Source organism: Salvelinus alpinus, chromosome 9, assembly GCF_045679555.1.
Source record: "Salvelinus alpinus chromosome 9, SLU_Salpinus.1, whole genome shotgun sequence".
NCBI lineage: Eukaryota > Metazoa > Chordata > Actinopteri > Salmoniformes > Salmonidae > Salvelinus > Salvelinus alpinus.
Genome location: NC_092094.1, coordinates 54,751,475 through 54,961,077, shown reverse-complemented (window position 1 = coordinate 54,961,077; position 209,603 = coordinate 54,751,475). Strand labels below are relative to the sequence as shown.

At 42.7% G+C, this 209,603-nt stretch overlaps 4 protein-coding genes across 8 annotated transcripts; 2 read left to right on the top strand and 2 right to left on the bottom strand.

Annotated features, from left to right (window-relative positions):
- The first annotated feature begins 28,474 nt into the window (after positions 1-28,474).
- dgkzb (diacylglycerol kinase, zeta b) lies at positions 28,475-123,847 on the top strand. Of its 5 annotated transcripts, none has more exons than XM_071326722.1 (33): positions 28,475-28,813; positions 92,973-93,081; positions 93,464-93,559; positions 94,990-95,067; positions 95,165-95,221; positions 95,389-95,457; positions 100,307-100,378; positions 100,724-100,840; positions 100,923-100,994; positions 101,128-101,223; positions 103,563-103,645; positions 103,770-103,830; positions 104,014-104,127; positions 104,561-104,701; positions 106,660-106,738; positions 106,852-106,907; positions 107,142-107,204; positions 107,442-107,515; positions 109,430-109,541; positions 109,803-110,002; positions 110,399-110,499; positions 112,732-112,823; positions 115,101-115,170; positions 115,329-115,369; positions 117,399-117,598; positions 118,169-118,273; positions 119,474-119,542; positions 119,676-119,710; positions 120,167-120,210; positions 120,478-120,598; positions 120,894-120,930; positions 121,169-121,268; positions 121,939-123,847. In XM_071326722.1, the coding sequence occupies exons 1-33, from the start codon at positions 28,746-28,748 to the stop codon at positions 122,053-122,055; spliced, it is 2,949 nt and encodes a 982-aa protein (XP_071182823.1). In that variant the 5' UTR covers positions 28,475-28,745; the 3' UTR covers positions 122,056-123,847. The 5 variants fall into 5 exon arrangements, with proteins under 5 accessions (XP_071182823.1, XP_071182824.1, XP_071182822.1 ...); XM_071326723.1 differs by lacking the exon at positions 28,475-28,813 and adding an exon at positions 42,546-42,750; XM_071326721.1 differs by lacking the exon at positions 28,475-28,813 and adding an exon at positions 45,595-46,569.
- A 20,596-nt stretch (positions 123,848-144,443) lies between these two features.
- On the top strand, positions 144,444-151,476 carry mdkb (midkine b). The gene is given in 4 exon segments (XM_071327761.1): positions 144,444-144,503; positions 146,218-146,377; positions 151,009-151,173; positions 151,454-151,476. Coding segments are annotated over 4 exon segments (408 nt in total).
- Positions 151,477-158,581: 7,105 nt separating this feature from the next.
- On the bottom strand, positions 158,582-160,435 carry chrm4b (cholinergic receptor, muscarinic 4b). Its single transcript, XM_071326717.1, has one exon. The coding sequence runs from the start codon at positions 160,264-160,266 to the stop codon at positions 158,881-158,883; it is 1,386 nt and encodes a 461-aa protein (XP_071182818.1). The 5' UTR covers positions 160,267-160,435; the 3' UTR covers positions 158,582-158,880.
- Positions 160,436-164,780: 4,345 nt separating this feature from the next.
- On the bottom strand, positions 164,781-208,800 carry ambra1b (autophagy/beclin-1 regulator 1b). Its single transcript, XM_071326716.1, has 18 exons — positions 208,451-208,800; positions 205,618-205,870; positions 205,161-205,219; positions 204,855-205,038; positions 204,318-204,490; positions 198,923-198,989; positions 197,098-198,770; positions 195,198-195,284; positions 193,633-193,818; positions 189,693-189,874; positions 189,252-189,362; positions 188,802-188,990; positions 188,239-188,393; positions 187,560-187,699; positions 179,248-179,355; positions 178,807-179,000; positions 175,731-175,862; positions 164,781-169,373 (listed from the first exon to the last, which is right to left on the bottom strand). Exons 2-18 carry the CDS (start codon positions 205,750-205,752, stop codon positions 168,757-168,759), a joined length of 4,392 nt encoding a protein of 1,463 aa, XP_071182817.1. The 5' UTR covers positions 205,753-205,870; positions 208,451-208,800; the 3' UTR covers positions 164,781-168,756.
- Between the last annotated feature and the right edge of the window lie 803 nt (positions 208,801-209,603).

Sequence of the window (209,603 nt, the reverse complement as noted above, 5' to 3'; positions counted from 1 at the left end):
TTTAATGGTACACAATTTATTAAAAACGCATTATTTGAAACTGTATATAGTCAATTTGCTAATGTGCATTTTGTGTTATAAACAATTAAATCAATTAAAGAGATTCTCCAGTATGTTTGTATAATTTTTTGCCAGTAGTTCTGAAAGTAGCGCTCACAAGCCAAAAGTGGTCCCCGAAAATTGGTACAACGTCACATTATGTGCAGATATGTGCACCACATCATTGCTCTCCCTCACGCTGCTGTGGGTGCATGATGTGCCTCTTGCTATGTGTCACTCATATGGCGAGGGGCTGAAGCTCATTGGTTTAAATCGAATTGCTAGGGGGCTGGCCCACGTGGGGGAAAATGTCTTACCTCTTAATTGAGGTAAGACAGTAATTCTGCTTATATATTATTCACGTATGAACTACACATTGACACCCAGCCCAAAGCGGGAGGTTTAAAAAATACTTACATGTAGTAGTCACCACAGTTCCAGAGCATGTCTTTAAATAACTAATTATAATATATGCCATATTAGCAGACGCTTTTGTTTTTATCCAAAGCAATTTACAGTAGTGCGTGCATACATTTTGGTATGAGTGGCCCCAGCAGCAATTAAAACTATAATCCTGGCATTGTAAGCAACATGCTTTACCAACTGAGCTGCAGAGAACCACAACTAGGCTATTTAAAAAAAAAAATGAACTAGGCAAGTCAGTTAAGAACAAATTCTTATTTTACAATGATGGCTTACCCCAGCCAAACCAGGACAACACTGGGCCAATTGTGCACCACTCTACAGGACTCCTAATCACACCCAGTTGTGATACAGCCCAGGATTGAACCAGGGTCTGTAGTGATGCCTGCGATGCAATGTCTTAGACCGCTGCTCCACTTGGGAGCCCAAGGCTAAATTAACAACTGGAAATATCATGCTTAATATTATTAATGTCCTAATAAATTTGGTCCAGTATACAGTTTGGTTACATTTTTTATTGTTCTGAGCTAAACTATACAATAAAAGTAAAACGAAAACCTTGGAGTACAATATTTGGTAACAAGGCAAGTCAGATAAGAACACATTATTTACAATGACAGCCTAGGAACAGTGGGTTAACTGCCTTGTTCAGGGGCAGAACAGATTTTTACCTTGTCAACTCAGGGAGTCGACCTAGCAACCTTTCAGTTACTGGCCCAACGCTCAAACCACTAGGCTACCTGCCACCACTTTACATAAAGCAATATGATGCAGTTATAATGGATTACGAGTCTTGTTAAGAGCATTTTACCCCATATTATAGTGTCTGTCTTATACTCATCTAATGATCTGGAGAGACAGAGATATAACATACTATATGCCTTATTACAAGACATAGAAACTTGTATAGCAGGCATTGTATCTGCAGGCTGTTTTAACCCATATTCTTTACATAGTGCTATACTGTATGTGGTTGCAAATCATTGCACTTTAATGCTGCTGTTGATTATATAAAATTGTATTATGGATCTGACAATTGCTTTGAAGAGAACAAGACCAAAGAAATGCATGATATAAACTTGAAGTGTCCCAGTCACACTGAGCCTTCCGATCTGACATAGTTCAGGAGAGGCAAGTATGGAATTCTGCATTGTTACATGTTTTTATTATAATTTTCATACAGTTAAACAATAGTCATTTAGTCAATGGGTAGTTTAGTTTGTATGTCAAGCCCTTGACAAGTCTTTCTAAAAATCCTGTTTCACAGTTTACAACTGTGACACTCAGACAAACCACAAGAGGTCCCTGTTTGATTGAAAACGTTGCACATTGGCATTAGTTTTTCAGCCAGACAGCCATACCAAAGTATAGACTACTGAACGCTGTCCATGGTGCGAAATTGGGACATGTCTATGCAGCTGGTTATCAAATCAATGATCGGCTTTCTGTGGTGCAAGGGCATGTAGCCTATAGCGTTGCTTTAGCTAATGGATAAATGTTTATTGGTAGGCCTATTTGGTTGTCATTTTTTCATGTTAAACCTAACATTTCATAAAGGGTCCCGTGTGGCTCAGTTGGTAGAGCATGGCACTTGCAATGCTATGGTTATGGGTTCGATTCCCACAGGGGACCAGTACAAATGAAAACATTTATACACTCACTACTGTATGTTGCTCTGGATAAGCGTGTCTGCTAAATGACTAAAACATGAAACAAAGCTAATCAAGGCTGCCATTTAGACTGCTGGCAATAATGTAAATACCTGTTCAGTAATTAAAATTCAAACATTGCAGATTGTAAAATACAATTTTAGATACTAACTAGCAATACATTTTTTTTTTTTAAATACAGCTGCAATGCATAGCATACCTGAACCTGCATGACATGAGCCGTCCTCATGCTGTCTCCCAACGTGGATAGAAAGTTGTGCATAAAATCAGTCTGTTAATGCCAAATAATACAGTCAGTCCACCCTCAAAACACTAGCTTACTATGGAGTGTTTTATTATGCAGTGTAGCCTACTATCTATAGCTACTGTATATACAGTATTTAGCTGCTATTTATACACTTTTTGATAAAAGTTACACATCAAATAGCCTAACAATTAAGAAAAAAGTAGTCGGCTTGAGAATACATTTAGCCAATATTTATTGTTTGACTGGCTAATAGCCTACACAAGTGGGCTGCAATCAAGGTAAATTAATACAACCCAGACAGTCTTTCCTGAGACATTGTCAGTGGCGATTTTAGCATGTACATCTTGGTGGGGCAAACTCGCAATATCAAAAGGAATTATACTGAACAAAAATATAAACGCAACATGTAAAGTGTTGGTCCCATGTTTCATGAGCTGAAATAAAAGATCCCAGAAATGTTCCATATGCACAAAAAGCTTCTCAAATATGGTGCACACATTTGTTTACATCCCTGTTAGTGAGCATTTCTCCTTTGCCAAGATAAATCCATCATCCTGACATGTGTGGCATATCAAGAAACTGATAAAAGAGCATGATCATTACACATGTGCACCTTGTGCTGGGGACAATAAAAGGCCACTAAAAATGTGCAGTTTTGTCAGACAAAATGTTAATTTAGAGTTATTTAGTTGTTCTACAAACGCTGGGCTATATGTTTTGATTTTTAATACATTGTAAGGCTGCATGATGCGACTAATGATTTGAAAAAAGTAGCTTGAAAGGCATGAGCTCTGCTAAGTTTTTTTTTGCGCAGGCTGTACAGTTTCTCATTCACAATTTGACAAGCAGCGACATCCCCTTTGAGTGGCCGTAATGCACCCTAAAAAAGTCCATGGCTTTTGCGGCCAGTGGCCATTGTGCCCTTGGCCCGGAATGCTGAGTTGTGCCCTTCTCCCTGAGTGAACGGATGGTAGTGGAGGTTGTGAGTGTCCTTATCCAATTCCGAGGTGCATATTGAAGATATTGGAAGAACTATCCACATTTACTTTGTCAGTCAAAGATGAGTAGGCCTAACGAACAGCAAAAGCATAGCCTATGTCAATCTACTATCCCCCATAGTACAAAGTTGACCTATTCTATTCTGTGTGAGAACAAAAATTCCAAACATAATCTGGGACAGTTGTGGATAGATCCCAAATTAAAACAACCACTAGTACAAATGTACCTCCATAGCTAGGCTACATGAGGTGGGCGACTATGAATAGAAAATGTAGCAAAAAAAGGCATTGTTACTTATGATGGGCATCATTCACAAGTGATAATGTACAATGGCACCGGAGGGAATGGCTGCCGTTTTATGGGCTCCTAACCAACTGTGCTATTGCTATTTTGTTAGTTTTTTTGCTTTGTTTGTAACTTATTTTGTACATAATGTTGCTGCTACTGTCTCTTATGACCGAAAAGAGCTTCTGGACATCAGAACAGCGATTACCCACCGCGAACTGGACAAAGATCTTTTCTTTAACGAGTCTGAAGCAAAGGATACACTGCTTTCTGGAGAACAGGCCCAACAGACTTTTCCGAAGCGGATCCTGTGTTTTGCCCACCACCCGGGACAGTGGATCGGATCCCAGCCGGCGAACCTATACAACGACGCCGTAAAAGGGGCAGACGAAGCGGTCTTCTGGTCAGGCTCCGGAGACGGGCACATCGCGCACCGCTCCCGAGCATACTACTCGCCAATGTCCAGTCTCTTGACAACAAGGTTGATGAAATCCGAGCAAGGGTAGCATTCCAGAAAGACATCAGAGACTGTAACGTTCTTTGCTTCACGGAAACATGGCTCACTCGAGACACGCTATCGGAGTCGGTACAGCCAGCTGGTTTCTTCACGCATCGCGCCGACAGAAACAAACATCTTTCTGGTAAGAAGAGGGGCGGGGGGGTATGCCTTATGATTAACGAGTGTGGTGTGATCATAACATACAGGAACTCAAGTCCTTCTGTTCACCTGACTTAGAATTCCTCACAATCAAATGTCGACCGCATTATCTACCAAGAGAATTCTCTTCGATTATAATCACATCCGCATATATTCCCCCCCAAGCAGACACATCGATGGCCCTGAACGAACTTTATTTGACTCTATGTAAACTGGAAACCACATATCCTGAGGCTGCATTCATTGTAGCTGGGGATTTTAAAAAGGCTAATCTGAAAACAAGACTCCCTAAATTATATCAGCATGTCGATTGTGCTACCAGGGCTGGTAAAACCCTGGATCATTGTTATTCTAACTTCCGCGACGCATATAAGGCCCTCCCCGCCCTCCTTTCAGAAAATCTGACCACGACTAAATTTTTTTGCTCCCAGCCTATAGACAGAAACTAAAACAGGAAGCTCCCGCTCTCAGGTCTGTTCAACGCTGGTCCGACCAATCTGATTCCACACTTCAAGATTGCTTCGATCACGTAGATTGGGATATGTTCCGCATTGCGTCAAACAACAACATTGACGAATACGTGGATTCGGTGAGCGAGTTCATTAGCAAGTGCATTGGCGATGTCGTACCCACAGCAACTATTAAAACATTCCCCAACCAGAAACCGTGGATTGATGGCAGCATTCGCATGAAACTGAAAGCGCAAACCACTGCTTTTAACCAGGGCAAGGTGACCGGAAACATGACCGGATACAAACAGTGTAGCTATTCCCTCCGCAAGGCAATCAAACAAGCTAAGCGTCAGTATAGAGACAAAGTAGAGTCGCAATTCAACGGCTCAGACACGAGAGGTATGTGGCAGGGTCTACAGTCAATCACGGACTATAAAAGGAAAACCAGCCCCGTCGCGGACCAGGATGTCTTGCTCCCAGACAGACTAAACAACTTCTTTGCTCGCTTTGAGGACAATAGTGCCACTGACACGGCCTGCTACCAAAACCTGCAGACTCTCCTTCACTGCAGCCGACGTGAGTAAAACATTTAAACGTGTTAACCCTCACAAGGCTGCAGGCCCAGACGGCATCCCCAGCCACATCCTCAGAGCATGCGCAGACCAGCTGGCTGGTGTATTTACGGACATATTCAATCCATCCTTATCCCAGTCTGCTGTTCCCACATGCTTCAAGAGGGCCACCATTGTTCCTGTTCCCAAGAAAGCTACGGTAACTGAGCTAAACGACTGCCGCCCCGTAGCACTCACTTCCGTCATCATGAAGTGCTTTGAGAGACTAGTCAAGGACCATATCACCTCCACCCTACCTGACACCCTAGACCCACTCCAATTTGCTTACCGCCCCAATAGGTCCACAGACGACGCAATCGCAACCACACTGCACACTGCCCTAACCCATCTGGACAAGAGGAATACCTATGTGAGAATGCTGTTCATCGACTACAGCTCAGCATTTAACACCATAGTACCCTCCAAACTCGTCATTAAGCTCGAGACCCTGGGTCTCGACACTGCCCTGTGCAACTGGGTACTGGACTTTCTGACGGGCCGCCCCCCATGTGGTGAGGGTAGGTAACATCTCCATCCCGCTGATCCTCAACACTGGGGCCCCACAAGGGTGCGTTCTGAGCCCTCTCCTGTACTCCCTGTTCACCCACGACTGCGTGGCCATGCACGCCTCCAACTCAATCATCAAGTTTGCAGACGACACTACAGTGGTAGGCTTGATAACCAACAACGACGAGACAGCCTACAGGGAGGAGGTGAGGGCCCTCGGAGTGTGGTGTCAGGAAAATAACCTCACACTCAACGTCAACAAAACAAAGGAGATGATCGTGGACTTCGGGAAACAGCAGAGGGAGCACCCCCCTATCCACATCGACGGGACAGTAGTGTAGAGGGTAGAAACTTCTTGTCAATAGGGGGGCGCCATTTCCACTTTGTAAAAATGTGTTCCCAAATTAAACTGCCTCGTACTCAATTCTTGCTCGTACAATATGCATATTATTATTACTATTGGATAGAAAACACTCTCTAGTTTCTAAAGCCGTTTGAATTATATCTGTGAGTAAAACAGAACTCAAGTTGCAGCTAACTTCCTGTCAGGAAGTGAGAAATCTGAAATCGATGCTCTGTTCCAGGGTCAGTTTATTAAATTGCATGTGATCTATGAGTCGACATGCACTGCATACGATTTCCCCTAGATGTCAGTAAGCAGTGAGAATTGGAATTGTGTTGCTAGGCAGATCTGAGGCCATATAAAGGCTCAAGGAACCGGGGGTGAACTCTTTTCAACGTTCGTCATGGCGCAAAGGAGGACCTCAGGATGGCATTCTGAAAAGCTCTCGTTATAGGCCGTAGATATATCCGGCTCTGATTTTATTCGATATATGTGTTAAAGACATCATAATGTGGTTATTTTAAACCGAGTTATATCAGTTTATATCAGTATATTGCGATTTTCGGTATTTTATTTGTGCTGCGTTATGGTGAGTTGGACACGTCTTCGCCACATGGCTAATGTTTGCTGCTAATTCCTAAGTTGAAGACGGCAATCTACAACCGAGCAACGATGATTCTGGACAAAGGACCACTTGCACAAGATTCTGATGGAAGCTCATCAAAAAGTAAGAACTATTTATGATGTTAATTCGTTGTTCTGTTGAAAAATGTAAAACTATTATTCGGCCATTCATTTCGGTGCGGTCTCGCTTTAGCGCACGCTGTATGTCGTAGTAACATTAATTTAAAAAAATCTAACACAGCGGTTGCATTAAGAACTAATGTATCTTTCATTTGCTGTCCAACCTGTATTTTTTAGTCAAGTTTATGATTAGTTATTGATTAGATTAGGTGCCTCTCCCAAGATTTCTCCTGACATTTTGTTGGCAGCTTGGCTACTATTCTCATTGTATAACCACGATTTGTGACACTAAATATGCACATTTTCAAACAAACAATATATGTATTGTGTAATATGATGTTATAGGACTGTCATCTGAAGAAGTTTGAGAAGTTTAGTGAAAAAATGAATATCTTTTGCTGGTTTATTCGTTATCGCTACTGTTGGCTTGAATCAATGCTGTTGTGTGGTTGGCTATTGTAGTAAGCTAATATAATGCTAAATTGTGTTTTCGCTGTAAAACACTTAAAGAATCTGAAATATTGGCTGGATTCACAAGATCTTTCTCTTTCATTTGCTGTACGCTGTGTATTTTTCATAAATGTTTTATGATGAGTATTTAGGTAATTCACGTTTGCTCTCTGTAGTTATTCTAGTTGCTTTGGTGAGAGTTGTGATGGTGGCTGCAATGTAAAACTATGATTTATACCTGAAATATGCACATTCTTCGAACAAAACATATGCTATACAATAAATATGTTATCAGACTGTCATCTGATGAAGTTGTTTCTTGGTTAGTGACTATTTATATCTTTATTTGGTCGAATTTGTGATAGCTACCTATGCAGGAAAAAAATGGTGGGAAAAAAAAGTTGTGTCTTTTGCTATGGTGGTTAGCTAATAGAAATACATATTGTGTCTTCCCTGTAAACATTTTAAAAATCAGAAATGATGGCTGGATTCACAAGATGTGTATCTTTCATTTGGTGTCTTGGACTTGTGATTTCATGAACATTTTATTATATGATATCCCTGTGGCTTTAGGCTAGGCTATGCTAGTCAGCTTTTTTGATGGGGGGGGATCCCGGATCCGGGTTTGTGACTCGTTCCTTGGCGTACACATCACGGACAAACTGAATTGGTCCACCCACACAGACAGCGTGGTGAAGAAGGCGCAGCAGCGCCTCTTCAACCTCATGAGGCTGAAGAAATTTGGCTTGTCACCAAAAGCACTCACAAACTTCTACAGATGCACAATCGAGAGCATCCTGTCGGGCTGTATCACCGTCTGGTATGGCAACTGCTCCGCCCACAACCGTAAGGCTCTGCAGAGGGTAGTGAGGTCTGCACAACGCATCACTGGGGGCAAACTACCTGCCCTCCAGGACACCTACACCACCCGATGTCACAGGAAGGCCATAAAGATCATCAAGGACAACAACCACCCGAGCCACTGCCTGTTCACCCCGCTATCATCCAGAAGGTGGGGTCAGTACAGGTGCATCAAAACAGGGACCGAGAGACTGAAAAACAGCTTCTATCTCAAGGCCATCAGACTGTTAAACAGCCACCACTAACATTGAGTGGCTGCTGCCATACATGTAAAAAAATTATCACTAGCCACTTTAAACAATGCCACTTAATATAATGTTTACATACCCTACATTACTCATCTCATATGCATATACTGTACTCGATACCATCTACTGCATCTTGCCTATGCCGTTCTGTACCATCACTCATTCATATATCTTTATGTACATATTCTTCATCCCTTTACACTTGTGTGTATAAGGTAGCTGTTGTGAAATTGTTAGGTTAGATTACTCGGTTATTACTGCATTGTCGGAACTAGAAGCACAAGCATTTCGCTACACTCGCATTAACATCTGCTAACCATGTGTATGTGACAACTAAAATTTGATTTGAAATCCCTGTCATTTGCGTGAAAATACAGAAAAAGGGGGCGGAGGTCAGGCTGCCTTCTGAGAATTCGTAGGCGAGTGAGTCAACCTCCACTACCATCCGTTCTATTGGCCAACGTGCAATCATTGGAAAATACAATGGATGATCTACGATTAAGACTATCCTACCAACGGAACATTAACAACTGTGATGTATAATGTTTCAACGAGTCGTGGCTGAACGACGATACAGATAACCCAGCCAGCTCTATATTTTCTGTGCATCGGCAGGACAGAGAAGCTACGTCTGGTAAGACAAAAGGCGGGGGTGTGTGTCTAGTTGTCAAATATTAAAGAAGTCTTGAGGTATTGCTCGCCTGAGGTAGAGTACCCCATAAGCTGTAGAACACACTATCTACCAAGAGAATTCTCATCTATATTATTCGTAGTCGTCTATTTAGCACCACAAACCGATGCTGGCACTAAGACCGCACTCAAAAAGCTGTATAAGGCCATAAGCAAACAAGAAAATGCTCATCCAGAAGCGGCGCTCCTAGTGGCCGGGGACATTAATGCAGGCAAACTTAAATCCGTTTTACCTCATTTCTACCAGCATGTCACATGTGCAAGCAGAGGGAAATTTAAAAAAAATTATAAATAAACTCTATACCACCTTTACTCCACACACAGAGATGCATACAAAGCTCTCCATCGCCCTCCATTTGGAAAATCTGACCAAGGAGCGGGACCATAATCCGGACGCTTATAAGAAATCCCGCTACGCCCTCAGATGAACCATCAAACAGGCAAAGAAGCAATACAGGATTAAGATTGAATCCAACTACACCGGCTCTGACGCCCGGATGTGGCAGGGCTTAAACCATTACGGACTGCAAAGAGAAACCCAGACGCTAGCTGCCCAGTGACGTGAGCCAACCAGATGAGCCAAAAGCCTTATGTTCACTTCGAGGCAAGCAACACTGAATGAGAGCACCAGCTGTTCCAGACGACTATGTGATCACGCTCTCAGTAGCTGATGTGAGCAAGACCTTTGAACAGGTCAACATTCACAAAGCGGCAGGGTCAGACGGATTACCAGGACATGTACTCAAAGCATGCGCGGACCAACTGGCAGGTGTCTTCACTAACATTTTCAACCTCTCCCTGATCGAGTCTGTAATACCTACATGTTTCAAGCAGCAAGCAGACCACCATAGTCCCTCTACCCAAGGAAGCGAAGGTAGCCTGCCTAAAAGATTACAGCCACATAGCACTCATATCGGTAGCCATGAAGTGCTTTTAAAGGCTGGTCATGGCACACATCAACACCATCCCGGAAACCCTGGACCCACTCCAATTCGCATACCACCCCAACAGATCAACAGACTACTCAATCTCAATAGCACTACACACTGCCGTTTCTCACCTGGGCAAAAGGAACACCTATGTGAGAATGCTGTTCATTGACTACAGCTCAGCGTTCAACACCATAGTGCCCACAAAACTCATCACTAAGCTAAGGACCCTGGGACTAAACACCTCCCTCTGCAACTGGATCCTGGACTTCCTAATGGGCCACCCCCAGGTGGTAAGGGTAGGTAACAACACATATGTCACACTGATCCTCAACACGGGGGGGGCTCCTGTACTCCCTGTTCACCCACAACTGCATGGTCAAACACGACCATTAAGTTTGCAGACGACACAACAATGGTAGGCCTGATCACCGACAACGATGAGACAGCCTATAAGGAAGAGGTAAGAGACCTGGGAGTGTGGTGCCAGGACAACAACCTCTCCCTCAATGTGAGCAAGACAAAGGAGCTGATCGTGGACTACAGGAAAAGGCGGGCCGAACAGGCCCCCATTAACATCGACAGGGCTGTAGTGGAGCGGCTTGAGAGTTTCAAGTTCCTTGGTGTCCACATCACCAACGAACTATCATGGTCCAAACACACCAAGACAGTCGCGGAGAGGGCACGACAACACCATTTCCCCATCAGGAGAATGAAAAGATTTGGCCTGGGTCCCCAGATCCTCAAGAAGTTCTACAGCTGCACCATCGAGAGCATCCTGACCGGTTGCATCACCGCATGGTATGACAACTGCTCGGCATCAGACCGTAAGGCACTACAGAGGGTAATGTGTACGGCCCTGTACATCACTGGGGCCAAGCTTCCTGCCATCCAGGACCTATATACTAGGCGGTGTCAGAGGAAGGCCCCAAATATTGTCAAAGACTCCAGTCACCCAAGTCATAGACTGTTCTCTCTGCTACCGCACGGCAAGCGGTACCGGAGTGCCAAGTCTAGGACCAAAAGGCTCCTTAACAGCTTCTACCCCCAAGCCCTAAGACTGCTGAACATTTAATAAAATGGCTATCCGGACTATTTATATTGACCCCCCATTTGTTTTTACACTGCTGCCATGCGCTGTCTTATCTATTTATAGTCACTTTACCCATACCTACATGTACAAATCACCTCGACTAACCCCCGCACATTGACTCGGTACCGGTACCCCTGTGTATAGCCTCGTTATTGTGTTACTTATTATTTACTTTAGTTTATTTAGTAAATATTTTCTTAAATCTTTCTTGAACTGCATTGTTGGTTAAGAGCTTGTAAGTTAGCATTTCACGGTAAGGTCTAGCTTTTGTATTCAGAGCATGTGGCAAATAACATTTGATCATATATAATTCACAAGTGATAGGCTAATATTGTCACCCATCAGACTATTCTTGATTTATTCTTGTCTTTACATATACTAAATAATATACGTGTAAAAATGTGTTTTGATTTAGAATGGACCATTATCATGCATCTGTCTCGAAAACAGGCAGCAGAACAAATACATGTCATCTGTGCACTTGCATTGATGTCAGAGTGATTAGAGGGACAATAGAGTGCTGAGTACCAGGCAGTTACCAAGTTACCATGTCTCAGCAGCATCGGAGCTTGGAGAAGCCTAATTACCGTGACTAAACGTTCACATGGAATTTGACTGCCTTCATGACTCGTGACTGCCGGTGTGGCGGTAATACTGTCACCGCAACAGGCCTATGCTCAACTGAATAATTTCTGCACAAACTGTCAGAAACGGTCTCTGGGAACTTCATCTGTATGCTCGTCGTCCTCAGCAGGGTCTTGACCTGACTACAGTGTGACTTCATAATCGACTTCAGTGGGCAAATGCTCAACAGTGTGTTGGCGAGTGGTTTGCTGATGTCAATGTTGTGAACAGAGGGTCATGGTGGCATAGGGGTTATGCTATGGGCAGGCATAAGCTACAGACAACAAATATTTATTTTAAATTGATGGCAATTTGAATGCACAGAGATGCCATGACGAGATCTTGAGGCCCATTGTTATGCCGTTCAGCCGCTGCCAATCATCTCATATTTCAGCATGATAATGCATGGCCCCACGTCGCAAGGATCTGTACACAATTCCTGGAAGCTGAAAATGTCACAGTTCTTCCATGGCCTGAATACTCACCAGTGTCACCCATTGAGCATGTTTGGGATGCTCTGGATCAATGTGTACAACACAGTGTTCCAGTTCTCGCCAATATCCATCAACTTTGCACAGCCATTAAATAGGAGTGGGACAACATTCAACAGCATGATCAACTCTATGAGAAGGAGATGTGTCGTGCTGCATGAAGCAAATGGTGGTCACACTAGATAGTGACTGGTTTTCTGATCCACAACCCTCTTTGTTTTAAGGTATCTGTGACCAACAGAAGCATAGATGCATTCCCAGTCATGTGAAATCCATAGATTAAGGCCTGATTAATTTATTTCCTTATATGAACTATAACTCAGTAAAATCTTTGAAATTGTTGCATGTTGCATTTATATTTTTGTTCAGTGTACATGGGTCTATTACTGAATTTTTGTTGAAAATAAATATTTGATTGGAAAGAGAGACTGTCAATGGCAAACATGGTTACCCAATAACATTATATAGTATCCCCTCTTGAAAAGTACATAAGCTAATTTATGCAACAGAATACAATACATTTTTGGACTCAATGTTGTTGTGCTGTGCTCACTTGAACAGGAAGGTGGCACAGTGATCCTTCTTGTGGGAAAATTGTGTCAAAGGTGCTTTCAAGACAACTGGGAATCCTAAAAAAAACAAGGTTGAATCATGACGTCAGTGATCTCTAGAAAGAGTCCCGAGTTCCTGTTTTAAAATTCTGAGTTGGATGACCGTTCAAAACATATTTTCCCAGTCGAAGATAGTTTTTTTCCCGAGTTCCCAGTTGTCTTGAACTCAACACTAAGTCTCAAAAACAAACCACGCACGCACGCACGCACGCACGCACGCACGCACGCACGCACGCACGCACGCACGCACTAAACATTTCAAGCTTCTGCAAAGGATACCAGAAAACACACCTCTTTTAACAGGGAAATCATAATGAGTAATAGGACACACCTGAGTGTCATAATTGTCTCTAGGATGGTCTCTGCCGCCCTCTGGTGACAGGTGGAACTGTCACCAAAAAACTGTTGTCTGCTGAACATGATCAACTGTTTGCATCTGCCAATTTATTGGCTGTCCAGTATCCTGACGATCTGTCCCAGAGCTTCCTATACAGTTAATCTCTTTCCGTAACTTTTTGAGGCCGACAATTAAGGAGAATGAGAGGCTCAATTGAAGATGTTGCAGAACTGCTGTATTTGAAACACCACTCCCTTTAGCCCAGTTTCCCTGATGTTGCTTCAGCAATCAAACAGTTTTTAACCATCCCTGTAACTGTCGCTTCTGCGAAGAGATAATTTTCTAAACTAAAACTAATAAATAACTACCTAAGAAGCTCTCGTCTGATATGTGCTTTTGAACACCTGAGTAAGCTCCACTCATTGCCCTGGCTCCGTCATAGCCTTGACCACGGCATTTGTTCACCGATATCCCCTTACTTTCAATCAGTTCAGTTATTTATTTTTCAAGGCCTGAAGCACTTTGACCAGTCACATTGTTGAAGCCCAAGAAACAAATATTTAGCTTCCTAGTACAGGTTTATGAAGGACTTTTTGGAAGTTTACTGTCAAAATTATTTATATACAGTGGGGAGAACAAGTATTTGATACACTGCCGATTTTGCAGGTTTTCCTACTTACAAAGCATGTAGAGGTCTGTAATTTTTTATCATAGGTACACTTCAACTGTGAGAGACGGAATCTAAAACAAAAATCCAGAAAATCACATTGTATGATTTTTAAGTAATTAATTTGCATTTTATTGCATGACATAAGTATTTGATCACCTACCAACCAGTAAGAATTCCGGCTCTCACAGACCTGTTAGTTTTTCTTTAAGAAGCCCTCCTGTTCTCCACTCATTACCTGTATTAACTGCACCTGTTTGAACTCGTTACCTGTATAAAAGACACCTGTCCACACACTCAATCAAACAGACTCCAACCTCTCCACAATGGCCAAGACCAGAGAGCTGTGTAAGGACATCAGGGATAAAATTGTATACCTGCACAAGGCTGGGATGGGCTACAGGACAATAGGCAAGCAGCTTGGTGAGAAGGCAACAACTGTTGGCGCAATTATTAGAAAATGGAAGAAGTTCAAGATGACGGTCAATCACCCTCGGTCTGGGGCTCCATGCAAGATCTCACCTTGTGGGGCATCAATGATCATGAGGAAGGTGAGGGATCAGCCCAGAACTACACGGCAGGACCTGGTCAATGACCTGAAGAGAGCTGGGACCACAGTCTCAAAGAAAACCATTAGTAACACACTACGCCGTCATGGATTAAAATCCTGCAGCGCACGCAAGGTCCCCCTGCTCAAGCCAGCGCATGTCCAGGCCCGTTTGAAGTTTGCCAATGACCATCTGGATGATCCAGAGGAGGAATGGAAGAAGGTCATGTGGTCTGATGAGACAAAAATAGAGCTTTTTGGTCTAAACTCCACTCGCCGTGTTTGGAGGAAGAAGAAGGATGAGTACAACCCCAAGAACACCATCCCAACCGTGAAGCATGGAGGTGGAAACATCATTCTTTGGGGATGCTTTTCTGCAAAGGGAACAGGACGACTGCACCGTATTGAGGGGAGGATGGATGGGGCCATGTATCGCGAGATCTTGGCCAACAACCTCCTTCCCTCAGTAAGAGCATTGAAGATGGGTCGTGGCTGGGTCTTCCAGCATGACAACGACCCGAAACACACAGCCATGGCAACTAAGGAGTGGCTCCGTAAGAAGTATCTCAAGGTCCTGGAGTGGCCTAGCCACTCTCCAGACCTGAACCCAATAGAACATCTTTGGAGGGAGCTGAAAGTCCGTATTGCCCAGCGACAGCCCCGAAACCTGAAGGATCTGGAGAAGGTCTGTATGGAGGAGTGGGCCAAAATCACTGCTGCAGTGTGTGCAAACATGGTCAAGAACTACAGGAAACGTATGATCTCTGTAATTGCAAACAAAGGTTTCTGTACCAAATATTAAGTTCTGCTTTTCTGATGTATCAAATACTTATGTCATGCAAAAAAATGCAAATTAATTACTTAAAAATCATACAATGTGATTTTCTGGATTTTTGTTTTAGATTCCGTCTCTCACAGTTGAAGTGTACCTATGATAAAAATTACAGACCTCTACATGCTTTGTAAGTTGGAAAACCTGCAAAATCGGCAGTGTATCAAATACTTGTTCTCCCCACTGTATATATAAAAATATAATATATATATAAATAAATATATAAATATAAATATAAAAATATATATATATTTTTTTTAAGTACATCAATGACAGGCGCATTGGGCCCCCAGAGCTTGTGGGCCCCGTAGCCTTGCAGGGGCTGAGGGGGTGTCTGGTATGCCAGTGCTGTGGCCGGTATGCCAGGCCATGGTTTCTGTATTGAATAGATGATTGGTCTCCTCCTAGGAGTTGTTTATGCTTTATGTAAAATATTGGAAGGAATGTCAGGGCAGGGAAACAAACCCTATTGGCGCCATGCGTAGGGTGTTTGCCTTTCAAGCCAGCGAACCGGTTTCGCTTCCTAGCCCCGCCATTCACTACAATATGCTGACAACATACACTGAGTGTACAAAATATTAAGGACACCTTCCTAATATTGAGTTGCACCCCCCTTTTGACCTCAAAACAGCCTCAATTTGTCAGGGCATGGACTCTACAATGTGTTGAAAGCATTCCACAGGGAAGTTGAATCCAATGCTTCCCACAGTTGTGTCAAGTTGTCTGGATGTCCTTTGGGTGGTGGACCATTCTTGATACACATGGGATACTGTTGAGCGTGAATAACCTGGCAGCGTTGCAGTTCTTGACACAAACCGTTGCGCCTGGCACCTACTACCATACCCCCTTCAAAGGCACTTAAATCTTATGTATTGCCCATTCACCCTCTGAATGGAACACATACACAATCCATGTCTCAATTGTCTCAAGGCTTAAAAATCCTTATTTAACCTGTCTCATCCCTTTCATTTACACTGATTGAAGTGGATTTAACAAGTGACATCAATAAGTTATTATAGCATTCACCTGGTCATTCTATGTCATGGAAAGAGCAGGCGTCCTTAATGTTTTGTGCACTCAGTGTATATTGACCTATTTAAAAAGACAGCCAAAAGTTAGTTACATTTCCAATGTGTTAACTCTATACTTTCAACAATCTAAAAGCACAACCAAATTCCAATGGATAAACGATTTTTGGTTTAGTCACCCAAATGTCTGTCACTGCGCTTTCAACCATTTAAATTCACAGCAAAGTTGAGGAATACAATGTAAAATTGTGTTTATTTACAGTATACAAAAACTGTATTCGTTACCATTGTGCTTCATCTAGTAGCAGAACCACATGACCTGGATTGCAGATGAGATTACATTAGAAGTATATATTTATTTTTTATTTCACCTTTATTTAACCAGGTAGGCTAGTTGGGTACAAATTTTCATTTGCAACTGCAACCTGGCCAAGATAAAGCAAAGCAATTCGACACATACAACAACACAGTTACACATGGAATAAACAAAACATACAGTCAATAATACAGTAGAAAAATAAGTCTATGTACAATGTGAGCAAATGAGGTGAGATAAGGGAGGTAAAGGCAAAAAAAAGGCCATGGTGGCGAGGTAAATACAATATAGCAAGTAAAACACTGGAATGGTAGATTTGCAGTGGAAGAATGTGCAAAGTAGAAATATAAATAATGGGGTGCAAAGGAGCAAAATAAATAAATAAATACAGTAGGGGAAGAGGTAGTTGTTTGGGCTAAATTATAGATGGGCTATGTATAGGTGCAGTAATCTGTGAGCTGCTCTGACAGCTGGTGCTTAAAGCTAGTGAGGGAGATAAGTGTTTCCAGCTTCAGAGATTTTTGCAGTTCGTTCCAGTCATTGGCAGCAGAGAACTGGAAGGAAAGACGACCAAAGGAGGAATTGGCTTTGGGGGTGACCAGTGAGATATACCTGCTGGAGCGCGTGCTACGAGTGGGTGCTGCATAGTGCAAGTGATCAATGCCGTTCGAGATTCTGCTCAGATTATTAAAGCTATTGTGAAGATCTCCACAGACCTGCGATGACCTGCTATCTTGAACCTGCATGCTTTCTATGATTACAGAAAAATACATTTATAGTTAGAGTAAGCTCAAAATGTGGCCATGGATGTGTTACTAATTTTAAGGTTGAATGTTACATTTGCTTGTAAAATAGCCTTAACTTTAGGCTTTAAGATGCATTAACCTTTTAATGTCAGATAAAAAATGGATTGACATCTTGGGTAAGCATGAACTTTATTAGGCTACAGATGAAATTAGTTATGATGAACTTCACAGGGTGCTGAAAGTCCACAGTGATGAGGTTGATGCTCCTTCCAATAAATATGGAGGGTCATATTCTGGTGACATGATGATCGATGCTTGGCTACCATTTGACAAATAAAAAATTATCTTGCACATTTATAATCTCGCACATAATAATCTCATAATATAATAGGCTATACCCCGCACTGTATCTGCAAGCTGTTGGCTAGAGCGCACGCGCCAATACCAGAGTGGGCACATTCGCTATACCTATACAACATTTTTGGTGACAAAAACATCAGTTGGCCTAGAGTTGAAAATATGCAACTACCTATTCAGATAGGATGCAATTTTGGACCTGACATTTATTCATAATATTTGTGTTTCTCATTATTATTATTGTATATCATTGCTATTAATATAAGCCTATTTATTAATCAAAACCAGTTTTTTTACATGCAAAACCTGTTTTGTTTAATTCTGTTGAGACATTTTCATTGGCTAAATTAAATTCGATCTGTCTTTTTAATTGTATGCTCCATATTTAGTTTAAGATTACTAGGTCTGTTATAAAATAAACAACGTTAGCCTATTTCTGTCATTTGTTGGGTAGGGTAGGCACCAGCCTTTGTTGGTAATTGCTACAATATAGCCTGTTCAACACTTTTGTGAAGGTTTAAACCAGTTTGCAATTTTTTTATTTCTATCACACCCTGATCTGTTTCACCTGTCTTGTGCTTGTCTCCACCCCCCTCCAGGTGTCACCCATTTTCCACATTATCCCCTGTGCATTTATACCTGTGTTTTTTTGTTTGTCTGTTGCCAGTTTGTCTTGTCTCGTCAAGCCAACCCCCGTTTTGCCATACTCCTGTTTGCGTTAGTCCCTGTTTTCTAGGTCTTCCGGTTTTGACCATTCTGCCTGGCTTGAGCCTGCCTGCCGTTCTGTACCTTTTGGCACTGCCTTGGATTACTGACCTCTGCCTGCCTGCAGTTCTGTACTTTACGGACTCTGCCCTGGATTACTGACCTCTGCATGCCCTTGACCTGTCGTTTGGCTGCCCCGCTTTGTAAATAAACTTCTGTGAGTCGAACTGTCTGCATCTGAGTCTTATTTTGGTCTTTGGCCAAATTAAATTCCAACTGTAATGCTGTGTTTGCCACAATATAATAGCCTGCTCATGTGTTCTCTATAAACAATACATTTGATACTAACATAATCAAGTTCAGAAACTTTTGAAGGTTTGGTGTGAATGTGGCTATTAAGCTTTAGCTACTGCAAGCCTATGATAGGAAGGCAGTGCTTACTGGTGCTCCAACTGACTCCTACAGTTGAACTTAGAGTTAATAGTGTTTCAAGCCTAACAGAGTTACTCCTATATTCTAACAATATAATGCTTATATTTATACAATATATTGTGATTGAAAATGTATGAATTAACCTCCTGTAAGTCTATGGGCCTGGGTTTTGATGAATAAAGAAGTTGTGGGTGGGTCAAGGCTTGGCCCCTCACTGGTCAATCAGAATGTGATCCATGGCAAAATATGTGGTTGCTTGAAGTTGTGTATTTATGTAGTTGAGTATTTACAGAAACCCAATAATTCGAATCAAATTCTAACCAAGACTAAACTCGTTTTAAAAAGGCTTTGCCACACTTACAGGCACCATAATTTCTTCCCATGGGCATGTGATTAAAACAGACTATAGAGGGTTGTAGACACATCCAAACTTTTCACAGTAGCTGGACAAAGATCCAATATGAAGAGAATGGGAGAATGTCCACTCACCATTATACTGCTCCCAAATAGGCCTGTCTTATGAACATAATGTTACAGATCAGATCGCATTCACACATCTCTAGAAGTTGAATTACATGAGCGAACATGGATGTTGTAACCATAAAACCAGGAAGGTGAATCATTCTAATAAGATTGCTTGTTTTTTGTAAAATTTTATTACAAACATATTTTTTTAATTAAACAACAAATACATGTAAAATGTAATGATATCATAAAACCACCAGGATAAGAAAGACACGCATTGCTGTTGAACCAGCCTTCCTTATAGTAGGCCTAAGGGAGGGCTTGGGTTTTGAACATATGAAAAAAACAAGCAAATATTAGATACATTCTAAATGAGGTTCACCGGTATTCAACAAGGTTCTCATTTCATGATGCGTGGACACGTAGCCTACATCATAGAGGGGGTTTTACGCATCTTCAAAACGGGATCTGCATGGCTAAAATAATGTGGGCCTGCCTACAATGCATAGATAAAAAGGGAATATCAGCTCACTGTTTTACTGCTCTCAAACTTTATATTTTAATAATACTTCGGTGATTAAGATTTATTTCCAAGCGGTCTCACGAGCCAAACCCTTTATTGACAGTCTTGACTAATTGCACTGGGCAGGACAAAACAACCTTCACTGAGAGGAAGGGAGGCTATCCTTGGTTTTTAACCAAATTAAATTAAATGGAGAAAAAACAATCGTTTTTTACGTTTCTAAATTCAAAGTAAACAGGCACAAAAAGCACATTAGGCTACTGTTGTTCCATGCGCATATGGGCAGTGTGCGTCAAGGCTGGATAGTTTGCGTTTCCGCTGTCAAAATTCATGCCATTAACAACTGCGTTACCGCTACAACCAGCTTTTGGTTGGTCTTAAATATCGCTATAAACGCTGCCTGAAATTAGCACTTTGGATCGTGTTTTTAAAGACACGCCTCAAATATTTCCACCCCTCCCATCTGGGCGCAAGTGAGCTGATAGCCTGTAAAACAGGCCAATTGCCTAACCTGGCGTCTGGGCTGGAAAATGCCATTGCGCCAGTTTTTACATGACGAAATTTCAAACTAACATGGGTTTGACACTAGCGCCGCATTAACTAACGCCAGCCGAAAATAGAGCCCTAAATCTGTACAGCAGATGCAGTAGCCATCTGGCATAAAGAATTGCATGTCGGTGTTGTAGCATGCCACCGGCATATCTCTATCGCAATCTCTCTGGGGATAGGCCTAAACTTCTCTTCCTTTATATAGGCAATATATATATTTTTATATTCATATTTTACAGTGGACACCTAGGCCTATGCGTGCAATGCCCTGATGCATTTAGTGCTCAAATGATTGTTTTAGGAAAGTTGGCTATAAAGTTTTGTATGTGCTACACATCCAAACACAAGGAATAGTGTTTTTGTAATACGTTTTAGGCTGTTTTTAAGGACATGTAAATGTGGCTCATTTAGCCAATATCCCTCCTTTAGTGGGGTGCTGGCTGCTCCAAATTTCTCAAATGTCTTTAAATGTCCAGTAAATTAACATCTTCCCCGGCATGTTGTCCACCAAATTTTCCTTAAAGGAAACCCTGAGGCCTCCGGAGTGGCGCATGGTCTAAGGCACTGCATCGCAGTGTTGCGGCATTACTACAGCCTAGGGTTCGATCCCAGGCTGTGTCACAACCCAGCCGTGACCGGGAATCCCATGGGGTGGTGCACAATTGGCCCAGCATCGTCCGGGTTAGGGGAAGATTTGGCCGGGGGGGCTTTACTTGGCTCATCGCACTCTAGTGACTCCTTGTGGTGACTTCGGTAGTCAGTTGAACAGTGTTTCCTAAGCGAGTGTTAAGAAGCGTAGCTTGGCGGTCATGTTTTGGAGGACGCATGATTCGAGCTTCGCCTCTCCTCGGGGAGTTGCAGCGATGAGACAAGATCGTAATTGGGTCGCGTTTGGATATCATGAAATTGGAGAGAAAATGGGGGTAAAAAAATGTATTAATGAAATACTCGTACAGAGGGCTTGCAGTTGTGTCTCAAATCATCTAGCAACCGCACCAGATGCCATGTTGGAAGACCAAAGTCAGTTTGTTGGAAGTTCTCCAATCGTCCACATGGCTGGCTGCATTTTACTACCATCGGAAACTTTCTGAAGATTGCCCATTATTTTGTTTATTTAAGGACCCAGAAAACTGAGGAATTGGGAGAACCTATTCAAGTAAGTAAATATTTAAAAAACATGTATTATTAGCTAGCTAGCTTGCTACAGAAACTTAGTGTGCAGGCTAACTCAAATGAGCTGCTAATATAATGTTCGCTAGTTAGCTAAATTTACATACCGTATATCTAGCTAAGTGAATTAAATATCACCAGCTTTCTAACTTCATATTAGCTAGTTCGCTAGCTATCGTGATGTATTTATTGTTGTAACTAAATGCATTTGTAGCTAGGTAGTTAGCTCAAAGGCAAGAAGGTAGAGACAACAATACATCATGCGACGCAGCCACAGCTGTCAGTAAGAGTGTCCATTGTCTTTGAATGAACAGATGGAGATAAAACTATCCAGTTTGAGTGTTTTTTGCAGCTCGTTCCAGTCGCTAGCTGCAGCGAACTGAAAAGAGGAGCAACCCAGGGATGTGTGTGCTTTGGGTACCTGTAACAGAATGTGAATGGCAGAACGGTGTTGTATGTGGAGGATGATGGCTGCAGTAGGTATCTCAGATAAGGGGGAGTGAGGCCTAAGAGGGTTTTATAAATAAGCATCAACCAGTGGGTCTTGCGGCAGGGTATACAGAGATGACCAGTTTACAGAGGCGTGCAGTGATGTGTCCTATAAGGAGCATTGGTGGCAATCTAATGGCCGAATGGTAAATAACATCTAGCCGCTCGAGATCACCCTTACCTGCCGATCCATAAATGACGTCTCCGTAATCTATCATGGGTAGGATGGTCATCTGAATCACTGTTTGGCAGCTGGGGTGAAAGAGGAGCGATTACGATAGAGGAAACCAAGTCTAGATTTAACCTTAGCCTGCAGCTTTGATATGTGCAGTGTACAGTCTAGCCATACTCCCAAGTACTTGTATGAGGTGACTACCTCAAGCTCTAAACCCTCAGATGTAGTAATCACACCGGTGGGTGAGGGGCATTCTTCTTACCAAACCACATGACCTTTGTTTTGGAGGTGTTCAGAACAAGGTTTAGGGCAGAGAAAGCTTGTTGGACACTAAGAAAGCTTTGTTGTAGAGGGGCCAATTGAGTATAAGACTGTATCATCTGCATATAAATGGATGAGAGCTTCCTACTGCCTGAGCTATGTTGTAAATTGAGAAGAGCATGGGGCCTAGGATCGAGCCTTGGAGTATAATAACCTGCTTGTTACTAATACATATGAGTTAGATTACTTGTAGACTTTGAAATTATATGAAATAGTGTTGATTATTTGAAGTTAAGTGTTTAAACTTGTTTTAATTGTTAACTTAAGTATTATTTAAGATGAACCAGTGTCGATGTTGATTAATAGCAGATCATATTCCTGCAATAAAGAGGGGAAGGCAATCTGTCTCTAATTTGTCTGTTTCCTTGTTGTATTCTCAAATTAACATTACCTTTTTGTTCAGTCATAAGCTCTCCAATTAGTTTTAATTGTCACAATGTGAGTATATCAGCCATGTGAAACCATTTTGCAGCTGATAATGGCATGCAACGCCAATGCAGCCATAGGTCTACAGCAGTGGTTCCCAACTCCAGTATGATGGCATTAGCCTTATGGGCATTTGCAATGCAGCCCCTGACATTGTGCATCTGAAGCTGATAATAGCTTAACTCATACATTGTTCAGCTTTATGTTCTCAATTTAAAAACAATAGCAGTACACAATGTACATGAGCCTAATCAGTATACTGGATTTTGTACATATATTGTGCTGACATTAAATTGTTTAAAGCAAACCAACCCTTGTAATCTAGGTGGTGAAATGTGTGGAAGCAGGAGATGGGATCCAAGTTCAATGCCAGATACTTTTCTCCCAGAAGGTCTGAGTAGCACTTGGGTGCCACTGTGATAATGAAGATGGTTTGCCTAAGACTACCACAACAATTACATTGTCTATGCTAAATTTCTTAAGGCTAGGGGGCACTATTTTCACGTCCGGATGAAAAGTGTGCCCAAAGTAAACTGCCTGCTACTCAGGCCCAGAGGCTAAGCTATGCATATAATTGGTAGATTTGGATAGAAAACACTCTAACGTTTCTAACAATGTTAAAAATTATGTCTGTGAGTATAACATAACTTATTTGGCAGGCGAAACCCCGAGGACAAACCATCCAGGATTTTCTTTTTTTGAGGTCACTCTCTTTTCAATGGGTTTTCTATGTGGATTTAGATTTCTAAGGCACTTGCTTGCAGTTCCTATCACTTCCACTAGATGTCAACAGTCTTTAGAAATTGGTTGATGTTTTTCCTTTGAGAAATGAAGAAGTAGCCATTTCCTATCTGGGTGGATAGCCAAGTGTACTGTTGTGGTTGGGGCGCACGACCTGAAAGTTCGCTCCACTTTGTTTTCGTCTGGTATGGAACACAGTTTATTCCGTCTTAAATTTGATCCATTATTTACGTTTAAAAATACCTAAAGTTGGATTAGGAAAGTTGTTTGAAATGTTTGGATCAAGTTTACAGGTAACTTATTAGATAGTTTGTAGTTATGTTGCGCGAGTTGGAACCGGTGTATTTTCTGATTCAAACGCGCCAAATAAATGGACATTTTGGGGATATAACGACAGAATTTATCGAACAAAAGGACCATTTGTGATGTTTAATGGACATATTGGAGTGCCAACAGAAGAAAATTTTCAAAGGTAAGGCATGAATCATATCGTTATTTCTGACTTTTGTGTCGCGCCTGACGGGTTGAATTATGATTTTCATGTGTTTGTTTGATGGGGTGCTATCCTCAGATAATAGCATGGTTTGCTTTCGCCGTAAAGGGCGCGAAGGGATCACTAAGAAGTTAGATTGTAAATGAAAGAAAATAGTTGGGCTATAAGAAATACTTTTTATTCAATGGGGCTAGGCAAAGCTAGTTAGTGCTAAATACGGCTGCTAGATTCCTGACTAGAACCCCAAAAAATTATCATATTACTCCAGTGCTAGCCTCCCTACACTGGCTTCCTGTTAAGGCAAGGGCTGATTTCAAAGTTTTACTGTTAACCTACAAAGCGTTACATGGGCTTGCTCCTACCTATCTTTCCGAGTTGGTCCTGCCGTACATACCTACACGTACGCTACGGTCACAAGACGCAGGCCTCCTAATTGTCCCTAGAATTTCTAAGCAAACAGCTGGAGGCAGGGCTTTCTCCTATAGATCTCCATTTTTATGGAATGGTCTGCCTACCCATGTGAGAGACGCAGACTCGGTCTCAACTTTTAAGTCTTTCCTGAAGACTCATCTCTTCAGTGGGTCATATGATTGAGTGTAGTCTGGCCCAGGAGTGTGAAGGTGAACGGAAATGCTCTGGAGCAACGAACCGCCCTTGCTGTCTCTGCCTGGCCGGTTCCCCTCTCTCCACTGGGATTCTCTGCCTCTAACCCTATTACAGGGGCTGAGTCACTGGCTTACTGGTGCTCTTTCATGCCGTCCCTAGGAGGGGTGCGTCACTTGAGTGGGTTGAGTCACTGACGTGATCTTCCTGTCTGGGTTGGCGCCCCCCCTTGGGTTGTACCGTGGCGGAGATCTTTGTGGGCTATACTCGGCCTTGTCTCAGGATGGTAAGTTGGTGGTTGAAGATATCCCTCTAGTGGTGTGGGGGCTGTGTTTTGGCAAAGTGGGTGGGGTTATATCCTTCCTGTTTGGCCCTGTCCGGGGGTATCATCGGATGGGGCCACAGTGTCTCCTGACCCCTCCTGTCTCAGCCTCCAGTATTTATGCTTCAGTAGTTTGTGTCGGGGGGCTAGGGTCAGTTTGTTATATCTGGAGTACTTGTCTTGTCCTGTGTGAATTTAAGTATGCTCTATCTAATTCTCTCTTTCTCTCTCTCTCTCGGAGGACCTGAGCCCTAGGACCATGCCTCAGGACGACCTGGCATGATGACTCCTTGCTGTCCCCAGTCCACCTGGCCGTGCTGCTGCTCCAGTTTCAACTGTTCTGCCTGCGGCTATGTAACGCTGACCTGTTCACCGGACGTGCTACCTGTCCCAGACCTGCTGTTTTCAACTCTCTAGAGACCGCAGGAGCGGTAGAGATACTCTTAATGATCGGCTATGAAAAGCCAACTGACATTTACTCCTGAGGTGCTGACTTTCTGCACCCTCGACAACTACTGTGATTATTATTATTTGACCATGCTGGTCATTTATGAACATTTGAACATCTTGGCTATGTTCTGTTATAATCTCCACCCGGCACAGCCAGAAGAGGACTGGCCACCCCTCATAGCCTGGTTCCTCTCTAGGTTTCTTCCTAGGTTTTGGCCTTTCTAGGGAGTTTTTTTCCTAGCCACCGTGCTTCTACACCTGCATTGCTTGCTGTTTGGGGTTTTAGGCTGGGTTTCTGTACAGCACTTTGAGATATCAGCTGATGTACGAAGGGCTATATAAATAAATTTGGTTTGATTTTTGATTTGACAATGCTTTTAATTTCACCCATACAACAATAGCCTATTTAAGTAGAGTATGTTTAAAATATCATAAACTATCAAGGCTCAGGAGAAGACCTAGATGCATGCAGTTTATTACAGAAACAGGGGGTCAGGCAGAGGTCAGTAGTCCAGAGCAACACATTATGATGGGTTATTATATGAATATATGATAGCCACTGGATTTTTTTGGACAATCATGTCTTCCAGGGTATATGGATGTGATATTGTACAATTTGCCTCTTCCTTTTCATGGTCATGGCTAGAAGTGATCCAGCTTTTGTCAAATTAACGTGATATTTGACATTTCGTAGCAGATTAGGAGAATTTACGCAGCAGGTTAGGAAAATGAGGTTATAGTTAGGAAAAGGGTTAGGGTTAGCTAAAATAAACAAATAAAACACTTTTGATGTTAATTTGACAAACGCTGGATCCTTTTAGCCAGGACCCATTTTTGGCCTAGATTACATGGTTGCATTTAAGACAAGGTCATTTTTTATTGATCTGTTGTCAGTGTCAGTAGAGTAGGCCTTTGTGCTTGCCTGTTTTGCATGTTATTTTGGAATTAATACGTGTCACATATCAGTTTGCAAACAATGTAATAATTGAGTTAATAAAGTCGCGTACAATCATGGTCTCTTTTTTTCTTGAGTAAGGCAGCTCCCAAATGCAGGTGTTTCAGCAGAAAATACAGAGTGTTGGGCCGTGATTGGCTCAGTGATCTGTCACTCATGGGGACACTACATCACGCCAAGTCTAAGGGTAAAGCTAGAAATTGGAACATTTGTTGCATATATTGTATATAATTATAAATATGACAACAACATTTTGAAAATCGGATTCCCCCAGCTGATCATTGTCTGCAACCGTCTGTGATAGTGAAGCATTGAAACAGACAGGGAGAGTGAGCTTGTCTGTGGTGGTCAGTGAACCTTCTGGCCCATAGCCCTGTGACACAAAAGCATGTTGAAGTGGCAAAGTCAATATCCACATTTATAAACACAGGGTAGCTACAGTTATTGATATTTGTGGGAGTAAACATTATGTTGAGTTAATTGTATGAGGGGGAGGGTGTTCAATTTATTTTACAGTACAAGGGGAGAGTCAAGTGAAAATATTTTTAACAGTAAATTTCGATCGGTCCCTAATGCAACACTTTTTGTTATCCTCGATATCACGCTGAAATCAATAGAACAGGGTGCAACCTTTTGGGGTGTAGCGCTTTTTTAACAAACACTTTTCAAAGGGCACAAGGACACGTGAATAACCTATACATGGTTGGTTAGATGAGAACTTGTAGAAGGCTTATACCTATATTTTGGAATGGCGGATATTGATTTCGGGAGGCTGCCATCATGGAAAAGGGAAGAAACCACTTTTTCTGTTAACTTCAGCGAATCACGACCTGCCATAGGGTATCAACAGTGACAAAGGTTGGCTGCTATTTAAAGGTGCTACACCTAGAATTTCTCAGAATTTCTCCGCTTTGTGGAAGCTAGGTGAATTGCACTAGGCACATTCAAAACAAATCCTCTCTCCCCCCGCATCACATTTTCCCATAACAAGGCTGAGAGTCGCGCTTGAGACTTATAATTTAGATTTTTTTGTTATTGGAAATATACTCCACAGCGATTTAGATGGTACAATGACTCCCTACACTGTTCAGTGCTTGTTTTATCACATAAACTGAAATTGAGCGAACAGTGTAGAATTTTAGAAACCTGGAAATTACAGAGCGATTTCTACATTGGTGACTTGACCCGATTTCCACTAGATAACACAGTCACAAAGTCAAAACAGCTTTCCCATTTTGACAACAGATGCAACTCTGATGGGAGAAATCAATAGGTGAATATCACAGCCAATCACAACATTTGTGGGTAATATTATGGACATTTTCTGAAATTACAATGCAGAAATACAAAAAAATCCTGTGTAGCACCTTTAAGTGATAGTTTCACTGTAAAATCAGTGTATTGGTGTGTGGGCAGCAACTTTTAAAGAGACCATACCAAATTATCTTTGCCATTTGAGAAAGAAAATGATAGCTAAATCCTGCGACCCCCAGCACCTATAACAAAATCAACAGTACAAAACCAAAGCTATTGATCTGTTTTAAGCTATTTATTTTGTGTCATCGTGTTGATTATTGCTTTCATACCAACATCACCAATCTGAGGCCAATGGATGTGTAATTTCCCCCAATTCGATTTGGTCAAACGTCAGTTTGTGTAATGTAGTAGGCCTAATACTGTCCATATCATGGAAAAGTTCCCCATAGTGACTGTGCAACAGCCCATTCCATCGACTTCCCTACTATATTCGTTTTTGTATTTGTACAGATTCCCAAATGAATGTAACAACTAATTTTACTATTGGGGTACATTTACACTCTTTTTCAACTAATCATCTTTTCATGATGAACGGGTCCTCACATTTGGACGAGCTCCCTCTGCGGTTGATGTGTCTACGAGGGTGCGCGTGCCGCTTTGGGAATCGTATTTGCTTTGTTTTCAAAGATGTGTCACTCCAGTCAGCCTACACACACTGAACAGATGGCGACCACGAGGTTAGAAGAGATTATCGAAGAGGAGGATATTTTCCTGAACAACAAAAGCCAAATTTGTCTTTTATATAGGCCTGCATAGAGTTTTTTGGGAAAGGCGTCCGGGAAAGTACGGAAGGGAGCTGTCAAAATGACAACAACGGACAACCAGCTGGACGAGTTCATGCACCTCGCGCTAAGAAAACAGCTATCCTACAGGTAAATGGATATCTATAATAACAATTTAAATAGCCTACTAACGTTACCCGTGTCTTTCAGTCAACTTTGGATGAGAGTGCTGTCCCAGGCTATTGCTTTTCCTCGGAGTCAGACTGCCGTAATCATGAATTCAAGTCTGAATGAATTACCATACAGTGGGAAATACTGTATTTAGGAATGTGAATGTTATATCCGTTCTAACTCTTAAATACGTTTTGAATGAGATTATAGACTAGTTTTATAGACTAGTTTTAGGCTAGGCTACAATATAACAGTGCTTGTTGATAATTCCATGAACCATGCTTGTCAATAATGCCTGCTCCTTTGTCCAACCAACATGACCCATAAACAGAAGTAGCCCAACTTGGGTATCTAGTAGAGCAGTTGATTATAACAGAATTAAATTGTTTTTTTTTCTTCCATCTATGACAAATAAATTTTTTTGAGGACAAAGCATGAAAGAGTCATGGTCCTTTACTCTTTCCAATTCACTTCCTGAAGAGGAGGGGTTATGAATATTTTCAGTTTCTATTCATTTTTCTCAACAGCTGGATTTTGCACTGACTAAGGCTAAATGTAATTAGAGAGAGAGAGAGAGCTCTGGTATCATCATCACTTTGATCATCCATAAACAGGCACAAAGCGACCCGTATCATCTCCCCAGTGATATCCTGTTCTTGTTCACACATTAACCCAATTAGGAGGCATCTGTCTGTTTTTTTTCTTCAAAGCTGTCATCTGAGATACAAGCCTATATCCATCATATCCCACTTAGACAACCATACCCTTTGAAAGACCTACACAGGGCTCATTAAAAGATCCTAATGATATTAAAGCCACAATGCCCCTTTTAATAGGACTGTGACTCATCTACTTGTTTGTTTTTTTGTGTTTCCAACAGTATCTTGTGTCTTTTGAAAAAGAGGGATTCCATTTTCAGTGCTGCTGTGGCTTCTTAAATCTGATTATCAGACCTTAAAAGATGTGTGTGTGTGTGTGTGTGTGTGTGTGTGTGTCTCATTTCATGTGCTCCACACTGCATTCATGATGCCATCTGTGTACAACTTCCTATGTTGGCAGGCCTGTGTGTTTGTGGAAGCAGGATGTCTGGCATACATGGTTCCGATCACACCTAAGCCCTATACTACGAATCAGGTTTGAGGTAACTTTGGTTATCCCGAGTTCAACTCGGGATAACCGGTACCACGAAAGTGGCTTACCTTTTGACCAGGTACATTTCTATGGCAACGAATCCGTTAGAAATAACCTGCTCCGGGGCAGGCTAACTTAGGGCTAACTCCATTTATTTTGAATGAAGTGTCTGAGCCACGAGTTGAGGACAAATGAAATCAGAGTCTCTCCGTCTCGCAAAGATTGCGTCATCGTCCCCTTCATTTGAGTAAGACGACTGATAAACGTTTGATTTAATCAAATGTTGTTTTTGTGTGTCAATTTTTTTTGTAATGTTATAATACCACATTGCACATTTAGACATGACAGAATGCATTTGAAACTTCACTCACACTAAAACTTTTTTATGACAATACAATTATTTTAGTGATACTATTTCCCACCATAGCCTACTGAATTTGCAAGAATCCTTTTCTTTCAATTTGATTTTGGCACAAATGAAAATGTGGCACTGACTCGCCCATTGATGGCTGTTTCAGCATTGTCTCGATGTAGAGTTCGAACTAGCCACGTGCATCATGCACGAGCAGTTACACGCCTGCTAGAGTTAGCGGCAGGCTGACAAGCAATATCCACCGTTGTAATATGGATAAAGCCTGAGCTAGCTAGCTTTAGAAAACCCTGAGCAGATCTAGCTTGCTTCGTAGTATACCACTCTGGTGCCAACTATACATTATGATACTACATGGGTTGAATGGTCTGTGGTCATGCATTTAAAAAAAATGTAAATTATAGATAGACTAACTGGCCAGAAACAGGTTTCCATTTTACATGACCACTGAAATGCAGCTCAAAGGAGATGTTTATGAAGGACATGAACCTGCATGTTGAGAAGTGTATGGGGAGTCTCAGGTTGTCATGCCAGATCTCCGAGAGGCTCTCTCACTCTCACTCTGTGTGAGTGTGCGAACAGTGACCAGGAGAGAACCGGGTTCACAGATATCTGTCTCCTGAGGACCCCTCACATGTAATCTTGTTTTCTGATAATCTAACTGAGTGTCAGGGTTATTTCACTGGTAAGAAACCTGATGTCAACCTGGTGTTTGCCCCGAGAAGCACCTGATGAACCATAACAAACAATGAAACTTTGTTTTGCTCTTGTGCCTTCAAGGCCTTTGAAATGACACAGAATTAATTTGAGAGTCATTTCAGGTCGTTTGGATGAAAGGTGGAATTATGTTGATCTACATGTATATCCCATGAATTGTAACGTAACTAGTACACTGTGAGTCAGAAGAGACTTTCTGTAGACGCACACTAACCATATTAGTTATTCACTGTTCTTCTATGGAGGCCTATCCCATATAGCTATTCAAAACTCAAAAGACAGGCACACTGAGTACAGTTACATGCACACAATAATACGATTCTTTTGAATAGTGAGATTAAGATAATAGTTAGATTTCAAAGTTTGCATGCTTTGTAGGAAGAACGATTTTCCTAATAATCTTGTTTACATGGACACATCTGAAATCAGGCTACCTGATGGGGCAGAAAATCACTCATCAAAATTCAAGTTCTACCACAGCGAGCGACCATTATATTATTGGGAAGTTCAGACATATAAAGTATGTATGTGAAAACTATTTCACTTCACTCCCGCAAAAGAAGGAAGCTTGCGCTGCTCCTGCTAGCAAATACACAGCTGTGACTCTGATTTAAGGGGTTTACATGTCCTAATGATTTGAAAAGACTTTGCAGAAAACCAGTAGTGGTGAGTGGGTAAAGTCACTGGTTAAGCCAAGCCATAAAAAAAAGCCATATTGCAACTTATGTGTTGTGATAATTGCTTTGTTTGCTCTATAACCTGTTAGTTCATATGCCATGTGACTGTGATATGTTTTTTAATGAACCTTTATTTAACTAGGCAAGAATATATTCAACCGCACCTTTGTTTCATCACAAAACTGGAGAGCAACCTCTTTATGGTGAAGTCCACAAAGCATATTGCATGTAACGAACAGTTACATGACCTACAGCATTTTTCGGACTACCAAACAGCTATTGATTTAGAACTACAGAGAGTTACTGCAAGTCTCAAAGAAAACAGGAGCTGCCTCCACTATTCCAGCACCATTTCAACTTCAACATTTGAAGTCATCAAATCACCAATGCTTAGTCTAATACAGTGACAACTAAAAGATACCAAAAACAATTTAGTCCAATCAACGTAAGCTAAATGTGATGGGGCTGTTCATGGTTCTGATTTGTGTGTGTTTGCGCAAGTAGAAAAACATGTTGTCTCACCCTACCTGTAGAGAAACGCCAATGCCATTCTGACTCTGTCATACAGTACACTCTTTTATTTTTGTTGTTGTACTAGGCTACCTGGCTAAAATGCTTGCCTGCTAGCCTAACTTCCTTTCATGGGCAACGTTAGCTAGTTAACATTAGCCTTCTACATCTAGCTACATATTGAACTTCTTCCTCTCAGTCCAGGGGCACAATGTATTTTATGGTTGAATCAGAATTGCCATTATAATCATTGGCCAGTACGGAGAATTAAGTCAAATCCCTATCTCCATCCATGGCTAATTTAGGAAAGTGACAATTTTTGTTTATCTAGCTTGCTAGCCACTGGAGGACAACAACAAAACGAGATGCAACAATTCAAGTTGTTTCTATCGATTGAAGTATTTCTCTGTGATAGGAGTGAAGCCAAATCCAAACTGGCTTCCGTTAACAACTTTTTTGTTGTTGGGTGTGTTGGGACCATTCACAGTTGAGCTCACTCAGTTTAGCTCAACGCTGATTGGCTACATTTACATTTAAGTCATTTAGCAGACGCTCTTATCCAGAGCGACTTACAAATTGGTGCATTCACCTTATGATATCCAGTGGAACAACCACTTTACAATAGTGCATCTAACTCTTTTAAGGGGGGGGGGGTTAGAAGGATTACTTTATCCTATCCTAGGTATTCCTTAAAGAGGTGGGGTTTCAGGTGTCTCCGGAAGGTGGTGATTGACTCCGCTGACCTGGCGTCGTGAGGGAGTTTGTTCCACCATTGGGGTGCCAGAGCAGCGAACAGTTTTGACTGGGCTGAGCGGGAACTGTACTTCCTCAGAGGTAGGGAGGCGAGCAGGCCAGAGGTGGATGAACGCAGTGCCCTTGTTTGAGTGCTATTCTTTTATACTTTTTTATCAAGGGAGGCCAAATGCTCGCTGGCTTCCCTTGCATTCAATGCAACGGACGGCAAAAATGTCATACTCTTTATGACAAGACCGCATCAGATAGATGGCCAGCATATACAGAGACAGAGGGGAGCTGATTCGCCTGCTCAGAGGCTACATTCAGCCTCTTACGACCTGAAGGAAAATTACGAAAACACAGAGAGACAAAAGATACATAATTGTATGTTTTGTTTCTTATTTTCTTGGTAAAAAAATTGGGGGAAGCCTGGCTTCCCTTGGCATCCATGAATACACGCCACTGCTGAAAACCAGGTGTTGTAATGGTGTGGGTCCTTTGTAGCTCAGTTGGTAGAGCATGGCGCTTGTAACACTAAGGTAGTGGGTTTGATTCCTGGGACCACCCATTTGTAAAATGTATGCGCGCATGACTAAGTCGCTTTGGATCAAAGCGTCTCCTAAATGGCATATATTTGTAAACTCAGCAAAAAAAGAAACTACCCTTTTTCAGGACCCTGTCTTTCAAAGATCATTCGTAAAAATCCAAATAACTTTACAGATCTTCATTGTAAAGGGTTTAAACACTGTTTCCCATGCTTGTTCAATGAACCATAAACAATTAATGAACATGCACCAGTGGAACGGTCTTTAAGACACTAACAGCTTACAGACGGTAGGCAATTAAGATCACAGTTATGAAAACTTAAGACACTAAAGAGGCCTTTCTACTGACTCTGAAAAACACCAAAAGAAAGATGCCCAGGGTGCCTGCTCATCTGCGTGAACGTGCCTTGGGCATGCTGCAAGGTAGCATGAGGACTGCAGATGTGGCCAGGGCAATAAATTGCAATGTCCGTACTGTGAGACGCCTAAGACAGCGCTACAGGGAGACAGGGCGGACAGCTGATCGTCCTCGCAGTGGCAGATCATGTGTAACAACACCTGCACAGGATTGGTACATCCAAACATCACACCTGTGGGACAGGTACAGGATGGCAACAACAACTGCCCGAGTTACATCAGGAATGCACAATCCCTCCATCAGTGCTCAGACTGTCCGCAATAGGCTGAGAGAGGCTGGACTGAGGGCTTGTAGGCCTGTTGTAAGGCAGGTGCTCACCAGACATCACCGGCAACAACGTCGCTTATGGGCACAAACCCACCGTCGCTGGACCAGACAGGACTGGCAAAAAGTGCTCTTCACTGACGAGTCGCGGTTTTGTCTCACCAGGGGTGATGGTCGGATTCACATTTATACTGTACTTAATACAGCTGGTGGCCACACCAGATACTGACTGTTACTTTTGATTTTGACCCCCCCCTTTGTTCAGGGACACATTATTCCATTTCTGTTAGTCAAATGTCTGTGGAACTTGTTCAGTTTGTCTCAGATGTTGAATCTTGTTATTTTCATATAAATATTTACACATGTTAAGTTTGCTGAAAATAAACGCAGTTGACAGTGAGAGGACGTTTCTTTTTTTGCTGAGTTTATATACAGTACCAGTCAAAAGTTTGGACGCACCTACTCATTCCAGGGTTTTTCTTTATTTTTACTATTTTCTACATTGTAGAATAATAGGGAAGATATCAACACTATGAAATAACACATACGGAATCATGTGGTAACCAAAAAAGTGTTAAACAAATCAAAATATATTTTATATTTGAGATTCTTCAGTTGCCACCCTTTGCCTTGATGACAGCTTTGCACACTCTTGGCATTCTCTCAACCAGCTTCATGAGATAGTTACCTGGAATGCCTTTCAATTAATAGGTGTGCCTTGTTACTTTAAATATTAATTTGTGGAATTGCTTTCCTTCTTAATGCGTTTGAGCCAATCAATTGTGTGACAAGGTAGGGGTGGTGTACAGAAGATAAACGTATTTCGTAAAAGACCAAGTCCATATTATGATTAGAACAGCTCAAATAAGCAAAGAGAAACGACCGCCCATCATTACTTGAAGACATGAAGGTCAGTCAATCCGGAAAATGTCAAGAACTTTGAAAGTTTCTTCAAGTGCAGTCGCAACAACTCTGATGAAACTGGAGGAGGTGTGATGGTGTGGGGGTGCTTTGCTGATGACACTGTCTGTGATTTATTTAGAATTCAAGGCACACAGCATTCTGCAGTGATACACCATCCCATCTGGTTTGTGCTTAGTGGGACTATCATTTGATTTTCAACAGGACAATGACCCAAAACAGACCTCCAGGCTTTGTAAGGGCTATTTGACCAAGGAGAGTGATGGAGGGCTACATCAGATGACCTGGCCTCCACAATCAACCGACCTCAACCTAATTGAGATGGTTTGGGATGAGTTGGACTGCAGAGTGAAGGAAATGCGGCCAACTAGTGCTCAGCATATGTGGGAACTCCTTCAAGACTGTTGGAAAAGCATTCCTCATAAAGCTGGTTGAGAGAATTTCAAGAGTGTGCAAAGCTGTCATCAAGGCAAAGGGTGGCTACTTTGAAGAATATAAAATACATTTTGATTTGTTTAACACTTTTTTGGTTACTACATGATTCCATAACATATTTCAGAGTTTTGATGTCTTCACTATTATTCTACATTGTTGAAAATCGTCAAAATAAAGAAAAATCCTTGAATGAGTAGGTGTGTCCAAACTTTTGACTGGTACTGTATATTAGGGCTTGGTGGTATACCATATTTTACTATATACTGGTATTGATGCTTTGACCGGTTTGGGTTTTTACTTTACATTTGATAACAGTTTTTAAATGTTTGGTTTGTTAAATGTGATATGCAGTGTGTGACGTCCATTTTTATAGTAAACACCGCTACTTGAGTCATCCCTCTCCGCTCTCTCTCTCTCTCTCCATGCCACTCTCCACACAGACCTAGCCCTGTCCCCTGTCACTAAACAAGCGCTTTTGTTGTTGCTTGACCACGAGAGACTTGCGTTCAGTCTGTATGGTCAATGCAGCACATGCAATAATGTTGATGACAACGATGTTGTTTCCACTTCTTAATATAAATCCACAAGCGTTCTATAATTACACAATTAGTTTGTGTTTCTTACACCTGTAAACAGCTAGTTTGTCTTTTCTTTGCAAGTTAAACTAAATCGTGTTACCTGGCTGGCTAGGTAGCTAGCTAATAAATGTACTGAGTCAGATCAAAAATAGCTAGCTAATACAGCCTGATACCAGTTCTGGTGTAGGACTAAATCAGCATGTTGTTTGTGCAACAGTATTTTCTAAATCAAAGAGGAATAGGCGAAGCATGAATATGTTGGCTATATGAAGAAACATTTAATGTAATAAAGATGATAGGGTTCCCTAGGAAACACTGAACATCATCCTAGCCTGTTACAATAACTCCTCCCTGTTTTTTTTTCATTTGTTGTCATGTCAAACAACACTGTATTCAAAGTGCCCACTATTATATTCTAACTATAGAATTAGAATAAACATTATATTTCCATGATTCCAACAGTTCACCCAAGTGTTTTAATCTAAATTGCAAGTCAAATCGCAATTTCAAAATTTGGTTAAAAATAAGGCAATTGTTTTTGCCCATATCATGCAGCCCTACATGGCAGTGTGGATTGATCTCAAATGAGTGCAGAAAATGCAGAAATTGATGGAAATGCAGGAAATTATTTTAGGTTGAAGTTGAATTGAACAGTATTAAACAATCAGAATGGAGAAAGACCCATTGAAATCACTTAGAATGGATGTGTTACCACTGTATGGTCACGCACTACTCATAAAGCAAATTTAGAATTTGTATTATTCAAATACATAAAATACCATCGTACCGTCAAACATTTGAAAAATAGCTTGATAAGATATTTTGGCCATGTCGCTCAGGACTAATATATACAGTTTATATATATTACAGTTGGCGTATGCTTACTTCGATTATGACCGTAGGCCAATTTAAGATAAGCAGAGTAAGGTGTTTACATGACTAATGTCATACTCAACTTACTGCCATGATCAGTTTAATATATAATTATTAATGTGCATGTAAACATACTCTCACTGACTGACAGAATGGAGAACATCAGTACAGTGGTTGCTTGACTGAACTTTGAACACCAAGCCCCAAAAGTAATTCCTACTGCAGGCAGCTAGCTCAGTAACATCTTATCTGCATCCCAAATAGCACCCTATTCCCTATTGAGTGCACTACTTTGACCAGGGGCATCTTAATTGAATCAGGCAGCCCTGTTGCACGTCACCTGAGCAGTTGTTCGAGTGAATCAGTCAGAGGTGGTGTGTTCGTTTGTGGAGAGAGGGTGGGCACTGGGCAGGACACCTGGGCTGGCACATCAAACCATTGCCTTTAAATTACTTTAATTCATCAGAGGGACAGACAGAGAGTAGCCCGGTGTCCAGCAGAGATAATCCTCAAAGGGGGGGGGTTCTGATTCAGACATTAAAGGGAATGATGCATAAAAGGAAATGAGCTCATCCATGATGCTCCCTGGGTGGCAGATGCCATGCCGAGTTGTTGCATTCAAGTATCACATTTTGATTACTTACTTACCGTAACCTGATAAATAACATGGTCATTACAATGACATATTGGCTGTTTATGATTTTACCTGATGGTTGCATTGAGTTTAGATGAGCCTATATCATATTCTGGTAGATACTAGCTGTGTCACTAAAATACCTGCGTTCAAATACATGCATATTTGAATTTTAAATACTTATTTTCTGTGTATATGAGTTTTCAAATATTGTGGCAGAATCAACTTCTTCTATATGAAGTACTTGAAATTATTTTCTAATAATTTCTATAAATATTTAAAACGACTTGTTTCCAAATACATTTTAAATACCCCTAGAATAGTGATTGGAAGTTCGGCTCTTTTTACTGACTCAGATCTTTTCAACTCGTTCAGTCAAAATAACAAATCTTTCGTCATTTCGTTCATTTGATTCAGTAGGCTAATCCTGCGAGTACGGAGGACCCCCTACCGGCGAACGAGGAACAAAAAAATCGGAAGAATTATGATTCTACGAGCCTCGTTCACCATAGGGGCCTTATTGCAGCTGTTTTGTGATTGAGACTTTTAAACGTGTGCTTCAGATAATTGCTAGGCATACAACTACGATTATTTCTTGATACTGCCTTTGAAATTAGGTTTAGTTGCTGCCGCAACTGGACTAGATTGTGAACGACTCAATTGCATGAGTTGACTGCCGCGAAGGAGATAAGCACAATATCGTTCATGAACTGCAACAGCCCCCCAAACGATTCGTTCTCGAGTTCGAGCTTGTTGAAGCAGGCTGTATGTTTTGGTAGTCAATAACATTCAATAGTCAATTAATTGCACTCATGCACTTGCACTTAATTGCACCATGCGATCAATTAACAGTTTAAAACATGTATATATTTTTTGTCGATACTTTCTGCAGAACGATCTATTTTCCTGCGGAAGAGTGCTTATTAATCCTGTTTTATTCATTGCAGCCAGAAGGCGAAATGAATGACTAAATTGAACGAGTCACTCTGAAAAATGAATCATGACTCTCGAGTCAGTAAAAATAGTAATTAAAAAAGAACGAGTCGTTCGCTAACTGCACATCACTACCCTAGAACCAAACAGACCTGGGATCAGTTTCCCAACATCATCTTAAGACGAAGTGCATCGTTATAACCTTCGTGGTTGCATCGTTAAATCTCCAAGCTGTTTCTCAAAACCATCGTTATTAACGTTCCACTTGAAAACGCTCGTAATCTAACGCCTGCCTCAGCTGTGGTGTGCTTCGTTAGATGCTTTTTTGCCCTCCCGCATCACTTTATACACAGAAGATCTCCACTAACCATAGAGGCACAATATATTGAGAATGTGCTTATCCTCCCGCGAACTTTAGACCATGCATATGCACATTTTCTAGTGGTTGAAGTATTGCATTGCAAAAAGGCAAAAGTTGCTTCGTAGCCTTGTGCAAATGGGGACTATACTGTATGATGATTTATTCAGAACAAAAAAGCAGGTAGCTAAATATAATGACAAGATGCAATCATTTGCTGGTAGTAAGAAGAAAATCTATTTATTTGTATCTTTGCATTCTAAAATAATTAGAAATGTATTTCATTTCCATGATCATTGCAGAATAAATTCCTAAACTTTTCTGACTGTGACGGTTTCATTCTCGCGAAATAGCATATAGGCCTACAACAAGTTAGGATAGGCTACCATTTGCCCCATCTCTCATTTAATTGGACCCTCTTCGCGGTAGTAAACAAATAAGCTGCTGGTATTTAAAGTATTTTTCCCTATGCCGAGTTCTGTTTTCTATATATATTTTTTCTTCCTGGTTTTGGATTTCTTTCAGTGTTTTAACTCTCAATATTACAATTATTCTTAGAGAAACAACAAAAATGCATGTTCTGTGTCCATGTCTATGCTTAAATACTAACAAATGTAATTGCGCATCTAGCAAGAGAGTAATGTGTCAGTCTGGCGATGTTTCTGTTAGGTCTACTGCTGCACCACATGTCATGGCAGAGTTTGTAAAACAATGGCCACCGAATTGATACAAATAATAATGATATAGTTATTTCAGGTAAGCCTACTTTGCAGTTAACATTTAATTGAGAAGGTTTTTGGGGAAAGTCTTTGTTTACCCACACGACTGTTATCACTAGCATCGCTAACTGGCTACATACGGCGTGATAAACAAACTCGCGCACCAAACAGACAGACGGGGGCAATATTCATGGATATTAATTGGCAGATATTGTGTTGCGTTTGGCTTTTTAAGCCAATAGTGGCTAACCAGGGGTGGGATAATGTCAATGTGGCTTTGATTGAATAGTAGCCAGGAGCTTTTTGTTTATGACAGCTTGCGATGGAACAAATTAGAAAATGTACTTTCAGAATTGCTTGGCGAGCTAATCGTAGGTGGGTAGCTCGCAATCTACCTGTTGGAGACCCCTACTCTATGTGATCCGATTCGAAGCGCATTTTAATGGTAGAATAGATGGTTCACCATTTTCATTGACGTTTGTAGGCTACATCTAAATACTGTAATGTCAAATTTCTCGAGCAGCATAGACAATATTTAATTTTATAAGCACAATACATATCATAACTATTGCACCTTTCTGGCCATGATGAGTTCATATTCCCGAAGTAGCAATACAACAAAATACCATGGACATCTCATTTAGTTGGGCCTATTAGATAGATAGGCTATTGTAATTTCAAGTTTTGGTGAACAGACAGTTGATCTTTTACATTGAAGTGTGTCGCTAACACTGTAAATTGGCCTGCTGGCATATTTAGGTTTGGGAGAAAGTAAATGCAAAACATTATTGAATTCAAATAATCTGTTTACAGGTCCACAACAATTTGCAATTGTCTTTGTGTTTCAGAAACGGTCAGATACAGCAAATGTCACTGCAAAAAAAAGCATTCTGCTAACGCATCCAAAGACATTTGATCAAGTTCGCCGTTGATATGTCCTTTAGATATACAATGTTGGCCTAATTCTAATACTTCCAAAGTATACAGCAAATAAAGGTGTTATTGTCACCAGAAAAGGTGAATTATGGGTGTTAATCAAGCAGAGTTGTAAAGCTTGTTCACTCGCACACAGTTTTATGACAGGTCAGATTTATAACGGGAAACATGGTAAGTATGGCGTGCGCCAAGTTTATAAATCTCTATTTTTGTGTGTGCACTGTCTTTTCATAAATGGGGCACTCAGATATTTAGTGTTACATTTATCCAACGGTTATAAATGAGGCCCCTGGTCTTGCAGTTACACTAGTTAACTAACTGTTACTCCAAAAATATGGACAAAGTCTTTCAGTTACACTAGCTGACTAGCTGTGTCTCAAGTTTTGGACAAAGTCTTTAATTTTTCAACTGTCCTGAACTTGACTCTAGAACTTGACATTCCCTGCTGGTCCCGCAGGAGTCCTGTTCCCATGTCAACTTCTAATGCACACTGCCTGCATGCTACAACCCACACACACACCAGTTGGTGGACACCGCTGTACCGCAGAATGTTCCATCTGCCCGTTTCTGTTTGGTACAGTGCTGAGTGAGGGAAGAGGAGGGCCTTTTTCTCTACTTCATTTGGGATAGCTGATGAAGTGTGCATATATGGAGTGATGGTTCTGCTTGCTTATGTGTATGTGTGTGTGTGTGTGTGTTCAGCTGTGTTAGTGTGTGTGTTTTATGAAAATCTGGTTCGAATTGAAAATGATGAAAATCGAAGCTGTGCTTGGTGTCTTTTGTATATTCATCATGCCTGCACTGGAAACACATGACACTTCATAACACACCAAGTCATAGACTAGTGTAGCTTCTCTAGTTTGCCAGAATATGTCCAATTCTAATTTTGTAATTTAACGTGTTCACAGTGTACTTCCCCTTGTAGTTTGATTGTAACTGAATACACCAGTTGCAATAGAACAGCATCGTTAACAGCATTCAGATGTGAACAGCATATGACCAACATTGTATAATACCGCTCCTTGTCATTTCCATGCAGTGTTGAGATGGTGTCCTACTCGTAATATCCGATTCTGTCTGTGGGTTTTGTTGTGTGATAACTAACTCTGCTCGGCCCCATGAGCTGACCTCTGTCAGTGATGTGTCATGACAGTCAGCCAGGCAGAGGAGGTTTGCTGGAAGGGTTCAAATTGATAAGTGACCTTAAATGTCAAACCATAAAAACAATCCCCATCCCGCCCACGCACAGAACGGGGGAAACCGCAACCCTTTTGGGTAAGACCTGTTTTTCTTTCGACTCCCTCATCATCAAACGAAACCGTCATCAATGTGAGAACACACATCTATCCGCTGCCATGCAATACTGTGGTGTTCTCGATTGTGGGAGCCACGAGTCTCTCTCTATCTCTATAGCCCCGGGGCTGGAGCTGGTAGGACTGAAATAGTGCTGCTGTTCTTGTGAAAATAGCAGACTGACTGCACAGGCTGGCAAAATGACCTGTCAGGCAACCACAGCAGCACATACAGTACATGCCCATGTGATTGCTTGTTATGAACCCATGCCTGCATGGCTAATGAGGGCCTGCTGTAACATGGCATATTCATTAATCGCAGGTCCCTTGTAACAAGTGCACCCCATGACCAAAGCGAATATAGCTATTAACCCAGTCACACACATACTATATATAGAAAACCACTGAGACTATACTATAGTATAAATTGTCATTTTTCTCTGCTTACTATATGACATGGTTTGACCATGTGATGTGAAATAAAGAGGCCTTTGGTCACGGTCACTAAACATCAAACCTTTCTCTCACTTTTTGAAGATGTTTCCTGTTTAGTGATTGCAGTTAGTGGCACTGCAATCACTTACACAAGACGTGACCTATTTTGTAATGACTTAGTACTGGTTTCCAGTTTCTTAACAAGAAGAAGATGATTAGTAATATTGTCCGTAACAATGGGGAAGTTGAATCAGGATACGGAGAACAATAAAAAGGCTTTAAGGGGGGCTCGCTCTTGGTGACTTTGTAGTCTCTCGTAACAGACTGTGGACTCTGAGTTTAGGTTTTTGTGGTCTGCGTCGAGAGATAGGGGACTGACAGGATATAAACACAAATGAAGAAACATCAGTGCAAAAGGATCTTGCCTTGTCACAGGTAATGTGGGAGGCACCAACCTACTCTGATTAATTGCACAATTTATTTTACTAAACACACCAAAGTAAAATTGTACCCGTTGAAAAATGTAGTTCTGTGCTGTATCCTATCGTTAGAATATTGGCTGCTGCCTTGTTGTTTTCTGTTGGCGCTGGTGCAGCAGAGAAAGCATATGTCCTCTGTCTGCGTGGGCTCATGTGTGGGTGTTGGTAAAAAAAAAAAGAAAAGCAGATGATATGGATTTTTGTTGCCGGTAAAGTAAATCACTTCTCTACTGTATGGTTGCTCACTTATGGCCTTTGTTTTCCTGTATTGCAAATGTATGTGTTTGTATCACGTCCTATGCTAGACATTTATCCTCTGAACATTTAATTTCTATCTGACTGGCTTTATCGCTTTTAACTGTGTTGACATGTCAATTCAGTCCTTAGTCTGCTTTCAAGTTTAAATATTGAGGCATGATGCGTGAGTAATTGTCATCGCACACTCAGCATCTTCCTCAATGATTGAATTACACTGTATCTTCACTAGATGGAGCCCAAACCACTCCAAAATGGTTTGCCCCAAATATCTGCTATCATCACCCACTTGTACATTTTTTGGCCTCTGCATCCCTCTGAAAGTATGTTGTAACATGCATACAACCTCTTTACACATACCTCTGCATTACTTTTCACCTTGTGAAATACAGTAAGTTTAAACAGATTTTTTTGTTGTTGTATCATCTATTGATTAGGCTTGATATGAACTATAACCTGGGTCATGTTTATTAAGGCATTAAACAGAAGAAAACGGACTGAAACCTCCCAACGGTTTCCATGAAATACGCTTTAGTTTTATTTTCCTGTACGGTGTGCCCTAATGAAAACCACCATGGCCTAAAAACTGACTAGACTGTACACCCATGCAAAGTGTTCTTCGTTTCCCCATGGCTTATGTTTGGGTGTTTCACTTATCCAAATGAGGGGGGATGAGGGGATTACTGATTTTGGGAAATGTGTCCTTCTAAATGTAGATTTAATGATTTGTCCATGGGGGTGCTCATTTGTATAGACTGAATTTTGTACTGTAGGGGATGTAGCTATTCCCAAAACTGGTGGCTGTTCCATTGTGATTTTCAACAGAAAATGCCATAGGCATGTTTGACTGCTGTTACTTAGTAGTAGGCCTATTTGTTATTGTTTCGTTGAGGTTTTGATATTTGACTTCTGGATAATAGGAACTTCGATAACACATCACAGAGTATCAAATCAGAATCATCTACCATGTTCTCTGCATTCTGAAAACACAATACACAGAATGCGTAGATGATTTTGATTTGATACTCTGTGATGTGTTCTCTCAGTGACCTGTAACCTTAGATAAGACTGGCATCAATGCTCTTGTATTTTCATAGAGCTTTAATATCTAGGAGAAGGACTGAGTCCCTCCATAACCTGAGCAGTGCAATCACCGCAATGTGTTATCTAACAGTCCCACTACTGTGGCGGGGTGTGCTCATGTAACATACATTTTAGTGAGCAGTGAGGTATAATTAGCAATTAAACCGAGATACAGTGTAAACACAATTAACTTTGTTTGGATTAATTTTGACCTTTCCCGACGTCATTGATAAAGGTATCTGCCTCGGTTACTTCAGGTAAAACCCAGGTGTGCCCGAAATGGCACCCTATTCCCTACATAAGGCTCTGGTCAAAGTAGTCCATTATGTAGGGAATCGGGTGCCATTTCAGACCCACAGTGTCCTTTTTTTTCTATTTTTTTCCCTCTACTGTGTTCTCCTGTGCCCCCGGAGCTCTGCAACTCTTATCTCCATTTGAAAGCATCCGCGTGGGGCATTCCTCCAGTCTGGGCCTGTGTAACTGTCATGGCACAACCTGTAATCCTTGATACGCAACACAAACTGAAACTGGGGCACCACATCACCATCATTCCTGGAGGTATCATCATAACCCAATTCTGTTACGCAATCATGACCCGAGTTGTAAATTTTGTGGAGTGAGATGGTCGACCCATCCTGGAAACAGCCTCGGATTATTACAGCATCGCGCTGATCCGCCAGACGCCCACTGCACCTCTTTTTTTAATTGGCTGTCAAAAAATAACTTTGGCTATCCTTCAGAGCGGTGCACCGAGCTGAACTCCAGCTCATAACGGCAGCCCAGGGGAGGTGGCAGCCACGCGCATGTGGTGAAGATCTCTGCGTGGGACTCACTGCTGCGGCCGTGTGAACTCTCAGCTTCTGCAGCGGCACTCTCTATCGCTAAAAGTGGGGTGGTGTGTGTGAGAAAAAAAAAAGCGCTGGATAGATGGATGGATGGCGTGGGCATTTTTTCACCCATCTTTATGTAAAGCGTATGTGGGAGGGAAGCCGGAGCGGAGTACATTGCAAAGAGAGAGTGGGGAACTGGAAATGTGATCGAAGTGAGAGGCAGGACTTTGGTCAGGCGGTTATACATACCGCCTGGTTTTAAATAGAGGGATGGATTGATGTGTTCAAATAAAAAATGAGGTGCTTTTGTTTAATTTCATGCCCTTGTATAGTGAAGCAATGGGACCCGCAACTTCCTTATTATCATAATAAGCAGACGTGTGGTTCTGTGGTTAAACAGGATGTGTTATAAATTAGGTTGAGCTCTTGTATGCTGTCAGCTTTCGACATGCTTTAGGCTATATTTGGATATTTGGACACATTTAGCTCATTTTCGTTCCCTTCCACACACTCAATTTAGGCATTTTTCATTAACGACCAATAGGTGGCAACGCACTCACATAATACTCTCGGCCAATGGGAGAGAAAGTAAGAGGGAGGGGAGGGACAGAGAGAGAAAGCAAGGGAGAGCTACAGAGATGAGTGGGAGATAAAAGTATGTGCAAGAGAGTGAAAGGAAGGGAGATGACATTGAAGCAAGAAAGGAAACATATGCGAACAAGAAGCCACAGGTAGGCCTTGTTCTTGCTTGTTGCTTCATCTGGGTATGACACTTCCTGGATTGTTTGAAATAGTCCCATAGAAGGTGAGCCAGCCAGTGTGTGTTGTGTGGTGGTGAGAGTAGTAGTAGTGCCAGGAGAGAGAGAGCGCAGCCTGACCAGGAAACACAAACAGCAGAGCGGGGAGAGAGGCTTCCTCTGACGGTGGCATTGGAGGAAGAGAGTGAGGAAGCCAGTTGGGAGAGAAGACCAGACCAGCCTGTGGAGGAACAGGAGAGACATTTCAGTTCGAATGATACTGCTGCCTGCAGCTCAACAGAGCTGTGTGTGGTGAGCGACTACCACACGAGGAGTGCACACACCAAGTTTGTCTCTGTAGAGTTTCCCTCCTCTGCGCTCTTGTGTCAAACTTGACATGTGAGAAAGGAAACAGGGATACAGAAGACTAATTGTCGATTTCCTGTTTTGTTTTTTCTCTAATTTCCTCCCTTTTTTTGAATGGGGGAAAGAACGGCCAGAGTGTAGTTGCTGCTTATTGCTGCTGGGGACTTTTTTGTTGTTCTTATGGCCTCTTGCTGCCTGGCCTGGGGCTGTGTGGACTCTGTGACTCCTCTGAAAGGAGAGGAGAAGCTCTGTGTGTGAGAGAGAACTGAGAAACAACCATTTAAGAACATCGGCCATGGAGCAGCCCGAAGAGGAGCAGGAAGGAGCGGGGGCTTCCCCCGACCCTGACGAGACTCTGCAGGATGGAGACGAACCCTACACCTCTGCCTCGCCGGCCTCTTCGTCCTCCTCCTCTTCCTCCAGCCCAGTCCTGCCCTCCGCTGCCGCCGCCATCCGCTGCCCCCACACCACCAAGAACTTCACACTGCGCATGTTTGGCAGGAAGTGAGTATGCATACTGTAGCCACTGGCATACCACACACCCCCGCAAGTTGGGGGATGGCCCGCGGGCTCTAGGGCCCCCCCCCCAAAATACAAAAATAAATGTGTAGAATAGCAGGAACTTTGCTTTAAAAATTCTCTCAACCTCATTGCAAAATGTGTAGAATAGCACAAGATTAGCAAAAAAAACTGCAACATTTTCTCTCTGCCCCATGGCAATATGTGTAGAATAGCATGAGATTAGCTATAAAACGCTACGCTAGCTGCAGCAGAGTGGTTGTGGAAATGTTGAAGGAGTGTTCCCACAACCACTTAGCGGAGACAGATGAGTGAAAACATAACGTTGCCAAACTGTGGCAGATGGAGACGTTATGGAAATATTGCAAAAACGTTCTGCGCTGAAAGGCTACAGTCAGTGGCTTACCCCCCCCCCCCCCCACGCAAGGTCTGAGCAAGGGACATCCAGGGGGCACCATAGCCCATGGGCCACCCTGTGCCTTTATTTCCAGTGTGCCTTTATTTATTCTCAGGCATATGACACAATGACAGCCTGGTCCCAGATCTGTTTGTGCTGTCTTTTCAACTCCTATGGCCATTTCCAAGACTCCACAAACAGATCTAGGAGCAGGCTAACACAACGATGCTACGGTATTGGTGTGACTGTGAGAGTTGAACCACAGAATGAGAGTCATGATGGAAATTTGGGAGCTACGGTTCTCTCTGAACTTGATCAGCGCCGCCGAAGCGCATCACTGGGCCAGATAATCACTGAGAGGGTCTTCAGTTGAACAAAAACAAACAGTTTTAGCGTCAGACGATCAGTGCTGTTCTGCAGTCACAGGTGCTTTCAGTTTACTGTCTTGGAGAGCTTTCTGTTTTTGTTTTACTGGTGACTGTTTCATCCCCTTGAACTATCCAGTCAGGTGCGTCACTAGAGTCTAAACAGGTGCAACGTCGTGTTTTATAACACTCGGCCTCCCAAGTGGTGCAGCGATCTAAGGCATTGTATTGCAGTGCTAGAGGCGTCACTACAGACCCTGGTTCGTTCCCAGGCTGTGTCACAACCGGCCGTTATCGGGAGTCCCGTATGGCAGCGCACAATTGGCCCAGAGTCGTCCGGGTTAGCGGAGGATTTGGCCGGGGGGTAGGCCGTCATTGTAAATAAGAATTTGTTCTTAACTGATTTGCCTAGTTAAATAAAAAAAATATTGGCATTATAGTACTGTTTCGACGTAGGCTACTTCAACTGCAGCGGTGTATTTGATCTGTGCATGTGCCAGCACCAGCAGTGCAAACCTCCCAACTGAGTGTGGAAAAACTGAAAGTATGCATTTTAGAAATAGTTTCACGTACAAACTTTATATGCCCGAATCAACGTTGTCTTGGCATTATAGTACCATTTTGTGAGTTCTGTCTATCATTGGTCATTAATTGTATGCGACGAAACCATCTCATGAGCCTTGCTGTAGTCGGGGCAAATTGTCTAAAGTTAAGTATATTAATGGTCAAAATCAAGTTAACAAGAGGTATGCTTTGTCTTTATTGTTAACAAGAGGGATACCACACTTGTGGTTTAGTGTTCAGTACAACAGTTAATTTTCCTCTGTCGTGGGAAAGGCTAGTGACCCTGAGTGCCATCTGCTTGGTTCAACAACTATTAATGTATTTCCTCCTCATGATACATGCAGCAGTAATTGCAACATGACTTGACCTTGTGTACATTAAGCATTCATTATGCTTTCAACGACAGATCCGAGATATGCTTAAGCTGTCGTGAATTAAAAGGTAACAAGTGCACTTTCAAATTTAATCACGCCGTTACATTAATCTCACGGCGCGATCTCCCATGGCCCTCTAAATATAGCGGGTTTTAATGGATTGGCAGAGCAATTAATGAAAAACTGTAATTTTTAGGCCCTGCTGGGAGCCTCATCGCTACCAAGGGGAACTAAAGCCCCGAACAGACTGTAGGATTTTTGCCGTCTTATACCCAGATTTTGCTGGCCCAGACAAAATGTCCACATCGTGGGCAAATTCTTAGGTCATAAACGATTGTCGGACGTCTTGGCTTGTCCAGTGTGACAGGGTCTAGGTCTACCGATTTAAGTACCACTGCGTGCGGTCATAGGCTCCGACAAAGTTCTGTCAATGTCAGACATTTTTTGCTGTTCCTGGTGACTGACAAATAGAAACACGGCCTGAACTGATATAATATTATAGTTTTATTTCAAGATGTACATGCTTTGCAGGAAGAATGCTTTCCTTAATAATCTTGTTTACATGACACATCTGAAATCAGGCTACCTGATGGGTTTTTGATAAATGCACAAAATCGTCAATCAATATAAATGTTCTACCACAGGGACCATGTTCTTGTTGGGAAGCCTATTTGATTCTGAGTTTGGACATACAAAGTTTGTATGTAAAACTATTTCTAAAAACTCAGTCGGGAGGCTTGCGCTTCTGGTGCTGGCACTTGTGCAGATGAAATACACCGCTGCAGTTGACGTAGCCTACGTCGGCTGACGTAGCGTCGCAAGCCAATTGCAGAATGTGACGACAGAACTGAAACAAATCGTACAATTTCACCAGGTTGACATCAATATTTGTATTTGGTATCATCGCACAGTGTGACATGTAACAATGGTAACATCTCACAGTGTGACATGTAACAATCGTAAAAGACTGAATCCGACATACAGTGTGGGAATGCCTTAAGGGGAATTCAACGTGCCAATTTCTCGTGTGTTGAGGATTTGGTTAGTCCCAATCAGGAGTAGGGCCACACAGCAGCTCTTTTACCCACTTTAAACCAGTTCAGAAATAAACCCTAAAGGGGCCAAAAAAACATCAAAAGCCCCAGGGCCTTTGCTTTTGTAAGCTGAGCACTCAAACTGGCACTACATCCCCTTCTTTGATCTGTAAGTGTAGTATTAAAAGGGGAAGACCAACAATTATTTTATAATGTACATAATCTAGTGACTAAAGGGGATAGAATGAGTGTGTGAAGGAGGAGGATCATTTTCAACGTGATGTTTTAACTTACTGTATGTTTATGTTTCAATGCTTGTGTTTCTCTTTCTCTGTCCAACTAGATTAGATTACTGGGATGCTTTTTTTAGAGCAGGAGTGCTGATTTAGGATGAGTTTAGCCTTTTAGATCATAATGAATAAAGGCTGGGCCTGATCCTTGGGGGCGGCAGGTAGCCTAGTAGTTAGAGCGTTGGACTAGTAACCGAAAGGTTGCAAGATCGAATCCCCGAGCTGTGAAGTACATTAATCTCAAAGAAGTGATAGTTTACTCAAAAATCTATATATTTGTATGTGTGTGCACGTGTATTCTCATAGCATTTTCGGGGACAGATAGATGACCTCTGAACTGGCCCACTTACTCAGACAAATTTGAATCAAATGAGTGGAAATGGTGCATAGTGTATTATTCTAGTTCACTGGCACGGTGCCCAAAATTACTGCTGCGGCCGCTGTTGTAATGTGGGGCGACAGGTAGCCTAGTGGTTAGAGCGTTGGACTAGTAACCGAAAGGTTGAAAGATCGCAATCCCGAGCTGACAAGGTAAAAATCTGTCATTCTGCCCCTGAACAAGGCAGTTAACCCACTGTTCCTAGGCCGTCATTGAAAATAAGAATTTGTTCTTAACTGACTTGCCTAGTTAAATAAATAGAATAAATAGATCATCACTCCTACTCTGAGATGGATTGTGAATATGGGACTTGTTGTTGTTAAAAATAAAATGAAATGTTATTGGTCGCGTACACAAATTTTGTAGCAAAAGGCTTATGTTCCTAGCTCCAACAGTGCAGTAATACCTAACAATACAAAACAAATCCCCAAAAATTATTATAATTTGTTCGTCAGCATCCGTGTTGCGGCCATACTTATTTTTTAGTATTCATGGGTTATATTACTCAAACACTTGAGTGCCGCATTTGAAGAGGAATTGTGCTATCGTACACTGAGGAAATCCAATGGGTCAGGAACCATTTCTACTACGGTAGCTACCGCACCACTAACTCCTCAACTGAAATGCACCTAGGCTACAAGCAAAGAAGGACCACAACATGCTCAGTCATGTTCAGGGCAATGCAAACAAGACAGACAAGTCAAGTGTATAAACAGTCATTTATATTTTAGTGAAAGCTTTGCTACTGCATAGAGGATTTGATCTTTTGAGAAGTCAGTAACATCATTCTACTGTGTTGTTGTGGTCAATGTTACCACTCATATTTCTGCGCTCTGCGGAAGGGTTTTTCCGAGTGGACGTGTTATTAGTGACCAGAGATTTGTATTTCAATTGTCCATAACCAAAACCCACTTAACTCTTATGATGTGGAGGAAAGGGCTCTTGCATTCATTCAAACTTGAACATAGTTTGCCTCACTGTTTGGGGTGTAGCTTGTGACAATGAATGTCAGACTTGTGTAAGGTATATGATGAATGCATATCTGACACTTTTTGAAAATAAAGGATAAATATCGGTATGTACAGTTGCGGCCAAATATATTGGCACCCTTGTACTTTTCTTAAATAATTGCCAATATCATCTAAAATAAGTTGAAGTTTCAGACCTTGTTATTGGATTTTCGACATTGCAGAAGTTTACAATTTTCATTTAGAAAATAAAGACAAATAGCATGGACAAAATGATTGCCACCCCGGAGCTAGCACTTGGTTGCACAGCCTTTGACCAAGATACACTATATAAACAAAAGTACGTGGATACCCCTTTAAATTTGTAGATTCAGCTATTTCAGCCACACCAGTTGCTGACAGGTGTATAAAATTGAGCACACAGCCATGCAATCTCCATAGAGAAACATTGGCAGTAGAATGACCTTACTGAAGAGCTCAGTGACTTTCAACACAGCACTGTCATAGGCATCACTACAGCCCCGGATTCGATCCCAGGCTGTGTCATAGCCGGCCGTGACCGGGAGACCCATGTGGCGGCAAACAATTGGCCCAGCGTCATCTGGGTTACGGGAGGGTTTGGCCTGGATTTCCTTGTCCCATCATGCTTTAGCGACCCCTTGTGGCGGGCCGGGCGCCTGCAAGCTGACCCCGGTCGCCAGCTGGATGGTGTTTCCTCTGACACATTGGTGCGGCTGGCTTCCGGGTTAAGCGAGCAGTGTGTCAAGAAGCAGTGCGGCTTGGCAGGGTCGTGTTTTGGAGGACGCATGGCGCTCGACCTTCGCCACTCCCAAGTCCGTAGGGGAGTTGCAACGATGGAACAAGACTGTAACTTCCAATTGGCTATCACAAAAATATATATAAATTAAAGAAATGGTTTGTCGTAATCGGTGTGGACTGGCCTACGCAGAGCCCTGACCTCAACCCCATAAAACACCTTTGGGATGAATTGGAACGCCGACTGCGAGCCAGGCCTAATTGCTTAACATCAGTGCTGGACCTCACTAATGCTCTTGTGGCTGAATGGAAGCAAGTCCCCACAGCAATGTTCCAACATCTAGTGGAAAGTCTTCCCAGAAGAGTGGAGGCTGTTATAGCAGCAGAGGGGGACCAACTCTATATTAATACCCATGATTTTGGAACGAGATGTTCGACAAGCAGGTATTCACATACTTTTGATAATGTAGTGTAACTGCCATCAATGAGCTTGCTGAACCTTTCGACTGGAAATTTGGCCCACTCTTCAGCAGCAAACATCTCTAATCCTTCCATGCCATCTATATTTTCTAAATAAAAACTGTAAACTTTTGTTCTGCAATGTTGAAAATCCAATAACAATGTTTGGTGACTTAATTTAGAAGAAATACGGAATTATTTAAGAGAAGTGGAAGGGTGCCAATATATTTGGCAACAACCTCGAGGTGTTAAAAGCAATACTATAAATTCAGGAAACCGTACAGGAACCCTTGTGATTTAGTTGTCAATGTTGTGCTTCCTTTACCTATGCTTTATGTGAATGGCATAGTTTGTTTATCACACTCGTCAATGAGATCAAGCCATGAAGATAGGACATGAATTATCATCTCATATGTTTTGAGGAAATTAAATGATAGCTGAAAACTTCCTGGTAAATATAGTTCATCCATAGTGTTATGCCTTGGTCAGGTCCTTCACCTTCAAAACACAAAGGGTTCACCTGGAAAGGGTTTCTTTATATACAGTGCCTTCGGAAAGTATTCAGACCCCTTGACGTTTTCCACATTTTGTGAGGTTACAGCCTTATTCTAAAATTTATTAAATTGTTTTTTCCCTTATCAATCTACACACAATACCCCATAATGACGAAGCAAAAACAGGTTTTTAGAAATGTTTGCTAATTTATAAAAACAAAAAACTGAAATAGTACATTTACTTACTACATACAGTACCAGTCAAAAGTTTGGTCACACCTACTCGTTCAAGGGTGTTGCTTTATTTTTACTATTTGCTACATTGTAGAATAATAGTGAAGACATCAAAACTATGAAATAATGCATTAAAAATCAAATCAAATTTGATTTGCGACATACACGTGTTCAGCAGATGTTATTGCGGGTGTAGCGAAATGCTTGTTTCTAGCTCCAACAGTGCAGTAATATCTAACAATTTCACAACAATACACACAAATCTAAAGTAAAGGAATCATGTAGTAACCAAAAAAGTTTTCAATATATGTTTTATATTTGAGATTCTTCAAAATAGCCACCCTTTGCCTTGATGACAGTTTTGCACACTCTTGGCAATCTCTCAACCAGCTTCACCTTTGAATGCTTTTCCAACAGTGTTGAAGGAGTTCCCACATATGCTGAGCACTTGTTGGCTGCTTTTCCGTCACCCTTTACTCAAGGACATTCAGAGACTTGTCCCAAAGCCACTCTTGCATTGTCTTGGCTGTGTGCTTAGCGTCGTTGTCCTTGATGAGGTAACTCCAGGTGTTCCTTTCCTGTGGTGGTCCTCATGAGAGCCAGTTTCATCATAGCGCTTGATGGGTTTTTGCAACTGCACTTGAAGAAACGTTAAAAGTTCTTGAAATTTTCCAGATTGACTGACCTTCATGTTTTAAAGTAATGATTGACTGTCATTTCTCTTTGCTTGTTTGAGCTGTTCTTGCCTTAATATGGACTTGGTCTAGAAAATAGTCAAAATAAAGAAAAACCTTGGAATTGGTAGGTGTGTCCAAACTTTTGACTGGTACTGTAAGTATTCAAACCCTTTACTCAGTACTTTGTTGAAGCACCTTTGGCAGCAATTACAACCTCAAGTCTTCTTGGGTATGATGCTTCAAGCTTGGCACACCTGTATTTGGTGAGTTTCTCCCATTCTTCTCTGCAGATCCTCTCAACCTCTGTCAGGTTGGATCAGGAGCGTTGCTGCAGAGCTATTTTCAGGTCTCTCCAGAGATGTTCGATCAAGTTTAAGTCCATGCTCTGGCTGGGCCACTCAAGGACATTCAGAGACTTGTCCCGAAGCCACTCCTGCATTGTCTTGGCTGTGTGCTTAGGGTCATTGTCCTGTTGGAAGGTGAACCTTCACCCCAGTCTGAGGTCCTGAGTGCTCTGGAGGTTTTCATCAAGGATCTCTCTGTACTTTGTTCCGTTCATCTTTGCCTCGATCCTGACTAGTCTCCCAGTCCCTGCCGCTGCGAAACATCCCACAGGATGATTGTTCCACCAACATGCTTCCCCGTAGGGATGGTGTCAGGTTAACTCCAGATGTGACGCTTGGCATTCAGGCCAAAGAGTTCAATCTTGGTTTCATCAGACCAGAGAATCTTGTTTCTCATGGTCTGAGGGTGTTTAGGTGCCTTTTGGCAAACTCCAAGCGGGCTGTAATGTGCCTTTTACTGAGGAGTGGCTTCTGTCTGGCCACTCTACCATAAAGGCCTGATTGGTGGAGTGCTGCAGAGATGGTTGTCCTTCTGGAATGTTCTCCCATCTCCACACAGGAACTCGGGAGCTCTGTCAGATTGACCACCGTGTTCTTGGTCACCTCCCTGACCAAGGACCTTCTCCCCCGATTGCTCAGTTTGGCCGGGCGGCCAGCTCTAGGACGAGTCTTGGTGGTTCCAAACTTTTTCCATTTAAGAATGATGGAGGCCACTGTGTGGTCTTGGGGACCTTCAATGCTGCAGACATTTTTTGGTACCCTTCCCCAGATCTATGTCTCGACACAATCCTGCCTCGGTGCTCTAAGGACAGTTCCTTCGACCTCATGGCTTGGTTTTTGTTCTGACATGCACTGTCAACTGTGGGACCTTATATAGACACGTGTGTGACTGTCAACTGTGGGACCTTATATAGACACGTGTGTGCCTTTCAATTGATTGGACATAATTTGGAATTTACCACAGGTGGACTCCAATCAAGTTGTAGAAACATCTCAAGGATGATCAATGGAAACAGGATGCACCTGAGCTCAATTTCGACTCTCATAGCAAAGGGTCTGAATACTTATGTAAATAAGGTATTTCTGTTTTTTTATCTTTAAATTTGCAAACATTTCGAAAAACCTGTTTTCGCTTTTTCATTATAGGGTATTGTGTTTAGATTGCTGAGGATTTTTTTTGATTTGATCCATTTTAGAAGAAAGCTGTAACGCATATATGTCAGAGTCAAGGCCCGCGGGCCACATCCGGCCCGCGAGAAGGTTTTTTACGGCCCCTGGGATGATCTTGATTTATTATTAGAACCGGCCCGCAGACCGCAGCAAGCCGGCAGCCCGCAGATCTTTTACACGCACCAATACTACATTTCCCACAATGCAACGGTGACGCACCGAGCAGTAGGCTGCTGTGTAAATGAGATGGAGCTGCCTTGGGAAAAACTCGTGGGTTTGACAACCGACGGAGCACCTGCGATGTGTGGACACAGGAGCGGACTGGTGGCGAAGATACGGGAAAAGATGCAAGAGGAAAACGCGACAGGTGAGCTGACAGCTTATCATTGTATCATACACCAGGAAGCGTTGTGCGGTAAAGCCTTGAAAATGGAGCATGTAATGAGCATCATCACGCGCACAGTTAACTTTATCAGAGCCAAAGGTTTGAATCACCGCCAGTTCAAGGCATTTCTGACGGAGTTAGAAACGGAGCATGGTGATTTGCCTTATCACACAGAGGTGCGATGGCTAAGCCAGGGAAAGGTGCTTCAAAGATGTTTCGAGCTTCGTGAGGAGATTTGTCTGTTCTTGGACAGCAAAGGGAAAGACACAACACAACTCCGAGACGAAATGTTTCTGTGTGAAATGGCTTTTCTGTGTGACATTACGAGTCATCTGAATGCAATGAACTTGCAGCTGCAGGGTCGGGATCATGTCATCTCTGATATGTACAGTACAGTGAAGGCATTTAAAACCAAACTGACTCTGTGGGAGACGCAGATGCGGAAAGAAAATTTGAGCCACTTTCCCAGCTGCCAGACCATGAAAGAGAAGCTCTCTACCAGTGCGTTCCCGAGCGCACAGTTGGCTGATAAAATAGGTATGCTTGCCGCTGACTTTCGACGCCGATTTGCTGACTTTGAAGCACAAAAAAGCAGGTTGGAACTGCTCGGTAACCCATTTGCTGTTGACGTGGAAAGCTCACCACCAAACCTCCAAATGGAGTTGATTGACCTCCAATGCAATGATGCACTGAGGGCAAAATATGCGGCAGTGGGTGCTGCGGAGTTCGCCCGTTTCCTCCCCGACACAATGCCCCAGCTGCGCATCCAGGCTGCTCAAACGTTGTCTATGTTTGGCAGCACATACCTGTGTGAACAACTGTTTTCTTTGATGAACCTGAACAAAACATCACACAGAAGTCGACTTACTGCTGAACACCTCCACTCAATTCTGAGGATTTCCTCAGCTCAGAGCCTTACCCCGAACATTGATGAACTTGTGGAAAAGATGGGACACCACCAAGTATCACCCTCAACCTCAAACAAGTGAACATTACTGTGCAATCACATATTTAGAGTTTTTACTCAGTTCAAGTTTAAAAGTTAAAGTTTAATATTTGTTTTCACTGCATGTTACTTCTCCTTAAACAAAGTGTTGTTTTTGATTAATAGATTTTTGCACTTTATTTTATTGTATTTCAATCCAATTATATTTTAAAAATATTTCAGTTGAGTGGATGATAGAAAATTGCTATTATTGTTTTTTTCTTTGAAGTAAATTTAGCCCACTTTTGCTAAAATAGAAAATATAGGCTACTGATGGTGCCTTGAATACCGGTTTCTTTCATTTAATGTTCATGTTATGGGGATTTTTATATAAAGGAAATTTGTCTTTTGTGTCTGTTGAAAATTAAAGATTACTGACAGAGCCATAAGAAAATATTGCTTTATTTATCTGATCATATTGGAATATATTTGTTAGGTTTTCAGTAGGTTCAATTAGGTTCACTAGACTATATGCGTCATTTAAAAATTTTTCAATGAACATTCGAACAGTCCGGCCCTCGGCTTGTAGCTAAATTTTTTATTTGGCCCTCCGTCCATTTGACTTTGACACCCCTGCTGTAACGTAACAAAATGTGCAAAAAGTAATGGGGTTTCAATACTTTCCGAAGGCACTGCACTTGTGCAAGCTACTCTTGAATATCTGGTTTCTCAGTGGAATGACATCATAAAGCTGAATACAGACCCGTAAATGGTGCGTGTGTGACAGTGTGTGTGTAACACTTTGTGTGTGTGTGGGTGCGTTTAATCGTGTGTTTGCGCGCAGGCATGCATGCGTGTGTGGGATCATGTATATGCATGTGTGTAGTTATTATTTTTTTTAAATGTAAGTACCCTTTTGTGAACTCACACTTCACTTTTTTTCTCCCCTACTAGCACTGACTTTGCTGATAGCCTCTTTATATTGGAAAAATGTACTTACCATGACTAAGATACTGTATGTTATTGTCCTACCTACCCATCTTAAGACTAATGCACTAACTGTAAGTTGCTCTGGATAAGATTGTCTGCTAAATTACTAAAATGTCAAGTAAAATGCACCCACGCATGTGTGTATGCGTTTCACTGGTGTGTTGATGTCTTGTTCAGGAATTACAATCTGTGCACAGATCATTTGCTTTTATTTTAGTGTGATACAAATGCGGTGATAGAAACACAGATGGATGGCAGACTGTGGCTGCCTCTGTAGCAGTTCTCTGCTCATCAACAACTGTCATGTCCAGTCAGTCACACCAAACAACCACACACATTTAACCAGTCCCCCCTGACTGATGAATCATCATTGTGTGTGTGTGTGTGTGTGTGTGTGTGTTATGAGCCAGTCAGTTGTGTCTGTTTGTTCAATGTTGTTATGATAAAGTTTTATTTTCCCTCTATTTGAATTTGTATGACATTGGAATAAAACTGAATTGTCCTCGGGTGCTGGTGACCCACAGACGACACTTGTCAGGCCATGTATAGTTGGACACTCTTGGCCCTTCCGTCACAACTAATGTAGGGGTGAATTAGCTCTTAGTTCTTGAAAACAGGGCCCCCCCCTGTTAAGTCCAGGTTGTTCCTTCCTGTTTCAGTCCATTTTCTTCTGTTTGGTGCCTAATGAACACCACCAAGAACACCTGACATCCATTGTACCACAGCTCCGCCCCATTGAAACCAAAATACACAAATAACCTTCTCTACCGGTGGGTCGCTGGTTCCCTGTTGAAGGTGAGGTGGCACTTGTAGGGTGGGTTTAATGTCTGCGCGCAGTTAGCCACTGAGCTGGGCGTAATCTGATAATGCCATCCAGACCAGCGCTCTCTCTTTTTCTCTCCATTTCTGCCACCTGGGCTCCTGTGTAACAGCACGGCCACTAGGTGTGTGTTTGTGTGTGTGAGAGAAAGTGACAGAGCACGGCCACTAGGTGTGTGTATGTGTGTGATGTGTGTGTGTGTGTGTACGGCCAGCTGGTCATTTTCTCTCCCATGCTGCTTCAGCACATGCGCTGCCAGCACCTCTGATGATGAGGCACAGGATAGAGTAACTGTGGTGACACGGAGAGATGTGAACTCTTACTGGTTTTCGATAATGAGCTGAGGCTGAAGCAAAATGTTCTCTTTTTTAAATTGGTTTTTGCAATTAAAATACATTTACATTTTGACTCCCAATACATTTTGATGCATCTGTCTAATGGGGCTTGACTAAAAAGACCGTCCCTATCCCAGCTTAACTGGGATCCCTTGGGCCAGAATAGGGATTAATATTTTCTTGAAAATTGACCAAGTTTCAAGACCGGGGAATACCGCAAAAATCGGAAGTGCCCATTTAAAGTGTTTAAAACCAAGATATGGTCAAGATGCCAGGGTTCTCCCCAAATAAGAGCAGCGCCACCTTGTCGGCTTGGCTGCACCGCCTTGTAAAGGTTTCAGAGCAAATTAAACTGATATGTACTAATGATAGAGTAACTATCTTTGATGACCAGCGCATCTCGGCAAAGAGATGAGGACTCACAGAGCGCACTCCGAGTATAGAGTTGTCGAAACATTCTTACTTTGTAACGGCAGTCAAACAAAAGTGAAATGACCAAAGTTGCTAAACTTGCTAGATAACCTCCTTCAACGAATGACTTATCTCCTATATTTGGCAAAATCGAGTTGATGATTATACAGATAGCAGATCAGCTCATGAACAACGGGGAGATGAAGAGTAGAAATAGTTAAAATATCAAGGTATTTTAACGGGGACCAACTCAACTTTAGAAAATATCCATATCTACTCTCATACCATTTGTTGAACACACATTCTCTACCGAAGCTCTCATATTGGCAGTAAGTACGAGAGGGTACGGAAATACATGTTAGAACGGTATTTTGACATGCAGGCGAAAGAGACGTTCTTTGGTAATGCAACCTATGGATTACAGAATAAAAGTTAGGAATTTTCATGTGAGACAGGAGTCAGGATTTTGGATTTCAGTGGGATTGGGACTGGATGGGAAAATAGAATAGGCTCTAGGACAGTAGAATATTTATTTTCCCCTCATGCCTCTCTGAATTGTTAAGATACTTCATGTCTGTGACAGAGATGCCTATGTAGTGAATTGTGCATAGACCTATCACATTTGTGACTGTCTGAAGATTCACAATTACAGCTCAAAAAGGGAGACAGTCTTTTATAGGCTAGAGACCTAATGTAGGGTTTATTAATTGCATTCAAGTCACGTGCGCAGTCCGGCAGTGTGAATTATGCGCACGCTTTGAATTTATGAACTTTTGTGAAGTAAATACGCTAGGCTAAAGGCTTCCATGTGACAACCTGTTTAGATAATGTGCTATTTCATTTTTTGCTAATCTAATGCTGCACATGTTGCGTAGGGCATTAGTGCCGACATTGGGGTAAAATGTTGTCATTTTATCTTTTGGGGAAATGTGAAGAATGATCCCAATTACTCCTAAGGCCAGACAAACTGTTATGGATGAGGTCAAATGAAACCTGATTGGAGTGTGATGAGACTCGCTGCTAGCGTGCACACACACAGAGACACAGAGACACGTGCATACACTGCGCGCATCACAGTGACGCAGTCAGGACCCAGGGATTACACAGACCCATTTCCTGGGCTATCTTTGTCGCCACTTTGTCCTGTTTCTATTTATACTATGGGGTCATTGTCACAGAGGAAGGCCCAGGAGTATACTCGTGTGTTTGGGGACCAGGCCAGCACCAGCGCAGGAGGGCAGCTCTCCTGTGTCCTGGAGAGGAGATGGGAGAGGAGAGGAGCTACAGTAGGGTTAGGACACACACAAGTTAGAGGGGAAAGGGTCAGCATGGAGAAGAGATGGAAAGAGAGAGAGCGAGGGGCTAGAGAGAGCGAGGAGCGGAGCTAGAGAGAGTGAGGAGCTAGAGAGAGCGGGAGAAGAAGACTTAGGAGGGCAGCTTTGCTGTGACCTGAATGAGGAGGAGATGGGACATTAGGGGCACCTGGGTTAGGACACACACAGTTGGAGGGGAAAGGGGCAGCAAAGAGCAAATATGGAGAGAGAGAGAGAGCAAAGGAGCAGTCGAGAGCATAGCCAAAGAGTGGAATGAGAAGAAGACTGAAAGGAGGAGGGACAGGGAGGGAGGTGTAAAGGAGAGTCATGAATCCATTTGAGTCTACAAATTGAAAAGAGGAGGTAGAGTATAGCTCACATAGCTTTTAAGACATCTTCCCAGAAACATGTTCAGGTGTTTGAAACATTAATGTATCATTCTTAAGGTCCCCTGAAGGGAAATGTTTAAAATAAAGAAACATACTGAAGTCTAATTTTGTAAGTATATTTGAACAGGGAGGTGCGGGATCTACTGGTACTTCTATGACCCACTAGGTGGTAGCATTACTACATTCGAACAATTTAGCTACTGTCTTGGATAGACGTAGTATGATTTTCAGTTGTACTATGAAAACTTGACTGTGGTACAAAGAAAGGTATCTACCAGATATCATACATATAATCTATGCATTTGATATTTGGGCACATTTGTTGTCAAGGGGAAACTACACTTGCTGATTTGGCCTCGTTTTTTGGCTTTGCCTGACAAGAAATGCTGGCGGGCATAACAGAAGCAAAACGTGAGTTGGCTTGGGGTTGTGGTTTGATGTGGGTGTTTCTTGGGTGCGTCCAAAACACACCTATCTGTCAGAAGCTTTCCCACAGCTTTTTCCTGCTACTCAATCACAACAAACAAATCTCCTGCATGTTGAGTTCAATAACTACAGGCAGATGTATAGTGAGATGCAGGAGGAAGCACAGGAGGAAGAATAGGTCAATAGCCTATGAGAAGAATGCAATTGCGAATTTATGTACAAAATATCTACATTGTAGAATAATAGTGAAGACATCAAAACTATGAAATAACACGTGGAATCATGTAGTAAACAAAAAGTGTTAAACAAATCAAAATATATTATATATCCTTAAAAGTAGCCACCCTTTGCCTTGATGACAGCTTTGAACACTCTTGAAATTCTCTCAACCAGCTTCATGAGGAATGCTTTTCCAACAGTCTTGAAGGAGTTCCCACATATGTTGAGCACTAGTTGGCTGCATTTCCTTCACTCCGCAGTCCAACTCATCCCAAACCATCTCAATTGGGTTGAGGTCGGTTGATTGTGGAAGCCAGGTCATCTGATGTAGCACTCCACCACTCTCCTTGGTCAAATAGCCCTTACACAGCCTGGAGGTGTGTTGGGTCATTGTCTTGTTGAAAAACAAATGATAGTCCCACTAAGCGCACACCAGATGGGATGGCGTATCACTGTAGAATGCTGTGGTAGCCATGCTGGTTAAGTGTGCTTTGAATTCTAAATAAATCACTGACAGTGTCACCAGCAAAGCACCATCACACCTCCTCCTCCGTGCTTCACAGTGGGGACCACACATGCAGAGATCATCCGATCGTCCTTTGCGTCTCACAAAGACACGGCGGTTGGAACCAAAAATCTCACATTTGGACTCATCAGACCAAAGGACAGATTTCCACCGGTCTAATGTCCATTGCTGGTGTTTCTTGGCCCAAGCAAGTCTCTTCTTCTTATTGGTGTCCTTTAGTAATGGTTTCTTTACACCAATTCGACCATGAAGGCCTGATTCACGCAGTCTCCTCTGAACAGTTGATGTTGATATGTATCTGTTACTTGAACTCTGTGAAGCGTTTATTTGGGTTGCAATCTGAGGTGCAGTTAACTCTAATGAACTTATCCTCTGCAGCAGAGGTAACTCTGGGTCTTCCATTCCTGTGGCAGTCCTCATGAGAGCCAGTTTCATCATAGCGCTTGATGGTTTTTGCGACTGCACTTGAAGAAACTTTGAAAAAGTTATTGAAATTTCTTAAAGCAGGGGTGGGCAATTCCAGTCCTCGAGGGCCTGATTGGTGACACAGTTTTGCCCCAGCTAACACACCTGACTCCAATAATCACCTAATCATGATCATCAGTTTAGAACGAAATTTGATTAATCAGTCGTGTTTGCTAGGGATGGAGGGAAAGTGTGACACCAGTCAGGCCCTCGAGGACTGGAGTTGCCCACCCCTGTCTTAAAATAATGATGGACTGTTGTTTCTCTTTGCTTATTTGAGCTGTTCTTGCCATAATTGGGACTTGGTCTTTTACCAAATAGGGCTATCTTCTGTATACCACCCCTGCCTTGTCACAACACAACTGATTGACTCATTAAGGAAAGAAATTCCACAAATTAACTTTCAACAAGGCACACCTGTTAATTGAAACACTTTCCAGGGGACTACCTTATGAAGCTGGTTGAGAGAATGCCAAGAGTGTGCAAAGCTGTCATCAAGGTAAAGGGTGGCAACTTTTGAAGAATCTTAAATATAAACTATATATTTGATTTGTTTAACACTTTTTTTTGGTTACTACATGATTCCGTATGTGTTATTTCATAGTTTTTATGTCTTCACTATTATTCTACAATGTAGAAAATAGTAAAAAATTAAGAAAAACCCTTGAATGAGTAAGTGTGTCCAAATGTTTGACTGGTACTGTATATTCTAAACTAAGTGTTTTAAAATGTAGTAACCAGTCCATGTAGACAACCCTTTACATAGTTCCATAGAAGCAATGTTCTGCTAATATAACAATGTGCACCTTTTATCTTTCATTGTCATTCCTAGCTGATACAGATACTGTGCTTTGAATTTTGTCTGGTGGTAATGGGGCTATCTTGGGAAACGTCTGTGGTCATACCTTCCTGTGTGGTTTCCCGTATACAACAGGAATTCCCTGATCCTGTTGCAGAATACACAGGGTTTCTCCCTCCCCCATATCGGCTATTACCAGTCAATTCAATAATTAAATGAGACAATACAAGTAAAAGTTGTAACAGTTATGCCATGTGCTAGGTCACCCTCTCTTCAGAGACATCAGTATCACTCCTGTCTGTTTGTCAGGACTCCATCGCATCATCTTGCATGTCTCCAAGGGGCCGATTGCGTAAATGGAACTTAATTCCCTTTTCATACACTTCTCTATGTGTATTCTGACCTTGAACTTAAGCATGAGAATAGCATGCTATTCACCCGCTATTTGTTCGGGGTGGAGAAATAAGAACTTATAGTGTGTGGTGTGACTTAATTCCCTCATTTCACACAAGGAAACCATGAAAAAGGTCCAGCGAACCTGTCGGTACCAAGTCGAAAAAGCGTTATTTCCAATAGAAATTAAAGCATTTTCCATGCACTGTAATTTATGAATTGATAGGAGCTAGGTTAATGAGTAACCCGTTTAGAGAAGGGTATTGTAATTACACAGCAATTGTTTTAGATTCTTTTTTCTTTATGATCCCCGGAGACAAATGTGAAACCAGTCATATGGAAGCAAACTGAAAATCATATCAACATGACATGTATTGCGGCCCCTTTTCCACAGTGAAGTAGGCTATAAATAGCTGTGCCGTTTTTCCGAATCTCATAATTTGCATGGAGGAAATTTGGAGACCCAAGCTATAGGCTTCTATAGGGCTGAACCAACCGAGTTGATGTATGAGTTTTAGAATGTTTGAATTATATGCCCAGGTTTTTCTCCATTTTCTTTTACAATTTGGATCATCTTAAATATTAGCAACTATTGGGAGCCACCGTCAGTAATACCCACACACATTTATAACTGTCACTTTAGTGTTAGTATTCTTCCATTTGCATCATTCCATTCTGTTTACCTTTCTTGCCTCTGTCACGTCCGTGAAGTTGTTTCTGGCTAATGTTACTGGATCATATTAGGCTAACGTTGTGCAATTGAATGAAAACTCCACGACAAATGATGTTGGCCAGCAAGTGGGAGGGTTTTCAGGAGTTGAATTATAAGTATTCTGTGCGCACAAGGGAACCACGCCTGCAAAGCCCTTTACACACCTGCATAAGGTAAGTCTGAATACCAACTACTGAAAAGTGCGTAGCAAACCCGTGCGTAGGATGGACATGGCAGCGTATATCAGCTCCTGGCCCTTCATCAAAGATACTGGTTGGTCACACACACCGAGCACTGATTATATTATCAACGGTGGTTTTGATTAGCATGGTGGAACCAACCGGATCACTGTGTTCACCTTTTTCTATTTCACTTCAGGTATCATGATATGTGAAGTGAAATAGAATGGTTAACACAGTGATCAGACTGTTGGCACCAGGCTAGGTTATGAAGGGAAATTGGGACAGATCTTGAAACTGTTTTTGACCTTTGACCAGGTCAGATGTCACCAACCTGATTCAATTGTCTTCCCTGTTCCATTTATATGAACGCTCACAGCGAGGCCATCTCTGCGTGATGCTGAGGGTCCCCTTGCTTGTCTCCTCTGTTGCATGTTCAGCTGCAAACTGGACATCTCTCGAACAACTGTAGCAGGCAATCCTCATAAACCAATATACTTCCTCATCTTATTAGGTGTTGACTCGGAGGGCCTGTGACAGGGTGATACAGTAGACAGCCAAGTGGTAAAATGCATTTTGTTATAAAGAAAGGACAAAGCTTTTTGATAATGCACTTCACAACCAAAATGACAATACACAGTAAACTTGTATCAGTTACGACCTAACTAAGTTGTAATGAGGTAGCTAGCTAGCTAGTTATCTAGCTAGCGAACTACGCTAATGTTAGCAAAAATGTAAGCTAGGCTGCCTCACTAGCTAACGTTAGCTACCCTGCCTCGCTTTATCAAAATATAACTACCTCTCACTGGGCACACACTGGTTGAATTAATGTTGTTTCCACTTGATTTCAATGAAATTACATTGAACCAACAAGGAATAGATGTTGAATTGACATCTGTGCCCAGTGGGCTACATAACCAGCAATAATGTTATCTAACGTTGTTAACAAAGTTATACCAGAGAAGCTATTATTTTCAAGTATCTCTGGTTATACTCACTCACCACCACTGGTCCTTTCACACCAGACTAGTGTTACTGGTGCAGACTTGGGGACCGATGCAACCGCCTATTTATGGTAGGGTCCTTCAGCATGGCATGCAAACAATAGCTGGCTGTACATCCTGCTGGAAGCATGCATTGTTGAACCAGTCCTTCCAAAAAAGTCCTACAGGAATCTACAGAATATATATCCTGTAGGAATAGGAAGTCCTATGAATCCTGCAGGTAGTCGTTCAGGAAAACAACCCTGCAGGAATCCTGCAGATAGTCCTGAAATAAATCCTGCATGATTTTTTTGCTGAAGGACTACCTGTAGGAATTGTCCTACAGCATAATGGCCCTAAAATCCCATGGGATGTCCTGTAGGGAAGATTTCAGGGCCATTTTCCTGTAGGATAACGTGCAGGATCCCTTTCTTATCCTTCAGAGAGAATTAACTGCAGAACAATCCACATTCTTTCAAATGAATGGTCAGAAAGCACAACATTGTATTGGCAATTTTATTATTTCAATGCAGCAACAGCGAACGTGTTTGATTGTCCATTTCACCAGCACTGCATAAAAGATGATTCCTAGGAGGAAGAAAATATGAGATTTTGAATAAATATGGTAAAAGCATATTTTGTAACAAGAGTGAGAGTAATGGTGACATCACATGAACAGCTTACAGTATGTGTATTGGTGTGAAGGAGGGAAACAGATTTTTGCAATGGTAAACTTGGGGATAGTTGGTTTTAAAATGGCTGTAACACCTGGACGACGCTGGGCCATTGTGGACCGCCCAATGGGACTCCCGATCACGGCCGGTTGTGATACAGCTCAGGATCGAATCCGTGTCTGTAGTGACGCCTCTAGCACTGCCTTAGACCGCTGCGCCACTCGGAAGGCCCGGCAAGGGTAATTTCAACATAGCCTAATCTCATTTTATGATTTAGCCTGTATTTAGCCTGTATTCAACACAAAATGCATAGCTCTCATTGAACTTTGTACATTTATCAGACACAAGTTGGCGTATCAGATCTAAAATACTCGAATTACACCAGAAAAATTGGTAAGAAGTGTGTGTTCTTGCTGAGATAAGCACACTAATTAGTATATATTTTTGCCCATTGAGGGGATGGGAATTGTTCTAATGATTATCAGCTATTGTGAAAGACCAAATGAATTAATCGGATAATAAAATCTCCTGAAGACAAGATGACCTAAATCTGACCTGCCCTACACCCAGCCCAAATGATCATACAATGTATTGTCCCACCTCTAGAATCAGTTACACATGAATTATTTTGGGTTCATTATCGGTTTGAGCAAAATAATGTTGATGCTGCTTTTTTGTTGTTACAGCCTAATGAACCTAGTGCTAAGTTGCCAATAATGTAGCCTATGGATATATGGGCTAATGCAAGTGGTAGATTAAATCACTAGTAGTAGGCTATAGCCTATTATCACATGCTGTCATAAGGAAGCATTCTGCGACAGGGACAGGAGTGACAGCGAATTCATTTCTTGACAATTATGTTTATCAAAACAGCGCGACAAGTTGCTGTGCTGCCCTTTTGACAACTGAGTTCATAAACTTTGATCAGCGCATAGAACGAAAGTGTCTGTCCAGTCTGCCGTGGCTACACTCCACTCTAACATGCAGACCTCTTGTGCGTCCACCATTACGCGCATGTTGATTTTGTCCACCCACACCAGACGCGATCAGGACACGCAGATTGAAATATCAAAACGAACTCTGAACCAACTATATTAATTTGGGTACTGGTCGAAAATAATTAAACATTTATGGCAATTTAGCTAGCTAGCTTGCTGCTGCTAGCTAATTTGTCCTGGGATATAAACATTGGGTTGTTATTTTACCTGAAATGCACAAGGTCCTCTACTCCGACAATGAATCCACAGATAAAAGGGTAAACAGAGTTTGTTTCTAGGTCTCTCCTCCTTCAGGCTTCTTCTTCTTTGGACTTTATATGGCGGTTGGCAACCAACTACCAACTGGACTGGAGTGTGGACCTCAGTTCATCTTTCAATCACCCACGTGGGTTTTTGCTCCTAAAAACCAATGAGGAGATGGGAGAGGCGGGACTTGCAGCGTGTCAAGTGTCACAAATAGAACCAAGTTCTATTTTACTACCTGGCTACACAGACGCTCATTGACGTGCGTGAGCAGTGTGGTTGCAATGATTGAATAACATGTATGTGTACATTTATTTTGCAACGCTTGCACACGCAACACGAGCACTGTGGTCAACATGTAATCGTGAGGTGCGTTTGTAAAGAAACACCCATCAAATCACCTGGGTCCCGTTCTCTTACTAAACCAATCACAAGCTTCAATCTGCCGTGGTTCACAGCGCGATGTCAGAAATATTATGGATCTCCCGGGTGAAGATGCCGCTGTTACATTGCTTGTGATGTAGAATTGCAGGTGCATATGCGTCGACTATAAAATGATTTGGAGGCACTGTTGAAAAGTTAACGCACTGAATATACACTGAATATATTTATAGGAATGCTCACAGCGAGGGAACTGAGCTGCAAACTGGATATCTCTCGAACAACTGCAGCAGGCAATCCTCTTAAACCAATGTACTTCCTCATCTTATTAGGTGGTGTTGACTCGGAAGGCCTGTGACAGGGTGATACAATAGACAGCCAAGTGATACATTGCATTTTGTTATAAAGAAAGGACAAAGCTTTTTGATAATGCACTTCAAAATGAAAATACACAATACATTTGTATGAGCTACGACCTAAGTTGTAATGAGGTAGCTAGCTAGCTAGTTATCTGGATTAATTATTTATAATATAATACATTTATAAATAAGCACTGGATTAATTAGAAATAAAAGCAGTACTTTTTTCAATGCGTGAGAAATAAGAGTTATTAGCATGTGAACAGGGACAAATGCGTGTCTCATGCCCAATGCATGAGAGTTGGCAGTACTGAATAGTATTTTTTGTTGTTGTCAAAACTAGCTAGTTTGCAGCCAGTGGTAGAGAACATGCCAGCTAATTTACTAATGAAAAATATTCTGCAAACACAAAACAAATTACTAGCTATATACAAAATGATGTACACTCACCTCCACACGCACTTTATCTCCTCCTCCAGTAGCCCTAGAAATCGTGCTGGAATTGTCATGTTTGTGCAGGATTTTAAAAATTTCTGGAGGACAATTCATACTCTGTCAGTTCTATAGGATTCCTGCAGGACCCCCTGCACAATTCCTTCACAAAGGGTCAAATTCCTGCAGGAGGCATGGTCAATCCATACAGGCGTGTCTGTCTTTCTTTCTTGTGCCACGGCAGTGTCTGTTTTCAAGAGTGAAACGAAATCCAAGAGATTGCCAGATCTATGTTGTCACATTATCAAAATGCAACTGGATGCTAGTATTATTTACAGGAGAACCGAATACGTCGGAATTAAGTATTAAAGTAGTTCTTAGGGCCAGGGGACAGACAGACAAATTAGTCATGGGTCTGACTAGCTGGTTTACTATCAAAACAGTGTTGCCTTACTTGTTTTGGTAGCTTGAACTCTATATAACTGCTGATTTGGGAAAATTTTGAACAATTATGATAATCATTTAAAGAGGTTATACAGGATTTTGGAGAGTGCTCTTTAGCCAAAAGGGGTCCCCTAAATGGACAGAAATATGGCCCAGAAATGACCTCATTGGACAAAAAGGTGAATTCCACCTCACACCCACTATCAAAAAGCATATAGCCTATTGTTAGCCTACAACTATGGATTGTGTGGTATAAGAAATTCATTTGAGTTGTATCATATGTGTGTGTATGAACCATGCAGGAAACACTGTAGGTTAACAGTACAAGTGACTTAAGGAAGAGCGTCATAAATGTAAAAGTCACTCTTTATTTAAAGCACCTTGCTTTGAGTTGGTGGGTCTGCTGGTTACCATGTCTACGTTCCATATTGCACAATCGTCAAAAGTAGTGCACTATAGGGAATAGGATACCATTTTGGACGCATAACCTAGGACTCCATGGTAACAACCAAGACAACCCATAGCACTCCATTATTCTTCAAACCTAGTAATTAGATACATTTGTAAATTATACCTTTGTACTTGCTAATTGGATACAGTGTAACAATGGCGGCAGAGGACGAACTTAATTAAGTACTGTATTTGGAATTGAAATCTGAAAATTGTTTGATTTCTGTCGGAATACACACTGTCATTATATATTTGCTGAATTAAAATTCAAACTCCTTCCTAGTTTTAAGCTAACTGATCCATAATGCAACAGCATGAGGGCCTTGAAGTGGTAATGATATGCATTATGGGAGCGAGTTGGAGTGGTTACTACCAGGGCTTGTTATCTAGAAAGGGGCGGAGTGAAGTGAGCCAACACAAACAAGAGTGTAGAATAAACACCCAGCTGCTCAGTGCTGTTCTCAGTGCTGTCACAAAACAGACACAGTTTATATAGCGTTATTATAGCATTATACCCTCAGTTACAGGCAGAAGGGTATTGGTGGTAAATCCATGTTGATAGCCATCAATGGGTATAAACAGTGTAAGCATACTTGATCTAAAGTAAATATTATTTTATGATGTGGAACTGGAAAGAGGTAAAGTGACTAGATGGCTAGGTGGCTAGAAAACCATTTGCATTAACAGTACTTTACCCATTACCAGTGAAGTAAAGTGATAGTTCACTCTAAAATCAAAGTATGCAAGGTGTGTGTGTGTGTGCGCACACGTTTGCATGTACATGTCTGTGTGTGTGTGTGTGTATTTGTGCATGTATCTTCATTCTCGTAGCCTGGTGTGTGAGTGAGAGTTTGTGTAGCTCATAAGCTTACAGAGTTAGTTCATCCTGTTATCTCTGAGTTATTTTAAAACGGCAGCTTACTGTGTCTCTCTCTCTGATTCCCCCTCTCCCTTGCTTCTCCCACACTAACAAGGCTCTAGCAGGGGCCAATAGATCACACCCTTCACTCTTAGATCAGCCCTCCTCCTTGGGTTTTCCTCCTCTCTCTCTCCCTCCCTTTCCCCTCTTTTTCCCTCCTATCCCGCATTCTCCTTCTTTCTTCCTGATTTAATGGGTTTTTATTGCTGACAACAGAGAAGCTTGATTGATTGAGCCCCTCCATCTCAGGTTGTATACTACTACTTTTTCCTAACCCTTGAAAGAGAAGTCAGTGTAGATTTTGTAGTTGTATTTCAAATGTAGGACTGTGATTTTTGGTTTCTTATCAGTTGCTTTGATTAAAGGTTTGATTAAAGCTTAGCTCATACAGTATATTGAACTTGCATTTGACTTGAGTTTTAGTTGTCTGTGTAAATACTGTACAATATTTTATTTAAAAAAAGATGAATCACAGTCAGTATTGTGAGTGATGCACAGACCGTGTTCTCTCGTTATCACATCATTATTTTCTTTGCTTCTTCAAAGCTCTCAAGATTACGACCTATTACAAAAAAAACACGTTATCGTAATAGATATAGTGGCAGCAAATCTAGTTGTTATTTAGGGAAGGCCAAAGTGGCTTTCTTTGTAAGTGAAGACTTTTCAGTGGACATTTTCAAACATCTAGTAGGAATAATAAATAGGAAGCTAATGGAAGTAATATTTTATGAGTATAATTTATAAACAGGGTGTTAATCATAAATCATTAAATGATTAAATGGCTGAGAATCTGGTTATCTCCCCCTCAGTTGACCTCACTGGTAGTTGACCACAGCATCAGCCATAGCTGCTTAAAATGGGACTACTGGTGGTGCTGCCCTACAGACCTAATGCACACCCCGATTATAGACTAGCTAGTTATTAATGTAACAAAGTGGTGGTTTAACTGTACCTGAAACTGACTGGCTGCCTGACTCATTTTAAACAGGTATCTATTTCAATGTAGTTTTTCCCCGAAGATAGAAGCAGTGGAACACTCAACTGCACTCCCCCCCCAATTGAAGCCTTGAGTGTGACAATACGTTTTTGGGCTGTGTGGGATACACCTCGCTAAGTCGCTGAAGACAAAATGTGTCTGGCTGAAATTAAAAGGGGTGATTGAAATGACAGCCACCCTGTATTCAAGAGCATGTTGTGTCTCAACCGATGGCGTGCACAACACAAACATATCAGATGATTTAAAATAGGGTCTAATACAACATATGCGAATATGAAAAAAAAGCGGCGTTTACACGCTGTCGAGTGAAAGCAGCTGCAGGTGTTGCCACTAGGCACCAAATGAGAGCGAAGAGATAGTGCTAAAATAGTGAAGATCCTGTCAGGCAGAAGCAGTACAGGTCAGAGAAGCCTCATGATAATCTGCTGTGAACATCGTCACGACGCCTCTGTGGTGATAATCAGTACTAGCAGCAGGTTTACCCGGCTTAATTTCCTAGAGTGCTGCTCACCTCACGGCTCACCGCAAAGGCTAGCTGTTGTCAAGGTGTTATCATTGATTGAATGTAAATGTTACAGCCAGCCAGGGTAGAAGTGGTCTATCCATGTCAAAAGCCACAAATGCATGAAGTTGAACACTGGATACATTTTTGATATTATATCAGGTGGTAAAGTAATGAGAGATGGTGTCTTAAATACCATTTGCTGTGAAGAACAGTAATCTCAAAGAAGTGATAGTTTACTCAAAAATCTATATATTTGTATGTGTGTGCACGTGTGTTCTCATAGCATTTTCGGGGACAGATAGATGACCTCTGAACTGGCCCACTTACTCAGACAAATTTGAATCAAATGAGTGGAAATGGTGCATCAGTATGATAGTGTATTAGTATGATAGTGTATTATTCTACTTCACTGGCACGGTGCCCAAAATTACTGCTGAGGCCGCTGTTGTAATGTGGGGCGGCAGGTAGCCTAGTGGTTAGAGCGTTGGACTAGTAACCGAAAGGTTGAAAGATCGCAATCCCGAGCTGACAAGGTACAAATCTGTCGTTCTGCCCCTGAACAAGGCAGTTAACCCACTGTTCCTAGGCCGTCATTGAAAATAAGAATTTGTTCTTAACTGACTTGCCTAGTTAAATAAAGGTTAATAAAAAATAAAAAATGCCTGTTAGGGGTATCATCTCATGCAAGACCAAGGGAGTAATCTATCTCATCACCTGTTCATGTGGGAAAGCCTACGTAGGACAAACGAAAATACAATTAAAACAACGCATAGCTGAACACCGCAGCTCACTTTGACTATCCAGTAGCAGCTCACTTTGTCGAAGCTAACCATCCAATCTCCTCCCTCAATTACACAGGCATTGAGCATGTTGCTCTACCAAGGAAAAAAAAAAAACATTGTCCCCTAGTGGTCTGGATATTGACTTGGATCTCAGGCCCTTCTTATGAACAATCATCTCTTTTATGAATAAGTCTTATACATTGATATATTCTTTCTACAGCTTATTAGCGTACACCTAATATGTTCCCCCTGTTGATGATGCTTATTATGCATTACGGTTGAACCAAAAGATTACATGTAACAAATATGAAATGAAATAGGAAACAATTAAATATGTGAAATTTGAATTAAACAAAAATGTATGTTGATGCTAATATTATTTACAATATTCAAATGTTTCCATATGATAACAATAGCCTAATATATTAGCGAGAAACGATGGTAACAGGTGTGCGTAATGATGGGCCACCTGGCACCCTCGAGCGCCAGAGAGGAGGAGCGGGAGCAGGCATGACACGAGTAAAAATGTGCTTAACAAGTCACATAATAAGTTGCATGGATTTACTCGGTGTGCAATTATAGTGCTTAACTTTTTGAATGACTACCTCATCTCTGTACCCCACACATACAATTAGCTGTAAGGTCCCTCAGTCAAGTAGTGAATTTCAACCACAAAGACCAGGGAGGTTTTCCAATGCCTCGAAAAGAAGGGCATCAAATTATACTTTGGATGGTGTATTAATGCAACCAGTCACTACAAAGATACAGGCGTCCTTCCTAACTCAGTTGCCACAGAGTAAGGAAACCGCTCAGGGATTTCACCACGAGGCCAATGGTGACTTTAAAACAGTTAAGAGTTTAATGGCTGTAATAGGAGTAAACTGAGGATGGATCAACCACATTGTAGTTACTCCACAATACTATCCTAAATGACAGAGTGAAAAGAAGGAAGCTTGTATGGAATAAAAATATTCCACAAGATGCATCCTGTTTTCAAAAAAGGCACTAAAGTAATATCGCAAAAAATGTGGTAAAGCAATTCACTTTTTGTCCTGAATACAAAGTGTTATGTTTGGGGCAAACCCAATACAACACATTACTGAGTACCACTCTCCATATTTTCAACCATAGTGGTGGCTGCATCATGTTATGGGTATGCTTGTACTCTTTAAGGACTGGGGAGTTTTTCAGGATAAAAAATAAACAGAATGGAGCTAAGCACAGGCAAAATCCTAGAGAAATGCCTGGTTTTGTCTGCTTTCCACCAGACACTGGGAGATTAATTCACCTTTCAGCAGGAAAATAACCTTAAACACAAGGCCAAATCTACCCTGGAGTTGCTTACCAAGAAGACTGAATGTTTCAGAGTGGCCAAGTTACAGTTTTGACTTAAATCTACTTGAAAATATATGGCAAGACTTTAAAGTGGTTTTCAAGCAGTGATCAACAACCAATTTGACAGAGCTTGAAAACTTTTATTAAGAATAATGGGAAAATATTTTACAATCAAGGTGTGCAAAGCTCTTAGAGACTTACCCGGAAAGACTCACAGCTGTAATCACTGCCAAAGGTGAATCAAGCATGTATTTACTCAGGGGTGTGAATACTTACAGTACCAGTCAAAAGTTTGGACACACCTACTCATTCCAGGGGTTTTCTTTATTTTTACTATTTTCTACATTGTAGAATAAAAGTGAAGACATCAAAACTATTAAATAACACACATGGAATCATGTAGTAACCAAAAAAGTGTTAAACAAATCAAAATATTTTATATTTCAGATTCTTCAAAGTAGCCACCCTTTGCCTTGATGACAGCTTTGCACACTCTTTGTATTTTCTCAACCAGCTTCATGAAGTAGTCACCTGGAATGCATTTAAATTAACAGGTGTGCCATGTTAAAACTTAGATAGTGGAATGCAAATAGTCTGGTTAGCCATTTGATTAGCTGTTTATGAGTCTTATGGCTTGGGGGTAGAAGCTGTTAAGAAGTCTTTTGGACCTAGACTTGGTGCTCTGGTACCGCTTGCCGTGCGGTAGCAGCGAGAACAGTCTATGACTAGGGTGGCTGGAGTCTTTGACAATTTTTAGGGCCTTCCTCTGACACCACCTGGTATAGAGGTCCTGGATGGCAAGAAGCTTGGCCCCAGTGATGTACTGGGCCGTACGCACTACCCTCTGTAGTGCCTTGCGGTCAGAGGCCAAGCAGTTACTGTACCAGGCAGTGATGCAACCAGTCAGGATGCTCTCGATGGTGCAGCTGTAGAACTTTTGCAGGATCTGAGGACCCATGCCAAATCTTTTCAGTCTCCTGATGAGGGATAGGTTGTTGTCCTGGCACCACACGGCCAGGTCTCTGACCTCCTCCCTATAGGCTGTCTCATCGTTGTCGGTGATCAGGCCTACCTACCACTCTTGTGTCGTTGGCAAACTTAATGATGGTGTTGGAGTTGTACCTGGCCATGCGGTCATGAGTGAACAGGGAGTACAGGAGGGAACTGAGCACGCACCCCCGAGGGGCCCCCTTGTTGAGGATCAGCGTGGCAGATGTATTGTTACCTACCCTTACCACTTGGGGGCAGACCGTACTGAAGTCCAGGATCCAGTTACAGAGGGAGGTGTTTAGTCCCAGGGTCCTTAGCTGAGTGATGAGCTTTGAGGGCACTGTGGTGTTGAGCTGTAGTCAAAGAATAGCATTCTCACATAGGTGTTCCTTTTGCCCAGGTGGGAAAGGGCAGTGTGGAGTGCAATAGAGATTGCATCATCTGTGCATCTGTTGGGGCGGTATGCAAATTGGAGTGGGTCTAGCCATGACCAGCGTTTCAAAGCACTTCATGGCTACAGACGTGAGTGCTACGGGTCGTTAGTCATTTAGGCAGGTTACCTTGGTGTCCTTGGGTTCAGGGACTATGGTGGTCTGCTTGAAACATGTTGGTATTACAGACTCAGTCAGGGACATGTTGAAAATGTCAGTGTGGTCAGCGCATGCTCGGAGTACACGTCTTGGTAATCCATCTGGCCCTGCGGCCTTGTGAATGTTGACTTGTTTAAAGGTCTTACATCGGCTACGGAGTGCGTGATCACACAGTCGTCCGGAACAGCTGGTGGCGAGTATAGAAGTCAATTAGCTCATCTGTTCGCTCGTGTCACTGGGCAGCTCGCGGCTGTGCTACCCTTTGTAATCTGTAATAGTTTGCAAGCTCTGCCACATCCGACGAGCATCTGAGCCGGTTCAATCTTCGTCGATTCAATCTTCGTCCTGTGTTGTCGCTCTGCCTGTTTGATGGTTTGTTGGAGGGCATAGCGGGATTTCTAATAAGCGTCCATGTTAGAGTCCTGCTCCTTGAAAGCGGCAGCTCTGCACTTTAGCTCAGTGCGGATGTTACCTATAATCCATGGCTTCTGGTTGGGGTATGTACTCACTGTCACTGTGGGGACGACGTCATCGAAACAGTTATTGATGAAGCCAGTTACTGTTGTGGTGTATTCCTCAATGACATCCGAAGAATCCCGGAACATATTCCAGTCTGTGCTAGCATAACAGTCCTGTAGCTTAGCATCTGCTTCATCTGACCACTTCTTTATTGACCGAGTCACTGGTGCTTCCTGCTTTAGTTTTTACAGGGGGATAGAATTATGGTCAGATTTGCCAAATGGAGGGCGAGCGAGAGCTTTGTACTCGTCTCTGTGTGTGGAGTAAAGGTGATGTAGAGTTTGTTTTCCTCTGATTTGCACATTTAACATGGTAGAAATGGTAGAAATTAGGCAAAACGGATTTAATTTTCCCAGCGTTAAAGTCCCTGGCCACTAGGAGCGCCACCTTGTTTTCCTGTTTGCTTATGGCCTTATACAGGTCATTGAGTGCGGTTTTAGTGCCAGCATCGGTTTGTGGTGGTAAATTAACAGCTACGAAAAATATTGATGAAAACTCTCGGTAAATAGTGTGGTCTACAGCTTGTCATAAGATACTCTTCCTCTGGCGAGCAAAACCTTGAGACTTCCTTAGATTTCATGCACTAGCTGTTTACAAATATACACAGACCGCCACCCCTTGTCTTACCGGAGGCGGCTGTTCTATCTTGCCTATGCAGCGTAAACCCCGCCAGCTGTGTGTTATTCATGTCGTCATTCAGCCACGACTCGGTGAAACATAAGATATTACAGTTTTTAATGTCCTGTTGGTAGGATATTTGTGATCGTAGCTCGTCTATTTTGTTATCCAATGATTGTACGTTGGCTAATAGGACTGAGGCAGATTACCCAAGGCACCCCGACCTACGCCCCCAGTATCTCCGTCTCTTTCTCATGCGAATCACGTGGATTTTGGCTTTGTCGGGTGTTTTAAGTAAATCCTTCGCGTCCGACTCGTTAAAGAATAAATCTTCATCCAGTACGAGGTGAGTAATCGCTGTCCTGATATCTAGAAGCTCTTTTTCGGTCATAATAGACAATGGCAGAAACATTATCTACAAATAAGTTACAAATAACACGAAAAAACACACTTAATAGCACAATTGGTTAGGAGACCGTAAAACGGCAGCCATCCACTCCGGCTTCATTATAATTATTGTGTCAAAATTTACTACAAAGTATAAACAGGACAATTTTGGTCATAGTCAGTCTCGTCCAAAACTGAGTTTTGTAAGCGAGTTGTACTTGAGGGCCGGGTTTTGATTTCGACAATGCTCACTTTCCCACTAACACGGGATATAGAGATTCAGTGATTGCACTCTATCCAATTCTATCGCAGAACACACAGACAGTGAGACAGACCTGCCCTGCAATGCAGTGGATTGGACTTTGTTTACATAAGGCAACACATCGCACATTTTTTTACCTGAGAAATACTGCACCAAACACCTTAGCTAGATGTAAAATTGCTTGACTAAAACCTCCTCAACAAAGACATCAAAATTAATTACAGATTTATTGCGTTATCTATTTTGAGGAAGTGTCTCATGGGGACAAACATCAGTAACTGCCACATCGAACCACACCCCAAATACTATTTTTTTTGTATTTTACCCCCCTTTTTCTCCCCAATTTCAATCTTGTCTCATCACTGCAACTCCCCAAAAGGCTTGGGAAGCGAAGGATGAGTCATTCGTCCTCTGAAACATGACCCGCCAAACTGCGCTTCTTAACACCCGCCCGCTTAACCCGGAAGCCAGCCGCACCAATGTGTTGGAGGAAACACTGTTCACCTGACAACCGAGGTGAGCCTGCAGGCGCCCGGCCCACCGCAAGGAGGCACTAGAGCGCGATGAGCCAAGTAAAGCCCCCCCGGCCACACCCTCCCCTAACCCTCATGGGCACTAATGCCAAAAACTGACACTAGCTCCAGTATCAACGCGCTAAAGCCAGATTCTTCCATCTGGGAGGTAATAGAGCTAAGCATAGCTTAGTGAAAGTAGGGCAAAAATCGCAATTCCTCTTCTACTGCACTTGAGTAACACCTCCGTGAAGTTACACAGGAGTCAGTTAGGCAACGCAAACCCAGTAGCCGACCTTTTCGGTAATACAGTAGACCAATACACACGATGCATCAGGGTCTCTATTCTGATGTGGTTACTTAATTCGACTTCCTCTCCATTTGCAGCTGATTGATTATTTTCATATGGTTTTTCTCCCTCTCTCCATCCTCCCACCCCATAACATGTCCTCTTCTCTCCTCTCCTCTATCCTCATTGCCAGTCCATTCACCCTCGCCGGGCACAGTGGAAATGGCTTTGACCCGTCCTCTCCCCCTTTTTTCACATTATTCACGGCTCTTGTTTATGCCTCATCCTCATTCTACCCCATTCTTCCCTCGTCCTTTGTGTAGGGGAAACATATTTCATTTAATGTGTGTACTTTTTAAATGGAGCGACGATGAGGTGGATCAAAGTGAGGGTTTAGCATTTGATTTGGACTGATATGGACATGAGGATGAATGTAGGCTAGGGCCATGGATGACCCAGATTGTTTTTCTACAGTGCCTTCAGAAGGTATTCATACCCCTTGACTTATTCCACATTTTGTTGTGTTACAGCCCTTTTCCATCTGTTTGACAAAAATATATAGTACCAGTCAAAAGTTTGGACACACCTACTCATTCAAGGGTTTTTCTTTAATTTGACTGTTTTCTACATTGTAGAATAATAGTGAAGACATCAAAACTATGAAATAACACATGGAATCACGTAGTAGCCAAAAAAGTGTTAAACAAATCAAAATATATTTTAGATTCTTCAAAGTAGCCACCCTTTGCCTTGATGACAGCTTTGCACACTCTTGGCATTCTCTCAACCAAGTTCACCTGGAATGCTTTTCCAACAGTCTTGAAGGAGTTCCCACATATGATGAGCACTTGTTGGCTGGTTTTCCTTCATTCTGCGGTCCAACTCATCCCAAGCCATCTCAATTGGGTTGAGGTCGGGTGATTGTGGAGGCCAGGTCATCTGATACAGCACTCCATCACTCTCCTTCTTGGTCAAATAGCCCTTACACTTCCTGGAGGTGTGTTGGGTCATTGTCCTGTTGAAAATCAAATGATAGTCCCACTAAGCGCAAACCAGAAGGGATGGCGTATCGCTGCAGAATGCTGTCTGCCTTGAATTCTAAATAAGTCACCGACAGTGGTACCAGCAAAGCACCCCGACACCATCACACTTCCTCCTCCATGCTTCATGGTGGGAACCACACATGCAGAGATCATCCATTCACCTACTCTGCGTCTCACAAAGACACGGCGGTCGGAACCAAAAAAATAATACAAATCATCAGACCAAAGGACAGATTTCCGCCGGTCTAATGTCCATTGCTCATGTTTCTTGGCCCAAGCAAGTCTCTTCTTATTATTGGTGTCCTTTAGTAGTGCTTTCGTTGCAGCAATTTGACCATGAAGGCCCGATTCACGCAGTCTCCTCTGAACAGTTGATGTTGAGATCTGTCTGTTACTTGAACTCTGTGAAGCATTTATTTGGGCTGCAATCTGAGATGCTGGTAACTCTAATGAACCCCTCTGCAGCAGAGGTAACTCTGGGACTTCCTTTCCTGTGCATGTCCTCATGAGAGCCAGTTTCATCATAGCACTTGATGGTTGTTGCGACTGCACTTGAAGAAACTTTCAAAGTTCTTGAAATGTTCTGGATTGACTGACCTTCATGTCTTAAAGTAATGATGGACTGTCGTTTCTCTTTGCTTACTGTTTTTGCCATGGACTTGGTCTTTTACCAAATAGGGCTATCTTCTGTATACCACCCCTACCTTGTAACCCCTACCTTAAGAGGGAAAGACATTCCACAAATTAACTTTTAACAAGACGCACCTGTTAATTGAAATGCATTCCAGGTGACTACTTCATGAAGCTGGTTGAGAGAATGCCAAGAGTGTGCAAAGCTGTCATCAAGGCAAAGGTTGGCTACTTTGAAGAATGTCAAATATAAGATATATTTTGATTTGTTTAACACTTTTTTGGCTACTACGTCATTCCATATGTGTTATTTCATATTTTTGATGTCTTCACTATTATTCTACAATGTAGAAAACAGTCAAAATACAGAAAGAACCCTTGAATGAGTAGGTGTGTCCATCCAAACTTGACTGATTCTGTGTGTATATATATATATATATAATACATACACACACACACACAGTGCATTTAGAAATGATACTTTTTTACTTTTACCACATTTCGTTACAGCCTTATTCTAAAGTGGATTAAATAAATAAAAATCCTCATCAATCTACACACCATAATGACAAAGCAAAAACAAGTTTTGAGAAATTTTAGCAAATTTATTGAAATAAAAAAACAGAAATACCTTATTTACTAGACCCTTTGCTATGAGACTCGAAATTGAGCTCCGGTGCATCCTGTTTCCATTGATCATCCTTGAGATGTTTCTACAACTTGATTGGAGTCCAACTGTGGTAAATTCAATTGATTGGACATGATTTGGAAAGGCACACACCTCCCTATATAAGGTCCCAAAGTTGACAGTGCATGTCAGAGCAAAAACCAAGCCATAAGGTCGAAGGAATTGTCCGTAAAGATCCGAGACAGGATTGCGTCAGGGCACAGATCTGGGGAACGGTACCCCAACATTTCTGCAGCATTGAAGGTCCCTAAGAACACAGTGGCTTCATCATTCTTAAATTGAAGAAGTTTCAACAACAACAAAAAAGACTCTTTCTACAGCTGGCCAAATTGAGCAATTGGGGGAGAAGGGTCTTGGTCAGGGAGGTGACCAAGACGCCGATGGTCACTCTAACAGAGCTCTAGAGTTCCTCTGTGGAGATGGAAGAACCTTATAGAAGGACAGCCATCTCTGCAGCACTCCACCTATCCGTCCTTTATGGTGTCGTGAGCTGATGGAAGACTCTTGTCACTAAAAGGCACATGACAGCCCACTTGGAGTTTGCCAAAAGCCACCTGAAGGACTCTCAGACCATGAGAAACGATATTCTCTTGTCTGATTAAACCAAGATTGAACTCTTTGGCCTGACTGCCAAGCGTCACGTCTGGAGGAAACCTGGCACCATTCCTATGGTGAAATATGGCAAAGTCAGCATCATGCTGTGGGGATGTTTTTCGGCAGCAGGGACTAGGAGACTAGTCAGGATCGAGGGAAAGATGAGCGGAGCAAAGTACAGAGAGGCCCTTGATGAAAACCTGCTCCTGAGCACCCAGGACATCAGACTGTGGTGAAGGTTCACCTTCAAACAGGACAAGGACCCTAAGCACAGCCAAGACAATGCAGGAGTGGCTTCGGGACAAGTCTTAATGTCTTTGAGTGGCCCATCCAGAGACCTGACTCTTTCTAAAAATGTCCAAAAATTGATTTGTCATTTTGGGGTATTGTTTTTAGACTGATGAAGGGGAAAAAACAATTTAATCAATTTTAGAATAAGGCTGTAACGTAAGAAAACGTGGAAAAGGTCAAGGGGTCTCAATACTTACTCAATGTACTCTGTGTGTGTATATATACACTGCTCAAAAAAATAAAGGGAACACCTAAACAACACAATGTAACTCCAAGTCAATCACACTTCTGTGAAATCAAACTGTCCACTTAGGAAGCAACACTGATTGACAATAAATTTCACATGCTGTTGTGCAAATGTAATAGACAACAGGAGGAAATTATAGGCAATTAGCAAGACACCCCCAATAAAGGAGTGGTTCTGCAGGTGGTGACAACAGACCACTTCTCAGTTCCTATGCTTCCTGGCTGATGAATTGGTCACTTTTGAATGCTGGCGGTGCTTTCACTCCAGTGGTAGCATGAGACGGAGTCTACAACCCACACAAGTGGCTCAGGTAGTGCAGCTCATCCAGGATGGCACATCAATGCGAGCTGTGGCAAGAAGGTTTGCTGTGTCTGTCAGCGTAGTGTCCAGAGCATGGAGGCGCTACCAGGAGACAGGCCAGTACATCAGGAGACGTGGAGGAGGCCGTAGGAGGGCAACAACCCAGCAGCAGGACCGCTACCTCCGCCTTTGTGCAAGGAGGAGCAGGAGGAGCACTGCCAGAGCCCTGCAAAATGACCTCCAGCAGGCCACAAATGTGCATGTGTCTGCTCAAACGGTCAGAAACAGACTCCATGAGGGTGGTATGAGGGCCCGACGTCCACAGGTGGGGGTTGTGCTTACAGCCCAACACCGTGCAGGACGTTTGGCATTTGCCAGAGAACACCAAGATTGGAAAATTCGCCACTGGCGCCCTGTGCTCTTCACAGATGAAAGCAGGTTCACACTGAGCACGTGACAGAGTCTGGAGACGCCGTGGAGAACGTTCTGCTGCCTGCAACATCTTCCAGCATGACCGGTTTGGCGGTGGGTCAGTCATGGTGTGGGGTGGCATTTCTTTGGGGGGCCGCACAGCCCTCCATGTGCTCGCCAGAGGTAGCCTGACTGCCATTAGGTACCGAGATGAGATCCTCAGACCCCTTGTGAGACCATATGCTGGTGCGGTTGGCCCTGGGTTCCTCCTAATGCAAGACAATGCTAGACCTCATGTGGCTGGAGTGTGTCAGCAGTTCCTGCAAGAGGAAGGCATTGATGCTATGGACTGGCCCGCCCGTTCCCCAGACCTGAATCCAATTGAGCACATCTGGGACATCATGTCTCGCTCCATCCACCAACGCCACGTTGCACCACAGACTGTCCAGGAGTTGGCGGATGCTTTAGGCCAGGTCTGGGAGGAGATCCCTCAGGAGACCATCCGCCACCTTATCAGGAGCATGCCCAGGCGTTGTAGGGAGGTCATACAGGCACGTGGAGGCCACACACACTACTGAGCCTCATTTTGACTTGTTTTAAGGACATTACATCAAAGTTGGATCAGCCTGTAGTGTGGTTTTCCACTTTAATTTTGAGTGTGACTCCAAATCCAGACCTCCATGGGTTGATACATTTTATTTCCATTGATAATTTTTGTGTGATTTTGTTGTCAGCACATTCAACTATGTAAAGAAAAAAGTATTTAATAAGAATATTTCATTCATTCAGATCTAGGATGTGTTATTTTAGTGTTCCCTTTATTTTTTTTGAGCAGTGTATATATATATATATATATATATATAGTATATATCTTTCATTTGACATTTGAACTTCACATGTTGGTGCTCATGGGTCCTTTTACTTGGAAATGACCATACCCCACACTACCATGAGACATTCATGAGCCTCTTAAGCTGACAAAAATCCTATTCCCGAAACAAAAGTTAGTTTTTGTTTTAATGGATAAAAACAATGTCTGGCATTTAAGTCTGACATATGGCTAGTTTCAGCTTGATGCTGTTATTCCAATGGTGTGTATCCAGTGGATGTAAGCACTATACTGCAACATTTTAATTGGCTTGGAGAAAGGCTCATGTGACGTCAATAGCTTCAGTTCCATGTGATGTATATTGGACTGCAAGACACCTAAAAACATATATTTCATCTCTGTAAGACTTGACGTCAGACCTCTTTAAAAAGTAAAATACAATAACATTTTCAATAAATATGTATGTTTGTGTCTGATATGGATACAATTCTACCAAATGAGTAAGAATTTCAGATTAGTCCCGTGTACCAGGTAGTGCTGCAGCTGACCCCCTTAAATAGCTGCCGCCGCACTACTTCCACCTCGTGCCCTTTTTGAGGCGCCGTAGATCACCGACAAAGAGGATTGGAGTGATCCAATATGTCACATAACCGTGATTACATACTGTACGTAACCTTTGTTATGTAGCACTATATTGGAACACTCCAATATGGTATCACAATACCAGCTTAATCTGTGAACTAGGTAAGGGCCAGAGAGAGAGCAAAGTCCCATAGGACTGAGCTCAGGGCAGTCATAGTTGCTATGTCCCTCTGTCCCCACTCAGGGAAGCAGAGGCAACGTCCAGCACAGCTGTTCCGACCTCATTGGTGGTGGCAACAATGACTCGATAGTACCTGAAGAAAAAGTGCTAGACAATGCCCAACTGGCCAAGGCGCAAATGTCATCAAGGGGAACTCCTCGGAGCAGTGCCCACGATGTAGCTGCTACTCTAGTAAAATATGCCACTACAGCATACGCCAGAGGCCGGCTGGCCAGTCGATATGCTGTGGTATTAGTGTCCACAAAAACCGCAAAACCGTTTGCACATTTGGCTTTCAAACCAGGTACAGAATATGCCCCAAAACATTTGAGATGATGCATTGGTGGAAGAAACCATAGCGCTCTGCAACGTGTTCACCACATTGTCCTGAAGGCAGAGACTGGTCCACTAACGCCTGAGGACAAGCCCGAAGCTGGAGGCGGTGTGGGTCCGGATGCCACAGTGTCCTCCCAGCCTGAAGAGAAGATCATTCCTCAGGGGCAGCTGCCATGGGGTCCCCGAGAGGAGAAACCACAGAAGGCTGAACCATGGGGATCTCGGCCAGCATGGAGCTATCAAGAGTAGCTGGTGACCAATCAAGATGACCCTATCTAGCGTAGCTGTGATCAGGGGAAATGGTGGGAAAGCGGCGTTGCCGGCCAATCGTGAGCGAGGACGTCCAGACCAATAGGGTCCGACATCGAAAACCAGTTGGGACAATGAGTGTTCTCTGGAATGCAAGCAGGTCCACCTGTGCTTTCCCGAATCTGTCCCAAAGCTGTAGCACCAACTGAGGGTGTAGACTCTAGTCCCTCCCCTGGCGTCTCTTGAGAGTATTTCCTCTGTATTTTTCAGGATCCTGGGGATATGTGTAGGGCTGGTATTAGGGCTGGAACTGTTGAAGGCAGTTAGCCTAGCGGTTTAGTGTTGGGACAGTAACCTAAAGGTCGCTGGTTTGAATCCCCGAGCCGACAATAAAAAAGACTAAAATGTAAATGTTGATGAACTAGGCGAACCACCCTGAGCTCCAGCACATTGATGTGTTGACCCCTCCATGGGGGGCTCCAGCGGCCACTGGCAGCCATGCCTCTTAACATGGCACCTCAACCCGTCAGAGAGGTTTCAGTGCACACCAGCTCTCTGCGGTGGACTCTAATCAGGCTCACCCCCTTTAACAAGAAGGAGCGCAGCGCGATAGCCACTTCGATATGGTCCTCAAACATGCACTCATCACCAACAGTTGACAATGTCTGTGTTGTTTTGGGTTCTGGCCATGGGAGTTGAACCATCGCTGGAGTGGCCTGAAAGAGAATGTCCAGTGGAACCAACAGTGATGCCAGCGTCAGTAGGCTGATTAACTGTTGCCACTCTAACACTGACATGGCTCGTCTGAGCCGGATAAACGGCTGAGATAGGATAGGATTTTGTTACTCTCACCTGAGGGAGACGTGCCCTCATGAGAGTCGAGTCTATGGACATCTCGAGGTAGATCACCTTCCGTGGGGGGGTCAGGTGACTCTTCTCCTCGTTTAGGGTGAGGCTCAGAACTTGAATGTGGCTCGAGGGTCTTCGTGTCCGTTGTGGCCTGTTCCCTGGATGGGGCAGACTATCCAATCGTCCAGGTAAGGCAATTACTCCTCCAGCAGTATGTGCCACTACAGTAAAACGCAAAGGCCTTTCGGGCCAGTCGAAATGCTGCAGTAACCGTGACCACCATGCAATGTGAGAGTCCAGTCGGATAGGCCCTGGCCCAGAACTCTCACCATAGTTAAGGAAAATTGATAAAGCTTTCATATTGCCTGCATCTGTGAAAGTGTCCATTGCCCTAATCGGACACAACACATCACCTGCAACAGTGAGATGTGGATAACTGTAATGGCTGGTTAAACGTGTCTGTCAGATAGAACCCTTGGCCAGAATAAGGGGTTAGGATGTAGGTTGACACCCCTTCATCTGAACTCATTCGGGAAACATTCAGTCAACCACCAGAAGACCCTGAGACATTTGAGGCGCCAGAACTATAGTGGTGGCCAGCATCGGGATTGGAGTTCGTAGCCTTCCATCACTGTATTCAATACCCATGGGGACTCCACTTGCCTCTCTCAGTTTGGCCTTAGGGCCTGTGAGAAGCTGCCAATGCCAGTGGCAAGCACCTCAGGATGACTGCAGTGTGCCACCCTTCTTAGACGCAGTCCCCTGCCTGAGGGCAGGGACACCTCGCATTTCTCAAGGTGAAAAAACATACTGGAAATGGTAGTTTCTCTCTGTGGGAAGAAGAGATGAGTAGTGAATACCTGGCACTGTAACAAAATAATAATGCAACCCCAGCTACACACTGCGTAAAACCAGCAGTGTAATCTAGATGTTTTGTGAAGGGAAGCTAGGATAGTTACTGTCTGTACTGTAAAGTAATGTAACAGAACTATAGTAAACCCGGCTATATACTGAAACCCTCAGTGTAATATAGTTGAGTTGTGTGTTTCCAAGGGAAACTAGCTAGGATAGGTACTGTACGTACTGTAAAGTAGTGTAACAGAAACTATTGAGAACCAACCCAGCTACGCACTGTGTGAACAACAGCAGTGTAATAGAGCTGTAATGTGAGTTTCCAGGGGAAACTAGGATAGATACGATCTTAACTGTAAGTACAAATACAATCTAGTAACCACAGCTACACACTGTACAAGACCGCAGTGTATTAGCTGAACAGTGAGTTTCCAAGGTAAATTATGATTGTCACTGGAAACTAGCATAGTTACTGTATGTAGCCTACTGTAAGTAGTGCAACAGAAAAACTATAGTAAACCCAGCTACACACTGTGTGAAAAAAAACAGTAGTGTAATAAAGCTGTCAGTTTCCAATTAAGGGATAGTTACTGTCTGTACTGTAAAGTAGTTCAACAGAACTATAGTAAACACAGCTACACACTGAAATCCTCAGTGTAATAGAGCTGAGATGATAGTTACTGTCTGTACTGTAAAATAGTGTAACAAAACACACCAGTGGTATCTCTAACATAAACTCAGCCCAATAGTGGAAAATTAAGCCAACAGTGTAATATTACTGTATCTATAGTATACACTGCACGATAGTATAGAATGGGACCTACAGGATCAGCCTTAGTCTCATACACTATCTAAAGGAGAGGAGTCGTGAATGGCTGTACCTTTTCCTTGTGGAAATAATTAAGCCAACAGTGTAAAATGCTGCTCAATACTGTATAATAGTAAAGATTGATGGTCACCTCTCGTTAAGCTAGCTACTTTGCATAGCTCGTTCACCGTGGAACACACAAGAGTCTAGGCAAGATGGCTGCGCCCTGTGAGAGATCAAATGCGGTGCACCTTGCGACACCTAGTTCACTCTCAGGAGAGTACTACAATCTCCCGATCTTGCGGGGTAGGCGCGGTCCCCGAATCTGAAGGCTAAAACCGGGAGGGTTCCTGTGGACAGACAAGTCACACAGACAACTAAAACAAATCCTCAGTGCCGCAATACTGGTGGACCAAACCAAGTATCGCCCAGGTTGGTACACTGTCACAAGTAATAAAAATATGGACGAAACCCAAACGAGATGGCACAAGCCTAACCAAGTGGGAGGACAGCGGAACACACTGATGGGGAGGCTAGCTAGCTGCTCCAAGCTATTGAATAGTTGTGGGTATACTTCTGCGCTTATACACTCTAACATAGACCTCTTACCAAGCAAATCCTCTCTGGAATGAGCAAAGAAAAGGAAGAGGTGGAAGTAGTGCTGCGGCAGCTATTTAAGGGGGTCAACTGCAGCACTAATCTGAAATTCTTACTTGGAATGTATCCTGCCGCACGGAAGGATTCCATATTGTAGTGATCCAACATAGTGCTACATAACAAGCTGTTATGTCACTCCCGTCTAACAGTCCACCTGCCTCCCATTATACATCTAGAGAAAGCCACAGGAGACAAACATAACACTCACTCCATATTCAACACTCTGAGCAAAGTACCACCAAATCAATAGGCATACAACCCACCTTCTACGTACGTACCTCACACATCCATATTTCAGTGCGTGTGTGCGTACAATACGATACGAAAATCGACATTTATAGAGCTCTTAATTTAAATGGCATGTCGCTGGCATTTGAGTATATCAGAAAAGGCAGTCAAGTCAATGTGATGATATACATTGATGATCGTTAGCAAGATCCTTACATCTTGACCAAAACGTCTCTGCCCATGCATTCGCATGCGCCATCATGCGCATGTTGATTTTGTCTGTCCCCACCAGACGCATTCATGACACGCATGTTAAAATGCCAAAACCAACTGTGAACCTACTGTATTAATTTGGGGACAGGTCAAAACACACATGGAACATTCATGGACATGTAGTTAGCTTGGTGTTGCTAGCTAATTTGTCCTGGGAGATAAACATTGGGTTGTTATTTTACCTGAAATGCATATGGTTCTTTTTTTTATGGATCTTTGTAGAATTTGGACCCATTTTCAGTCATACAAAGTATTGTGTTCTCTACACCGAAAATTAATCCACAGATAAAAGGGCAAACTTAGTTAGTTTTCTTTAAAAAGCTCTCCTTGTTCATCTTTCAATCACCCACGTGCGTTAGTATACTCATGAAAACCAATGAGTAGATGGGAGAGGTGGGACTTGCAGCCCGTAAAGCGTCTAAATTAGAACCAAGTTAATATTTTAGGGCCTGGCAACGCAGACACCCGTTTGGATGAAATTATTGAATAACGTGAGTGCCCAACGTGGCCGGTCTAGTCAGCATGTTAGTGTACAGCTAACAAGCGAGCAGCGGGTAGCTACAGTGGGAGAGTCTTTGGCCAGAACTGGCCTGGACATGGAGAGAGAGAGAGGTTGTTGGGTCACATCTACCAGAAAAAGTCTGAAAAGGTTTTAGAAATACATCAAAACACAATAATGTTGAAGTAAAGACCCCTGCCAACTAATATCAACACTTACATGTAGTTTGGGATATTTCTTTGGCTTCTGTAAGTTTAAGAAACATTTGCTTAGTGCTTTGAAATTCTGTTACCAAAAACCCACATATCTTTAAGGTATTTTCTAATTTCTCTCCTTCATTTAGAGGGAGGATAATGAAAGTTCACAGAAGTAACAAGTTAAGTTAGACCTATCAATTAGTTATAGTGTTTTTACTGATATCAATATTGTTTATGAATTATTAAGAGACTAAAACTCAAAATTCTGTTAACAAATTGGTAACAGAATTTCTGATGGGAAATCATAGTAGTCACAAACTACAGTTGGGTCACCGCCCACTGTCCTCCCTTCCACTCGCATACTGTTTTTTTCAGCTGATAACTGTTTTCTTTCTCTTTCTGTCATCTGGTGGTTAAAGCAAGAGTGTGAACAAACCGTCTCTCTCGCTTTTGCTCTCGCTCTCTCTCCAATTAATGTCACCAAAATTTCACTTAACTGAAATTTGGACCAGCCTTGATTTCAACTTCCACAGACTTCTGGACCAGCCTTCATTTGGCCCGAACATAGACATCCATGATTGGTATAGATTTGGTCTGTTCCAGACCGGACCAAATATGAACCAATCATAGACGTCTATGTTCACAAGTTTGGACAGCACAGTACAGTACATTACAGTAGAGTAGAGTACAGTACAGTAAAGAAAAGTAGAGGATATTTCTGTACAGTACGGTCCTGTACTATACTGTAGAGTAGAATGGAGTGGAGTAGTTTTCAGTACAGTACACAGTAGAGCACACGAGTTGCGTACACTATAAAGTACTGTACTGAACTATACTCTACTGTGCTGTACTTTACTGTACTCTACTAATCTCTACTGTACTGGACTTTGATGTTCAAACTTGTGAAACATAGATGTCTATGATTAGTTCAGATTTGGTCCGGTCCGGAACAACCAAATTTTGTATTTTTTGGTGGTGGAGCTCATTAAAATAATAACCAATGTGTAGAATAATACCCAAATATACAAAAATGTTGCATATTAATACATTTGTGTACCTATTTAGGATACATCACATCTCAAGGCCATCACACTGTTAAACAGCCATCACTAACATTGAGTGGCTGCTGCCAACATACTGACTCATCTCTAGCCACTTTAATAATGACAAATTGATGTAATAAATGTATCACTAGCCACTTTAAACAATGGCACTTTATATAATGTTTACATACCCTACATTACTCATCTCATATGTATATACTGTACTCTATACCATCTACTGCATCTTGCCTATGCCGTTCGGCCATCGCTCATTCATATATTTTTATGTAAATATTCTTATTCATTCCTTTACACTTGTGTGTATAAGGTAGTTGTTGTGAAATTGTTAGGTTAGATTACTTGTTAGATATTACCGCATGGTCGGAACTAGAAGCACAAGCATTTCGCAACACTCGCATTAACATCAGCTAACCATGTGTATGTGACAAATAAAATTTGATTTGATTTTGAAAAGAATGACATTCATATCCATAATTATGCATTCCTGTGTAGTACAGATCAGGGACCCATGATGAAATCGTTACTGCAATTATGTTACCGGGTGTAAATCCACTTCAATTACTGGAGTTCAATAACCATAAGAGATTTTTTCAAACCCTTATCGTGGAATTGCCCTATGCAAAATGTGTCAACTTTAAGCACCTCTATCTCTTGTATGTTTTATCATTACAAAAAGTCACCTTGTGACCACTTCCACCATGGACTAACATGTATGAAAGGTTTCATTCAAATCAAAAGGGGTGCAGTCATGGAACGAACCCAGTTAGGCCCTAGATATATCCAATTCAGTTGAGGCGACCTGCCCATATGTATTTCTTTCTACAATTACTTATAATCCCAACACGTATCAAATAATATAGTATTACTGCGTAATGGACACTGAAAGGTCTTCATATATCTCTGATCTATTTCAGAAACAGGCAAGTATGACTTAACTTCCTCCAGTTCATATAACTATGCCCTTCTTATTGCTTTTTTTCTCACTGGTATTATATACCCTTGCACACAGGATTGCTTTCTTAAGATCTCACTGGTATTATATACCCATGCACACAGTATTGCTTTCTTAAGATAGCAGTAGGTGGTGGTGTCTAATTCTGTAACCCAAGCTTATGGACTCATTTCTGCACCAACAGCCACAAAGGAGTATTTAAAAAAGGGCAGTATCTCCCTCAGGCTACCATGGATACCTTTTTCCGCCGCCACTTTAAGAGGAAGGAGACGGGCTCGCGGGACGAGGAAGAGGCGGAGCTGGACTATTGCTGCAGTAACCGCCGCCCCAGTGTTGCCGTGCCGACCAGTAAGGCTCGCCGGCGCTCTAGAGTGGGCCTCCCCTCAGCCGTTCTGGCCCAACGGCGCCGCTCCAGCGTGCAGCTACAGGGGCTCCCGCTGGCAGGGGGTTGCTGCACGGGGGGCGGCCGGCTGGCCAAGGTGGCCGGCTATGCCAAATCATCCTACGCCAAGTCATCCTCCAGCAGCCATGTCCGGAGACGCTCAAGTACCACCACGCTCAGCATGAACCCGCGCTTCGCTGTGCGCCACCGCAAGCTGCGCACCATCGACACCCACCTTCTGGGGCCCTCGATGCTGCTGGCAAGCCTTATCCAGATGACTGAGGAGGAGGAGGGCGGGGGAGGGGGGAACCTGTTCCTGCCAGCTGGGGAGCAGCAGGTGGAGATGAGGGGCAGTGGAGGTGGCAGCAGGGCCCTGTCCCGCTCCAGCACCCTACACTCAGACGGCGACAGCAACGACGACGACCACAGCCTTTCCGAGGACAGCCAGCTCTTCGACCCCGACGAGGAGCTCCAGCACCAGTCTGAAGTAGTGGAGGAGGTTGACGTTTCCGACAGGGAAATAGAGGACACTTCCTGGTGGCTTACCCAACATTCCCCGTCGCAGCTGGGGCTGGTGGCCAAGAGAGTCTCCTCATCTCGGCCCCTCATACGCGCCCCCCGCTGCCTGCGGAGAAACTCGTCACGTCTCTCGCCGGGTGAGGCCACGCCATACGGCCGCTACTGCGGGCGCTCCAGACAGATAAGGCAGCGGCGAATCGCCACCATCTCCAAAGCAGGCAGCCCCTGGCCAGGGAGGGGGCTTCCACTGCCCAACCGCCGGAGCTCAACCGTCTACCTCAGCCACCCAGTCTTCTGCAGGAGCCACTCAGCAGGTTCACTCAGCCCTGCCCTGGGGGCCTACTACGACCCCCGGCTAGAGACATGGAGTGGGTTCCTTCTGTATGTAGTTCATTACCTCCATCAGACAGGGTCCCATCTTTGTTAGAGTTTTTCCATCGTAACTACTGAGTGAATCTGTGGTAGCAAGCTGCTTTGTGTTGTTTTGTGATAGTACTATCTCACTGTCCTTTTAATTTGAGAAGGAACATTGTGTTTTTTTGGGATCGGTTGTTGAGAAATGTGTGTTGATCGTTGTGAGTGACAATGCTCATAACTCCTGTGGTGATATTTTCCAAGGCAAACATTTGTGACATAGGTTAGGCCTATCCAAAAGCTCCCAGAGACCACCTATTAAATGCTAACAAAGCTACCGCAATAGCGACACCGCTAACAAAGTAGCGCTAGCTGGTTGGAGCTGAGTAACACACTGCTACAGCATTGATCTCCTAGTTAGCATTGCTAGTCTCTCTACCAGTCTTAAAGGCGGAAGGGCCTGAGACAAAGGTCTCTATAGTGACGAACGGACTGACTATCACCAGTGTTGGTCGAAAATGTTTGTATGATAGCTGAGGAGGAAGATCTAGTGTGTTTTCTGCTCTTGAAAACCCACATGCACACACACACTCATAGGTTGGGGTCACAGTATAATGCCTATAAATGTGTTTCAGTGGTTTGATAAAATGTATATGGTGATGTTGATCAATACTTCGTTGGATATCTGAAGGGTCAATTGATGAAGTCCATTCAATGTACAGGATGGTGAAATAGTTTCACCTCAAGCTAACTAAATGCATTTCTCTGCTGCCTGCAATTTTTTTTAAAGTTTGGTTTAAAAGCACAGCCTTGGGTGTTGTACTGTACTGCAGATCCTTTTAAAAGGCCAGATTATTTATTGTTTTGTTTCAGGAAAGCTATCGCTAAATCAGGCCTCCAACACTTGGCAGCCCAGCCCAGCGCCTCAGCCCTAGGCAAGACTGACCCACTTCGAGAGAACTGCAACACTGTCGACTGGAGTGTGAGTATAGCCTCCGGTGTATAATGGTTTAGAAAGGTCCCATTCAAGGCCGCTACAGCAGAGATTCCAGAAATAGCACAATTGGGCCTTTTCTTGTTACGTTGTCCTCGTGGAACCTCAAAAACAAGATTTTGAACAACAGAAATGCTATGGTGAAGATTTGCTTAGTTGTGTGTGTTCACACAGGTTTTAGACATATCTAAATGGGGAGACAAAAAGAGGTGAAATGAGACAAAAAGAGGTGAAATGAGACAAAAGAGGTGAAATGGGGGTCGCTGCCCAACCAAATATACAGTAGCATTTTCATCTGAGATAAAAACTGAAAACTGGTGACATTTGTCCAACCTAAATTACTTCCATATTATATTCTCTGTCCTCCCAGGATAATGCCCAGTTTGGGGACCATATCTGGTTTGAGACCAGTGTCTCAGGAGACGTCTGTTACGTTGGAGAGCAGTACTGCGTCACAAAGACAATGGTGAGCCTTCACTGCAACTGAACTGCACTAGGACGAAATAATGTGTTTGAGCACCCTCTGTTATTCACAGAAAGACTAATCTGCATGGTATCATTTACAAAAGTGTATTTTGGATTATTGAGACAGTTACAGTAGTACGTTATTGCAGCATTCTTTTGGGTACATTTTCAATAGAATATGTTGTCTAATGATTTATTAGTGTAGTGTACAAAAGCAGCCACACTTTTAAATATTGTAGCACTTATTTCTGACTTATAGTTATTTTTTGCAACACTACTCCTCATACTCCTCAACTAGAAACACCGTTCAAAATGTAACATGGGCAGACTGGTCTGGAATAGTGTGCTTGTATACAGCTATTTGATACTATTTATAGTTTTTACATTTTATTTAAACTTCATCCACTTTCATGGGATTTCTTCAACGTTCTAAAGCTTCCATTGTGAGATCACAACTTCCAACATTCCATTCACTGTGAATGCAACAATGCAACTTTTGACACAAAACAGCTCCTTTGACCACTTTCCCAAATCAAGTTAGACAAAAGGTTAGAGAATATGAAATCTTTCTCTACTTCTCTGCTATTCAAATCTTAAATCAGTTAAAAAATGTATTCTACCAATATAACAGCTGTTTTAGTAACCGCATCAACATTTTCTCAAACCTTTTATCAAAAACTTATATTTTTACCACTTTCCCAACAAGTTTGACTAAAAGTTAGAGAGTATGACATCTTGGTCTACTTCTGTTATTCAAATCTGAAATCATAACAGAATTCTCTTCTACCAATCAATAGTTTAGAGCAGTGGTTCTCAATCCTGGTCCTGGGGACCCAAAGGGGTGCACATTTTAGTTTTTGCCCTAGCACTACACACCTGATTCAAATCATCAAAGCCTTTTGATGAGTTGATCATTTGAATCGGCTGTGTAGTGCTAGGGCAAAAACAACATTGTGCACCCCTTTGGGTCCCCAGGACCAGGATTGAGAACCAGTGGTTTAGAGTGACAATAGCTAGCTAATGTTAGCTTACAGCTCTATTGTCTCGTTATTGAGCAGCACAAATGGAGCCATTGCTATGGATACCAATGCATTTCAATGGCAAATAAGGGCCATAGACTGGTAAAATATGTCTGATATTACATCTACTTTTTGAACTATAGCCATACAAAAATGTGCATAAATTAACATGGGTTTGAATGAGAACCATAGCAACACAGAGGTAGCTATTCAAAATGGTCCTGCTCCTTGTCCAATTAAACTACACTGAACAAAAATATAAACACAACATGTAAATGTTTAATGAGCTGAAAAACATACTTTTTAAGAGCTGAAGCAAGTCACACAATTTTTCTTCATGAAAATTACCATCTGGTTTATTATTGTTATTGGCCAAATAAAGCTAAATATTATCTCTGTGATTCTACCACAGCAAAAGTCAGTGGCGAGGAAGAAATGTGCTGGCTGCAAAATAGCAGTCCACACCATGTGTATCGAGCAGCTAGAAAAGGTGACAATAAACTTGATCAATTATTAGATTATACTTATACAACATAACCAGGAATATTTATGTTTTTGACCAATGTTGTTGTATTTTCTCTCCACAGATCAATTTTAGATGTAAGCCATCGTTTAGGGAACCCGGATCTCGAAATATTCGAGAGGTCAGTATCTTTCTGGTCCCTGCACCACTTATTCTTCGTTTCTCTCCAATTTATTTGTTCTTTGACTGCATTTCTGTCTCACTAACTGATTCAATCTACTTTAGTCCATTTCAATTTCAGTGCATTATGATTTGTTATGTGATTCAACAATGTTTCCTAAATTCCAGCCCAACGTTGTCCGTCACCATTGGGTCCACAGGAGGCGCCAGACTGGGAAGTGTCGACAGTGTGGGAAGGTCAGTGAGAACCATTCACCAACCATATATTCACAAACACTGCCTTCAGAACATATGTACACCCCTTGACTTTTCCCACATTTTGTTATGTTACAGTTTGAATTTAAAATGGTTTAAAATTAGATTTTGTGTCACTGGCCTACACACAGTACCCCATAATTTGTTTTTACAAATGAATTAAAAATTAAAAGCTAAAAAGTCTTAATAAGTATTCATCTCCATCTCCTGTTATGGCAAACCTAAATAAGTTCAGAAATAAAAATGTGCTTAACAAGTCACATAATAAGTTGCATGGGCTCTCTCTGGGTGCAATAATACTGTTTAACATGATTTTTTTATGACTACCTCATCTCTGTACCCTACACATAGAATTATCTGTAAGGTCCCTCAGTCGTGCAGTTAATTTCAAGCACAGATTCAACTACAAAGACCAGGGAGGGTTTCCAATGCCTCTCAATGAAGGGCACTTATTGGTAGATGGGTTAAAAAAAAAGCAGACATTGAATATCCCTTTGAGCAGGGTGAAGTTATTGATTACACTTTGGATGGTGTATCAATACAACCAGTCACTACAGAGATACAGGCGTCCTTCCTAACTCAGTTGCCGGAGAGGAAGGAAACCGCTCACCAATGGTGACGTTAAAACAGTTACAGAGTGTAATAGATGTTATAGGCAAAAACTGAGGATGAATCAACAACAGTGTAGTTACTCTACGATACTAACCTAAATGACAGGGTGAAAAGAAGGAAGCCTGTACAGAATAAAAAATATTCCAAAACATGCTTCCTGTTTGCAATAAGGCACTAAAGTAAAACTGCAAAAAAAATGCTAAGAAATTAACTTTAATCCTGAATACAAAGTGTTATGTTTGGTGCAAACCCAACACAACACATCAATGAGTACCACTCTTCATATTTTCAAGCATGGTGGTGGCTGCATCATGTTATGGGTATGCTTGTCAACGGCAAGGACTAGGGAGTTTTTTTAGGATAAAAAGAAATGGAATATTGTGAAACAGAGGGAAAACCTGGATATGTCTGCTTTCCAACAGACACTGGGAGAAAAATGTACCTATAAGCAGGACTATAACATAAAACGCAAGGACAAATATACACTGAAGTTGCTTACCATGACAACATAGAAAGTTCCAGAGTGGCCTAGTTACAGTTTTGACTTAAATCTGATGGAAAATCTATGGCAATACTGGAAAATGGCTGTCTTGCAATGATCAACAACCAACTTGACAGAGCTTGAAGAATTTTTTTAAGAAACGTGCAAATATTATACAATCCAGATGTGCAAAGCTCTTAGATACTTACCCAGAAAGACTCGCTTCTGTAATCACTGCCAAAGGTGATTCTAACATATATTGACTCAGGGGTGTGAATACTTATCTAAATTAGATATTTATATATTTCATTTATTAAAAAAAATGGAAAAACATGTTTTTACTTTCTTATTGTGAGTAGATGGGTGAGAGAAAAAAATATTTCATCCGTTTTGAATTCAGGCTGTAACACAAAATGTGGAGAAGTCAAGTGGTGAGCTCAAAAAGAATTGGGACAGTGACATATTTGTTGTTGTTTTGGCTCTGTACTCCAGCACTTTAGATTGAAATGATACTATGAGGTTAAAGTGCAGACTGTCAGCTTTAATTTAAGGGTATTTTCGTCCATATTGGGTGAACTGAAATTACAGCACTTTTTGTACATAGTCCCTTCATTTTAGGGGACCAAAAGTATTTGGAAAAATGTACTTATGTGTATTTGCTGTTTGTTTTGGTTGTGTTTCAGATTTCTTTGTTCTCAATAGAAATTAATGGTAAATGGTAATGTATTGTGTCATTTTGGAGTCACTTTTATTGTAAATAAGAATAGAATATGTTGGGGGCCTCCCGGGTGGCGCAGTGGTCTAGGGCACTGCATCGCAGTGCTAGCTGCGCCACCAGAGTCTCTGGGTTCGCGCCCAGGCTCTGTCGCAACCGGCCGCGACCGGGAGGTCCGTGGGGCGACGCACAATTGGCCGGTAGGGATATCCTTGTCTCATCGCGCTCCAGCGACTCCTGTGGCGGGCGGGCGCAGTGCGCGCTAACCAAGGGGGCCAGGTGCACGGTGTTTCCTCCGACACATTGGTGCGGCTGACTTCCGGGTTGGGTTGTGCTTCGGAGGACGCATGGCTTTCGACCTTCGTCTCTCCCGAGCCCGTACGGGAGTTGTAGCGATGAGACAAGATAGTAATTACTAGCGATTGGATACCACGAAAATTGGGGAGAAAAGGGGATAAAATGTATATATATATTTTTTTTTTAAGAAAAAAAAAGAATAGAATATGTTTCTAAACTTACGTGTAGTCATAAATGAATTGTGAATAATGATGTGAGAACGTTACAGATGCACAAATATCATACCTCCAAGACATGCTAACCTCCCACCATTAAAATAACAGGGGAGGTTAGCGTTTTTTAGGGGGGTATGATATTTGTGCATCTGTAACTTTAACACTCATCATTATTCACGATTCATTCAGGACAGTGGTTCCCAAACTTTTTATAGTCCCTTACCCCTTCAAACATTCAACTTCCAGCTGTGTATCCCCTCTAGCACCAGGGTCAATGCACTCTCAAATGTTGTTTTATTAAACAAAATAATGAGTGAGTTTTTGTCACAACCTGGCTCGTGCGAAGTGACAAAGAGCTCTTATAGAACCGGGGCACAAGTAATAATAATCAATCATTTTGCTCTTTATTTAGCCATTGTACATATAAAACCTTATTTGTTCATCAAAATTGTTAATAACTCACCACAGGTTAATGAGAAGGGTGTGCTTGAAAGGATGCACATAACTACATTTTGTCCCGCACATTGAATATAGTTGTGGAGAGTCCCTGTAATCCTAGATTCAGATCATTCAGGCGAGAAAAAACATCACCCAGATAGGCCAGTTGTGTGAGTAACTCGTCATCATGCAAGCGGCCAGACAAGTGAAAATGATGGTCAGCAAAGAAAACTTTAAATTCGTCTCTCAATTCCAAAGAATGTGTCAATACTTTGCCCATTGATAACCAGCGCACTTCTGTATGTTGTAAAAGTGTTACATGGTCACTGCCTATATCATTGCATAATGCAGAAAGTACACGAGAGTTCAGGGGCCTTGCTTTAACAAAGTAAACCATTTTCACTGTAGTGTCCAAAACGTCTTTCAAGCTGTCAGGCATTCCCTTGGCAGCAAGAGCCTCTTGGTGGATGCTGCAGTGTACACAAGTGGTGTCGGGAGTAACTGCTTGCTCACACGATACCACTCCACTATGTCTCACTGTCATGGCTTTTGCGCCATCAGTACAGATACCAACACATCTTGACCACCAAAGTCCATTTGATGTCACAAAGCTGTCCAGTACTTAAAAAAGATCCTCTCATGTTGTCCTGGTTTCCAGTGGTATACAGAAGAGGATGTCTTCCTTAATTGACCCACCCATAAACGTAACAGACATATACCAGGAGCTGTGCCAGGCCCGCCACATCTGTTGACTCGTTCAGCTGTAACCCATATAATTCACTGGCTTGTATGCAAAGCAGTAATTATTTCAAAACATCTCCTTCCATGTCACTGATGTGTCATGAAACAGTGTTGTTTGATGAAGGTATTCTGTTGACTTTTTTGGGCCTTTTCCCCCAGCATTGTCCCAGCCATATTCGCAGCAGCAGGGAGACTTAAGACCTCCACAATAGTATGGGGCTTGCCTGTCCTAACCACTCGGTAGCTCACCATATAAGACGCTTCTAGCCCCTTCTTATTACTGGTAACTGTTGCTTTTATACGTGTCTTACTACTTGAAAGTCGTCTTTATTCTCGCTCAAAAAATTCCTGTGGCTTATTTTTCTAATTGTCGTGTCGTTTCTAAATGTCTGCGCAAGAGTAAAGGTTTCCTGCGAGAGAGTAACGGTTTATGTGATTGGATGTTAATTATTTGACTAGGCTACCTATATTTGACATTGTGTTGTTATTTCGCTGAATACTAGATGGTTACATTTTATTTTTGGCAGTGAAACGAGGCTACTCAGGTGAGAAAAAAAACTCACCCAAATGTATAGCCCCGTTGGAAAATAGAAATGTACTGTTTGAAAATGTGAAGGATTTTTTATTTTTTTTAAATAAATAATTTATTATTATTATAATAATTGTTTTATGTGAATCACATTTTTATTTGACGTACCCCCGACGGCATTGCGCGTACCCATGACTCAGGACTATCCGTAATCATGTAGAGTCACAAGCTTGATGTAATCATTGCGTGCTAGGAATATGGTACCAAATACTAAACCTTTGAGTACTTTAATACACATATAAGTGAATTTGTTCCAATACCTTTGGTCCCCTATAAATTTGGGGACTATGTACAAAAAGTACTGTAATTTCTAAATGGTTCACCTGATATGGATGAAAATACCCTACAATTAAAGCTGATAGTCTGCACTTTAACCTCCTAGTCATAATAATTTCAAATCCACATTTCTGGAGCCAAAACAACAAAACATTTGTCACTGTCCCAATACTTTTGGAGCTCACTCTACAGCACAGGTGTCAAATTCATTCCACGGAGGAACCAAGTGGCTGCAGGTTTTCGCTCCACCCTTGTACTTGATTAAAGGAATTAAGGTCACTCATTAGTAAGGAACTCCCCACACCCGGTTGTCTCGGGTTTAATTGAATGGAAAAAACTAAAACCTGCAGACACTAGGCCCTCCGTGGAAGGAGTTTGACACCCCTGCTCTACATATACTCAAGTAATGCAAACCATTAAGAGCTGTCTTAAAGCAAATTTGTAAAATGTTACTTATTCCTCTACAGGGTTTTCAACAGAAGTTCTCATTCCATAGTAAAGAGATTGTTGCAATCAGCTGTTCTTGGTGCAAACAGGCAGTAAGTACCTGTAGTCCATAGGCTGTATCAACTGTTTAAAGTATGGTCCCTATTCACACCCAACCCTTTTCCCTTGGCTCTAACTCTTCGATGTTTGCATATCTGAAGGGTCTGGATAGGTATACACAGTTTAGTGGTCGAGCTTCCACTGTATTTCTTCCACCTTACAGTTCTGCAAACATAGAAAGGTTAAGGCCAAGGGGAAAGGATGGGGAGGAAATTGGGACATACTGACTTTGGGTCAGTTTGAGATGGATATTTCAGTTTGGAGCAGAGAGTGGAGTTGTGTTTCCTGACTTTGGTAACTTTGGTATGGTTTTGATTGTTGTACTCGCCTCTGTTCAGTATCACAACAAGGTGACGTGCTTCATGCTACAGCAGATAGAGGAGCCTTGCTCGCTGGGAGCTCACGCCTCCGTCATAGTGCCGCCCACCTGGATCATACGGGTCCGCAAACCACAGGTACTGCAATGATCAACACACATACACACACACAAACACAGTTATGTTGATTCAATGGATGTATTTGTTTTTGTCTCCTCAGACGTCATTAAAATCAAGTAAAAAGAAGAAACGTACATCTCTGAAAGGAAAGCCGAGTAAGAAGGTAATAGAGGTAAGGAAAATCATATTAACATATAAATATTGTGATTATGATAATGTCCTCGAAAGTTATCTCATTTGATGATGAGAACATTGAGATAACAGAGGCGGCGATCTTCGTGTCTCGACTGTTTTCTCTGCTCCAGGATGGTCGATGGAAGCCCTTCATAGTAAAGCCTGTTCCCTCGCAACTCATGAAACCTCTGCTGGTGTTTGTCAACCCCAAAAGTGGAGGCAACCAGGTGAGTTTGCTCAATGTCCACAGCTCCCTTGAAACCACTGTGTATGGGGATTTGTCCACACTACTTAAACATACAGTGCATTCGGAAAGTATTCAGACCCCTTGACTTTTTAGTTACAGCCTTATTCTAAAATTGATTAAATAAAACATTCCTCATCAATCTACACACAATCACCATAATGAAAATGTGAAAACAGTTTTTTTTTAATTATTTGCAAATGTAATATACTTCACATAAGTATTCAGACGCTTTTGCTATGAGACTCGAAATTGAGCTCAGCTGCATCCTGTCTACATTGATCATCCTTGAGATGTTTCGACAACTTGATTGGAGTCCACCTGTGATAAATGCAATTGATTGGACATGATTTGGAAATGCACACACCTGTCTATATAGGGTCCCACAGTTGACAGTACATGTCAGACCAAGCCATGAGGTCGAAGGAATTGTCCGTAGAGCTCAGAGACAGGATTGTGTCGGCACAGATCTGGGGAAGGGTACCAAAAGAACACAGTGGCCTCCATCATTCTTAAATGGAAGAAGTTTGGAACCACCAAGACTCTTCCTTGAGCTGGGCTAACTGAGCAATTTGGGGAGAAGGGCCTTGGTCAGGGAGGTGACCAAGAACCCGATGGGCAATCTAGCAGAGCACTAGAGTTCCTCTGAGGAGATGGGAGAACCTTCCAGAAGGACAACCGTCTCTGCAGCACTCCACCAATCAGGCCTTTATGGTAGAGTGGCCAGATGGAAGCCACACTCCTCAGTAAAAGGCACATGACAGCCCGCTTGGAGTTTGCCAAAAGGCAACTGAAGGACTCAGACCATGAGAAACAAGATGCTCTGGTCTGATGAAACCGAAATTGAACTCTTTGGCCTGAATGCCAAGCGTCACATCTGGAGGAAACCTGACACCATCACCACCAACCTGACACCAAGTTTTTCAGTAGCAGGGACTGGGAGACTATTCAGGATCGAGGGAAAGATGAACGGAGCAAGGTACAGAGAGATCATTGATGAAAACCTGCTCCAGAGCTCTCTGGACCTCAGACTGTGGTGAAGGTTCACCTTCCATCAGGACAACGACCCTAAGCACACAGCCAAGACAACTCAGGTGTGGCTTCGGGACAAGTCTCTGACTGTCCTTGAGTCGCCCAGACTTGAACCCGATCAAACATCTCTGGAGAGATCTGAAAATAGCTGTGCAGCGACTCTCTCCATCCAACCTGACAGAGCTTGAGAGGATCTGCAGAGATGAATGGGAGAAACTCCCCAAATACAGGTGTGCCAAGCTTGTAGAGCCATACCCAAGAAGACTCAAGGCTGTAATTACTGTCAAAGGTGCTTCAACAAAGTACTGTGTAAAGGGTATGAATACTTATGTAAATGTGCTATTTCAGTGTTTTATTTTTGATAAATTAGCAAAAATGTTAACTTTTTGCTTTGTTGTTTTGGGGTATTGTGTGTAGATTGATGATAAAAAATACCTATTTAATCAAATTTAGAATAAGGCTGTAACGTAACAAAATGTGCAAAAAGTCAAAGGGTCTGAATACTTTCCGAATGCACTCATTGACGTCAATGAGAGATTTACGCTGAAGTTAGTTACACTGTCTACATCCCTTAGTGTAGAAATGAATTACTGATGATGTCTATGCATTGTGGGACCCCGACCCAACAGCTTAACCTTTACAGTAAAGTATTTTATGTTAGAGAGCGACATATGCGTTACTACTCTGACAGGGCTACCTCCTCACGTGAATTCCAAATACGGCTGTCACGGTGACCGTATTACCGCCACACCGGCAGTCACGATTCATAACATAGTTAAATCCCTGTGAACGTTGGTCACGGTAATCCCATCCAAAACTTCGCATATGAATGGCGCTGATGGATAGTCTACCAAATTTGTCAACGGCCTTCGCTAATGGCCTGGTACGCAAGCGCTCTATTGTCCCTCCAATCACTTTCTGAACATTTCATGATTGATTTTGAATAATCTGAATGATGAGGACAATGTTGTTGTTTTTTAACATCAACATGCAGCCCTTATGTTTTGTTTTCTATGACATTCCCAGATTTATAGGCCTATCAAAACGAAGTAAATCATCTGTTTTATTGTGATGGCATAGGCTGTATTAAATTTATTTATTTGACTTTTTAAAATGTAGATGTTCCAAAGGCAGCTTGTATGCGTGGAAGCCCAGAGATGCTAAACATGTTTATGTTAATTAATGGTCAATTACCGTGAGACCGGCAGTCATTTTTAATGACAATTACCGTCTGACAAAATTCAATGACCGCCACAGCCGTAATTCCAAATCATGTCTATTGTTTTGCAGGGAGCCAAGATCATCCAGTCGTTCATGTGGTACCTCAACCCCCGACAGGTGTTTGACCTCACCCAGGGAGGGCCCAAGGAGGGGTAAGAAACACGCAACAACTGCATTCACGCACATTAACGGTTTGGTCATGTTTAGAATGACATAACAACGTAAGCAGTTGTTGTGTTTTTAATTAGTTTGCCGGTTGTGTTTTTATCCCTCAAGGTTAGAAATGTATTCCAAAGTGCCCAACCTGCGGATTTTGGCATGTGGAGGGGATGGAACAGTGAGTACTAGACATCAGCGCTTCATATTAGTAATAGTATAATTAATATAATAATACTTTTTTAAATCCTGAAACGTAATGCATATAAGGACTGTAAGTAGAGGAATAGTTCACTGTCTGCCTCTGACTGTGACGTGTGCCATTCAGAAAGTGAATTCTTGTTCTAATTACCTGGTTCGCCAGGTGGGTTGGATCCTGTCTGTCCTGGACCAGCTCCAGTTGAACCCTGCGCCTGCCGTGGCTGTCCTGCCCTTGGGGACGGGGAACGACCTGGCCAGGACTCTCAACTGGGGAGGGGTGAGTGGCTGGCTGGCTGTGTGGAACCACACCATGAACTAGGGATTTATCCTAAATTATAAACTGTGTAGTTTGGTATATTGCCAATATACCACGGCTAAGGGCTGTATTCAGGCACTCTGCGTTGCGTCGTGGAAAAGAACAGCCATTAGCCGTGGTATATTGGTCATATATCACACCCCCTTGGGCCTTATTGCTTAAAAATACCATGGGCTATTTAATCGCTGTTAGGCTATAGGCTGTCTTGGGTAGGTTATCTTGTGTCATCAGAGAGGCAAAATGAGGAATGAGACACAGTAGCAAGAAAATACACAATCAGCAATTAGATTAACACAATACAAGTTGTATTGTTTCAATGATTTCAGTTAGATATTGAGGATGTCTGTTTTTGTCTTTTGTTTTTATGAAATTCCTCTCTCGTCTTTTCCCGCAGGGTTACACTGATGAGCCAGTGTCTAAAATCCTGTCTCATGTGGAGGATGGGAACGTGGTGCAGTTGGATCGCTGGAACCTCCTGGTGGAGCCCAACCCAGAGGCCGTTCACGAGGAGAAGGACGAGCACCAGACAGACAAGGTTAACTCAGTTTAGAGTGTCTCACACCAGTCGTCAAAAGCTCATGGGCTAATTTTACTATTAGTATTTGCATTGTTTTATGTCTCTGCATAGAGATAAGGACATCACAAGCATAACATTTTAAAATAAAATGCGATTGAATGATGCCGTTTGTAATTGCTTAATATATTTTTGAAGGTATATGCTATGCTATGATCAATCTCTTAAATTGGTTGTAATTAGGCCAATCTCAAACCTCCCCTTTTTTCGAAGATATTAGAAAAGGCCGTAGCCCAGCGGCTGACGTCAATTTAAAATTCACACAGTATCTTTAAAACCTACCAATACGGTTTTAGACCATTTCACAGCACTGAGACTGCACTTGTCAAGGTAGTAAATGACCTAATGTTTTCCTCTTACCATGGTCACGTCTCTATTCTTGTTCTTTTAGATTTAAGTGCTGCCTTCGATACGATTGATCATGCTATTCTCACTAAGAGGCTAGAATACTTGGTTGGTCTACGAGGACAGGTTCTCAACTGGTTCAAATCATACCTCTCTGAGTGGTATCAATTAGTTAAGCTGGGTGATAATTCATCTGAATGTTCCAAGGTTGAATGTGGTGTTCCCCAAGGTTCTGTGCTTGGACCCCTTTTATTTTACTTGTACATGCTACCCCTTGGAAATGTCATCTGCAAGCACAACATCCACTTTCGTTGCAATGCTGATGATACCCAATTGTATTTATATTTTAAACCAGACGATGCATGAGACTTGCATCACAGATGTTAAACACTGGATGACCACTTGTTGCTTTTAAACTCTGATAAGACAGAAATTATGCTACTTGACCACAATACATTTACTAACAAAGTGTCAGACCTCACTCTCAACATTGATAGTTGCCTCATTACACCAAACACGGTTCTTAAAAACCTTGGTGTTACCTTTGACCCCGGCCTTTCTTTTTACAACATAAAAAGCGCATCCAAAACAGCATACTTCAATCTCAGGAACATTTCCATAATTAGACACTTCATCCATGCATTTGTTTCATCTAGGCTAGACTACTGTAATGCCCTCCTCTCCAGCTGCTCAGACTGTAATATTAGAAGCCTACAACTTGTACAGAACACTGCAGCTCAGATTTGAACTAACACTAGAAGGCAGGAGCACATTACTCCAGTTTTATCTGCACTACACTGGCTGCCTGTAAACTATCGGTCTGATTTTAAGATCTTACTCTTAACTTTTAAGGCACTGCATGGCCTTGCCCCCTTTTATCTGACGGACATGGTCGTTCAATACACCCAGTGAGGGCGCTCCGCTCCCAAGGAGCCGGTCTGCTTATGGTTCCTAGATGCAGAACCAAGGCGGGGTACGGAGTGTTCTCTAGTAAAGCACCTCAGTTGTGGAACAGCTTGCCCTGTCGGGTAAGAGGGGCAGACACCATAGAGGTTTTTAAATCACTTTTAAAAACCCACCTTTTAGCCAAGCTTTTAATACCTGTACGTTTTTACACATCCTCCTTTTATTATTGTTTTCATTTGAAGTGTGTTGTAATTTAAAATGCACTTTAAATAAAGTTTGATTTGATTATGGGATTTGTGTAACGTGTGAACCATTTTCTTGGATAAACAGTGCTACCAGTATGCTGATCTACTGTATGTACATCAGCTCTGTAATTATTTGGACAGTGACAATTTTGTTGTTGTTTTGGCTCTGTACTTTGGATTTGAAATTATACAATGATTATGAGGTTAAAGTGCAGACTGTCTGCTTTAATTTGATGATATTTTCATCCATATCGGGTGAACCGTTTAGAAATTCAAGCACTTTTTGTACATTGTCCCCGCATTTTAGGGGACCAGAAGTATTGGAGTACAGAGCCAAAGAAACTAAACATTTGTCACTGTCCCAATAATTACGGAGGGCACTGTATTTCTGTTGACATCATGTGTCTCTGCTTTGTTTGTTAGCTCCCAATTGATGTCTTCAACAACTACTTCAGCCTCGGCTTCGACGCTCACGTCACACTGGGGTTCCACGAGTCCAGAGGTTTGTCCAAAATGTGCATCTTTCGCTAGCTGAAATTACTTTTGCTAGCTGAAATTAGTCACTATAATAAATGTTACTGCAGCAACAGTCTAAAGCAGTCTCTCTCTCCTTAGAGGCCAACCCAGAGAAATTCAACAGCCGTTTGCGGAATAAGATGTTCTATGCAGGGGTGAGTGCTTTGACAAAATATATAACTCTGCTCCTCTCCCACTATGGAGTTGTTTGCTCTGTGTCTGATCTGCTTTACTATATATCTAGGGCATGTTCATTAGGGCAAAATGTTTCAAAACGGTTTTAAACGGAAAGCCAGCGTTCTTATTGGACAAGTTCAGATAGTGCATCCCCATTTTACTTTGTTTCAAACTGTTTTCCTACTGAACTCAAACCTGCTTCTTTATTGCAGACGGCCTTCTCTGACTTTCTGAGTGGCAGCTCCAAAGACCTTGCCAAACACATTAAAGTTGTGGTGAGTGGACTTCTAGACCTGAATGGGACTAAGACCCAGAGCACAACGAGAAAGAATGTGGATGTGTCCCAAGACTGAGTGTCTATATACCATATTTGATCAGTTTCTAGAGTGAACATTTTCCTGGCGAAGATGGTAGATTTGTAGGCATGTTTCTAGGATACCAATGTCCATTGTAGAGATATATGTGTAACTCTATGGTCTGTACTCTGTTTCTCTGAAACCCCTCTTTGTCAGTGTGACGGCACAGACCTCACCTCCAAAGTCCAGGACCTGAAGTTGCAATGTCTTGTGTTCCTCAACATTCCCAGGTAAGCGTTTAGAATATTTTGAAACTGGATGCACCTGCATTCGGAAAGTCTTCAGACCCCTTGACTTTTTCCACATTTTGTGACATTACAGCCTTATTTTAAAATGGATTAAATAAAACAAAATCATCATCAGTCTACACACAATACCCCATAATGACGAAGCGAAGAAAGGTTTTTAGACACAGGGTAACAAATCATTTCTGCGGCGTTGAAGGTCCCCAAGAACACAATGGCCTCCATCATTCTTAAATGGGAACCACCAAGACCCTTCCTAGAGCTGTCCACCCGGTCAAACTGAGCAATTGGGGGAGAAGGGCCTTGGTCAGGGAGGTGACCAAGAACCCGGTGGTCACTCTGACAGAGCTCCCGAGTTCCTCTGTGGAGATGGGAGAACCTTCGAGAAGGACAACCATCTCTGTAGCACTCCAACAATCAGGCCTTTACGGTAGAGTGGCCAGACGGAAGCCACTCCTCAGTAAAAGGCACATGACAGCCCGCTTGGAGTTTGCCAAAAGGCACCTCAAGGACTCTCAGACCATGAGAAACAAGATCCTCTGGTCTGATGAAACCGAGATGGAACTCTTTGGCCTGAATGCCAAGCGTCACGTCTGGAGGAAACCTGGTACCATCCCTACGGTGAAGGATGGTGGTGGCAGCATCATGCAGTGGGGATGTTTTTCAGCATCAGGGACTGGGAGACTGGTCAGGATCGAGGGAAAGATGAACGGAGCAAAGTACAGAGAGATCCTTGATGAAAACCTGCTCTAGAATGTCCTTGAGTGGCCCAGCCAGAGCCCGGACTTGAACCTGATTGAACATCTCTGGAGAGACCCTGAAAATAGCTGTGCAGTGACTCTCCGCATCCAACCTGACAGAGCTTGAGAGGATCTGCAGAGAAGAAGGGGAGAAACTCCCCAAGTACAGGTGTGTCAAGCTTGTAGCGTCATACCCAAGAAGACTCGAGGCTGTAATCGCTGCCAAAGGTGCTTCAAAGTACTGAGTAAAGGGTCTGAACACTTATGTAAATGTGCGATTTCATTTTTTTTTTTTTTATACATTTGCAAAAATGTCTACAAACCTGTCTTTACTTTGTGTATATGGGGTATTGTGTGTAGATTGATGAGGGGGGAAAAAATATTGAATCCATTTTAGAATAAGGCTGTAACGTAACAAAATGTGGAAAAAGTTAAGGGGTCTGAATACTTTCCGAATGCACTGTATACACTCCCATTAATAGACATTGAGTCAATTCAATGGACACACAGAACGATACAAATGGACCAGATGGCATTATGATGCAGCAGTGTAAGACAACATGAGCATGTGCTGTATGACACCCTTATAATGTGATATATTCATCTCATTATGAGCGTGACTCGTAGTCTGTTTTGCATGGGACTTGCTATGGGTTAAAGAAGGATCCCCAATTCCATCCAGGTCAGCGGGAGGGGTCAACCAATGAATTACGCTCCTGAGCAAACATTCTATAACCGCTGCAGGTGGCAGTAACCAATTTTAGCTTTTACCATTTCAGACTATACACACTCCAGTACAGTAGGTGGTGGTATGCACCTTTTCAGTTTATTTACACATCTATGCCTATACACTCATAGAGGTAGAATAATAAGTAATAAATTGACTACTTTATATTGAAGATGGCTACCAATAGCTCTGCCCATGCTGTCACAGAAGAGGTAATTGTAAAGCTAGGAGATGACCTCTCGAGTGCATTTCTATGGCCTGACAAAATACCATCCATTTTGAGTCGGTAGAACGTTTCTTTAATATAGAGACATACCATATTAGAAGTCTTATTAAAATACATAATAAAGGCTCAGACATGTTTGCAACAAGTTATAAAGAATTATGCATTATACCTGTTATCAAGTGTTGTATTTTGATTGTCTGCTGTAGTTACTGTGCCGGAACCAAGCCGTGGGGTCACCCCAGTGAGCACCTTGATTTTGAGCCGCAAAGACACGACGACGGCTGTATCGAGGTCATCGGATTCACCATGACCTCTCTGGTGAGCTCTCAACCATACCTGATGTCCTCTGACTTCTAATGGAATATATTAATTACCATTTGTACAGCCTAACATGCACATTGTAGGCTTTGTGTCTGTAGTGACGCATCAACCACTGAGATGCAGTGCCTTAGACCCCACTCGGGAGGGAAATCATTGTTTATCTTTCATCAGTATCTCTCAATTTCCATATGGGGGATCAATAAAATGGATTCAAATCAGTTCCATTTTCTCGCTCTCTCTTCCTCTCCGTCCCTCCAGGCCACTCTGCAGGTGGGCGGTCACGGCGAGAGGTTGAACCAGTGTAAGGAAGTGACCCTGACCACCTACAAGTCCATCCCCATGCAGGTAGATGGCGAGCCCTGTAAGCTGGCCCCTTCCGTCATCTACATCAACCTGAGGAACCAGGCCAACATGGTGCAGAAGACCAAGAGGAGGATCTCCATGCCCCAGCTCAATGAGTTAGTAACCATAAACCTTGTGATACCGGACCTCAACACTGTGTTCCCGTTCTAGATCAGAAACCTAGAATGACTGTAGTCGAGGCTAGAGTTAATGCTATCCATATGATTCCATATGGATGTCTAGTAGCTCTCTCCCAGCCATCAATAATCTATAACAGTGTTTCTTAATCCTGGTCTTAGTGACCCATAAGGGTGCACCTTTTAGTTTTTGCCCTAACATTAACACCTGATTCCACTAATCAAAGGTTTGATGAGTTGATTAGTGGAATCAGGTGTGTAGTGCTAGGGCAAAAACTAAAATGTGCACTCCTTTGGGTCCCCAGGAACAGCATTTAAGAAACACTGACCTATACAATATGTACAAGCATAATGTTTCTGTCTGTGTCCTCTCAGTCAGCAGCCGGTTCCTGAGAAGCTGCAGATCAGAGTGAGCAGGATCAGCATGCACGCCTATGAGGCCCTGCACTACGACAAGGACAAGCTCAAAGAGGCCTGTGAGTGTAAACATACATATTCTACACACTGCACCTCTGTCATTCCCTTACTAAGGAGACCACTGTGGCAGGGATATAGCAGATCTATACATGCAGGCTTTTGCTCTAGCCCATTAGCAAAGGGCATCAAAGCTGGGACCGAGAGACTGAAAAACAGCTTCTATCTCAAGGCCATCAGACTGTTAAATAGCCATCACTAGCACCTTAGAGGCTGCTTGCCTATCTACATCAACTTGTCATCACTGGCCACTTTAATAATGGAACACTAGTCACTTTAATAATGTTTACATATTTGCATTACTCATCATATGTACAGTTGAAGTCGGAAGTTTACATACATTTAGGTTGGAGTCATTAAAACTTGTTTTTCAACCACTCCACAAATTTCTTGTTAACAAACTATAGTTTTGGCAAGTCAATTAGGACATCTACTTTGTGCATGACACAAGTAATTTTCCCAACAACTGTTTACAGACAGACTATTTCACTTATAATTCACTGTATCACAATTCCAGTGGGTCAGAAGTTTTCATATACTAAGTTGACTGTGCCTTTAAACAGCTTGGAAAATTCCAGAAAATAATTATGTGGCTTTAGAAGCTTCTGATAGGCTAATTGACATTATTTGAGTCAATTGGAGGTGTACCTGTGGATGTATTTCAAGACCTACCTTAAAACTCAGTTCTTATTTGCTTGACATCATGGGAAAAATCAAAAGAAATGAGCCAAGACCTCATAAAAAAATTTGTAGACCTCCGGAAGTCTGGTTCATCGTTGGGAGCAATTTCCAAACGCCTGAAGGTACCACGTTCATCTGTACAAACAATAGTACGCAAGTATAAACACCATGGGACCACGCAGCTGTCATACCGCTCAGGAAGGAGACGCGTTCTGTCTCCTGGAGATGAACCTACTTTGGTGCGAAAAGTGCAAATCAATCCCAGAACAACAGCAAAGGACCTTGTGAAGATGCTGAAGAAAATAGGTACAAAAGTATCTATATCCACAGTAAAATGAGTCCTATATTGACATAACCTGAAAGGCCGCTCAGCAAGGAAGAAGCCACTGCTCCAAAACCGCCATAAAAAAGCCAGATTGTGGTTGCAACTGCGTTTGGGGACAAAGATCATACTTTTTAGAGGAATGTCCTCTGGTCTGATGAAACAAAAATAGAACTGTTTGGCCATAATGACCATCGTTATGTTTGGAGGAAAAAGGGGGAGGCTTGCAAGCCGAAGAACACCATCCCAACCGTGAAGCACGGGGGTGGCAGCATCATGTTGTGGGGGTGCTTTGCTGCAGGAGGGACTGGTGCACTTCACAAAATAGATAGCATCATGAGAAGGACATTTTTGTGACTATATTGAAGCAACATCTCAAGACATCAGTCAGGAAGTTAAAGCTAGGTCGCAAATGGGTCTTCCAAATGGACAATGACCACAAGCATATAAAGTTGTGGTAAAATGGCTTTTAAGGACAACAAAGTCAAGGTATTGGAGTGGCCGTCACAAAGCCCTGACCTCAATCCTATAGAAAATATGTGGACAGAACTGAAAAAGCGTGAGCGAGCAAGGAGGCCTACAAAACTGACTTTACACCAGCTCTGTCAGGAGGAATGGGCCAAAATTCACCCAACTTATTGTGGGAAGCTTGTGGAAGGCTACCCGAAACGTTTGACCCAAGTTAAACAATTTAAAGGAAATGCTACCAAATACTAATTGAGTGTATGTAAACTTCTGACCCACTGGGAATGTGATGAAATAAATAAAAGCTGAAATAAATCATTCTCTCTACTATTATTCTGACATTTCACATTCTTAAAATAAAGTGGTGATCCTAACTGACCTAAAACAGGACATTTTTACTCGGATTAAAAGTCAGGAATTGTGAAAAACTGAGTTTAAATGTATTTGGCTAAGGTGTATGGAAACTTCAGACTTCAACTGTATATAATGTATTATTTTCTGTTCTACTGTGTTTTAGTCTATGCCGCACTCGACATTGCTCGTCCAAATATTTATATATTCTTAATTCCATTCCTTTACTTTAGATTTGTGTGTATTGTTGTGAAATTGTTTGATATTACTTGTTAGATATTACTGCACTGTTGGAGCTAGAAACACAAGCAATTCGCTACAACAGCAATAACATCTGCTAAACATGTGTATGTGATCAATAAAATTGGATTTGATTTGGAAACTACTGTAACACAATGTCTTTTTCCTGTCTCAGCTATTCCACTGGGCATCATCACAGTCCCAGGAGACAGCGATCTGGAGAACTGCCGTTCACACATTGAGAGTCTACAGGACAGTCTGGAAGAGGTATGTAGGAGACATGTACATTTGTGGGAACATCACACCTGCTGGACAGGTACAGGATGGCAACAACAACTGCCCGAGTTACACCAGGAATGCATAATCCTTCCATCAGTGCTCAGACTGTCCGCAATAGGCTGAGAGAGGCTGGACTGAGGGCTTGTTGTAAGGCAGGTCCTCACCAGACATCACTGGCAACAACGTCGCCTATTGGCACAAGCCCACCGTCGCTGGACCAGACAGGACTGGCAAAAAGTGCTCTACACTGATGAGTCGCGGTTTTGTCTCACCAGGGGTGATGGTCGGATTCGTGTTTATAGTCGAAGGAATGAGCGTTACACTGAGGCCTGTACTCTGGAGCGGTATCGATTTGGAGGTGGAGGGTCCGTCATGGTCTGGGGCGGTGTGTCACAGCATCATCGGACTGAGCTTGTTGTCATTGCAGGCAATCTCAACGCTGTGCGTTACAGGGAAGACATCCTCCTCCCTCATGTGGTACCCTTCCTGCAGGCTCATCCTGACATGACCCTCCAGCATGACAATGCCACCAGCCATGCAGCTCGTTCAGTGCGTGATTTCCTGCAAGACAGGAATGTCAGTGTTCTGCCATGGCCAGCGAAGAGCCCGGATCTCAATCCCATTGAGCATGTCTGGGACCTGTTGGATCGGAGGGTGAGGGCTAGGGCCATTCCCCCCAGAAATGTACGGGAACTTCCAGGTGCCTTGGTGGAAGTGTGGGGTAACATCTCACAGCAAGAACTGGCAAATCTGGTGCAGTCCATGAGGAGGAGATGCACTGCAGTACTTAATGCAGCTTGTGGCCACACCAGATACTGACTGTTACTTTTGATTTTGCCCCCCCCCCCTTTGTTCAGGGACACATTATTAAATTTCTGTTAGTCAAATGTCTGTGGAACTTGTTCAGTTTATATCTCAGTTGTTGAATCTTGTTATGTTCATACAAATATTTACACATGTTAAGTTTGCTGAAAATAAACGCAGTTGACAGTGAGAGGACTTTTCTTTTTTTGCTGAGTTTATGTATCCTAACAAGTTGTCCAGGGCCTTTGGAAGAAAAACAGGCCCACAATATCAAAGATACTTCAGAGTGGGGATGATGTACTTTTCTGCATGGATATCTTTCTGTCTATGACAAACCCACCTCTGGTGTTTGTTTCCAAAATGCTCTATTTTGGTCTCATCTGACCATAGAATCCGGTCCCATTTGAAAGTTCCAATAATTTGTGGCAAACTAGGCACTTGAGTTTGTTGTTTGATGACAGCAAAGGCTTTTTTATGGAAACCCTCCCAAACAACTTGTGGTTACGGAGGTGGCATCTGATCGTAGTTTTGGAGACTTTCTGACCCCAAGACCTAACTAACATCTGCAATTTATCCAGCTGTGATCCTTGGAAAAAATTTGGCCACTTTAACCATCCTCCTCACTGTGCGTGAAGTCAATATAGACACACGTCCTCTTCCAGGCCGATTGTTAACATCTCCAGTTGCTTTAAACTTCTTAATTATTGCCCTGATAGTGGAAATGGGCATTTTCAACCTTTGAGCTATTTTCTCATAGCCATTTCCTGATTTGTGCAGCTCAAAAACCTTTTGTCGCACATCATTACTGTGATGGATGACTGTGGGAACTTGGCCTGTATGTCACCTAAAATTTATACCCCAGTGAAACAGGAAGTCATGGCTTACCACTTAAGTATTCCTAATCACGCAGGTGAACTTAAAAATGTAAAATATGAATGGGAATATACTTCAGTTAGATTTTACACAAGAATTTCTAGGGGTGCCAATAATTGTGGCACACATATTTTGTAGGAAAATATTTATTTAGTTTACTTCACATTGAAAAAATTAAAGGTTAGATTTTTTTGTGAATATTTTTGATTGAAAGACCAAGAGGATAAACAGCAAAGAAATTTTTTTTACAGCCCATTTTGCTCATTTTTACCAAGGGTGCCAATATTAGTGGAGGGTGGAAATGTGTGTGGGCGAAAAGAATAAATGAGTGTCAAAATAAGTAAAAGCGAGAGAAAAGGAACTGGGGTGAGAAAGAGAGGATAATGAGTGTGTCATTAAATATTTGACCATATGATAGACTTCATGTTGTCTGCTGTGCCCCCTAGTGGAGCTCAGATGTACTTCAGGCAACAAAATGACAAGCCTCATATGCTCCTCTGGAAGAACTGAAGTACCTGGTTTATAAAGATGTTACTTGCTGTAGGAAATGAGATGACATAATTATGTTGTTATATTATTCTCTTAAAGGAAAGTGATGCTGTGAAATCAGCGAGGCTGTCGTCACAAAAGCTTTCCCCCAAATGGTGCTTCCTTGACTGTAAGTATTGCTACCCAAACAAAGAGAGTATTTTATAAGAGAACTCTCTTCCTCATTTTGGAAACAATTGAAATGCAGCATTAGATTTCTGTTCAGGAATGCAATGCCAGTATATGGGCAGGAACATATAGATTATGAAAGGTGTGTTTTCTTTTCAGGCACAACTGCTGATCGATTCTATAGGATAGACCGTGCTCAGGTATGTACTTGCAGTGTTTCCCCTATATTAATTTAGCATCTGGGGCCCACCAATGCTAAATGCTAAAGCTCCAAAAAATATGATGTAATTTTTTGTGCATGATTTATGCAATTAGGCCCTTTTTCTACTTACCCATAGTCAGATGAACTCATGCATACCCTTTTTTGTCTCGCATGCAGTTAGAAAGAAGTTGCTAACTAGCATTAGTGCGATCAATGACTAGAAGTCTATGGAGTCTAGCATGCTGTTCCCATATACTTCGGTAGCTTTGCCACCGCTGCTGAAAAAAAAATCCAAAGGGCCCCTGGCCCAGGCAATTCGACAATCGAAAGAAATTACACCAATATATCTCAATTCTATGGATCACGTAATCTCATTATACACCGACAATATCTTACTTTATCTAGAAAATGTATTTCAATCCCTCCCAAATGCTTTGAAGATAAATTCAGCTCCATCTCAAGTTATAAAATAAATCTAACAATCTGCCCTACTGCCTTTTTTTCAACACCCTGAAAAGGACTCCATCGCTACTTATGGAATCCCAATTGTAGAAATGTTTCCTTCCTTTGACAGAACGCTCAATTCAATCCGACCTCAGTAGATGTACTAATATCCCAGTTGCTTTAACTGGCAGAATATCTACTGTTAAAATTAATATATTGCTACGGCTGAATTTCTGTAGTTCAGTGGTGCCCATGGCTCTATTGGGATAAAAGTCATAGTGCGGTTTCAAAATGTATCTGGCAAGGTAAACGATCCTGGGTAAAATTAACACAATTACAGAGAGGGAAAGCCGTAGGACTAGCCGTAGCACTAGCCGTAGCACTAGCCGTAGCAAACTTTAAATTGTGTTTCCAGGCACTAGCATTTCATCCCATCCTAAATTGGTTTCGACATGATTCTTCCGCCCCCCCGGTATAGAGATAAATATAGTGTCTCCTATTGCCCTGGAATAGGTGGTCTTCACTGATATGTCCCTTAAACAATGTAAACTACGCTTTGGTCCTATTTTTGCTCATACAATTTCTATTTGGTGGGAAATTGAAAAATAATGTAACTGGTAATCAAAATAACATGCCCATACTCCAATATTTCACAATAACGCCTTGCGGCCTTTTTCATCACCCCAATAATCCAAATGTGGAATCCATACCCTTGTCGATATCATGGACAGTTGTTTGAGAACAATCCAAGATTTGAAAGACGCATACACAAAAAAATATTTTTTTATATATATCTACAACTTAGGTCAGCTAACCCATCTACCGAACCATCCAATGATGGGATTTATAAATAAATTCTCTGGGCTCCCAATGGGACTGATCTCTATAATATATGAACAACTTTTGGAACGCTCATATTCTGAGCTAGCCATTCAAAAAGTATGGTCTACAGATCTAATTGAATCTGAACTACCCTTTAACTGGAAGAGAAATACAAAAAATACGACTTTGGCATCCCTTAACCCGAACAATCAACTTATACATTTTAAGTTTGTTCACAGACTGTATTTAACAAGGAAAAGTTTTACAATGAAATTCCCACCTCTTCACTGTGCCCCCTAAATCAGTTAGGCACAATCCTCCATTGGATGTGAGAGTGCCTTGCAGTTAAATGCTTCTGGGGAAAAGTTACTAAATTCATTTAGTATTGCATGAATGTAAATATTCAATGCTTTGCATATATTATGTTACTTAACGATGATAGCTTCTGGAATTTCTCAATCAATCAGAGATTGTGGAGGCCTACTTCTTTTTTGTTGTTTAATTGTCCTGTGTTTATACTAATAATAAATAAATAAACAATCTAAGGGGAAACACTGACTTGTGAATATGCCATATAGTTTTTTTCTGACCACATGACTTGACTAGGATAAACTCCTGAACATTATGGTAAAGCTTATAAGTATGCAAGGCCACCATCTATATCACCCAGGGTTTTAATGAGGCATGTTGTTATGACACACTGTCATGACTCTTTTATAAACAAGCTATAAACTGTTATAATAACCTGTTATAACCTCAAGGAGCACCTCAACTACGTGACGGAGATCTCCCAGGAGGACCTCTACATCCTGGACCCGGAGCTAGTCATCAAGGAGACGGTGGGCACCTCGCCGGGCATGCCCGACCTGGTAGACTCGTACGGGGAGTGCCAAACGCCCGAATCTCGCCAGTTTACCTTCCCATCCTCCTCCTCCTCTCCCACCTCCTCCCCAGGACCCAGGTGAGAATAAAAACACTATTAAGATTAAGCCTAATCTCCATTAAAAGTGCTTTTTAGTCTAGAACTAAGTTTAATCTGTGTCTGGGAAACCGTCCCTTTATGGTTTAGAGACTGAACAAGGTAATATTTTTCATTGGATGCACTCTAGCTTGGTTTCTTTGCACCATATTTATTTGAAAGATAGGCACACACACACACGTGCGCACACACACGTGCGCACACACACGCACACACACAAACCTCCCTTCCTCTTTCATTGCTGTCTGACTGTCACTCACTATTGCACTATTGTCTGGTGATGAACAATAGCTCATTATCCATATCTGGTCCTGTATATAATGTTGGCTCCCTCAGGGAAGATGACACAACTACATGGCTGGGTCTCAGACAGACTGACGACCAATTTTACATACACACACACACACACCCATTCACAAACTTTTGAGCGCAACAGTGACAATTCTATTCGTAGATATTGGCAGGAATGTAAAACATAAAAATGTTATTACTGTACTGAGTGGTCCTTCTCCCAGTCACTAACCTGTACCTCTTCTCCCTCCCCTCCTGCAGTATCAGGGAGTCCCAGAGGAAGAGGGTGTCCAGTGACAGCTCGGTGACAGAGGCCCTGGCTCACAGCAGCGACTCCCAGGCCTCCTCCAAGACCGGCCAGTGCAGGTCAGACCCTGACTTTAGCCTGAATCCTATACATCTTTGTGGACATTTTCAATTGTAGTATGGTTTTACCAACTCATCAGTCCATTTATTGTTGGCCTATGGTTGCACCAATGTTATTTATCAGACCAATTATCAGACCTTTGTTGAACTGTGGTGTCTTTTGGATGACTGTTCAATCAGTGTCTACATTCTAATGGTGTGGCATCATAGCATTCTGGTCATGAGCAATGGCCAGGAGCGATAACCAAACTACCTTGAAACAATGTTGGTAGAACATCAGATCTCAAAATGTTGACAATTGGGTAGTTAATATAACTATAACTACTTAACAGCATACATGAGGGTTTATTTTAATTATAATGGATTTGTGTTTTATTTTTCATGGTCAGTCATCAGCATAGCACTATGGTTTGCTATGTAACAACATTGTCTTACGTCAGATAGCACGACAATTCCGCCTGCAATGTCGGTTGGCGTAAGAAAATGATGTGACAAAGCCTAGTGTTACAAAGCCATGTCATCTCTCTCAGGTTCAGTATGGATTGAGTCATAAGAGAAATGATTTGGACACATGTTCCATTCAAGTATTCAAAAGCTTCCAAGGAACTTGATTCAGCATTGTTCCCTGAGACAAATTTTAGCTCACTCCAAACCTGTGATCATATACAGTACACGTGTATTTGATTATTTGATTTGATTGATTTGATTATTTGTCATTTAAATACTTAATTCTGTGTATTTAGGAATTTTCTAATGTGTGGCCCAAATCAACTACTTCTTTTGGAAGTATTTTCATATACTTTTCTATAAATAGCTTACTTTCCAAATACCTTATTTCAAATACCAAACAGACCAGGTTCAAATGCATGGGAGTATTTAAATATTTGTATAAATACTCTGCATTTCAGTATTTTCAAATACATGCCAATACCTTCCAAATTTACAGTATTTACAATATTGAACTACTTGTGTTTTCAAATAAAAAAATCTAAATACCTACTACCAAATGTCTTTAAAGTAATTGACATACATAGGCCTACTCTAAATAGTATTTGAACTCAGGTCTGGCTCACTTTCCCAATTATCGTTCTGATTTAATAAATAAAAAAATATATTAAAAAAATTCAAACACACTTTGTCAAACAGCGCTTAATATGTATGATATGTCATCCATGCTTTATCCTGTCTTTGTCTTTGAAGGAGAGGGCCTAAAATTGTGACTGTTCATCGGCCCCATACAACTATTGCTGATTTCAGACCCATGCTTAGGTATGCTGTCTGTTTCTGTATGTGTCACGCTTACTGTCATGCTTACTTGCCATGCTTTTACTTGTTATGATCATCATCTCAGTGCAATGTCATTTAGCTTTGTTGTAAAATCTGTCTCTTGCCCTTCTCACAGTTCTGGAAGTGCTCTGTCGTGTGATGCTGAAAAAGGTAAAACATCCCCTGTTGATTTGTTCTCAATAATCTGAACGGATAGTTACAACCGTACTTGCCTACCAGTATGGATTTTTACAATACAGTCTATAAAGGTAATTTGATACAGTGCTAAATAAATGTAAAAGCAAATTGGACTGCTTCACTATCAGTTTTGTCCTAGTTTGTTTGTAAAACAATCAGAATGGAGAAAGCCATTAAAACCACTTAGAATTCATTTGTGGCCATCCTAGGGTCATGTACTACTCAAAAGATATTTAGAACTTTCATGATTTAGAATTGTACAAGATATTGTGCTATGATATTTTGGCCATGTCACCCAGCCCTCATTTGAACCATATTGTATTTACACACAGAAAAGTTTCAGGCTCGCATAAGGTTCACTGTTCAAAAATATAATGAAAAGCCTAAGTAAATTGTGAAGAGTATAGATGCCTTACTCTGTTTTTACAGTAACTGAGTTAATTGAGTGTGTGAAGACAGAAGATCTCGAAAGGGTAAGTTCCACAACGTGTTTAGTTACACAGAATTCTTTCCTACCATGCATCCTCCTCTAACAGTGTTTTTACATTTACTTTTGACCCCTCACTTTCAAAAATGTAAGATAGTAGACAAATGTGGGTGTACAATTTGAAGCGCTGTAAAGGTAAAGCACAGTAAAGCAAGTTGAAGTACTTTCAAATTGAAACACAGCAAAGTGTAATGACTATAAAGTTGAAGCACTGTCAAGTGTAAGCACTGTAAATTAATATTTTTGTTCACAGCTCACAGAGCTCCACAAACAGGGGGCAGATATTTTCACGCAGGATACTTTGGGCTGCACCTTACTCCATTACGCAGTGGAGGTGGGCTGCAAGGAGATTGTTAAGTACATCATAGACAACGGTAAGAGACTGACCTGTCAAACACTGCAGTTGACTCCCATCACTTTAGGTATTAAGTACTGGTATGACACTGTTTAATTCTTAAGTTCTCGATAATGGAAGCACTCTGCAGTATCACATATAAACCCAATGAACATATTAACATTTTCCATCACTTTTGTGGACCAAACATAAATAAACATTTGAACATATCCAACATGGATGATAGATGTACTGTATGTGAAATAGATAGGGAACTTGTGTTCATATAGATACTGGATGCAATATCTGAATCCTGTCTTTGTTGTAACACACAGCACCTACCTCTCTCCTGGATGTCACAGAAAAAGAGACGTGAGTCATGTTGTCAACTTCCTTTTACATTAAATATCTTGACACAGAGGTCAACTCTCTACTGATTACTATTAAAGCTAAGCTCTGCCCTCAAATAATTAAAATTAAAATCACCTCATCTATATGAATTAGTCAGTTCCTGGAAAAAAGTCTGTCAACTGGGTCAAACCTAGAGCTCCCAGCTACAACACAACCTGATTGACAAATGTCAATGCGTGTGTGTCTGTGTGTGACACAGAGGGGAGACGGCTCTCCATAAAGCTGCGTTCACGCGTCAGAGGACCATCTGCCACTACCTGGTGGAGGCCGGGGCTTCCCTCATGAAGACTGACCTTCAGGTAAATTACCTTAATGAATCAGGATGATGGTTATCATATTTGCTAGCTCTAGTTCAGTAAAGGCTGATTATAGGGGCCTTTTTTACTTGACCAGGTAAAGGGCTCAATGAATCAGGCTGATGGTTATCATAACAAGGCTGATGGTTATAAAAATGACAAGTTCTAGTCCAGTAAAGGCCTATTTTAGGGGGAAATTGCTGTGTATTCTTTGTAATGGAGATTTCATGTTCTTCTCTGTCAGTGAGAATTGTACCCCTGCAGGATTCCTGGCTGGTCTTATACATCCACAATGGTCTTAGTACACTACACGGTCACCATGGTGAACTGACTCGTGACAAGAAAAAGCCTGTCATCATTATGAGAATATTTTTTACTGTTTACTTGCCAATTCAAAAAGAAGATTGTATGTTTCAGTGTGTTTTTTTTGTCATTGTCATCAGAATCAACCAACATGCACAGTTTCACACACACATATCTATACCCCCCCTCTCTCTCTCTCTCTCTTTCTCATCCCCCTTCTTTCTCTCAACCCCCCTCACCACCCCTTTTCTTTCTCTTCACCCTTCCCTTTTCCTCTCTCTCATCCTTCCTCGCTCTCATCCTTCTTCTCTCTCCACCCCTTCACCCCCCTCTCTCTTTCCACCTCCTTATACCCATCTCCCTTTTACAGGGTGAGACGCCGAAGCGGCGTGCGGAGAAGGCCAATGACCAGGAGCTGGCGGAGTACTTGGAAAACCGCCAGCACTACCAGATGATCCAGCGAGAGGACCAGGAGACTGCCGTTTGATGATCCCACTATTTACCGAAACCGCACCACGCTCTCTCTTTCTCCCTCTCCGTTTGCCATACCTAACAGTAGGAAGTTCTGTAATGGGTTCAAGGGGGGTGGTAGGTGTCTTCCCTCTCTAACAGACCAGGCTAATTACACCATCGAAATAGAATTACTATTTCTATGGGCTACACTCCCAGTATGGGTCGAAGTCTAGAGGTGAGCCAGTGAAGGCAGGTCTTCCTTTCATCCGCTTGCTAGTGATGCTTCAGTTTGACTAGAGTGCTATGTGTAAAGAGTGCATGAATGAAAAACGCTTTTCTTCTATTGCGAATGGGTCCAAGTCCGCTACTACACAGCAAGCGATTGTAAATGAAAGGGCAAATGAAAAAACAACAGCTTTTTGGGGTATTTTCAGGGCTGGAGTAACTGTATCTGAATGTGGCTTTATGAACCTTGTATCTTTCTCCATATGCAATGGCAAGGTATCTATAGGAATGTGTAACGTTTGAGTGTGTCATTGAAATGGATGGAGGTTGCTTTTAACCAGGGATACTGTTTATGTAAGTGTGGGCTTGAGATATGATAGATGCTTTGCCATATTGTATGAAGGCTCATACTTTCCTTTTGAATTCTCGTGACCTCTGGATGTGCTTGTTTACTCGAATGGCAGTATGTTTGCTCTGCTATTGGATATGTAACTTATAACTTATGTCTATCACTGATAAACCGATATATTTAAGAAATGCTGTACTATTTATAGAGAACTGTTTGCGTTTTTGCTTATGATCAAATATTATAAAAGCAGGCATCCTAATAACTCATTATTAAAAGCTGGTTTTGCACTGCCACTCTTATTACAAAAACAATGCTTTGTATTTCTCTATGTGGCTTGAAATTCCTCTTGGTGCATTACATTTAACAGTTCTTAGATATTTATATACCACAGCTTTTAGATATTTTTATGCACTGTGTCCATGTTTGTTACATACAATGTAAATTTGATGTATTTTTCCAAATGTGTACTTTGCAATGTATAGTTTTTCTGTGTATAGGTGAGACGTTCTTATTTACAAGTTGATTACTACATGCTACACAAGTGCAGTAAGAATTCAACACAAAACAGTTAACAGATTCCCCAAAATGATCACAAATCACAAATAAACTTCTGTATCCATTCTTTAATGCCACATCATTACTACTTTAGTCAACTCTTTGTATATTTCATATATTAGCCAGTTTATGAACACTTATGGAATGTGAGGAGGAAGTTCAGTTCACTTTATTAGCCTTAATCAGTAATTTGTCTCGCATTCCGTTGTCTCAATGAAACTTAATTAAACACTATTGTATGTGCAACCTGACTGCTCAGTCAAGTATCTTACAACAGTTTATTTTTCTCTTTACAACTTTTACAAGTATTATCAGAAACATGGCTTGATTATTGTGAAATATAGATTGCTTTTATCAATACTTAGAAATCTTTGCAAGAACTGCCTATTATTTGTTTGCTTTTAAGGGGTTATGAAACGTATATGTGTGTTATCAATGCTTTGTTTTGAGTTGCTGTGCAATTCAGGGTTAGAGAATTAGCATCAAGCCATTAAGAATGTCAGAATGACTACTGCTGAACTGTCCATTGTAACTACAGAGATTTCAAAAGATCGTTTTTGTACTTATGAACAGCGATCAGAGTAATGGACAGACCTGTATGAAATGTATTCAAATAAATATTAGTTGTACTGTATATTTGCTCATCAAGCCTGTTTGTTACTGTTTGTTTGGAGAAAAATAAAACTTTAAACATTGATTATCGCAGTTTATGGCCCTGTCACTACTTCACTTTAAAACATACAGTACATTTAGGGTTACTTGATATGTTTAAGTTATGTAAAGCATTGGGATCTGTGTTCAATTGTCTTTTATTTTCTGTGGTTAAAAGAATGAAGAGCATCCTGGCGTTTCAGAATAGGAGTTTTCCCTTTTCGATCATAAAGAATAGGATTACATGGACAGGGGGGGCCTCATCTTAGATTAGCATCCCTTTTATCTAATACTATTTGTGGATAAAAGCCCTGTGCTTGATTGGGGAAATCCATGGGATCGGCAAAAGTTCGCAGATTATTTTATTGGCTGTTTCGTTGCTTGATGGCTTGTCTTTTCTTAGGTTGGAAAATAGAGGATAACTTTGTAGGACTCCGCAGGGGAAGACTTCCATCCACAAGTTGGCCTTCATGTGACTTTTCCCAGCTTCGCAGCTGCAGGCTCCAATAGCAACTGTCCAAAAATGCTCCCCACGTATGACTGATCCATTTCAGCATGAGGAGAGAACCAACAACCTAGGGTGGTGGTGGTATCAAGTCTTCCCTGAGAAGCAACAGCCAACAAAGCTACGAGATAATAAAAATATATAATTCTGCTTTTCACAGCTTTAATACACAGTACCAGTCACTTGGACACACCTACTCATTGAAGGATTTTTGTTTATTTTTACTATTTTCTACATTGGAGAATAATAGTGAAGACATAAACTATGAAATAACACATATGTAATCATGTAGTAACAAAAAAGAGTTAAACAAATCAAAATATATTTTATATTTGAGATTCTTCAAAGTAGCCACCCTTTGCCTTGATGACAGCGTTGCACACTCTTGGCATTCTCTCAACCAGCTTCATGAGATAGTCACCTGGAATGTATTTCAATTAACAGGTGTGCCTTGTTAAAAGTTAATTTGTGGAATTAATTACCTTAATGCGTTTGAGCCAGTCAGTTGTGTTATGACAAGGTAGGGGTGGTATATAGAACTTTGAAAGTTTCTTTAAGTGCAGGCGCAAAAACCATCAATGATGAAACTGGCTCTCATGAGGACCGCCACAGGAAAGGAAGCTGGAAAGGAAGCTCTGCCACAGGAAAGGAAGCTCTGCTGCAGAGGATAAGTTAACTGCACCTCAGATTGCAGTCCAAATAAATGCTTCACAGAGTTCAAGTAACAGACACATCTCGATATCAACTGTTCAGAGGAGACTGTGTGAATCAGGCCTTGGTGGTCGAATTGCTGCAAAGAAACCACTACTAAAGGACACCAATAATAAGAAGAGACTTGCTTCAGCCAAGAAACACGAGCAATGGACATTAGACTGGTGGAAATCTGTCCTTTGGTCTGAGTCCAAATTGGAGATTTTTGGTACCAACCGCTGTGTCTTTGTGAGACACAGAGTAGATGAACGGATGATCTCCGCATGTGTGGTTCCCACCGTGAAGCATGGTAGAGGAGGTGTGATGGTGTGGGGGTGCTTTGCTGGTGACACTGTGATTTATTTAGAATTCAAGGCACACTTAACCAGCACGGCTACTACAGCATTCTGCAGCGATACACCATCCCATCTGGTTTGCTCTTAGTGGGACTATCATTTGTTTTTCAACAGGACAATAACCCAACACACCTGCAGGCTGTATAAGGGCTATTTGACCAAGAAGGAGAGTGATGGAGTGCTGCATCAGATGACCTGGCCTCCACAATCGCCCAACCTCACAACCCAATTGAGATGGTTTGGGATGAGTTGGACCACAGAGTGAAGGAAAAGAGAATGTTGAGAGAATGCCAATAGTGTGCAAAGCTGTCATCAGGGCAAAGGGTGGCTACTTTGAAGAATCTAAAAGTTGATTTTGATTTGTTTAACACTTTTGGTTACTACATGATTCCATATGTGTTATTTCATATTTTTGATTTCTTTACTATTATTCTACAATGTTGAAAAAAGTAAAAATAAAGAAAAACCCTCGAATGAGTAGGTGTGTCCAAACTTTTGACTGGTACTGTATATATGTATTCTATTCTTTTACTTTTAGATGTGTGTTTATTGTTGTCAATCGTTAGATACTAATGTACTGTTGGAGCTAGAAACACAAGCAATTTGCTACACCCGCAATAACATCTGCTAAATATGTGTATGTAATGAATAAACTTAATTTGATTAAGTCCTTTCAAATTATTATCTGACTTGTTAAGCACATTCATTTTTAATCGTGAATTTATTTTGGCTTGCCATAGCAAAGGGGTTGAATACTTATTAACTCAAGACATTTCAACTTTTCATTTTTAATTCATTTGTAAAAAAAAATAAAAAAAATCTTAAAACATAATTCCACTTTGACATTTTGTGGTATTGTGTGTAGGCCAGTGACATAACATCTCAATTTAATCACATTTTAAATTCAGGCTGTAACACAACAAAATGTTGAAAAAGTCAAGGGGTATGAATACTTTCCGAAGGCACCTTATATCCCAGTGACCAAACCTTACACCTTACATGAAACCTACAGTATCTGGTACTATTTACGCAACTGACTCGTTTCCTGATCAAATATTCAATTGATCCAATATTCAATTGATCAAATTGCTAGCACCGGCCTGTAACTGTCTGAATCGCCGTGTCCCCAGCCAGCCCAACCACTCACTGGATCCATACGATCACTTGGCTACGCATGTCTCTCCCTAATATCAATATGCCTTATCCATTACTGTCCTTGTTAGTGATTACTGTCTTATTTCACTGTAGAGCCTCTAGCCCTGCTCAATATGCCTTAACCATCCATGTTGTTCCACCTCCCACATATGCGATGACATAACCTGGTTTAAACGTCTCTAGAGACTATATCTCTCTCTGCATTACTCAATGCCTAGGTTTACCTCCAACGTACTCTCTTCCTACCATACCTTTGTCTGTACATTATGCCTTGAATCTATGCTATCGTGCCCAGAAACCTGCTCCCTTTACTCTCTGTTTCCGAACGTGCTAGGCGGCCAGTTCTTATAGCCTTTAGCCGTACCCTTATCCTACTTCTCCTCTGTTCTTCTGGTGATGTAGAGGTTAATCCAGGACCTGCAGTGCCTAGCTCCACTCCTACTCCCCAGGTGCTCTCATTTGTTGACTTCTGTAACCGTTAAAGCCTTGGTTTCATGCATTTTAACATTAGAAGCCTACTCCCTAAGTTTGCTTTATTCACTGCTTTAGCACATTCTGCCAACCCGGATGTCTTAGCCGTGTCTGAATCCTGGCTTAGGAAAACCACCAAAACCCCAGAAATGTCCATCCCTAATAGAACTGCCAAAGGGGGTGGTGTTGCAATCTACTTCAGAGATAGCCTGCAGAGTTCTATCTTACTATCCAGGTCTGTACCAAAACAATTTGAGCTTCTACTTCTAAAAATGTCCCTTTCCAGAAACAAGTCTCACCGTTGCCGCTTGCTATAGGCCACCCTCTGCCCCCAGCTGTGCCCTGGACACCATATGTGAATTGATTGCTCCCCATCTATCTTCTGAGCTCGTGCTGCTAGGTGACCTAAACTGGGATATGCTTAACACCCCGGCCATCCTACAATCTATGCTTGATGCCCTCAATCTCACACAAATTATCAATGAACCTACCAGGTACCACCCCAAATCCGTAAACTCGGGCACCCTCATAGATATCATCCTAACTAACTTGCCCTCCAAATACACCTCTGCTGTTTTCAACCAAGATCTCAGTGATCACTGCTTCATTGCCTGCATCCATAATGGGTCTGCGGTCAAACGACCACCCCTCATCACTGTCAAACGCTCCCTAAAACACTTCTGCGAACAGGCCTTTCTAATTGACCTTGCCGGGGTATCCTGGAATGACATTGACCTCATCCCGTCAGTAGAGGATGCCTGGTTATTCTTTAAAAGTGCCTTCCTCACCATCTTAAATAAACATGCTCCATTCAAAAAATGTAGAACTAGGAATAGATATAGCCCTTGGTTCACTCCATACCTGTCTGCCCTTGACCAGCACAAAAACATCCTGTGGCGTTCTGCATTAGCATCGAATAGCCCCTGTGATATGCAACTTTTTAGCGAAGTTAGGAACCAAGGCAGTTAGGAAAGCGAAGGCTAGCTTTTTCAAACAGAAATTTGCATCCTGTAGTACAAACTCAAAAAAGTTCTGGGACACTGTAAAGTCCATGGAGAATAAGAGCACCTCCTCCCAGCTGTCCACTACACTGAGGCTAAGAAACACTGTCACTACCGATAAATCCACAATAATTGAGAATTTCAATAAGCATTTTTCTACCGCTGGCCATGCTTTCCACCTGGCTATCCATACCCCGGTCAACAGCCCTGTGCTCCCCACAGCAACATGCCCAAACCTCCCCCACTTCTCCTTCACCCAAATCCAGATAGCTGCAAATTCTGGACCCCTACAAATCAGCCGGGCTAGACAATCTGGACCCTCTCTATCTAAAATTATCTGCCGAAATTATTGCAACCCCTATTACTAGCCTGTTCAACCTCTCTTTTGTATCGTCTGAGATTCCCATAGATTGGAAAGCTGCCGCGGTCATCCCACTCTTCAAAGGGGGAGACACTCTAGACCCAAACTGCTACAGACCTATATCTATCCTACCCTGCCTTTCTAAAGTCTTTGAAAGCCAAGTTAACAAACAGATTACCGACCATTTCGAATCTCACCGTACCTTTTCCGCTATGCAATCTGGTTTCAGAGCTGGTCATGGGTGCACCTCAGCCACGCTCAAGGTCCTAAACGACATCATAACCGCCATCGATAAGAGACATTACTGTGCAGCCGTATTCATCGACCTGGCTAAGGCTTTCGACTCTGTCAATCACAACATTCTTATTGGCAGACTCAACAGCCTTGGTTTCTCAAATGATTGCCTCGCTTGGTTCACCAACTACTTCTCTGATAGAGTTCAGTATGTCAAATCGGAGGGCCTGTTGTCCGGACCTCTGGCAGTCTCTATGGGGGTGCCACAGGGTTCAACTCTCGGGCTGACTCTCTTCTCTGTATACATCAATGATGTCGTTCTCGCTGCTGGTGATTCTTTGATCCACCTCTAGGCAGACGACACCATTCTGTATACTTCTGGCCCTTCGTTGGACACTGTGTTAACTAACCTCCAGATGAGCTTCAATGCCATACAACTCTCCTTCCGTGGCCTAGAAATGCTCTTAAATGCAAGAAAAACTAAATGCATACTCTTCAACTGATTGCTGCCCGCACCTGCCCACCCATCCAGCATCACTACTCTGGACGGTTCTGACTTAGAATATGTGGACAACTACAAATACCTAGGTGTCTGGTTAGACTGTTAACTCTCCTTCCAGACTCACATTAAATATCTCCAATCCAAACTCAAATCTAGAATCGGCTTTCTATTTCGCAACAAAGCGTCCTTCACTCAGGCTGCCAAACATACCCTCGTAAAACTGACCATCCTACCGATCCTCGACTTCGGCGATGTCATTTACAAAATAGCCTCCAACACTCTACTCAACAAACTGGATGCAGTCTATCACAGTGCCATCCGTTTTGTCACCAAAGCCCCATATACTACCCACCACTGCGACCTGTATGATCTCGTTGGCTGGCCCTCGCTTCATACTCGTCGCCAAACCCACTGGGTCCAGGTCATCTACAAGTCTCTGCTAGGTAAAGCCCCGCCTTATCTCAGCTCACTGGTCACCATAGCAGCACCCACCCGTAGCACGCGCTTCAGCAGGTATATCTCACTGGTCACCCCCAAAGCCAATTCTTCCTTTGGCCGCCTCTCCTTCCAGTTCTCTGCTGCCAATGACTGGAACGAACTGCAAAAATCTCTGAAACTGGAGACTCTTACCTCCCTCACTAGCTTTAAGAACCAGCTGTCAGAACAGCTCACAGATCACTGCACCTGTACATAGCTCATCTGTAAATAGCCCATCCAATCTACCTCATCCCCATACTGTATTAATTTATTTATCTTGCTCCTTTGCACACCAGTATCTCAACTTGCACATTAATCTTCTGCACATCCTACCATTCCAGTGCTATATTGTAATTACTTCGCCACCATGGTCTATTTATTGCCTTACCTCTCTTATCCTACCTCATTTGCACATGCTGTATATAGATTTTTCTACTGTATTATTGATTGTATGTTTGTTTATTCCATGTGTAACTCTGTGTTGTTGTATGTGTCGAACTGCTTTGCTTTATCTTGGCCAGGTCGCAGTTGCAAATGAGAACTTGTTCTCAACTAGCGTACCTGGTTAAATAAAGGTGAAATAAATAAATAAAATAAAAATAGGTGTTCCTTACCCCATAACAGAAGTCCTGTGGACTTCATTGGGAAAGAAGGGGAATAAAGTCATAGTCAATCGATCAATAATGTAATAATTATTTTAGCAAAAAAATGTATCTTAATTTACAATCTGTAGAAACAATGAGAATATAAAGGTTCAGAATTTTTGTGAAACATCACAGCAGAGTTGAAAAATATATGGCAAATAGAAATGCAATATGGATGATGTTAAGAGATAGATGGGAGGGGTTGAATGGAGCTGAAGGGTGGGACTAATAACAACAAGATAACAAATGTAAAATATACTGTGTCTGTAAAATGTATATACTGTAGGTTCAGAACTTTTGTGAAACAGCACAGTTAGAAACGTATGACAAATATAAATCAAATTGAATGGACATCAGAAATAGATGAGAGAGGCTGAGGGTAGAGGAAGGACAGGACTAAAAACAAACAAAATAACTATTGTAAAATAGAATGTGTCCGTAACATGTATATAGTATGTATAAGCTGTAAGTGGAAGCCTAATTGTTGTTGTTCATTAGTTTACTCCAATTAGGGGAGAGTGGTAGGGTTAGCGGAAAATAATAAAGGAAAATATATTTTTAAAAGATGTGTGTGTGTGCATATATATATATATATATGTGTGTGTGTGTGTGTGTGTGTGTGTGTGTGTGTATTTATATGCATGTATGTATGTATGTATGGGCATGTAAGTATGTACAGTACCAGTCAAAAGTTTGGGCACACCCACTCATTCAAGGGTTTTTCTTTATTTTTACTTTTTTCTACATTGTAGAATAATAGAGAAAACATAAAAACTATGAAATAACACATATGGAATCATGTAGTAACCAAAAAAGTGTTAGAAGAATCTAAAATCTGATTTTGATTTGTTTAAGTAGCCACCCTTTGCCTTGATGACAGCTTTGCACACTTTGCATTCTCTCAACCAGCTTCATGAGGAATGCTTTTCCAACAGTCTTGAAGGAGTTCCCACATATGCTGAGCACTTGTTGGTTGCTTTTCCTTCACTGCGGTCCAACTCATCCCAAACCATCTCAATTGGGTTGAGGTCTGGGGATTGTGGAGGCCAGTATCAGGCTCACGGTTGGGTCAGGCAAAGGTTGGTAATCCAGAGGTGGCCAAAGGTACAGGACGAGAAAGGGCTGTGAGAGATTGGTTTAACTCTGGACACATGAAAGTTGGGATGTATACGAAGGGTACGGGGCAACAGAAGACGAACAGCAGAGAGGCTAATAATTCTGGCAATGGGGAATGGGCCAATAATCCGGGGGGAGAGCTGGCGGGATTCCACCCAGATGGGCAGATCCCGGGTGGATAGCTATACCTTCCACCCGAGACGATGCCGGGGTCCGATGGCGATCCGCTTGTCGTCGATACCTGGAGGTGGTCTTGAGGAGGGCCGACTGGGCTCTCCTCCAGGTACGATGACAGAGGCGGACAAACATCTGGGCAGAAGGAATGCCGACCTCTTCCTCCTGCTCGGGGAAGAGCAGGGGCTGTTACCCCTGTTAACACTCAAAAGGACATAGGCCCTTGGCAGTGCAGAGAAGGGTGTTGCGGGCGTATTCGACCCACACCAGCTGCTGGCTCCAGGAGGTGGGGTTTGCGGAGACCAGGCAGCGCAGAGTAGTCTCCAGATCCTGGTTGGCTCGCTCCGACTGGCCGTTGGACTGGGGGTGGAATCCAGAGGACAGGCTGGCTGATGACCCAATGAGGGTGCAGAACGCCTTCCAGAACCGAGACGAGAACTGAGGGCCCCGGTTGACCGGCAGTCCATGGATCCGGAAGACGTGCTGCACCATGAGCTGGGCCGTCTCCTTGGCATAGGGTAGTTTGGGGAGAGGAATGAAGTGGGCGGCTTTGGAAAACCGATCCACCACAGTTAGGATGTCCAGTCTGGAGGAGTGGGCCCACTACAGGACCGCGGAGCAGACCGCGTCAGGAACGAACATCCGGTTATCTGGACTCCCCCCCGGGGTTGGGCTGGGAATGCTGTGCATCCCGGATCTGTTTCCCTATACCCCAGCTGAGTGCCGTTGGCAGGCACGAGGTGGGAAGGATGGTCTCGGGTTCCGGGGTAATAGCCATGGGGATAAAATGGTGAGACAGTGCATCCGGCTTGACATTCTTGGATCCCGGCCGATATGAGACGGAGAAGTTGAACTGTGTGAACAGCAGGGCCCAACTAGCTAGCCAGGAGTTGAGGCGTTTGGCGGTGCCGGAGATACTCCTTATTTTTGTGGTCGGTCCATACGATAAACGGATGTTCCGCCCCTTCCAGCCAGTGCCTCCATTCCTCCAACGCCATCTTCACTGCGAGAAGCTCATGATTTCCCACATTGTAGTTTTTCTCCGTGGCGTTGAGGCGATGGTAGAAGAAGGCGCAGGGATGTAGCTTCAGGTCCAGGGCAGAACACTGGCACAGGACCGCCCCCACTCCTACATCCGACGTGTCGGCCTCCACCATGAACTGACGGGAAGGGTCAGGATGAACCGGGATGGGAGCAGTGGTGAAGCGGTGTTTGAGGTCCCGGAACGCCCGGTCAGTACCAGGGAACCACGTGAACAGAACCTTGGGAGAAGTGAATGCTGACAGAGGGGAAGCCAGGGTGCTGTAACCCCGGATGAAGTGGCGATAGAAGTTGGTAAACCCCAGGAAACGTTGTAGCTGCACCCTGGACAACGGCTGGGGCCAATCCACCAACGCTCTCACCTTCCCGGGATTCATCTGGACACTCCCAGCAGAGATGATGTACCCCAGAAGGAGGATGGTGGAGCGATGGAACTCACACTTCTCTGCCTTAACAAACAGCTGGTTCTCCAGGGGGCATTGAATAACCTGTCAGTCGTGGAGCACATGTTCTTGGGGGGAGCGGGAGAAGACGAGGATGTCATCAATGTAGATGAAGACGAACCGGTTCAACATGTCACGGAGAACATAATTTACAAGAGCCTGGAACACAGCAGGGGCGTTGGGAAGGCCAAATGGCATGACCATATACTCGTAGTGGCCGCTGGCCGTGTTGAAGGTGGTCTTCCACTCATCCCCCTCCCGTATCCACACCAGGTGGTAGGCGTTCCTTAGATCCAGCTTGGAAAACACGGTGGCCCCCTGGAGCGGCTCGAAGGCAGAGGAGATAGCGGGTAGCGGTTCTTCACTGTTATGTCATTGAGTCCCCAGTAGTCGATGCACGGACGCAGGGTCTTGTTCTCCTTCTCCACAAAGAGGAACCCTGCGCCGGCGGGAGAGGACGAAGGACATATAAATCCTGCAGCTAGGGAGTCCCCAATGTTGGTGTCCATAGCCTTGGTCTCCGGTCCCGACAACGAGTACAGTCGTCCCCGGGGCGGAGTGGTGCTGAGGAGAAGGTCAATCCCGCAGCCATATGGTTGGTGCGGCGGAAGTGAAGTGGCCCGGGCCTTGTTGAACACCTCCCGAAGGTCCTGGTACTCCGCGGGAATGGCGGAGAGGTCCGGGGCACCTTCCGAGTCACCAGGAAGACGTCCCGTGGAAGGTTACACTGACTTCAGATACTGGGCGTGGCAGAACGGACAGCCCATGATGGCACCAGTAGATCAGTTGATGAGGGGATTGTGTCTCTGGAGCCAGGAGAATCCCAATACCATGGGAATCTGAGGGGACTTGATGAGCAGTAATTGAATAGTCTTGCTGTGATTCCCTAACACCTGTAGGTTGATGGGAGTGGTAATATGAGTAACCCGGCCTATAGAATGCTCGTCCAGCGCTCTAACATCCATGGGAGTGGAGAGGGGCTGAGTGGGGATGTTCAGCTCGGAAGCCAGGCTAGTGTCCAAAAAACTCTCATCAGCCCCAGAGTCAATTAGGACCCGAAGAGATTTAGACTGGCTTCCCCACAACATAAGTGTATGAACAGGGGTGCCAGCAAGGGAAGCAGGAAAGTTCTCCATATGGCCCACCAGAGTACTCGCTCCTACCTGATCTCTTTAAATGACAAGAGGACACAAAATTACCAAGAATACTGCAATAGAGACAACTCTTCGTGTTGATAGTCCAGCTCTACCTATTTGCATTCGCTCGGGAAGCGGCGACTCTCGGGGAATGTCAGGAAGCCTTAGGTTCTCTCGGCAACGGAATCGTCGGGGACTTCTGGGATGACTCGGAGACAAGGTGGAATCCCTGGACGTGCGAGCGAAGTTGAATTTCCTCTCCCTCTGTCATTCCCGTAGTCGCCCATCGATTCGGATGGTCAAGGCGATGAGTGAATTGAGATCCGTAGGTAACTCCCGAGCAGCAAGCTCGTCCTTGACCTCTTCCGTGATGTCGTGCAGGAACATGTCCAACAGTGCTTCCTGGTTCCAAGCACTCTCCGCTGCCAACGTGTGGAAATCCACCGCATAGTCAGCCACACTGCAGGAGTCCTGCCGAAGCTGGATTAGCTTCCGGGCAGCTTCTCATCCTGAGAACGGGGTGTAAAAACCTTCTTCACCTCACCCACGAACCCCTCCAGACTAACGCATATGGCCGGCTGCTGTTCCCATACAGCAGTAGCCCAGGTGAGAGCCCTCCTGGACATCAGTGTGATGAGATAGGCTATCTTGGAGCGATCCGAGGGGAAGGAGGAGGGGGGGGGTGGAGTGGCCGATGAGATGGTTTACTGAGGGGCTGTGGGGTTACCACCATGGTAAGCTGCCTCCCAGACAACCCGCGGAATTGCTCCAGCAAATTGTCCAATGCCGGTCATGGCGTTCAACCAACGTTTGGACCCCCTCCATAAGGCTCCGAAGCAGTTCCTCGTGCCTCCCGATGGTGGCTTCTGAGTCTGCTGGGTCAGTTATGGCCAGTTCGTACGATCAGGCTTGAAGGTAAGATCCAGATGCAGACTGTGTCTGAGTAACAATGTTAATTACGGCAACAGGGCAGGCAAACGACAGGTCAAGGCAGGCAGGGGTCAATAACCAGAGTAGTGGGGGAAAGGTACAGGATAGCAGGCATGCTCAGATTAGGCAGAGGTCGGTAATCCAGAGGTGGGGCAAAGGCTCAGGGGCAGGAGCAGGCAGAGTGGTCTGGCAGGCAGGGTCAGAGTCAGGACAGACAAGGGTCAAAACCAGGAGGGCAAGAAAAAGAGAGACTGGGGAGAAGCAGGAGCTGAGATGAAAAATGCTAGTTGACTTGACAAACAAGAAGAACTGGCAACAGACAAACAGAGAACACAGGTATAAATACATAGGGGATAATGGGGAAGATGGGCAACACCTGGAGGGGGTGGAGACAATCACAAAGACAGGTGAAGCAGATCAGGGTGTGACAGTCAGGTCATCTGATGCAGCACTCCATCACTCTCCTTGGTCAAATAGCCCTTACAGAGCCTGGAGGTGTGTTGGGTCATTGTCCTGTTGAAAAACAAATGACAGGCCCACTAAACCAAACCAGATGGATGGTGTATTGCTGCGGTAGCCATGCTGGTTATGTGTGCCTTGATTTCTAAATAAATCACTGACATAGTCACCAGCAAAGCACCCCCACAACCTCACACCTCTTCCTCCATGCTTGACGGTGGGAACTACATATACAGAGATAATCCGTTCACCTAAACTGCGCCTCACAAAGACACGGCAGTTGGAACCAAAAATCTCCAGATTTCCACCGGTCTAATGTCCATTGCTCATGTTTCTTGGCACAAACAAGTCTCTTCTTATTATTGGTGTCCTTTAGTAGTGGTTTCTTTGCAGCAATTTGACCATGAAGGCCTGATTCTCCTCTGAACAGTTGATGATAAGATGTGTCTGTTTCTTGAACTCTGTGAAGTATTTATTTGGGCTGCAATCTGATGTGCAGTTAACTCTAATGAACTTATCCTCTGCAGCAGAGATAACCTTTTGTCTTCCTTTCCTGTGAGAGCCAATTTCATCATGGCGCTTGATGGTTTTTGCAACTGCACTCAGAAACTTTAAAAGTTCTTGAAATGTTCCGGATCGACTGACCTTCATGTCTTAAAGTAATGATGGACTGTCATTTCTCTTTGCTTGTTTGAGCTGTTCTTGCCATGGACTTGGTATTTTACCAACTAGGGCTATTTTCTGTATACCACCCCTACCTTGTTACAACACAACTGATTGGCTGAACGCATTAAGAAGGAAAGCATTTCCACAATTAACTTTGAACAAGGCACACCTGTTAATTGAAATGCATTCCAGGTGACTACCTCATGAAGCTGGTTGTAACGTGTTCCCCCCCCCCAAGATATTTTTGGGGCTGCCTCTCGGGCTTCCAGCCGCACTGCCGTGCAGCCTCCTCATACCGCCGCCTCTCCGCTGTCGCTGCCTCCAGCTCAGCCTTGGGGCGGCGATATTCTCCAGCCTGTGCCCAGGGTCCTTCTCCGTCCAGAATCTCCTCCCAAGTCCAGGAGTCCTGCGATCGCTGCTGCTGCCCGTTACCACGCTGCTTGGTCCTTTGTTGGTGGGTGCTTCTGTATCGGCTGTCTTCCTCCTCCTCTGTCACCTGTCTGGTGACATACACAAAGACAGAAAATAAGCACCCACGAAACACAGGTGGAAAAAGGCTACCTAAGTATGATTCTCAATCAGAGACAACTAATGACACCTGCCTCTGATTGAGAATCATACCAGGCCAAACGAAAAAACCAACATAGAAAAACGAACATAGATAACCCACCCAACTCACGCCCTGACCATACTAAAACAAAGAAATAACAAAAGAACTAAGGTCAGAACGTGACACTGGTTGAGAGAATGCCAAGAATGTGCAATGCTGTCATCAAGGTGAAGGGTGGCTACTTTGAAGAATATCAAATATAAAATATATTTTGATTTGTTTAACACTTTTTTGGTTCTTTCATGATTCCATGTGTCATTTCATAGTTCTTATGTCTTCACTATTATTCTACAATGTAGGAAATAGTACAAATAAAGAAAAACCCTTGAATGAGTAGGTGTGTCCAAACTTTTGACTGGTACTGTATATATATATAAATATATATTTACAAAATATATATATGGGGATTGGAAATGATGCAGACAATGACATTGATGGAAGCTACAATCTATCTGCAATATTAAGGGGATAAAGAAATGTTTACGACCATCAATAAACATGAGTGGATTGTGGGTCTGTTATGCAATAAGGAAGCAGTTAATCATTAATGGATGAAAGCACACCCATTCAACTAATTGCTGGAATGGAACACCTGAGAATCAAGACAGTAATTACTCTTCCTAGTAGGGAAAACGCAAACTGGATATTCTACATACATTTTTGCCGTGCAATTCACCTGCCATTTTGCAGGATTCCCCATACATCTCTACATTCTTATAACAGACATTTGGTAAAAAAAAAATGGATTGTAAAATATAATATTTGTATTTAAATATGCTTAAATAAAATATGAATCTATTTGGTGCTCTACAATGTTTATTGATGACAATAAGTGTATTTGACAAGGACAAGGTCTGTCACTAAAAAGTTGTTGGTGTTAAACATTACTGTAAAACACGTTTGAATCAACAATAATTGATGCAGAAGGCAGTTCTCAAATGTCTATTATGCAAATTAAATAGGTTTGTTTTGCCTCGCATTATATGGATTAAAGTGATGCCACGTGCGTAAGTGATGTCACCGGGTAGCTGATTTAAGCATTGTTATGCGACCAGCTAAAACACGTTTTTTTTTGCATGTAGGACTACACAGTAAACGCAAACTGCAGTCTATGTGTGGGACAGCTAACGACTACTGAACCAGGATAGTGACTTGCCTGACTGAAGTTGCTTGTGACAATAAAGTAAGTTGATGTATTATGTTTTCTTATCCCGCATTTTTTTTTTTTTAATACCGTAAGTCTTTGCTAATCATTGATTTGTCGGTTTAATGGAGCATTATAACAAATCTAATAGCATATCCATATGTTATTTACATGTTTTCTCATTGTAATATTTGTGTTCACTAATGTACTGTCGATGTTCAGTACAAGTGCATGCATGCCTTGGTAGTAGTCTATCATTGGAGACTGGGTTGCTATTCTATATTCTCAAACTATAGGGGCACTCTTGAATCTGTAAAGCTGAAGTGTGACAGATTCCGAGATAGAAATGTAAAGGTCATTTGCAAATTAGTTTTAGCCGACATATGAGCTTTTACCATGAACGCAGTCTCCGCTAAAGTGGGAACATTGCTTTACATTTCAACCACGTTGTAAAGCTAACTTCAGCGATGCGGATTGAATACAGCCCTAATGGTATTTTTTAATATACCACTTTAAGACTTCTTACAATGGGAAGGAACATGACTTTGTGACTTTGTTTTCACATTCCTACAGGCAGTTGTAACGGCGTTCCTCCTCCTCTTCATCCGAAGAGGAGGAGCAGGGATTAAACCAAGGCGCAGCGTAGTGAAATGACATGATTTATTAAACAAACAAAACAGACGAAAACGAACTATACTTGATAACTAATAAAACAACAAACGATGTAGACAGACCTGAAACGACGAACTTACATATAACGTGAAGAACGCAAATAACAGGAACAGACTACATGAAACGAACAAACCGCAAACAGTCCCGTATGGTGTAACATCGACACAGACACAGGAGACAACCACCCACAAACAAACATTGTGAACAGCCTACCTTAATATGACTCTCAATCAGAGGAAACGTCAAACACCTGCCTCTAATTGAGAGCCATACCAGGCAACCCAAAACCAACATAGAAACAGAAAACATAGAAATGCCCACCCAAACTCACGTCCTGACCAACTAACACATAAAACTAACAGAAAACAGGTCAGGAACGTGACAGCAGTGGTGTAAAGTACTTAAGTAAAAAATTATTTAAAGTACTACTTAAGTCGTATTTTTGGGTAATTGTACATTACTTTACAATTATATTTTTGACTACTTTTACTTCACTACATTCCTAAAGAAAATAATGTACCTTTTACTCCATACATTTTACCTGACACCCAAAAGTACTCGTTACATTTTGAATGCTTAGCAGGACAGGAAATGGACCAATTCATTTATCGAGACAACACATGGTCATCCCTTCTACCTCTGATCTGGCGGACTCACTAAACACACATGCATCTTTTGTAAATTATGTCTGAGTGTGGTAGTGCGCCCCTGACTATCTATACATTTTAAAAACGAGAAAATGGTGCCATCTGCTTTGCTTAAAAGAAGGACTTTGAAATGATTTATACTTCTACTTTTACTTTTGAAGTATATTTGAGCAATTCCATTTAATTTTGTTACTTAAGTATATTTAGAACCAAATACTTTTAGACATTTACTCAAGTAGTATTTTACTGGGTGACTTTTACTTGAGTAACTTTCTATTAAGGTATCTACACTTTTACTCAAGTATGACAATTGGGTACTTTTCCCAGCATCCTTGTGTTGTCATTTAGCCATCTTTCATTCAGGTGTTAGGGAGGGTACCTGATTTTACTTGTTTACATACAAACACTTATTATCACTTAAAATATATAATCAAATGGGTCATATTAAATAAATAAAAAAATTCAGCTTTTGATAGTGCAAGTGATCAAATCAAATGTTATTAGTCACATGCGCCGAATACAACAGGTGTAGACCTTACCGTGAAATGCTTACTCACAAGCCCCTAACCAACAATGCAGTTTAAAAAATATGAATAAGAATAAGAAATAAAAAGTAATTAAATAGCAGCAGTAAAATAACAATAGCGAGACTATATACAGGGGGTACCGGTACAGAGTCAATGTGCGGGGGCACCGGTTAGACGAGGTAATTGAGGTAATATGTACATGTAGGTAGAGTTATTAAAGTGACTATGCATAGATAATAACAGAGTAGCAGCGGTGTAAAAGGGGGGGGGGGGGGGCAATGCATAGTCAATGCAATAGTCTTGGTAGCCATTTGATTAGATGTTCAGGAGTCTTATGGCATGGGGGTAGAAGCTGTTTGACAATTTTTAGGGCCTACCTCTGACACTGCTTGGTACAGAGGTCCTGAATGTCAGGAAGCTTGGCCCCAGTGATGTACTGGGCCTCTGTAGTGCCTTGCGGTCAGAGGCCGAGCAGTTGCCATACCAGGCAGTGATGCAACCAGGCAGGATGCTCTCGATGGTGCAGCTGTAGAACCTCTTGAGGATCTGAGGATCTATGCCAAATCTTTTTACTCTCCTGAGGGGGAATAGGTTTTGTCGTGCCCTCATCACGACTATCTTGGTGTGCTTGGACCATGTTAGTTTATTGGTGATGTGGACACCAAAAAACTTGAAGCTCTCAACCTGCTCCACTACAGCCCCGTCGATGAGAATGGGGGAGTGCTCGGTCCTCCTTTTCCTGTAGTCAACAATCCTCTCCTTTGTCTTGATCACGTTGAGGGAGAGGTTGTTATCCTCTCACCGTACGGCCAGATCTCTGACCTCCGCCTCTGGATGAGCATTTTCCTGTTTGCCTACGGCGGAATACAACTCATTGAGTGCGGTCTTAGTGCCAGCATCGGTCTGTGGTGGTATGTAGACAGCTACGAAAAATACAGATAAACTCTCGAGGTAGATTGTGTGGTCTACAGCTTATCATGAGATACTCTACCTCAGGCGAGCAAAATCTTGAGACTTCCTTAGATATCGTGCACCAGCTGTTGTTTACAAATATACATAGTCTGCTCCCCCTTGTCTTACCAGACGCCGCTGTTCTATCCTGCCGATACAGCGTATAACCTGCCAGCTGTATGTTGATAATGCCGTCGTTCAGCCACGACTCAATGAAGCAGAAGATATTAGTTTTTAATGTCCCGTTGGTAATTTAATCTTCCTCATAGGTCATACATTTTATTTTCCAATGATTGCATGTTAGCTAGTAGAACGGAAGGCAGTGGGGGTTTATTCGATCGCCTATGAATTCTCAGAAGGCAGCCCGACCTCCATCCTCTTTTTCTCGTCTTCTCTTCACACAAATGACAGGGATTTGGTTCTGTTCCCGGGAAAGCAGTATGTCGTTCACGTCGGACTCGTTAAAGGAAAAAAAAGCTTCTGCCAGTTCGTGGTGAGTAATCATTGTTCTGATGTCCAGAAGTTATTTCCGGTTATAAGAGATGGTAGCAGCAACATTATGTACAGAATAAGTTAAATTAATTGAATAAAAAAGTGGCTTATAATCAATCATAATGGACAATCATCAGACAGTGTGGTTTCTAAATGTTTTTGTTCTCCCATCAAAACCATCAGAATGTTGGGATTTCCCTTACCCTATAGGAAGTCACCATGGCTAGCTCATTGTTTGCACAATGTTGTGAAAGAGGGAGTGTCCGTAACTCATGTTGTCTATTTGTTCAGTATGCCTACACATGTTGGATCCATGGTTATAAAGTCATGTCTTTGTAAAAACTTGATTCACATTGTTTACACAGTGTTTGGTTGATATGATCATTTCGTCCTAGAGATCCACTACAGATCTGCGTTCAAGATCATCTTTAAACGGTTTTCATGAAGTTTGCCTCTTGGGAAAGTGAGCTCTCCGGTTCATGAGGAAGTTCAAAATGTACTGCCTTTGCATCTACCAAAGGGAGTATCATGCTTCTTTTCTTCATCTTAAGACTTGATTGACTTCTTATGCAAATATGTTTACATTCAGCTGGACCACAAAGAGGCCTTGCTCCTAAGACATGGTATGGGATCTGTGTTAGGGCTTTTGACAGAAATGGAAAGAGGCAAGAAGGCCCTTTGTTTTGGCGCAATAAATCAGTATTTCTTTGAGGGGACTCAAAGCCTTTCAGCGAGCGGTTGGACTCCTTTAATGTATTCAATGGGGGATGCCCGTGGCCCACATAGTAAGGGGATATACTGCTGTGCTTGTTGATTGCGCACTCATCCAGTAATGGCAGAAGGCTTGCAGGCTTTCAGTTGATTCAGTGAGACAAAGGTTAATCAGGCAAAATACTATGCTCGGATAAGAGCAACGTAAGACTCCATTAGCCAACTTTCATCATCCCTAAACTGTCAACAGGAAAATGTCAGTATGTGGTGTATATGTGTAGTTGCGTGGTTTTCCATGTAGAAGTGTAAACATTTAAAAATAGAGATGAGATATTAGTAAGTTAATATGTTCATAGGCTAAACTAAACCACCGACTAAGGTTAAGAACAGTTCGTTAATTGCAGAGTAACTGCGAAGTAGAGTTGGCTGTATACCGACTGAGAACACAGTTTGTGATAATAAATGCAGTGCTCTGCATTGAGGTGCAGTAACTCACAGCGATACAAGGAATGCGACCCTACTTTCATGACTTGCTGCTGTTTTGGAACAGTAGAAAAGGACTGCAGCCAACTTTCAGAAAAGGTTTGTAATGTGTCACTAGGCATTGTTCTTGATTTCATGATCTGATTAAGCGATGCTGCGAAGGAACCCAGAAACGGATGAATTGTTCTTGGAAGGGAAGACAGTAGTAGGACAGGAATACCACAGGAGGTTGGTGGCACCTTAATTGGGGAGCACAGGCTCGTGGTAATGGCTGGAGCAGAATAGTGTCAAATACATTCGCTCCGTTCCAGACATTATTATGAGTCATCCTCCCCTCAGCAGCCTCCACTGATGAATACCTGGTTTTTATTTTACCTTTATTTAACTAGGCAAGTCAGTTAAGAACAAATTCTTATTTTCAATGACTGCCTAGGAACAGTGGGTTAACTGCCTTGTTCAGGGGCAGAATGACAATTTTTTAACCTTGTCAGCTCGGGGATTCGATCTTGCAACCTTTCGGTTACTAGTCCAACGCTGGTTAGACCTGCAAATATATGATCATTCACAAGCAACCATCCAATCACAAGCTACAGCCTAGGGATCTCTGTATATTTTTGTGAAAAGTTCATACTCTGGCTTGAAAAGAGTACATATGATTAATATTGCTGTAAAATGATGGAAACATAGTAGGATCAATGGCTACATTGCAGATGTTTGACAGATTTAAGATGTAACTTTAGCTTATTAAATATTTTACAATATAAGCCAGTACATTATGATGGCTCAGAGAAACGCTGTTAAAACAGGGCTGCAGATCTGAGTACTTTTCCCGACAGCTTAAAAACTTCTTAAGGCTAGGGGGCAGTATTCGGAAGTTTGGATGACTGATTTGCCCAAAGTAAACTGCCTGTTACTCAGGCCCAGAAGCTAGGATATGCATATAATTGGTAGTATTGGATAGGAAACACTCTGAAGTTTCTGAAACTGTTAAAATAATGTCTGTGAGTATAACAGAACTGATATGGAAGGCAAGAACCTGAGGAGAATCCATCTGGAATTTTTTGGGGGGAGGTCACCACCCATTGAAAATGCTTGTCTATGGGAAATTCAAACGAAATCCTCCCAGATTGCAGTTCCTATGGCTTCCACTAGATGTCAACAGTCTTTAGAAAGGTTTTCAGGCTTGTTTTTTTCGAAAATTAGCTAGAATTTGTAGTTTTTCTAGGTGGCTCTCATTTTGACTGTAGTCTTGTGGCGCGCGTGGATGAGGGCAAGCACCTCGTTATTCATCTCTGGTATTGAACACACTATTCTCTGTCCTAAACTTTATCGTTTATTTACATATTAGGGTACCTGAGGATTGATTAGAAACGTTGTTTGACTTGTTTGGATGAAGTTTATTGGTAACTTTTGGGATTCCTTTGTATGCATGTTGAACTAGTGGAACAGGTGAATTACTGAATCAAACGCGCCAACTAAACTGACTTTTTTGGGATATAAAGAAGGACTTTATTGAACACAACGACCATTTTGTTGTGTAGCTGATTTATTTTATCGCTATTTCTGACTTTTGTGACGCCTCTGCTGGTTTGGAAAATGTTTTATTTTATTTATAATTTAAAAAAATCTCCCCAATTTCGTGGTATCCAATTGGTAGGAGTTAGTCTTGTCTCATCGCTGCAACTCCCGTACGGACTCGAGAGGCGACGGTCGAGAGCCATGCGTCCTCCAAAACACAACCCAACCTAGCCGCACTGCTTCTTGACACAACACACATCCAACCCGGAAGCCCCATTGGAAATTATAAATGGACTGTTTGAAAATGTGAATAAAAATAAAAATCACTTTTATTTGGCGTACCCCCGACGGCATTGCGCGTACCCCAGTTTGGGAATACCTGATCTGGGATATGGTGACTGCCGTACCCAATTGACGTCCCTGCATAGATGGAACCATAATGGTTTTTGACCATCTCTTTTAGCCCAGTGGCTCATATACTTTCTAGTCAAATGTTGATAATGATATTACATTTTCTCTCCACAGAATGCGAGGACAGTTCTCAATGACACTTGTGCTGCTTGTGGTCTTGATGGTCACAGTAGAGGCGGGACACAAACATGGTGACAAAAAAGGTGAGAAATGTGATAAAACTACATTGTGTACAGTATTTCAGATTTAACTAAATACAGGTGAAGTCGGAAGTTTACATACACCTTAGCCAAATATATTTAAACTCAGTTGTTCACAATTCCTGACTTTTAATCATAGTAAAAATTCCCTGTCTTAGGTCAGTTAGGATCACCACTTTATTTTAAGAATGTGAAATGTCAGAATAATAGTAGAGAGAATTACTTATTTCAGCTTTTATTTATTTCATCACATTCCCAGTGGGTCAGAAGTTTACATACACCCAATTAGTATTTGGTAGCATTGCCTTTAAATTGTTTAACTTGGATCAAATGTTTCGGGTAGCCTTCCACAGGCTTCCCACAATAAGTTGGGTGAATTTTGGCCCATTCCTCCTGACAGAGCTGGTGTAACTGAGTCAGGTTTGTAGGCCTCCTTGCTCGCACACACTTTTTCAGTTCTGCCCACAGGTCAGGGCTTTGTGATGGCCACTCCAATACCTTGACTTTGTTGTCCTTAAGCCATTTTGCCACAACTTTGGAAGTATGCTTGGGGTCATTGTCCATTTGGAAGACCCATTTGCGACCAAGCTTTAACTTCCTGACTGATGTCTTGAAATGCTGCTTCAATATATCTACATCATTTTCCTTCCTCATGAAGCCATCTATTTTGTGAAGTGCACCAGTCCCTCCTGCAGCAAAGCACCCCCACAACACGATGCTGCCACCCCCGTGCTTCACGGTGGGGATGGTGTTCTTCGGCTTTGAAGCCTCCCCCATTTTCCTCCAAACATAATGATGGTCATTATGGCCAAACGGTTCTATTTTGTTTCATCTCCAAAAAGTACGATCTTTGTCCCCATGTGCAGTTGCAAACCATAGTCTGGCTTTTTTATGGCAGTTTTGGAGCAGTGGCTTCTTCCTTGCTGAGCGGCCTTTCAGGTTATGTCGATATAGGACTCGATTTACTGTGGAAATAGATACTTTCCTCCAGCATCTTCACAAGGTCCTTTGCTGTTGTTCTGGGATTGATTGGCACTTTTCGCACCAAAGTACGTTCATCTCTAGGAGACAGAACATGTCTCCTTCCTGAGAGGTATGACGGCTGCGTGGTCTCATGGTGTTTATACTTGCTTGTACAGATGAACGTGGTACTTCAGGCGTTTGGAAATTGCTCCCAAGGATGAACCAGACTTGTGGAGGTCTACAATTTTTTTTCTGAGGTCTTGGCTGATTTCTTTAGATTTTCCTATGATGTCAAGCAAAGAGGCACAGAGTTTGAAGGTAGGCCTTGAAATACATCCACAGATACACCTCCAATTGACTCAAATGATGTCAATTAGCCTATCGGAAGCTTCTAAAGCATGACATAATTTTCTGGAATTTTCCAAGCTGTTTAAAGGCACAGTCAACTTAGTGTATGTACACTTCTGACCCACTGGAATTGTGATACAGTGAAATAATCTGTCTGTAAACATTTGTTGGAAAATTACTTGTGTCATGCACAAAGTAGTTTGCCAAAACTATAGTTTGTTAGCAAGAAATTTGTGGAGTGGTTGAAAAAAATGAGTTTTAATGACCCCAAGTGTATGTAAACTTCCAACTTCAACTGTACATCCCTTTGAAGGAGCCCATGTTTACCTATGTTATGTTTTGTCACGACAAATGTCTGTCATCTTTGGGTGACCACAGGTCAGAAAGCCAAAGAGGGGGGCAAAGCAGAGTGCGTTGAAGTGCTTTGTCAAATGTGTTCCCAACGCTGGTGACTGTGGAGATGGGTTCTGTGAGGCCACCTGCGGTGAGCACACCACCAAACAATGCAATATCCCTTGCAACTGGAAGAAGGCCTTTGGTGGTAAGAGTGCAAATGTTGGAAATGAACTGTGGTCCTGGCATGTGCATTTGGAAAGTATTCAGACCCCTTGACTTTTCCCACATTTTGTGACATTACAGCTTTACTCTAAAATGGATTGGGAAAAAAACAGGTTTGTAGATATTTTTGCAAATGTATAAAACAAAGAAAACTGGAAATATCACATTTACATACGTTTTCAGACCCTTTACTCAGTACTTTGTTGAAGCACCTTTGGCAGCGATTACAGCCTGGGGTCTTGTTGGGTATGACGCTGCAAGCTTGGCACACCTGTATTTGGGGAGTTTTTTTCCATTCTTCTCTGCAGATCATCTCAAGCTTTCGTCAGGTTGGATGGGAAGCGTCACTGCACAGCTATTTTCAGGTCTCTCCAGAGATGTTTAATCGGCTTCAAGTCCGGGCTCCGACTGGGCCACTCAATGACATTCAGAGACGTGTCCCAAAGCCACTCCTGAATTGTCTTGGCTGTGTGCTTAGGGTCATTGTCCTGTTGGAAGGTGAATCCTCACCCCAATCTGAGGTCCTGAGCACTCTAGAGCAGGTTTTCATCAAGGATCTCTCTGTACTTTGCTCCATTAATCTTTCCCTCAATCTTGACTAGTCTCCCTGTCCCTGCCGCTGAAAAACATTGCCACAGTATGATGCTGCCACCACCATGCTTCACCATAGGGATCGTGCCAGGTTTCTTCCAGTCGTGACTCTTGGCATTCAGGCCAATTAGTTCAATCTTGGTTTCATCAGACCAGAGAATCTTGTTTCTTATGGTCTGAGTCCTTTATATGCCTTTTTGCAAACTCCTAGTGGGCTGTCATGTGCCTTTTATTGAGGAGTTGCTTCCGTCTGGCCACTCTACCATAAAGGCCTGATTGATGGAATGCTGCAGAGATGGTTGTCCTTCTGGAAGGTTCTTCCATCTCCACAGAGGAACTCTGGAGCTCTGTCAGAGTGACCATCTGGTTCTTGGTCACATCCCTGACCAAGGCCCTTCTCCCCCAATTGCTCAGTTTGGCCGGGCGGCCAGCTCTATGAAATGTCTTCGTGCTTCCTAACTTCCTCCATTTAAGAATGATGGATGCCACTGTGTTCTTGGGGACCCTCAATGCTACAGAAATGTTTTGGTACCATTCCCCAGATCTGTGCCTCTACACAATCCTGTCTCGGAGCTCTAAGGACAATTCCTTCGACCTCATGGCTTGGTTTTTGCTCTGATTTGCACTGTCAACTATGGGACTTTATATAGACAGGTGTGTGCCTTACCAAATCATGTCCAATCAATTGAATTTACCACAGGTGGACTCCAATTAAGTTGTAGAAACATCTCAAGGATGATCAATGGAAACTGGATGCACCTGAGCTCAATTTCGGGTCTCATAGCAAAGGGTCTGAATACTTATGTAAATAAGGTATCTGTTTTTTATTTTTAATACATTTTTCAAAAATTCTTAAACTTATTTTTGCTTGGTCATTATGTGGTCTTGATACTTTCCAAATGCACTGTATACTGAATATAATACATGTATCTGCGTTCTGTACCGTCATCATACTGTAACTAGGCACATAGTTATTTAGTGATCACTGGTCAGGTCTCATCGGGGTCAGGAAGAACTCTGGGCCCTAATCATAACGGAATTCGAATAACTTTTTTTGGGGGGGATATTTTTTATTAAATATTTGGTATTTCTTTCTAGCTAGAGGTGAAAGAAAAGCACACCTATTTAGGCGAGGTGCTGGCTAGCGGAGTGGAACACTTGAAAATAAAGGAGAGCCGCACACTCTAGGAGCTCAGATGCAAAAATGTAATGTCCAACGTTTCGACAGGCAAGCTGTCTTCATCAGGGTATTATGACAAACACTGACTTGTTTATATAGTGTCAGAAGACACACACACAGGTGTCTGTAATCATGGCCGGGTGTGGCCTGATATCATTGGTTAATTCTCATTATATTAAAATAGCATAATGGTCTAAGGCACTGCATCGCAGTGCTAGCTGTGCCACCAGAGATTCTGGGTTCGAGCCCAGGCTCTGTCGCAGCCGGCCGCGACCGGGAGGTCCATGGGGCGATGCACAATTGGCCCAGCGTTGTCTGGGTTAGGGGAGGTTTGGCTGGCAGGGATATCCTTGTCTCATCGCGCACTAGCGACTCCTGTGGCGGGCCGGGCGCAGTGCACGCTGACCAGGTCGCCAGGTGTACGATGTTTCCTCCGACACATTGGTGCCGCTGGCTTCCGGGTTGGATGTGTGTTGTGTCAAGAAGCAGTGCGGCTAGGTTGGGTTGTGTTTCGGAGGACACATTGCTCTCGACCTTCACCTCTCCCGACTCCGTACGGGAGTTGCAGCGATGAGACAAGACTGTAACTACTACCAATTGGATACCACGAAATTGGGGAGAAAAAAAGGGGGGAGGGAGAAAAAAATAAAATAGCATACAAAAAACATAGTGGGGCAAAAAAGTATTTAGTCAGCCACCAATTGTGCAAGTTCTCCCACTTAAAAAGATGAGAAGCTTGTAAATTTCATCATAGGTACACTACAACTATGACAGACAAAATGAGAAAAAGAAATCCAGAAAATCACATTGTAGGATTTTTAATGAATTTATTTGCAAATGATCGTGGAAAATAAGTATTTGGTCACCTACAAACAAACAAGCAAGATCTCTGTCTCTCACAGACCTGTAACTTCTTCTTTAAGAGGCTCCTGTGTCCTCCACTCGTTACCTGTATTAATGGCACCTGTTTGAACTTGTTATCAGTATAAAAGACACCTGTCCACAACCTCAAACAGTCACACTCCAAACTCCACTATGGCCAAGACCAAAAAGCTGTCAAAGGACACAAACAAAATTGTAGACCTGCACCAGGCTGGGAAGACTGAATCTGCAATAGGTAAGCAGCTTGGTTTGAAGAAATCAACTGTGGGAGCAATTATTAGGAAATGGAAGACATACAAGACCACTGATAATCTCCCTCGATCTGGGGCTCCACGCAAGATCTCACCCCGTGGGGTCAGAATGATCACAAGAACGGTGAGCAAAAATCCCAGAACCACACGGGGGGACCTAGTGAATGACCTGCAGAGAGCTGGGACCAAAGTAACAAAGGGACTCAAATCCTGCAGTGCCAGACGTGTCCCCCTGCTTAAGCCAGTACATGTCCAGGCCCGTCTGAAGTTTGCTAGAGAGCATTTGGATGATCCAGAAGAAGATTGGGAGAATGTCATATGGTCAGATGAAACCAAAATATAACTTTTTGGTAAACTCAACTCGTCGTGTTTGGAGGACAAAGAATGCTGAGTTGCATCCAAAGAACACCATACCTACTGTGAAGCATGGGGGTGGAAACATCATGCTTTGGGGCTGTTTTTCTGCAAAGGGACCAGGACGACTGATCCGTGTAAAGGAAAGAATGAATGGGGCCATGTATCGTGAGATTTTGAGTGAAAACCTCCTTCCATCAGCAAGGGCATTGAAGATGAAACGTGGTTGGGTCTTTCAGCATGACAATGATCCCAAACACACCGCCCGGGCAATGAAGGAGTGGCTTCGTAAGAAGCATTTCAAGGTCCTGGAGTGGCCTGGCCAGTCCCCAGATCTCAACCCCATAAATCTTTGAAGGGAGTTGAAAGTCCGTGTTGCCCAGCAACAGCCCCAAAACATCACTGCTCTAGAGGAGATCTGCATGGAGGAATGGGCCAAAATACCAGCAACAGTGTGTGAAGACTTAAAGAAAACGTTTGACCTCTGTCATTGCCAACAAAGGGTATATAACAAAGTATTGAGAAACTTTTGTTATTGACCAAATACTTATTTTCCACCATAATTTGCAAATAAATTCATTAAAAATCCTACAATGTGATTTTCTGGATTTTTTTTCTCATTTTGTCTGTCATAGTTGACGTGTAGCTATGATGAAATTTACAGGCCTCTCATCTTTTTAAGTGGGAGAACTTGCACAATTGGTGGCTGACTAAATACTTTTTTGCCCCACTGTAAATGGATCGTGTACGATCATAGATACAATTTGGCTACATAAGCCTACAAACATTTACAATAGCAAAATCATCACAAGAATGGCTTCAGATCAACGTCTACGTTGAAGAGAGCAAGGGTCTTTAAATTAAAGATCCAGGCAGCCTCTCGTTTTTAACAATAAATTATCGAAGTCACCCCCTCTCCTAGGGAGGGTGACATGTTCGATGCCGATATAACGTAGAGACAAAATCAAGTGGTTTGCTTCCAAAAAGTGTGCCTCAACTGGGTAAGTCGAGTTTTTCCACCTAATGGTGCTACGATGCTCCGAGATTTGTATTTTTAATTTGCACTTTGTTTTACCCACATCATTTTTACCACAAGGACAAGTTATAAAATAAATACCTGCCCTAGTGGAACACATGATAATACCTTTGATTGGGATCTGTTTCCCTGTTTGGGGGTGTTTGAAGGATCTGCATTTATAAGTGCCATTGCATTGAGCACAGCCATTACACCTGTAGTTTACATCCAGTAGGGGCGCAACTAGACATTGTGTAGGGATATCTTGGGGTGGTAAATCAGTTTACCAATTGATCTCTGAGATTTCTGCCCTGCGAGAATACGACCAAGTAGTCTAGCTGACTGCAAGTACAGGTTCACCAACTGGGGAGAGTGTGACACAACCACCGGCACCAAGAGCCGGTCAGGAAGCCTGAAGAAAGACCTGTTCAAGTTAGACTGCGAGGCCACCATCTAGGTGACCAAGCCCTGCTCCTCCAGGCCAAAGGGGAAGGGAGGAAAAGGTAGGTCGGATCTCAATAGACCACCGTAGGACAAACCTAGCGGGCAACACTGGTTTGTTAAAGGGATGCAGAATACAGATGTTTAGCATACTTTTTAGTAGGTATGAATTTGTCACTAAACTGGAAAAGCAGGTTCTCCAAAACAACATGAAACACAAATCGATCACAGAATTTCAATCACAGAATTTCATCGCTGCCATATCAAAATGCAATTTCCCCTTTGGCTGAGAATACCACTCATTGAATCCAAACACGTCTTTTTCTTCTTCCATTTCTTCAGGGAAGAAGGCAAGAGGAGAGTGAGAACTAAAGAGGGAAGCTGACTGAGAAACAGCAGGTGTGACATCTGGCTTACTTCAGTAGTACAATCATCTCCTTCCTTCAACAAACACTCAAACAGTGCCTCTGTCTACGTCCCAAATAGCCCCCTATTGACCAGTAGTGCACTATATAGGGAATAGGGTGCCATTTGGGAAGTAGACTGTCTCTGCAGCTCAGAGCGTTGTCCTCCTCAAAACAACAACCCAGCAATCTCTGTCTCTAATTTATTTACATGAAATCAGTCGTTTGTTCATTTGTTCAAAGTTTTTTTTTTTATTGTTTCAATTATTTTCAGTAGGTAACTTGACATATACAGTGCAGTCGGAAAGTATTCAGGCCCATTTACTTTCACATTTTGTTACGTTACAGCCTTATTCTAAAATGGATTAAATACATATTTTTCCTCCAATCTACATCAATACCCCATAATGACAAAGTGAAAACAGGTTTATAGAAATTTGAGCAAATTTATCCAAAATAAAAAAAGTCCTTATTTACATACAGTACCAGTCAAAAGTTTGGACACACCTACTCATTCAAGGGTGTTTCTTTATTTGTACTATTTTCTACATTGTAGAATAATAGTGAATACATCAAAGATATGAAATAACACATATGGAATCATGTAGTAACCAAAAAAGTGTTAAACAAATCAAAATATATTTTATATTATTCAAAGTAGCCACTAGGGTTGCACATTTTGGGGAATATTCAGAGGTGGAAACTTTCTGTGGAAATTAACGGGAATATATTGGAATTAACGGGAATATATGCAAATTCATATTAATACCATTTTAAATGTAGATGTTTTTTGCATTGGATATATTTACCATATCATATGGAGACAGAAATATAAACCTTTTACCTTATCATAAGTTGACATAAATGCAAATTATTAAATATTTCCAATAGAAAAAAAAAAAAAAAACTATTTAGTTATGAATTGAACTTTAATTAAATTAGTTGACTCTTCACATGGGATGATTTCACTGAACAACAAAAGAAAGGGAATATTGAATGATCCATCGCAGAAATTAAAGCTTTGGTTGTCTTCCTCTCAGGCTTTCATGTCTTGTCCCTGGAAGTCCTCAATGTCCACCTCTTGAACATCAGACTCTGAGGCCTCATCTTCACTGCCACTTTCCAACCTTGTTGAGGATGGCTCGTTGTCAGGCTCAAAAAGCCTCAAATTTGCCCGGATGGCCACCAATTTTTCAGACCTTGTATTGATCAGCCTGTTGTGTGCTTTGGTGTGTGTGTTCCCAAACAAGGACCAGTTGCGCTCGAATTTGGAGGATGATGGATGCAACAGGGGAAAGAGTCTCAGATCCACAAAGTCCCTTCCACCAGGTGGCTGATGAGATATGTTGGCACGACTGCCATATTGCATCGCCATCTCAAACCCCTTGCTTGGAAGTGTACTTCGCCAGACTGCCAAGAACCTTGCCCTCATCCAGGCGAAGGTGGCGAGACACAATAGTGATGACACCATAGGCCTGTTGATCTCTGCACCAGACAGGATGCTCTTGCCAGCATACTTGGGGTCCAACGTGTACGCTGCGGCGTGTATGGGCTTCAGGCAGAAGTCTTCTTTTTGATGTATTTCAGAACTGCAGTTTCCTCTGCTTGTAGCAACAGTGTAGTGGGCAAGGCAGTACGGATTTCTTCTCTTACATCTGCAAGCAGAGTCTGAACATCAGACAGGATGGCATTGTCTCCCTCAATCCGTGCAATGGCTACTGCTATAGGTTTCAGGAGTTTCAGGCTGCTCATCACTCTCTCCTAAAATACATCATCCAGGAGGATCCTCTTGATGGGACTGTCCATATCTGCAGACTGATATGGCCATTTCTTGGAGACTGTCGAACATGATGACAACACCACCCCAACGGGTGTTGCTGGGCAGCTTCAATGTGGTGCTCTTATTCTTCTCACTTTGCTTGGTGAGGTAGATTGCTGCTATAACTTTATGACCCTTCACATACCTAACCATTTCCTTGGCTCTCTTGTAGAGTGTATCCATTGTTTTCAGTGCCATGATGTCCTTGACGAGCAGATTCAATGCATGAGCAGCACAGCCAATGGGTGTGAAGTGAGGGAAGGACTCCTCCACTTTAGACCAAGCAGCCTTCATGTTCACAGCATTGTCTGTCACCAGTGCAAATATCTTCTGTGGTACAAGGTTATTGATGACTGCCTTCAGCTCATCTGCAATGTAGAGACCGGTGTGTCTGTTGTCCCTTGTATCTGCTCTTGTAGAATAGTGGTTGAGGGGTGGAGATGATGTAGTTAATTATTCCTTGCACACGAACATTCGACCACCCATCAGAGATGATTGCAATACAGTCTGCTTTCTCTATGATTTGCTTGACCTTCTGTTGAACTCTGCATCCAGCAAATGAGTAGATAAACGTGTCTGGTTGGAGGAGTGTATGCTGGGCGAAGAACATTCAGAAATCTCTTCCAATACACATGGCCTGTGAGAATCAGAGGTGAACCAGTTGCGTACACAGCTCAAGCAAGACATTCATCAGCATTTCTGACTACGTTCCTCCATTGAGTCAAAAAAATATATATATTCCAGGTGGACCATGAGCTGTTATTGATAAGGTGTCTGATTCATCATTTTCACCTCGAATAGAAGTAGAGGGACTTTTGTCAGAGGTTGTGAGTGCTGAGGGAACTTTATGGACTTGGCCAGATGATTCTGCATCTTTGTTGCATTCTTCACATATGCTTTTCCTTCTACATTAGCTGCAGTGAAATGTCTCCACACATATGGAGAGACCTGAAAATAGCTGTCCAGAGGTGCTCCCCATCCAACCTGACCAAGCTTGAGAGGATCTGCAGAGAAGAATGTGAGAAACTCCCCAAATACAGGTGTGCCAAGCTTGTAGTGTCATACCCAATAACTCAAATCAAATCAAATTTTATTTGTCACATACACATGGTTAGCAGATGGTAATGCGAGTGTAGCGAAATGCTTCTAGTTCTGACCATGCAGTAATATCTAACAAGTAATCTAACCTAACAATTTCACAACAACTACCTTATACACACAAGTGTAAAGGAATGAATAAGAATATGTACAAAAAATATATGAATGAGCGATGGCCGAACGGCATAGGCAAGATGCAGTAGATGGTATAGAGTACAGTATATACATATGAGATGAGTAATGTAGGGTATGTAAACATGATATAAAGTGGCATTGTTTAAAGTGGCTAGAGATACATTTATTACATACATTTTTTCATTTTTAAAGTGGCAAGAGATGAGTCTGTATGTTGGCAGCAGCCACTCAATGTTAGTGATGGCTGTTTAACAGTCTGATGGCCTTGAGATAGAAGCTGTTTTTCACTCTCTCGGTCCCTGCTTTGATGCACCTGTACTGACCTCGCCTTCTGGATGATAGCGGGGTGAACAGGCATTGGCTCGGGTGGTTGTTGTCCTTGACGATCTTTTTGGCCTTCCTGTGACATCGGGTGGTGTAGGTGTCCTGGAGGGCAGGTCATTTGCCCCCGGTGATGTGTTGTGCAGACCTCACTACCCTCTGGAGAGCCTTACGGTTGTGGGCGGAGCAGTTGCTGTACCAAGCGGTGATACAGCCCGACAGGATGCTCTCGATTGTGCATCTGTAAAAGTTTGTTTTTGGTGACAAGCCAAATTTCTTCAGCCTCCTGAGGTTGAAGAGGCACTGCTGCGCCTTCTTCACCAAGCTGTCTGTGTGGGTGGACCATTTCAGTTTGTCCGTGATGTGTACACCGAGGAACTTAAAACTTTCTACCCTCTCCACTACTGTCCCTCAAATGTGGATAGGGGAGTGCTCCCTCTGCTGTTTCCTGAAGTCCATGATCATCTCCTTTGTTTTGTTGACATTGAGTGTGAGGTTATTTTCCTGACACCACACTCCGAGAGCCCTCACCTCCTCCCTGTAGGCCGTCTCGTCGTTGTTGGTAATCAAGCCTACCACTGTAGTGTCGTCTACAAACTTGATGATTGAGTTGGAGACGTGCATAGCCACGCGGTCATGGGTGAGCAGGGAGTACAGGAGAGGGCTGAGAACGCACCATTGTGGGGCCCCAGTGTTGAGGATCAGTGGGGTGGAGATGTTGTTTCCTACCCTCACCACCTGGGGGTGGCCCGTCAGGAAGTCCAGGACCCAGTTGCACAGGGCGGTGTCGAGACCCAGGGTCTCGAGCTTGATGACGAGTTTGGAGGGTACTATGGTGTTAAATGCTGAGCTGTAGTCGATGAACAGCATTCTTACATAGGTATTCCTCTTGTCCAGATGGGTTAGGGCAGTGTGATTGCGATTGCGTCGTCTGTGAACCTATTGGGGCGGTAAGCAAATTGGAGTGGGTCTAGGGTGTCAGGTAGGGTGGAGGTGATATGGTCCTTAACTAGTCTCTCAAAGCACTTCCTGATGACGGATGTGAGTGCTACGGGGCGATAGTCATTTCGCTCCAGGCTGTAATCGCTGCCAAAGGTGCTTCAACAAAGAGTAAAGAGTCTGAATACTATTTTTGCTTTGTCATTATGGGGTATTGTGTATAGATTGATAAGGAAAAAAACAATTTAATCAATTTTAGAATAAGGCAGTAACTTAACAAAATGCGGAAAAAGTCAAGGGGTCTGAATACTTTTCGAATGCACTGTAAATCAGTTTTCATAGTTGATAGGACATCCTTGGTTTTTAACAGACAATGTAACTCAGCTTCTATAGATAGTTGTAATAAAGGTACGAAATTTAACGTCAAAACAAACAACAGTATGAACAAAATGATGATGATCGATGATCATGAGTCATTGAATATGTTCAAGGAGCTCGAAAATACCTATTTTAGAAGATTATGAAGAATACGTTTTTAAGTGAGTATGTGTACTGTCTACAGTACATCCAAGAAACATATATTGGAATTATATGGAATGATAGATCTCCTCTGCTAATTGTATTTTTTAACTATAGAAATGACTAGCATTGTAAGGTTTGTATAAAAGAACAAGAATAAAATACTGTACTGTTGTTTCTATAAAAATGTTTTTGTTTTGTCTGAATACTGTACATAGACATCTTGAATAACTGTTTTTTGGTCTTAATTATGGTCGTCTGTTACATTTTACTTATTATTATTATTATTACATATTGAAAAAGTTCAGGTCAAAGGGGAATACATTTTAGGATTGTAGTGTGTAACTTTCCAATCCATTGTTTGAATGGTTGGATATGAGCTGCGTGTGACTTTCCAGCCACAAAACCTCTCATCATTCAGATTTGACTTTCAATAGTTTTTTTAAATATTCCCTTGTACGTCACATCGCTTTGAGACTCATCTTAAAGCCTCCATCGTGTTTAATATCATAGGTCTTTGAAAAGAGTTCCGATGCCACAATTAATATTTTCATACCTCCATCCACCTCTGTCACCAGAGTCACCTTCATCTTAGTGGTATTTTTTTATATTTTATTAGGATCCCCTTCAGCTGTTGCAAAAGCAGCAGATACTCTTCCTGGGGTCCACACGAAACATAATATAGAATGACATAATACAGAACATCAATAGACAAGAACCCGAAAACCTGTAACAATTACCCTTGTTGATTTTCCCATCCCTTTCTTCTCTGGACCTGGTGCTGACACCTCATCCTCTGATTTGTCCACACGTTTTCTCTTCTATCCATTTGCTGCAGGTGGCTCATCTTTAAATTGTACAACTGTGGGGTTCTCATGTTATTTTTTTACGGTCTTTCAACTTTTCCTGTTTGCCAGGTTCTGAACAAAGGGATGCAAGGTCCTGAACAGTAGCGTCATTCCTTGGTATCAACCCAATCACTCTCTCAATCTCAAGGATAGACTTATCCATTCCACAACTGATAATGGTTTTAGTCATGTCTACTCTTCTTTTAAACTTTATGGAATTTATTTTAAAAGTTAAGGGTTCTTATATATTTTTTGTATACTGAACAAAAATATCAATGCAAGTGTTGGTTTCATGAGCTAAAATAAAAGATCCCAGAAATGTTCCTTACACAGAAAAAGCTTATTTCTCTCAAATGTTTTGCCAAATTTGTTTACATCACTGTTAGTGAGCATTTATTCTAAACCAAGATAATCCATACACCTGCCAGGTGTGGCATTTCAAGAAGCTGATTAAACAGCATGTTCATTACACAGGTGCACCTTGTGCTGGGAACAATAAAAGACAAATGTGCAGTTTTATCACACAACACAATGTCATAGATGCTGCAATTTTTGAGGGAGTGTACAATTGGCATTCTAACTGCAGCAATGTCCACCAGAGCTGTTGCTAGAGAATTGAATGTTAATTTCTCTACCATAAGTCATCTCCAACGTCATTTTAGAGAATGGCAATATGTCCAATCGGTCTCACAACCGCAAACCACCAGCCTAGGACCTCCACATCCGGCTTCTTCACCTGCAGTATCGTCTGAGACAGCTGATGAAACTGTGGGTTTGCACAATGGAAGAATTTATGCACAAACTGTCAGAAACCGTCACAGAGATACAGTGACGAGCCCATTGTCGTGCCATTCATCCGCCGCCATCCCCTCATGTTTCAGAATGATGTCGCAAGGATCTGTACACAATTCCTGGAAGCTGAAAATGTCCCAGTTGTCCCATGCCTGCATACTCACCAGACATGTCACCCATTGAGCATATTTGGGATGATGCCAGAGGGGTGTTTCCTCCTGTCGTACCAGTCCCTCTGTGATGCCACCCCCTACAGTTTTGAGCCACTCAAAGGGGTGTGAATACTTATGTAAATTAGATATTTCTGTATTTAATTTTCTACAAATTTGCTAAAATATCTACAAACATGTTTTCATTTAGTCATTATGGGATATTGGGTGTAGATCGGTTAGAAACTAAATCAAATGAATCCACTTTGAATTGAGACTAAGACAACTAAATGTGGAATAAGTCAAAGGGTATGAATGCTTTCTGATTGCAGCTGAGGTCGCTTGATCTGATGTTGGCCTACAGCACCGTTTGCAGCGATTTTGAGTGAACATTCCACAATCTAGTATCAGTAATTCATGATTTTGTATTTTGTAAGAAATGGCAGTATATCGTCATCACAATATTACATCATCACAAACAAAAGCAGGAGGCATACAGAATTGTTAGCAGAAAGAGGAACAGCATTATTTTAACAACAATATACGGTTGTTACAAAAGATCAGCTTAGTACAGCTTAGGCTTTGGATGTCATACCTTTTTAATGTGCTGCTTTGAAACATTTTGTTAGATTTTTTTATACTATTTTACATAGACAATTATCTTCGTAGTCCATCAATCAAATGCATCTTCCTTAAATAATCAAATGTTCTATTACATATTATAATAGAGTAGCTCACATCATCCTCACTTCACACCTGTGTTTCTGTACTGACACCTCAGTAGGTTCTTGAAGGTCTTTCTGAAGGTGACGTTACACAGTGCATAGCACGCTGGGTTGACTGTGCTGTTGATATAACACAGCCAGTAGCCCATGGTCCACACTGTGTCTGGAACGCAGAAGTGACAGTAAGTGCCAATGATGGCCATGACGTTGTAAGGAGTCCAGGTGAGAATGAAGGCCAGGAGAATAGCAAAAATAGTCTTGGTCACTTTCCTCTCCCTCGCTACAATTCGTCTCCTCTTCACCTGGGTCTTACTGAAGCTGGGGAATGGGGAAAACATTTTTCTGAGCTGACTAGTTGTATTGGAGCCATTAAGGATAGAGCTTGGCTGGGAGACCTTGGTAGCAGAGCTGTTCTTATCCCCTGTGCGGTTGAACGTGACCTTACTGTTGGACCATCTGCAGTCTTGATTAATCTCACTAGGTAAGTGGTCTGGAGAGGGGGTAACATCTGAAGTGGGGATGACATTATTGTTGGCCTGATCTGTAGAGCCTTTCAGGGCCTTGATAATCCCCTGCTTAGCGCAGATACTCGTCTCTGCTTCGATGGAAATGGCCAAATCGCTCTTTGGCTCAGTGTCTGTCTGGGTCGAGACGCAGCTCCTCTTCAGATGGCAGCTTTGTTTCGGTCGTCCACTAGAGGTCCTCGCTCTGCTACTATGCAGCTCTGCAGTGAGGCGACTGCGGCTGGCAAAGGAGATCCGGGTGTACAGGACAATCATGATGACCGCCGGCAGGTAGAACGCGGATAGCGTCATCCCCAGTGTAACCGAGGGTTTGGACAGGAGCTGGATGTAGCACTCACCATCAGGGACGATCCGTTTGCCGACGAAGGACTGCCAGAAGAGGATGGCCGGGGCCCAAAGGAACAGAGACAGGAGCCAGGCTGCTGCGATCATCAGCCCAGCCAGTCTGGTGGTCCGCCTGGACGGGTAGGTCAATGGTCGGGTCACACAGAAGTAGCGGTCGAAGCAGATGATCAGGAGGTTCATAACCGAAGCGTTGCTGACCACGTAGTCCAAGGCCAACCACAGGTCACAGACGACCGCACCCAGGGGCCAGTAGCCCTTGACGATATAGAGGGTGTAGAGGTTCATGGAGAGCAGACCGATGATGAGGTCAGCACACGCCAGGCTGAACAAGAAGTAGTTGTTGACTGTCTGGAGGTGGCGGTTGACTTTGATTGACAGCATCACGAGGACGTTGCCCAGGACGGTGATGAAGCTGAGCGAGCCAGTCACTATGACGATGAGGATCAGTTTAGCAGTGGTGTAAAGGCAGCCCGGTCTCCCATAATCTCCATAGGAGTGGTTGCCGTAGGGATGGACCCAGCTGACGTTGTATTCCATGTCAGATGAAGGCACTTGATGAAAACAAACAAATAAACAAAAAATGTAATACCTAAGGTTGCATTTGAAGTTTTTGGATCAAATATATTATCTGAAAAATAAATGGTTACAATGTCCTCTATTCAATTGTAATAGCCAATCCAGTCCTCTATTCAATTGTAATAGCCAATCAAACACCTTTTGTGCTTGTTATTCCTAGATTAATAATAATGAATAGATTATCCTTGAAAGGAAGAGAATTGCATTGTAATATACACTGCTCTGTATTTTTATTCTATGGTCTATGGTGAGATATAAATATATAACCTATGCCTATCAAAAGCTAATGTGGAGAAATGTTTTATGCATTGCTAAAGGGGAATTCTAATGTAACTTTCCAAGTTGGATCAGGTGAAGTATGCTTGCTGAATGAAAAATAAACCTGTACACTAGAAGTTGTCATACTGTATTCATGAGGGTTACATATTTTACAGGAATGAACTGATAAACTTACCCCTCAAATTAGAAGAAAGCCTCTCGAAATCTTCAGTGTAATTTCTGCCATCCACATTCCATGATTAAAGCAAATGTCTAGTCCTAACAAAAATCACACAAACTTAAATTACAAATTGGGCTGCCTGTAGTCCCACCGTCCCAGTCTGCAAGCATCTTCATAACCAATCCACAAGTGATTTACACAGGAATAGCATCTTCACGAACATATTTATGGTCTACCAGCCCTATGGCTGATGTTCTCAATTAGGTCCACTCAAGTCTCCTTGCAGTAAAAGACTGGCAACACCTAGTAACGTCACAGATCTCTTGATATGTTTTCATGCAATAAGGATGGGCCTCCCCTCGAAGCCGGATTCATCCCTATGTGTCTTCCTTTCAGGGAGTGTTTCCTGGCCACTGTTCATCTCTGCTTCTGTTTGCTCTTTGCTCTAGGCCAGGTCACTGTACAAGCACTTTTTGTGACAACTGCTGATTTAAAGGGCTTTACATTTAATTGATTGAATAACACTACAGTATAGAGACTGTAGAAATGTTTTCTGTTTCTTCAAGTGCAGCCTGTTTTATGAATTTCAGCACAACCTTCAATGGATAGCTACACAATATTGTCACTGAAAATGACCTCAATGGGTATGACATCATGGATGTATTTGCTAATCAACAAAATGGTCCAAACCAAGTACCAGATCCCTGAATGACCCACGCCTTAGTGAAGTTTCCCATTTTCATTGTCAACATTACATAGGATCTTTGGTGTTCCCATATGTGCTATATAGTGCTTATTAGATTTGTACTGTAATCTCAATATATCTTAAAAGAACAGAAAATCTTCATCACATCAGAACTCTAAAACATGTGAGACAATTGATAAGAGGTTAGGGGGAGAGATAGCAGTCAAGACTATATCCCAAGTCAGTAGATACTGCACCTTACCTGGTATCCTTTTCTTCACCATTACTAACCTGAGGACTGTTAGAGAAACAGTATAGAGAAAACCTACAGTCCTTTCACTGGTCAGTGGTCATGAACGAAAGAAGATAAGGAATGTATGTTTATTAAGTATTGTGACAGCAACTGTATGCCATCAACCCTCCACATTAACCTCCTGGACAATTGAATACTGTAGTCAACATAGTGTAGTCATGTGTGATGTTTCGACCAAGCTTAGTTCGTTTCTAGTTTTAATATGCAGCATAGGTCTTCTGTGAAAGAAGTTGAACAAGTAGCTGATTGAAGAAGCACAGGTGGACATTTTTGACATCTAACAGAAATGTACATCAAATCTATATTAAATCAACCATCCAAACATAGGAAGATAAGCGTAAGCAGGGTGTCCAATCAATGTCGCTATCATAATCTGTTCAAAAGTTATAGGGTTTTTATCCTTGTAGGATGGTCAAGATTAGGGTGGCAAAATCAATGGATGCCAGAGAAAAAAAGTAGTTAAAAAAAATCTGGAGAACAGCATTGCGTCAGCTCGGCTGAATGCCGTGCAACAATTACCGACAATTACCGCAAACCGACAGGCTCATGGTTGATCTTATCATCTTTCTTCTCGAATCCGGAGGACATAAAACAATATAGAGGTAAGATTAACCGATTTTAAGATATGTAGTATTTTCATATTAACACGTAATTCAATTTTTTTTCTCAAAGATTTATCAGAAAAACAACCGTATCTCTGTGAAATGTCAACAAAGCACTGTACCGCAAACTTTTGATTTTCAATTTGTGTCATGTAAATTTTGCGACCCGCGGAAACAACTGCAGAAGACCACCACAACACTTCAAAAGTCGCTGCCAGAAGCGGCACCGCTGTTAGTGCTTGGTGTTTATTAAAGGATGTATTAATTTACAAAATCTGACTTTTTTGATATAATGTTAATATATTTGAAAAAGACCCCACTGAACGATTCAGAACATGAATAATAGTATTTGTCTTGGCAAAATGTATTTTATAACGTAATTGAAATTTCTTCACCAAAGCGTGTTTTCTCCCACTCTGGGTAAGGAATAAGACTGATAATTCGTCATGGGTAGTATGACAGCAAGTCAGTTTGACTACATACTAGCAACAACAGTTTTAGTAGATTTAGAGTAAGTAGTAGCATGAACTATTGTAAACTATATCTGCACTGAGCTCTGACTCACATTGTTTTTAAACTATCAAAACGAGGCTCACAAACAGCCTAGAGACTGTGAAATACAGTGGCCCCAAGGTAGTGAAAGATACAAATTGATCGAAAACCAAGGCCAACATGCTTGGGACAATGCTGTTATCACTGTCAAGCAAAATATATTGTATCTGTGGGGAAAAACTGGGTTTGTATCTGTATGTTTCACACAAACTGCATATCAGAGACGACTCCACACGTGCCTTAACACAAAGACTATAGAGAGTAAAAAATGATAATATTCATAATATACACTGAACAAAAATATAAACACAATGTGTAAAGTGTTGGTCCCATGTTTCATGAGCTGAAATAAACGATCCCAGAAATGTTCCATATGCATCAAAAATGTAAATTTCTCAAATTTTGTGCACAAATTTGTTAACATCCCTGTTAGTGAGAATTTCTCCTTAGGTGGATGGATTATCTTGGCAGACAGGTGTGCCATATCAAGAAGCTGATTAAACAGCATGATCATTACACAGGTGCACCTTGTGCTGGGGACACTAAAATGTGCAGTTTTGTCACACAACGCCACAGATGTGTTCTCTACCATAAGTTGCCTCCAATGTCATTTTAGAGAATTTGTATGGTGTATGGTGGGTGAGCGGTTTGCTGATGTCAATGTTGTGAACAGAGTGCCCCATGGTGGCGGTGGGGTTATGGTAAAGGCAGCCATAAGCTACAGACAACAAACACAGTTGCATTTTATTTATGCCAATTTAAAAGCACAGAGATACCGTTACAAGATCCTGAGGCCCATTGTCGTACCATTCATCCTCCACCATTGCCTCATGCTTCAGCATGATAATGCACGGTCCCATGTTGCAACGACCTGTACACAATTCCTGGAAGCTGAAAATGTCAGTTTTTCCATGCCCTGCATACTCACCAGACGTCACCCATTGAGCATGTTTTGGATGCTCTGGATCGACATGTACAACAGCGTGTTCCAGTTCCTGCCAATATCCAGCAACTTCGCACAGCCATTGAATGGGAGTGGGACAACATTCCACAGGCCACAATCAACAGCCTGATCAACTGTATGCGAAGGAGATGTCGCGCTGCTTGAGGCAAATGGTGGTCACACCAGATACTGACAGGTTTTTCTGATCCACACCCCTACCTTTAAGATACAGTATCGGTGACCAACAGACTCATATCTATATTCCCATTCATGTGAAATGGGCCTAATGACTTTTTCTATTGACTCATTTCCTTAAATGAACTAACTCAGTAAAATCTTTGCATGTTGCATTTATATTTTTGTTCAGTATAAACACAAACAAGTAGAGGAACCATTGAAGACTGCATTCCTCCCAACTAAAAGGAAGAATGCAATCTGTCACTTTAAAAAGGCATAAACTCCCTCAAGATCCAATGTGGTGTTCCACAGGGATCGATTCTTTGACCGCCACTTCTAGTTGAAATGAATGCTCTGCCAAACACAAGTGGTACAGAGGGACCATTGCACTTGTTAAGCTTAAGCAGTATTTCCCCACTTCTAAACATGCATCTCTGCAGTCTGGAGTATGAAAACTTGATTTGTTCCAAGAAACAGTCGCAGCTAAATGCATTGCCATGTATCAAACGAGTTTATACTAATGCCATGTTAGATACACTTTAATTCCACATAAATCAAACCTCATTGCCATATAAGAGATGTAGAATTATCGATTCACTTTAAGAATAGGATTTGTTCACTGTGGGTAAAGCATACAATGATCCTATAGATGACACTGGTTACTTTAGGTATTCAATACCGCAGGTCATAGCTATAGAACTTACCTGTAGTTTTTCCATTTAAGAAATAATACGATTTCCATCTCTTCACAGAACTGTTACATGTTTTGTCAACAAATCTCTTTAATTACATCACAGAAAAGTCAAAGCCAATGAAGTGAACAAACTTGATCGTTTGATATAGTTGTTTTGTAATATTAGGCGAGACAGTTTACCTTTGTATACCATTGATTTGCACTGTTAAATGTGTAGTTGTGGACCTACAGTATGTGTATCATTCAGGGTGAGGGACATATGGGAGAAGTGATGCGGTACGGCGCTCTTTCACACAAAACAGACACATGAACAGCCAACGTATTTTTTCTTTTCTTTTTTAAATCTTCCCTAATCAAGTAAAGCCAGGAGGAGCATTCAGATAGGTCTACAGTTATTTTTCACCTGCCAGGCAATTTGACTTTCTTCTAATCAGTGAGACAGTTTTCATACATGCAACAAACAGCTTGCTTAGAGCCGCACACAGGACTCGCTGCGCGGCAACAACAAAAAAAGCTAAAGAAAAAAACAGGGCACTCTCCATTCGCTCCTTTCATTAGGTCCTGTACTCTCAATATGGCATTTTCAGCTAATTTTCATTAACCCCTTCTCCCCTCCCCCCAAGAAACTCAAATCCCACCAACTTAAACTATCAATATAAGAACCCTACAAAGCGATACAAAATGTGAATAGCTAAGCATTATGGGTAATTTAAAAAATAAAAGTTAAATGGTGCAAGGGCAATTCTTTCTCTCGCCTTTAAGCACCCGACGTGGTCAAGGGGCTTTAGTGAAATGATATGCTAAGGACACTGCCTGTCACAATAGGCCAGATGTACCTCTTTTGTACATTACAGTACAAAACCATTAAAAATGAATGGTGATCAAGAATTCAAGTTCAAAATAAAAAATGACTGGTTCAGCAGGGGGACAGGTTGAGATTACAATCGAAAGCTCTCGACCCTGACGTACCAAACCACACCATTAGGGCAGAGTAACTAAGAGAGATTCTACATATACCAGCCTTCTGGCCCACACATACATACATACCAGACACACAGAACAGCTCTTCTTCAATGCTTCTTAAGCGCTGGGTGTGTTGGTGCTGGGGTTTGACTGAGAAGACGCTCAGTGAAGACACTCCTCATTGACAGACAGCTATGGATAAGCCAATCCAGCTAGCCCCCTGCTCTCTCCTCCTCAGAGTCTTTGTGGGAAGGGGAGGGTCACTGTGCGTAATTCAAGTCAACAGTCAGGTTTGTTTTACTGAATCCTAAATGGTAACTACTCGTCTCTCACAGGGTCCCTGGAACAACAGTGGCAAGTGCAGGCGACAGGGGGCTCTAGGTCTGGTCTGGTTCCGGGGGAAGGTCTCCATCACACTTTTAGGCCGGAGGGGTGGGGGTTTGTGGAGTGTGTGACCAGGGACCAGATAGTAAACAAGTCCTGACCCGAACCTCACCGCTCACCATACACACCAAACACAGTCACTCTAGTGCAACAGGAGAGGAATGACGGTGCTGCCTTTCAGCATGACAAGCCAGGCAAGATGGCTGGCTCATGCTTCCCCAAACAGGTGTGGGAGTTTGTTTGTCCTTCAATGCCGATTTGTCTGTATTTTGCTAGACTTTTGTACTGATGGCGTTCCCTTTTTTTGTCGGAAACAATGCAGCATTATTGAAAACATGCAGTAGAATAGTACAGGATCAATAGTCAGAAATGATCGATTAGACATTAACATTACATCCACCATTTTGTATACGTCCACCATATCCTGCTTGAACTTGAAGCCATAGGGGACTCTTAACTTTGAATCAGATGCTCTGTACACTTGGGGCCTGATGGGTAATATGGACAACAATCCTTTTGAGGTGACCTCTCTGACATAGTCAATCTACACTGAACAAAAATATAAACGCAACATGTAAAGTGTTGGTCCCATGTTTCATGAGGTGAACTAAATCCCAGAAATGTTCCATATGCACAAATATCATATTTCTCTCAAATGTTGTACACAAATGTGTTTATATCCCTGTAAGTGACCATTTCTCCTTTGTCAAGATAATCTATCCACCTGACAGATGTGGCATATCAAGAAGCTGATTAAACAGCATGATCATTACACAGGTGCACCTTGAGCTGGGGACAATGAAAGTCCACTAAAATGTGCAGTTGTCACACAACACAATGCCACAGATGTCTCAAGTTGAGGGAGTGTGCAAATTGGCACGCTGACTACAGGAATGTCAACCAAACCTGTTGCCAGAGAATTTAATGTTAATTTCTCTACCATAAGCTGTCGCCAATGTTGTTTTAGAGAATTTCGCAGTACGTCCAACCGGCCTCGCAACCACGCCAGCTCAGGACCTCCACATTCAGCTTTTTCCCCTGTGGGATCGTCTCAGGGGGTGGGGTACTGAGGAGTATCTCTCTCTGTAATAAAGCCTTTTTGTGGGGAAAAATTCATTCTGATTGGCTGGGCCTAGCTGCCAAGTGGGTGGGCATGGCTGCACCCCTGCACAGTCATGTGAAATCCATAGATTTGGGCCTAATTTATTTCAATTGACTGATTTCCTTATATGAACTGTAACTCAGTAAAATATTTGACATTTTTGTATGTTGCATTTATATTTATGTTCAGTATATAATAAAAAAAAAAAAACAGGCAGCTGAAGATTCTCTTGAAAGGCATGGCTTTAGTTATGCCACACGCATCTCATGATTCATACAACAATAGGATTATTTTCCCGCTATGCATTATCATCAAATTACAAATACACGTCCTACAACTTGGCAGCAAAAAAAAGGGAAAAAAAAGCTTCCAAATTTAGCAAACGCACGCTATTTCACATCAAATCACATGGCACCAGAACGCTGCACACACTGGAGAAACCGTCTGTTTCTTCTTGTTGTTGTTGTTTACAATTACCCTTACATGGCACTTTGAATGGAGTAACCTTGTCTATCGGTCACACCTATGCAAAGAGAAAGGACTGAAAAAAAATCTCAGCATCGGTACCCCGGTGCTGGCACAATTCAAGTAAAAGCCTTTCTGACATGGAATGATCATACAACTAAGGTCCATTTTAAGTGCAGTGTAAGTGCACACCAATGCAGGGGGATCACAATGCCACTGATGGGTGCAGCATGGGGAGGGGGGGAGCTTATGTCCCTTATGTTCAGGGCTGGATACCCTGCAGAGTCTGAGCACCCATTCTTTGTGAGATAAGGCTTTGAGGAGAAGCGCACCAGCAAGACAGGGCCATACTGTTCCTTTATGCCGGGCGTACACTACACGACTTTCAAAATCCAAACATGGCTGAGCCGCTCACATTAAACAACCGTCTTGCCAACGTAGTGGTGCGCACACTAAACGATGTGGTACAAGACAAGATTCTTCACTTAGTCGTGAGGATTCTCCATACCACGCTGTCTGGCGAAAACAATGTGATGTGATTAGATTGTTAACGTTGCTAGACCGAGCTGTGGCTCAAAGCATCCTCAAAGTTTATAGTCAGACATTCACGCTTGCCATAGAGTTGAAATATCTAGCCAATACATTTTGCTTGTGAACTTCAGAGCGGTAACCATTTGACACTTAGGCTTTTAAGGCAAGTACAAACGCATACTAGCTAGCTAGTAGTAGTTGTCGCTCCTGTTCGAGAGTCTACACATTATGGTTGATGTGATACATCATCTCACTGGCTTCTACTCTGGCGAGCTCACAATGCCTATTGCCGATCACCGTTCTCAAAACGTGTCATCACATCTCACACTACAAGAGCATTACACATTGTGCCAATAAAATCAAACATGTTTGAAAATATTGGGACGTCTTGGACGGTTCGAGTAGGCAACAACATGGTGATTTTGTCTCCGATCTCAAAAACTTGTCTGCGACAGCTAAATCGGGGGCCAAAAATCGTGTAGTGTACACTCGGCTTTAGGGTTCGTGATACACCGTCTGTCGACCCAAAGCACTCACCCACTATCTCCTCTGAGGGATTCTCTCCCTCTCCTGGGCAATAAGGGCCAAGTCACACAGAACTCTACCTGCTGTAAGGGTCACCTGGGTAACTATCTCTGTTGTTACTGCCGTTGTTGTTGTTGTTGTTGTTATTGTTGCCATTTCCGCCGGTGCCGGAGGGGTAAGAGCCGCGAGAGGAAGAAGAGGAGGAGAAGAGCAGGGAGGAAGTGGGGCCTGGCTCAGAATCGTCCATTCGGCCGGCTCCTTCAAACACGTCGTCGATGTCCATGGCCACTGAGAGACTGGCCCCCTCACCCTCTGAGGCTAGGCCAGGGGGTTGTGGTTGAGAGAGGGTGGGCAGACCCCACACCTGGCCTGGGTGAGGCTCTGAGGGAGCAGGGGGGTGCTCCAGGCTGAGACACAGGGAGTTGAGGGGGCAGGTGGAAGGGGAGGCTGTAGAGGGGCCAGGGTCGGCCAGAATAGTGTCACTGCTGCTAGGACGCTTGGCTGCAGCACCCGCCCCAGTCTGGGAGCCGCGGTGGATGCGGTGGCTGACGATAATGTTGTTGCCAAACCCACCCATGGAGGCCATGGTGGTGCTCTGCTCCCGCTGGACCACCGCCGTCATGCCGCCCTCTGCGATGAGCCGGCGGATCCGCGCCAGGGCGTCTTCTCCCGGGGCGTACTCTGGGGCCTCACCTGGGACAGAGGGAGGGAGGGAACGAGAGATGATTGAGCGATGATAATTCATGCTTTCGAGCTGCAGATTGTGTGGCATGTCACCAAAAAAAACGATGTAATGTAATGAAAACTTAATTAGCCCCAGGGAGGAAGTTAATATGTCAGTCTGCTGTTATTCCTTGAAACCTCAGTGTTCAGTTCAGCTGGTTGGTAGAAGAGGGCGGTTATGAGGAGACGATGGAAACCATCGAGGGCCATAGGAAATGACTCCAAGAGGGGAGAAATTCAATTATGCCTGCCGAAATTTAATTTCATCAAAGTTCCTAAACCCCTTTGACTCACTGTTGGACTGTCTGTCAAAGTGCGTACCTCTCTCACTCAGGGAGAGCGAGGTAGAGCTAGAGCTACGATTGTGAGATATGGCATATACATTTTATGTGATAAATTTGGGTCACCGGTTCACAATTTGACCTTTTCTGAGATCTCTGCCAAGCAAAGAGGAAAAGAGCCAACCAAATCCTGCCTCCCACTTTCAACGCAATTTGACATCATTCTACATGGTGTGATCAGATCATTATGGAAAAATAGATCTACTAAAATGAGGGAAAGAGTGAGTCCACTTCATAGGATGACACATATGGGCTAAAAGGCTAATTTATTTCACAAATGTTTCATTAGAATGTAACAGTAGCCAGCGAACATATCCTAAATTTCTGTTGCACATATAATAGACACCTGTACCAAGGCTATCGATTTATGTGCACTTTCCAATTTTTTATTGGGGTAGATCAAATATGCTATTATTACTTTTATTATTTGCAAAATCGGTAGACTAATGACAATTTCACAAAATGATGCAGGGGATTTCGTTTGGAAGCCAGGACCAAATTGCCTTCTCTCGAGTGAGCAAGACAATGTCTAATTTTATGAAATGAAAAATGTATTTTATATGTTTGCATCCAATATTCTTGCATCAAATACCCTACTCTGTGAATGTTGTGTATTGCTCGATCATACACACACACACAAACACACACACTACTGTTCAAAAGTTTGGGGTCACTTAGAAATTTCCTTGTTTTTAAAAGAAAAGCAAATTTTTTGTCCATTAAAATAACATAAAATTGATCAGAAATACAGTGAATACATTATTAATGTTGTAAATGACTATTGTAGCTGGAAAGGGCAGATTATGGAATATCTACATAGGCGTACAAACAGAGGCCCATTATCAGCAACCATCACTCCGGTGTTCCAATGGCACATTGTGTTAGATAATCCAAGTTTATAATTTTAAAAGGCTAATTGTTCATTAGAAAACCCTTTTGCAATTATGTTAGCATAGCTGAAAACTGTTGTCCTGATTAAAGAAGCAATAAATCTGGCCTTTAGACTAGTTGAGTATCTGGAGCATCAGCATTTGTGGGTTCGATTAAAGGCTCAAAATGGCCAGAAACAAGCACTTTCTTCTGAAACTCGTCAGTCTATTATTGTTCTGAGAAATGAAGGCTATTCCATGCGAGAAACCTGAAGATCTCGTACAACGCTGTGTACTACTCCCTTCACAGAACAGCGCAAACTGTCTCTAACCACACTAGAAAAAGGAGTGGGAGGCCCCGGTGCACAACCTAGCAAGAGGACAACAACATTAGAGTGTCTAGTTTGAGAAACAGACGGCCTCACAAGTCCTCAACTGGCAGCTTCATTAAATAGTACCCGCAAAACACCAGTCTCAACGTCAACAGTGAAGAGCCGTCTCCGGGATGCTGCCTTCCAGGCAGAGTTGCAAAGTAAATGCCATATCTCAGACTGGCCAATAAGAAAAAAAAGATTAAGATGGGCAAAAGAATACAGACACTGGACAGAGGAACTCTGCCTAAAAGGCCAGCATCCCAGAGTCGCCTCTTCACACACACATATTTAAAAAAATATATATATTTCCTTTATTACCCTCCAACCCACCACCAATTGGAGAAAACTAGTGAACAACAACACGCTAGGCTTGTAATTCCAGTTTATACATACTATATACATTTTATGGACACAGTCTATTTTAAAATAGTTATATTTTGTTTGTTTTTACTCCTGTCCTTCCCCTACCCTCAACCTCTCCCATCTATTTCTGATGTCCATCTGATTTGATTTCTGTTTGCCATATATTTCAAACTGTGCTCTTTCACAAAAGTTCTTAATCTATATACACTACCGGTCAAAAATGTTAGAACGCCTACTCATTCAAGGGTTTTTCTTTATTTTTACTATTTTATACATTTTAGAATAATATTGAAGACGTTACAACTATGAAACAACACATATGGCATCATGAGGTAACCAAAAAAAAAAGATGTTAAATCAAAATATATTTAATATTTGCGATTCTTCAAAGTAGCCATCCTTTGACTTGATGAAACTCTTGGCATTCTCTCAACTAGCTTCACATGGAATGCTTATTCAACAGTATTGAAGGAGTTCCCACATATGCTGAGCACTTGTTGGCTGCTTTTCCTTCACTGCGGTCAGACTCATCCCAAACCATCTCAATTTGGTTGAGGTTGGGGGATTGTGGAGGCCAAGCCATCTGATGCAGCACTCCATCATTCTCTTTATTGGTCAAATAGCCTTATATAGCCTGTAGGTGTTGGGTCATTGGGTCAATTATAGTCCCACTAAGCCCAAACCAGATGGGATGGTGTAACGCTGCAGAATGCTGTGGTAACCATGCTGGTTAAGTGTGCCTTAAATTCTAAATAAATCAGTGTCACCAGCAAAGCACCCCCACAACATAACACCTCCTCCTCCATGCTTTACGGTGAGAAATACACATGCAGAGATCATCCGTTCACCCACTCGCATCTCAGAAAGACAAAATAAAATCTCAAATTTGCACTCATCAGACCAAAGGACAAATTTCCACCAGTCTAATGTCCATTGCTCGTGTTTTTTGGACCAAGCAAGTGTCTTCTTATTGGTGTGCTTTAGTAGTGGTTCCTTTGCAGAAATTTGACCATGAAGGTCTGATTCACACAGTCCCCTCTGAATAGTTGATGTTGAGATGTGTCTGTTACTTGACCTCAGTGAAGCATTTATTTGGGCAGTAATTTCTGAGGCTGGTAATTAATGAACTTATCCTCTGCAGCAGAGGTAACTCTGGTCTTCCATTCCCGTGGCGGTCCTCATGAGAGCCAGTTTCATCATAGCGCTTGATGGATTTTGTGACTGCACTTGAAGAAACTGAAAAAGTTTTTGAAATTTTCCTTATTGACTGCCCTTCACGTCTTAAAGTAACGGACTGTCGTTTCTCTTTGCTTATTTGAGTTGTTCTTGCCATAATATGGACTTGGTCTTTGACCAAATAGGTATACAGTGGGGCAAAAAAGTATTTAGTCAGCCACCAATTGTGCAAGTTCTCACACTTAAAAAGATGAGAGAGGCCTGTAATTTTCATCATAGGTACACTTCAACTATGACAGACAAAATGGTGGAAAATAAGTATTTGGTCAATAACAAAAGTTTATCAATACTTTGTTATATACCCTTTGTTGGCAATGACAGAGGTCAAACGTTTTCTGTAAGTCTTCATAAGGTTTTCACACACTGTTGCTGGTATTTTGGCCCATTCCTCCATGCAGATCTCCTCTAGAGCAGTGATGTTTTGGGGCTGTTGCTGGGCAACACGGACTTTCAACTCCCTCCAAAGATTTTCTATGGGGTTGAGATCTGGAGACTGGCTAGACCACTCCAGGACCTTGAAATGCTTCTTACGAAGCCACTCCTTCGTTGCCCGGGCGGTGTGTTTGGGATCATTGTCATGCTGAAAGACCCAGCCACGTTTCATCTTCAATGCCCTTGCTGATGGAAGGAGGTTTTCACTCAAAATCTCACGATACATGGCGCCATTCATTCTTTCCTTTACACAGATCAGTCGTCCTGGTCCCTTTGCAGAAAAACAGCCCCAAAGCATTATGTTTCCACCCCCATGCTTCACAGTAGGTATGGTGTTCTTTGGATGCAACTCAGCATTCTTTGTCCTCCAAACACGACAAGTTGAGTTTTTACCAAAAAGTTATATTTTGGTTTCATCTGACCATATGGCATTCTCCCAATCTTCTTCTGGATCATCCAAATGCTCTCTAGCAAACTTCAGACGGGCCTGGACATGTACTGGCTTAAGCAGGGGGACACGTCTGGCACTGCAGGATTTGAGTCCCTGGCGGCGTAGTGTGTTACTGATGGTAGGCTTTGTTACTTTGGTCCCAGCTCTCTGCAGGTCATTCACTAGGTCCCCCCGTGTGGTTCTGGGATTTTTGCTCACCGTTCTTGTGATCATTTTGACCCCACGGGGTGAGATCTTGCGTGGAGCCCCAGATCGAGGGAGATTATCAGTGGTCTTGTATGTCTTCCATTTCCTAATAATTGCTCCCACAGTTGACTTCTTCAAACCAAGCTGCTTACCTATTGCAGATTCAGTCTTCCCAGCCTGGTGCAGGTCTACAATTTTTGTTTCTGGTGTCCTTTGACAGCTCTTTGGTCTTGGCCATAGTGGAGTTTGGAGTGTGACTGTTTGATAACAAGTTCAAACAGGTGCCATTAATACAGGTAACGAGTGGAAGACAGAGTAGCCTCTTAAAGAAGAAGTTACAGGTCTGTGAGAGCCAGAAATCTTGCTTGTTTGTAGGTGACCAAATACTTATTTTCCACCATAATTTGCAAATAAATTCATAAAAAATCCTACAATGTGATTTTCTGGATTTTTTTTCTCATTTTGTCTGTCATAGTTGAAGTGTACCTATGATGAAATGTACAGGCCTCTCATCTTTTTAAGTGGGAGAACTTGCACAATTGGTGGCTGACTAAATACTTTTTTGCCCCACTGTATATGCCATATCTCACAATCGATTGGGCTCCCCGATTTAGTCTATTATTTTCAGAGTTGCACTATTCCACAAAGTTCTGACTAGCGCTCAGTGAGTTGGGGGGGGCTGCATAACCTGGTGACGTAGCTCTCGCTGTACCGCACACACCGAGTGAGAGAGGTGCTCACTTTGACAGACCACCCAACAGTGAGTCGGAGGGGTTTAGGAACTTTGACACACTCAAAATTTGACATTATTCCCCATTTACATCAAATTAACACCCCATCATGCTTAGGGTCATGTATAAAAATCCCAGTTGCACATTATTTTGGCTACCTTGGCTAGAACAGATCTCAGTGAAAGAGGGGTCTTGAAGAAGCATAGGGGGTTTAAAGGGTGTATGTCTCAGTCACCAGATCTCAACCCTATTGAACACTAATGGGAGATTCTGGAGTGGCACCTGAGAGAGTGTTTTCCACCACCATCAACAAAACACCAAATTATGGAATTTGTGGAAGAACAGTGTTGCATCCCTCCAATAGAGTTCCATCCAGACACGGGCAAACTCTATACTAAGGTGCACTGAAGCTGTTCTGGGGGCTCGTGGTGGCCCAACGCCCTATAAAGACACTATATTGGCGTGTCATTTATTTTGGCAGTTACCTGTGATGGATTCTGGGTACTAACTCCTAAACTTGGGATAGGGTTAATTATCAGGTATCCTATTGAAATATTGGGTGCTTAGGTTTAGAGGGTCTACACCAGAAGTTAATGGTTATCTGTAGGAGGAAGGTATATAGTGTGTGCAATTAAGCTTGGAATGTACTGAATGTAGGGAAAGCGATCACACGTGGCAGGCATTGATACGAGGTCAGGTCAGGTCACGTTAAGGGAGAAATAAAAGTTTACGGCCCGTATCACTTAGTGTCCTGCCTAGCAGTAAAGACACAATGTTTGTTCAGATGTGTAGGAGGAGACTCAGCCTAGGAGGAAGGGTTAAATATCAGTGCTTGTGTGAAAAGGTTGTATTGATCCTCTGGGAAGAATAAACTTGGTTGAGCTTTCAAAGTGTCCGTTGAGTTTTTACTCTGGAAATTAGAACCTAACACCTCCATCTTTCACGGATTCTCTCCTCTGCAAAACAGACAGTTGAAACAGCCCTTCCTGACCATGTGCCGTCATTACAGCCATATAAAAAACTGTTTCCCCTACCCCTATGCTTCTATTGGTTTGAATTGAATGAGACTAGAGGGCCTGGATGTCGCTTTGGGGGCCTTTGCACCCCGCCTGGAGATCATAGTAGGGGAAAACATGCTGTAAAACCATATAGAAGGTACAATAAGAGGCACTGTGACAGGGTTGGAGTCAATTCCATTTCAATTCAGGAAGTACACTGGAATTCCAATTCTCTATGCTTTTCAATGAGTAACATTTCAAATTGGGTTAACTTTCTGAATTGACCCCAACCCTGCTTAATGGCATTATAAAAAGGGAGGGTAGTAGGTGGGACTGAGAGGATTACCGGTGTTAGCGGTAGAGGTGCCGGCTTCTGTCGAGGCGTCCCCCAGGGCACTGTCCTCGATCTGGCTGGTTTGTGGCTGCTCTAGGCTCCCTTTGGCCTCGCGGCTCGTGGACGGGAGCTCTTGACGGACTTCTGCGATAGTGAGAGAGAAAACATTGATACATTTCCTCAAAGAAACTAAAACTGCAACACTAAACTGCACAATAAGTTAGATGAGACATTAGGTTAATATCTGTGTTAAATACAAAATAATACTTTTACTGCTGACTCTTAATTGAATGTCAATGTGTCTTTGAGAACGTTCTGATTGGATCTCAGTGTTTCTTTTTCACACAGGGAGCCAATGAGAAGTCGGTGGCAGGTAGCCTAGCGGTTAGAGCATTGGGCCAGTAACCGAAAGGTTACTAGTTTGAATCCGTAAGCCGACAAGGTGAAAAATCGATGTGCCCTGGAGCAAGGCACTTTACACCTTATTGCTCAAGGGTTGCCGTTGGGTGTATCCGAGGGAGATGGGATATGCAAAACAAACATTCCATACATGAGTATAATACACACTTGAAACAGAACAAATATAGGCACCCACCAAATTATTATTATTAGAGCCTGACCGATATTATATTTTTGGGTCCGATACCGACTAGGGAGAAAGTCAGATTATCGATATAACTGCCGATATGTTTAGAGGGGGGAATGAGTTGAGATGTGTCTGTTACTTGAACTCTGTGAAGCATTTGTTTGGGTTGCAATCTCTGAGGCTGGTAATGCTAATGAACTTATCCGCTGCAGCACAGGTAACTCTGGGTCTTCCATTCCTGTGGCGGTCCTCATGAGAGACAGTTTCATTATAGCGTTCAATGGTTTTTGTGACTGCGCTTTCAAAGTTCTTGAAATTTTCCGGATTGACAGACCTTCATGTCTTAAAGTAATGATGGATTGTAATTTCCCTTTGCTTATTTGAGCTGTTCTTGCCATAATATGGACTTGGTCTTTTATCAAATAGGGCCATCTTCTGTATACCACCCCTGCCTTGTCACAGCGGATTGGTTCAAATGCATTGAGGAAAGAAATTCCAGAAATTAACAAGGCATACCTGTTAATTGAAATGCATTCCAGGTGACTACCTCGTGAAGCTGGTTGAGAGAATGCCAACAGTATGCAAAGCTGTCATCAAAGCAAAGTGTGGCTATTTGAAGAATCTCAAATATAAAATGTATTTTGATTTGTTTAACACTTCTTTGGTTACTACAGGATTCCACATGGGTTATTTCATATTATTGATGTCTTCACTATTATTCTACAATGTAGAAAATAGTAAAAATAAAGAAAAACTCTTGAATTAGTAGGTGTGTCCAAACTTTTGACTGCTACTGTAAGTATTCAGACCCTTTACTCAGTACTTTGTTGAAGCACCTTTGACAGCAATTACAGTCTCGAGTCTTCATGGGTATGACGCGACAAGCTTGGCACACCTGTATTTGGGGATTTTCTCCCATTCGTCTCTGCAGATCCTCAAGTTCTGTCAGGTTGGATGGGGCATGTTGCGGAACAGCTATTTTCAGCTCTCTCCAGCGACAGAGATTTGCTCTGAAGCCACTCCTGCGTTGTCTTGGCTGTGTGCTTAAGGTCGCTGTCCTGTTGGAAGGTGAACCTTCGCCCCAGTCTGAGCTCCTGAGTGCTCTGGAGCAGGTTTTCATCAAGGATCTCTCTGTACATCTTTCCCTCGATCCTGACTGGTCTCCCAGTCCCTGCCGCTGAAAAACATCCTCACAGGATGATGCTGCCACTACCATGCTTCACTGTAGGGAAGATGGCAGGTTTCCTCCAGACATGACGCTTGGCATTCAGGTCAAAGGGTTCAATCATGGTTTCATCAGACCAGAGACTCATGTCTCATGTTCTGATAATCTTTAGGTGCCTTTTGGCAAACTAAGCGGGCTGTCATGTGCCTTCTACTGAGGAGTTGCTTCCATCTGGCCACTCTACCATAAAGGCCTGATTGGTGGAGTGCTGCAGAGATGGTTGTCCTTCTGGAAGGTTCTACCATCTCCACAACTCTGGAGCTCTGTCAGAGTGACCATCTGTTTTTTGTCACCACCCTGACCAAGGCCCTTCTCCCCCGATTGCTCAGTTTGGCTGGGCAGCCAGCTCTAGGAAGAGTCTCGGTGGTTCCAAACTTCTTCCATTTAAGAATGATGGAGGCCACTGTGTTCTTGGGGACCTTCAATGCTGCAGACACATTTTGGTACCCTTTCCCCAGATCTGTGCCTTGACACAATCCTGCCTTGTAGCTCTACAGACAATTCCTTTGATCTCATGGCTTGGTTTTTTGTCTGACATGCACTGTCAACTGTGGGACCTTATATAGACAGGTGTGTGTGCCTTTCCAAATAATGTCAAAACAATTGAATTTACCACAGGTGGACTCCAATCAAGTTGTAGAAACATCAAGGATGTGCCTGAGCTCAATTTCAAGTCTCATAGCAAAAGGGGCTGAATACTTAAGTAAACAAGGCATTTGTATTTTATTTTTAATACATTTGCAAAGATTTCTAAAAACCTGTTTTCAATGTCATTATGTAGTATTGTGTGTAGATTGATGAGGAATGACATTTTGGATTAAGGCTGTAACGTAACAAAATTAGGAAAAAGGCAAGGGGTCTGAATACTTTCCGAATGCACTGTATTTGTTCATTCTAGGTATATAATATTGACGCTTTATCTGTGGAATGAAGACATACATATACACTGCCGTTCAAAAGTTTGGGGTCACTTAGAAAAGCAAATTTGTTGTCCATTAAAATAACATCAAATTGATCGGGAGTACAGTGTAGAAATTGTTAATGTTGTAAATGACTATTGTAGCTGGAAACGGCTACACTTTCCAGTCTACGCTGTATTTCAGATTAATTTATGTTATTTTAATGGATAAAAGAATTCGCTTTTCTTTCACAAACAAGAACATTTCTAAGTGACCCCAAACTTTTGAGCGGTAGTGTATTTCTGGGAAAGGCTAATATCGGCCTATAATATCAGTCAACAGATTTATCGGTCGGGCTCTAATTATTATGTTTCCTACCATAAGCAGCAGCGTGGGAGGTGCTGGGCCTGGGGAGGTCCCTCTCTGTCTGCGTCTCGGCGTTCTGCAGCTGAACGATGGGCGTCTGAGTGCCCTGTGAGGTCACAGAGGGGGCGGGGTGTCGGGGCTGGAGGCCAATGGCGTTCATGAGACCCATGTCTCTGTCAAGTCTCCAGCTGGAGCGACTGGGGGCCCTTGGAGAAGACATACACCACAGAGAAGATTGGTAAGACATGATTGGATGGACACTCATAACAGTTTTGGGTTGTAAATTCTGGAACCTTCTCCCAAATTCCCCGGTTTTAAAGTTTGTGGATTTCTGGAAAACTTCTGGAAAAGTTTCCGAATTTTGCCACAGTTCAGTGCACACGGCGAGCAGGCCAGAGAGAGGGATAAGAGAAAGAGGTGTCAACAACGCCTTCTGGGTCCTAGATTCCTCACCCTGGTCGATCTGTACTGCGGGTCCTGCTGGTTCCACCACCGCTGTTGACTGTGAATATGGGCTCTGCGCTTGCTTCGGCCGGGCTCTCTCCATCACTACGGTAGAACCTAGAGAACAGACAACATTTATCATCGGCGACGATGTCGTCATAATTGGATCTCTTCATAATGCTTCCGCCATCGTTTCCTATGACCTAAAAGAGCTTATGGACATGAATAATGAATCGCCTCTACCATCTGTTATATTGGTGAATGCACAATTGCTGGAAAATAAACTGGACGAGCTTCGTTCGAGACTATCCTATCAATGGGACATTAAGAACTGTAATATATTCTGCTTCTCCGAGTCATGACTGAACAAGGACATGGATCACACAAATCTAGCTGTTTTTTTCAATGCATCGCCAGGACAGAATGTCAGAGTCCGTTAAGATCAGGGGTGGTGGGGTGTCTCTAACAGCTGGTGCGCAATCTCTATTATTAGGTTAAAGTTTAAGGAAGTCTCGAAGTTCTGCTCGCCCAAGTTAGAATCCCTAATGATAAGCTGTAGACCATACTATTTACTAGGGCTGTCCCTGACCCTGACCCCCCCCAAAAAAATCTTAGTCAACCGAAAGTCAACCTATTTCCACAAAGTTGGAGGCACAGAATCATCTAGAATGCCACCGTATGCTGTAGCGTTAAGATTTCTCTTTATTTTATTTATTTCACCTTTATTTAACCAGGTAGGCTAGTTGAGAACAAGTTCTCATTTGCAACTGCGACCTGGCCAAGACAAAGCATAGCAATTCGACACATACAACAACACAGAGTTACACATGGAATAAACAAAACATAGTCAATAATACAGTAGAAAAATAAGTCTATATACAATGTGAGCAAATGAGGTGAAAAAAGGTAGGTAAAGGCAAAAAAAGGCCATGGTGGCGAGGTAAATACAATATAGCAAGTAAAACACTGGAATGGTAGATTTGCAGTGGAAGAATGTGCAAAGTAGAAATAGAAATAATGGGGTGCAAAGGAGCAAAATAAATACAGTAGGGGAAGAGGTAGTTGTTTGGGCTAAATTATAGATGGGCTATGTACAGGTGCAGTAATCTGTGAGCTGCTCTGACAGCTGGTGCTTAAAGCTAGTGAGGGAGATAAGTATTTCTAGCGTCAGAGATTTTTGCAGTTCGTTCCAGTCATTGGCAGCAGAGAACTGGAAGGAAAGACGGCCCAAGGAGGAATTGGCTTTGGGGGTGACCAGTGAGATATACCTGCTGGAGCGTGTGCTACGAGTGGGTGCTGCTATGGTGACCAGTGAGCTGAGATAAGCCGGGGCTTTACCTAGCAGAGACTTGTAGATAACCTGTAGCCAGTGGGTTTGGCGACGAGTATGAAGCGAGGGCCAACCAACGAGAGCGTACAGGTCGCAATGGTGGGTAGTGTATGGGGCTTTGGTGACAAAACAGGATGGCACTGTGATAGACTGCATCCAGTTTGTTGAGTAGAGTGTTGGAGGCTATTTTATAGATGACATCACTGAAGTCGAGGATCGGTAGGATGGTCAGTTTTACGAGGGTATGTTTGGCAGCATGAGTGAAGGATGCTTTGTTGCGGTATAGGACGCCGATTCTAGATTTAATTTTGGATTGGAGATGCTTAATGTGAGTCTGTAAGGATAGTTTACAGTCTAACCAGACACCTAGGTATTTGTAGTTGTCCACGTATTCTAAGTCAGAGTCGTCCAATTGCTGGACAGGCAAGCAGGTGCGGGCAGCAATTGGTTGAAGAGCCTGCATTTAGAGGCCACGGAAGGAGAGTTGTATGGCATTGAAGCTCATCTGGAGGTTAGTTAACACAGTGTCCAAAGAGTGGCCAGAAGTATACAGAATGGTGTCATCTGCATAGAAGTGTATCAGAGAATCACCAGCAGCAAGAGCAACATCATTGATGTATACAGAGAAGAGTCGGCCCTCCGATTGAACCCTGTGGCACCCCCATAGAGACTGCCAGAGGTCCGGACAACAGGCCCTCCGATTTGACACACTGAACTCTATCAGAGAAGTAGTTGGTAAACCAGGCGAGGCAATAATTTGAGAAACGAAGGCTGTCGAGTCTGCCAATAAGAATGTGGTGATTGACAGAGTCGAAAGCCTTAGCCAGGTCGATGAATACGGCTGCGCAGTAATGTCTCTTATCGATGGCGGTTATGATGTCGTTTAGGACCTTGAGCGTGGCTGAGGTGCACCCATGACCAGATCTGAAACCAGATTGCATAGCGGAGAAGGTACGGTGGGATTCGAAATGGTCGGTAATCTGTTTGTTAACTTGGCTTTCGAAGACCTTAGAAAGACAGGGTAGGATAGATATAGGTCTGTAGCAGTTTTGGGTCTAGAGTGTCACCCCCTTTGAAGAGGGGGATGACCGCGACAGCTTTCCAATCTCTTCACCCTAACCACTGCTCCTGAGTCCAATGAATGGAGGCGAGCTTTACACCACTCCTGCCGACGCTTGGCATGGCGATTGTAGGCTTGTGTGGCTGCTCGTCCATGGAAACCCATTTCAGGAAGCTCCCGACGAACAGTTCTTGTGCTTACGTTGCTTCCAGAGAAAGTTTGGAACTTGGTTTGAGTGTTGCATCCAAGGACAGATGATTTTTACGTGCTATGCGCTTCAGCACTCGGCAGTCTGTTTCTGTGAGCTTGTGTGGCCCACCACTTCACAGCTGGGCCGTTATTGTGAAGTTGAAACGTCTAGGAGCAACAACAGCACTTCCGGTTGACCGGGGAAGTTCTAGCAGGACGAACTGACTTGTTGGAAAAGGTGGCATCCTATGACGATGCCATGTTAAAAAGTCACTGAGCTCTTCAGTTATAGCCATTCTACTGCCAATGTTTGTCTATGGAGATTGCATGGCTGTGTGCTCAATTTTAAACACCTGTCTACCAGCATGTCACCTGTGGAACTACAGCAGGGATGCGCAACACCAGTCCTCCGGGGCCTGATTGGTATCACTATTTTGCCCTAACACACCTGACTCCAATAATCAACTAACCACGATCTTCTGTTTTCAATACAATTAGTTTAAAATCAGCTGTGTTTGCTAGGGATGGGGAAAAGTGACATCACTCTGGCCCCCGAGGACTGGAGTTGACCATAGAGGGACAAAAACTATAGATCACCTTTACTTCACACACAAACAAAGCTCTCCCCCGCCCTCCATTTGGCAAATCAAACCATAACTTGATCCTCCCGGTTCCTGCTTACAAGCAAAAACTCAAAATATGAAGTACCAGTGACGCACTCAACACAGAATTGGTCCAATGAAGCGGATGCTAAGCTATAGGACTGTTGCACTAGCACAGACTGGAATATGTTCCCGGGATTCATCCAAAGGCATTGAACTTTACCACATCAGTCACCGGCTTCATTAATAAGTGCATAGACGACGTTGTCCCAACAGTGACCATACGTACATATTCCAACCAGAAGCCATGGATTACAGGAAACATCTGCATTGAGCTAAAGGCTGGAGCTGCCGCTTTCAAGGAGCAGGGCGCTTATACAAAATCCCGCTACGCCCTCCAATTAACCATCAAACAGGCAAAGCGTCAATACAGTACTAAGATGAATCCTACAGTACCTGCTCTGACGCTCGTCGGATGTGGCAGGGCTTGCAAACTATCACGGATTGCGAAAGGGAAACCCAGCCGAAAGCTGCCCAGTGACGCGAGCCTACCAGACGAGATAAATGCCTTCTATGTTCACTTTGAGGCAAGCAATACTGAACTATACGTGAGAGCACAAGCTGTTCTGGATGACTATGACCACGCTCACCGTAACCGATGTGAGTAAGACCTTTAAACCATTCACAAGGCCACAGGGCCAGACTGATTACCAAGACGTGTACTCAGAGCATGCGCTGACCAGCAGGCAAGTTTCTTCACTGGAATGTTCAACCTCTCTCTGACCCAGTCTGTAATACCTACATGTTTAAAGCAAACTACCATAGTTCTTGTGCCTAAACCACCAAGGTATCCCATCTAAATGACTACTGCCCCATAGCACTCACATTTGTAGCCATGAAATGTTTTGAAAGGCTGGTCATGGCTCACAACACCATCATCCCAGAAATCCTGGACCCACTCCAATTCGCATACCGCCCCAACAGATCCGAACACAACCCCATTCACATCGACGGGTCTATAGTAGAGCGGGTCGAAAGCTTGAAGTTCCTCAGCGTCCACATCACTAAGGATCTATCATGGTCCAAACACACCAACACAGTCATGAAGAGGGCACAAAAACACATCTTCCTTCTCGGTAAGCTGAAAAGATTTGTCAAGGGCCCTTAGATCCTCAAAAGATTGACTAGATGCATTACCACTTGATATGGCAACTGCTCGGCATGCAACCGCAAGGCACTAGAGAGCAGTGCGTACGGCCCAGTAGATCACTGGGGCAGAACTCCCTGCCATCCAGGACCTCTATACCAGGCGGTGTCAGAGGAAGGCACAAAAAATTGTCAAAGACATAGTGGCATAGTGTGTTCTCTCTTGTACCGCATGGCAAGCAGCACCGGCGCGTCATGTCTGTGACCAAAAAACACCTGAACAGCTTCTACTCTGAAGCTATAAGACTGCTGAACAGTTAAATGGCTGCCAGGACAATTTACATTGACACACTTTATTATTTGTTTATCCATCCATCCTAATGGTTTTGCACTGATTGCCTTGCACTGGCTCTATGCCAGCGTTTCCCAAACTCGGTCCTTGGGACCCCAAAGGGTGCACGTTTTGTTTTTTGCCCTAGCACGACACAGCTGATTCAAATAATCATCAAGCTTTGATTATTTATAAATCAGCTGTGTAGTACTACAGCAAAAACCAAAATGTGCACCCCTTGGGGTCCCAATGACAGAGCTTGGGAAACGCTGCTCTACGCACACTCACTAAACTCTAGCCACACACACACTTTACATAGTGCCTTCTGAAAGTATTCAGACCCCTCGCTATGAGAACGAAGGAATTGTCCACAGAGCTCCGAGACAGGATTGTGTCGAGGCACAGATCTGGGGAAGGGTACCAAAAAATATGTCTGCAGCATTGAAGGTCCCAAAGAACACAGTGGCCTCCATCATTCTTCAATAGAAGAAGTTTGGAACCACCAAGACTATTCATAGAACTGGCCGCCCGGCCAAACAGCGCAATTGGGGGAGAAGGGCCTTGGTCAGGGAGGTGACCAAGAACCCGATGGTCACTGACAGAGCTCTGGAGTACGTCTGTGGAGATGGGAGAACCTTCCAGAAGGACAACCATCTCTACAGCACTCCACCAATCAGGCCTATATGGTAGCCACTCCTCAGTAAAAGGCACATGACAGCCCACTGAGTTTGCCAAAAGGCACCTGAAGACTCTCAGACCATGAGAAACAAGATTCTCTGGTCTGATGAAACCACTCTGTCCTGAATGCCAAGCATCATGTCTGGAGAGAGCGTGGCATCATCCCTACGGTGAAGCATGGTGGTGGCAGCATCATGCTGTGGGGATGTTTATCAGCGGCAGGGACTGGGAGACTAGTCAGGATCGAGGGAAAGATGAACGGAGCAAAGTACAGAGCGATCCTTGAAGAAAGCCTGCTCCAGAGCGCTCAGGACCTTAGACTGGGGTGACGGTTCACCTTCCAACAGGACAACGACCCGAAGCACACAGTCAAGACAACACAGGAGGACAATCAATCAATGCTCAATCAGGACAAGTCTCTGAATGTCCTTGAGTGCCCAGCCAGAGCCCGGACTTGAACCTGATTGAGCATCTCTGGAGAGACCTAAAACTAGCTGTGCAGCAACGCTCCGCATCCAATCTGACAGAGGTTGAGAGGATCTGCAGAGAAGAATCTCCCCAAATACAGGTGTGCCAAGCTTGTAGCGTCATACCCAAAAAGACATGAGGCTGTAAACGCTGCCAAAGGTGCTTCAGAGTACTAAGGTTCTGAAAACCTGTAAATGTGATTTATTAAATGTTCATAAATTTTTTTTTTTTTAAGTGCAATAATGTCTAAAAAACTGTTTTTGCTTTGTCATTATGGGGTATAGTGTGTAAACTGATGAGGAATAAAAGCAATTTAAATCAACTTTAGAATAAGACTATCGTAACAGTGGAAAAAGTCAAGGGGTATGAATACTTTCCAAAGGCACTGTACACTGCTGATACTGTGTTAATTATAAATCCTGATTGCCTAGTCATGTTTACCCCTACCCACATGTACGGTACCAGTCAAAAAAGTTTGGACACCTACTCATTCAAGGGTTTTTCAAAATATTTACTATATTGTAGAATAGTGAAGACATCACAACTATGAAATAACACATATGGAATCATGTAGTAACCAAAAAAGTGTTAAATCAAAATATATTTTATATTTGACATTCTTCAAAGTAGCCACCCTTTGCCTTGATGACAGCTTTGCACACTCTTGGCATTCGCTCATCCAGCTTCACCTCGAATGCTTTTCCAACCGTCTTGAAGGAGTTCCCACATATGCTGAGCACTTGTTGGCTGCTAAGCCCTTCACTCTGCGGTCCAACTCATCCAAAATCCATCTCAATTGGGTTAAGGTTGGGGGATTGTGAAGGCCAGGTCATCTGATGCAGCACTCCATCACTATCCTTCTTGGTCAAATAGCTCTTACACAGCCTGAAGGGTGGGATTGGTCATTGTCCTGTTGAAAAACAAATGATAGGTGGGGCTAAGCGCAAACCAGATGGGATGGCATATCGCTGCAGAATGTTGAGGTAGCCATGCTGGTTAAGTGTGCCTTGAATTAAAAAATAAATCAATAAAATCACAGACAGTGTCACCAGCAAAGCACCCCCACCTCCATTCTTCACGGTGGGAACCACACATGCGAAGATCATCCGCTCACCTACTCTGCGTCTCACGAAGACATGGCGGTTGGAACCAAAAATCTCCAGTTTGGACTCAGACCAAAGGACAGATTTCCACCGGTCTAATGTCCATTGCTTGTTTTTCAACCATGAAGGCCTGATTCATGCAGTCTCCTCTGAACAGTTGATGTTGAGATGTGTCTGTTACATGAACTCTGTGGAGCATTTATTTGGGCTGCAATTTCTGAGTTAACTCTAATGAACTTATCCTCTGCAGCAGAGGTAACTCTGGGTCTTCCATTCCTGTGGCGGTCCTCAGAGCCAGTGTCATCATAGCGCTTGATGGTTTTTGTGACTGTACTTGAAGATGCTTTCAAAGTTCTTGAAATGTTCCGGATTGACTGACCTTCATGTCTTAAAAGTATTTGAGCCGTTCTTGCCATAATATGGACTTGGTATTTTATCAAATAGGGCTATCTTCTGTATACCACCCCTACCTTGTCATAACACAACTGACTGGCGCAAACGCATTAAGGAAATAAATTCCACAAATTCGCTTTAAAAAAAAGCACACCTGTTAATTGAAATCAATTCCAGGTAACTACCTCATGGAGCTGGTTGAGAGAATGCTAAGAGTGTGCAAAGCTGTCAAGGCAAAGGGTGGCTACTTTGAAGCATCTGAAATATAAAATATATTTTGATTTAACACTTTTTGGTTACTAATAAAGAATACTAATAAAGAAAACCCCTGGAATGAGTAGGTGTCCAAACTTTTGAGTGGTAGTGTACATACAGTATTATCTCGTACCCCTACACATTGACTCGGTACTGGAACTCCTTGTGTATAGCTTCATTTTATTGTTTCCCAGTTTTTAAACAAATATTTGTATTACTTTTTAACTCTGCACTGTTGAGAATGGGCTCTTAAGTAAGCATTTCACTGTAAAGTCTACACCTGTTGTATTCGACGCATGTGACCAATAACATTTTATTTTGATCTCCACTGAGGGATTCCTTCATGCAATCACAGACAATGACCTCATTACAGACCAATAATTGACCCGCTCCAATCCAGAGGCTTCCTGTTTACACTGGCTATTAGAATAATCGAATCAGAGACCAATCAAATCCAATTCACCGCCAGTGTTGGAGGTGGTGGTATGGAATACACTGAACTCAAGATACCAGGAACACACCTTTAAACACAAAGTGTATTTTTTTTATTTTTTTATTTTACCGTTATTTTACCAGGTAAGTTGACTGAGAACACGTTCTCATTTGCAGCAACGACCTGGGGAATAGTTACAGGGGAGAGGAGGGGGATGAATGAGCCAATTGTAAACTGGGTATATTGAGGACTACAAAACAAACAAGTCACCAATGTACCATCCCGATATCAGGTATAAGATTTACAAAATGGTCAGACAGGAGCACTACTCACACGGGCCTGCAGATGACCAGGTCTCCTTTGTTGGTCCCGTAGGCCAGGCCCATCCCCGGGTCTGGAAGCCATCTGGCTGAATTGATGCTGACATGCCGCCGCTGGTCCGGAGCCATGGGGTAGACCACGTTGAACACCATCTAGGGAACAATTGGAGAACGCAGACAAACAATCATAAACGTCAACATAAACGTCAATGTCCCTGCACATTATAAATATGGTATTGGAACGGACACTGTATATAGTATCCTTACCAATTGTGTTCATATTTCTTATGGGTTTTTTTTATACCAGAATTACATTGTTATTGCATTGTTGGGTTTTGAGTTGGCAAGAAAGACATTTCACTGTACTTGTGACATTAAAACGTGAAACTAAACAAATGCACAATGAAGTGAACCCTTTGGGTATGGGTAAAAGCTATGTCGGCTAGTCGTGCTCCAAGTCCCTCTACAAACCTGGGTTGTGTTCATTAGACACCAAATAGACAAACGGGGAGGGATTTACCTGGACTCATTTAATAATTATCCAAAGGTTGCCATAATGACCACCACCCCGGTAGTATCAATTTGTGGTACTACCCTTCTCCCTCACTGTTGACCTTCACGAATATACGTTAACATGTAACCAGCGAGCTGGTCTTTTCCCTGCATTAGGGGGGTCTTTCTGTCTGTCTCACCCTGATGGAGGTCTCTCCACCGTGGGGCTGCTGCAGCCGGAACACTTGCGCCACCATGTGGTCAGTGGAGGGATGCAGCAGGATCCTGCGGGAGGCCAAGCCCACCATCACGTAACAGCCCATGGGAGACAGGCTCACCGAGATGGCATTGGGACCTGTGGGAGGATGGAAGACAAATGTTAAGACTGACAAGGTTAGGCAAGACTCTCCTAGGATATTATTGTCCTGTAGTTAAGGTTCACCATCTATAATATTCTGTTTAGTGCACCAATTGTACTAGATTCAATGTTTCAGATTCTCTAGTTCAGTTGTTTCCCAAACCTCTCCTCGACTACCTCCTACAGTTCAACTCATTTAATGTATTCCAGAACTAGCACACCTTATTCAACAAATGAGATGATTAGGTTGACCAATTGAATCAAGTCTGCCATCACTGGACTACCTCAAATAAGTGGATTGGCCGGGGGCACTAAGAGGAGAGGTTTGGGAAACACTTCTATAGCTGTATCCTGGAGGTCAAGTCCCTGACGGCAAGACGTCCTCTACTACGTGACAAGACTTACCAAATCTTTTGGTGTAGAGCACCTCCCCCAGGTTGTGAGGTGCCAGGGAGTACACAGCCAGGATGCCCTCGTCAGGGAAGCCCCGCTGGCTGCTGGGTATAAACACTGCCAGGAGCTGCCCGTCCGCCGAGATGTCACAGCTGGCATCGTTGTAGATCTTACAGTTTGGCACCAGCACATTCACAGAGGCTGGAGGGGTGGCAATAGACATACACAAACAGGCAAACACACACAATGTCAATAATACAGTAGACCTCTAAAGTAAACGCAATCAGAGAGGCAAACATGGCTGTTCAAACAATAGCCGAGCTGGGACCGGTTTAGGAGGATCTAACGTTACACAACTTTCAAACAGAAATGTATTGTGTAGAAATGATAAGATTGTCTGTCAGATAGAATAGAGAATAGGGAATTGTGTCGGCTTTGCAATGTTCTGAAAGTTTTACATACCGTTGCTGATCTCAGGTAGATCAAACTTGGTGAAGTCCCACCACTGCAGCCGGTAGGTGGTGTTGGCTATGTTGCTGGCCACCGCCGACTGGCCGTCCCCGATTGAGGCACCTGAGAGAAATTTGGTCAGTGGATAGGCTATTGAATGTGAAAGAGGAGTAGTGTCTACCACTATTGCAGATAACACAAAATGGATAACATTGAGATGTATGAGAGCAATCAATTAGTTAGTTGTTGCCCACTTGAATTGTACTGGCTTGGATATTCTATTTTACACCTTCGTTCCACTAACAAAAATGGATGGGTAATCAGGCCAGCGAAATACAGCAGTAGCGTGAAAAGGGCATTGCAGCGCACTCCTTTTACAGTGATCACATCCATACAGGACAATTTAACCACACTAAGCGGAGTGTACTCTAGTGAGCCAATCTTGGTTAGTACCTGCTAGGACCCTGTTGACAGAGGAGTGGGTGGCCAGGCCAGGCTGTCCCCTCTCATGGAAGATTCCAGCGTAGGGCAAGTACTCAGGTAAAAGAAACCGCCGAGGAACGAATCGCCCCAGTGAAGGCGCAGACATCCTGGCGTTGCGTGGTGTTCGGTGCCTCGTCCTGTCTCCGTTGTCACTGTTAAAACACACACACACAGCAGTTATTGGGAGAAAAAGAGGCTGTTGGGTGAAATGTGTGGTGAAGCTGAATGCTCAAAGTAGGATGACTGTACTCCAGGCCTGGGCAATTATTTTCCATGGAGGGCCACAGAATATATTTTTGCCATCACGGGCCAGAATCACATTACATGATTATACTTAATGTATATGACTGACAGATACATCTACTGTAAATCATTATTAAACAATCAGCACCACGGAAAGAACTCTTGTTAACGGGTATGCACAAAAACACAAGAGAGAGAGCTCAACATTACATTTTAACTTCTCAATCAGTGTGAGGAGTGAAGTCTCTGATGGGCATTGACTAGAGCAGTGAAGTCAGGTATAGTTTCTGAAGTCACTATGCGCTGGATTGCTGAGAGGTGAGATTCAGTAAGAGATGATCTGTGCCTTGACTTGTTATATTTCGTCACTGAAAATGTCTGTTCAAATACATAGGTTGACCCAAACAGTACAAACACGAGTATGACTCCTAATCTTTGGAGAGTTTTGTTCATAGAGATGCATAGAACCTTGTCAGTGACATCAGAGAACTATTCAAAACAGTTCTCCAATCACTACATCAGACTGAAGATCGATAAGCTCAAGTTGCAGGTCAGTGGGATCGTTATCCACATTGAAGGTGAAAGGAGAGGAAACCAACAGCATGTCATTTTCCAACACTTTGAAATCCTCAAAACGACAAGAAAACTCACCATTCAAAGCACGCAGCAGCGATATATACTTATCCCGCTGGTCAACTGATAGGGAACAGACTAGTAGTGTTGGAAGGTTGGTGAGATTGTTGGCTTCTACTTGGCGTGTCAGGAGGAGTAATTTTCCCTTGAAGGCTTTGACAAGGCTGTACATCTGATGTGCAAAAAGGCCCTTCCCTTCTAGTTTGGAATTCAGTTTATTCATGGGGGTCAATGATGTCCACGGTGAAGGCAAAAATCAGCCACCCATTCTTTATCTTGCAGTTGAGGGAAATCCACATATTTTCCTTTCATTTACAAAAACTCAGCAATCTCTGACTTCAGCTCCCATACACTTTTAAGCACCTTCCCCAAACTCAGCCATCTCACTATTGTGTGGAAGGGGAAACCTGCTTGACCGACTCTCTTCAGACAGTGAGACAAACTGCCTGTGGTTTAAAGATTTTGCTCTTATGAAGTTTACCACTTTAGTGACTGTATCCACAACAAGGCTCATTTTCAGAACACATTTATAGTACCTCCTGATGAATAATCCAATGCAGGAAAATCATTTTCTGATCTGGTTTCAGCTCAGCTACTTGATCTTTTATCCTTTTCAAAAGGCCAGCGTTTTTTCCTGTCAAGTTTGGGCACCCATCAGTGATCACACTGGATAACTTTTCAAAACTCGGTCCCAGCTTTGCCACACACTTATTAATCTCCAACAATAAATATTTCCCTGTGGTTGTGCTCTTCATTGACTGCACTGAAGCAAGCTCCTCTGTAATTTCAAAGTCTGGGATTATGTCTTGTAATAATATCAACTGTGCCATGTCACGCGCATCACTGCTCTCATCCAGGGCCAAGGAGAAATAGGTGAAATCCTTTATCCTTTTCCATATTCTCTGTGATGTTCATCTTGACAAGGAAACATTTTCAAAGAGCTCTTTCTTGTCGGGGCAAAGTATGGCTGCAAAGTCAATTAAACATTCTTTAATGAAGCAGTGGAAGTTAAATCACTACACAAAGGCGAGTATTCATTGGGCTTTTCATTTGAATAACAAATACAGAATTCCACTGTCCAGTGTGTGTTCTTTTTCCCATCTTAATCTTTGATTTTTATTTGCCAGTCTGAGATATGGCTTTTATTTTGCAACTCTGCCTAGAAGGCCAGCATCCCGGAGTCGCCTCTTCACTGTTGACATTGAGACAGGTGTTTTGCGGGTACTACTTAATGAAGCTGCCAGTTGAGGACTTGTGAGGCGTCTGCTTCTCAAACTAGACACTAATGTAGTTGTCCTCTTGCTCAGTTGTGCACCAGGGCCTCCCACTCTTTCTATTCTGGTTAGAGCCAGTATGCGCTGTTCTGTGAAGGGAGTAGTACACAGCGTTGTACGAGATCTTCAGTTTCTTGGCAATTTCTCACATGGAATAGCCTTCATTTCTCAGAACAAGAATAGACTGATGAGTTTCATAAGAAAGGTCTTTGTTTCTGGCCATTTTGAGCCTGTAATTGAACCCACAAATGCTGATGCTTCAGATACTCAACTAGTCTAAAGAAGGCAGGTTTTATTGCTTCTTTAAGCAGGGACAACAGTTTTCAGCTGTGCTAACAAAATTGCAAAAGGGTTTTCTAATGATAAATTAGCCTTTTAAAATGATAAACTTGTATTAGCTAACACGTGCCATTGGAACACAGGAGCGATGATTGTTGATAATGGGCCTCAAAGCCTATGTAGATATTCCATAAAAAAAGTATTAATATTATTATTTTATTTTTTTATCAGCTGTTTCCAGCTACAATAGTCATTTACAACATTAACAATGTCTACACTGCATTTCTGATACATTATGTTATTTCAAATCATTTTTTTTTTTATAGCTTTTCTTTAAAAAAATTTTTTTTTTTTAAGTGACCCCAAACTTTTGAACGGTAGTGTATATATAGTGTAAGTCCACGACACACACCATTGGTTGTGTAGATCCACAAAAAAATTCTTCCATATGATTTACCATGCTAATGATTTCTAAAAAGATGGGTTGGGACATCTCCTTATCCCCTCCTCTACTTATCTCAACAGAAAACCTTGAGATCTAAAAACAAAAAGATTTAACCTCTACGGGATGGGTGTTCCTAAACCGGGACGGTTGTTGCTAACGTGCGCTACTGTGACTAGAATGACGTACACAACAGCCAACCTTCCGGGACATAGACCTGTCTTATATGAAAAAAAAAAAAAAAAAACATGCTATTGTTTGAGGAGCGCACTAAAAAACATTTTTTTTTGCACGCAACTGGTTTGATACATTCACCTCTGAAGGTAAATAATGCACTTATTACATTGTGTAATCTTGCTCTGATTTGTCATCCTGAGGGTCCCAGAGATAAAACGTAGCATAGTTTTGTTTGATAAAATACATTTTTATGTTCAAATGTAGGAACTTGGGTCCACAGTTTGACCCCGCTGCTGTCTCTGGCTCCACACCCACCCCGCCCGGCCATCTAGATGTGTGAAAGTTAGTGTATAAGCTAATGATCCATCATGTATGACATTCCCTGGGAGTGTGTCAACTTTCATTTTTTATAACCATAGCATTTTTGTATGTTCTCTATAGTTATGTACTTGAAAATTTATCAATTGACCAATTTGGCACATTTTGGCAAACTATGTAATTCTTCACTGGATCAGTCTGAAACTGCACACACTGCTGCCATCCGGTGGCCAACATCTAAATTACACCTAGACTCCTATCCGAAAGTATGGCCTGTCTCTTGCATTTTTTTGGTATTATCTTTTACCAGATCTAATATGTTATATTCTCCTATATTAATTTCTCATTTCCACAAACTTGAAAGTGTTTCCTTTCAAAATGGTATCAAGAACATGCATATCCTTGCCTAAGGTCCTGAGCTACAGGCAGTTAGATTTGGGTTTGTCATTTTAGGCGAAAATTGAAAAAAGGGTACGATCCGTAAGAGGTTTTTAAGAGTAACTAATATCCCATTAAGAGGCCAGGATGGGTTGCACCAACTCACTCTAGCTCTTCAAAGTCCACGTCGCTGTTCTCCATTGCGGCCGAGGGGTTGCCGGCCGGGCTATCCGACGAGGAGGATAGGGTCCTCAGACGGTTCTGCTGGTAGCGCAGCGAGCGCTGGCGGATACTGTCCCGCCTCGACAGGTACTGGATCATTCTCTGTGCGTAGTACGCAGCCGGGGACAACCTGCAGGAGAAACAACGACAGAGAGAAGAGTTCAATGGGGGGGGTTACAGATCTAGGGTTCATACTATACTGAACAAAATGCAACATGAAACAATTTCAAAGATTTTACTGACTTACAATTCATATATGGAAATCAGTTAATTGAAATAAAATAATTAGGTCCTAATCTATGGATTTCACATGACTGGGAATACAGATATGCATCTGTTGGACAGATACCTTAAAAAAAAAAAAGTAGGGACATGGATATGCAAACCAGTCAGTATCTGGTGTCACCACCATTTGCCTCATGCAGCACGACATCTCCTTCGCATAGAGTTGATCAGGCTGTTGATTGTGGCCTGTGGAATGTTGTCCCACTCAGAAGCTGTGTGAAGAGTCTGGATATTGGTGGAAACTGGAACACACTTTCGTACACGTCGATCCAGAGCATCCCAAATATGCTCAAAGAGTATGCAGGCCATAGAAGAACTGGGACATTTTCAGCTTCCAGGAATTGTGGTGATAGCGGCGAATGAATGGCACGGCAATGGGCCTCAGGAGCTTGTCAAGGTATCTCTGTGCATTCAAATTGCCAGCGATAAAAAGTAATTGTGTTAGTTGTCCATAGCTTATGCCTGCCCATACCATATAACACTACCACGGAGCACTCTGTTTACAACGTTGACATCAGCAAACCGCTCACCCATACGACGCCATACACGTGGGTATGCGGTTGTGAGGCCGGTTGGACATCCTGCTTATTCTCTAAAACAACGTTGGAGGCGGCTTATGGTAGAGAAAATAACATTAAATTCTCTGGCAACAGCTCTGGTTGACATTCCTGCAGTCAGCATGCCAATTACACGCTCCCTCAAAACTTGCGACATCTGTGGCATTGTGTGACAAAACTGAACATTTCCGAGTGGCCTTTAATTGTCCCTAGCACAAGGTGCACCTGTGTAATGATCATGCAGTTTAAATCAGATTCTTGATATGCCACACCTGTCAAGTGAATGTATTATCTTAGCAAAGGAGAAATGCTCACTAACAGGGATGTAAACAAGATTTAAGAGAAATAAGGTTTGTGTGTACGGAAGATATCTGGGATCTTTTTTTTCAGCTCAAGAAACCAACACTACATTATATATTTTTCAGTGTAGGTTGGCAAAATTACATTAACTTTCTCAAAATTCCTGAGTTTAAGAAATCCTCTAACTTGCATTTTTTGTTAAACCTGTGAACTTTTGGGAAAATTGCTGGGATTTTCTCAACCGTACTTTAAAACTGTCAACTTTGTTTCGACAGAACCTCTAACAAAACGGTGCACCTGGAGGGGTTTTATCCTGTCAAACACAGTACACGTTCATTAGAGGTGAGATTGGTTTGGGGGCTGGTACCTGGCAGGGTCTGGGTAGATGGGGTGGTCTCTGGATCCTCCCATGTCATAGCGGGAGAGAGAGAGGAGGGAGGACTCCAACAGCCTCCTGTGAACAAACACGCCAAGCAATGGATCAGCGTTTAATCTCCTCTACAAAAGGGAGTCCATTTGTTTTATACAACTATTTGGACAATATACAGTACCAGTCAAGGGTTTCTTTATTTTTTACTATTTTCTACATTGTAGAATAGTGAAGACATCAAAATAATAATAACAACACATACGGAATAATGAAGTAACCAAAAAAGTGTTCAAAATATATTTTATGAGATTCTTCAAAGCAGCAACCCTTTGCCTTGATGACAGATTTGCACACTCTTGACATCCCCTTAACCAGCTTCATGAGGAATGCTTTTCCAACAGTCTTGAAGGTGTTCCCACAAATGCTGAGCACTTGTTGGCTGCGTTTCCTTCACTGTGCAGTCCAACTCATCCCAAACCACCTCAATTGGGTTGAGGTCGGGTGATTGTGGAGGCCAGGTCATCTGATACAGCACTACATCACTATCCTTCGTGGTCAAATAGCTCTTACACAACCTGGAGGTGTGTTTTGGGTCATTGTCCTGTTGAAATACAAATGATAGTCCCACTAAACGCAAACCAGATGGGATGGCGTATCGCTGCAGAATGCTGTGGTAGCCTTGCAGGTTAAGTGTGCCTTGAACTCTAAATAAATCAAAGGCAGTGTCGCCAGCAAAGCACCCCCACACCGTCACACCTCCTCGCCCATGCTTCACAGTGGGAACCACACATGTAGAGATCATCCGTTTACCTACTCTGCGTCTCACAAAGGCAAGGCAGTTGGAACCCAAAATCTCAAATTTGGACTCGACAGACCAAAGCACAGATTTCCACCGGTCTAATGTCCATTGCTCGTGTTTCTTGGCTCAAGCAAGTCTCTTCTTATTGGTGTCCTTTAGTAGTGGTTTCTTTGCAGCAATTCGACCATGAAGGCCTGATTCACGCAGTATCCTCAACAGTTGATGTTGAGATGTGTCTGTTACTTGAACTTTGTTAAGCATTTATTTGGGCTGCAATTTCTGAGTTAACTCTAATGAACTTATCCTCTGCAGCAGAGGTAACTCTGGGTCTTCCTTTCCTGTGGCGGTCCTCATGAGAGCCAATTTCATCATAGCGCTTGATGGTTTTTGTGACTGCACTTGAAGGTGCTTTCAAAGTTCTTGAAATGTTCCGGATTGACTGACCTTCATGTCTTAAAAGTATTTGAGCCGTTCTTGCCATAATATGGACTTGGTATTTTATCAAATAGGGCCATCTTCTGTATACCCCCTACCATGTCACAACACAACTAATTGGCTCAAATGAATTAATGAAAGAATTAACAAGGCACACCTGTTAATTGAAATGCATTCCAGGTGACTACCTCATGAAGCTGGCTGAGAGAATGCCAAGACTATTCAAAGTTGTCAAGGCAAAGGTTGGCTACTTTGAAGAATCTCAAATATAAAATATATTTAGATTTGATTAACACTTTTTTGGTTACTACATGATTCCATATGTGTTATTTCATCGTTTTCACTTATTATTCAACAATGTAGAAAACAGTAAAAATAAAGAATAACCTTGGAATGAGTAGGAAATACTGAGAAAAGCAGACCAGTAGTTACTTGCTGTAATGTTCTTATAACAGAGAGGATCACTAGCTAAAGTGAGCCGAGTTGTGGTCAGTAGATAAAACTGAAGAAAACTGTTTGAAACAGCGAGGTACGATCCAAGCTCGTTCAATAAGAAACGTTCATTTGAAAACATATTGCTACGGTGTGCACTACTGAGCACGACCCTGGACTGAGCAAAAAACACCACTGTAGAGACTACCAAGGACTTTCTCATAACTCTACCTCCTCAGAGAGTCCTCGTCTGGGTTATCCACAGGCATTTCCTGGCTTAAGGCCTCTGGCGGTGCATCGGCAACGGTGGAGCGGCTGGAGACGGCCTGGCGGTAGACGCGCTCCCACTGGCCCGTCTCCTGGTTGTACACCAGGCCCACTGTCTGCTCACCGGGCTGGGCAGTGGACGACGCAATGGTGGGGAAGGGCATGGCCGCACCATGAGGGCCTGGGGAGGGCTGCCGCTCGCTGGGCTCCGGGGGCTGGGTTACCCTCCTCTCCCTCTCTGGTGGCTGGGGTTGGGGCTCCCGCCTCTGTGGTGACACATGGGTCTCTTCATAGGCAGGGCTGGTCGGCTGCTGCCAGGGAGAGCTGGAGCCCTCCTGGGTGGAGACAGCGGAGGTGGACGAGGCTGGGCTGGTGCGCTCCCAGCGTTGGGAGTCGTGGTTGAAGGTGAGCAAGTTGTGGCAGGCCCGGCAGCGGTTCAGTTGGCCCCGAGAGGAGTGAGCCGCATTGGAGGGAGGGGGGTTGTTCTCGGCTGGGGTTGGTGGGGGTGGCTGGGGCTGATAGTGGGAGGAGGAAGGCCTGGGTCTCTCCGAGTCCATGTTGTTGTTGAGCAGCTCCTGCGTCTGATCCTGGCCGCCCTCCCCTCCCCCGACGCCCCCCAGCGGCGACTCCAGGTCCTGCATGCGGTCAAACTCCATGAAGTAGCGGCTCAGGTTGCACTGGAGCACGTTGCGGAACGAGGTCGGGTTGCTGCGCGTGCCGTCCCAGAAAGGGTGGTGCCCGCTGCTGGTGCCCGCCCCTCCACCACCTCGCTGATTGGCCACGGGGCCAGAGCCCGGTTCAGAGCTTGACTGCGTGGGGAAACCCCGTCCCTCTGTGGCGGAAGTGTAGACAGGGGACTGGGAGGAGCCGTCCTGCTGCCGGAGCACTGACAGCAGGCTGACGGAGGACGAGCTGGTTCGGGGGGGCAGCATCCCACCCCCGACACCACCCATACCACCTCCCCCGCTCACCCCACCTTCACTCCCTCCAGTCCTGCTCTCTGAGCCTCTCATGTTCAGCAGGCTGCGTGTCCAATCGGGTCCGGGCAGTGGGCGGGAGGGGGGTTGGTGGCTGGTGGGTGGTGGCGGAGGCTGCTGGCTCAGGGGCGGGCTGGCCACGTGGGCGGTAGGCACGGCACGGTGCAGGGAGCTGCCAGCGCTGTAGTAGACCGTAGTGAAGGCAGAGGGCCGCTGTTGGGCCCCACCGGGATCTGAAGGCTGTCGGGGCTCCGTACGGGCTGAGGAAAAGGTGGAGGCGTGGGGGGCCGGCTGAGGGTGCTCAGGGAGGACCACAGGCCTGGAGGAGGGCCCCTCGCCCAGAGAGGGGCTGCGGTTGGCTGTGCAGCGGCTGCATAGGCACACCATGCCCAGGTGCTGGGTGCAGCCCGGGAAGGGCAGTCCACGGTCCTGCGAGGCTGGGTACTGGCCCAAAGGCATGCTGGGGGGCTCGCCACTGCTCTCCCCGCCAGGGCGGGACGCATCCCCCCCGGCCTGCGCTCCCGAGGAGCGTGACGAAAGGATGTGCAGGAAGTTGTGGAGGATGGGCGTGCGGCGTACAGGCTGGGAGGGCAGGAAGGAGCGCTGGCGGAAGTGGGGCATCTCTACGCTGTCCATGGGGACCTCTGAGTCATCATCATTCTACAGGACATAATACGTCAGATATGAGGGTAGACATGTTGTATGTTTTAGCGTGCAGTCATGTTTAAAAGGCTTTGAGAAGATTAAATTTCTAGACAGAAAACTGTATACAGTATAGTGCAATTTTGTTGTGATAGGAGAAAATAACTCACCTGCTGGTTGGAGGGGTTCACAGTAGCAGTCAGAAGATTGTGCCCCAAAGGATCAAATCTCACCAACCTAAAAGAGAAAACAGCAGGGTTTTCCATCAACTCAAAATATATTCTAATCATAGCAATATCATATTATAATGATACAACATTTACGCTACTGTGGAATTGTTCCATGTGAAAATGAAAAATTGTTTCAAAAATATGTTTTCCTGAAATCAAAATTATAGGAGAAAGGGACGACCATCCTACTCAGTGAAACTATATATAAATAAATAAAAGTTATCGATTATGTAAACTAAACATATTCATGTCACCAAATACCTGATTTTTTAACTGTTTTTTGGTCTAGCCGGAGGACAGACATTTTTTCCATTCTCCTCTGGCTACATCGACTTTAATACAAAACCTAGGAGGCTCGTGCTCCTCACCCCCTTCCATAGACCTACATGGTAATTATGACGACTTCCGGAGGACCTCAAACCAATCAAAGTTTAGCAGTATGAACTAACATGTCCATCCAATCAAAGGATCAGTGAATTAACCTAGTACTAGGCATGTGCGATTTAGAAGCTTAGTGAGTTGAGACAGTTTATAGTTGAGCGTTTTGGATTATTCCATTCAACTTTTGTGCATCTAGACCCGTCTTTTCAATGCGATCTTCGTATTCTGATAGCAGAAGTTGCATTTAAGTCAAGTGTAGACTAGTTTTTCCAATGCCTCTCAAAGAAGGGCACTTATTGGTAAATGGGTAAAAATAAATTGAATATCCCTTTGAGCATGGTGAAGTTATTAACTACACTTTGGATGGTGTATCAATACACCCAGTCACTACAAAGATACAGGCGTCCTTCCTAACTCAGTTGCCGGAGAGGAAGGAAACCTCTCAGGGATTTCACCATGAGGACAATGGTTACATTAAAACAGTAACAGAGTTTAATGGCTGTGATAGGAGAAATCTGAGGATGATCAACAATATTGTAGTTACTCCACAGGAATAACCTAAATGACAGCGTGAAAAGAAGGAAGCTTGTACAGAAGGGCTGCCTAACCCGCTTCCTGGAGATCTACCGTCCTGTGGGTTTTCAGCCCAACCCTAATTTAACCCACCTGGTCTACTTATTAGCTGCTCAACAAGACCTAGACTATCTGAATCAGATATGCTAAATTAGGCTTGTACTAAAAACCTACAGGACAGTAGATCTCCAGGAAGAGGGTTGGGCAGCCCTGTTGTACAGAATGCATCCTGTTTGCAATAAGCTACTAAAGTAAAACTGCCAAAAAAAAAAATGTTATGTCCTGAATACAAAGCGTTATGTTCACATTTTCAAGCACAGTTGTGGCTGCATCAGGTTATGGTAATGCTTGTTATGGTAATGCTTGTGATCAGCAAGGACTAGGGATAATTTTTGTATTATTTATACAAAAAGAAGCGGAATAGTGCTAAGCACAGGCAAAATACTAGAGGAAAACTTGGTTCAGTCAGACTGCCAACAGCCTACTTTCAGTAGGACAATAACCTAAAACACAAAACCAAATATACACGAGTTGCTTACCAAGACGACATTGAAAGTTCCTGAGTGGCCTAGTTACAGTTTTGACTTAAATTGGGTTGAAAATCTATGGCATGACTTGCAATGACCAACAACTTAACAGACAAATGTACAAATATTGTATAATCCAGGTGTGCAAAGCTCTTATACACTTACCAAGAAAAACCTCACCGCTGTAATCTCCGCCAAAGGTGATTCTAAAAATGTATTGACTAAGGGGTGAGAATACCTATCTAAAATTTGATCTGTATTTCATTTTTCAATAAATGTGCACACATTTCTAAAAAACATTTTTTCACTGTCATTATGGGGTATTGTGTGCATATGGGTAAAAAAAAAAGATACATTTTGAATTCAGGCTGTAACAAAATGTGGAATAAGTCAAGGGGTATGAATACTATCCCACTTTATATACATTGCATCCAGAAAGTATTCCGACATTATGTTACAGCCTTACTCTAAAACGTTTATTTGTTATTTTTTATGTTCCTGTCAATCTATACACAATAAAAAAAGCGTAAGTATTCAGATCTTTCACTCAGTACATTGTTGAAGCACCTTTGACAGCGATTACAGCCTGGAGTTTTTTTTAGGTATGACGCTACAAGCTTGGCACACCAGTATTTGGGTAGTTTCTCCCATTCTTCTCTGCAGATCCTCTCAAGCTCAGTCAGATTGGATGGGAAGCATCGCTGCACAGCTATTTTCAGGTCTCCAGAGATGTTAGATCGGGTTCAAGTCCAGGCTCTGGCTGGGCCACTCAAGGACATTGAGACTGTATGTACATACAGTTGAAGTCGGAAGTTTACATACACTAAGGTTGGAGTCATTAAAACTCATTTTTCAACCACTCCACAAAATTCTTGTTAACAAACTATAGTTTTGGCAAGTCGGTTAGGACATCTACTTTGTGCATGACACAAGTAATTGTTCCAAGAATTGTTTACAGACAGATTATTTCACTGTATCACAATTCCAGTGGGTCAGAAGTGTACATACACTAGGTTGACTGTGCCTTTAAACAGCTTGGAAAATTCCAGAAAATTATGTAATGGCTTTAGAAGCTTCTGATAGGCTAACTGACATAATTTGAGTCAATTGGAGGTGTACCTGTGGATGTATTTCAAGGCCTACCTTCAAACTCAGTTTCTCTTTGCTTGACATCATGGGAAAATCAAAAGAAATCAGCCAAGACCTCAGAAAAACAATTGTAGACCTCCACAAATCTGGTTCATCCTTGGGAGCAATTTCCAAATGCCTGAAGGTACCACGTTCATCTGTACAAACAGTAGTACGCAAGTATAAACACCATGGGACCACGCAGCCGCCATACCGCTCAGGAAGGAGACGCGTTCTGTCTACTAGAGATGAACGCACTTTGGTGCGAAAAGTGCAAATCAATCCCAGAACAACGTCAAAGGACCTTGTGAAGATGCTGGAGGAAACAGGTACAAAAGTATCTATATCCACAGTAAAACGAGTCCTATATTGACATAACCTGAAAGGCCGCTCAGCAAGGAAAAAGCCACTGCTCCAAAACCGCCATTAAGAAGGAGAAATGCCCTCTGATCTGATGAAACAAAAATAGAACTGTTTGGCCATAATGACCATCGTTATGTTTGGAGGAAAAAGGGGGAGGCCTGCAAGCCGAAGAACACAATCCCAACCGTGAAGCATGGGGGTGGCAGCATCATGTTGTGGGGGTGCTTTGCTGCAGGAGGGGCTGGTGCACTACCACAAAATAGATGGCATCATGAGGTAGGAAAATGATGTGGATATATTGAAGCAACATCTCAAGACATCAGTCAGGAAGTAAAAGCTTGGTCGCAAATGGGTCTTCCAAATGGACAATGACCACAAGCATACTTCCAAAGTTATGGCTTAAGGACAACAAAGTTAAGGTATTGGAGTGGCCATCAAAAAGCCCTGGCCTCAATCCTATAGAAAATGTGTGGGCAGAACTGAAAAAGCGTGTGCGAGCAAGGAGGCCTACAAACCTGACTCAGTTACACCAGCTCTGTCAGGAGGAATGGGCCAAAATTCACCCAACTTATTGTGGGGAGCTTGTGGAAGGCTACCCGAAACGTTTGACTCAAGTTAAACAATTTAAAGGCAATGCTACCAAATACTAATTGAGTGTATGTAAACTTCTGACCCACTGGGAATGTGATGAAAGAAATAAAAGCTGAAATAAATTATTCTGACATTTCACATTCCTAAGACAGGGAGTTTTTACTAGGATTAAAATGTCAGGAATTGTGAAATACTGAGTTTAAATGTATTTGACTAAGGTGTACGTAAACTTCTGACTTCAACTGTATCAGTCTTTCCGTTAGGAAAATGTGGCGCCAGACATTTGACCTGCTGCATGTTAATTTACTGGACCCATATGCATTGGGTGAGTAACCCGATTAGGGCGTCCACCCACGGTACTCAGAATGACAGCAAACATATAGATGATGGTAATTCATCTTAACAGCACATGCAACATCTTACCGAAATTCTGATGCGCAGTTTGAAGATGTTACATTAACTTTCCACGTTTACCTTCTCAGCCAACAAGAGATTAATAAACAGCAAAACCACTACCCTATGTCAATCTAGTATCCCCAATAGTAGAAACGCTTACCTATTCTATTAGTCAGCTTGTGGAATGATAGAACCCAAATTCATACAACCAGTATATGAAAAAGAAAAAGGCAATGAGGCTGACGCAGCAGATCAGATGGTTTAGCCTAAAAATGTTGATAAACTATCTTCTTCACATTATAAGCGCAGCAATGCGCATACTGCAGTAGGCTACGCACAAATGTTTTTTCCATTATGCAATTTGCTGGAAAACGCTGTTGTCAAAAGCGCACTGCACATGCAAGAGGTTTCATGTGACCTTTAAAAATGTCAATATTTTCATCTATGGAAGATCTAAAGATGCAACAACTAGCATGGGTTGCTAATATGACTAGGATTGTGCCTTTGCCTACTTGACAATGAAAGGAAGTTGAAATCCAATCGGACATGGAACAAACATGAGAGAAATAGGCTACTTGTTTCAATGACATATGGAAGGAAGTCTTTATAAAAAATAATTGCCTCAACGTTTATAGAAATAGATTTTGGCTATAGGCTACTTTGAAGCAAGGTAAGACATGCCTCACAAAATGAAGTAAAACATTCTGGTTTCACACAATTAAGTATATATTTTCAAAATGTGTACTGCCTCCAGTTCACATTGCAAAGTGTGACGCGCTGAAGCCTACTGTTGCCTAATGCCTATGCACTTGAATGGCAAGCGCATTTCAATTACCAGTTGAGAAATAAAAATAGTAGCTCTTTAAATTGTGGCCATCAAAACTGTTTTTTACATGTGATTGCATTTAGAATTGTGCGCAATGATTGGGCATATAAAAACATGTTTCACTCCAGCAGCAACAGGAGCAGTAGCAGCAGCTCTCTCACTGTCTGACAGATTTTCACTCAAACTAGGCTCTTTATCTGTATGCTGTACGCCTGTGATAAATAAGAATCATAAACGACCAAATGAAAACACACAAGCACCAATATAATTATGCAAATTAACCTATAGAACAGAAAAGCATGACCGATCAAATGCATTTACATCGACTAACTGGTATTTCTATAAATTAATAGGCTAAAAAGCATTATATTGCAATGGGCTTTTGTTATTCTCCAGGACAATTGGCCGAGGCCAATTTTGTTTATTGCCTTTTTATTCGTTTTTATAATCACCCAAAAGCCAGCTATTACGGGCTAACGGAAACCCAGAGAGAGAGCGCGAAAGTATGTAGTATATATCCAGCCCTCCATCGATCTCTATGGTCTCTCACCTGACTCTTTCAGTCTCGCTGCCGGTTTTGACCACGGCAAAGGGCTCGGGCCGGCTCCAGTCCCAGAAGTGGAGCTCGTTATTGGTGGCAATGAGGAGGAGCTGGGCAGTGGGGTGGAAGGCTAGCGAGGCAATGGCCACGTTGCTTTCCGTGAACCAGCTCTCACTGCCACCCTGCAGAAACAAACACAAGGGGATTTAATACAGAAAGAAACAAGTAGGATACAGCAACAGTGGATACAAACGCTTGCATGATCTTTATGGAATGCAGATTCCTGTCAAAGGGGTTTATCAACTAGACTACCAATAGCAACACAATGAAGATAGACACGTTTCCTTATGATACCTGGAGTTGGACAGTGCCCTGGGGGACAACTCAACATTTACTTCTGGCGAAGACTGTGCTGTGTATGCAAGTCTTACTATCTAACATAGCAAAAGAATATACCTATGCAACTTGGCAAGCGGAGACCTGAAACTTGTGTCCTATTTTATTTTAATAGGGGTCTGTCTGTGTTTAAGAGAAGGCACCACTTACATGCAGGTCCCAGATGCGGACCTCTCCGTCAAGGCACCCGGAGGCCACCAGACCTGGGATGGTAGGGTGAAAGGTCACGCACCAGGGCGTGCGGCGGTGGCCTACCAGCGAATGCAAGCACTTTCCAGTCTTCACCTCTGTGATGTAGATGTTGTGATTGACATGAGTGGAAGCCATGAGGGTCCTATCAAATTGGAGATAAGGGGGGGTAGAGTAAATGTTACAGCTGCTATGCCGCTTAAGGAAGCCCTGCCTCAAATGCTCTCATGAATCCATTCGTGCGGCCGGGTCAGTTGAGTTCCTTACCGGTCTGGGCTGAAAGCCAACAGGAACGTCGAGCGAGGGCTGTCTGGCAGCTCCACTTTCTGTGTAAGGGCAACAAACATTGCTTAACGCCTTACATGGAGGTAGCACACGCATTATTAAATGCACAAATCATAGTATAATTACATATATTCAAACAGACAGTTTTTTTTATCTTAACACTTGAGTGAAATTGTGATCCATCAACTGCATATTATTAGGGATTTTGAAGAACAACTCCCAAAATAGACTATAGATGGTAAAGATCAGCACAGGGCATTGTTTCCATGGTGACGAGTTAAAGCCAATGGTATGTTGTTCCAGATCAAAATGACTACTGCAGCAGGTGGGCAGTGAAAGTAGTGAGAGGTTGATAGCCTCCTACTACTCCATATCTGTTGAAACCAAAGCAGTTTTGACTAATCCTTTGACTGGGATAGTGTGCTTCTTTGGCTTTTACCTGACTCTGCCATTTCATCCAGCGGACCTTCTCCTCCACCAGCTGCTGCAGGAGGCGCTTGGAGCCAAAGGCCTGTGAGCCGCGCTCCCGGCTGGACAGGATCCGCACAGAGTTCCTCTGATGACGAGAGGCCATGGTGGTTCTCCTCCCGTATGGGGCCGGGGCCACACCACCACTCTGCCACTGGCCTCTCTGGCTGCTCTAGGGACAGTCACTTCTGCTGCCGCCACTCGCTCGCCATGCAGAGTCTAGGCTGGGGAGGAGAAAAGAAAAAATGGGAAGAGAGGGCCAAGAACAGAAGATAGTAGTTTAGTTTTGGTTGGCATAGGTTTTGCACATGGAAGTAGTTGATGATTGAAAAATTTGTTTGACAGACTACATTGAAGATCATGAGGGTGTGCTGTGTTGGCCTAGACATGATATAATCTGACAGCTAGAAGCAGCACTACCAGTGAGTGCTATAGAACTACACTGAACAAAAATATAAAATGCAGGACCTGCACAGCCAGCTTCTTCAACTGCGGGATCGTCTGAAACCAGCCGCTCGGACAACTGATGAAACCGAGGAGTATTTTTGCTTGTAATAAAGCCCTTTTATGGGGAAAAACTGAATCTGATTGGCTGGGCCTGGCTCCCCAGTGGGTGGGCCTGGCTGCCAAGTGGGCAGGCATGCCCTCCCAGGCCCACCCATGGCTGCACCCTTGCCTAGTCGTGAAATCCATAGATTAGTGCCTAATGAATATATTTAAATTGACCGATTTCCTTATATGAACTAAAACTCATTAAAATCTTTGAAGTTGTTGCATGTTGTGTTTATATTTTTGTTAAGTACATTTAGGGGATCGGTACTAAAATATCCTGTGTCCTTAAATAAGAACATCCAAGCTTGCAGCTCTCTGGCTGGCCTACATGTGCAGCCAAAGTCAAGATCTCACATCTGGAAGGCTGCCAAAATGTTGCACTCTTAAAATGTTGTCATATTTTGGTCACAAATTGGCAAAACACCACAGGCAATGCAAAACAGCACTGCTTTGCACCCTCTTAACAAGCCTTGTTTAACTTGGGCTTGGTTAACCAAAGGCATTTTAAACAAGGGGAAAATTTCTCCAACACTGGAGCGGGAGATTTTCCAGTAAATAAAGATGACCAACAAGAGTCATATTAGGAAAACACAATCCTTGGCAGGCGGTGCCACATTATTTTAAACCATGACGGGTGGGTCTAATTGCAATTCTAAGTAAGACAGACGTCCAAAACGGATCCAAACATGGATCATCACTGCGGTATGCAATTTTCATCAAGTCGCTTTCCAGAACGCCAATGAGTGATGTTTCATAAGCTATCCCTGTGGCTTGACTTAGCTCTACATTACAATCTAAGAAGAAACTGAGTGCGAGTCTATGGTGCAGTCACAAAGAGACTCTGAAAAGCCTGTATGTGGTCAAAATGTAACCAAATACACAGCAAGCATATTATTATGCACCTATGTTATTGCAACTCCAATGCTGTTATTCTAAGAATGCTAAGTGATAACAACCATGTCATATGCAGAGAACTATTTATTGAAATAGTTGTGTAGTGCTAGGGCAAAAAACAAACGTGCACCTCTTGGGGTCCCCAAGAACAAGTTTGGGAAACGTTTATTAGGTTAACACTGAGTGCACAAAGCATTAGGAACACCTGCTCTTTCCATGACAGACTGACCAGGTGAACGCCGTGATCCCTTATTGATGTCACCTGTTAAATCCACTTCAATCAGTGTAGATGAAGGAGAGGAGACTGGTTAAAAGAGTGTATATGTGTACCATTCAGAGGGTGAATAGACGAGACAAAATATTTAAATGCCTTTGAACGGGGTATGGTAGTATCTGCCAGGCGCACCGATTTGTGTGTCAAGAACTGCAACGCTGCTGGATTTGTCATGGTTAACAGTTTCCCCGTGTGTATCAAGAATGGTCCGCCACCCAAAGGACATCAGGCCAACTTGACAACTGTGGGAAGCATTGGAGTCAACATTCCTGTGGAACGCTTTCGACACATTGGGGCATGGACTCTACAACGAATTGCGGCTGTTCTGAGGGCAAAGGTGTTCCTCATGTTTTGTACACAGTGTGTGTCCATATTCATAGACTGCTGAAATACATTTTTAAATAAGTCATACTAGGTGGCTGACAAACAGCTTGAGTTTACCATGTACTGTTACCTAGCTACGATAACTTCACATAAGAAATAGGATTTTGGCAAACTGATTAATATAGCTAGTTAGCTAAAACCACTGCCTTAACAAGAACGTTAGCTTGATAGCCAACTCAAGAAAATGCGTCTGAAACAGCTACGACTAACCAGCTAGCTAATTAACATTAGCAAATTGGCAAGCTAGTTAACCATCTAACGTTAGCCAAAAACATGTAGCCAACATTAGCTACTAACGTTACTAGCAAATGTGAGCTATCTAGAAAGCTAAGTAGCTAACGTTAACATTCGGTAGGCAAACAACCAACCAGAAACCCAGCTAATGGTACCGGCAAATGTTTTCATAGCTATAGTAACGTTGGCTAATTTGTCAGTGTAGCTACCCAACGAACCCCGATAGCTAGCTAGGTTAACCCGCTAAACTTGGTAACTAGCCAATAGAGAAAAAAACTTGCTATTAAGTTGGCTAATAGCTAATCCTTGCTGCCAGTCCCGGATACTGTATTAGCATAACTAGCGAGCTAACGAGCTACTGTAAAGAACAAATCCAGCGATACAACGTTAGATATGACACAACAGAAACAAACTGCTTATATTCTGCAGAATCAGCTAACGACTGAGTCAAGAGGCCATTGCCTACCTTTCTTTCTTGTATTCTTGTTGAAATGTGTCATCATAGGCGTAGCTAACCGTTAGCGTAGCAAGCAAAAATGTACGGCAAGTACTAGCTTGCACCACTTGTCTTAGCCTTGACACATTAATGAATTGACCAATATCAATCTATGATAATTGCGATTGATCACATTCACATCCTCTGATAAATCTATTTCATCATATTATCCTGGCATAGAGCAAATTCATTGTGCTAGCTATCCGTCTACTGCGTAGCTAGCTTCCCAGAGATGTGTGTCGTGAACAACATTTTTAGCGTGAGCAACAATAGTGGCATCGGCGGTTCGCCTTCAATATAAAAGTCCCCCATTGAAACTGATAAAAATAATAGAGGAATCATGCCACAGTTGTACTAGATTAATCAGAGCTTTCCAGCCCTGTTCATGGGGAGCTACCATCGAGTAGGTTTCCCCTCCATCCCTAACTAACCTGATTCAGCTCATCAACCAGCTAACTATAACAATCGGGTGCTCTAGATTAGGGTTGGAGCTCTCCATAAACAGGAGAGCCCTAGACTAAATAATGATCTGTTGAATATAAACTATACTGGTCAAAAATATAAACGCAACATGCAACAATTTCAATGATTTTACTGAGTTACAGTTCATATAAGGAAATCAGTCAATTGAAATACATTTTTTAGGCCTTAATCTATGGATTTCACATGACTGGGCATAGGCCCATCCAATTGGGAGCCAGGCCCCCCCACTGGAGAGCCAGGCCCAGCCAATCAGAATTAGTTTTTCCCCATAAAAGGGCTTTATTACTGACAGAAATACTCCTCAGTTTCATCAGTTGTCCGGGTGGCTGGTTTCAGATGATCCCGCAGGTGAAGAAGCTGGATGTGGAGATCCTGGGCTGGTGTGGTTACACATGGTCGGCAGTTGTGAGGCTGGTTGGGCATACTGCCAAATTCTCAAAAATGACGTTGGAGGCGGCTTATGGTAGAGAAATGAGCATTCAATTCTCTGGCAACAGCTCTGGTGGACATTTCTGCAGTCAGAATGCCAATTGCACACTCCCTCAAACTTGAGACATCTGTGGCATTGTGTTGTGTGACAAAACTGCACATTTGAGTGGTGGTTGATTGTCCCCAGCACAAGGTGTACCTGTGTAATGAT

Bases quoted from the DNA above. Each gene is read 5' to 3' on its own strand.
- chrm4b (XM_071326717.1), bottom strand. From the start codon at position 160,266: ATGGAATACAACGTCAGCTGGGTCCATCCCTACGGCAACCACTCCTAT.
- ambra1b (XM_071326716.1), bottom strand. From the start codon at position 205,752: ATGGCCTCTCGTCATCAGAGGAACTCTGTGCGGATCCTGTCCAGCCGG. The intron at 205,220-205,617 runs GTAAAAGCCAAA...GCCCTTACACAG, and splicing joins GGATGAAATGGCAGAGTCAG to AAAGTGGAGCTGCCAGACAG. The intron at 175,863-178,806 runs GTAGGAAACATA...TCACTATCGCAG, and splicing joins CTCCCACGCTGCTGCTTATG to AAGTCCGTCAAGAGCTCCCG.
- dgkzb (XM_071326719.1), top strand. From the start codon at position 91,075: ATGGATACCTTTTTCCGCCGCCACTTTAAGAGGAAGGAGACGGGCTCG. The intron at 106,739-106,851 runs GTTTGTCCAAAA...CTCTCTCCTTAG, and splicing joins GGGGTTCCACGAGTCCAGAG to AGGCCAACCCAGAGAAATTC. The intron at 118,274-119,473 runs GTCAGACCCTGA...TTGTCTTTGAAG, and splicing joins TCCAAGACCGGCCAGTGCAG to GAGAGGGCCTAAAATTGTGA.